This window comes from Pseudopipra pipra, chromosome 5 (assembly GCF_036250125.1).
Source record: "Pseudopipra pipra isolate bDixPip1 chromosome 5, bDixPip1.hap1, whole genome shotgun sequence".
NCBI classification, from domain to species: domain Eukaryota; kingdom Metazoa; phylum Chordata; class Aves; order Passeriformes; family Pipridae; genus Pseudopipra; species Pseudopipra pipra.
The window spans coordinates 27,798,532-28,040,830 of NC_087553.1; the positions used below are offsets into that span (position 1 = coordinate 27,798,532).

The window sequence follows — 242,299 nt, forward strand, 5'->3', positions numbered from 1 at the left end:
AAAAACATTTAGTCCTGTTCTCCAGGACTGCTTGCTGTGATTTAGAACATGGGCATCACACAGATTCACTGCTAGTTCCAAAAATGGAAACATCCAGCCTTTCTTGCCGTATTGGTCATGATGACATTTGAAAGACAATTTGCTTAACACTGCTGTTAAAAGAACCAAAGATACCACCTGAAACCAGAGTGATGTGCATTTCCTCATAGCTGCTTGTGTTTCAGTTAAGAAACATGATTTGTTTTCCAATACGTGTTATCACTTGCTGTGTTTACATCATGTCAAAAGTGATAAAGAAGCAGAATCAAAACTGTATTAATCCTGTGTAATTAATACTTTAAATGCATGTTATTGTTTGAATGGTTTCAGCAACATGATTCCCAAAAGAGTGCAAACAAGGGACACTGAGCAGGAAGCTCTGAGCAGCACAAGCAGTGGGTCTGGGCAAGAGCCTGTTTATGTCCTTCCCTTGAGAAAGGGGTTGTGTTTTTTGACAACAAATACTTTTTCCAGACAACAGCAGTTCATTGCACTGAGTGGAAGGTTCTGGTTCTGAATGAAACTTTGCTGGAAAGGTTTCACATCTTTCACATTGTCAAAAGCTCATTTAGGGCAACCACCTCAGATGATCAATAAATCAAAGCCTAATTGGTAGGTGTAGTCAATAAGCTTCTTTCTTGGTCTTTCTCAGCAGGACATCTGGAAGGTGTTACTCATCGTATAAGTAATTAGAGAGTAACTGGGCCAGAGAGACTGATGCCCTAACCTGCCATGGGGAGATTAGGACATGCCACTTGCACCACAGTGGACAGCTTCTGTCTGTTCAGGGACATTTATACTCCCAGATAGGCATCTAGAGTCCAGACCAACACAGACATGATTTCACAGCTCAGCTTAATAATTCTGCCAGACCAGATTTCCACCTGCACCCTCTCCTTTCAACATGCACTCAGAAGTAACTCCAAAAGGCCTGCCAAACCCAGAGCTCCCAGGAGAGAGCAGTGCTCCATGATCTGGGTTTGGCTGTTGGGTGTCTGATCGTTCATTTCTATTTTAAAATACAGAGGGCTGCTGAAAACCACGTCTCAGAAGGGTCAGATTCAGGCAGGTCAGAGTGCCTTGAACTGAACTCAGAGCACTTGCAGCAAAGACTGCTTCCAGTAAATCCAGCTGTGGTTAAGAGCCAGGAAAGGCTGGGCAGGAAGGAGGTTTAATCTACCTTCCATGAAAAGAAACAGGAATTTTTGGTCCTCAAGCTGGTACTGACTTTTCCCAGAAAATCACCTCTAGCATAGCACTATGCCAATGCACAGCTCAAGATGAAAGATACTGTGCAAAGCTTCTGAGCCCTGCTGCTGTGTGTGGCTGTGCTGCTGTCAAGCACATCTAAGGCAACTTTGGCATCCTTTCACCTTCATTCCACATCTGTGGTTGCTGATATATGGCAAAGTGGCGAATGTGGTATTTGCAGTGTTAGTCCTGTGTGTGCTGCTAGCTATAGGAACGGGCACATCTCCACCGCTTGGCATCCACGGCTTTCAAACCCCACAGGTGTTTTTGATGTATTCCTCTGTGGGTAAGATATGTGAAGTTCCATTTCTGATATTCCTGTGCACTTTGACTCTTGAACCTGCAATTAGTTGAAGACTCTTAAGTAAAACGTGAGCACAATGCAGGTAGTGGGGCTTCCCTGTTATGCAACTTCAGTGTTCAGCAACTTCCTTGGTAATTCTCATTCAGTGAGTTACCTTCCAGATTGCTCAACTCATGGAAATGTATATATTAAACCATATTTTCACCTTCTTCATTTGGGGAGATGGTGGCCTATGCTAACGAGGAAGGGTAGGTTCCCTATCCTGGGGAAATGTCAAGTGAAATTCTTTCCTCCAAAAGCCCTGGACGGCGATCCAAGTTTGCAGTGTAACCCCATTCAGGCGGAGCTCTGCCCTGGCACCGCATCCCGAAGCCTGGGCGCCCCAGGGCCCGGAGGCGCGGGGCGGGCTGCGATGGCCCGGGACGGCCCGGCCGGGACCGCGCTGCGGGATCACCGCCCCTTGTCGCTCCGCGGGGGCGCGCACCGCCGCGGGGAGGAGCGGGCACCGGTACCGTATAAGGCCCGCCCGCCGTCCCGGCTCCGGCATTCGCGCTGCCGCTCCCGGCGCAGCCCGCTCCCCCTCCCGCCCCAGCAGACACACGGTGGAGACCTGCGCGGGGCGCACCGCACCGCACCGCACCCGTCCCGGCGGCGGACACCAGCCCGCCTCTCTTTGCTTCTGTCCCGGTGTGCGCATCGCACCGTTCCGCACCTGCCCCGTCGGGGGACACCGCAGCGCACAGCACCGCTCCGCTTCTGTCCCAGCGGTGTGCACCGCACCGCCCCTGACGCGCTCCCGGCGGGGGGCACCTCCCCGGGGCCCGTCTTCATCTGCTTCCTCCTGCTCAGGCCGCTCTGTGCCAGCCCTGAGGGGGTAGCAGCTGCCCCTCTAATTTTGGGGCAGATCCTTGGCTCCAAGGGTGAATCCCTCTGGTAGAATGGCGCGCTTCACCGTCTGGGACTATGTGGTATTTGCGGCCATGCTGCTGATCTCAGCCGTCATTGGGGTCTACTACGCCTTCGTGGGAGGGGGACAGAAGACATCAAAGGACTTCCTCACGGCAGGCCGCAGCATGAGTGCCCTCCCGGTTGCACTGTCCCTCACTGCCAGCTTCATGTCAGCCGTCACCGTGCTGGGCACCCCTGCCGAAATCTATCGCTATGGTGCCGTCTTCTGCGTCTTTGCCATCACCTACTGCCTGGTGGTGCTGTGCAGTGCCGAGATCTTCCTGCCCGTCTTCTACAGGCTGGGCATTACCAGCACCTATGAGGTAAGGTTGAGTGGAAGGAACCTTTCCCCAGCGTTTAGGGAGCTTGGGGGAATCTCATGCCTGCTTCTACATATCTGTCCTCCATCTCTTCCTGCAAATCCCCTGCACTATCTGCTCTCCTGTGTCACCACACTCCTGAGAGCAGCTGCAACCGGCTCTGTCCCCAAGTCTGCCCACACTGTCTCTGCAGAGAGGAGATGCTCAACCCTGCTGTCTTGGCTCAGGAGCTGTGCATCATGCCAGATTTGTTTCCTCACTCCAGATACTCAGTTCAGTAGGTGGATTAATCTTCGTGCAGCTTGGATGGTGACATGTCATTAATCATGTGTAATTAATATACCAAGACAGAGCACAAGAGCACCTACTATAGGAACCAGAGTTCTCACATCATGCTCCCTTCAGATTGGTTTCTAAGCCTAGGTGTAACCACAAAAGTCCCTTTTTGGCAGAGTATGTATCTATGCTGTTCCTAGAGATTTTAGGGACACTCCTTGCCACCTGAGGCTGTTTACACCACTGAATGTCTTCATCATGGATATACAGGGAAGTCAGCAAGTGCTCTGAGTCTGTGAGTGTTCTCTTACTTCCACCAAAATAAGGCTGAGCTGGTCTTCAGCTCAGCCTGTAAGTTAAACCTATAGCCATCAGGGCAGAGACATCTGGGGCGGTGGGACAATCACAGGTCAAGTCTGACTGTTTTGGGGTGGGGAAGCATCTGGTCAAGATTTTCTTCTGATTCAGAACATTGGTGCAACCTCTTTATCTTCCTGCATGAAGGTAGTTCATAGCTGCAGATTTGGAGGCAAACTGCTCTTTTGACAGAGGACTTTGGGAAAGGAGCATCGGTGCAGGTGAAAATCCTTGACTAGCTACTTTGGTCTTTAGCATTTTATTACACTGAACAGAGGTGTTGCAGCACTGGAGGCTGAAAACAAGATTTCTGTTGGTAGGTTTAGATAAGGATCCACCAACAGAAATCTCTGGTGGCTTCCAATGTGTTTTAAACTACTAATCTTTGGACTGTCATGATGATACTTAAATAGGGCTCTTTTAAATAAAGGTTTATAATTATGACTGGAAGCTCACTGATTATCTTGGGGTTAAACCAGAGTAATGCACCTATAAAAGATACATCTTCTATTTCTGGACAGAGTTCAGAGTTCTAACAACTTTTTGTGTGTGTCCAGGGGTTCTGGACTGCTTCCTTGTGTGGACATGCTCACAGATCACGTTTTAAATGCTCAGTTCACAAGTGAGCACTTTGAGATGCTTCAGTGTTTGTGTTGATTGAACAGATTGTCAGGCAAATGAGATGCCTCTTGTACAACCACACACCAAGAAGGTTGTTAGGGCAGACAGTGGGAAGAAATCTGTCCTACAGCATGACAAACTCATTCAGAGATTGTGTTGTCCCAGGCTAGACAGAAAAAATGAGGATTTCTGTTTCACAGGCGGCTGAATTTTGACTTACTAGTAAAATATGGCAGGCTACCTTGGGCAGCACAAAAGGTGAGATTACCACTGAAAACCTTCTGCCCTCTCTCACAGCACTTTAGATGGATACACATAATATGCCAGAGTTTCCAAATCGACTTAGACTTAGAAATAGCCACAACGTTTTCTTTTTCTCTCTGATTTCACAACACAATTGGGTTTTGTTGTTTGCTGTTGTTTGGACTTGATTCTTGTGGATTTTTGTCCCTTCCAGCTCAGGATAGTCAATGATTTTGTGATAATATATCCTGGTCTTTTCTGTAGGCTCCATTGTATACTGAGTAGCTTATGTCTACTTCACTTTCTTGTGTTATTACCCTGTGGTGAGGTCTGTAAAAAGATATCAAATCAAGTTGAAAGAGTTATCCATCAGGGTGACTCTACGAGTTTTGGCCATTCATGCAAATGTAAAAACAGTGCTATGTTCTTTCTTTGTTGCTTATCGCTTCATTCTAGTGAAGTGATGGATTCATTCCTATCAATAGTGTCAAATTTCAATATAAACATTTGTATTTTCTTCTCTTTTGCAGTATTTAGAACTTCGATTTAATAAGTATCTACGCCTCTGTGGAACGGTCCTCTTCATTATACAAACGGCAAGTAAACCTTGAAGCTGTTCTGTGGTCCTCAGGGCCACCAGAATTATTTGGTTGAGTGTAACTGCTGTTTTCTCTGAGCAGTTGATGAGGTTACCACAGTGCCTGGGTGGGAGCAGGAGAAACAAAGCCATTTCTGCTCCAAAGTGGTGAGAGGCGGAGCAGATGCTGGGCTACCTGACTCTCGGGTCTCTGTGTGCACTGTTGAATACCCTGAGCAGTCACTTGACATTAGCACCATGCTAAGAGACGAGCAACCCTTCACTGCAGGGTAGCAGTGTGAAGAGCAGTCATTCGCCTGCCTGCTGGAGAAACCCACAATGGGTTCAAAATATAAACATGTCCCAATTATATACAGTGGCAGTTTTCATCCTCTGGTGTGTGGATTCTTGGAGTCTAACTAATTTTCAAGGGTCTGTGAAAGGTGATAAAACAAGCTGTCAGGAGCTGTCATTTATTCTGCAAGGATTTGCACCACTACCACTGCAAAAAAACTAGGTATCTGCAAACTGAGAAGTAGAAAATTGCTGCCCTTGGGAATGTTAAACTAAAGCAGTCCCTGAAATTAGTGCTGGTACAGTTTTCTGTATCTAGTCCATTCGGACAGTCAGTATGAGACTACAGCTTGTAAATGTCAGGGTGTGCCAAATGCACCAGAAATTAAAATGTGTTCTTTTCACAATTTTGAAGTTGAGTTTTGGGGTAATTTGGAGTAAGAATGAATATGCAATCAGAAAGCTTTTTAAGTAATAAGCTTGCTTTCTGTCCGTTTTTAAAATTTTTTAAGGTACACCAGAATTTACAGGCCAATCACACACACCAGTAAGATGGTTCTCAATGCAGCGCTCATTACTTGTTTGAGCAGTGCTGCTTAGCTGGCATTTATGGATACACAAGCCCGAAGGAAAACTAGAGTGCTAGCATGTGTGAAACCTGACACTGTTTCATCAGCATATGTGAAGACATCACAGTTGCGTAACTTGGAACGAGCTAAGCATAATCTTTGCTTTCAAAAATCAGAAAAGTAATTCTATGGAACTTAAATATGTGCTCGAGGAAATTAACTAAAGATCGGTAGGTGGCTTTCTCTGTTAAGCACTAACAACTTTACCTGAATAAATAAAACAATTGTGAGGAAAGAAAACCTCCCAAGATTTTAATGGTGTAATTTTAACTCTTCTGTGAATATTGAGATATAGGTAAAAGAAGGAAAAGAAAAGGATATGTAGTAGTACAACAACAGTAACAAAAACCTACTGAAGAATTGGCAAGATTGTATCAGTCCTATTTAAATTTACACCAAAATGTGACTGTAGTTGTGACAAATTTTAATTTCTGATGGTTCTGGCACTTATTTGCTGTGTATGAGAAAGCTGTAAGTTCTCATGCTGAATCCTTTGAATTAGCAGTAGAAGGAAAAAGAATTGGCTTGATGGCTGCATTCAAAGTGTTGCAGCCAACAATGGGGATTGTTCAACCTGGAGAAGAGAAGACTGCAGGGAGACCTTATTGCAGCCTCTCAAAGGGGGCTTATGAGAAAAGTAGAGAGAGACTTTTTACCAAGGCCTGTAGTGACAGGACAAGAGGTAATGGTTTTAAGCTGAAAGAGGGTAGATTTAGAGTGGATATAAAGAAGAATGTATTTGCAACAAGGATGGTGGGACACTGGACCGGGTATCCCAGAGAAGTGCAATGCCCCATCCCTGAAAGTGTTCAAAGTCAGGCTGGATGGGGCTCTGAGCAACCTGATCTAGTGGAAGGTGTCCCTGTCCACGGTAGGGGAGTTGGACTGGATGTTTAAAGAACCATTCCCACCCAAACCCTTCTAAGATTCTATGGCTCAGCAGCACATATTGACAGTCACTATATGGACTACAAATCAACATTGACTGGGCTTGACAGGTGTCAGCAGCTGCCTGTGAAGTGATGCATCTGGTTCTGAGGATATATTCGCCAGGGACTGGTCAGGAGTGGCAGCTTTCTTGTAATACAAGCTATATATGAAAATCTAGAGAGGACTCATGGCAATGAGAGAAACAAGCATGGACACACAGAGGCAGGGAGTAGAGTACAGGTAGGAATAACTATTTCCCCAATGGCCTCACTATCCTTTCTGGCATGTGCTTGTATCAGGTGTGCATCAGGGGCCCAGCACAATTAGGTTAGACTGGGTGAAGCAGCTTCTCCATATTAGTTTCCTCCTATAGCTGGAGTACTGCTCCTTCCATTTACCTCTTGGCTCCATCCCCAGCGTTGCCACTGGCCATTGGTAGAGCTCTACCTTGGGGACTGGATTTGATCTTCTCAAAAGCCACAGCAAGTAATCCAGTGGTTAGCAATCCTGCTCTGGTTTACCACTAGTGCCTAGGGCAGACTCCACACTTGCAGGAAGGGCAGAGGCTCACTGAATCCTGGATGACATCTGATTCTGCTGGTTTTCCATGCCCAAGTCCCACCGCTGTAAATCAGGGAGTCAGAAGAGTCCAGCTGTGGAAAGCTGATGCAAGTCAGCTCAGGACCTGTCTGTGATCTAGATCTTTTGAATCGAGACCACTGACCTTCACAGAAGTCATCTGCACATTGCAAGCTATATTCTTCTGACCCATATCACAGCTGAACTTGGGGCAGTAATAACAGCGATAAAAAAGGAAACAGGATTTAAAAATATATACAAAGAAATTGTAGAGGATATCAGTGTATGAATCCCATTGTGCCCACAAAAGTAGATGGAGTAGCTACTTGATTTGTCTGTATCTTTACTGTGGCTGAAAATATAAAGCTGCTGATAATCATGTATGGCTTCATCTTACAGGTGATAATCATGTATGGCTTCATCTCACAGGATGAAGGTTATAATTCCTTATAATGCTATCCGTAACAACTAGCTGCTGTTATATTTTGTATTCTTACTCACATGCATTAGAGCTGTATACTGAAAGGCATGTTGATCCCAAGACTGAGAAAATAAATAGTAATAGGTTCCTTGGCAAACCACATGTAAACCTCATTAACTTTTTTTTTCCTCTTATTTCCTTTTGCAGTTTTAAAGGAATAAAATAAGTTAATTATGAAATCCAGGAGAAGATGAAGAGGGATTTTGTATTTAAGAGTCCCTGGTATTTGTTTTAGTAACACTTGGCTGTGAGACTGCAGAGTTTATTAGTCTCAGTCATTCATCTTCTAATTGGAATTATTTGCCAACAGTTACAAATTTAGGAAATATAGACTACCTAAGTGCTTGAAAAGAAATAATCTCAGGAAGCTATCACCCTTCCAGGAATTTACATTTATTTTGATCTTTAATCTTCTTTTTCCTTCTAGACTTTATACACTGGTATTGTCATTTATGCTCCAGCTTTAGCACTAAATCAAGGTAAGATGAATATACTGCAACTGTTCTTCTACTGATATATTTTTTTCCTGCATATAGTACTGGTATCCTTTTTTTTTTTTTTTTTTTGGTAATGCACACCTGAAAATATAGCTCAAGTCTTGACTGTAAATCTTATGATGGGAACTCTGTAATCCTAGTCCCTTAATCCCTACCTGTAAGGAATTGCAGAAAAGATTTAGAGGAAAACCTCCACTCATTTGCTCTACCTCTGATGCAATACCTGTAGTTAATGGGCACATTCAGAAAAGTTAAGGCTTAAGTAAATTTTGAAGGCAATGCAGACACTAAACATGGAATTAATTCCTCTGGTTAAGTGCTCTTCTTCAAGATGAGGGCGAGGCAAAAGTTCTGTAAATATGGTTTTGGACTTCCTGGAAATGTTTAATGTGGTCTCTCATTTTGCCAGGAAAATCAAACCAACAGAAAAGAGATTGTCAACTTAAGATATTTGTTATGATATTTACAAAATTAAATATTTCCATTTTCTGCTTCACAGTGACTTTTTGCTTTGAAAACGAGCCACATTTATTTCTAAAAGAGTAAAAAGCTTTTGTATGGAGCCAAATTAAACTTTTAATCTGACACAATTAATTTGTCTGTTTGGCAAGAAAAGGGAATAATAAAATGCAAATTAAGAATTAATCATTTTGGCTAGAATCAAGTCACAGTTTTTCTGCTCATTGGATGTTTTTTTGGCTTTTTGCTTGAACAAAATGGAAGAAAAAACACAACACTGTCTGTACTGGTCTTCGCCAGTGTGTGAACTCACAGGTTTTATATCTTTGATGTTTGTATTTGCCTTGCATATACATAGGAAACCAAGCTATGATTTCGCTAACTCCCAACTAGAAGAATTTACGTTTTTCATTAGTTTCATTGCCGTGGTTCTCATTAGCCTGAACTGTTGGGGAGTCCCCTGATGCCTTGCCTGACACCACACAAGCATGCCAAGCTGGGGCAGTAACAGCCTGTATGTCATCCACAGCACAGTATTGTATGGTGTAAATATACTACCCGTAAGAGAAAGAAGAATGAAAAAAAGGCTTTTAGTCTGATGCATTTCTTCCAGATCATGCTTGAACGACCTTGCCTCCGTGGAGAACACCTGTTCTGTTTACTTGCGTAAATCCCTGCCTAGGGGCTCTGTGGTGCTACCCTGGTGCTTCAGGGAAGGATATGTATTTTAAAATCTTCCTGAGTTGGGACCGACAAACATATTGGATGTGTTGTCTGGTAGTGTTCACATTAAAGACAAATAGTTTCTTAGATCCTGAAATATATCTAACTTTTTAGCAGTTTCCAAATCTGTTACAACTGTTTCATTTTTAGAACTGGTTAGGCCAAATCCCCTGGTTTAGACACACTAATCTTTTCGTTGCCATTTTTACCTCCTACCTCTGCATTTAACTTATTTCTAACTTTTTTCAGCAATGACATTGAGGGTGAAAAATCAACCTTCAATGTTTTGTCCCCAGTGCCTCATTCATGCTGGTGCCATTTCCCTCTCTTTCAGTCACTGGCTTCGACTTGTGGGGTGCAGTGGTGGCGACTGGCGTGGTCTGCACTTTCTACTGCACGCTGGTATGTGGGCCCTTTGGCTGAGAAAAATCTCTGTTCCTTTCACTGCTCACATCAAATATGGAATTTATTAGATAGCAGCCTAATAATCAGGTTACCACCTGGAAGTACATTTCACAGTGTAGATGTGGCCAGAGGGCCATATTCACCCAGGGGCATCTCTGGATGCATTGGCAATCACTATGTGACTCAAACCTTTTCTGTTTTGATACATTCAAACTTCTGTTGTGGCTGAAAGAACAGTAAAAAGATAGATTTCCCTTCCTAAAAATCCTGTGATTTTTCTTCTGATCTAGTAGAGTTTTGCTGTGTAATTTGTCAATTTGTAATTTGTCAAACAACTTCTTATTGCAACTGTAACAGTCCTGTCTGTTATTGCATAGAGCCACTGAAAATAACACGTGCCACGTGAACAGATTGGTCTTCAAGTTAGTGTTAATTGACCAAGTGTTGGATTAAATCATGTGTATTTTTATTCCATGAATGGTATACCTTCTGGAACTAGTACTACTGAATATATATAAGTAAGATGAGCACTGTCTGCAAATTTATCTTTTGATACAAGCTTCTGAATCAGGCTATGTGATGAAGAAAATACTGGATTAAACTATGTGTATGGCCAAAGTAAATGCTACTACACTTCAAAAAAGGGCCAGGGTGTCCTGAATAGGTTCCAGAATACAATCCTAAAGACAGCAGTACACAATTAGTTCTATTAAAGAAGAAGATGAAATTCATCTATTATACATCATATGAACAGTAATGTTTCTGTTAGTTGAATGTGAGTAGAAGGCAAGAGTTCTGCTGCCCTGTTGTATCTGATATGTGCTGTTCCTCATGCAGGGCGGTCTGAAGGCAGTGGTGTGGACAGACGTTTTCCAGGTTGGAATCATGGTTGCTGGATTTTCATCTGTGATTATACGAGCTGTGGTGGTTCAGGAGGGAATTGGACGCATTGTAAATGATTCCTACCATGGTGGAAGATTAAACTTCTGGGAGTGAGTTTGTACTTGCAGATGATGTGCCTCTTTATTCCTACAAATAGAGCCCATGTGATTGTGAAATTGAACTGCTATTGAAGGGAGAGGAGGAGAGGAGTTGTGACCCAATTTTCATATATTTTTAAACAAGCTTACCTAGTTTGAGGGATATTTTTTATGTTTTAGACCATGCAAAAACTTGTAAAGAGAAAAACCTTTTTACTTTGTCAAGTAGTTGTTTTAAGGATATATTTTGGATTCCACTGAAAGAGAATGGTGAATAGAAGAGGACAGTTGTATTTTTACTTACAATTTGAAAACAGCTGATTTGGCATTTGAGCTACTGAATGAAAACAAATGAGAAAATAATGGTTTTTGCCTAATCTGAAAAAGGGAAGTATTTTTCTTCTCCCTGAAAGATACAAGTATTTAATATTTGTATACTTACATATGTTTAATAGTATTTTACCCTCCTTTATTGTAACTAATCATAGCCTAAAAATATAATTTTACAAGTTCAAGAATGTTCAGTCTGACAGTGTTGAATCAAAAACCACTTTAAGTAGACAGGTTATTGTACCTGTGATGAATATATGATTCCTCTGAGAAACTTCACTAAATGCTATTAATGAAAGTTTAGTGCGAGAAGTATTACGATTTTTCCTTTTTCTGTCAGTTCACAATATTAATCAGATTGGTCTGTAAAATTTTTCACTAAGTTCTTCAGTAAGTAATTCATCTGTGGGTATTTTTTTCTTCTTGAGAACAGTAATTTTTTTCAATTTGTTCGGCTGATTTGCAGTGGTTATACTGCATTGCTTATTCTCACAATCATAGATTCACAGATGGAAAAAGAAAAGGAATAAAGGCATGTAATAGGTGAAATAGTATTACCACATTCACCAAAAATTAAATTTATTGCTATATTAAAGTGTGATTTAAAAATAATAATTATTTATGACCACCTAAAATGTGCTATTTACTTAGAGCTAAACTAGCAAAACGTTTTACAGAGGCTCTGTCCACAAAGGTTGGGCTTGCAAACACACCTTTATACTGGTGTTAGACTGATGTCCCTCTAGATAAGCAGGCATATTACACTTTTTACTGGAGCATCATTTCATCACAACAGTCACAGACATCATAGAACTTTGCTTAAGACTGTAGTTTATAGGCAAATAAATCTGTCCAACTTCACCTTTGGACAGATCGGAGTGTTTCACTGGCTTAGGATATCAGCTCTGAGTTTTAAAATTTGCTTTCTGTGATTTCACATAAAGATAAGAGTATCTGAATGTTCAAAATCTGGCCAAATTAAGCAAGTTTGTATTAGAACAAACATGGAGTAATTTTTTCTTCTAAGCATATAAGGTCTTCACATAATAACAAGATTTTATATTCTGAATTTGTTTTCTCTTTTTCCTCTCATTGTAGCTTTGATCCCAATCCTTTGCAAAGGCACACCTTCTGGACGATTGTTATAGGTGGGACTTTCACGTGGACAGGTATATATGGGGTCAACCAGTCTCAAGTCCAGAGATACATTGCATGCAAAAGCAGATTCCACGCAAAATTGTAAGTCTGCCTGCAGTCACTGTCTGAATTTAGCAGTGACTCTTCTTTATAAGGGAGATTTTTCTAAAAGGAACATGGGGTTCTTTTGTCCATACAAATTTCATTTACAAAGTGTAACAACTTTTGCCTTCTGTTTTGTGGACCAGTAGAAGACAAATGGGCACAATAAGTACTGGTATTCGAATTACATGTGATTGCTGTAACATTCAACTTTGCGCCTGAGTGCTTTGCTGTGCCCAGTATTCTTGCATAGAAATAGGTGCATTAAGTTTATGTCCAACCTAAAGACTAAATGTAAAGTCCTTGTGCTGAAGTCACATCAAGACAATATCTTGAATTGCTGCTCTACTAAACCTAAGTCATTGTGTGTGGATTTTGCATAAGTAAAGATTAAAAAATTTTTCCTTAACAATGAGTATAGGCATGAGAAAATGCAGAAATGTCTTATTCAGTGATAAAATTGCTGAGGAATCGTGTATTTTGGCTTCATAATAATCATGACTTTTTTTTAAGAATTAACTATGCAAACTGGCAGAAGGTTCTGTTTTCTTTGAATGTAAACATTTCTGATGAGCCTTTACTCTAGAACGGAGTATATCTACTAGATCTGTTATTTTACCTTTATCTTTAGTATCATTCCATTAGTTCACAGCTCAGGATTTAAGAATTATTAGCGATCTCGTGAAGTCCATTTTTAGAAGAAACATAGAAGCACACATCATAACTGTAGTCCCTATACATTCTGTGGTACAGTGGCATACAGAGAAGGAGTTTTATAAAGGCTTTCACTTCATAAAGTTAGCAAAATGCCCACAAAATCACGCACAGTTTACAACTGAAATGTTTTGGTTATATCAATAAAGAAAATCTACTTTTCAGCCATTCATGCTGCAGACAGGAATGAGTTGATGCTTGTTATCAGGCCCAGCTCCAGCATTCACTGCCACAGCTCCAACACAGCAGATAGCTTCTCCACAATCTCTGACACATGGGTAGGTTCTAGGTTCTCGACACTGCAGAGGCAGGAGGTACATCCCACATCTGTAATGCTGCCTGGAATGATTGCATATGGGAGAACAGCCACATACATTGTGCCAGATTTGTGTGCCAGTGAGACTGTTCTTCCCTAGCACCTGCTCCATGTAGGGCTGTGCCTCTCTCTCACACTCTCCCTACTGTCTTTGCAAGGAGAGACACCTCCAGGGCATCCCAGAAGCAGAGAGTGACTAAAGGAAATCTGGCACCATCACAGCTTCTGGGTAGATTTCTGAGCTGTTGTGGCAGCTTTGGCTGGGACTGGAGGCTATCTATTTCTGCAGGGGTTTGGATGGGATTTATAGCTCATACCATATTAACAGTGGCACAGCCTTAATCAGTATAGTCCTGTCCTGCTGGCATGGGTGGTTGGACTCCATGGCATCATCTTGCTTGTTGCTTCATTTGTGCGGGATATTTCCCCTGCATGGAGAAATCATTTTGTATAATGGTTGCAGCTTGTCACAACTATAAACAATGCCATTCTGTGGTGACTATCTAGTTCATTTGCAAATGTAATTAGACACATCTGTCAGGTCATGCTGTTGGCCTGTATCTCTTATTGCCATTTAACCTGTACATAGAAGTGCAAAATGTCATCAGGTCAAAGTAATAGGGTTTTGTACCCCAATGACATTTACTGTAAGGTTTTGTAAGAGAAAGCACAGTAATAAAGCAGAGCTGAGAAAATAATTCTTTCACAGATGCAGGTTTTGGGAAGGCCTTTAACAGTGACACAAGAATAGGAATTTTCTCAGGCTTTGGGAAAGGATTTCACTCCACTCAAGAAACACACCAGTAGGTATGAGCACATGCTGTCATCCTCAAATAATCACTAGCCAAATTGAACATAACGCTTCTATCTGAACCATAGTAGGCACTCAGAGCAGGAGAGCTACACTGGCAGAAAAATATGGGTTACTAACACATTTTCCTCTGCTTTCCTTTCAAGGCCATCTGGCATGCCTCAGTGCCAAAGTCTTAGAGCCAGACTGAAACAAACGATTGAAAATAAGCCTTACACAGTCACAGTTCCTACTTCGGCCAAACTCCACCCCATGTTACTCATGCAGAATAAGTGGGAAAACCTCCCTCCAATAGTGCTACAATTATTATACTCCAGTGCTTAGTCATAGGGTGTACCATGAGCTGGGATGTAAATCAGAAGGAAAAAACCATCTCTCCTTTCACTGCCAAACACTGATGCAGTTTAAAAACAAGAATTGCTGGATTCCGACAAACAATTTTTTTTGCTTCCTTGTGTTTCTCTTGTATTTCTAATCTTTGCTAGAGGTTCTAGGCTGATTCTGCTATTACATCTGTTCAAAAGAGCTGGATTGATTTAGCTCATTCGTTAAATTTTGTGCTAAATCAGCTTCTGACTGTTGTATATCAACGTAGATTATGCCAATGCAGGAACAGCTTCAGCTAAATAGATGCAAGAAATCCAAACAATGTGTAAGCATCTAAGAGAAGAAGACTACTTCATTTTTACTAAATTAGGCTAGAGAGAAATTTAAAGGGCTGCTGGTGCTGTGTTTAGACCACCCCTAATAGCAAATACAAAGCAAAAATACAGTTTCCCATACCGTGTGTAAATCAGCTTTTATTTGTATAGGTCTTATTTAAGAGCTTATACTGGTCTTGCCAACTGATAGTTCAACTTGTTAATCTACATTATGCCATTCTGAAAATGTCCATTTCAATGCCTAACAAGGCCTATAAAGTTAGGTTTACCTCTTCATTCATCCTGCTGGTCCTCTAGAGCAGTCCAAAGACTGGTGCCTTTCACCTTCTTAGGAATCAAAAGCACTAAAAGGCCTCCTGAAGCATTGCAAGCATGGATGTATTTACACAGAAACCAAAAGTCCTCCCAGAGGAGATCTTAGCAATTGGCACAGGTCCAGGGTATGTGGTCTATCAGGTAGTTAAATCGCTATCAGTGATACACAGATAACTGGGAGAAAACTGCTGTAAAGGAACGCTGTTTTTCAAGGCCAAGCTCCCAGTGGGTATGTTTGCTTGAACTGGCCACCCTAGATGAAAAGAACTTTGTGATCCAGGAGTCACCAAGAGCATAGAAACATTTGAGAAGATTGAAAAGTTAGATGGGAGGCAAAAGCCCTCTCTGGGTGAGGAGAAGAAGAATGTGTTTTTCACTGCCAGTAGAAGCTGCCTGTTGTGTGTGGCAAAAGCAGCATTAATGCCTGATGAAAAGGCATTTCTGGTCTCACCATTAGCTGAACCTGAAGCTCCCCTCAGGATGTGGAAAGGTGATGGGGTATCTGGATGATACTAGACTCCAAGTTGGTTAGTTACTAAAGGGTTTAGTTAGTAAAGCCCTGAGGTTGCTGACAAACCTCTGTTTCCTGGAAGGGGCAGCCATAGGCAGCTCCAGACAAGGTTCCAGGTCCCAGTGCCTCATTGCTGCCTCCCACAGAGACTGTCTCAGGAGGAAATGGGAGATCTGTAGCTTTACAAGGCAACTCCAGCATTATATGAGCCCTGCACTACAGCTCCAGAAGTGCTGGTGCTGACTAAAAGGTATCCCACACTTGAATCTGGGGCACCCCGCCTTATAAATCTGCTTAGGGTTTGTCAAGGGGTGTGGCATGGGGGAAGGAGAATCCTCTGACCTGCTGCCTGCATTATACAACTCATACACATGATGAAACATGGTGATTGCCATATCACTCCCATCATCTCCAGAGCAGGCTTTGTCAGGGACTGAGCCTCAGACTGCGCCACCAATACCAGAAGTGTCGTTTGTACATTTAGAACTGTGATCTCACACCAGGTGAAATGCTGGGAGTCACTCTTGCTGGCAGGCAGTCACCAACCAGGAGGTCTCCTCAGTGCAGGAATGAGTGTGTGCTTGCTTGGCACTGGTGGGGTCTTTTGTGGGACATTGAGCTCTAACGTGATCCATGTTTCCATATTTGCATGTATGTTGATGCAGGTCCCTCTACATCAACCTGTTGGGACTCTGGGCAATAATGGCCTGTGCTGCACTGTGTGGGCTGGCCCTCTACTCCATCTACAAAGACTGTGACCCATGGACAGCCAAGCAGGTGTCGGCACTCGACCAGGTAGGGCCCCACATTTTGGCAGAAAGTGGTGAGAGGGCATCCTTCATCTGCAGCCATAAGAACCACACGGAGGCAGTTCAAGAGTCAGGGGGAATAACGACACGCTGGAGTCCTGTATTGGGCGAGTCTGTAACACCAAGGAATTAAGCTGAGACCACAGTGGGAGGAAAAACCCTGGAGAAAGCAGCAGGTCCATCCTTGTCACTGTTCAGTCCCTGCATCCTCCAGCTGTGCTGGAGCTGCAGGTCCCTCAGTGCTTGCTAAGGAGGGCAGCAGGAAGAGCAGCACTGTAGAGAGTGCTCAGTCCACCCTTCTCTGGAAATGTTTGGAATTTTCACCCAAAATGGGCCCAGGAATGTCAGCGTTACATGAAACTGCTTTGAAGAGAAGTGAAGGGAAGAGGCTGGAGCAGCAGTGCCCTTGTGAGTGACTGTGAGTCCTGGTGAGCTGCTTTGTGTCACCCAACCTAAATTGCTCTGTGCTGATGAAAGCAAAAGCCTTTTCAGACTCAAAACATTATCGTGCCAAAAGCATACACCTGGAGAAAGGCTATCAGCAGGCAGTTGTTCACTAGTCATGGAACATGCTTCCCTCCTTTGGAGGAGAGCTGGGCAATCAAACTGTGCTGCAGGCAAACCACCTCATCACAGATGGCAACCTCTCCCTAAATAGACCTTGAGCAGCAGACTTACCTGAGGAATAAGAGTTCTGGGAGCCCATAGACTGGCCAGAGTCAGGGTCCATGGAAATCAAATGCCTTTTATTTGCATGTTTAAGGCTAAGATAATCACAGGCTCTGGATAACACTCCAGTGTAGAGTAAGCTGGAAAGCCAGGAGAAGAGCACAGACAATGGAGCACCTGAGGCAGGACCACCTGGTCTTTAAGGGAAAAATAAAATGAGAGCCAAGGTGGAAATCTGAAGGAAATTAAGTTGTTCCTGTCAGTCAAATTCTTTTGGTAGAAACTGGAAGCAAGATACTAAGAAGACCAACTTGTCTGTGAAAAAAAAATGGTTCTCAGGAGGAAAATCTTAAAATTCCTCTCTCTCTTTCCAGCACTCAAATGTTGCAAAGGTCAAAAAATATCTCACACTTTCCGATAATGAAGTTGTTTTCAGGTACCTTGAGGTTATTGGACTGTATATAAAAACCTTTTTGTGGAGTCAACAGCAGAAAAAGCATCTACCGTGGCATCCAATCCCCTCAACAGACTACCTGCTGCCCAACACTAGCTTCCTATACCATTGACACTGGAAACAAAGTTTTCTCTGTAGAAAACCAATAATCAGAGCAAAATGGGACATTAAAAATTAGAACAGCTGGACAGAATGCCAGTGAGAAGGTCTATTCACAAAAATAATACAGTGATAAAATGAAAAATTAGGGCAAGATGATAATACTTCTTACTCTGAATTTTTCAGCTAATGCCATACCTGGTGCTGGATATCCTGCGTGATTTTCCGGGAGTGCCAGGGCTTTTTGTGGCTAGTGCCTACAGTGGGACATTAAGGTAATTTAATAATTTAGAAACTACTATCTTTCTTCCTTTTTTTTCTTGGAGCTAAAGTTCCATTTATATTAAAACTTCAGTATTTCAGTTTTTTATCTTGCAATTTTTGTTCTTCAAAAAAAGCACTATAACATCTCTGATGATGCACCTTAAAAATCCATAGTTTCCAATAGTGCTGCTCTGAGGTCCTAGGACTCAAAGCTGCTTGGATTTCCCTATTAACATGAGGAAACGGCTAGCTATGTGTGGTGTATATCACTAACAAATCCCCCTTTCTGTGCTGTGCTTTTAAAGCCCCTGTGCTATAGGAATTTTTGAGTATTATAAATGGGTAGTTACACCAAATAGCTACAATTTGGGGAAATTTCCTACTGCTTGTCTTTAATTTTCCAGTTTCAAATCTGCATAACATAAGCCATCTGCCTTTCCTCACCCCTGATCTTTAGAGTTTTTTTTTCCAGGGTTCCTGGGCTTCCGATTGTCTTGAATGAATCCCATGAAACAACGATCACTATATATTTTTACTGTAGGAGACAAATTGATAACCCTTCTATTCCATAGTGTGAAGTGTTTTGTTCCGCTTTCCCAACGAGTACCTTTTAGGAAACATTGTCTATCCCAAGGAATTCTTTGAATAGGCAGATAAAAATGAAGAAACTTATGAATGTGACACCAGAATAAACTTTCTTGTTCTGAGTACTTGTAGCTACATAAATAGAGGGAACAGCCAAGATTGTTTTCACAAGCTGAAGAAAAGTTGGTGGCTTGCAAGAACAAGGTACACAGACACAAGATCATCAGTCTGACTTGGTGCCTTAGGAGTGCTGGTTTCTCTGACCCCACAGGGAGCCTACAATAGTTCATCAATTAGGTCCCTAATTTTTAGATGACCATAATTAGGTTATCTGAATCCTCCTCTCAGAGTGAGTTCAAAGTAAGTGGGAATTTTACCTTCATAGATATATACTGTAGATCATTTATGAAGGTATAAAATATACCAGTAGTGTTTACAGCTTAGGTATAAATATTTTCATTGACTTCTCCAGGCCCAGCTCAACTTTTCATCAGAATTATCTTCGTCTTCACCAAGAGTAATTTTTTTAAACAATTTTTGTAAGCTATTAACTGCATTACCTGGAATAATAAGTTATTTTGACCAATACAGCAGTTACATTAGTTTTCTGACACTGTTCTAGACAGTGGCAGTTTCTCTCTGCCAGTAACCCACCTCTTATCTATGATTTCAGCTTCTAAGATAAAAAAAATTATATAAATCTTGCCTTCTGTAGTACGGTGTCCTCCAGCATCAATGCTCTGGCTGCCGTGACTGTTGAAGACCTCATTAAGCCCTACTTCAGATCGCTCTCTGAAAAGAAGTTGTCATGGATTTCCATGGGGATGAGTATGTCTGGAAAACATCTTTTCTGCTTTTGCTTTATGAAGTGAGGGCTTGATTCAGATCTCTCTTATGATAGTGTAAGTCAGGAGTAAATAATTCACAGTAGTGGGACTATGGTGGTGCAACATCTGGGGGAGACGAGATCACCTGCTTAGGTCTTACACAAATGGGGAATAAGTGAGTTTAAGAAAAAGAATCTTGTTAGGTCTTTAAGCAGGAAGACCTTGTGTTCAATATTGATTTGCAACACTACAAACCCAAATGTCTTAGCTATTTTTCTTTCATTTGTCAAAAATGAGAAGCATAGGAAACAGTGTTCTAACAAACCTTTTGAACTGATACGCAACCAACAGCATTGTGTCCCAGAAATATTCCAGAGAATGAAAAACTTCACATCTTCTCTGATATACTCTTAGACTGTCACTGTGTTTAGCTCCTCTGCTTAATGTAGCTCAAAGAAGATCAAAACTAGGCTGAGCAGATGGTTTAAATCTGTGAAGTGCAAGTGCCATGTCTGCTAGTTGTACTGTCTGTGTCCAGCTGCAGGTGTAGCCCAGGAAAGTGTTTGTAGTAAGCATGGAAATACCACAGTTCCAACATGGTGTCACAGGCCATAGCAGTGAGCACAACATACTGATGGTAGGGTAACAAGTATTAAATATTTTCACCTGAGGGAAGTTTCTTAAACATTATTGCAAACAATGCTTATGCCAAAATTGTTGTTTGTCATACCATGAGTTGCCTGACACATCACATTAAACAGTGGGATTAACATACTGCTTATGCAGTGAAACTCATCAGGGACGGAGGTGGAAAAAACAAGTAATCCAGTTTTATGGGTCCTGGGAAGACACTCTATATCCTGGTGACCCAGGATGTTCTTTGTCATGGTGCCAGCTCCCAGTAATCTACCAGCATTTACTTTTTTGCTCCAAAGACTTTAGACTGAGAGGCAAAAATCATGCCCTCAAAATAAGGACAATGACCCAGGAGATTAGCTGAGGAATATAAATAATACGTGTTATTGCCACTATGACTAATCCATATGGCTGCCATTTAGTAACTAATCTTTGGTACTATACAGGAAGAAGATTTTGTCAAGTTTGCATGTTCTCCTCTTAATGTAAGCAGAAAGCTGACCTTTTGGCCAATTCAGGCTCTCTTATTAAAAATCTAGATACTAGCAGGTTTATCTTGTAGATGTCGAGGCCATGCTGGGTTAGACATAAACCTTTCTACTGGTGATTTTCAAACTTTGGCAGATTTGCGCATTGTTTTGCTTTTCCCACACAGGCCTGTTTTACGGTGGAGTCTGTATTGCTATGGCTGCAGTGGCATCTCTCCTGGGAGCCTTGTTGCAGGTAAGTGTCAGACAGCTTTTTCATGCCCATGTTGAATGATCCAGAATGAATTATGTAAGAAAATAATTGCTGGATACCATTATGAGGTTAGTTTTATTCTTCGTTGGGTACTGACCTCAAACCACCCATGGCTCAACCTCTGCTTTAAGCACCCGTGTAACTATACCTGGCAGCTGAGTACACACCAGTTAAAAAAATTCTCATGATTTCTTTCTCAATATCTTCCCTTCTTGTCACTTTGGAGGCTTTATCTTTTGTGCACAGCACCTGATAGCAGACTCCCTTCCTTCCTCAGGCAGCACTCAGCATTTTTGGCATGGTCGGTGGCCCCCTTTTAGGATTGTTTGCCTTGGGAATCCTCTGCTCCTTTGCAAATGGAATTGTAAGTAGAAATTTAAAGACCTGTTTGTCCAAAATTTTTTGACAATTTTGGGCATCTCCTTCATCCTCTTCCACCAATATATTGGGCAGCACAGAGATGTCTTTGGTACTTCCCGTGAGGACATTACACTTTGCTCCCTTTCTTCTTTTTCCTAAGGAAATGATGAATAGGACTGTATAGACTCTTAAATTTCCATCCCATGAAGAGATTTACATGTCCAGAAGGGGGAAAATATTCTGAATAAAAATGGAACTATGACAAGGATTTATTAAAACCATAGTTTTAGAAGCAGGGAACAATGCATCTTGACATGTAGCTGAATAACCAATAGGCTGAGAGAATGCTGGCCTGTCTGAGCAAAAGGGGGTCAGGCTGGAAAAATGAGGCCTAAGGGCTTGCAGCCCAAATTGGGGTATTTTCGGAGTGCTTCAGTATTGTGAAATTATCATTTCCAGAGGAAAACACTATTCCATCAAAAAAAGATTTTACGAACTTTGTTAATATGGTCCATGGGATAGTCTGGCAGGATTGCTATTTAGTAATCCTGAGATGTTACTAATCACTAAGCTTTGTCTCTTTGCAGTTGCAAATTTTATATATATATACACTAAAGTACAAAAAAAAAAATTAATCATAAGGTGTCAGCCAAAAAATCCACCTATGTAGGAGAAAGTTTTCACAAAAACAGGTCAGGTAAGAAAATGGAAAAATTGCTTCTGTGTTTGTTCAAGGAGGGTCTCAGATAAAGCAGGATTTTCCCATATACTATGCAGGCCAAAGTTATCCTTTGATTATAAAGACCTAGAGGCCAAATAAAAAGAGGTATGCTCAGGATCTGTGAAGAAACATTGTATGTCCCAAAAGGGGAATGAAGTAAAGTCCCCAGCTCTTCCCAACTGTATATTTCATTTCTGCCATGGAGCCTACAGTTTAGATTATCTTGACTGTTTCTTACTTGTCTAGTTGTTTCTTTCAAAATCCTTATGCTTTTCATGTAAATCCAAGTTTCATTTTTTATTTTGCAGGGTGCATTTGTGGGTCTTGTCAGTGGCTTCGCTATTTCACTTTGGGTCGGAATTGGATCTCAGATTTATCCTCCACTCCCAGAGAGGACCAAGCCACTATATCTCTCAACTGCAGGCTGTAATATATCTTCAGGAAATATAACATCAACAGAAATTCCATTAACAACAATATTCAGCACACCAACTGCAGAGAGGTATATGAGTTCATCAAGTGCAATCAGCAAATGTGTAATTGTTTTAAAGCAACACAAACATCTGCAGAGCATTTGGGTTACTATAACTACTCCTCTCTGGTTTACCTACCATGCTATTTAAAAGCAGAAGTTTCTTCTGTTTTGTTTTTTTTTTATTTTCCTGTGAAAATGAAGTTTGTCTGAGTTATCACAGAACAGAAGTCAAAATGAATCTTCCTATTAATCTGAAAAGCTTCAATTCAATATTTGAGTCTAAAGGCTTGGATATGCCTTACTGTGAACCACAGTGTTAAACAAAAATAACATTTATAGTTATTAGATTAACTTCCACAGACTGTCACATAAATTAAAGGAGTAGGCATTTAAAGGGCAATTTACCAGTTTAACAGCTCTACCTACAGCAACTTGTCTATGCAGAATAGTTCTATTCAGGAAGTTCAGAAGTTGTAATCCATACAAAGGACACAACACAAGGAATTTCCTCCATTATTCAATTACCATATGTCTTATTCTGGACAATCACAATTAAATTAAACAGTTATGAATGGCAATATAGGGAACAGCAGGAACAGAAAGAAACTGAACAAAGACATTTGTAGGGTTTCCAAATCCTTACCCCTTAGAGCATTGCACAGTCAAGAGGTACCCTGATACACACATGGGTGCCCAGCATCCAGTTTCATATACTACACCTCTTGCATGAGACCTCCAGCATTGCTCCTGACTGCAGGGAAGCAGCTGTTGTGACAGAGCACATAGTCAGGGAGAACAAAATAAGGTGTAGACAGTTGCTCTATTGTTTCTGGCTGTTTAGGGCTGTACAGGGTTGATTTCCTCGTGTGGTTTTTTTTCTGTGTCCCTTCCTTTAAATAACCTCACCCTTCAGAAAGAAACAATCCCTTAATCTGGATAACTGGAGTGTTCAACTGTGCCCTTGGTTCATAACAAAGACAGGACTGTCCTGTTTCACCTGCTCTGTCTCATGCGTTGCCTCACTGTACTGACCAGCCTCCTTTCTTGCGAAGGAACTTGTCCTATGAATTTTGAAACAAATTTGCAATGCACATATTATTGTATGGAGGTAGTTCAAGATTACCAGGCTGTTTGGTTCAGAAGAAACTCTGTATTTATAGACTGTCTGGAAACAGACATTTTCAAAGTGCTTGGAACAGGAAAGAAAGATTAACACTTTTTCTGCTCTATTTCAGGCCTGCCCTGGCAGACAACTGGTATTCCTTGTCTTACCTCTACTTCAGCACACTTGGGACACTTATCACAGTACTTGTGGGAATAATTATCAGCCTCCTAACAGGTACTAGTTCCAAAGCTGTGACTGAATGTGTCTTAGATCTCTGTCAAACTAAGACGACCAGAGAGCTGTCATTGCCACAGGAAGTGCTGTTGACCTATTGCAAGCACTGTGTTACCATCCTAAATGTAATTTCCTTCCCTCAGCCCTTCTGCATCCCATTCTTGGTCTCTGCTTACAACAAAAGTTACTTCAAGTTTCTGAGGAGAAACAAGTTTTAGCATATTTGTAAACCTGAGGGGAAAAAAAAAAGTGTAAGACATCTGTCTTTCCTGTTTTATTAGATGCCAGCAGAGGCTGGAGGTTTAAGGGTTGTCCCTGAACATCAACAACTCCAAGCAAGGACAATACACCCATGCTTCTAGAGGACAAAAGCACTTTTACTTTCAGTGAGTTCAGAGCACTCAAGGGTTATTGCCTGCACCTATATAGTGCATGCTTTTCACCACATTCCCCGAGAATGTGCCTAAGAGCTGCATGGCTATGTTAGCTTCTTTCTGTTTCCCCGTCCTTTTGCGCAAGGGAAAAAGCAGCACCCCATGGGTAAGAGTGAGGACTTCAGCTCCAGCCTGTGGCCTCACTACTTTTGCATCCAGGTGAGATGCAACATGCACTTGTCATCCACCTCACGCATGGCAGAAATATCAAAAAAGCAGCTGCTTTCACAGCTTTACCCAGTATCCCCAGCCGGATTCCTATGACAGCCCTAAACTTCAAGGCTGTCAGATTTCTAACTTTTGGTCTGATCCACAGCTATGAAACTCCAAACTCAGCAAATAAACTCACTTCCATTAGCTTCCCTCTGCCTTGCAACTAATAAGTACAAGCTACACTTTTACCCTTTTCCTTTTAAGTTTTTATAAGATTTGCTCCCCACTTTCTTCCAATCTCATGCTCTTCCCATTGCTATAGTGATGCTTGTAGCCAAATTTTGCTTTTTACCAGCTTGGGATCAGGTTACTTACAGGCCATGAAATAAAGCCTGAAAACCAGACAACTCAGTAAATCCAGCTGAGGAATACTGAGCCTAAGAAACAGAAACACAAAAGAACTTACCCAACCACAATGTCACCCTACTTCTTGTGGAGCAAGATCCCATTTAAGCCTCAGGTGGCAAGCAGAGCTAATTCCCAACACTTACATCTCCTTTATTTTCCTCACAAGGATAAATAAACTTCCATGCCTTAAAAATGCCCAAACATTCCGCTAACCTTCATCCCCCCACATTACGGCTGCCCTTAAATAATTCACTATAAAAATTGCTGGTGAGTTTGGAGACAGGAGTCTTGCTGACAAGGAGCTGAGAACTGGGGCTCAGGGCCCAGGGCAGCACAGCTCCTGGACTGGCAGGATAATCCCAGACATAATCATATGTGATTCATTCTTTTCTGATCATTGGCAGATTCTATGTTTTTTTCCAAAATAGGAAATCTGAGGAGGACCTAGGACGCTGGGAAATGGCTAAGGCATTTCAAATAGACCTTGAGGGGTCATTTTATATATTGGGAGGTGCAGGATATATATCTTTGTAAAGAAATTACTGAAACCTGTCTGTTTTGCAGGAGGACTAAAGCAGAACACGGATCGTAAATTCCTGCTGACCAAGGAAGATTTCCTGTCCAACTTCTCCCGATCTAAATCAGACACAGTAAGTGTAATTGTGCATCTTTGATTTAAATCAATCTTTCCTTCCGTGGACAAAGCCGAACAGTCTTCATCTTGCTTTTTTCCCACCAGGATGAATAGCACCTGATGCTGCCTGATATGACTGTCTGCTTTAAGGCAGTATCAGAGCACAGGGTTGATAGGAGTAAGACAACTCCCATAGGCAAGGAGGCTATGTTTTGCCACAGCTTGACTTCAGTCAGCAACAGAGCATCAACTGAGAAAAGGGACAGTTGTTCTCTGTGTTTCTGCTAAAATACTCCCTAACTAGCCTCTTGGAAGATGCCTCAAGGCACACTTTGGATTCATCAAAGCTTCCTTTGTTTGTAGACGTATGTTCTCTAAAGTCTGGATTTTTTTGTGACTTTGGCTACTGTTTGAGAGAAAACATTTCTAGTCAGTGTATCTGTTTCCTACCTCCCTCCCCAAGATAAAAGAAAAGGGGAGGCATTATTGGGTAATAACATCTCTTAGAAGGGACAATACAGGAGAATTTTTTTTTTGTAAATAAACTACAGATCAGTTTTCAATCAATATCATCAGCTGAACATTCAAGCTCAGCTTTGTTCAGTGCTTTTCAGGTGCTGCACTATAGGCAGTGATTGTATCTTTGAGGTGGTCCAGCTTACAAACTGTTTTTCCTCTATACTGACAACTCCTTTTAGTATGATCCTATGTATTTCAATTTTGGGATAAGAAAACCAGAACACCAGTGAAAGAAAGGGATTTTTTACCATGCTATTGTAATGCTGTTTGCCCATGTCACTACTGGAGGCCAGCTGTTGAGTTACTGTTATTCACTGTCTTTAATGGACCAACATCTGTTTCCACTATCTGGGAATTTAATTCTGGAAGTCTTTTGCAAAAAAAACCAATCCACCACCCACATGGAAGCTAATGTCCACAGCCATACTTATTTTATGGTTGGAGTTAGAAATAAGTATGTCTTTTATATGGCTAAGAGCTGGATAACAAGTGGTTTGGCATCACAAATAATGCAGAAAGTTGTTGAGGTAAAAAAGACAGGGTGAACTGAGCAACTTTCTGCACATGAAGAGCTCAACATCCATTATGTTTAACAGAAATGGAACATCAAAGCAATGATGCATGTTAATCTGCTCTTCCTGTCAAAAATGGGGCAAGGATGAAGGGTTGGGAGTAAAGAGCTCAAAGACCTGGTATCATTAGACACGAAAACAGCAATTAGAACTTTGGACTCCCAAAGCCACTTCAGCCAATTTGCAGGACAAGAACATTTTATGTGACAAGAGCATTTTACACAACTAGTACCTTATGCAATAAGAAACTTTCCATGCCCCTGAAAAATACCATCTACTGCAATGAGTAAGTGTTTGTGCTCTGTCAGCAGCCAACATGTGTTTTCCTGCAAGGCACCCTGTATGTCAGGACTGACTGCTGGCATGCAGGTCAAAGAGAGGAAGACTGTTCCTTCTGCTTCACAGCACAGCTTTTGTCTTTTGTTTTTTAGCCAGAGAATGTGGAAGTTTTGAACTGTAAACCATTTACCATGGCAGACGAAGGAACTGATAATCCTGCTTTCAGCCACATTGAAATGGATGTTGCAAGTGATAAGAACAAAGTCAATGGTCTTCATATGTGACACAAGGCAACGTCAGCCCACGAAGACAGTTTTCCTCATGCAAAGCACTGTTGACATTCCTGTTCTGGGTCGGTTACCAGCTCTGCTTGGGTCATGGGCAGGCGTCTGCAGAGCTTTGTGGCACCGTTGCCCTTGTATGACCTTGACATTAGTCAAGAAAGGAATCAGGTCTTTCTTGTATTTCCTCACTCTCTCACTCTGGATCTTGGTGACAGGGTTTAAGGCAATGTTTCTATGTGAAATATTTGCCAGATATTCTTGAGCCTCCTGGAAAATACCTGCTTTCGATCTCATTTCACCCTCAGAGTAAATTTTTTATTTGGGAAGAGTACTATTCCCCCAGACATGGCTGTTTTTCTGGTTTGTGTTTTTCTTTTGTCTTTTAAGGCATTGAAAGTATTAAGAGATTAGGGTTGCGGGACTATCAGATTGCAGGAAACAAGTGTTCTTTTTTTTTGGTACGGGAGCTGTATTTAATGCCATCTGGTTACTTTGTAGAAGTGATCCTGAGAGTGTATTTATTTTGCTGGTTTCATCATCTGTTTGTTTTTATTAAGCCACTTGTTCCTTGGTTACCTGTATCTCCTCCTCTGTGCTCTCTGCTGGAAGATACAGTAGTGACTTTGTTGGTGGGTAGAGGCAAGAGTCAGTACTGTCGTCCCCTTCACAGTCCATCTTCCTCTTCTGCCCTGTCTTGCCCTTACAGAGCTTGTGCTTATGAAGGAAATGAGCTATTGGGATTTTTATTCAATACCATAGAGCAGAACCACTGTATTCTTCTACTTCATGCCCAACATGCCAGCCTAGGATTGCTCCTGCTCTGGACTGGGCATAGTGTGGCAGAGATGTTAATAAAGAAGAGGGCTCTTTTGGCTGTACTGGACAAGAGGGAAGGCTGCATCTGCAGTTGCCACTGCTGTTATCTCCAGAGCTGTGAGCTGAAACTTCACGTACTCATTTGTATTCAGGCAGTCCTTGTATCTCTGGGGATTCACATTCAAGGTTGGTTCAGGCAAGAGCACACTGTGTGTTTTGGCAGGCAGGCAAAGCCACCTGCACAGTTCCGCAGGACAGGGAAGGGATCACAGAGGATGTCATTTGGTGAAGGCTTCTCCAGGGCTGCAGGCCATGGAATGGCTTGTCATCTGGTTGGACTGCCAAGAGAAGCTGAACAGCTTCTGTGCACAGACCCTGCACTGTGCTGGTGTTTTGGGAGGGTGAAAGCCCCCACTACTTCCTTCCCCTGCACACTCTTTGGTACAGCAGGGAATAGATTCTGAGCCACTGTGTTGGTTTTGTACTTCAGACTTTTACTATGGGTGCACAAGAATGTTTATAACTTCTCTACATCAACAGAATCAAGTTGGAAAATAAAAGCCATTGTGGGAAAGTTGAGCTGTGAAGCCTAGAGAGCAGTCATGCTTGAGAATCAAGTGAAAAACTGATGGCATGTCTTAAATGCTTTCTAAAAGTTATGCTGCATTTGTGCCAAGTACTGAACTGCTGTAACTTGGAATATGATGCAGTGCTAGCTTATCTACCTTGACTGGGGCCCTTTAGCATCTAAATCAATTTTTTTCTGTGCCCCTGTGACAGAGGGCATTTTATGATCTACTGCGTAAGATGAACTGTCAGCATCAGAAAATATGAGGATGAAAAAATGGGCTCCAAGGACCAGACCTCTACTAGAGGAGAACAGGGCACTGTGTGGATGTCACCAAGGACATGACTCCCTTGGCTAACCCAGCACAAAACTATGAGACTGGGGCAGGTTTCCCCTTTGCCTCCTGAAGCACTGGTTTGCATGATCTAATCCAGAGTTTAGGACCCTTGTCTCACATTCCTCTGCTGCAGCTCTGTGTTCAGGTCATTGCCTAAAGCTGCTGTGTGGAAGGGGTATGAGTGAAGAGATAGATCTCATGAGTTATGTCTTGTGTCCCTATATCTAGGATTTGAGACAAACAATAACTTCCTGAATAAAGTCTCCTGAGATTCGGGACAGGAATCTCTCTGTTCTGAGACTATCCTAGTCACTCTGAGACAATTAGCCCATTGACTGAATGAGCTGGATATGCTTCTAGAGTCTCAAAAGACAACTGCCTTGTCTTGTTCAGCCTTGTACCTTGTCTTCATGACAGAGAAATAGATATGGCATTCTGTGGTATGGAATAGTTCTTGAGCCTTGGAATATAATTTTTATTTACCAGGTACTTTCAGCCCACAGATCTGAAAAAGGGTAAGTACTGGTATCTCCATGCTGTTGCAGAGTGCTGAAGTGGACCAGTGTGCCTCTGTGTACCTATGCTTTGTGAGAGAGTAAGCTGTGAACAGAGAACAGAAGCCTGCAGCAAGCACTTGACCTGTGTGCCTGCTGGTATGGCTACAGCCTTCCCAACACAGATGCTGAATTCCCATCTGAATATGCTTCTCCTGAGGCTGACTGGTCACTCCCGTGTTAAACAGCATCAGCATGTCCTTTCTGCACCACTCTGTGCTGAGATCACTGTGCTGTAGTTGATGCTGCCTTAAGCTATCTTAGATCATCTGTAACTTCTACCGGTTTTGTTCATGAAGACTAATCTTCCTGGTTATCACAGTTAAAAAATGTAGCGACATAGAGTTTTCTTCTCAGTGTTTCCATACTTGTTTAAAAGTTCCCATACTTGTTTATAAAAGAGAAAACACATAAATTACCATCTTACCTCCCCTTTGTTGCTTGAAGTCACTATTTGAGCACTGAGCAGTCATTTAACTCTAATTTTGGTATTAAGTGAAAGTTTGGGCTAGGTAATATCTATCGGTCCACAATCATAACATAAAGATAAGTTTTCACTGGGAAGAATATCTTGCTGTAAGTGGTTTAGAGACAAACATCCTTAAGCTTTGCAGATGACCTCTGCAACTACCCTGTTTCTTGCTAACTAATCTCCCATGACCGCTGCAGAGCTACAAAGTGACTCTGCTTTAATTTTTTTCTATCTGCTTCTTGTTTTAATCGGCATCATTAATTAAAACAATTCATTAATTTTGAATAGTATTTTCTCTGGGATCATATACTGTCCTCTGCTAGCTGGACTCTGAGCCAGGGCCTTCCTTGTCTGTGTAAAAGAAGCAAGATAATTTTTGAAGTCTCCATTCCACTCCTGCACCCCAATCTTTCATCTCTTCCAGCTAAAAGCTTACCTGACAAAGATATGTGGGTTGCTCAAAACTAATTAATTCTGTGGGAGCAGTCTACACTGTCCAAATTACACGCAGCATCTGGCAGACCCACGAGACAAAACAAGGAGGAACATGTTTAAGTAGAAATATTAAAAAAAAACCCAACAACCCTAACAGGAACAATATTTGACTATGTGAATAGACAACAGATCCACTGAGAGAAAGCACTGGTAGGTTTTGGCTCTTTTAGGGTTGCATTGATATTTGCTTCTACCTGACTGGTCTGTTTGCTTGCTGAACAAATAAGGTAGATAGAAAAGGAAGTAAAGAATGCCAACCAGTAAATTTTCATATGCATAATTTATTTTAAAGTTTATTATATCACATTATACAAGCATTAAACATGGCTTTATGTTGATGATTTTTTTTAAGTGTGAAAACTTGACATTCTTCTCTATAGAATTTTTCTATTTACAAATAAACAATCTCTCTATATACTTCATATATATATTATATATATGGTAAATAATGTAACTCCCCTCAGAAAGATTTAAAATAAAAAAAACCTGATTTGTAAACATGGTTTCTGTCATAGTATTTGGTGGCTTGAATGCAGATGATGTTCTGTACCTAGATTTTTCTTTTGTCAAAGTATCCAGGTTTTTCATTTACACTTTTTATTCTGAGATCTGTAAAATCAGCATGGGACAGAATGCAAAAAATATAGCAAACAGGCTGAAAAACAGTCCCAATATACAATTTTTTCCTTAGTTTTAAAAACTGGTGTGTGACTGCTCATGAAGTACATGCTGCTGTCAAGAGTGGTCTGTGGAGATCAATCCTACACTGATTGCAAGATGATTTCACAGTAAATCCTCTAATGTGTGTGCTGTCCTGCTTGCTATGTAACATGTCTGTGGCATGCAATGAGGTTGCATTTTTTTCTCATTCCCATGAAGGTAGTGCTCTTGTGGAGCTGGAATAAGTAAACAACATAGAGGATGGTCACCTGGAGGTTTAAGCAAAACCTATCATCAGATCAGGAAGGGAATGGCATAAATTAGTTATCTAGAGACCATTAAAATTCCATTTATTATTATTATCGACCTATTATTTTTGTTTTCTTAATAAATAAAGAGGGCATCTTTCCTGAGTGTTCTGCTATATAGTTCTGAAGGACTCCAGGGAAATCTATTCAGCACACCAGCAGCAGAGAAACCTCGATGGGTTGACTGGTCAACCTAAAGTGACAGAAATGTACTCAGGGTCTGCCAGGGAGGTCAGAGCCCCTTGCAGCATCATCCTAGTGTAAGCTTGGCAAGCAGCCAACCTATGATCTCATTTAGAGCAGAGTGGGACACAACTTCTAGCAATGTATTGTCAGGAAAATTCATCATAATGTAGCTATGTTGAAAACTACTTTCAAAAGCAATTAATATCCATTGTGTTTCTGCTGCACTTTATTTGTTTCAGCACATTTTATTGAAGTGGTTCCTCTGGAGTGAAAGTCAGTTTATATTCTACTGGGTTTCAGTTGAGATCTTGGAAGTTACTAAGTTAACAAAGCTGTATCTTACTGCGGGAGATTGCAAAGGTTCACACTCATATGGGTGACCACAATTTTATGCATGACTCGTCTTACTTTACTACTTAGCAAACAGTTTCTAAGCTCTTGTCATCTGTTGGTTTAGGTATAAAACAGAGGGTAAGCAAACCCAATTGTTCATGTGAATTTGGTCTGAATATGACTTTGCACAGCGATCCTGCCCAAAAGTCCCCAGACTGCCAGTGCAGTACAAAACTGTCGATGGTGGATGGCAAATACTAACACATCTGGCATGTGTGTATTGGAGATCAACACTGCCTAATCCCTACACCCTATCTACAGAGACAGAAAAAATCCTACTTCACCACTGTCCACGCGGGATGTGTCCGCAGCTGCTGTAAGCTGAAGCAAAGATGAACAAGTTCACTTCCCCATTAGTCAGGAATACACCCTACAACCACTAGCTGTGCTCCCCACTCCATTTGGCACTGAGTCAACACAGAACGCACTAATCCTGAAGTTCTTTCAGTGCTTATGCTGCCTCATGGGACTTTCAGGCTTGGCCCAGGAGCAGCTGATAAAAGGGAGTTGCTATGTCATTTATCTGCTTCATGTAGGAAGGTGGTTCACTACTGGAGGAGGTTTCTTGCTACAAGGAAGAAAAGTGTAGGCAGGCAGTGGCTACAGAGAGGAGGGTACACATATTTTCTTCCAACTCTCTCCTTCCTGAAGTCATATTACCTTTCATTAAAGCTTTCCCCCTTCATGGAAATAGCACAATTCTCCCTTACAGTGGAAAGAAGACAATAGATCTAATTTGGTGATATGGTTCTTGGTGCAAGTTGTCTTGTGAAGCTTGAGGTATCCATCCATAGGGTCTTGCATTGTGTGGTCTGTCCAGAAGGGCAAATTCTAGTCCTTCTATCAAATTATTTCCAGAATAACTTGTAGAAACAACTGATGGAAGAGTTTTTGATTCATATTGCTCCATACAACACTTATGGAGTCTTCAGAGCTACAACTCCACAATTTTGGGTTAGTGGTCTGGGAAATTTTTAATTTCTTAATGCTAGAGAATTTCCTAAAGGATATAGACAGTAGCCTATTTTGCACAAGTTTAATTTGCAGCCTGTGTAGAATTGCTCTGCATAAAGGATTTCAAGCTATTTCATACTACAGTCTGTTGTTTTATTTTTTTCCCCTCCACCCCTTTATAGATAATGGAAGGATGAATGAAGAAAGTGTTACAAGTGTAGATATTTAGGATGATTGTGTTCTTTTGTTCTGATGACTTTGTTCATTTGTCTGTTTTTGTTTGTTTTACTTATGCAAATAGGTCTTTAAGACAGTCTGACTTCTAGATAAATACATCCTAATTCTTGACTAGAGCTCAGTGTGATCTTACAATACAAATACATGGACAGTTTTGGGCAAGATGCCCTAACCTGATTTGATTCCTTCAGACACGAGACAGTCCTATAGCTGAAAAGGCACTGTTCAAATATTTAAAATATATTACCAACTTCGCACAGTATCATTTCCAAACAAATGACCCTACAGTTAAATACCTCTGGCCACATTTAGATGCTTGGCTATCTGTCAGCACTTCTGCATGCCTACATTTTTCAGCATTGTTAGACCAGTTGATCAGACTCATGATCATGCATCTCTTCCTAAATATTGTTGAGCAATGGAAATGGTCCACATGTGTGACCATAACTGGTGGCAAATGCAAACTAGCACAGTCCAGTCCACTGTGGAAGAGAGCAACACTGCCATGCACGTGCTGCAGGTGGTGGCCATACACACGGACAAGTACTGCCATGTTGCCAAGGCGCAGTCACTGATTATGAAGTAGCAACCTCATGAGAATGAGCCGTAAGATCACCAAGTTCTCTAAAGCACTGTAAGATATATAACTGCTTTGAAGTTTAGGGCCTCGAATTTAAGTCAGGGCCTGGGAGCTTCCTGGAAAGAGTGCAGAGACGTAGCATTGGGCTGATGTGCTTACATTCACATCAGCTCTGGAGAAGACTAAGCCTTGCAAAGATTTCTAATTTCAAAAGGCTTATGACAATATCCACCCTATTAAATAGGGGCCCACATGTGTTAAGTGCACACAACATTACTGACTATTCCTTTCAGTGCACTCTCCACAGCAGAAAACCAGGAATTCTTTATAAACGGAGTTCTTATCTTCTTTTAAGCACTTTCTTCCTCACCCGTCATGGCCACTCGTTGTGATAAGATTTTCCGTTCTTTTTTCTTTCCTTCCGCTCTTTCTGCAGACGTTCTAGTTCAGCTTCATACATCATTTCCTGAATAAGGTACTTTTCTCTCCTCATCCGATCTCTCAGATCTTTTGGAAGATCTGGGATTAAGTAGGAGATCAGGTGCTTTATGCAAAAGACAAGGTGCTGTGAAAACAAAAAAAGGAATGAAAAATCGAAAATCTTACGAAGGAAACAAGTACTTTTCATGTCTTCTGAAAGCCCTCTCTTTCCAATTTACAGAAAGATACTGTGTTAAAACTAAACCCATTACTGATTTTGAATAAAACAAACCATGAGGGTTTTTTCCCCCACAAAAACTCCAACCAAAATCAGCTGGGTATGGATGACAGCAAAGGTTATGAGCAGCTGAGTTCAAATAAGGCCTAAAAACTATTCTACAACCTGTGTGTTTAAACCCCTGAGGTCGTGATTTCCTGTAAGGTTGTTTGGACAGGGCCTGGTATTAGTATTGTTCTGCAGGAAGAGGAGGCTCAAATGATGTAACACCTTCCTGTTGCCATAAAACACTTGCATCAGTATTGAAACTAATGAATTATCTATGCAAAACAAAAACAGAACATTTTTTCTTGTACTGTGTCTCTTATCCAAAGACATATTCCCATTTACTAAATACCACAAATAAACACAAGGTAACTGATTGTTTGTCCCTCGTAATTTAGGCATGCCACAGCAAAGCTTGAGTTTGATGAGGGAGGATTGCTGGAGTGTCCTTTTTTTGTTTGATCAAAGATGCTGCTTGGAGATTTACTCACTTCACTTGAGAGGAGGAGCAGAGAAACAGAAAAATCCTCCATCTCAGAAAGGACACACATTCTAGATTGGAGAAATAAAGGTATTTCTTCTTCTCCAAGCAGAACCCTTCCTTTGAAAGCCACTGAAAAGAGAATGTAAAATGTTTTCCCATGTATTCTTCCCTCATGAGAAATAAACTCACAACGGTCTAATTGTTGGGGGGGTTTGACAAACCTATAAAGAGAAAAAAACCTTCTTCTGTCAGTTTAGCCTGGACAGATAATTCCTTTTGCAGTGATAGGAAATACTTTTGTTTGTTTTTGAAGAAGGTCAAGATAACCAAAATAACCACCCCCACAGTGCCAAACAGGGGGCTGAGCCTAGGCAGCTATTTAATTTACAGAAAAAACCTACCTTGAATCACTTATCTTTCAGCGGAACCTTTTATTGTAAGCACTGTAGCAATCACAAGACACTAATTAGTGTTTTCTGCAAAGACAGTATTAGTTTCTGCTGCTATTACCTTTTTGATTTCATAGATACAGTTAAGGAAATAGTTTGCAGTGCCAATAGAGTGACTCATGTTGAGAGAGGCAGATATGAGCCAGCCTACAGCTTTGGGTGGGACAAAGCAAAGTCAAATCTGTTGTGCACGTATTGGGCAGAAACAAAAAGTTATTCCGCAGTAGGTTGCAAATTTGACTGGGCACCAGTACTTGAGCAAGGCTGATTTTTCTTGCCTCACTTATCTTTGGTCTTATGCTGTCCTGCCTTTATCTCAAGTGTGCATCAAGAAGCCAGGCTCTCTTCAATCTTAAAAATGCTTAGGCTGACCTGCCAAGACCATTCTTTTAGTCCTTTTTACAGATGGATGCCGTGGCTTTCAGTACTGACAACTCAAGAAACTAGAAGAGATTAAGCCCAGCATGCCTCTATCATACCTTTATTTCTTTCTTTCCCTTAATATTTCCCTGAGAGTGGAACAGATGATGGCAAAGATGATCTCCTTAAGACCAACTTCTAATGAATTACCCAGTGTAAAGGAAGAAGAGAGGCCAACTTATAGTGTCCTATTCCTTCACTTGGGAAGGGCTGAAAGTCACAGTCATGGAGAATTTGCCACAGTCCCTGGGCTTCTGCTGAGCCACCAAGACACCTCTCTTCAAGAAATAATCTAGAAATGTTTCTCAACACATATACTTCTGTTGTGTTATCCAAAGAGGTGCTTTGTAAGCTCAGCTCAGAGTGAATTTACACAGTACTGTGAGTCAGAAATGCAGTATGTGCTCATGAATGTTATGCCATATGCCAGTTTGGTGATTACAGCTTCCATACCTGTATTGAATGCCCCATTGCTGTGATATCAGAGCAGAGGATCAAGTAAAAAATTTTTTTAAATAAATTTTTTTCCCCCGTTTGGCTTCTTCACAGTGTAAAAGCCATTTCAAACTGCTTGCGCTGAAGAGACATTGATCCCTTGGATTCTAGCAGAGATATTCAGGCACTTGAAATTCAGGCCTTAAGAGCTGCATTTTGTTTTGCAAATTATCTTGTCCTATTTATCTACCCTCCTGGCTCTCTTTTTCAAAATCAGCCTGGGAATACCAGTCATGTGAAACTGGTATTATCTTCTCTGGTTTGTCTTAAACATTTACGAGATACTGATGGTAAATACTAATATTATGAATATAGCAAAGCTATTGAATCCTTCTCATTGTCATAATCTATGTGATGTCCATCATTCTGGAGAAATTAAGAGCATTAAAAAAAAGAGAGAAAAAAAGCTAGATGTGTAAATACTGTAACTGAAACTATCTTTGTTTTTCAGTTGTTCAGATTTAATTTTTTCTTCTCATGTTCCTTCACCCCTTCCTCACAGACCAGTCAACGTATGGCTTCCCAGCATAGACAGGTTATGAGTGCCAGACCTCAAAAAGTAAATAAAAGCTTCATTTATTTCCCCCTCTTTGCAAGTCACTGCTACAGTTTTCAGTGTTACATTACCTTTTTTATTAGAACCTAAATACCTGTGAATGTTCAGAAAACAAATCTGAGAATACAAAGTACAATATAAGTAGCAGAAACTAAGACAAACAAATCAACAGCTGCCATCGTAGATCTGCCCAATGGAAAAGCTTCAAAGGGAAATTAGTTTCATTCTGTTGCTTTTGTTTTGCCACCTGAATGGTCACTGACCTCAAATACAATAATGAAAGCCAACCGTGCTGCTAAGACGTGCCAGAACTGCAGGGTGTAACCATAGGGCACAGGGGAATGAGGAGGGTCTCGGTAGTCTCTGTACCTGAAAGAGAACCATAGTATGGTAGTTAGCAAGCTCCTGCACTGCTGCCTGGGAGGAAGGCAAAATCAAAGCGCAGCATCTCTTCATCATTGCATTTTCTGCACCAAAAATGACCTCAGCTCAGCTTGTGCAAGTTACTACAATACTGCTTGCTTTTAAGGCAGGGCCTGTGCTAGTGTTTTATTTCAGATCAGGTGCACGCTTTTAAAGCAAGTGTCCTGATCACCTCCCCTTGCCACGCTTTGCTTCACCCAAATGGGTTTACTTTCAGCTGAAACCTAACAGTAAGAGGCACCCAGGAGTGTTCCAGCTGCTAATGGAAATTCGGTACAAAGGACCAAACCAGCGCCTGTATGAAGCAAAACTGCTGAAGCAAATACAGAGGATGATGGGTGCTCAGCACTAGTAGTTTGGCCCTATAGCATCTCCCTTGGCAGCACAACATGTGCCTTTCAGGCATCTCCTCAGAACGTGGAGAAGGGAGGGATGCTCTGCTGTTTTGAGGGACACTTTGTTCCCACTACAAGGCCATTTTAAAAACACAAATGTCCCCAGTTTTGCCAGCTTGATAGTGCTCCCAAAATCCATATAAAACTGCCTCATCGGCTCCAGCTGGCCCTTGGTCAATTAGTTGGCCATCCCTGGTGTAAAGTTTGACTCATCCTGACTTCAGTGGAGCCAGGACTGCATCTCTTGGTATATCAACAGGGCAAGGACTGTGTAAGAAAAGGACCTAGTGTCTTGTCTCACAGAATGTTTCTTGGAAGACTTTAGGTCTCCTTAATGTAACTGTAGATATCTGTAGGGGAAGTTGAATCCAGGAAGACTCCAAAATTATATTTACAAATCATGAATCTGTTTAAGTCACATATTCTGGAGTCCATTTTTACTAACAGCTTGTTAATTCTAAAATACAATTGCAGAGGGTTAATTTAAAAGTAATGTAAAAGTTTTTTCCTCCTTAATCTATTTCCTAGAAGGGACAGAGAACCCGTTGTAAAAAATATTGAAAATACCACAGTAAGTAATAAAATCATTTAAGGTTAATCACTAAGCTAGTTTTAAGAAACTAAAAAACAGGAAATGAATAAAAGAAATAAACAGTTACTGAATCTCTATGATAATCTGTATTTCTCCATGAAGTTTCACCTTCTTAGATTGCAGAGGGTGCTGTACAAACTGAAATAAACTGTCTTGATATCTTAGTCAGCATCAAACTTCTCATAAATTGCAGTATCTCTAGTGCAAGTTCTTAAAACTGAGACGATCTTTCCTTATGCAAGCAGCACTCTAACTTCACAGTTTTGGAAGTTTTACAATATCCTAAGCATCTGTCTTGAAGTGCAATTAAAATGACTGATGTTTTAGCAGAATTCAGGTAGGTTAAGTAGCTGATAAACTCATCTAAGGAAAGATATTAATTTGCTTTCAGGGATAGATATACATAACAATTCAGTGTCTCCCAAATGAACAGATTTATCTTTTGGAGATTTATCACACCAATTTTAGTAGTGTTCTGTTTATGGAATATTGAGGAGACAATTTTTTTTTATTGGTTGGATTTCCATCATTCACTTTAAGGAGCAGCAACCTCATGCTTGAAGAAAGGAATTATAGAGGGGAAGAGAATGATCAGAATTACAAAACGTTATCAGATAGTGCTGCTGCAAATGATGTGGAACAGAATATTCTCACAGTGGTTCTGCTCCACAGAAAATATTATCTATGGATTCAACATTTGAATGAGCTTTCTGCCAAATAAGTTGCAACAGTCTTAAATATCAGTTAGTTAAATGAAAGCATTAATGTCCCAACCTTCCCTCCATTTATTATGCTATACCACACAAAATTCTTCTTATTCATAAAAATGTCACAATATTGCAAGTATCACTGATTTTTGCTGTATCACACACTTTTCTTGAAACACAGGGTATCTTTTGATCATTAGGCTCTCATGAAAGGATATTTTAACTCTTCACAGTGAAAAATACTGGGACTAAGTGTATCTGCAACTACCAGGACTCATGCTTGTAATTCAATATCGCAATTAAAAATTGGTAGCTGTATTTATTGTTTGGTGTTCTGGGCTGGGACTCCATTTAAAACCTTTATGTACATCCTTGGGTTTTTTGGCCATTAAAATCACTCAGGTGCAAATCTGCCATCACAGACTTCTCTCAGATTGCTATTTCTCTAGTCTATTGGCTGAGGACAAAGACATGCAGATGATTAACTGCTCATTTTATTTTGATTCAAACCACAAATATATGATTATTACTAATAATTACACCTGCAAGCAATGACAAAACCGCATTAATCATTCAACAATTAGGAAATGCAGGATTTGAGGTTTCACAAATGTATCTTAGGACAGACTCTGTTTATGTCTGACAGACCTGTGAAATAACTGTGTCATCACTGCTGCGCAACCTTAACTTCCTTTTGCATGTCCTATGATATAATCTCATCATGATTTCATCTCACTGGTACCTAAGTAATCAGGCACCTATTATTGGCCTTTTGATACCATATTTTTACATGAGGATTGTGTCCGATTCAAGCTATGGCTAAAAACCCTGCATTAGGAACATCCTCCAGATACCAGCTTTTCAGCTTCTCCTTTTTCTGAGGTAGGAATCATGCAGTTAACAGCCAAGAAGTACCAAGAAGAGCATATCCCTGAGCAGGACAGTTAATCCTTTCTGTTACTATTTTTTAAGTTCTGAAAATTAGTTCCAACCCTGGATTTATCACGATGCATCTCCCTTGCAATGTCTTAAAGCGAGGAAGTATGTTGATCAGATACTTACCTGCAATATTTTAATGGTGAACCAGAGAATTCGCTTCCATTTGATGTTGGCTCCGAACGGTTTTCAAAGTCAGACACCAAAAATACCGATAAACTGGCATTAACATAGCCAACCATACACCTAGAGGGGACAAAATGCTGCTGTCAGGACACAGGAAGGTTTTTCCATTAACTGTTTTACCCAAGAGGATGTCCTCTAAGTTTCATAAAATCCAAAGCACAATTGTGATGCTTATTAATATTTGAAAGAGATGTTGAGGTAATATAAAAGAAATGCTCAAGTAGGTCGGATGGACAATAAAGGGGAAGAAATAGTACATTTCTGTGGGAGAAGAAATGGTGAAGATTGGGACTGGTTACTCTTGAAAAGGCACCTAAATGATGACACAATAGGGGCAGAGAAAATAATGAGTAGCATTAGGAAGATAATCAAAATATTCCCACTGTTACACTCATGGTACTAGTACAATGAGACATTAAGTAAGCTGGAAAGGTAATACACTTAAACCAGCTTTTTAGAAAATGTGATGGTGGCTGAGAATTGTGAGGGCCAGGCAGAGTTTAGAGAACACTGAGTAGAAGAAGGTAAGTCCCCGATGAAGGCCTGTGGGCATCACTAGAAGGCTCAGGTTTGGTGTTAGCAAAGCTGAGGACAGATGTGGCAAGTGTACTGTGCTGTTCACGCTGCACTGCCCAAGCACACGTAAGTGTAGGCACACTGCTCAGCTTGGTGCAGAGTATAATACACAGTAAAGGTTGGGGTTTTTTTGTTTATTCGTTTTGGGGGTTTGTTTGTTTTTTAAACTATGGACTCTACAGTCTTTGAGAAATTATATTCAAACACCATCTGGCTTTGTCTCTGTCATGGTTTGAGATAGCCCCAAAACCCAATTCCCAGACGGGGCTGGGAGGCCCCAGAGGGCCCAAGGGGCTTAGAGCCCCCTTCCTCGTGGTTCACAACATGGCCACCACTCCTCAACAACCAAAACTACAACTCTTCTCTTCCGGTCTGGTTGTGGGATGTTGACATTTTTGCAGGAGCGCCCATTGGGCAGAATTTCAAAACATCCAGGGGTTTCCACCCCTTGGGGTCTACCACTTTTTCAGCCTCTGGGGGAAAACAAAATCCAAACCACTACAGTCTCAAAATCTCCATACTGATTGGATTTGGAACTTAATTTAATCACAGTATTTTTCTAGTATCACTCTGTGTCATATGGATCTAATACCTACAGATGTTTTTTGAAAGAAAAAAGTACCTCTTACATTTAAGTGATTCAATAATAGATGGTCTTCACTTCTTGGTTTGAGAAAATTCATTATTCCTGTGGATTTTTGAATAGCTTCCTGATCCTGTAACAGTGCTTGCTAATAACAATATTCAGAATGCTGACCCAGATTGGCTCTTTCAAAGGATTACTACCTGATGGTTTCATGTAGGAATTCACTCAGAAAAGCAGGAGTGTGAAAACACTGTACAAGAGGTTTGTGGAAAGGTGATAAGAGCTTCTTCTGTGAACCAAGCTACTTATCCTATGCAGAACTAGTTTCAAAGCCACTGAGTCATATTTGAGTCTTAAAAAAGAAATATTTACATTTTTTTCAAGAACGATGGTCCTGAGCAAATCAGTAGTAAGGAAAGCTGCTTACAGTGCCGCAATATCCTACAAATCTTCATAGTGGCACAAGCAGAGGCACATGCTTAGGAACAACTGGCACAAGACCATTTTACCCCCGAAGGGATTTTAACTCTTCGTGAAAGTAAATGGAACATTTTCTGTGGCACCACCTAAAATGCCAAACTCCTTGCAGGACAACAAGTCAGCAGAGCTGCTAATCAAGAGCTGCCACACCAGATGCCCTTTTTCTGTCAGTATGATTAAATGTATTGACAACCAAAAGACGTCAAAAAAGCAGCAACACAAGAACTCGCTTTCTATAGCAGGAAATAAAAAAAATCAATCTGCCATATGCCCAGTAGCAGAATGTAAGCTCTCTGTTACTGTCTGCTGTTTAACCTGGGTTTCTTTAAACAGTAGGGTCCCTGCTAATGTCACTGCTAAATCATTTGCAAACTGTGCCTATTTGTGTTTGGTTGAAGTCAATGACCTTCCCTGAGTCAAACAACCTGGATTTCACAAGTTGCCAGGCAGCAACTATCTCATACTTGCTGGTAGTGTGCACATCCTAATATTATCTCAGTGTTTAGCAACACTGAAAGAAAATCCACTTAGGCAGCAGGGATTCAGTTCACAAATATCTTCTGAAAAATTTAATCTAAGGACTATAGTTTTAGAAGAAAAACAAATTACTTTTCTCAGTAAGTATATCTTGATGTTTTGGTTGGGAATTGCTTCCTCTTGCTAGACACTACTGTTTTGAGTAATACATGCTGAATACTACATCAAGAAAAAAACCCCAGTGTATAAGTTTAAAATGCTCAACAAATCCTCAACTGATAAGTATCAGCATTGCTTCAGAATGAAAAGAAGATTATATCCATGTACACCAGCTGGGAAGTACAGCTTTGGCAGCATACTGTCACACACACTAAATCTCTGAAATAGCTCTGCCATGTTTGCCTTGAATTAACATCATAAATCACAGCCATGAAGCAACCTATTCTGTGAATATGCAAAGCTTTGATATCTATGGCTGATATCTGTTACTTGAGCAAAACCAATAAATTTGCATTAGTGGAATCAGAACATACGTAGACAGTACTGCTGCATCTATTCAAGTAGTAAGTGATTTTCATGAACATCTCTTTTTCCCCCTAAAAAAGCTTACTTTTGTCCAGCTTCTCCTTGGCCAGCACAAGGTCCATATTTGTAAGCGTAAACAAGGCGAGGGATGAAATCTGATGTCACTGCTATAACAAATGCATTTGTGATAACAGACAGAATTCCAATGCCTTCTAGGATCCCATACCAGATTCCTGTTCAACAAGGAGAGTGTGTTAGCTCCTGGGAAAACAAGAACCATAATACCTGAGGTACTGCATGATCTGAAGTAGTTGTCCCCGCCACACAAGATGTTTTTATGTAGTTTCTATACAAGAGTCACTGAGTAAAAATAATGTTTCTTAATGAACAGCAGGACCTCAGTGAATCAGTCTTCTGTTCCCACTGGGTGGAAATTTTGTTTATCCTGAAAAGAATCTTAAGGAAGCTGCAAAAATGCTCACAGAGGTCTTGGCTTACAAAGACACAACCACGTGGGCAGTTTTCCATGCTTATGATGATGGTTACCCAGCCTTTGAGGTGGGTCTGCCAGGGTAGCCATAAATACGTGCAGTCCATCATCTTCCTGTAGTAGGGGCCTTGTGTGGAATTTGTGCATGGAACTCTTAGGTCAAGGTGTACCTATCAGCATTGAAATCTTCATGGTATACTGATGCTACATGGTGGCACAGAGTCTAGGCATCACCTGGATTTTTTGGCCCATCCTCAACTGCCTGACAGATCTTATGATACAGGCACACAGCAACTCTGGTCGTGAGGATCATCACTGTGAACCATACCAAAGGAAGCTTAGACATATCCATTCGTTTAATGAGGCATCAAACTGTTCCTGAAAACTTTGCTGAATAAGGGGCGAATGCAACTTATTTTGAGAAATCACACCTGAATTGAACTGAAAAAAAAATTGTTTTTCTGTGATTTTATTATTTACATTACATAACTGTTTTTTCAGGAATTATGTCTGCAGTGTATGCTGTGCACTGGGTGTTGTCCAGGCTTGTGCCAAACTTCACAGATTCACACTGTTGATATTCAAAGCTTTAATCAGGCACAGAGTTTAGGTACATGGAGGACCATTCTGAGAGCAGAAAGTCTGGGCTTCTGCTATTTCATGGTGTGGGCTACTGATTTTTACAATGCAGATGGGTATCCTATTTACCTTTCCAAAAACACCAGGGATTCAGCGTTAGGCAGATGACTTTGTTTTAGAGTTCTTCCTAAAGGTGTTCTTCTTCTGCACAGTGCAAGGACAGAAGAGATTTATAGTCAAAATAAGTTCGGTGAGCCCTTGCAGTAGTGTGTGGCTGGATGACCTCAAAGTTATGTGAATCCTGTGTTTAGCAATGCAGGTATGACTCACTGAGAGCAAGTCGTCTGTTGAGTTCTACACCCACCCTGTCTGACCCCCCAGGGACCTAGTGGGCATAGCCCCTGAGTCACAGAGGGGCTTGGTTTTGGCTAGGTACATATAAAAAACACAGGTCCTTACAGATAGGTGGCCATTTTTACTTGACTTTCATGTTTCATCTGGTCTGTCTTGTTATTATATTCAAACTGAACATATGAATGTGTTCACCCAGTGTGTCTGCCACAACAAAAAACCTGCAGAGAACACTGATCACTTCATTAAAACACCTTGGCTGTTAAGTCCCCCACAAAACCATTAAAAGACGTTTTCCAATGTAGACTATTAATTGCATGAGTAGATTGGCATTAGATACTTGAAGTTTTTTGAGCAATCAAATGGTGCGTCATTAATAGCAAAGATGACTGAAAATACTTTCATCTGCTCTTACTTGTCAATGCTTAGTCTTAACACACACCTATAACAAACACACATACAAAGAGCTTACCTATATCTTTGGCTCTTGAAGCTAAAGGCCTTCTCCACTGGGTAACAAATTTGTAAGCATCAAGCCGAATTTCAATAATATTGTTAAGTAAGGCCAGAAGTGGTGCCAGTGGAAAAGCTGCCACAAAAATGGTTGTGAACCCAAACTGAAGAACTAGGGGAAAAAAAGGAAATACCATAGTATAATTATTAAGATCTAATTCCAAGGTCTATGATACCAAATAGTGTATGCGAGCAAACATTATGTATAAGTATACAAACATTTCTTATTATATCATACTATACAATAGCCTAGTAACAGTTGTACAGCAAGTCTTTGCCAAAAGTTCAGAGGAAAGATGAAAAGAACAAATGCACATCTGACACTGGAATGGACAGCAACATCTAAATTTTGTAATTTGGAATGAAGTTCAGAGGTGGACACATTATGCTTCTAGAAAGGAACATTTTTACTCCAGCATCAACTAGGATCTCTCAATACTTGCAAAGATTGGGGGCAAATACATTCCTTTTACTAGTTCAGATGGGAAGCAGTTTGAAATTTTGTGTAAGTTTCTAGAGGTAGGTTTTAAGACTGCCAGATTTCCCATTAATTTGAAAAGAACCATGTGAGGGAGAAAATAAAAAAAACAATCATGACATGTGCAGTTCAGTCACATAGGGCAAAAGTTCTTGGTTTTTAATATTTTTGAAGCAGTTATCCTTTTCTCTCCACCAGATAGAGCAATGCCTTTTGGCAGCAAGCTACTTTGTAAATGTGAGGTAGTAAATGAGGGAAGATTTCAAACATAAACAAGCATGCAGGTCTGTACCATGCAGTTTAAAATAAAAGCACAAGGGAACTTCCCTTAGTAAATAACAGCAAAGATCTTCAGAAATGTGAGCAGATGAAGAACTGGTCTGTGGTTTGGGAAAAAAAAGTCAGAATGGGAAGTGTTTCATAGATGCGTTAGCAAACCAGCAGCAGTGTGCTTAGCTGCATTGGTTTGGTTCTTACAAAATTCCTTCCTTTCCTCACCCGACTCGTGAGAATAAAAACCATTTTGCAGCCTATTTAGCTTCATACAGAGATAATTAAAAGAATATACCAGACAACATCATCAAAAAAGCAACAACACTAAAATCTAGTGAAAGACAACAAACATTAGAGCCATACTCATTTCTAGGTATTCATCAAAGAGTCCATAAGCATTCATAGGTTGCAGATTATAGTCCTTTTCCCACTGTGGGAAGCTTGTTTTTCTCTGTGTGCCATACTCTTGTCGTAGTTTTCTCCTGGTCCACCAGTTTTGAATTAGCCTACATTTTAAAATAAAGAAACAAAGTAAAGAGTATTAGTGGCTATTTATCACAAAATTGGAAGAGGTTAAGTGGGCACAACACATACTGCAAAATTCATTTCCCAATACACAGGAAAATAGAACGCAAGTAATATATGTGGCTGATGACACAGCATAATAGGTATGAAAACAAATACAGATGATGGGCTGTAATCCAGACCTAGATGTTTTTAAAATGGTGATGGGATTTTGACATATTTTCGTTACTTGTTTACTTCTTTTTCTCTGCACAGAATAGCAAATCACTTCAGGGTCTGTTTACATGGCAGAATGCAATGCTGTGTGGAGATAGTCCAGCTCAGTAAATAAGAGTGCTAATGCTGCTTGATCCCTTTGTGTGTGCGACACAGTATTTCTGTACGGCTCTACAGAGTGCAGAGTAACAGTCTCTGGGCAATCCTGTAAGGGAAAAGGCAACCCTGAGTGGTGTCTGCAGTGAAACATTCAGAGGAACAAAAGACAGAAAGAAGTGTGGGGGCTGAGAGGTGGATGGCTGACATGAGAGCTACCTCCATCTCAAGAAATGGGGGAGCTGTACCAGTCATCAGGGGGAAGATATTGTTCCCAAAGAAATGCATATGGAAGGCCACTGTCAGAGGCACTGAGCCAGAAGAGAAACCAAGGCTCACACTTGAAATAAACATCTTTGCTTCTCAAGGTCAGGGAGTTGCACTGGTTTGGCCAGCAAAGGACTCTAGTATAGAGAGCAAAAAAACCCCAAACCACAATGACAGAGATTTCTCTGAAGTTGTGGTTGGCCACTTCATCTCAGTCAGTTAGAAGGTGATGGCTCACCCAAATAATTCAATCCTTTTCTTGACAATGCTTCACTTTTTACCTTCACGGTGACCTGGTCTGGTCTGTGAATGATAGGCAAATAGTCATTGTATTTGGATAAGGATTTGGACAATTGCTTGTTTGCTTAAAGCTTGGAGATTATTTTTCCATTTAGGCCATTTATCAGAGAGGTTATAGCTATTCCTGTCTTCCTTAAAGAAGTGTAGGTGCAACTGAGTGCAGTTCAACTGAGTTCAGCTACAGACTATAGGGTTGCCTCTAAGTCCTCTGGCCATCCACATGGTGTTGGCTCCAATCATATTCTTAGCAGAAAGGATCATGTTTTTTTCACACAAAAACGAAATGCACCTGCCTGCAGCATTTCAGGGCTAGAAGGTGGATTGAAGGGTCTGCAGAGTAAACACATCTCTCATCAGAGTAAGTTGAAGCATCTCACAATGTTGTAACTGTATGTTTTATGTTGTGATTCTTGTTGCGACTTTAAAGTGAAGAGATTCACTTCACCTGAAGCAGTTTAGTCCTATTAAATTGCTTTCTCTTAAACAATCTCCTCCTATCTCCATCAGTCACCTTCTTTAATTCCCTTCTGTGCTCTTTATTAAGTTTCAAAATTCCTATTAATAGAAAGAAGAGAGTTCTAATAAAAACTGACAAAAGAGACAGCGAGTGGAAGGAGAAGGATCAATACTGCTGTTGCTGTTCCCTCCTACCCACCTCAAGTAATTCCTGCAGCCCTAACAGCTGCAAAATACTGGCAAGTAGCACTAGGCCTGGGAACAATGGAGAAATAGCAAGCATTGGGTACCTTGATTGTCAATTACTCTGTGCATTTAAATCATTTACTCCATTCTCATTACAGTCAGATGTGGCTGAGGCTTTTCATTACAGTACCGAGGCTGCCTGAAGTCGCTTCAGCAAAATGTTTCTGCAGGTCAGGGACCAAACTCGACACTAGCTCTGCAGTGGGTCCTTCAGCAGAGCAAATCCCCCTGAACTTCGGAAGGGCAAACTTTCTGACAATGTCATCTCTCTGTTACATTTTTGCATGTTAATTTCCCCTGGTGACTTGCCGTACAGTCTCTAACGTCAACTACACTAATCATATTAAACCTATATTAATCATATTAAACATGCTCATTAAATACTAATCAATAAGAAATGAACCAATAGGAAATGAATAGTTGTCAACCTTTTTGGCTGGGGCACAGCTTCATAATACCCTGAAGATCACCAGGGAACTTGTCTACATACCAGTCAGTACACTTTTCTATCTCTGGGAGTGTATATGCCAGCAGTGCATTTTTTCCAGCTCATACCTGCTCTTTCAGGCATCTTTTATCACCTAGCAAGGAGAAATCCAATTTAAAACTTACTGGCATAGCTAAGAAGTGATACATGTAATATTTCCTGTGAAAGCAATACAGTGATCCCACAGTTATTTTTAAGGAGTTTTAAAGCACAGAATACAATTTAATGAAATCAAGTACTTCCCATATATTATTTATTTGTTAATATTTATATTACACTTTCACTTTTGCAAACTATGTCCAATGTGGAAAAAAGCCCTAAACATCATCTCCGTGTGTCCGTAATTCTGTATCCCTGGGGGAATTTTCTATTGTAATGACTACTGTAACTGGTTTTTATTAACTGGTCATTAGGAAAGCATAAACTTAGTATTCTGTGACCTATAGAAGCATAGATATTATATTTACTTACGGATAGCCAAGTTCCATGAAATTATTCCATGTCTGCTTTAACACCATTATAATACCCATTTGCATACAGAGATCAATAAGGCATCCACTAGGGTGGCACTACAAGGACAAAAAAAGAGAAAGGAAATGTTAAACAGAAATTACACCAAGTTTTAAAGCATTTTTTAAAGACTAGAAACAGATATTAGATCATTTACTAAAATGAATTTTAATGTAATTCTCTTTTTTTTTTAAATATAAACTTAGGGAACATATGACACTATCATACTGTCAGCCTTTTAAGACTATCATCTAGTTCTCTGCAGAAGTTGGAGTCAGCTGAAATCAATGCAGTTTTCACATTAGTGCTTCTAATGTGCTGTGCAACTGTGAGTAGGTCAGTAGCAAAGGCCAATTTTCTCCATTGATTTCAATAGTTTTTGGGGTGGATGACTGTGCATCAAGTCAAAGAATGAAGAGAAAATTCCTCCTGCCTCACAGGCGAAGAGTTTATGCCTTAAGGATAGATCTAATACTGTTGAGTACTATTTAATGGCTATGGTTGAGAGGACCATGCAAAGCTATTCTCTTCCTGAAGAATTAAAAATCTCTTAACTGTTGAACAACAGGTCTTAGTATTTCTTGCTGAGTGCTTTCTTGCTTTAACAGTGGCTCCAGACCTTAAAGTTGTGATGCTGCTTTTGGGGGAGATGCTCAGCTAGTACAAATTCAGGTAATTTTTCATCTAGTACTGGAAAAAAACAGAAAAGGACCAAAAACTTTCTGCCCTCAAACAGTTCTTTGCACAATTGACTTTTCAGGTCCTAAGAGTGGAGTTTAAGCTGTATTTTTAAATCCTGGGTATTATAGATAAATTAAACAGATCACATTCATAGAACTGGAATTACTTCTCTTTAACTTTTAGGGAGAAAAATTAGTTCTGACCTGTAATAAAATGATAAATTAATTTCTTATACATACTGCATTATCCAGTGCTCAGAACCTGGGTCCCTGCTGATGTTTATATATAACCCTATATAACAGAGTGGCAGATAATTATTATTTTTTTAATTAACTTCTCTTTCACTATTATTAAATCATCATCCTTCTGTTTTTAGGAATCACTCACGTGAGCCAATATAACCCAAGAGAGGTAGATGCAGTGTTAACAAAACAGCATTAATCTTACAACTGCAGTATCACAAAATACATAAACTGTGGTCTGATTATGTTCACAGGCTCTACTAGACTATATCATGGCACTACATGTCTGGGACTTGGCTTCATTCAACAGGTGAAGAGAGGACTATTGGAGGGATATCTGGACATGATATTCTAAAGCATGTTTCTAATAAGATCTAGTACATAAAATCAATACCTTTTTTTTTATTAGACATTTCTTTTATTATTAGACTTTTTTCTCTTTGTAAAAAGTAAAGTAGGGAGTACTAATAGTAGCTTCCATCAGCAACTGACCCAACCTATAACACCTCACAGTTGCACTTCCCTCACTTTTCCTCCCATCTCTGCTCCTGCAGAGAGATGAGGTTCTTTCCATGTTCTCTGGTCCCTCTGTGTGTTGATTCAGCCCAATAACTCATCAGAAAACCAATTTGTCCAGAAAAGGGAAGTTTACTGCTTATACAAGGAACTGAATAGGCTCCTCACAGGGTTGGACAAGCCAGAGGCAATGCAGAGGAAGAGGAAGGAGCAAATTTCTGGGGGAGGACTCAGAGGAACAGCAGAACTGGCTTCTTTTGGCAGCAGCAATCTTTAGGTCAGCTCAGCCCCATTCAGATTTTGGAGGGATGTTAAATGAATTTCTGTCTCTCCATTTATCAAGTATTATTTACTTGAATTAATAGAATTCATTAGTTCACAACTTCTTTTTTTTCCCCTCTTTTTTTTTTCCTAATATTTGAATGGCCTCTATTAACCAAAATATTTATATATCCAGAAATGTTTGAAAATTCATGTTGGCAGGCATTTTCCACTTATAATTTGTTATTTATTTGCAAAGTTGTTTCAATTATTCAGCTGTGAAGCAGAAAAGAAACCAGGGGATTTGAGTGTGCAAACAGCTCTGGAAACTAAATGACTGATTCAGAAACTGCTGCTGTTCACCTCCAGTAACAGTCAAATGGTTTTTGAATTCTGAATGTGTTTGTCAAAACAAACAAAAAAAAAAAGAGATGGGTCCTTGAGTGACTTGCAAAGCCAAACTCCATATTTGTTTGATTTTATAGACATGGAACATACTGCCTGTAGCTCGTTTGGGAAGCTTTTTCTGTTGTTTTGATTAAATTTCATGTGCATTTTATGTGTCTAGATTTTTAACTTGTTATTTTATTATTTTAGCTCCTTGATCAGCAAGGCTAGATAAATCAAGAAGAAAAGATTTTTTTAGAAGCAAAAAGTTGTCAGATTAATATCTGACTTCAATTCATTCCAAGGGTGAAAAATTTCCAATGTAAATTGTGAGTAATTTTTAAACCATATGATACCACTATTCAAATGTGAAGCAAACACTAAAACCGCTAGCACTGAAAAGGGAATATATATATCAATATGGAGATGTTTTTGTAGCAGATGGTAATGTCAATAGTGTGGAGTTAGACAGCAGCTGAAAATCCAATAACACACTCACAAATGCCTAGACAGAGTAATGTGTCTGCCTCTGCTTGCATTCATGGAATTCGTGGGCAGCAGATAAATCAGTGTGCAGTTACTGAACACTCACCTCTTCCAGTCTCCACCGGTTTATCAGCCTTAAGTAGGCACCAGGGTGTCCTGTAAATCTTTAACATAGGAATATATATCAACCCTGTTGTGTAAGCAGTCTGTTCACAGTAGTACAAGAAAGCTCACACTGTTATTTTAATCTGATGTTATCTTAGCATGCCTGATATAACTTTAAAAGATGTTGTGCTGCAAAATGTATCGGAGAGTCCTGGAATAATCTCCATGAAGGACCGAGTATATTTTTACTTCCAGTTTTATTTTGATATCAAATACTCTGATGTTGGATATTGAACATATGCAGAGCGGACGGAAAATCTAACTGAAACTGTTCATGTCAGTTTGGAAAATGGCTCTCAACTGCCAGTCCACTTCCTTACACTATAATATGGGCTGTGATATCTCTCTTTCTGTGAAATCAGTGAAAACTTTAGTTTTCATTAAAAACCCCATAGTTTTATTACTATCCTCTCGTGTTTTCTCCCAAAATGACTCCCATATGCAAATGATCCATACTAATGGATTCTTCTAGTCAAACCTTCTCTGCTCAAAGGATCTTTCTTTTTAGGAGGCTGGCAGAAAGAGGTATACAAATTTTATATATATATAGATATAATATATACATATAAATATATATTATATTTTTATATGTAAAATATTCTGTGGGAAAAACCCCAACTAATAGCTCACAATTCACTCTTAACAGTCCAAATCATGTAATAGAAGCAGCAAAGTATTCAGGCTGTAGGACTAGATGACTGCTGTAGATCCTTTACAACTGAACTATCTACCCTATCTTACCTTAGCCTAGCCTAGCTTATCCTATCTTTCACTTGCCTGTACAAAATACACACATAAAGGCAGAATGAAATGATCTGCATATATAATATTGTGGGATGCATCTGTTCCCAACAGTAAAATTGTTGTTAGCATTTAGACCATGTGGTGATAGGAAATGAAAACTGGTTCTGTTTCTGGGCTTTTGAAAGGAAAATAAAACTGCAATCTGTTCTGCCTTGCTAATATAGAGTTTGCATTTTGAGATGTGTGATAATATGGTCCATTTTGTTTCATTACAGACAATTTTATTCCTTTTCTCTACTTCACTTTGCATATGTGAGGGAGCAGACATCAATCCTACCTTCCAAGGAAGAATGCTATATAAAATGTAGAGCTGTTCAGATTGACAAACTGAAAAAGAAACATTTTCAGAGTGAAGCTGTTCTCCCACTCGGATTCAGTACGAGGCTGCTCTGTGAAGAAAATTATCAGAGTTTCAGAGGTCTAATCAGATTAACAATTTCCCTTGGACAAGGGATGCACACACGTATGAGAGCTGGCAATGTATTTGTAAATTAGCCTGCTGATTTCAAACTGTAAGATGACAGAAATTGTATCCAAAAGCAGCACTCGACAAGTGAGCTTGTAGAGACTTAGAAATCTCTTCTGATATCTGGATATGTATATTCCCAGGAGACCATAAGAAACTGGTCAAGGTAATGTGTATATTAAACATCCCTCCTCTATTTCAATGGTCTTTACAGGCTCAGGCTCCTCTCTTGTTTCCTTTTATGTATCCTACTATAATGACATTGCCAGAAAGCACTTTACTACAAGATATTTAAGTGCCTTTTTGTTAGAGATGTCACACTGAACTGGAGAAAATCCTCCTTGCAATTCTGTTTCATGGATTTGCCCACAGGTATCAGTTGAGTGCCACTGCATAACTTCCTTTCCTTGTCCTAGGGAACTCACCATAGAAAACTGAGAAAAAAATTATTTTGCAGTGGATGGGCTAAGGCAAACAGGAAAGGGGAAGACATATTCTTCCCTTCAAGTAGGCCCTTAATCTCCATCTAAAGAGATATCAAGACAGAAGTTAACAAAACAACCTCTATGCCAACACACCAGTACCATGTCCTGGAATTACTTTCCAGTTGGCAGGAGCTTGTTATTAGCCAAGCATTGCTGTGAACAGGAGAAATCAGAGGAGAGGTGGAGGTGCTAATGGTGATTCTGAGTATCATAATCATAGCACTCATATACTACTTCCGAAGGAGGGTCCAGTAAAGTACTGGAAGTACAGAAACAACAGTTCTCTTTACTTGGAGCTGCTCTCTAAACAGATGCCAGTCTGTGGGCAGGACAAGTTTGACTATAACAGGACTGCTGCAGCTGAAGATTTGCTTATATGCCAATCAGAGACAATGGTGATGCTCTGGAGGAGCATGGACATGAGTTCTGAAAAAGGTCATGAAAAAGGCTGAAGAAGGACATTCTGAATACAGTTTTCCTGCCAATTCCACTCTGAGTTTATTACATTGATAAAGATCATTCAAACCAAATCAGTTCCTTAGGCCATCAGAGTAAAAATCACAAAACAGTCTGAACATATCAGAACATCTTGACCCACTGAATTTTCATACAAGTGCTTTCTGCACAGGTTACAAGAAGTAGACATACCTTGATGGTAACCTGAGAGAAAGTAATCAAGCTTCAAGGTCTCCAGAACATATTTTACTGTCCCCAGGGTATCACAGGGAGCAAGAGGGCATTGCTTGTGCAAATCACATACTTGAAAGTCAGATTTCTCAACCGTAACTAGCAAATATCTTTTCCATGGATACAGGAGAGCAAAAATATTTTAAAATTACAGCATACAAATGAGGATGCTCAGCTTAAAAAAACCCAAAAGAGTAAAATGCTATTTTACATAGATGTGCTTTGAACACATCAGCAGTGACTTCCCAGATTTAGAAAAACCCTGACTAAAATAGCTAAATAGTAGCTAAAATCAGCTTTTTCCTCTGAGCAGACACCAAAATCTGTCCATCTGGTCCAAAATACTTTACTGCACATCATCAATGTACACAGGTTGCCAGGAGCTCAAAATAATCCCCTCAAACCTCTTCTACTACACATGCTATAATATGGTTTGCTTAATAGGCCTTCAGCAAGAGTCTCATTTCAGGCTTCTTGACACTGAAGAGCCCTTGCCAATAGCTGCAAACTACTGCAATCTTCCAAAATTATCAAAATTCCCACAGGTTCTGCCTGAGACATGGAGATATGAATGATAGCCTATTGTTACCCCAGTGACAGTACACGCTCTCCTTAGAAAACGTGTTTCCTTACTTTAACATGAAGACCACCTTTATGGGTGAGCTGAAAAGATTACTGAAATTTAGAACACCATTATAATTTGTGTGTAGGTAAAGTCGATGACTCACCTAGTTATCTTCCCTCCAAATTACTACCCCTCTTAAAGGCAAATGTTTGATAGTCAATTAGCACCTCAGTTTCAAGCTATAAGTTTCTTTTCCAGAAGGGATTCTCCTTTTCCAGGTCATCACAAAACCTGGGGGTTGTGAGTGCTCAATCTGTCTGAAAAGTCATACCTTTTCCCCCAAGGTAGCACTATGTTTACATTCTTAAAAGGTAAGGAGTTGGAACAAGGACAAAGGTGGATGATTGCTGTCACCACTGATTGAATGGCACTATAATTTAGTTTCTATACTCTTTTATTATAAACTTAAGAAAAACATTAATTCCTACAGACTGCAAATTAATTAGGATTTTTCATATTTATGCAGACATTTCGAATGTTATCAGAGTATATGGACCAATAAATCAGTATAATATCATTCAATTTTGTATTTAACTTACCTAAATTTGTCAGGAAAAGAGCAACCTTTTCATACAGCTGTAATAAAGAAGAAACAACCTCTTGGTTTCATGACCATCTCAAAAATATTGAACTGCCTTCTAGGTAGAGCAATTGCTCTTGCATGCTAAATCTGACATTCAGGTGATTTCTTGGATGTTCTGACAATTACAATAAAACTATTGTTTTAAAAAAATCATTACGTAGTAATAATAAAATAATGATATAATTAAACATGGAAAAGTAATGTTTTTATAGCTTATGCTCAGCTCTTTTCATCCACAATATATGAAGAAAAAAATGCAGTCACTGTCCCTATTTTACATACACAGTGAAAAAGGGTGAAACATCTTTTCCAAAACCACAAAGCAGAACAATAGCTTAACCAGGATTTTTGTTTTAGTTACTTGTGGAAAATTTATCTCACAAAAAAAATCGCCCTGGAAAAGCATGCTATGGTATGTTGGGTATGTTGGGTATTTTGGTTTTTCTCTTTTGTTTGAGACTTTTCTGGTGCTGAAAGGAAAGGCACTGAAGGGACAAGGTTACTTCAGAGAAAATCTTTAGTAATCCCCACAGCACATTTCCTACTCTGAGCTTGTAACATTTTTCTAAATCGTAAATGGTACTTTGTCCATTTAGCAGATACCATGCTCTCAAACTTTGTAGGAGATTGGCAACTTCATAAAGCTTATAAAACTAACCTGGAAGGTTTTCACAATCACTATTTGCAAAGGAGTTTTGCGTCTATAACCCAACAACCTCAGTATTACTGTAAATTAATACAAAGATTTCCATTTGCTTTAAATGAAACTGGAGCCTATTGCCACAAATTGCTAAATGTCCTTAAGTCTCACTGATGTCTAGAGGGATACAAACCTTCTCATATTTCAGGCTGAAGTACTTACTTATCCTCAAAGTGCAGATCAGCAATGTTTCTTTTCATTTCCAGTTATCCTTATAAACTCTTGACAAAATTGAATTATGTACAGTTTACAGATCAAACTCCCCGCTTAAGAACTGAAGTCACCCTGAAATCTCTCATCCATATTAATAACCACTTCTTGCTTAGAATAGCTTTTTGCTGCCTTTGGAGTAAATTGTTTTGTTTCAAGTAATGGAAAAGGTAGTTTCTTCCGAGTTTAAAAGCATCTCTTAAGGGCAAGTATAAAAGTGAAAAATGTCTAGGTCATTTATATCCTAATCTCAGCAGAGAGTGTTCTATTTTACAAATGTATGTTGCTCTGCAGAAGTGGGTATCAAAACTGTATTTTGTTGCTATTCCTTCTGGAACAGCAAGACTGTGTTAGAGATTCTGTTAGCAATCTTTGGATCTAATTATCTGCTACTGCATTTTATCACTACTAGTCCCAAGGGTCCTTGTTTAGGATCACATTCTGCTCTATGTTCACATTTTCCATGGGCAATATCCCTGGAATTAACAGGTTTTATTAACCTAGGCAAAGCTAGTGATTGTCTTCAGGTCAAGGCTGCAGGATTATCCGGGAGACATTATGCTTGAAGGTCATTTTATTTTGTCATGAAGGATTTTTCAGAGTATGTACCTAGTGCTCAGAGCATCTGGTCTTGAATTTACTGTGGTCTAGACATTTGCCCCCTGATGCTTTGAGAGGCTGTCAAATTGTATCAGAATCACTGGTAGTTTTCAAGGCTTCCTAGCAGGGAATTCTCTACTGCTGTACACATATTGGTCTGTTCTGGTTTTATTACTGTATCTTTGCTTGCTCTTCTGGTACTTTTCATAGAATCATAGAATAATAGAATATGATGAGTTGGAAGGGACTCACAAGGATCATCGAGTCCAACTCCTGGTCCTGTGCAGGACACCCCAAGAATCACATGTGCCTGAAAGCATTGTCCAAATGCTTGAGTCAGAGTTCATGGAGGATTCAACTACCTTAATTGCTTCTGGGGATTTTTTTCTGGAAAAAAAAAATAAAAATCACCACTTCCCCTCAATAAACTACATTAATCCATCATGGGAAGTGGGGGGATTATATGTTCCTAAATCCTTCTTTTGAAAAGCTCCTGCAGCTTCATATTTTGTGGATCTTTTGTTTTCATGAGCTATATCCAGATCTATGGCTGTGGTCTCTGTTGAATGGTAATGAGTCTAAGGCTTAAGAAATACATCTTTGCAGTGCTCCACTTATTTGATGTATTTTAGGAAAAAAAGAAAAGTTTCTCAAAAGGCACCTTCAAGCAATCTTACATTATTTAAAAAAATTCTCTAAGCTGTAAAACTCTTTGAGAACAAAATAATTTTGTTTGTGCAATGTTTCTTTGTTGCTGCTTCACTGCATATACAATGACATAGTGAGAGCTTGGAAATGGATGTTGTACTGGCATAGATTATATATAGTTTTCTTTTTATTTCTCCTATACATATTGTGTGCTTTAAGTGGAGTAAAGAAAACCCCCCAAAGCTGCAGACAACAAACAATAAATGAAAAATAACATAAAAGGGCTCTCAGTACAAATTCAGACAGAAAAACATCTTCTTCCTGTCCTATCAGCCTATAGTCCCACCTAAGGGAAAACACAGAAAAGTCAACAGTTCTAGATAGACTCTCTTAGTCACTAATCCAGTCTTGTCTATGCCAAAGGGTGAAGTAAAATCCTGCAACAAAGACTCTTGGAATTTCCAGCCACAGAAACAAGGGGTTGTTAAGATTAATTTTTAGATGATGGAAATGCTTGGGTATTGCACAGGAAAGAAAGTAGTCTCCAAGCCTGCACTTGGAAATAAGCAGGCCTGAAATAACATCTCACACTCTCTAGGAAATCAGTTAGCACATCTTCTGGAGTAAAGCCTAACATGCTTTTTGCACAAGATGCCAGCTACGGGTTGCTAGAGGTACCCCATCTTGGCTCTAATACCTGAGTGGTTTGTACGTTGATCTCTCCTTCCCCTTAAAATGCATTCCTATAATGTCAGTTGGTAAAAACCTGACAGTGAAAGGCCATACACCTCTTGCCAAGAGCAATGAATAGAAGACACACAGAGCAATATACAGGAGTATCAGCATCTCAATGCAAGGACGAAACTCATACCCCATCTGATATCTGCTATACTGTCTTACTGGGATGTAGAAATTCCATCTTTCTCTCTATCCCAAGTCTGGTTCCAAATCAGTTCACAACAATAACCTGACTTCAGCCAGTTCACTGCACTCAGACAGCACCAGTCTCTGGTGTACCCTGGCAAAGGTCATAGATGGCTCTAGAACAAGTCACATCTGCTCAAGCCTTGCAAAATTTTCAGCCCAAGAGACTCATCAGGCATAGGGATATTGTGTCTGTATATGCATATCCTCAGTGGTAAACTACCAGAAAAACTGAAACTGGAATTACTGAAAATAGCATAAATAAGAATTTAGCTTGGCCACTGTATTTAAAAAATAACATCAAAACACAATTAGAAACAAAAATATTAGAGAAATGGACTGAAAGCTGCAAATGTATAAAAGGGAAAAAAAAAGAGGCAGAGGATAAAAGAGGGGTATGTCTCCCTAAAATATTTTTAGAACATTTGAACACACTTTACATAATGTTTTGGGTTTGGAATTGTACTTTACATTAATAGTGACTGATATCCATAAATAATAATTCCATGTCTGTCATAGCAAGACACTCCATTCCTGCTGAAAAAAGGAACTGAAAGCATTTGGTGGTCTCCAGATGAAGATATCTACTGCTCTGATGGTATGGGCATAATTTCAGATATGTTAATTTTACTCACCACATTCAGTAGCATGATGATGCAAAAGTTGATGCACACTGCAGTCCCTGTAGTTGCAACCTGAGAGTTATTCCTGATTAAAGCCCACTTAAAGGCAGCAAAAGTGCTGACAGTCACAACACGATAAATAACAATGCCAAAAACAGCAGCAATCACCACACAGATCTAAAGGAAGAAAAAATCAGAGAGAAGAACCTGAAAACCTCCAGTAGAACAGGAGTTAGTTTCTCTCTGAAACTCTGCAAACTAATATAATAAATGAAAGACTTTAAAAATCCATCTCATTTGATTCCAGAGAAAGGTTTCAACATGATGATTATTCTTATTGTGAAGTTCTTTTTATTTTGCATAATGAAAAATATTTTTGAAATCATATTAAAAAAATTTTTAGTTTTAAATATTTTCTTGGAAATGTTTCTCTTCCTTAGCATTAATGTGGGAAACAGTGTTGCCAGCTCTGGGAGTTAGAAATTTTCCTTATGTGCACATGATGTGCAAAGGCTAGTCTCAAGCTGATGTCCCAGTTTGATGATATCATTTGGGATGGATTTGTGCTTTGATAGACTTCACACTTACAGGAAAAAATATCTCCATTTGTAAGCACTGCCTCAACAACAACCCTGCCAAGCTACCCTATCTGTTTCTTCCTACAGTTCTAGACAGTTTCTATCCAGAGAAGGTATCAAGTTCAACCGCCCTTGTAATTTCTTTTCTGATGAAACTTTCAGCAAATCAGTGAAGCAGTTACAATGAGAAAGCCATGAAGTTGAGCCAGTCTGCTAAATTTCTTGATGTTCCTTATGCAACAGTTGAGCACTAAATGACAACTGTTTTCCATTCTGACCAATTTATGTCACAGTTTAGCAAGCCACCTAAAGGACAAACTGTTGGGCATTACATGGGTGACTCCTCTCACAGACACTTTGACACAGGGCCCATTAGCCACCTTATTAGACAAGGAGAAAGAGTTTCCTCAGTAGAACACTGAAAATTATTTGCTAAAGTGGTGCATTGCGAGGTTGTGCATAGACAAGTTAAACCGATCAAAATTGAAGTATATCTGAGCTAATTAAATGGGCAAAATTACTTGGAAAACACTGAATGCTAATCAAGCTGCTTTCATATTTTCACATTCATTACAAAATTGACCGACATAATCTCAATGCAGAAGTAAAAGGGAAGTGTATGAATGTGATGGATTGTCTCTTGATTCCCTGCATAGTATTGAGGGGAGGAAGGACCACTTTCCTTTTCCTTACCAGGGAACAAGTAGTCTGGTTCAAGCTGTATTAGTAACTGCACTGTGAGAATCAATGCTGAGAAATTTTGAAAACTCCTCTGACTTGAAGTTTTGGTAAGCGTATAGCTCCTGTGCTTACAGGGGTAATTTTAAAGGAATATATTTATCTAAATGCTCAAAAATGCAGTTTTTCTAACTTGCTGGAATCCCATGCTATGCCAACAATAATAAGTGTCTTCAGTGAAAATAATTTTTGCCCTGTTTTAAGGGCTGTTATGGGGACAATAATTTGTGGTGCATGCAATTCAGAGCAAGGCTACTCTCTCTGGCACTTTGAGCAAGATCTATAACTAGGCTAAGAAGATTAATGATCGAGTTTGCAAATGGTAGGGAGTAAAATGCTGACCCCCTTCAAGGAAAAAACCATAGGGAAAATATGGAAAATATCACAGGTGTAGTATCAATTCTGAACAGAGACTGCATACATGTGTCTTCAAGGGCTGAGTCAGTGTCCATCTGTACCATCTGCCATACCAGAGCACAGTTCATCTCAATAATGCATTTGCCTTTCTTGACCAAGATTGCTAAGGACAATTTTGAAGTCCTCAGTTTCTTTCAAGTCCTCTGCCCTGTTGCTGGGCTAGCTCACCTACCTGGCTTTCCACAGCTCCTGAGAATGTACACATTTATCATTTCCCAGCCTCCTGGAAAAGCCCTAGTAAAATCCATGGCAGTCTGAGTTGATGCTAGCTGTGTTTTCAAGACCAGTACCATCACAACCGTTTTCATGTGAATAACTGCCCATAATGGCTTCACTGAAGTTAGAGGATGGGGGCATTTCAGCAGAAATGCATGCAGCTCTCTGTTAGGAGAAATTTTGCTGCTGCATTTAGTTTTGCACTTTGTAAAGAGGAGAAATGCCACATTTTAGTCAAGGAACATTGGTTTCTCCATTTCAATTGCACTAGGAATATGAACCCTCTTTCCTTATCTCCTCAATACACTGAAAAACTAGGACACAGTAACATCATTAGACACTCTAGGCATCTTACGTTCTCTGTGAAGTTTACAAAGAACAACTGCCTCTTCTATGGCATCTTTCCCCATCACTCTGCACTGTCCACACAGGAAAGACAACCAATGAGCTAGTTCAGTCAGCTGAAGATGGTGCCTAAATGTGAGAGAAACACTATTCTGGCATGTATGTCATTACATATAATCTTACAGGTACAGCCTTGAAGGAAGGACTTAACTATCTGTGAGACTTAGTGGAGTGAACTGGTGTAGGACTTTACAGAAACTTGGGTGATTTGCTATGTAGATTTTCAAGCTGCAGTAAACATGATAGAGCTTATTTCACTTTATAGCAGTCATATCCAATATTTAGATACTCTATCATCAGAGATAATGCTATTTTGCACTTTTTCAACTGGTAAATAAATAACAGTTCTCAAACCATAAAAAATATTCCAGATGCAGAAACGATGAGTCTGCTGCATTTATCTGCAAACGCTTGATAAGGCTCTGGCTTCCCAGATATGGGGTTCATTCGTTCTTTCTTGGAGTATTTGGCTTCAAACTGCGGACGTATCTCCTCCTAAGGAACAGACAGACAATGTTCATATACAGCACAGCTAGGAAAAACTCTATAGGAAACTTCAGATCTTTTATCAGGTCACTGTTATTGGGAATTAAATCTTTGAATTCACATCTGGCACAGCTACCATAAAAGATGAGCTGGAAAATCAGGTCTCCTTTCTGAGAATTGGAATAAATCACTGTACCCATAAAAGTATGTATTGAAAGTATTTATTAAAATCCCCAGTTAGCTACTCCTCTAAACAATGTTCTTTCAAACTACGTGTCTGCAAGACAAACCTTTTTAAGGTTGATATCACAGAATTTTTCCGTCTGACATTATCCTACTAATTCTGGGATTTTTCAACGAAGCAAAAAGAAAAAAAAAACTAACCTCATTTTTCCAAACCAAATTGCTGGGTTTTTAGGTATTTGGTTACCTTCCCAATATCAGCAAAATCTTCTCATCATTTGAAAAAGGATCCATGCCATCTAATGCTGCTCAAATGTTTCCTAACTCGGACAATATTATTATCAGGAACAACTTTCAGCAACAGAAATGCCAAATCTTTCTTTGCCATTTAAACCCCTCTTCTGAAACGAAACTTGAGGATTACCTGGGGAGAGACTTGGTTACATCTGTTTACAGCATTTGTCAGAAGACAGGGTTCACTCTTAGTGCAGGTAATACCTCACAGTTTTCAGCTGCAGTAGGGCTACCCTAACACGCAGAGGTTCACCAACAGCCATGTGTCCTGTGCCACTTTACCCAATTCTGACATCCAGGACACTGTCACATATGAGAGAAAGAACCAGGCTATGAGGATGGGCTCTCACAACTGCTGGCAGACGTTAGATCAATGTTTCTAGTGCTCTGCTGTATACTGAAGAACTGGCCCATGGTACAGCTGACTACAAGGGAGCAGACAAGAATCCACTTACAAATTTCAGTCACTTCCAACTCTTCAACTGCATTTAATTGAACTCTGACTGACTAAAGTTGTAAATGCCCAGACCTAAAATGACTGCATTGAAATGGGTGAATGTTAACTGCTCACACATATCTTTAGAATGTGAATAAAAGTGAGATATCCTAAAAGCCTACATCCTTTTTATAAAATTCCCCTGGAAAGGGCAAAACCAAAGAAAGTCTTGTTTCATTTTCCTTCTCCCAAGTTTTGAAGACACTTTCTCAGCACAGTGAATTCCCAGATTCACACAGCAATCTGTTACAAACATGTTCATAAGGTTTTATAAAAACAAGTTAAGATTCAGGTATGCCTAACTGCAATGCCTGTGTAACTAATTATGTGCTTGAGGGAACCAGACCTACGTAAGCTATACACAAAGGCTAAGCATGTTTCTGTGGAGACAGAGTAACACCTTGTTCTTATTCTATGTTGCTTAAACTGTTCCTGACATATCAGGGCTGCAGGCAGCTGAGCAGACCATAATCTGGCAAAAAGAACCATGTGAGTAGTATTCCTATGTGCCCAGGGGCATGCAAAAAGACAGAGTGTGACAGTGTTGAAGCAGGGTGCTTGAGAATTGCACCCTGTAGATTGTGCAAGGGCTCTGCCACCTGGCTCACTGAGTCATAGACAAGAAATCCTTACTTCTCTGCAACTCTCTCTGAGCCAAGGTTTAATTATCTTTTACGGTTTGCACTATAGGGAAGTCCTTATCATATCAACATGTCCTACAATCTCCAGTCAATTCAGATAATGCAACTGCTATTTTTACAGGAATTCTCCACAAAAAAATGAGACTCTGGCATGAACCTTTGTACCTCTTTAATGACACTCAACAGTGCTTGGGGCTGGAAGTAAAAAGTACAGTGTCTGGCTGAGGTTAATGATACAAAGAAAGTGACACTGAAGAGAAAGAAAAAAGTATGCTATTAAGAGCAACAGAAGCTATATTCTGTCTGGGAGTGCCAGGAACTGTGTGCAGTTTGTTTCTTGTGGAATGCCCACCCAAGACCCTCCATGTCTCCCACCTTGCACCTGATTTAGAAGAACAGGAAATCCAGATATGTAGGGTTGAAAGAGCCAGAACCCGTTCAGTCCATGTCCGGAGACTGAGGGACCTGGACACTGCAGGGGCTGCTGCATGCCTTCCTTGGGTGAAAATCTAAACTAGTGAGGAATTTGCAAGGTTGGATATCTGAATAAATATAATTGTCCTTTCTTCTTGTTTCATTTATTTGCCTCTTCATTTAGAACAGGAAAGAGATAAAAAAGTGATAGGAAGCCTTATGAATTTTTTTTCAGTCTACTGTTGGTAGGAGTTAATAAATTTCGCTCTGTAGCAAAATCTTGTTTTTCAATTTGCCCATGAAGACTAAAGCAAGCAAAAGCTAGACATATAGTGTTGTTAAAATACCAATTTTCATTATCAAAAGCTTGTGATTTAAAATGGTAATTAGACCTCTTTAATTGATTTCTTTGAAATAACTAATAAAAGCAATCAGCTGATTTTGTCCAGTGATAACTGAATGGAATGTAGATAGGGAATTTAATTAGCAGTGGTTTTCTTAGAAAGTAGTACTTCAAGGAGTAAAATTTTCACATTACTGAGACAAAATTCTCATTGACTTCTCACTGTTTGTACCACTTCACGATCAAACTCCACAGGATGTGTCTTTTTCTACCTACATAAAATAGACTGTTTTCCTTCCTTCCCACTTCTCAAATATGGATAGTTCCAAGTCTTTACTCATAGGTGAAACCATACTGATTTCTGGAGTATCAAATACAGATTAATATGCACTGCCTTAGACCAGATCTTTGTGCTCTAGAAGAGCTACTCTATATTGCTTTGTGAAATATATGCTTTTTTTTTTTTTCCCAAGAGTTATCTAATCCTTCAACAGGTGAATTCTTGAAATAGTCCTATCCTTCCTAGTCCACGGATATGTTGTCCTCTGTAGCCCATATGTAGAAAAAAAGATTTGTAGATCAAAAATCTGAAGCTTGGTCACTGGTATGATTATATCATCCCCAGAAGTAAGTCTTCATGCAAAGCCTGCAGTTTGCAGGTCATCCTGTTTGCAGCTGAACGTAATGGCAAAGTGATGAATGATCTCAACACTTCTTCATCTGGGACACCTGCTTCCAAACTGTGACTTTCTTAAGGGTAACGTCCTTTGAAGACCACAGTGCCAATGGAAAAGTGCAGCATTATATACTCAAGAAGAGGAGACAGTGGTTCATAGAGCTGACTCTAAAGCAAGGACATGCTTGAGTTGTGCAGTAGACATGGACACTGGCAGCTGTAGCATCTTTGGAGAAGACATCTCTGGGAAGCAATCAGCTCCTGCTCTTGGGATCCCACTGAATGCTGAACAAAGGAGGAACTGATGCCTGAAATGCCAATGAGATACTGATGTTCTGATAACTGGTCACACAAATCTTTGAGATCTCACCCAGGTGAGTTCCTATTAGCGTCTTTAACCTCTAATTTGAGAGAGAAAGGTATCATGTGGCACACTACTTCTGAAAAGACTGCTACCTGCTGCTGTAGAGGCTTACAAAACTCCCTCTAGAACTGTAAGGAGGTGCAATGAATAGCTCTGAAGCACATACAATCATTACTACTCCTGACTGAGATCTTGTTGACAGAGCTCACTGGAAAAATTCTGCTGTGAGAATAAAAGACCAGCTGACCATCAGCAGGGAGCAGGTATCCTCTGAAAATTACCAATATGCAAATGTCATCCTGCAGGCCAAACTGAAATAATCTGCCAGAGGGAAATAAGCATCTCTTATGAAAAAAAAATGTTATTTGATAGGCATAATGAAATAAACACATCATATTTCTACAAGGACAGTTTCAACTACCAGAAACTCTTCCAGGCTTTTTGGCTGGTGGAGGAAAAATCTAGAAACTGCACTCTCTCTTCTCTTTTCGGTGTTTATTCCAGCTAAAGTCTTAGTTGCATAGGCATGATAATGCTCTTCCAAAAAAGCTTAAATAGCAGAGAGTGAATCATAGCAATGCTTTCCTCCAGGCTCTGTAGGAAGACATGCACTTTCCATAGTAGCATTGAAGTTATACCTGGAATTTGAACATGTGCATAAAGAGAAGAGGGAGACAGAATGAGAAGGGATCCTAATTAGGCTTGAAGCTGTTGCGGTCACATCTAAGTAAAAGACTCCTCCAAGCACTACCATAGCAGCCAGAAATCACTTAGTAGTATTACATAAAAAGCTAATAAAAAGCCCAAGCAAAGAAACAAGCAGAAAAATCCCCCATCACTTAAGGACAACCTTACCAAGAAATTCAATATTTGTAAATGAACTGATCATAGAAGATTCAGGTGGATGGCTTTATAAATCAGCATAGTACACATCCAAGTGGGTTAAATGGTGAAAGATGAAGATATATAGCATCTTAAACTAAATACATCTGCAAGAACTGACTTCTTGGGAAAAAAAGGATCTCATATTTTCAATACTTACTTTTGTATTTTGTTAGTTTTAAGGCTCCTTCCCATTCCAGGGACATGGACAGAGCTATAATAGTCACTTGGAAATTGCAGTTTGGTGCAGTCATCTTTTGCCTTACCTGTCAGCAGCAGTAGCAGCTTTTTTGCAACTAGATATTAGGGAACATGATCCCTGCAGGTCAATCCTGACCGCTATTTGAACCTCAAGCAGGATTGTCTCAATGTAGTCTCTCTGTGACTTGCCAGTATGGACAAGAGCAGGCTGCTAATCTCAAGAGACTTAAATCAGTATTAAAGTATTTCCTAAATACATGACAATTATTGTGAGGTATCGCCAAGAACTGACTGAATATGTCCACATATAATGATGTTCCTGTTGCTGTAAAGAAATCAGTTTCCAGTTGGTTATTTCATGTTATGTTCTTGGGTTATTTTCTTAGCTGTTAAGCATTTAATTAAAAAATATCCCAGCAGCAAATGAGCAATTGTACCATTTCATGGCCTCACTGAACTACATTGCCTCATAGAGACAAAAAATCTCATAACTCAGAAGTCTGTTCCTCTTCTGGCAAGATTAATACTCCACAAAAGCAGGAATATAGAAGTTCAACTGCATTGAGACAACTACAGCAGCCTCTAACCATCTCTCCAAGAGTTTCAAGACAGTGTCTATAGAGAAAGGAAAGCAGACTTTGTGGATATCTGTAGTCTAAATCCCACTCAAGGAACACTCTTTCTGCCATATCCATCTTGCTTTTGTCCTGCATAATAAAACCTTCTAGTTCCACTTACACCTCAGTTCACAGTCCCAAGAGCATGTTGTTCCTTTCTGGTAACCACTACAGTAAAAGGTTAAGGTTATTTTTTGCTGTTTAGGTTCCTCCCTAAGGGAATTTCCTCTACCAACACAGGATGAAATAAGTCCTTTGAGTTTGTTCATCTCCCCCTCTCTCTCCACAGCACTTTTCAAAAAAAAAAGAGCACCTGAATGTTCAGAAGCTGGTACAAGCTTCAAAAGGCTTTCTTTCAATCAATACTCTTAGTGACTACATAAAAGAATAAATAAAAGCTCATTTGCCAAATTTCATGGTACCCTGGGTTGTCAAGAATTTCCTTGGATTAAACAGCAAAATTTGTTAGCTACCAAAACAAAAATGGATTTCCCACAAAGTGCATTTTCCCCATGAAATCTTGCAAATTAATTTAGATTTACAAAGGTGTAAAAAGTGAGGACAGTCTGGCTCAGAGAAAGTTTCTTCATGTTTCAGAGGAAAGTTTTAAGGAAAAAAATGCTTATTTCATAGTTTATAAAGATTTGAATAATGAATTGAAAATAAATCCAAAATAAAAACACAAATTTGTAACAAAATCTCTTTGTTTTAAAGACGAGGGTGTACATTTTTTTATACAAACCTCTTCTTCTTCCCAGTCTATCAAGTCCCAGTCATAAGCAATTACGGCTCGCCTTCTTTTCCAAAACTCCAGAAAAACAGTAGCTGGAGCAAGTAGAAAAAAGATACAAAATTGGTTTTAAGTCAAGAAAATCGTAATGAGTATCACAGAACTGTTGAATGAAGCTGTTACATTATTTTAATTTCTTTGCATAAACAGGTTCCTTTGAACAGCAAATCTTGCTGATGATCAAAACTCCTTTCAAAAAGCATGGCTTTCTAAGGATTACTTTGCTTGCTTCAAGTATGATTGAGGCTTTAGAAATTTCATTTAGTGCTAAATGAGAATGTTCAATTTCTAATCAACCAAGGGTGGGCTCTCAAAAAGTAAAATTGTTCCTGTGAGTCATCACTACCAGATATAGCAGATTTCTGATGAAGCTAAAGGTTTCTTGGGGCTTTCTCTTGCAGATAAAGTAGTAACTTTCCTTCTTTGAAGACCATTTACAATATACAGAAACCAGAACCCACTGGAAGTGCATTCCAGTGCATATGCAAACCTGTAAGGTACTACTGAAGAAATGGGAACTTCTGTTTTACACCTTTCTAATCCAGACCCTTTTTTACACTACATAAGTTCATATATGTGGTGTGGCATTAACATCTGATAATTAAACATTGTATTGTACAGCCCTTATTGATAGAGTTCAAGACAGAGTAACAGGCCTGCACATGACTGCTGTGGAATATGACTGGGAGTAAAACTAGAGGACTGGGAAGTTATATTCACATTCTAACAGAGGTTAGAATGGTAGGGAAAATATATGGTGACATGCAATTGATACTTCCTGAATGAAATGTGGTCAGCATGCCCAAAACCTATTCCATGATTATTCCCTCTTCACACACAATCTACAACCTTAAGCACATGCTAAAGGGGATGGAGTAGAAGGTGGAGTGGAATGGAGACACTGTGACTAGCCTCTGGTGTAATCCTTGCAGGGAGTGGATCTCGACGGTACCTTGTAGATAAACCCCATAGCAGCTGTCAGCCAAAGGAGACAGGAGAAGATGTCTTGCTGCTGAACAAGCAACTGTGGTGGAATCACTCTCTTTGGATGAACTTGGTTCATTATAATCTAACTGTATTACTAACACACACCTCCATCCCCAAGTTACCCACCTCCAAGGTATGACCACCCCTCATGGAGCATGTGCTCTATATTTTATTTACTATATATTTAAAAGAGAAGTGAGAGAATTTTACACCAGTAAGTAACAAACTGTATGTATCACTAGAGTCACTCTAGCTCCACATAAATGTGAAGAAGTAGTATAAAAGTAAGTTAAGAATTGGGAAAAGCCATAACTTTTGGAATCAGTTGATGGTCTGAACCTGTCTTATCCCCCTATAGGGATGCCTATTGGGTAAGAACATTCTATGCTCTCTGATCATCTTGATTTACATTTAATTGGTGATTAGAGCTTGTCTGAACATTGCTTTGAACAAGTTTTTGCAGTCAGACTCTATCACCATCAGTCTTCAAACCGTAACCTATCACAATTTTCTATTATCAGTGTGTATACTAACAAACTGTTAATGTGAGTCCTTCAAGGGTGATAGCAGTTGCTGGCAGTGGGTAACATATTCAAACAAAAGTGTGAAGATCTGGGAGGGGGTCTCTCTTATGCTGTTGGCACGTGTCCCTGAGCAAGTTCGTCAAACCATCCTCTGATCCAGCAGACTGGTCAGTGGAGAGTCACCATAACAGGATGTTGACAGACTGACGTGCCACAAGGGTCTTGGCTTTCCTGCAGCACTGACAGGCCAATCAAACACTAAGGATTTGAGGAAATCCCCCTTTTCATTTGACAACCGTGCTTCCATTTTGTGATGGAAAGAACAATTAAGGAAACGGTAATAAAATAATAGGCACACAATCTGAAGATTAATACTGAGCCTGTTTATAGTTAGAGGGTTTTTTAAATTTATTTTGCAAAAAGAATGTAGAGGCTGTCTAAAGCCAACACAAATCAATGGACAGGCTTCCTTTCCCACTGTGAAGTTTGGCTCTTTCCTTTATTGTTCACTGAAAAGCAGCAGGCTGCTAACCACAGAGAACATAAACCTCTTTGTTCATGAGGTAGCACAGTATCAGCTGTAACAGTGTCACAATAGTCTGGCAATATGTTCCACATCCAGCCCTAAAAGCATCTCCTGAATAGTCTGTCTGCCCTACTGCAGCACATTGATAAAAATGGGACATGATACTAAACACTGGCATTAGTTTGGCAAAAGTGAATTTTTAATAAGTCAGAATTATATTTTGTTGTACTAGTCAATGCAGCTAAGGTATGCTTAGAAAATGAACACTATGAGCAGATAAGGTAAAGTATCAAAAGCATGTTTAGGGAGCAGATATTTGGTTTAAAGGCATTTTCCTGTGTCACGTCCTTCTTTTTCCGACAGCTGGAATTATGTTACACCAGGTCACAGATTTCACAGAATATTCTGAGTTGGAAGGGACCCACAAGGATCATCAAGTCCAACTTTTAAGTGAATGACCCATACGGAGATCAAACCCACAATCTTGGTGTTATTTAGCACTAACCAACTAACCAGCTGCTTTGATTTAATCTAATAAAATTAATGAGCCTAATGTTTCTATAAATTTTTGTAATAATTGCAGTATGATTGGTTGGTGTCAGCAAAACTAGTAAGTTCTAATGAGGCTTCACTGCTGCTGAGCTACCACATGGTTCATTCCTTGATTTTTTTCTGGTAGGGTTGTTTGTCTTCTATCAGCTCATATTGAATTATTTTGTACAGGATAAACAAGTAGCCCTGCACTTTTTGGAGACCTGGGAGAAAGAAGCCTGATTACTACCACTCTGTTTTCATTCCAAAAAAATATCTGGTAGCAGTATTCCAGTGGGCGTATGAGTCCCGTGCATGAACCTCTCAGATATGCCTATGCTGAACAGTACTTCCTTTCTTCCTTGTTTTTCACACACCTGGAATGAGGAATCTATACATATTATATGTAGCATATTTAGCACCTCTCAGAGTAAGTATGTGCAGTTCCTTAAAGCTTCTTTAGAAAGCTATTTTCTAACCGTTAAGTAGTAAACAGGATGATCCATACAGTGCTGTTTTAGCTTTCACTGTTACACTTTTCTGCCTCTATCCAGGTCAGTATGCAGTTTTACCTTGCTAGATAGTTTAAAATTTGCTATAAATAACCATCTTTGATTGATTCACTGTGCTACTGAGGTCTTCTAAAACTTAAAGTACTGCATTTTGAAATTTCTCTGCTTCTGTTTTGGTCAGGTAATTACTAATACCCTCTAGAAATTTCAGCATTCATTTTCAACTTTAACACTCAACAGGACACAACTGTACTTATTGTTGCCCTATTTTCCAGTTGGTATGTTTAAACGAGATGCTGCGTATTATCAAAAAGTCCTGCTTGGAATTTTGAATTTCTCATTTGCCTTAGCTCCCAGATCTTTTGCTATCTTTTTCTATACAGTGCTTGTCCTACTTCAGAGCTCAACCTTGCAGCTGAGTTCTCAAATCCACTTGTACAAACAGCTGTCTTAATATCACTTCCTCAGATGCTTCTGTAATAAGTTGTGATCTTATCTAGTAATGCAAATGGTCTCTCACAGTAAATAGCTTTATCCTGACCTTTTCTGAGAAATCCTCTCCCTATTGTATTTCAGAACACTATTTAATATATCCATCCTGACTCCTTGAATATATTCTATACAGCAGGAGTATTGCTGAAGAACATCCTTAAATTCTATCTCCTCAGAGAGCAGATCAATGTGAACATTTTATGCTAGAGGCAAGGTTTGTAGGAAAGTAATATCTTTTATTAGACTAACTGATAAATTTAGAAAAATTGTTTTATGTTGGCATTTCTCATTGCTTGAAAAAAATGTTAAATTTTTCATGCCAGGCCTTTTTGCCTCCTAACTTTGCCTTTCAGCAAGAGTTCTAAAGCTACTTCCTTTATCAAAGGAAACATGCTTCTAGCTAGACAAGAAGAAATTTCAAAAAGGATTTTTCTTGTGTCCCTTAGTCCCTCATAGATATGCAGAGACAGAGAAACTACCACCGGCCCACTTTATCTATAACAATGCATTAGAAATGACAAATTGCTGGACTTTCCTGTCGAACAGTTACAGAACTTTGCTACTGAGCTTCAGGAAACATCTTGACAGTAACATCTTTGCAATAGGTTTCCCTAGTATCTCAGTTGGAAAAGCAAAAGCTACAATTCTGTCTGGCTTTACAGAAACATGCTGGAAGTCAATTGAGTATCAAATTTACCTAGTTTTTTTAATGAGAATTAGTTTTTACTGCATTTTAATTGCCAGCATTTATTTTGAATTAACATCTTCCTCTCATTTTCTGTCTTTGGTAAGAATCTAATGCAGACTGTAAAAAGAGAGTTTTTCCTAGAAATGGGACCTACCTTTTCATTGAGCCCAACATATCTCAAGGCATACATAAAGGACAAAGTATGGATGTTTCCCCTAGAGCAGACACACAAAATGTGCTATTGCTCCCCTCTTTTTGAAAGCTTTGAACATCTGGAAAATATCATCAAGACTAGAGATTCTCAGAAGAAAAAAGTTATTTTCCATCTTCTGAGATGATGACGCCTCAGTGAGCATCAATGATAATCTGTACAGCAATAAAGAATAAAATAAAAAAAAGTTTTAGTCTTTATAGGGACTTATTTTTTTCCCATGAACCACAGAGTTTTACAGCTTCAATCTGATTGAAAGTGTATTTCCTTTCAACAGAAGTTTCAATACAGAAAAGCTTATACAAACTACCACTGAATTCCTTAAGTGTACTGAAGGGAGACTACCTTTTGTCCTTTGCTACATCAGTTCAAAATGAATGTTGTCTTAAGTCATAGGGCTTTCAGGTATACTTTAGTAAGTATCATATTTTTTTCTGTTGCATCAATTACTTTTACTTCTCATTTAGAACTTTGCTTACCTGGGCAGAAATCAAATAACTGAGGTGATGGGTCAATATATATTTTGAAGAAAAGTGTGTTTCTATTCCAGTATCTCCTGGTGCACTTGACAATTCCAGCCTTTGATGGCACTCACTCATCTCACGATGAAGCATTATAAAAGATGAGTCCCTGTGCTTCAGAGACCTACAGTCAGGTTCATTGCTGGTCCACAAATCAAGCAGTCCCTGATGGTATTTGCCATGGTAATTCCTCTCCCTATCCTGGCCACAGCAGTTTGCTTGTCATTTGGAGAAAAATTTTATTTATATTTAAAATGTCAGCAAACCACTTTGTCCATCAATTAAAGATGCCTTCAGAGTAAAAGGAGGAAAGCTCTATACAGATTATCTCTTCATGGAAAGACCAATCTGACCACATCTGGTCTTGAAAAACCCAAGCGAATGCCTGAGGCTTCTCGCCCAACATGGGAACTCACTAATGGATATAAAGACAGTGAAGAAAGTACTTTACATAATAATAAGTGTCTAAAGTCCAGCTAAAGAGATAACATAGTTCTAGCTGCCTTTTTTTGCTTTTATTCTCTTTTTATAAAAGCACTGCCATCATTATTTTGTATGTTAGTGCCTACCAAATTGGATCATCTGTAAGGCTGAACTTTTCACAGTCAATATTTCATGCACTTGCCAGTTGTTTCATGCTGACAGAAAAAACATTTCCACAGTCAAACCTGTATCATTGTTTCTTCTCTCCCTCCATGATTTACTGCAATGATGGCAATTCCTGCATATACCAACAGGCCTACTGCAGACTGAAAACCCATTTAACACAGGCAGTAAGCCAACTCCTAAATACAGCACCAGAAAATCCCTGGAAAGAGTGACTTTCTTTATTCTAAAACTGCTTTAGCCCTATCTGCACAGAAAATATCTCCACAATCTCACTGTTGTCTCTGCAAGGTCTTCTTTAAGAAACTACAATTTGGGTGGAGCCATAGGATTGCTCTGTTCCCCAAACCATACCCCACACTCACATCTCCTTCCCGTTGCTGTCTCTACCTCCCTCTTGGTGGCAAGCTCACAAGCACAGTGTAAGCCAACAAAAGTGGTGGGAAAAGCTCTCTCCCTCAGCTGCTCTCCTATAGTTTCTTCTCCAGTAGCCAAATCATCCAGAGGGCAGCTTTTATTGTATTTTTTTCTTATCTCACTGTGGACTTGGGTGCAGTAAATGCATGGATGGGCAGTGCATTTCCCAGTGCTGGCAGGCTGGTGTGGAGATATTCCCAGAGGGAATTTGGGAGTCTGACAGTGATGCTGAAGGAGGGGGATGAAGGAGAAGCTAACCAGAATCAGATGTAGCTTCTGTCAACTAGGACAGGAAAGAGAGAGGACCTACAACATTTTGTAGGCAGGCATGTTCAGCCTCCCCAGTCTTCTCAAAAGCAGTGACCACAATGCAGGACCGGGCATGGTTACCTGAGTGAGGGACTCCCCTTACCTAGAGGTACTTTTCCTACAGCCCTGGGTCTGGCCAGTGCTAAGACACAGATGACATGCTGTAAGCACAGCTGTTTTTTGAAATCAGTGTTATTGTTAAGGAGGAAGAAAAGCATTAGTGCAAAAAGCTGCACTCCAAAGACATGCTCATCAGCAGCTAGAAACTGTGATGTCAATGTTCAACAATGTTAAACCATCAATTTCCCTAGCTGAGATTGGAAGTCCATGTCTCTACGCTGAATTGGAAATTCTCAACTTTAGTGAACACACAGAGAAAGAGTTTGGAAAAGCTGAGTAAACATCTATAAAAACCTTTAAGTCTTAGAAATTTTTAGTAGTTCTCAGCTTTGGTGTAGTTTAAAACAAGGCTGAAACATCAAGCAGAAACATAAAATCTGTATGATCTGTGGATTTTATTATAAATGTAATTTGTGATACTTTAATACCGTCAATACTACATGAAATGACATGAACAGGCTTGATTGGTTTATGACCTAATTCAATTGGTTAACTAAGACAAAATGGGATTTTTGGAGGAAGGAACTGAGACAGACAGGTTGGTTAATCTGTGTTGTCCTGGTGGCTGCCATGTTGCCTCTTATATATTTCTTGTAGATCAGTAAAGAGATTTGTAGTTTAAAATGGAGATTATAAGAATTACTTGGACACCTTTCCAAAGCAGTTGGAGATGTGTGAGTAAGAACAGGAGAACAATGACAAATCAGGATAGCTCAAGTAACTGGAGCTCTGAGATGGATGCTATATTTGAGTTACCTCATTGAGCCATTTTTTAAAGTCATTAACCTTCTCTCAGAATGGCATGGCAGTACCTAAAAGCCTAGGCATTCTTAGGCAGCTTGTGCTGCCAGAAATTACTGTTTCCTCTTTCCTTCAATTCTGCCTACATGATCATAGTAGGAAAAATAGTTGAGTCAGAAATAGAACTGTTCTACGGGCAAAATTCAGCCTCCATGGCAACAGTTAGACCACTCTCGGATCAATTTGCCATTCAATGAAATCTTCCATTTATTTCATCTGAATTTTGATTTAACTGCAACCAGCTTACCTGTATTTATTTAGGCTTTACTGCCTTTCTGCAGGATGGGGAAACAATACATTACTTCATTTTAATACTGACACTAAACTCAATTGCCCTAAGCTAAGAAAAGTCCTTAACAGTAACAGAGAAAAGGCTTCAGTATCAATGGATTTAAAAAAAGTTAGAAATCCCCACAGAATGTAATATATATATATATATACATATGTAAAATCTACATAGACACTACATACTGAATTCATGTTTTTATTTTAATTAAAATTACTATCACATAAAAATCTGATTCTACAAATTCCATCTTTTTTTTGCAGAAACAGAAAAGACTCAAACCCATATTGTTTTTCTCAGTGTCTGAAAAAGGCGCGCCTGAAAATGAAAAGGTGTGGGTTGCATCACAATCTTTAAGAAACAGATGGTTCAATTACTTAATATCAAACCAAAAACTTACCCCACACAGCCATGAAAACAGCAAAAAAGACAGTAGCTCCATTGTCAAAAAGGTGGGTAACCTGAGGGATATGTTAATAGTGTGGTCAATTTATGATAATAAGACTTTATTTTCTATTTTCACCTAATAACGTTAATGTGATCACGAGTGTAGCTGACCTGACACTGAGGATCCTTCCCTTGATATGTGAAATGCACCTGTCAATTGACAGGACTATTTGCCAGCCTGGCCTGGGACTGACCCCTGCCAACACCAGATGTGAGCATCATTTCAGACCCAAAGCATTCATCCAACAGAGGATGGATCAGGAGATAAAGGCTAATGTCAATGGCACCATACACGTGCATCTAGGACACAACCTCTGAGACTGCTGAATCTCTAAGTGCAAATTACATTCAAGTGTTTTACAACCCAAGTACTGGTGAAAGGCAATGTTAATGTTGGCTGAACTTGATCTGTCCTTCAAGATTTTAGCTACTCAAGCTCACTAAAGACAAATGCAAAAGGTAAAATTAATGCTTTTACCAGGACAGCATTTCTATTTGCACAGCCTAAAACATACCTTGGCATAAATGCAGCTGTCTGACAACCTCATGAAGGGGCAGTATTTATCACATATAGGACACATTATGATATCTGTAGCTTGACAGACTTCTTTACTGGAAAAATAGAAAAGACAAAAATTAATAGCTTTGATTACTACAACAACCTTCACAATGATTTGTCTTAAAATGGTTTGATAGGTTTCACCAATATTCAGTTATTTGTTGAACAAAACTGCTCTGTAACTGAAGCCAAGATGTTTATAACTGCATGTATACAGTTAATATTTGTTGACTGTCTAAGACTGCAGAGTTTACAGTCATAATTGCAGAGTACAGTTCTTCAGGGACAACCTAGCAGCGTGTCTTTACCGTCTCCAGCTTCTCCTCGAGTTAGAGTGAAGGATGAAGAGGGTGAGGATAATTGCAGAAAAAGTTCAGTTTGACTTATTCTTGTGACTTGTCTTAAATGTGCAAGAATTTAGAGATGAAGCACTTAGCAGAAAGTGCAGGGGTTTCTTCATTGGGAAAGGCCTTAAAGAGAGTGAAAATTCCCCACTCTTCTACTGGCCTGTTTCAAAAGCAATGAAGGGCCCAGCTTTTTCCCTACTTCATGCTGAGCTGTCAAGACCATCAGCAACTGGAACTGGACAAGCATTTCCTCTCATCCCAATTCAGGAGCAAAAAACACAGGAAGTTTGACACTGGGTGCCTTGTGAGAACCAAACAGTCTTTTCTGATAGTTCATTCAACAGTTCAAAACGAAATAATTAACAACTTATGGGAAGTTCTGTTAAATTATTCATAAAAACCCACAGCTGTGATTTCCTTATAAAAGTTCCCCTGTTACCTGACTTGGCAGTGGTTCAAAGTGGTGACTCCATACAAAAAGACAAACAATCCAATGAAGGCAGCTGGGAAGAGCATCCCCGTGTACCAGCCTAACCAGGCAAAGTACAGTCCAATTTTCTCACCAAAGTACCGCCTGTTTTAAAACACAACACAGCAAATTTACCTGCTAATTAGAATAAATCTGCTTAATCTCATTCATTTGTAGAAAATAAACATTTCTATCATATCTGAAGAGTAGATTAGAAAGCAGTCAGAATTTTCTGAAGAAAAACCCTTCAGCTAGGCTTCTAAATCCACAGTGAGGGACCTGACTCATGAATGAACTTAAAATATGAACTTAAAAGTTCACTGACCACAGTTTACAGTTAGATGAGTGGAGACCTCATAAAGGAAACACTGAGTTACTTTTAAAAAGCTAGTTCTTTGTATGTGGGAAATCGATGGTTTGCTTTGCCTTTTGGCCATATAACTGTACTGCCTAAATAATTGCATTGAAATAAGTTTTGTCCCTAAAACTGGTACAACGGCAAAAATTATTTGAGCCCAGATTATTTCTAAGAAATTAATTAACCAGAGTTTATTCTCCAATAAAATTTATTTTCATTTGATTATTTCTTTTCTTAGCTCAGTTCCTGGAAAACTAATTTCATGATTCTACCACAGGTGGAAAACAAAGTGCAAATAAGGTTCATCATCTTGCATTAATTTGAGGAAAGTAGTCTGAATTAATCCTAATTTATTAGATACCTTGCTGAAAAACTAGCAGCAAAGTGGCCAGAAAGCTCCTTTTTGCTACACATTCTTTAGCACTTTTCCTTCCCCTACACACAACCAAACTTCTGTTTATGTGTTAATCAGTACATCAAGCACACAAAAAACCTGCTGAACTCATTGGCATAGGGGCAGGTTCATGTATTGCCCTGCATCTGATGTCTTGTCCACAGTAGGCTGAGATTTTAGGGGATTATTTGCAAGATTAGTTTTAAGGAATGGAGGCAAGATAATATGCTTGTGTTTCAGAGACTTTGCAAATAACCTAAACTTGCATATCCACTGAATTGGAAAATACCTGCTCTGCTGAAAACACACTTTCTCACTAATGATAAAACTTCTGATCTACCCAGAGACAACTGAAAGGAGTCAGCACTGCTGGCTCCTCTGTGCTACCAGAAAACATCTTTGGCCAAACTTTCACAATGAGAGTGGAAAGACCTATGACGGTTCTAGGGCTGGATGCATTGTAGAAGAGGGCACTTGGTCTGGACTGCACAAAAGTAGCAGCTTTCAAATGGTTATTAAAAATTTCCAGTGTGAGAAATGTCTATATGGGCTGAGCTCATAGTCTCTTGAATGATACTGTCCTCTATGACTATTTTCATTTGAGTTTACCAGCTCTGTATAAGAAGCCAAATATCATCATGTTGTTTTTATTCTTCTGTGTTTCAACAGGAACTCAAATTTACGGGCTAGAGATGATAAGCTAATGATAATGTGCTCAGTTCTGACAAGGGCAGCAGGTCTGATTGCAAAAAAACCACATTGGAAACTGCTTTCTGAGCCTTGACTTTAGAATGTTATTGAAACCTTTGGCCTAATTGTTTTCCTGACACTTAGGATATCAAGCTGTGCCTGCTCCTCTGGAAAAGAAAGCTCACATCGTGAGCTTACTTCTACTGAATATTTATGACTTTTCTCCACATACATAGTTTAAATCAGTGAAACAAACCTGACCTTCATCAAGCTTTATTTTTTATTTCATTCCCTGTGCTCAGGGATGAATGCTTCCTCGTTCCAATGCCCTAGCTGACAAATATTCATGACAAAATTCATCTCCTATCCTGTTGAGCCCTTCAGTCTAAGGGTGCAAACTATACTATTCTTTTTGATCTAACAGTTGAACAGCTTAATACTAGATGAAGACCCAAGAAAGGTTCAGTGTGTCCTAAAGAAGAATGGTCATGATGGGGAGCAACCCATCTCTGCAAAGTAAGGAAAAGGCATCTGAGCCTGGTTTCAAAAATGAGTGAAGGATGTTGACATTGCTTTGATATGTATTGATTTAAATATGGACAAACAGCCTTGATATTCCACTATTGCCCTTTGCAACACAGCTGGTATTCCTGTACTGCTGTAATTTGCATCAGGATCAAGTTAATACTGCATGTCTTTTGGCCCAATAGTTAGAATATTTTTCCTTTTAGTCTCTTCTCAGATACCACTATGTTAAGTGCTATAGAAACAAACTATGGCAGTAAGAAGGTCTGTGGAGACCTCTGTAGGTGCCATATTCAGAGCAGTTTCATACTTATTGCAATGTGTAGTTCAGCCAGTCTGGGCTATCATGACCCTTAGGAGGTGTAAATGGTTTAGAGATACCTTTGCCATTCTTTCCCTTCAATATGCCCCAAATATTTGCATGAAGAACAAGCTCTTTGTTTCTTCTCTGTCACTATATAAAGAACAGAAATTTCATATAGCTTTCTGAAGGGATGATAGTTATCTTTGAGCCAAGCTCAGCAGTGTACACGAAGAATTCCAGAGATTTCTAGAATGCATTACTGTGCATTACTTTTACCTAAATTTCACTCTGCTCATTTGAAGGCCTCTTTGAACTTTTCCAGCATTGATAACATTCTTGTATTCTTTTAACTTTGCTAATTTATTACTATCCAGTTTTTCAGATTATTAATGAGGAGAGAAAAAAAATGTTTGAATCTTTGATGGTTCTCCCGCATAAAATTTTCTCCACAACTAACCTAAAAAACAAAGATATGAAAACCCCCCAAGCACCTAATAGAATAATCTATTTCTCCAATTCCTGTATATGCTGTATCATTAAAATAATAATAAAAAAATAATTTCAGCTTCTCAATTGTATGCTAGCCTGTACACTAGCACCTCAATACTGCTTCCCTTAATGGTGACCTGTCTATGCTCTCACCCCATTCCAATGGTAGAACTAAGATTTAACTGGGCCAAGATTTCAATCTCAGTATTTATCAATAAGGCACATTTCTTGATAATACAATAATAATAATAATAATAATAATAATAATAATGATAGGATTAAACTTCAAGGTCTAATTTCAGACCTATGAAATGTGGTATTGGATTATTCTGTGGTTAATGATCTTCATTACAGAATATTTTGCTTTCAGGATGCCCAGAAGGAAATCATGGATCTAGAAATATACAGGTTTGGGCTCAAGCCAAGAACCTATCTATTTTCATTAACCCTTTTTCAGGTCAGAATGAAATCCTGTACTGAATTTTCTACATCACAGAAACTAGAGCTTCCCAGCAAGTGTTTTGGACATACGAAGCTCCCATGTCAGAAGCAATGGGGTGTAGAAAAAGGCTTGACAGGAAATTGAAAGGGTGTGGTCAGCTTGAGATCAAGACATTTAATGTCTTGAGCAAAATTCAAGCTACTGAGGCATTAGTTTTGTTTTCAGATTCATTTTAGTAGCTTTACAATCACTTTAAAAATATAGTTTTCTCCCTCCCTTTTTGTCCTGTGAATAACATGCACAAGCAGCAGCAGGAGCAATTTGTGCACAATCTAGAGGGAAGCAGCTATGCACAGAAGTGTGAAGGAGGTGATCCAAAACCCCCAGGAATCACTTCAACTGTTTCCATTGATTTACATGGTCCCAGAGCATATATATATAATAGATTTTGTTTCCTTCCAATTATTATCAGTTCTAAGAATCTTAAATTATTCTTGTAAAGCAACTATGGATATTAAATTCCGAGAGAAGTATAATTAAAATCATTGTGCTACATCTGTTGATTAATGAGAGTGGCTTTGCAAATTATGCCAAGTCTGTTTCTTCATACTGCCGCATGTTTCAAAGCAGAGTGAAAGCAGGATCATGCAATTCCCCTCAAATGTCTTTTTCGCATTTATTTCCAGTGACTATTATCTCCATATCAGCCAGCTGATGAGATTAAATGTAATCTGAGATTCACCAAATTGACAGCGCAGCAGATGGAAACCTCATTTTAACATCTTAGGAAAATAAAATAGCACAAAAGTATGAAAAATTTCACTTAGCATTGTGGCAACTTGACTTTGAGGTAGAAATATCATATCTAGTAATGTGATAATTATACTATCTGCATCTAATTTACTTCTTAGTCTTTCTAAAACATAATGTCAACTAGAGTCATAAGTTCTGGCCAGATGTCTGTGAAAGAATCAAAATCCATCCACTCCTTTTGTACAGATGACAACACTATACCCTTCAAGCACAACACCACAGAGCTGTTGTTATGGGGAAAAAAAAGTTACTCCTGCTGTAGAACTGGTGCTAAAGAAAAGCTTCTGTTTAAAGTATGCCTGCTGAGATGCTGCCAAGTGAAATGAACAACTTGCTGGTCTTGCTGGTGTTGTCAGTTCTTCAAGAAGAAATCTCCAGCTCAGTAGACATGTGAACTGCTGGGAGTGGCAGTAGACATGAAAGATTCATTCATAGATGCTGGATTACTCGCATTTGCTTAGCTCCTGCTGAATTTTCAGAGAATTCGAAGTCTTGGCAGGAGCTAAGGAAATGCAAGTAATCCAGCATCTGTGAAGTGAGAAGAAAAAGGAATTCCCTTCCCTTTCTTGTCACCCCTCCTTCAGTGAATTCATTAAAGCGGAGGATGTGTTCCAGCAGCAAATGGAACAGCCCCCCCATGCTGGGGCTGCAGCCTTGAACCCTTCTGAGTTTGATGGCTTCCAAGACTCAGCCTGCTGTCAGTGCTCAGGGAATCTCACAACTCCCCCTGCCCCTCTTCTCTTTGGCTAAACACGTACTCTGAACAATGACAGTACACTCATGACCTCAGCTAGTGGGTCTGCCCTTTCAATAGCCTTCTTTTTTTTTTTTTTTTTTTTTTTTTTGTAAAATAGATTTGGAAAACACTGTTAGATGAAAACCTAAAGCTTCTTAAAAAATGTTAAACTTTAAACCCAGGCTATTCAAGAAGGCTGCTACCAAGGTCCAGAACTTAGAATGTTAGAATGTTTCTAACTTTGCTCGTTCTGTTACTATTTATTGCCATACTTAAAAGCCCCTTTCAGATGCTAGATCAGCAAATTAATCCAAACACCAGATATTGCCTCAACAGCACTTTCACAGACAAGAAATGTTGATGAAGAACAGTAGCCTTGACCACCATGGACAAATGATTAAAAAACACTACAGAGATAAGCTGTTTGTATGGTGATATTAATATCTTATTGTATACCAGGAAATTAGGAGTTAAAAAAACCCTTCAGTATAACTGTTGGCTCCTCCATAAATCAGCAATTTCCATCATGTAATTTGACAGAAATTCCATATTTCTAGTTATGAGTCCAATGTATTAAAAAAGAAATAAGAAGCTTTTGGGACTAAATTATGAGGACTAATACATTATTTTGTAAAGCATTAAAAAAATTACATGGCTCAGTAAAACTTTTTTTTGTATTTCTCTGTGAACTTTTTATGCATGGAAATTGAGCACCTTCTGTTTCATGAAATGGATAAGTTTTATATAGCCTTAATTGGTAACACTGTCTATCTTGAGGGCCACCCTCTACAAATCTTTCATCTGGAAACAATTTTGAGAATAAGTAAAAGCAAAGATTTCTATCAGTTACAGTACTTATGAAAGGGGAAATTAATATGCTGGACTGATTGCATGCTCTGGATAACCCTTCCTGATAGCCAGTGTATCAATGTCTTTAGTAGTCCCAGTACATCTGAATACTTTATTAACAGGCTGTTGTAGCTCAATATTTCTCTCTTCAAGTAGAAAAAGTCCATTAATGCCCAATAATACTTCTGTCAATATGATTAGTAAAGGCTTTGGCTCTCTATATATGCGTAAAAAACGTGTAATCCTCTATTAGTACATTAAAGCCTATTTGAAAATGTTATTTAAAAGGGTTGTAAGAATTGGAATCACATCTCAGCTTTCTCAGAGTTTTTTCCTTGGAAAAGGAAGGCTAGTTCCAAAATGAATACAAATCTGGACAGTGATGACGTAACTGATCTGAGCTGAAGGGCGGTGGCACAGAGAAGACTTCAACCACTAATGTTGCTAAACACATAGCACACTCCATCACTGTAAGCTCTGCTCTGTGCCATTTGTAAGCATGGAGAAACTTCATCCAGGGCCTGTTCTGTGGTTGCACTTTTGCAAAAAGAAGTTTTAGTCAATGAGAGCCTGTTTTTTGCCAAAGCCATGCTCTGAAGAGGAAGAACTCCTCTAGTAGACAGATATGTAACCAAGTATATCCAGCCTCCACAGATTTCTCTCTTCATTTTTTTCTCTCTTAAATATTTTGTAATCTGTTCATTAGAAGTTATGGTATCAGGAAACTTTAGAAGGAAACTTCCTTCATTCTTGGGCCCTCCTACAAACTCCCCTATTGATATTTCTTTGGATGTAGTGGCACCATGAACTAAATGGAGTCCCATGACCTCAGGATCAGATTTTAAAAATGACATGAATTAATTGAGCTCTTCATGGTTTTGTCAGACGTGAGATAACCTTTTCTCAAAGCACCTACAATGTGACAAAGTAAAAGCAGGTAAGTCCTACCTTACAAGATCCAGAGGCTGGTATTTATACCACACTCCCCAGGAAGCCCAGCACTCATAAAGCAAGTGTCTGTGGTTTTCTGCCCCATGGGTTTTTATCGAATTCTTACTTCTGTAACTTCCCTGAAATACAAATCTGGACATTAATGAACAACACCAGCAAAAAAAGAATATTTAAGAAATTTCTCTCACTATCAGTACGGATAACACAATTTATGTAAACTCCGTATTTGTACTCTGAAAGCTAAACACGACATTAAAAAAAATCATCTGATTTCACTAAGATTTGAGATTATTCTTCCTTAGAAATTCACAATAAATGATATTCAAGTCAATGGCTATAAATTGCAGAATCTCAAAAAAAACCCCAAAACAGAACATGATATTTTTTCCCTCTGAAAATATACTGATTTATCAATGCAAATACTTTTTACAGAATAGATCCAGAACAACTCTCCTTACTCATCTCTTTTTACAAGATAAACTCCCCATTTTTTTCTCAAGGAAAAAGCATTGCTAAATGGGAGGTATGTCAGAGGCAGACACAGAATGTAAGAGAGTAATAATATTAATAAGATTGAGAATAAATGGTTATACAATTAAGGATTAAATTTGTGGAAAATGTCTGTTCAAAAAGAAAAAAAAACTGAGAAAAATACCTCATGAAGAGGAAATGCAGCTTCATAGGAGCCATTACTGAGCAATCGATTCAGACCTAAGAATCAAAAGTATTCAATTATTTACCAATAGGAGTAGAAAAACTGCTAGGTAAAAAACAAAACACATTTTCATAATAACTGGCTAATGAAGATTGAAGTCCATTGACAGTACAAGATACATGTAGAAAAATTATTCTTTTATAGATTTTGATAACTACTATATAATACAAACAAAGACTTGTTCAAATATTAATCAGAATCTACAATTTATTGTGCTAGAGGTTTAAAGATTCATTTTCTATATCCACCTTCAGTGTAACTTCACTGAAATTGGAAACCTCACAGCTGGATTGAAGTTTGACCTCATAAAATATGGTCTAAGAAAGCTATTTAGATGAAAGGCTGCATATCTTGGGAGCTGAAAACTTCAGGGGAGTTCTTTATGTTTTTAAACTGCAGGCCAATAAAGCAACTGAAATTGTGAATTTCCATATGATAACAACTTTCTAAAATATGTTCAATTTCTGTCTTATGAAAGCTGCTGAACAAACAGAACAGGAAGAAGACAGGCTGCAGCAGTACAAGATCAGAAAACAAACGAGACGTACACCCCACTCACTCAGGCCTTTTCCCTCCTTAATGAGAGCCTTAAGATAAATAATAACGCTTGCTGAGATATGGGTGTTTTTCACTTGGAAACTCACCAAAATAGGATTGAAGAGTTACTAGCAAATGCAAAACAAAATACTGAGACTAATAGCCTGATGGCATTTGAACCCTATTGACCAAGAGGCATAGAGTCTTGATTCCTTTCCTAATTCACAAGGGACTGATAGCAGAAAGAACACAGCAATGAGACATACTAATTCAATGTGAATACCACTTTCAATCTATCTGCCTGGCAGAATATGCTTTCTCCCAATGTATCTAGCAGAAAAGCAAAATCTGTACAGCCAAGCTGCCCTTTGCTCTACCCAGTGATCACTGCAAGGTTGTATTCATTGTACATACAACACAAATTGATATGTGAGGGAGATTGGGATTTTGAGGTAGGCAGGGACTGCAAGTGTGTGTACTAGATGCAATGGCTGCTCTGCTTAAGCTACTGCTGCCCTCATCCCTGGGGCTGAGAAAGAAAGAAAAAAGTGACATTCTGGGATATTTCTCGTCCTCTTTGGGAAAGGTGGGGTTTAAACAGCAGGGAAATTAAATAGTCTGCAGATTTTTACGGGGCTTGCCTCTACATTTGTGATGCCACACTCTCTATGTGGTACTCAAGTAGCATGTGCTCTGTATCACAGAAGGCAGCCACTGTTTTGTATTCTATCCCTCTTCTGTCACTGCCTGCTCTCCTGGACCTGCATATGTGCTGCTACAAATGCCCACTCCACTCACTATTTGAAAGTGAAGCCACAGTTATGTACAGCATTTTTTTGCACTGAGGACATCAGCGGTAAATTCCCTTTTGAACTACAGCAACTACAGTACTTTTCATCTCTCTTAGGGATGGACAGGTATCCAGGGAAAAGCCCTATAGGCTGAGATGTACAGCAGCACAAATCTTGCCATCCTTCCAAACACATGTTTATGGAGGAGTAAAAGTTTTCCCTCATGAGTCTATCTGCTTCTCCACTGTTTGTAATATGTTCATATTTCCAGTTTAAATCAGCCTCTTCCCTTGCAGAGGTGATAAATCCCATGTCACGACACGTGCCTGTGAAAGCTGCCTGAAATTACAGGGAAATGATCACATCTTCCAGGCAAAACTGCTACAACAGCAGTAGGTGAGATGTAAACAGTTCAGAACTGGGGTGATTAAAAAGGAAGAAAAGTAGTCTGTTCTTAGCCTAGGCAGACTTCTCTCTTTTTTTTAAACCCATGATTAAAAGCACATAGCTCAGTACCTACCAATTTTGTTTTTCCCTTCTTCATATTTCACTCTTTGTAAGATATGGTGTACAATTCTACTTCTTGTAGCATTATTGAAGAAAGTATCTTTGTTGTGTATTATGAAGCTGCATGAAAATAAAAAAAAAAGGCATCTCAGAAATATATAGTAGCACATTTAAGGCAAATATTTAGTTCCGTTACTTTTTATAGCACACTAAAAATCTACAGTATGTGAAGAAGTGCAAGGAGAGTTAAAGATACTAGATTGAGACGCTTCACCAGATGAGGTAATGTCAGTAACAGTATTCATTCTCTGACAAAGAGAATGAATTATATGGAGAAGTCTGAAGAAAGTATTCATCATGATAAGCATCACTTTTAGATAATTCATTGAAAACTACACAATACTTGCACAAAATTTGCAAAAACATAACATTTGTAAGTTAGCACCGAAAGGCTGAGAATATCTCAAGTAGTTGTAGCTATGTGTCCAACATCCCAGTTAGAGGCTGACATAAATTAGGGCAATGCCAGAGAAGTTTCAATTTATCTCAAAAATCAGAGGAATTGTTCTTGTCAGGTGAGAATCAGGTAGCTCAGTGTAGGACCCCCTTTCAACCACTACCCTTTCCTTCCATGGACATTTCTTTCTCTGAAATTTTTGTGCTCCAGGTTGTCTTATTTCTGAATGTGACTGGTAAATCCATATTCACAGAATAACCATCAAGGCTATTTCATGGTCTGCAGCATCCAATAAAGAATTCAGAGAAAGATTTTCTCAGCCTATGAAGAATCTCACACTTCAAATTTCAGTTCACAGAGGCCAGAGCTGAAGACATTTTCAAACTAGGTGCACGTAAACATTTATCAGACATTACCGAGCTATAAACTGTATAAGGCAGAGGCTTCTAGTGAGTTTTTTAACCTTTGTTGCTATAAGATGGAACATTTTACTCAGTCATTCTGTTTCTGCTGCCCTTGTTGGATTTTCAATATGCTCAAGGATTTGAATATTCATAAGAGCAATACAGCTTGTCTTCTGGCTCAGTAAGGGCTTAGGCTTTATTTATGAGACAGGTTTTTATTGCTTTGTTGCCTCATTTGTAAGATGAAAAATAAGTAAGGATTAATAGACTATAATTTTTATTAGCCATGAAGTTAATATATATGTAGATAAAGCCAGTGATTTGTCTCACAACAGCTATAGCCATTAGCCTGGTCCTGTAAGTCTTATCTGTGTGAGGTGTCCTTACTCAAAAGGAAAATCCCAATGAAGATAATGAGAGTACTTCTGTGAGGAAAAGTGCCACAGTTGATTCTTAATTAAACTCCCTTTAAAAATGTCAATGTGGAAAAATTACTCTTACATTCACACTGTAAGAGGCATGAAGAGTCAGTGAAGGTTAATTGCTTTGAAATTCTATTTGTAGCCTTCTTAATTAGACTCTGAACTGGAAACTTCAAACTATCTTTCCATGGATAACAAAGCACAGCAAACTGTTGACTAAAGAAAGGCCTCAAATTAATGTAAATTCAATCAAGAACAAATTACAGGTGAATTCCTGTTCATACATTCTCTTTGGTAATTTTGCAGGTTGTACAAACTCCTTAATGGTAAATTTAGCTCTTGAATATTTGAAAACCCATTTGAAAAAAAATGGGTTTACTTTTCAAACTATTTTGGGGAAGCAAAAGGCAGGAAAAGGCTACTTTCTGCTGTACTGGTAAGATACACAAGCCGAAAACTGACCAGTCGTGGTCTGTTTACAAAGCTACAAAGTGAGGATGTATGCATGGACTTGCCAATGTGCATCTTTGCTCTATGGGATCCACAGACACTGAAACATTTGATGTCAGACACTCACTGTACCTAAGAGGGTGTTCCAAGAAAATGCCTACTGCTGGAGGAAGTACAGACTAAGAGCACAAATGTTGTCCAAAGCAGTAATCATTATATGAGTGGTGTATTCTTTAGCACAGGAAAAATGCCCAACTCTGTGTACTCCCAGGTAAATAACTGAAGCCAGCTACCTGCTGTTGGCTGAGGCAGGAGCAGGTTTTTAGCTCATTTAACATCAGAGAAAGTAAATCATCAACTGTAGTAGCAGCAACAAGATAAGCCTGTAGTATTCCAGTGAGAATATTACCACACATTTCTATAATTTATTTGTATGAAAGTGGGTATATTATGAGCACTTGCTCTTTATTTTCATTTTGCTTGACTTTTAACTTAAACTTTTAACTTAATTTTTTTTTGTTTATCTAAAAGGAAATGTTTATTAATGGTTATCGGGGATTTTTCATATCATATGCCTAAAACAGGATCACTTTAGGATGAAGAATGTCTTCAGATAGAGTGGCTCTCTCTGTTTCCAATTTGGCACATCACAGCCTCAAAAGTGCCAAAGTAAAATAGAGAGTCATGAAAGTACTGAATCTCTCCTCCATCTTCCTCTGCCCATTCCCCCAGACCAGTCTTCCCCTGATGACTTCTTAATTTAAATTGGTTCATTCAGAAATATTCACCTGAGAGAGAATGAATTTAATGTATTTTTCAGGGATGCCCTGTTTCATTTCATTTGTCAGGCAATTAAAACTTCCAAAATCAGAGAGAATTTAAAAAACCCATTGCAGGGCAATGCTTGGTAGCACAAAGATTTGTTTAAGAGCAGGATTTACAGAATTGTGATTCCCCATGTATAAAAAGCCATTTATCAACATATAGTTTTTAAACTGTAGATGTATTAAAACCAAGAATGATCACCTTGGTTCAAAATAAGTAAGTGTTCATGCAGTCCTGTGCCTTGTCTCTAATTGCAGCAGCCCCCTGATCCATCTATGATTTTGGGGTGAGGCAGCTCAGGGGAATATGGGCATAGATCATCTTGGTAGAGATGGGATTTTTTAAGATCAGTTTGAAAATCAGAGAAAGCTTAAAAAGTAACTCCACCCTGAGAGACACATATCTTGGAAATGTGAAAAAGATACAGAATGAGGCCCTGATGTACCACAAGAGGACATAGTACAAATGAGAATCACTCCATTACTCCATTAACCTCTGGTAAACAGGGCCATTTTTGTTTAATTAATCCAGGTACTATATTAGTCCTCCTAATTGTGTAAATTTTTAATCTGATTTTCATTAAGTAATAAATATTTATTTTAAGTGGTTTATTGAATTATATATTAAACTAATACTTAATCAGAGAGTTTATTGCCTTTAAAAGAAATCTCTAAACAGCAATTAAAAGTATTTTCCTAGCTAACATACAGCTACCTAAGAATTTGCAGCTAATTGCTACTGTTACTATTCCCAACTGACTAGCAGCTCATTACATAAAATAACTAAGATGTAGTAGAAAAACATCTAATCATGTCTGAGGGAAAACATTTTTCAAATATTGTGCATTCTTGTAACCGATAATTTTTGGAATAAATGCTTTGATATAAATAAAATCTTTTCCAATTTGTGGCTGCAGAAAAGAGACACTACTTAGAAGTCTACCCCAAAAATTATCATTTTGTATTCCACACAATTAAAAAAAAAAAAAGCAAAGTCGTGTAGAACTTCCTTCCTCCAAAAAGAGATTTCCTATTACTTAAGAAATAAGATGAATTTTGGTCTTCTATTGTACTGACAGTTTTGGGATATACCCTCTAAGTCATGCCATAATCGCTGTGAAAGAAAACCTGAAGCCATGCTGCAAAACATATTTAGGCACATCTCACAAATGTCATTCTTTTATTTTCTTCTTTGTCTGTTTTGGAGGGAGGACAGACAGCTAGCTCTTAAAACAAACAATTTTTTTTCAGACAACCAGCCTTTCTCCACATTGGGCCTTTTTCCATCTGAATGAGAAAGAAAAATGCAAGAAAAAAAAAGACGATCAATGTCAAGACCTACTAAAATTGCCCGTGCTCCTTACACATCAGTACTTAAAAAATAGTAGTAGTTCCTATTGAAAAAAGGACTGATCAACCATTGTTGGGTTTACTCTTAACTATTTTCCTCCCTAGACACTGAATTGTAAGTATTGTCAGTCATCTGTCTTTCCACGCTTTTAAAAGCAGCTACCACAAATGAAGACTGTACTCAGACCATGTAATAAACATCATCTGTATCAGACTGGAGACCTACATGCAAAAGCTGCGGCTACATCAACAAAGATAAACTGCCTGTTCTTTGATGATGTGAAAAACATCTGAAGCTATGAAGAATGGAAGAAATAAGGAATTCTTGACCCAACTCCATAAGTAATTTCCTGTGACAATTATGTAGCCTCCATTATAACTGCATTGTAATGGCAATATGATATGGTAAGAACACTGCAACAAAGCCATAACTACCCCAAATATGAAAATGTGTGAACTTTTCTTACCAGTGACAAAATGCAAGCTAAATTATCATAACATTACTGTAGATGGCAATTCTTAGTTTCAACATCTCAAGAATTTCAGTAATTATTTATCTTCACATTCCTAAAACATTATTCTGGTTCTCTGGATTGAAAATTAAAACATCTGCATGCAGCTCATTAGACAAATATTGAACAAGTCACTGTATTTCAAAATTCTAGTGAACCAAAACAAGACAGACGCAGCCAACAGGCTGGAGCATGATAGGAACACAATTGCTGTCAGAGCAGGAATCTTTTGGGAGAAGGAGGATAGCTCAGCCAATATTTTATCAGTCCCCACAAAAAAGGAAAGGAAGACTACACGCAGAAACTAAAACAGAAAATGTTGGGCCTGCAGGGGAGCAAAGCTTCCAAGTCTGCAATTATGTAAAAGAAGTGCCAAGCAACAGCAGGAGTGTTAATGAAACTAACACAGTACTTAATAAATCCCTCATGCCAGTTTACGAACACAAACATGAGCCAGGCAGAAGAATGAAAAAAATATTCTGGTTCATATATGTCAATTTTCCTTTCAGCCATGAAAAAATACCCAACCCCTTTCTTATGTGTAGTAATTTTACAGAAAGTTAGCAGTTAATATTACTGTTAATAAAAATATTAATAATGTCCCAATTTATTAATTTTTTATTATCACTGGTCTACTCTCAAACTAATTTGCACCTACTCTTCATCTTGCAGGGCACAACAACTGACCCATCTTTTTGCTCAATTATCAAACAGGCTTCTACCGGAATTTCCCTGGAGTTTTGCACCTGTTCTTGTTTTTCTGCTGTTGGAAAGACACTACTTGTGGTAGAGGTTTATGTTATTCATTCTTATTGCAGCTAATACATCCAATCCCTGAAAGATTATTCATTCAAAGTGAGGCATTTTAGAGCACTATGAACTTGGCTTCTCCCTGAATAAAAAAATATATTTCAGAATTTTGGCTTTGAGCTACCTGTAATTCATTCTGTTAGTATCCTTGTCAGTGCTGCCCATTCTTAGTGGTTTTGCTCTTAGGTAACAATTCTTTCCCATATCACAAACACTATAACTACCCATAAGACATCCAAAATTTGACACCCCTTAAATTCAACATGAGCACTGAAAGCCATGTGGGGCTTTTTCTGTTCTGCATTTTGCAAGTGAATAAAGGCTTCTTATAGTCAAATGATTTGTCAATGACATTGGTGCAACACTGGTGCCATTGGTATGCTTGGAAAAGTGTCTGATCAGACTTATCAGTTTATAGTGGTAGGTCTAAACACTGGCATTTTGCAAGCTGTTTTACTCCTGTAAAAGTGAAAGTGAAACACAAAAAACCCGACATTGTCTGTTTTCTTTGGAGTTCTGTTTTTTCTACAGTCATAACTAGGAATGAAATGCCTTATCAGTATTTCAACCATCAGTGCTAGAAGGACTAATTTTGATATGCTAAAGATATAGAAATGTTGAGAAAAGAAGCTTTAATCACATCTTAAGTTAAAAAGAACAACTGCAATTCTGACCTGAGAGAAAATAGCTGTTTGACTACTTTAGGGATGTATTTGAAATTCCAGTGAATTAAAAGGAACTTTCCAATGTATTTCCTTTAGCTTTGAGCTGGATCTTTAATTAAGAGAAATGCAGAATCTCTCTCTCTCCCTTTTTGTGACAAAGAACTAATATAAAGGCACTAGTCTTTAAGACATGAACTAAGAAATTGATTTTTTCAAAGGTGTATCCAGAATGAAAAGTGTTCATCTTGCCATTGTAATAAAATACTCACTGATGAATTCTTTGTTGGCTGAATGGAGCAGTATAGCAGTCATTCTCCTCCAGATCTGGCAGTGTTTCCTTGTCCAGTTTCATTGGCTTTCTGGGCAACCATCCTCGGAACCTGCTTATTTGTTTCTCGATCCTGCAGCACATGAAAAGTGTGAGCATTTGAAATAATGGGTTTTATCACTACATTACTGAGCACAAGTTGTCAAACCAGGCCACTTAATATTTACAACTAGAAAAGATGCAATGTCTTTTGACTTTTTTTTGAGGTAGACCAAATTATACACGCTGAACTTAACTATTAATAATCAGCTTTCAGCAGTGGAGCATCTTATTTTGTCTCAACACTGCTGATGGTACTTGCTGCTATAATCTTATTAAGCCCAGTAAGCACCTGGCATGTCTCTAAATCTTTATGTCTCAGCTTTTCAGATAGCTTAAAGTTCAGGTTTAATTGACACAGTAGATTTTGGACATCTAAACATTAGAACACTGGATACTGTGGCAGAGATCTTTGACAGCTAAATCCCAGCAAGTTACACCCCTTTACTGCTCTCTGTACAGATTCTTACCTTGCAACTGATGCTATTAAAAAATAGGCTACTTTGTTCATTTGGTTCAATTGCAGTTTCTTGCAATTCTACAACCTCCATGAAACCAGTATACTCAGTGTACAGGTTAGCGGGTGACTGCTATGCAGATTCTTACATTTGGAAGGTGAAAGCACACTATGATCAAGCTGGAGAAAGGGCAGATTTAACTACAAGTGCAGTCATGCAAAGATACACAGTGAAATGAAGAGAAGAATCAGGCCTGATTGGAGAAGACAATCTAAATAAAATTCAAATCCATACTAAGATCCTGTAATGAAAAATGCTTAAGATAGATGATACATCTGGCACAATGAGCCCTACTCTCTCAGAAATCCCTAAAAACTTAAAGTCCCAGTGATCCCAGGCTGCAAAAATCACAGACTCCAGATTATGGGCTATGTAGGTACTTCAGTAACTGGATGACTCTTTTCAGAATTGGACCTAAAGGGCAAGAATTGACTTCTTTTGAACTTAAAGCTCAGTTCTGGATGAAGCACAAGAACTGGAAATGTTTGTTTGTTTGTTTGTTTGTTTTTGACAGAAGCCAGTACAATAATTCTATGACCAGCAAATGCTGAGAGCTCTGCACAGTCAGTTTGAGGGAGGGTGTGTGAGAAAGTGACATGAAAGTATTACATACTTTAATTTAAAATACATATAATATTTCCTGAAATATTCGACCTTCTCTCATCATGTATTTTTACCTTGGATGAGAAAGCTAATGCTTGTTTTTAAACATGGACACACTTAAAAATTGTAACCAAATCAGCTCTACCTGTTTTGGACCCATTTGTGTATTTTCAATCTGGGAATAGCATGATGTGTTGCTTGTATGCAAATTTATCATCAGGACTGTTTGGAAAAACAGGAATATATGTGTAAACATAACATAAGATTTACACTAAATTAATCATAAACTCTTCATGGGTAGTGTTTGCACTGACCCAGCTGTTTGGGGCACAGGAGGAGGTAGTTTGCAAGTGTCTGTGCAGGTGAGATGTCAGATCCCAGGCCTATAAAGGGCCCAATCCATTGTAACTCTTCAGTTGCAGCATCCAGCCTGACATCCTTGAGCTGGTCTGTGTAGCCACTGATAGGAGTGCCAAGGGAAAGTTCTCTGTAGGGGAAATCCCTGTTTTTTGGCCTCCAGTTTTTCCTCTGTAAATGGCACCAGCTCTGTGCTACTATATATTCAACAGGCTCAGTGTGTCTGGGTATGGAAAAGGGAAGCGAATCAGGAAGGTTTTTCTAAATATCCTATTCCATTCTTGCTAACTAAAATAATCTGAATTCTCTAAGCTATTAACACCCTTGTGAATCTGCAATCCTTTCCCATTCATCCTGCAAGTCAATGTGTACATTTGAGATACTGCAGGTTTATCGCACCACACAAGCACTCACAAAGGGACTGAGTGCTTTCCCCACTTAAGACCAATGCATTATTCCTGTTGGCTTCTCACTGAGTATACCCAGAATTTTAGTGGTTTGTCGTTCCCAAGACTCAGATTATTCGGCATGCTCAGTGAACCTGCTGGCAACAGGGGTCTGAAAAGGCTGCAAAACCTTTCTACAAGGCACAGAACATGCAGTACAGTGGGAAAAACACCCCTCCACCCCCACCCCCCCAGTTATCTCCTTGAAAAAGAAAAATGACAAAATTTTTAAATTCTCTGCAGCTCATTCCAACAGTGCCACCAATCAACAGTGCTGGCTTTGTATTCTACAGGAACATCTTTCAAAAGGAAACAGCTGAAAGAGTGGTGTTGGTGCTAACACAGATGCTCAGTGTTAAAAATCTACTATTTTTTATTACTTCTTCAAGGCTTATCCATGTCTCATTTTCCCTTATAGAGAAGCTTACATACAGCTGAATAGGGAAATGGTTTGGAAAGTGTGACCTACACAGGAACAATAGGGTGTATGGAGTGATGAAGCATTAGCCACTTAAAACAGTGTTTCAAATACAGAATCTCTTCCACTTCAATCCTGCCCGTGCTCCCCAAGTCTAGTCTTTAGTTAGTACCCTCTTTCTGAATATATATTGTGTTTAATTAACACAAAGCGTTTCTCAAATAATTTTAAATTGTGTTCTCACTATGAAGTGGGGTAGGCATAAAATCATTTTTCAAAGGAAAAAGTTAGGAAAATAAAAAAAAAGTTTTTAATTGAGACTGATTTTTATCCGTGGGTCAGCTTCCACAAAACCTTATGCATATTCTAGTGCTAGATATTGTTTAATATCTAGTGCTAGATATTAGTTTAATTTTAAACACAATGCAGGTGCTGGATAGGCACCTGATACCTCTTCTTTCCTTTAAAATACATAAGGGGAATCTGAGAAAATACTGTAATGTGAGATCAGTGCTGGTACTGTAAAGTCACCAGCACACTGTGACATAATTTAATATACAAAATACTTTTTACTATGTTCATACAGCACACAGTGATAAGATGTGATTTGTTTTCCCATGGATGTGAATATAATGACATTATCTGCAAAGTGATACAGCTCTGTACTCCAAAATGCAGATTTTTCAAATTAATTCTTCTCTCTAAGAGGTTCTTGGGAATATTTCCACTGACCTCAGCTTGACACAGTAAATCAGGTACTAGACCCTTTTGAAAACCGCATCACCAGCACTGTGGCATTAAATGCCAATGTATGATCTGGTCTTTGCTAAGCCTGCATGATTTTTAGGCATTTTGGAGATATTTTCGTTTAATTTTGTTCAAGGTATCAAAAAGGAAATGCAAACTGCAGCACTGAAAGTGTTTCAGTGCATTAAGTCAGACATAAACCAGGCATCAAACACAAATTTAAAGATATTTAATAATTGAGTGAAAGCACTTCAAAGATTTTTGGAAAATACTCATCTCTCAAGCTCAATAATGTTACACCAGAGATGAACTCGGTTCATTGCCTTCCTATCTGCCAATAAAGTACTAAGCATCCCCACAGAGATAGCAATAAATAAATAATGCCATCACTATTACGAATAAGCAAGATTTATGGAAATGAAAAAAAAGCTGTAACTGTGGTACTCTAACCCCAAGAAAATCCCTAATGAGTTACATGAAAAGAAAGAGATAGTGTTTGCACTAACATACTTACTCTTCTTTATAAGTCCATCAACTATAAAATATTTCCTTATTCCTAAAGAAGGCATCACTGATAAAATGAATTGCCTCTTTTACATTGCAGATGCCTTAAAAATGCAACTTCTTTATTATTTTTTTGCAGATGTCCTAGTGTGTAATCACTCCCTTCACCCTTCCTACAAACACAGCTAATAAACTTTTCCTTCCAGCTTGACTTTATTTGGGTCCAAATGAACATAAACTGGACTGGCATAAGAATTGTACTCACCTATTCATGAACTTGTATCGGCGGTGCAGGTAATAGATTTTTCTCCTGGAAGAACAGCAAAAATGAAGCCAGTCGAGAAGAAAACCCATCGTCAGTTACAGTATGAACTAGCAAGGAAGGAAAGGAGATTGAAGACAGAAGCCTGTAAGAGGTGGAGGAAGAGACTAAAAGAGAGATTAACAGAACTGTCACAGGAAGCCACACAGACTCTGGTGGCATTTGAATTGCCAGAAGTTCATAATTTTCCCTTTGTCTCCTCCTTTTCTGCTATTTGTCATGTGTGAAAGATGGGGACCCAAAGACGTTTCTATTTGGAGAAGTCCATAAGCTGTTGAAGGAATTCTATAGGACTGACACAAATATGGATAAATTATCTGACAGCTACTAGTGAATTATTAAAGCTGTATTGGGTGAAACACAAAGGGAAATCATGTAGGAAAGCCAGGAAATCTGTACCTTGTGTTGCAATGTGCCATAACACATGCGGTACCGAGCAAGATCAGTGATTGCTGTTGGGGTTATATCCCTTGAAACAGAATATAGGTTACACAAGCAAATATGCATGTGCTCAGCACCCTGTCAAGTGTGCAGCCACTCCCTCTGCTACTCATTCAGGCACAGCTGATTTCTGTTGTCAGTGAAATCAGTAAGACGTAATGTGAGTGCAATCAGTAGCATGTGATGAACAAGTGAGCAGACAGGGGTATGCGAGCAGACTCATGCTGAACCCGCTCTCAGCGAGCTTCCTGACCAGCCTCGCAGTGCAGAGTGGCCCCCTAACCATGATGTGTAGATCCAGGACAGGGAGTCCACCTCCCGTCCCACTCTCCTGCTGGCCCCTCTTGCTCTTCTCATAGATGTCTATAACACCACAGCCGTCAGGATTTGACCCATTGCCTTCAGCACAGAGATCACATCTTCATAGGAGAAAATCTGAGGGCTCTTAAGTGTGAATTTGGACTGACACTCCTTACTGGAAGATTTGGATGCCTGCCTGAACCTTGGTTACCTCCTCCAGGGGCTGACTTTGTCATCATAGAAGGTCATTGCTAAATCAAGGTGATTTCTGTGTATTCTGAGAGGCTCCATTGTGTAACCACATATGTGTGTACCACACATATTCTGAATGTAGCATAGGAATGGTGTTAGTACCTTGGAAGCAAGCCCTCTAAAATAAGAGAGCACTGACACTTTATAAACTGTGGGGAAAAATTTTGTTATTATTCCAGGTTAATTTTCAGAATTTTTGGCATTATTTTTGTTGGCAGAGTCCATATTGTGTTGGTGAAGTGACATTTTCAAAATTATTTCATGTTGGCCAGCCTTCTTTTGATAGTGTTATTTATGTTGCTCTATTTAATAGGAGCAGAGAAGGGTCAAAGCTAAGTGTTACTGAAGATGCTATCCACTTCTTGAGTTTGCTTCAAATATTCAGAGGTATCCACTCTTTTGGCAACCATGCTTTGAAACAGCATTGATTTCAATCACTGATGCATGGACCTTGCAGGATTCCAGCCTGAAATATCATGAGTGATATGCAATCAGCAGCCCTTAAAACAAGGGGTTACACAAAGGCATCTGGATACAGGCAGTCTAGACTTGTGGACACTTTGTAAAATTCTAGTCCTTGTTTTTAAATGGTAAACAGTAATGTTGCTTTTAAAATAAAATTGAAGAGCCTGCCCACCAGACATTAGAGAATCACCACAATTTCCTCTTAACATTGTGGTTGTAGAAAGAATGAAGCTGTGATCCTGAAGCAATTAAAGAAACCTTTAGTATTTTCAAAGCTTTCTGTATCATCTGTATGGCACCTATTTTGCTATCTGCTGAGTGATTAGGAAAGAATAAGCTGCTCAATGACTAAAATTGAAGTTCCTGGTGTATTTGTGAATCATGAGACCTTACCCTGCTACTGGGACAGGTCCATCTCAGTGAATGCCACAGAAGTCAAAGGAGACACACTTTTGGCCTAGCCTGTTGTTTCTATGGCTTGAATACCTTTAAAAAAGAATATTAATATCTTGCAATGATTTGTGATGAATGGTTTTAGAATTTTCTCTTTAGCATTAAAGAACAAGAAAGAGCAGCTGAAGATTGACTGTGAAAATGAAAACCAAAATAAATACAAAATAAGCCTACAATTTTGTCATTTGTACATATCCATTTTTCCTTGCAAGTTCTGTACTGCTACAAGTTGTCTCATACCAGAGGTGTTTTTCATCCTTAGGTAAAAAACCAGAAAGACTCCTACAAAGGGCACCAGCTTACTAGTTTCATATTCTGGGTCTGATCCTTTTCTTCCTCAGGAGTAATTCCATTAAAATCAATGGAGCTTTACATCTATAAACCCTGCTAATTGAAAGAAGAATCAATGCCTCTTAGTTCATGGGTTTTGGTCAGTTCCAGTGGAAGTCTTTAGGCTACTTTAACAGTTCGGATGACCAGTAGAATGCAAACAATGTTTTACATAGAAAAGTGTACCCCAACATGCAAATAAAATTAAATTAATAAGAAAAATAATCTGAATCTCAATGTGGAATTAATTTGGTTGTCAGTATACATACTCTATTTTCTCCACAGAAAAAAGCATTTAGAGTCTGAATTGTTCTCCTACTGGATGGGTTACTTATTTATACTTATTTATGGGATACTAATTACATAATTACTATACAGGCATTTTATGAGTGCATACCAGATACGTTCAACAGACATGCACTATCTGTGCTGCCTTACGTACCTGGATCTTCTTGACCTCCCATTGATTTCAATGAAATGTCCATTTAAAAAACAGCAGCGCACAAGTATGCAGGGGGCTCCAGCATTGAAGGGGTTAAAGGGCCTAAGAATAGAATACCCCATGAAAACAGCTTCACTGCTACAGCCCATCTTAATCTCAAACCATTATACTGAAATTGCAGGCTTTAACAAGAAACAGCAATGAACACGGTATCTAAGGTACTCCATTTATATTTTCTAAAGATGTGTGGTATCTTAAAGAAGAGCTTGTCCATGTGCATTTTGGTATTATCATATTAGCTTTACAGTACAGTGTGACTTTGGAAGTTGAGACAAGACACAACTACACCTACCTGAAAGGCATTCTTACATTCATCAGTTCAGCATATTTGCCCAGGACCTCCCAAGGGGCATGCAGTTTCACAAAGATGATGTCACTGTTTGTTAGAGATGACTGCAAGAGAAAAACAAAACAGCCACCAGGGCTTACTTTTTCAAGTAAAATAGGAAGAAGCCGTGGTCAGAGGTCAATATCTTGTGTCACCCTTCCCAGCTCCCAATTCTGCCTCAAATGTGTAGTTCTATCAGTATTTTGTCGACTCATTTTACTTTTGCTTTCCTGAAACCCATGCTGTGACTCCCTTTTGGCCTGCATGTGTGTTTCCTTCACATGGAAAAGAGGACATAGAGGAGAGACTGACGTGCATCTATGGGTTAGTCAAGTGTTGAGTGGAAGGAAGGTTGGCGGGTAAATCTGGGTCAGAAAGCTTGGTCCTGAATTTCAGTTAAAAGCTAAATGGCAGGTCAAGATTGATGCTTTCAACTGATATGGTTTTATGTGTTCACACAGAAGTGCAGATGTGTGGAGGTACATCTAGCAACCAAGACAAGTTTGTATGACAGTGTGGTTTTATTTCTGTTGCCTCGCGTGGACAAATAATGAAGTCAAAGCTACCGAGCCATGGTTTTCAGCATCTCTTCCTCCTGCTTCTCTCTTGGCCACATGAATTCTGAGTGTTAGAACTAAAGCCAGTGAGAGAAAACAAAAATTGATGCTGTCTAAAGCATAAAATATTGTCCAGATTTGTTGCCCAGAGAGGTCAAGGGCCATGACTATGCCAGCAAGATCTCTTCCCAATGCTACCATCTTCTTTACTATGGATTGTACACAGCATGAAGAGAACTGTATGTAGGGTGTGCACATCAGAATGGCTGTTACCTAACAGAAAACTGCATGGCAAAGATCAGTGAATATGCAGCAAAGAGGAGAAGAGAAGAAATTTAGCTCTGTTTGCACTCAGGAGGAGACACAGTGCTTTACAAGAAAGCTACATCACGTCTGGCTGAAGCTGATGCGAGAACACAGAGAGCCACATGATAATACTGGAAGATAAAATGTTCAAATTCTAATGAAAATTAATGAAATTTTCATAAAATTACATACAATACAGTTTTAGACAACCAAATGGATGGCATTCCAAGAAATGGGTAAAGATGTACTTAGTACGAGAAAAAGTAAGTATGAAGACAGAAAACCAGGCAAGAAAATTGTTAGTTAGCTTTGAGGATGATTTCCTAGTTTTTTAGGCATTGTATTATGTTCAATGTTTCTCACATTAATTTTTGGTTAACACAACTTACTGAGAGTTCTTAAATCTAGTATTGTTTATCTGGGAACTACTATAACTATATGGTTGGGAGGCTAACATTTATATTTTTGATGCCCTTCCTCCATTATCTGGATAGATGCTGAAATTATTGAAACTGCTATAGCACATTCATGTCCTTGGAGTAGCTAAGACATTACTACTAGTTTGTGACATGATAGGAATGAAAGCTCCAACAGTTAAGTTATATATGTATGATTTTCTTCAGCACATCAAAAAAAAGGAAGAAAAAAAACCCCAACTCAATCACTACAGAGGTAACATTTTTTAGACAAATATAATATTGGAACATAATGAACACAGAGAAATATCTGTACTCAAAGTTTCACCGGGCTGCACGAAAAAATGGATTTAACGGATGAAGAAACAAGTGACTTTCTGGTGTTAAAAACTGTGGAAAAAAATCTTGCTGTTCTTTTGCTGATGAATTTGTGAAAAATATTTCAATACAAAATGATACAACAGCAACAAAATTCCTTCATGAGACTTGCTTCAGAGACAATGAATTCACTTGTACTCTTTCCATTGACTTTAATGGATTCTAAATCAGGCTCTAATGATGTTTTTCCTTTATAGGTACATTTCACAAATTAACTTATATTTTCCCATAAGACTTTAGCAAGTAGATACCACAAAACCAAAACTAAATTTTTCTGCCCTAAAAATCTCCTGTAAACTGCTCTCTCAAAGATCAGGTTAAGTCAACAGTGGACCGGCAATTTTGTGATAAACATCTTGGATTAAAAACAAAACAAAACACAATCCATCAAAACCCAAAAGAACCATCTAATAAGCCCAGTATACAGAAGAACACTACAGTCCTGACACACCAATAAAGACTGAGAAATGGAAGAAATTAATTAAAAACAGCCTATAGACTTAGTGATGGCTGTTAAACAGGAAGCTTATAGGCATTTTCCAGCACATTGTAGTTTAAGCCATACTAGATATGGCAGCCAAACATACCTTATGAAGATGCTGTTTCACAAACGAACACTATCTTCATCTAAATTTTATTTCTCATGTGTTATGTTTTTATACAGAAACACAAAAACTTCCAAATAGTTATCACAATACAGATGTTTAAAGAATATTTTTTTACTCAATATGTTGCAGTTATTTTATCAGCTTTGTCAACAGAAGATCTAACCAAAATACATTTGGGAGGTTCAGTTATATTCAGGAGAAAAAAAAAACACAACACTGAATTATTAATATGGAAATCTATTTCTCTTTGGTTTGCTCATATTGTGTTCATAAAGAACAGCACTAAACAAGGCTGAGAAAAACAAGATTGGAAAGAGAATAACAAACCCAGATGAAGGGCCAATTGAACAAACTGTCACTCTTGCTTAATCTAAGGAGAAAATAGCTAACCAAAATATCTGGAAAAAAATAGCATGAACATCATCTTAGTTCCAAAAATAATTCAGTGAATAAAATATCCTAAACTTTCTTGGTTAGATTAGTATTTAGACACAGTATTCTTCAGCTTATAACTCTGTCATTGAGAGGAGAGGAGCATTCTTCTGTAAGAAGAATCTGTAATCAGCCTAAGGTTTGGCTCATTGAATGGTTTGGAGATATAAACTCAATTTCACATTATGGGAACAAGCAAACAAAAATCAATGTAACATTACTCCCTTTTGAAATTTAACTAAGACAACTATTGACATGAGCAATCTGCTAGAAAGTGATATTTTGATGATGAAGAAAGAAAAACAGAGGAATCAAGGGGACAGACAATGAGATAAAACACTTAGGAAACACAAAAATGGAATAAGTGTTTGGAATTGACTTGTGGCACCAGTGCCTATGGAGTTATCACCAAGCAATAACAGTCAGACCACCCATGATCAAACAAATTGGTTTGATCAAACTGACCAGTCAAATCAAATTGATTTATTGAGGACGAATACCCATAACAAAATAGATTTCTTCTTGTCAGTAATAACATTCTTGCTGGTCTTCAGAACAGTGCAAACTCTAGGTGAGAAGAGACTTACCAGAACTAGAGAACCACAGACTCATCTAGGTTGGAAGGGACTTCTAGGGGTTATCTGGATTTAGTCTCTTGCTAAAGAAGGGCCACCTGAGATCAGCCTGCTCAGACAGGGGCTCGTCCCATTGAGTACTGAGTATCTCCACAGGCAGAGACTTCACAGCCTCTGGGCAACCCACTGACTGAAATTGGCTAGAGAAAAGAATATTTTCTATGGAAGAATGGCTCTCTTCTCTAGAGAAATATTGGATTAAAACTACCAGTTTCCAGGATTGAATTCTTTAAAAACCAACTTATTTCTTAGAAGAACTTTATTTAATTGTTATTCTCATTGAGAAACTGTAGCAAGGTGCATTTAGTTTAATTGAACCCTGATCTTCAAAGCGGGTTTGTATGGTAGAATTCAGATGATCAGAATCTGGGTTACAGATAGTCAATATACTTTCTGGCTTCACTGACAAACCACTTTGTACCATATCATTGCTGCCAGTCGTAGAATACAGGCCGTACCATAAGACCACAATTATAGATTTGCCCTTCTGGCAAGACTATCTTTCTGTTTTACCATTAAGTTTATAAAGACATTTTTATTTCCCAAAGACAAACATGTTTAAAAACTAAGCTCCATATTCTTCTCCAGTATCACAAATATAAGGAGTGGAATAGACTAAAGGGGGGCCATTTATAGAACTCCAAAAGCAGAAACACCAGCTTTGGTGAGTTACAGTCGTCAGGTTAAGGAAAACTTGCAAAGTTCAGGTTCTCATTTTCCTTCTAAAGCAAGAACAGAGTGGTGATAACTGCTGTTTAATTTCTGGCTACTAAACACACACGTAGTCCTGCAAGCATTCTAATGCTTTTTGATGGCAGGAGTTAAACATATATATTCGTTATTGACCTGACTCTGCTCATTCTGAACTTACCATTGCTAGCTTGAATGGAAGCAAAGTTATGCTGACATTGAATGTCTCTTGAGAAGCCCATATTTTCCTGTATTTGCAGGCTGCCTTCCAGGAACAAGGCTAGAAATTAGAATCTTTTGTCAAATACCCTTTTGAACATTCTCCTCCTGCTAACTAATTTTAGTTAATCTTCAATAATATTGTCTAGTCATTTTAAGACAAAAACTGCTGTAGGTACTCATCTTGATACAAGCATTTCTTGAGTCTAAAAGTTAAAAAGGTGAGAAAACAGATTCACAGGATACAACCTTGAAAAAGGGTAAAATTACAGTGCCTCCAGTTGAATGGTACCATTGTTTATTTGCCTTGAGGTTAATAGGCAGGTTTTAATTTAGGTATGAATAGCAATAGGGGAAAAAAGTTAAAAAGCCAGACTGAAAAGCTATGTTTTGGTAAACATAGCTAATTTCTGAAAAGACCATACTGCAGCAAAAGCCAGAAAAGGAGAGAAAATCAACATACTTTCTCTAGTAACAATTCTTTCTATAATCTAGCTTTGTATGATGTCTGAGTGCAGAGTAGTAAATAATAACTACTACAGGTTCCACTGTTTTTGATAACTACTCTGATATCTTAAAAGCACAGATTGATTTGCCTTGTGGATGTATTTTAAGTGGAAAAAAAACCTCAGTAAATTTTAGTTGATTAAACTGTTCTTCCTCAGTCAAACCAAAGTACTTGTAAATTCACAAGGGTAATTCCACAGAACAGGAAAAGCAGCAGGAATATGCTGCCAGTATTTTTCAAGTGCATAGACTACCACTGGGCAATTGTTTAGGTACTGTCAATATATGTTCGGTTTCGGGGAAAATATTACATACACACAAGCATTTACCACCACGTTCATGCCTCTGAGGAATCTAATAAATAGCAGTGCTAATATCTTTCACACATGTACTTTCAACCAGAAAACAGGTTTAGTGAAAAAGGGGAATACACTGTTCACATTTTAGTTAGGATTTTAAGAAACTTTTGACTTAAAAGAAACCTTAGGGCAAAAGGAGAAAGAATGAAAATAAGACTAAAAAAAGAAAGCCCCAACCAAAAAATAGAAAGCTATTGATAAAAACAATTTTGATCTGAGGACACTGACATGTAAAATGCAGAATAACTTGATTTAAGGATTTAAGCCACATGATCACAATTTAAAATAATTTTTACATGAAATCTCACGACAAAATACGATGATGACGTAAAGCTTTATTTTTACTTTGCAAAGTACTTCCAGAGGTTCTGCTTCAGTGGGGTCAATAAAGAAGGCAGGTGGCTGCTTATTGCCAGCATTCAGGCAATGTGTCATCTAATCCAACTCAGAGCAGGTGGCATTGTTACAGTGTTTAATTTCTGGCAGTATTTGACAGGATCGCAATTCTGAAACAGAACAAGGGGAAACACTTGCAAATGTCCTTCCATGTAGACAAAAATATATGAGTGGGCGGACAACTCCAAGAACAGGGTAGTTTACTTGAGTAGAAGTAAAATGCAAACACCATCTCACTGCTCAAATTTACTGTGCAATGACAAGCTCACAATCCGCAATAGAGAGATACAAATTCAAGATAAGAAAAAAACGTGAGAAAGGATGCCTTTAATTCCAGCTAACATAATATAAATCCACTGAATGGATCTCACAGTAAGGTAACTTAGATGTAGGAAATCAACCGTGGAAACAATATCCTCTGACTTGGGCTTCACTCCTAGATAGAAGAATTAGAAATATCTGCAGGATGACTGTATCAACAGCAAAGGTTGATCTGACTGTGAGGCAGCAATAAAACCTTTCTTGATAATCCCATCAGCAAATACTGAATGAATACAGGTTTGACCCACCTGGGTAAGATTTCAGTGACAACATTTCAGTAAGCTAATATGGATTTTATCTGACAAATACCTTTTAATTCCTCTTCACTGGAAAATTGCTATAAATTTGTGAAATCATTATTTGCATATTTAAAAGTGCAAATAGTGAAAACCTCTGAGCACAAATATGTATTTTACTTATGAACACAGTATTTGATATTGTGTCTTTACATGAAACATCAGTTATGGGCTGCAATTTTAGAATAAAAATGTTAATATTTTATACAGTGATAGTTGAGTTCATTAAACCTATGGGCCAAAAAAGGTCTCTTATGTACAATATTTTACTTTTGGCATCATAGGCCATTACAAATACATCATATAATTGAACTACATTTTATAAGGCATCTTCCTTTGTGATTTATCCCAAGAGCAAAATATAAAGCCAGTATTTTTCCGATATGGATTTATGTCTCATTAATAATTTTTTGAAGGAGAAAATACTTACATGTAATGAATTGTCTATTAGATATTCATGTTTGCTTTTAGAGGCTTATTGTAAAAATATTGCATTGGCAAAGAAAAAGGCAATTTATTTTTTGTCCAATTCACAAACTTAATAATCAATCAAACACACAAAACATACAGGGAGGCTTATTATAGCTTTTGCATAAAAATAACCTAGAGAAAATTGAACAAGCTGCTTATCATTGCATCATAGAATAATATAGGTCATCTAGTCAAATCTCCTGATCTAAGCAAATAGAGTGGTTTTTGGAGTCTTGAATACCTCTGTGGATGGAGACCTTGTAACCTCCCTGGGCACCAGAGCATCTCTGGGCACAAAGGCCACAACTACACTCCCACGTGGATGCAGAAGTGTTTGCAGCAGCCCAGGTTCTGAGCACGTGCCCATATTCAAGTAATATGAAGCTCTTTGGTTGTCCAACTCCATCTTCAGAGTCTTGTTTCTCAAATCATACAGTCCAGGAAGACAAGAAATAGTTATATGGCTATTAACCTACACCCAAAGTCTTTTCACTGTCAACCCTTTCCAGGATGGAGTGAACTCTTCTGTAGCTGTCTGTGTACCTCTGTATTTGACAGTGTGATTCAAAATTCTTTCTAAATAGAGACACAAGAACACAGCTGAGGAAGAGCCTACTCTGAATGACACTGTCAGGGGAGAGGCTTCAGTCCACTCTACACAAAACAATAAAGCCCCAGGTTCTTCAAGTCAGCTACACATCCACAACATGAGTAATTACAGGCAGAGATGTTAGCCCTGGCTGTAGGGGGAGTAGTGGGGTAATGCACATGCATATTAGCATGGCTTATTAGGTTGTGTGCTATCCCATGCTGATATGACTATCTTACCTAAGTCAGTTGGTAATGCCTGGATGAACAGGACACACATGTGCCTCTGCTCTCCAGGAAAGTTAGAGAAGAGCACTCTGACAGCACCTCCTCAGACTTAATGCAGGTTCCCATTTTCCAGGAAAGAAAAACTACCAAAGCAAAAGCAGGACCCAGTTAAATGAAGGGGAAAGTTGTATGTGAAGAATGCAAATCATTCACAACTCTACTAGTTACAGTTTCCCATAAACTGATAGTCTGGCTACTCAAATGCCTGTTCCCTCGACTCATATCTCAATTTTCTGTGCCTTGTTTATCTTACTGCTAGGATTATTAGAATCAGAAAGAGTTTGAGGAGCCATCTTCTGATAATTCATTTCACATTGTTCAACTCCTTGCTGCAAAACTCTTCTGCTCATTTAAATACAGAGACATCAACAAGATATTTTCCCTCACTTCTTCCATGTTATACAAATAGCAAAAAAATACAAATATACAAAATCCTTTAATAAGATAGGCACAAAGTGAATTTCTGAGTAATTTCATTCGGTAGTCTTACTAAGGTACTCAAGTGATCTGATACATTGAAAGGATGTAAACAAAATATTACAAGGAAAGCTGTCTTGGAAATTTGCCAAAACACGTGGTAGAGCAGTTGTCTCTCCAGATATGACACTGTAACTGCAGAAGGGGAAGTTCTTTCCAAAGAAAAGTAGGAGGGTGAGAATAGGTTTGATTACCATTATTCAATTTGCAATTCAGATTAAAATAATTAAATAAGTTTACCTTCTTTTAAATTGCAAATTGTGCTCAGACTGTGTAAGATTTCCCCAAAAAATTACATACAAAACAACAAGAGATAAAGGCAAATCCATCTCAATATGTTGGCTTCAGCAAGCCACAGTTCCAGGTTGACCATTAAAAGAAATCTCATGCTCTAGTGCAGAGAGGAAATTTCTAATAACTGATGGTCTACATGATTTTTCACCTGTCTCTGCTCAGCTAAGCTCAAAGTAATTTTACCTCTGTAACTAGATCACATGATAAAAAAACACACATTGAAAACAGAAGGAAAGAAACCACTCAAGCGAAGGTAGAGTAATTAGAATCTAACTGGGGACAAGAAGAAATTGAAATACATAATGTCTGTAAACTAAGAAGAACAACTACTGCATCCTTTGTGCATGTCTGTATAAATCCCTTAATTTGTTAGATGTGCTTTAAATGAAATAAAGTCAAGGTATGACGAGGGCTAATTATGATTTTGCTTCGAGCTATTCTAATTTATTTTGATAAAGCAACATCCATACGTGGCATACATGGTATTGTCAAGGTAGACACCTAAACATGAGCTCCACTAATGATCAATTATTGCTGTTCCCTGTGTGCTCATTGACATAAGGTGCTGGAGGAAAACACCTCCTGTATGACACAGAAGAGCAAGGCAGCACCAGATGGAGCTCAATATCTTAATCGCTCAGATAAATTTCATAGAGCACAGAGATGATTTTCTCTCCTAGTTCAGAGCTCTTATATGCAGGTTTAATGAGAAGAGTTACAGAACAAACAAGTCTTTTTAGTGAAAGACAATATCACTATCACATTAGTTTTTATCTGATTGCATATGTTGCAAAGTGGTGGTACTAGTCCTAAAATTGTTTGCTGAAAAATACCGAATTTTGACACACCTATGATGCTGTTAAACTAAGGCCACAAGTAACACATACACTGGAAAAGAATCCCCCTCTCCATATTCACTTGCACCATGAAAATTGCTGTAACGTCGATGTAACTTTTCTCTTACCAGATTCCCTCTCACCACCACAGAAGGCTACTGTTCTACCCATCACTCTGGCTGTGTAAGAGGTATGATGGAGGCAATTCCGGCCTCTGCCAATGACAACCTCTGGAGCACAATAAATTAGTGATCTCTTTTTTCGAACTTTAATTTGAAAGGTAAAAGGAAGTCATGTTAACTTTTTAACTGGAGGAACCTTGCGTAAAATATACATATACAAAATTCCTCAAACTACCAAGGGAAAAAGAATGTGGGAATTCTTGGTTTTCCCAGATGGTATTTAAGCCCAAAATAGGAGAAAATTGAAGGTTTTAAAATACTTTTTTTTTTTTCTGGCAGCATTTAAGTGACGGACCCATCTAACACAGAATAACATACAGAATCACAGAATCAGCTAGAATGGAAAAGACCTCTGAGATCATCCAGTCCAACCCATGACCCAACACCACCCTGTCAACTAGACCATGGCACTAAGTGTCACATCCAGTCTCTTCTTAAATACCTCCAGGGACTGAGACTCCACCGCCTTCCTGGGCAGCCCATTCCAACGTGTGGTCACTCTCTCTGTAAAGAGTTTCTTTCTAATGTCTAACCCAAAACTCCCCTGGCACAGCTTAAGATGGTGCCCTCTTGTCCTGCTGCTGGTTGCCTGGGAGAAGAGACCAACTCCCACCTGGCTACACTCTCCTTTCAGGTGGTTGTAGAGAGTGATGAGGTCTCCCCTGAGCCTCCTCCAGCCTAAACAACCCCAGCTCCCCCAGCCTCTCCTCATAGGGCCTGTGCTTCAGTCCTTTCACCAGCCTCGTTGCCCTTCTTTGGACATTCTCCAGCAGGTGCAGCCTTACCAGTGCTGAGTACAGGGACAGAATCACTTCCCTGGTCCTGCTGGCCACACTATTCCTGATACAGACCAGGATGCCATTGGCCTTCTTGGCCACCTGGGCACACTGCTGGCTCATATTCAGCTTCCTGTTGATTAGAACCCCCAGGTCCCTTTCTGCCTGGCTGCTCTTCAGACACTCTGTCCCCAGCCTGTAGCACTGCATGGGGTTCTTGTGGCCAAAGTGCAGGACCCAGCACTCGGTCTTGTTAAACGTCATACCATTGGATTCAGCCCATTTATCTAGCCTGTCCAGATGCCATCTCCTCTTTAAAACATGAAAGGTTAACAGGAAAATATTAAAATACTAATAAGGAAAAAGTTCTGGATAAAACCTGAGCAATCACCACCATGGTACATAGTTGGTGGAAAGAGCAGTGACAGCAAGACTGACAAGAAAATAGGAAGTCTAATGTTGAAAATGTCACCAAGTTCCTAAAGTGATGTAATTATCTGGCATATGAAGTTTTTTAACGTATAATGAAGAGCAAAGGAAAATGGGGGGAAAAAAATCATGTTCTGTTCTTAGGGAAACGGCTCTCATATGACACTCTAGATCTGACAAACAAACTCCTGTAGCACAGAAGGCAGAGATAGAGAGGTGGCTGAGAGTTAAAAAATACAGAAAAGATGAACATCACTGTTAGAATCAAGAAGAGAAGTCATCAACAGAAGCCAGAATAGGGTAAGGTGTGTGAAGAGGAAAAAATAATCAAATTAAGACCATACAGAACTTAATACCCCAGTCCTTTATGTTGTGTAACTATTCAGCAGGGGTCTTATTATTTTTGGATATTGGTAGTAGTTTGTTAGAGTTATGGAGAATGTCTGTCAGGCATTTAGAGAGGTGCACATGTGCTTTTAGAAAATACAAATTCTAGGTATTCAAGAAAACTTGACACATAATCATGTGTCCATTGTCAATTTTTAGGAACTGACTGTGATAGTCTCTGGCCATGGGATAAGAAATGTAAGTGCAAGTAATCAATTTATGTCCTTGTATATCCTGAGGAGATCTGAACCAAATTGTGGCCTGGCACTGTGTCCCAGACTGTTGATCTAATTTTACCTTTCTGTAGTCACAGGAAGTAAAATACCTGTGCATGGACCCTGATTGCAAAGGCTTCTGTTAGACAATTTCTACATCAGAAATCTAGTAATGAATTTAGAAAATTAGATTTTCTTTTATGTGACACACTATCTGATGGAAAATATCCTTGATGTCTTACAAGTAGTCTATGAAATTAATTAATAAGAGAATCAGCATATAAAAACTTCCACTAGCTAGGCAAGCTTAATCCTATATGAACATTCCAGTGACCAACTGCGATGCCATTTGAGAGTGAAAAGCATTTTGTTGCAACACCAAACTGAATAAATTATATGAAAATGGAGGAAATTGGACAAGATTTCCAAAAATTTTTCTGGAAACACAAGAAAATTTTCACTTCTTTTAGTTTAAAAAATTCTCCATAAAAAAGAGCATGTTTTTGGTATACTACTGGATTAGATCTGTTTTCTCTTCTGTAAAGATAGCTTTTTTTAACAACTAGCATGACATTGTAATATCAGGTTTTTAATATTGAATGTTTAAATGAAATATTTTCACATATTCAGAATTTTTCCCTCTTTCCTCAGCTAAAACTCTTTGTGGAGTCTAAACTATATTGTGATTATTAATTCCTTGCCTTTTTCCTTCTCTGCATTCTGTTAAGACATTCTCCATAAATGCAAAATATTTGTTTCAAGATGTTAAGGGTTTGTATTGTATTTCTAAAGAGATTTTACACTCAGATTTTTATAGCGGGAGTTACACAGTGAGGAGGGGGTTTTTCTTACATGTCTGTCATGATTTAATGTTGATATGCCTCCACATTTTGATACTAGCTTCCTCTTACGCTTTCTCACCATAATTATTCTTCCCCTCTTTCCCAAATCTCTCATACACTCACCTTTCCCAAATAATGTTTATATTGTGCCTTTTGGCTGGAATAATGCCTTAATAAGATACATGAATTGTGTTTCCTTTCACAATGCAGACCAGAAACAGGTCAACTCATCAATTCACAATCAAACCAGCAAAGAACAAAAAATGGAAAAACTGCAGAAACATTTCTATTCCATAGCTTGGGGAGTTTAGAATGGAAATTTTCAGTTGTTACACAATTCCTTTGGCTGTATACTTTACACTCCACCAGTATTGGGGATGATCTTGTACCCCACAGATCTATTTATGTAAATCCATAGATAACACTTGGACACAGAGCAAACAAAAAAGCTTAACTTGACGAGTTTATAGATAGGATGTGTGACATTATCTGACCCAGTTTTCCCTGCTGGATACAGGCAGGCCACTAGGTTTGAATCAGAACATTGGCACTGTCTAGTCTCTAAGCCCACTGATCCTGAGAAATTCCCTGAAGGCTTACTCCCAAGGAGTAGACATCACAGGTGTGATTCAGGGCAACTAAGTTTAGATATCTGCAATGGAGAGGAACAGGCACCTTCAGGCTATGATTCATTTGTTCTGTTTTCCTCGAATTGAGATGAACTGCTGCCCAGAAGGTCTTGTTCTTCCCCAGCCAGATATGTACATCACTAACAGCTACATCAATAAGATATTTTTCCCCTCTTGGGGCTTTGCAGTACAGCCACCTTATTTTCCCTGGACTCCTCTCACCTTCCTCACTACCTACGCTAACTTCTGCAGTAGTGTAGACACATTACTTCCAACAACTGCTCCCTCATGGGTGACTCTAGTTTACTGTTTAGCTGTCTGGGACACATCACAGTGACAGCTGTTGATTCAGAACAATTTACAGGCCCTTGGCTACCATCTATTTCCCCCAACCCACTTTATTTATTCTGCCCGCAGAGAAGCCATAGGAAAATGCAGATCTGTAACTACCAAAGCCTCCCATAATGTCCTCTGTACCTTAAAAGGCCTCTTGATTTTGATCAGTACTTTCTGTAATTTATTACTTGAATTCCTCTCTGCTGTGAATTTCTGAAGCTAATGATAAAATCCATAAATCTGCTAAACGTTGACCTGGGGTGTTCTACATATCACAGTTTCCATCCTCTCAACTGCTGTTTCAGGACATTTGTTTAATCCAATCCTGTCTCAGAAAGTCACAGTTTCCTTTAGTGATACCACTCACAGTACAACTTCAAGAACTCTGGAGATCAATGGCCAGGCTATAGTCTGCAATGAACTATAGATACAGAAGAAAAAAGTCATGGCCATCCTGATCTAGCATTGGTAACAGCTCTGCTTCATGAAGCTGCCCTTCAGATGTGCCTCCCCTCTGTCACTCCTGTGATGGTAGGAAGCTGGAGCTCCAGATTCCCCAGAAAATGATGTCACAGAACAGATTATCAGCTTATAAGGCACAGAAAGGCACAGGAGTCCAGATATAGAAAGACAAGTTTCTTGTGGAGAAGAACATGAATTTTGCATTTAGCAAGAGAAAGTAAAGAGTCACAGTTTCCAGATTTACATCTTTGTTTTGTTCTTCTCCTATCTACGTTTTAACTGTGGAGATATTATTCTCTACAAAAAGTTTTGAATTTTAGAAAGGTGTAAGAGATGGCTGTTAAAAGAAAAGTAAGCAAAAAGTTTTTATATTTTAGTGCTTGACAGTGGAGACTTCAGAAAGAGGAGTCAATCTTGTTATAAATGGAAAAGTCTGTTTGAGTCTACTAACAAAACCAAAGGTGTACCTAACAAAAGTAACAAGTAGAGCACTATGAAGATCTTCAAGGGGAAACTAAAAGGTCTTGCAGAGTTTTGCCTAAAAGGCTCTTTTACAGATTCTTCCTAAGGCTTTCAGATAAATATATAAAAGATAATTTATGCACAGAAGAGAGTTTTGTAAACGAGATAAGACTTTAAACAGGGGGACAGGACTAACTGGCTGACAGAAGTTTCAGCCAATGTGGCTATCTCAGGAGCATTTTTCCCTCAAGTCAGGCTTTATTAAACTTCATTTACAACACCATTTCATTACCACTCAAATAGCAAAAAACAAATATGTAAATATGCAGTGGATAATGCTGCATTTAATTTGGACCAAGAGACCCATAAACTGAAACATCTTTTTCAAGAAAGTTGAGTCCTGATGTAATTTGACTAGTTCTATTTGTGAGGCTCTTACTGTAATTGAAATACAGTTAATCTAAGGTGCAGAGAGCCAATGCCCCACTTGCTCCATGACTGAATTAACCTAGTATAATAAAGTAATTGGACAACGAGAGGGCCTGGAGTCCTTGTGCCAAGAGCATGTGAGAAAGTGCTGTCCTTTCCAGATTCATGCTTCTCTCTTGGCAGTACTTTCAGGGAGGCAGCCCCACACCACTTCATGCTTTGGAGGAAGATGCAAATGTCCCCAAGACCAATGATTACTACTTGTTTTAGAAGCATAATGCTGTAAACACAGTGCTCTCTTCTCAAAACAAGATCAACACCAAAACCATCAACATGAAATGAGAACTTAAAGCGTACTGTTGCGTTTCTGTATAGTCCATCTTTCTATTCCCTCCAGACAACTCTAGATTTCTGTTTATTAAGCCATTACTACAAAGGAGTTTTGCAGCAAATGTATTCATGTCACCTTTGGGCAATGGAAACTCTCACTGTGAATAAAGTAATTGCAGCCTTGTGCATTGTGCTTGTTCCTGATGCCACTGGCAGGCAAACAACATCTCAAAAATAACTGCAGTTTAAGATCAATTACTGTAAAGGGAAAGGTGACTTTTGACATATAGGGGGCATCTCATATATAACAACTGTCAGTTTTTCTTAATTTATTGCCTGTTTGTTTCCTTCAAAAGGTTCTTGACATTCCGATTTGTGAAGGTTAATGACAGGAAACTCTCTGACAAGAAATTCTACTCATTCCTGAAAGAAGAGATGTATATCAGGGGCTTTTTTATCTGCTTTTGGTTATCTACGTATTTTCTGTATTGCCTCCATACTCCACAAAAAAAGCCATACTTTTTTTCAAAAGTAGACCAAGTTTTCAGCAACAACTTTCCTAGTCTGCTAGCTTTATACAGCCCTGTTAAAGACTGGAATTTGCCAACTCGGAAACATACTCATTTCTGGGCTCCCTCAAACAATCAAGAAAAAAAACAAAAAACTTTTATCTTTAAAAACTGCTTTTGAGTTCAGACCCTATCTAGCCAGACTTTCATGTGCTTCCTCAAAGTTCTCTTCTAAATTGCCACTGTGCTGTATGGTGGACGTAGTATTTGAAATCTGAAACTTTTTCCCTCGGAAGTTCAGGTAGCTGGAAACTTCTCCACAGTTTAGTGACCACGTGTTTTGGTACAGAATACTCTCTGGAAAAGGACATTTTTCTGCTTGTACCAACACATTTTTCTGTAAAGGATTGCTGAGAAAAGACTCCACTTGCTATGTGCATTAGATAATAAACTAACAATAAACCTTTGAAAGACTAGTCTGTTTTCAACTTGCTCTGGCTGAATTTGGATGAAATGAACAGCCCAATGTTTTAAATTAAATAGCTGGAAGCACTTTCACTTAAAATGCTTGTGATGGGCTTGCATTTTAGTCTGGTTCCCTTTTTGCATGCATAGTTTATGTCATTTTGATGTCTCCATCCATGATTTGTGGATACAATCAGGCCCAGTGGTTAAACATTAAATAACAAACTGCACCTGCTAATAATGGCATCTTATGCTGCTCATGAAATCACAGCTCCTGCAGGCTGCGTAATTTGTACTGTAAGTTCATTAGCTGTAGATATTTACATATTGAATAATAGGATTGGAAAAGTGAGAGACTGAAACAACTTACTAGAGCCCTTGAAAGCTACAGAATGCTTGATACTAGTTGCAGTAGTAGAATCACATTGAAATACATCTGTGGTAGGTGGACCCTGGCTAGATACCAGGTGCCCACTAAAACTATCTGTCACTTCCTTCCTCAGCAGGACAGGAGAGAAAATATAACAGAAGGCTCATGGTCAGGATAAGGACAGGGGGAGATCATCCATCCATTACCATCATGGGCCAAACAGGCTCGACTTGGGGAAATTAGTTTAGTTTATTACCAATCAAATTAGAATAGGATAATGAGAAATAAAACCAAACCTTAAAACACCCTACCCCAGCCCCTCCTCTTTCCAGGCTCAACTTCAATCCAACTTTTCTCTACCTCCTCCCACCCAGTGGCACAGGGGGACCGGGAGCAAGGGCTGCAGTCAGTTGTCTTGACTGTTGTCCACATATTGTCTCTGCTGCTCATTCCTCTACAGGGGAACAACCCCGATCAAGTGTGGTGTCCCTCCCATAGGAGACAGTCCTCCACTAACTTTTCCAACATAGGTCCTTCCCACAGGCTGTAGTTCTTCACAGTCTGCTCCAGCACGAGTCTCTTTCATGGGATGCAGTCCATTATGAGCAGACTGCTCCAGCATCGGTCTCTTGAACATGGTCAGAAATCCTGCCAGAAAATCTGCTCCAGCATGGGCTCTTCTCCATGAGGCCACAGGTCCTGCCAGGAGCCTGCTCCAGTGTGGGCTTCCCACAGCATTGCAGCCTCCTTTGGGCATCCACCTGCTCCAGCATGAATCCTCCACAGGCTGCAGGTGGATATCTGCTCTGCTGTGGACCTCCAGGGGCTGCAGGAGGACAATCTACCTCACTATGGTCTCTACCACAGGCTGCAGGGGAATCTGAGCTCCAGTGCTAGAGCACCTCCTTCCCCTCCTTCTTCAGTGACTTTGGTGTCTGCAGAGTTTTTTCTCTTACATATTCTTATTCCTCTCTTCTGCAGCAGTTTTTTTTCCTCTTCTTAAATACTTTATCACAGAGATGTTGCCACTGTTGTTGATGAGCTCAGTCTTGGCCAACAGTGGGTTATCTTGGAGCTGGATGGCATTCATTTCACTGGACATGAGGGAAGCTTCTAACAACTTCTCACAGAAGCCATCCCTGTAGCCCCACTCACTACCAAACCCTTGCCATGCAAACCCAATACAACACCTCATCTTCTCCAAAGACCAAGAAAGCCTAGTTTTGTCCAAATGCCAATTTGACCTAAAGGGAAACCTGTTAGCCATAGGCGACATCCTGCATATTGCTTGACCTATCATGCATGCATAGTATGGATAATCATCACTGTCACACTTGTCCCAGTGCTTCCTATCGCATATCTCACATAGGCATGCTTACAGATATTTTTCTCTCTGTAAAAAAAAGCTCAGAGGACAGTTGATATGATTTCAGTGTTGGAAGCTTTCCCTAGCCATCTTTTTCTCTAGTGGATAGAGATTTTTGATATGTGCAGAGTAAGATCAACATGACAGGGAAAGAATATGAACACCAAAGGATAACCCAGCAGACCTGCAGCTTGCTCCTGGCTGCAGGAGCACACAGACTCTCCTGGCAAGCTGCAAATAGTTAATTGTCCATAGGCTAAGTACTCTGTTTTAAACTGTGGCTGGTTGAATAAATTAACATATATAACAACAATAAATTACAAACAAGTTATTACTCTTTCAGTAACCAGATAAACTGAAGTCATAGCTGAAAAAGAAACTTGGAGCCAACTCTAAAGGCATCGAGATTTTATCGTACACTGCTCAGAGAACTAAATTATATAAGATATGTTTCTAAACCTTTCCTAACTCAGATCTGCAAGTGCCACTTGGGGTCTGGAAGTCAGCTTAATGCTTTTCTAGCCATGAATCACAATCAGCAATAACATTTATGTAACAGAAATCTCATGAACAATTGCAGTGATGACGCACAAATCAGAAAAAAGCAGATCAGTCTCACATAACTGTTTTGGCTCTGCAATATTAACAACAACAACAAAAAGGAGTAGATGCCATTTTTCCAGAAAGATGATAATATTTGATTATGCTCAGAAGCAATAGCTGCTGGATATGACATCTCTTTCACGTCATCACTTTCTGGACACAACTAGTACTCAAAAGTTTGTCTTTAAAGTTCTTGGTTTCTTCATACTCATTCTTTACTTCTGACTTTTACCTCACTTTGACATGATCATAAGTCTATTCTGGTTTTACACTGAGGGATGTGCCAAAAGTCATGGAGATACTCTATTGTGTGCTCTTTCTGTCATCTGCAATTTCTCTCAACATTCATCATATTGAAACCAGATTCCTAGTTGCTGCTAAATACAAGTATCTGACTGAATATGTGTTTCTAGCCTCTGAAGTCCTGCCCAATTAGCACAGTTACAGCAACATTAAGGGAATCTGTTTTGTAGAACTATTAGTACCTCATCATGAACCTATCTACGTTTACCTGCAAATTTGAAAAGTCATGTATTCTGTAATTATATTGCATCAACTACCGAAAAAAGATTTCTAAATACAACTTCTAGAGTCATATTAACGTAACTTAAGACTCAGATTATACCTGCTAGAAGATATTTGTTTATATAACAAAATCAAAGCTTATACTGTGCTTTTTTCCCCTGTCTTTTTGGGTTTTCCCTAGAGAACACTTATTATATATTTCTACTGCCTGTTGTGTACACCAGCTGCATTTTGGCTGCCTGATGTTGCACCAGAAATATCAGCTGCTGCTTGAGGCAGGGAGTGAATGCAATTAGATATGCCCTGGTGACAGCTTGACACTTATGGTGGCAATGTTTAAATTTTTAATCAGGCATGTAACACAAAAACCCACACAACTTGGATTGTTCCTGAAAATTGGACCAGTACTACATTGACATCTTCTTTTATCAGGGAGATACAAAGATCAATGTGCCAGCAGAAGCTCAAATGGATTGGCTGTTACTAGTAAAATATTTGAAACTAGTTCCTGAAACACATTCTGCATGTAGTAGCTGTGAGAGACCTGTTTTCTAGGGCAGTAAGGAATGCTATTGGTTTAAAATAGTGAATTGCTTTTATACTGAAACATTAGTAAACATAAATATACAAAATATATAAAATAAAAGGATTGAATGCTATCTTCACTACTTATGTGATTAGTTCCCATTTACTACATTTCTACCACTCAATTTCTACCGGTATGCCAAATGCTTTTTTAAATGAACTGTATGAAATCAGCTTACAAACTATAAATTTAAAACTTTGAACAAAATCATTAGGCAATGATTAGGTATCAAGTACATTTAGTAGTAGAACTATGCCATATGAATTAGTTTAGTGTAGTCACGAGAAGCAAAAAACCCCAAAACCATGCCAAATCCAAACTAAATGTAGTCAGTTGCTAGGGCTACATGACCAGATCCTAATCCAACATCAGATTTGTTTTGGATACATAGTTTTTAGTTAAAGCTAAGATGACCTTCTTCTTCTCTTTTAGAAATTATATGTCCAAGCAGGGTCTGTGTTGGTTCATCCAGCATAAATTTCTTACCTCTATCCTGCATTTGCATTGCATTACACTGCAGCTTAAAGAATTTGCAAGTGAACAAGTTATGTATGTTAGCTGCTCCATGCTGGCTACCTCTGTTAGCATAGTTTAATTTAAATTACCTTACTGAAAGATATCTATAATACTATATTCAGGTACCAGAACAGTGTAGATACTCTTGACAGGAATTTAGTTCTACCTGGTAATTTAGGTGAAGGATTAAAATACATTAATTCATGCTGCAAGAATATTTTGGGGTAAGGGAACTTATCTAGATTTTGGCCAAAGGTTAAATTTATAAATATTTACTCTTGAGAAAGATACCATGGGCTCAAAGTAATTCTGACTCTTCATTCTCTCTTGAAAAGACAGATTTTCCAGAAAAATGCTGGGCCAGAGGGATGAACATTTTATTTGGAATGACAGACACTATCTGTATTTTCTCTTTACATAAAAGGGATAATAAGTAATTCTTTTCTGCATGTCAGTGGGCTGGTCTGAGCCTCAGGTTTACCTTGTATTTAGATTAATATGAAACAGACCCTCAGATTGTGGACAGTAGCGCCCTGACTCCTGTTAAGCACTTGCCTGTCAACTCTGGAAGGTAGAATCTTGTGTAATATTCATAGATGGTATCAGTGCCTACAAACCAGCAATGCAACTGGAACCTCATCTCCCATAAGAACATGCTCCATTTGGAGACTATACTCTCAATTTTCCCCACACATAAGTCTGTTTCAAAGAGTATTAAAATATGAAAGCAGTAAGGTCATCAAGAATCTCAGAGCCAGGATATCATAGTTACTTATCTCAGTTATGAGACATTGAAAAAGAGGATAAATCAACAGAGAAATTCTACAGCTGGCTGAAAAAAATTACAGTCTCTTTTCCTGGAATAATCAAATATTTTTTATTAACTTAGAGCATCTATGCATATGATCATATGTGTTGGATGTGGTCTGGATGTGTCTGGATGTGACAGGGACAACACACTCATCCTATCCAGAACCAATATACTCTGAAAAGCAGGGAGAAGGGTAATAAAATTTTTTGTGCAATTCCACTCGATTAGCATTCACTCTTAGAGCTTTGCTTTAATTTTAATATCGTCACTATTTTTTTTCACTTTTTTTTTTCACTATTATTTCCCTATTTTTTTCTTTAAAATCTTCACTATTGTAATGATCTGTTGTTCCTTGATCTGGGATCACCTCATTGTTTACTACTGTATATAGTGAGCACCAAACCTGTTAGAACTTCCACAGCAGAGTGGTGCAGCATAGTTTAAGAATGTGAGTGTGAATTCATTGGGGAATATCTGCAAAACATTATCAGCTTTTTCTAGAGCCAGAAATATATACCTGTTCAGACTTTTCTCAGCTACATGATTGTGACATTGTGCCTGAAGTTATCTCAACATTTGTGGATTTTCATTCATTTCATGCTGCATTCACTCCTTCCTGGGTGTTTTGCTGTACTACATTTGTCAGCAAGCCACTGCAGCGTGTTTCTCTCTGCAGTGTTACTGAGGAATATGGTTTTGAAACTGCAGTGCAACAACTTTGTAAGTTTTCCTCTCTGCCACCAATTTCACATAAAAAGAGAGGACTAACACAATCAAATGTCAACATATGAGCAGACAGTAGTCAAAGGAGAATGAACCATCAACCATACAAAATTCATAGAAGGTAGAAAGTTTCTTTCAGTCCACCAGTTACAACCTATTGCCTCTACACATGTTCTGCGGCCAAAGTCACAGACAATCTTCTAGTTTCGTCTGGGAGCAAACTTTATTCAGTGGAAGCAGTATATTATATGTGAACAACTTGAAAGTAAACCTGGAGTTAAAGTCTTCCAGAATTAACACTCAGAATGATGTGTAGTCTCGACAAAAGGAGAAGTGAAAACAAGGAAAAGTAATCTAGGCATGAACTGATCACACAGTTAAAGCTAAGTGTTTTGCAGCACGGTTGTTACTCTCTGGTGGTGGGGGAGGGAGCGTACCAAGAATGAATGTACGCATTTCCTCCAGGATTATAATTAAATTTAGAAACTAATGTGATCATAAAATGTACATGCTAGGCTTTAATTTTAGGTCAGAGTCATATGTTAAAAAAGATTTCTACCCTAGATTTTAAAAACATTAGCTTGAGTCATGTAGCACAACCTCATTTTGATCATTTTGAGTTTAGAAGATGAACAATTACTGATGCTGGCAAGAAGTCACACCAAGGGCAAATGGGATTAATAAGAAATAAAACTGCATGTCAGTAGCAAAATAGAAACTGAAATGAACAATCAAATGGGCAGAACAGTCATGCAGCCTAGGCAGCAAAGTCCAAATAAATGATCTTGAAAGGCACAAGAAAACTCTATAGTAAGCACTTAAACCATCAATTTGAAAAAGTTTTCTGTGCAGAATGTTGCAATAAGTTTCATAATACTTAAAATATAAACAGATTTCATAGCTTGCACTGCTGACCTTAGCACAGTAATAAATCTGCAAAAATTACAAAGTAGGAAAATGGTTTGAAACCACTGGGCATATGCATTAATAGGGAGAATTCATTTCCCGTTCATTTTCTACACTGTCCAAATTTCAAAGACTTTATCAGCATCTCCCCTGGTGGAAGCAGGGCAGCATTCTAGGATGTGAAGCTGAACAGCTGCAACAACACTCATGTTTTTGGGTGTTGGGTTACAACTCCTATAGACACTAGTACTTATACAGGAAACATAATAAATGAACAATGTCTGACATTGAAAACATCTGTCAACTACTGCAGCACTGCAGGTGCTAACATGCAGGTTATTTGAAGGAATAGTTCCGGGTAACTGGTTGATGTAACCGGTGATTTGCTCTTATACACTTACATCTAACAGTACCCATGTTCAATCTAAAAAAATTTAAAGAAAATAAATGTTTTCATTTTTCTGGAAAAAAACAGATTCCCTTTTTTCTTCCCCAAAGAAGTGTGCCTTTTAAGTACCCAGGCAGAATATCTACATATGTACCAGGAATTCAGTGAAAGAAAGGGAGATAGTGTATAGCACCCACATAATTGACCAAAGCCTGCATCCTGAAGATTCCTCTATTGTCTCCTATCAGTGGCAGCATGGCAATGCATGTTAACATGCATGTGAGTCAGTCAAGTAAAAATAAAGCTAAATATTCAGCAATACCTATTCTACATGGAAGTGAGACTTAAGCCCTGTAAGCACATTACCAAAATTTAAGAAAGATCATAGGCTTGGCAAAAGAGACATGGTCTCTTTAAACCTTGCTCCTGCTACCTAACACATCAATGCATTTTTAGGCACTTTGCATTCATTTTTACACTTTTTTCCATAAGAGATTTACTGTTTTAGGACGTTGTGTTAGAAATAACATTGATATAAATTATTCAGATGTACTGTCCAATTATTTAAATGCTTAGGATTAAAACAGAAGGAGAAACTTTAAGCTGTTTCCAAACTACCAAAATACTGCTCAAGTCCCTGTGCCTAAGCCGACAGGCAAAGGTAGGCAGGGATCTAGTTAAGACTCTGAAATAGTGCCAAGAAACTCAGCAAATAGTGAAACAAGCAGTTAGGAGGAAATGTAGGTGCAGAAAAGTGGATTACATTTAGTAGAATTTAGGCTGTTCAAACCCAGCACTCATTTTCTATATTGCACAGCACAGTGGACGAAATTTGGTGACCTACTTGTGCATAAGGTTGAAAAAGATGGCTGTAATGGCCTGTTTTGGCCTTCAACTCTTGTGTCTGATTTTCCTTTAGGCTACGCTTTTGCGCTGCTCTGGCCTATATTTAGGCATGCTTAAAAGCACTTTTCTACTGCTATAACAGAGTAAAGGAGCTTCAGAGTAAACAAACCATATCCTCATATAAGGTGAAAGTTTTTTAAAGGAAGATATCTTACTTCTTTTTCCATTTGAAGTCCTTCTGCTCTGATATTTCTCTCAAATACTTCCCTCTTCTCTGTCTGTGGATTAGATTTTCTATACACAAGGATGTAGTCAATCCGACATTTCCCATCTCTAAAATATAGTCCATTGGTTTTGTTCTTATCAGGTACTTCCTGTAAAGAGAAAGTCAAACAATTCAGTAATGTTAATTTACCTTAGTAATTGCTGCGTTGCTGTTTGCATCATCAGTTTTCAGTAATATTCAACAGGAAAGATGAGGAATCAGAACAAGCTGTTCATGTTTTCAGATGCTTTACACACAGTGCCTCTGATGCCATCTGAGAGGAACACAGACTTCCCCACTTCAAAGTCAGGAGGTCTTCTTAGGCAGATGTTTGGTCATATAGGCATGGGATAGGAGAGAATAGAGAACATATGCCAACCTTCCTCCCCCACTACCCTCCATAAGATTAGGAAAACTTCTTACTTATAAAATAGAGCAGAGAATAGTGTTACTGAAGTGTAAATTTAAAATTAACAACTTGGTATTGTAGAATGTCTTTGTACATGTGAAAAGAATAGACAATGACGTGAGCATTTACTGTAGTGAGAAACACTAAAACCTGACATGGAGATTCTCGTTGCTTTGCCTCACAGGACACAGACAATATGAAGCTTCTGTACCTACCTCACCATACCTCATCAGACTAAATGCAGAATATTCTTTGCTTAAGGAACAGCTGAGGAAACTCACTGGATTTATTTGGAAAGAATTCCTGGTGTTTGATCTAGCAGTACATAAATACAATAAATATTGTTTCTTGGCTATTTCTTGCAAAAAAATCCCACGCCTGTTCAAATGTTTGATCTGACAGAGAGAAACAACTTGATTTCACTGTTAATAAGAGGCCAAACAGGTCTCTCTCCTGAGATATAAAAGACCAGACTAGTGGTCTTTTTCCAGAAATTCAAGAGATTAAATGCTCTACAGATCCTCCTCACAATTTAACACTACTTCCACATAATACAAGTCCTGCCCAGGGGTTAAGTTTTGACTTTCAGACAAGTCGAATTTTTATGGCAGTTTGCAGGTTGAAGTGTTTCATACAAAAAATGCACACTGTGAATCATTCACGGGAACAAACAGCACTCCCTCTGAGTAGTATAATGGACAGGGACCTTCAGGGACCTCAAGATCAGTCCAGCTCTAAGCTGAAGGGAAGGTTAAGCTAATTTATCTCTGTTTTTCCAGAGTTTGCTTCACTATTCCTGCCAGAAATAGCCCGGCCCTATAATATACAATCAATTCTCTGAAAACAATGAATATTTTGCCTTACGCGTCTGGGAGAAGGAGGGAATTTTCAAAATACTTTCTCCACAGGAGAACTGCTTCTGAATTTAAATTACAAATTGAACATTTCAATAGGAAAAATGATTCTTACAGGGGAAAAAAAGACAAAACCAATATTCCGATTCAAAGAATTTAGTGTAAGATGTCTTCCTCAGTAGGCATTTTGGTTAAATGGGAAAACCAATGAAAGCATCCCAAATGTCCCATCCCCTTGGTATATCTGGTTCACTAAAGAAAGAAAAGAATTTTTCTAACATTCTTTTATTACAGTGCCTGACTCCTGACACAATTTAATGCAGACTTGATACAGTGGAACAGTTCCTTGAGCCTGAAAAGAAGGCAAGAAAAAAGATTTAAGCTCTAAGGAAATAACAGTAAAAGACCAATTATATCTATACTGCATATCATGCTGATAAATGTTACTATCAAGATATAAGAAGTATTTTTCATAGAGCATTAAATATGAAAACAGCTCAGGCAGAACATTTTATTTTTTTCCATTAAAAGTATACATCGGGAAGGCATAAAAAAACCCAACTCAAAGGGGTATTTATGTTATTTAAATAAAGAGGGGTGCAGCAGGAGATTAAGAGGCAGTGTGTCAGCTTGGTGGTCCTGGTGTGATTTCTAACCCTCCTGACAAACCGCTCTTCCTGTTCAGTAGTCAGAGTCACTACGTGTACTTTGGCAAGAGGTGTAATAAGAAAGGAACCGCAGAACAAAACCCATGCTGAGGATCTACCATCTATGTAGGTTTAAGGGCTCACTTTGGGCCCACCCTAATCTGGTCCAGGAGACTCACTGGATTTACATCCACAAAGAATCAGGTTTAAATCTAACAGTGTTCTGGACTGCAAGAAAATAATGGATAGGGGCAATTGAGACAGTCACTTCAAATGTACACTCCTCATCTAAACTCAGACTTGTCCTCTGAGTAGCATACCGTAAGGAATGCATCCTTCTCTGCATGCAGTAGTGACTCCACTGGAAAAATAGATTTGCCCTTTATGCTTCCTATATCTCTTCTTTCTCTGTAGAAAATTGATTTGCTCTACACTGATTCATCAGTGAATGCAGAACCTTATATTAAAGAGTATCTAAGAGATTTAGCCAAGCTATTTGACCCGTAGGACTTCTTCCCCTGTATATATGACTTCTTGGGGCAATTACTTTCTCTTGGATTTATGAAATATTACCAACTACAGTATTGTAATTTTTCACTCAGAAAGATAGCTTAGACACTCTTACCATTACTTAAAGGTCCTTTTCATTTTAGTAACACTGTACGTCAGATCCAGACTGATAAACCCTTCTCGGCTGTTATGGACTCTTGGAAGGAACTCTTTCTCTGGCCCTCTGTTACAGCCTCTAAGGAGACTTTATAGACTGAATCTGGACTTGCAAGAACCCTTGAGGATCTAACATAGTACTAAGACAGTCAGGGCTGGCCCAGCAGTGTCAGAAAATAGCAGCTGCAGGGCTTTTGTGTTGTCCAAGTATTACAGGCTTACACTATTCCAGACAGAGACATTTGTCCTGTCCTTCCTCCAGATAATGCATCTCCCTTACCTGTGTTATGGCGTAAAAATTCAGTTGTCCTAAACTAATCAAAAAATGTATCTAAAACCAGGTCTGACTGCAGTTTTTGGTGGAAAAGTGGTGTAGGCACGTATGTCAAATCTCCATTCCTTCATCTGAAAAAGGATGCTGGAAGAAAGTGGAAGAACATGGAAGACTTCACTCTAGCAAGAAGCTTAGCATTTTTTTTCCTATCTTTACAGCTGTATTTGTAATATGTGTTGTATAATTGGGTATTGTTTTCCAAGGAGTGAAGTAGATTTTATATTCTCACATGCTCAATTGGAACCATCAACATTCATAGACATATGACTCATACAAACAGATTCACAGAATATTCATACATACTAGGAGAGCTTTAGGTTAAAGGGCTTACCCAATGTTTCACTATCCAAAGTGAGAGGATTCAAAACCCTAATAGCTATAGAAACTTTAAATGGAAGTTTTAAACAAAAGTGCAGTTTGGGAAATTGAAGAAATTTGAAATTTTACATGTGAGTCTTAAAAAAATAAATCAGAATGGACTCTAATGCTCACTAATTTAATGATAGATCAGATTCTTTCATCATTCCTAATTATTTCAGCACCTGGTTAGTATCAGCATGGATGCTTAATGAAGGTAGATTCTTCGAATGCTAAAGAGGTTGTCTTTTTCTATTGGTGATGTCTACTTGAAACAAGTCCCCAGTATGTGACTTCACAGCTGGTGGAGAAAGTTAACACATTCACCACTAACAGTGATAACTTAAGAACTTAAGCAGAAGAAGAGGAACCCAGAATCACTCAGTCTTAAAAGCATAGTTCCAATCAAAGCACAAGTATATTTTCTTTGCATGTTCTTTTTATTTAATTTCTTTTTGCCCATTTAGATTATAATTTCATGGAACATGCGGTTTTATTTTTTCCATATCTCTTTACTGGTTGGTATATTCTTCTTGATAGCCAGATATACTTAATTACATGGAACTTTTCTAATAGTGAAATTATTTAGGCTGCAAAATCAAGTGTTCAAATGCTAGGAAGTAACACAGTTTTCTCTGAAAGCTTATAAAAATCTCTTTCTGTATCCAGTCTGATCATTGAAGACAACAAGGATTTGGTGAAAAAAAATTATGTAGCTAGCTTGCATTCTGATAAATACATATGAGAAAACTGAGCAGAACTTTCAAAAGCTATCATAAGCGCCATAAAGAATAACTGAATTCTTATTCTGCAACATGAATATCTTTTCTCTGCCTAATCTTCAGTGCAAATTCCAATTTATAAAAGAGACTGTTAAAACAAACTATATTCTGTGCAATATCACAGCCCCCAAATATCAACAATTTGATGCTTAAAGTGAAGGCTGTAGGAGCGACTCCTACCGTTATGATTTTGAAACTACCTGCATTAGCTGGAATGCCAAGGCTGGGCCACAGAAGCCATTTAAGTAGAAGTCAAATTTTGTCCCAACTCCATCATTCTCCCTTATTTGGAGACCGATATAAAATTCCATAGAAAGAAAGGCAGAATGGATGCATACCTGGAACACATTGCTAAATAATTTTTCCTTTAATTTTTACTTTCTTTCTAAGGCTACTCAGAGAATAAAACTTCAGTGAAAGTAATACAGTATTTTAGTGAAAATATGTTCCCGGACTTAAATTCTAAAGAGTACACTTAACTGCTACATTGGCATATGTAAAAAGTATTTTGATCAATGGACAAAAAGGGAAATGGAATTTTAAATCTTCTCAGGCTGTAGCTGTGTTTGAATGAAACATAAAACTCAGGGGAAAAAAAAACAACTTTGGCCAAAAGACAAGCTGAACCCCAATCTGGCTTCAGTTAAGAAGTGTTTAATAAAACTCCATCCATAAAGTCTTCATTGGATCTTCTGATTGAGCATGAACAACTAACAGTTGAAGCAAACAACATTTCAGCTTGTTAGCTAAACAAAAGTGATAAGAAACTCTCTATATGTCCTTGTAAATTTCTTTGATTGTAGATTCATTTTAGTGATTCAGCCAGAAGTCATATTAAATTATTTCACACCAATGTTAGCTTCCAAACTAGACCAAAGAAACATCAATACATTCAGAGAGACTTTCACTGGTGCCAGATTCCCTGTCCTGATGACATTAAGGGGGATCTACAGGCTCTCTTAACTACAAAACTAAACTGAAACCCTGAAGGAAGCTTTATGCTTCAAAGTTCACGCTACCACTATATAGTTGTGCTCCCATATTTATCCATACAAACTATATGACATCCAATGTATCTTTTCCTTCTGGAGTTAAGCAGGGACCAAGTTATTTGAAAATTTTGGTTTTGCAGGCTGCAGCATCCTTGAAGTCCCATTATGACTCTCGATTTTCATTTTTTTCCCCTCCACCTTATATCTATCCATGACCTACATTGTTATTTTCCTCAGCTACTGTTATAAAAAAAACTTAAATCTGTTGATTCAAACAAATTCCTCAGAAGTTTCCCCTTTCCCTTTAAAAAACAACAAAGAATAAATCTAAGAGGGGAAAAAAAGATTTTGAAGTATTGTTTCTGCAATATTGTTACATTAACAGCAGCATGCCCTTCTGATAATTTTCTGTTAATTTTTTCTCTCTAACTTGCAAAAATCATGTGTCTTTCACCTGTGTTTTTTTGTTAAAGACCATATGGTACATGGTCTCAAAATGTAACATAGGAATATTAAGGTTAATAGGCAAAGAGGCCTCTTTGTAACTTGTATGGGAAGCTGGTGAAGAGCTTCGAGTAAAGAAGATGAAATTGTGAGCAAGGTCAAACACATATTCAGGGTGTCCTGAATTTTGCTGCTTTAATTATCTATCTAGACATTCCAGTGATGCAGCTCTCTATGGGCTGAATTTCTAGAACGAAGAAAATCTCTGACTCTCTTCTCAGCAGTGTTTCACAAAAGAACTTGCACCAGAAAACTCTTTTGCTCCTAGAAAAGACATAATCTGTAATGGCATCTTCTAAAATCTATCAAAACCAGTAAATAAAAGAGGGCCAGGGCAGGGGCTTCAGCAATGTCCTGTGGTTTTCTATGCTTTTTAATTGCTAGTGAGGCCCCTGCCAGTTCTGATCTGTGTCAGTGAGCCCTCTGCCAGAAATTCCTCAGGCACAACTTCCAGGTAACATCAGATCAGTCTGGTAAGTAGTCTGGATGTACCCACTTTCCTGAGGTGGGAAAAAGGAGAGAAGTTCCCTGGTCTCTTCAATCCCTGAGGAAACAGCCCTAACATCCATAGGCTGCAGGGCACTTGGAGGCAAAATTAAAGGATATAATGTTCCTTTCTGCACAAGACACAAAAAAAGAAATTTAGGTCCAGATTTTCATTGCGGGTCCATGATGCTTTGCCTGCTTTAAGACATAATTTTAAAGAGACTATGTGGTGAATGTTTCCTCTCTGGTATGTTCTCTGACACCATTATGCACCATTGGGTCACCACTTCTTCACTGGAAGGGTATGTCTCTCATAATTGATATCCAAGGCTCCTTATGAGAGTTTTATGAAAAATTCTCCTCTGCACCCCTTCTTGTTAGAGGATTAATATAGGGAAAACTTTTCCATCATTTTCAGAAGCAGCGAAGCATTAGACTTGTATAGATGTTTCACTGGGGGTGCATGAAATCAAGACTTTTGAACTGGAGATATTTTATATTTCAGCATTATAATCTTTGAATGGAAAATTAGTCCTCATAGGAAAGGTTAGACACAAGTTGACTTGCAGAGAATGAGATTTTAAATCAAATTACTTTTATTCCCTCTTTCTAATGGGCATGGATAAATATTATACTAATAATTCTGTGTGTTCTTACCTCTCCCACAACTTCCAACCTGCTGGCATCATCAGAAGTACTGGTCAAGTTCCCATGGTGAAGCAGGGAGTCATCATCTTTGGAAGGGCTGTTCACACCTTCTAACTCATCAAAGAAAATGTTGACATCCTTAGCTACTAAAAAACAAAAATAAAAATATACATTCAAATCACCACTGAACCAAATGAAGACATCAAGTATAGCCCATCAACAATCCCACTTTTTAGTTCTCATTTAAGTATATTAATTTTAAAATCTGATGAGCATTGTTGGATCTCTTTCTTCAACAGTCAGCCACATAAAAATTTAGGACACCACAATACCTCTCTGATGACAAATAAGCAATCTGCTGTCACAATAAAACAGACGTTAGCTATTTCCTCAGCTTCTCTTGGGATAAATAATTCAAATGATTACCTTATGGATGAGTATCATCTCTGAAAATTTCTTACTATAAAGAAGTAGAATTTGACCTTACTACATGAAATATGAAGTTTGATGTTGTACAGACCTGTGGGGCAGGCAGAGGCAGAAGACCTTTAAATAAATACTGTTACTTGAAAGGCATTGAGTAAATGAGCCTGGGCAGATATTTGTTTTTGCACAGTGTGGCAAGTTTTGATGCATATAAATCTGACACTTTTAAATCTGCCTACCACATAGCCCTCAGTCTTGCATGAAGCAATCACTTTATTCTACAGAATGCTGTAGTAAACACAACTCTGATAAAAAGTATAGGTATTAAGGGCCTGGAGTGTCTGTCAGATGGGAGGTGTGGGGCAGGCAGGTGCGCTCTGCACCCCACATGCTACAGAACTGGTGAAAAAGGGTGATGAGATGTGTGCGAGGAGAAGAAAAAATTCCTTAGCTGAGGAGCAAGCTTCAGCTGTGGATGGACTTCATCTCTCCAACCTTATGCCTCATAGGCAAAATCCAAAATTATGACGGTAGAGTTGCAAGTGTTAGAAGGGACTCCCAAAGGTCCTAGCTACCAAGCTCTTCCCCTGACTACAGTGGGACCAAATGTCTAATACTCTTTATAGACATTTTGCACAATAAGCTCCTGATGCTTTGCTTCTCCTCAGCCACCCTAACTTAGCAACAGGCAATTGTAATTCCTGTTGGTGAGAATCTGTGTTAATAGGGAACAGTCAAAAATCGCTAGTTACTACCAGCAACTTAGTTCCATTTCTAACTGCTGGCTGCAGGTGTAAAAATCCATTCCCCCACTGTGAAGAGACTGAATAGCTTCCAGAAATTAACAGCCATTAACTGTTCCCAGCCATGATGAGCATTTTGTGACCTCCTTTTTACCTTTCCCTTCTTCAGGTGCCGCAGCCCAGTTTAAGAATCCTTATTAAAATATTACTGATGATACTGACTCCCCAGTCTCTGCAGGTGGCCTATTTTTCACTCTCACATACAGGAGAAAGTTTTTTCTGTAATATTCATCCAGAGTTCAAATGTATTAGTCTTTCTCTGTCAATCATGAACGTGGGGAAGAGTTTCCTCCCTTTCTATATGTCTTTTACAGCATCTGAAGTCTGCTATTACATCTGCAGGTAATAGAAAACACTATCAAAGTATTCAAGAATCCTTTGTCTTCATTTTCATGTATAAAATATGGACAAGGTTAATGACAGACATTGTACTTTTAATCACAATACTTTTGCTTAGAAAGCCACTAAAAATTTCAGAAACAACAGAAAAGTTCTCATGTCCAAATTAATCCACTATAGATACCAGGCTAATGTGCTAACCTAAGCAGCATAATTTGTAGGAGAGATTCTGAGTTTCTGGTGCTGTTTTGTTTCGTGTGATGAGAGCCTGCAGCTCTTCAGTGTCAGTGTGGCTGCATCCAACTTGTCCTGGGGCAAGCCACAGAGGTTTTAGAGATTTATAAGGCAAAAAACAGACTCCAATTTGTAGCACATGCAGCAGTAATATTAAAGAATTTTTTGCCACCTTGATCCATTTCAATCCACCAAAATCATACTAGGGATGTTTATAAAAGAGAGGGGAACTGCTGCAAGACAGCACAGTCTAGCCAACTGTCCTTCACTGTCCCCCACTGTTTCAAAGGTCAAGATTGGAAACATTCCACCCCATCAGATAATAATTTGGATGTAGATCATGACCAGATCTTGCATATATGCCCATATGAGAAAAATTAATTTCAATATTCAACGGAAAGAACTACTGAAACAGAAAATATTTAGAATAACTTGAACTTTACTGAACTGAAACCCATCAGAGTGCCTCCATGACAGTGACACATGAATCGGTATATGATTAACACTTCAATATAGGCTGAAAGCAACTGTGGAAAAAACAAAAACCAAAAAGAATTAAATAATGAAGCTTTCTGAAGATTATTGAAGACATATATATCTGTTGCAGACAGGGGCCATGAAAGATGTAAAAATTGTAGTTTTGCTTGTATGCTATACTTGAGGGAATTTGCACTATCTTTGTCCTGACATAGGACTGTCTTGGTATAAAAGAAGATGCCTTTGAGATACTAGTATTGCTTCTTCTTGAAGTGCAATTAATGCTTTGGGTTGCAGAATATAAGGATTCTAAGGGGACATGTTGAGATACACAGCTTGGTGTGTCAGACAGTGAATGTGTCTTGGGTCTTCAAGCAGAGAATTACTGGATTATCCTGAGGACTTTTGAGGAGCAAAAAAATCTTGTTTTAAGGTCACTTTAAAATCCAGCCCATCTCATCAGTGACTAGAAGCTGTGGAAGCAGTGAATCTCAGCTGCTTAGTGAAATTAACTACCAGGACTTGTCCAGATTGCCTGCAGTAGAAAACTGCTTATATCAGAAATATGCAGATAATGGACATGTTGGTCGGTGACTACAGAATAGAATAAGTATGAAGAGATGTGCTGAACTATCTCATCAGTGCTAAAGGTGTCTGTTACCTTTTTCCAGTTGCAGTAAAGGTGTGCTGCTGAGGAGAAAGTGAAGCTTTTTACACTGCAGTTACTTTGATGGTTTATGTTTTTGAAGATGTGCTCTTAGTATATCAGTCCTTGAAACTAAATATGGGGCCCCAACATTTGCTAAGATTATTTTTCTACCCCATCTCATTATATACTTAAAAATAAAATCAGAAAATACTGTTCTACAAAACTAAATAAATAATTTATATAGCAAATCCTCTTTGCTTTACATTAATAATGGTGATGGTACTTCCAAGATAACTCTCCTGCTGCCTGAAGGTAGCTCAGCCCCTCCACTCCAATGGACATGAACACCTACATGGTCAAATATTGCTAAAAGCATAATCAGGGCTCCATCTTTTCTGTCCCCTTCAGACCATGATATGTATATGTCCACAAATGTCCTTAACAGAATGATATATAATCATTTTATTATATATATGCTATTTGGGAGACAGAATGGTGCTACTGTACAGTCATGTATTTTTAAGCAGTAAAATTTACCAGGAATACAGAGCAGCATATACATTGCTACAGGAGATATTAAGAATTCTCCCTCTGCTTTTAGATCAGCTTAAATATGCAAACTCTTTTCTCCACCTCTGGAGAAATGTTCTATTTTGCAGAAACAAAATCAAAATGACTTGATAATTCATAATCCCTTGAAGAACAGGAAAAAAAAGTGAATATATAAATATTTTTATCCCAAATATAGTAGAACTATATATTCTGAAAGCTGAATGCTGAGAAATTCTGAGCAAGAGTCCATGCACAATCTCAATGGGTCTACAAGCCACTTCAGACCAAAAGGCTGATATATGACAGGGCTCAAAGACAAGATATCTACTTTAACTTTCTGAAGATGGATGCTGAAACTGAAGTCCCTAAAAATAAGAACTTTCATAAAAAAAATGGGACCTGAACATATTACTGTGTAGCAAGATGGAAAAATGCTCAGAGATCATGTTTCTGTTCATTAATTGTCATTTTATTAGCAAATGTCACATCAAACCATAGAGTATACTCTAGCTTTGGATAATACGAGATGAAAATCAGTATTCCAGAAACTGTTCTTTGGAAGCTTTTAGTTGTATCAGTAACACTGAAAAGTGAATTTCCTTAAAAATTCTTACTGGGAATGTCTATAATAAGTATAGAGGAATTCCATATGTTAATGGCAGTGGAAAAAATAATTGTGTTTAAAAGCAGTAATATTGGAGAATACCCACTAATAAAAATATTAAGTACAAAATAGCTGCTTTGCAGAGACTTACAAAGCAGAAAAGTTCAAGTATAAAAAAACCAAGAACCTTTCTGCATCTTATTGTACCGTATGTTATGTTTTTACAGCACCTGTGTTGATTTATTGGTAAAAATATTTTTCAGCACTCAGTAAAGCTGTGGATAGAATTTACCAACTTTTGCTTCAAGGAGGCCATCCTAGAGATACCACACAGTACAGAACAGTTTATCATGTTAAATGTTAAATTCAGTAACTACACATCAGTGTTGGTTTCCAGCTCCCCAGAGCCCCACTGTACCAGGGAGGCACCTTCTGCCGGGGTTGGGACTGCCCCAGTGCCACCCAGCTGTGCTGGGGCTGCGGCCTTGGTACAGGCTGTGAGTAGGCATCAACAGGGAATTCTGGTTCCAGTCTGACAGAGTTGCATGCAGAACCTCGACAGCACTGCAGTCTAGTTTTCAAGTTTGGTTTAGATCAGATCCATCATCCTGTTTTGTAATCCCCTAATCTACAGTGTGTTGCCTATAGCTACTTTCAGATTAGTAATTATTTTTTCTAGACTGTTTCTGATACACTACAGATAATTTCTAATATCATGTGGTTGAAAAGAAACTGTTTTGCATAAGAACTACCAGAAATCTTTAGAAAAATGTGTCTGAACTACTATACTGAAATGCAGCATTTAGCCAAAATGCAATAGAAGTGACTTTTAAGACTTTCATAATAGGAATATAATTGCATAAAAGTGAATAATGAGATGGTAAATCTCTATCTTCAGTTGCAGTCTAAGAGACTCAGTAGGGTAAATAAAAAAACAGAGTAGATTGAGATCAAAATGTTTTCAGTAATTAAACTAAAAAAAATATAAAATTCTGTTGGATGATCACTCCTGGCAGTCTACCAAACAGAAAGATATGCCAACTAGCTGACACAAGGCACCCTCTGAATAGGGAAATGCTCAGGAATCTTATGTTAGCAAGAAAAAGCATGTGGTCTTTAAAAGCATCATTAGCCTCTTCTAAATTATCATTCAATGCTAACAAATGGGAATAAAAGTAACATTGACTGTTCAGAGCAACTAACATAGACATGTTTATCCTAATTATATGATATTCACAACAGACTGCAGGTGACAAGACACTGCCCTGGACACATAACAAGCCCCTGCAAAGTGGGTTGTTCAGTCACAGAAACTTTTGTTTCTGCTGAAGGAAATGTAGCTGAAGGACATAGAGATTAACTTCCCAACAGCACCTGTGTCTGGTCTGGATAAAGAAAAAAACACCATCTCCAAGGCTGTAAAAGCTGCATCCTTCTTAAATGGCTTGTAAATAATCCATAAATCAAAACTTTAATTCTTAAGACACTCCCAACTTGATCTGCTTATCCGTGTTTAGCTATCATCTATTCAGCTTCTGAAAGAATATATAGTGCCTTTTCAGGCTCTCCAGTCTGCATCCTAACTGCCCCCAGCCTATATCTGGGCTGTACTGGTGTGGAGAAGAACAGAAAAAGCAAAACCTCATATTAAGATTTCCTGATGGGAAAAGCATTTTAAGTTACAAAACATGAAGTTCATCCCAAACCTGCAGCATAAGTAATAAGTTGATTCAATTTCAAATTATTACCATCATACTAACTCAAGTGTTTTCCTTCCACCCCCAAACAATCAAATCAAATCAAATCAAATCAAATCAAATCAGAAACCACCAATCTGACTCTACCACTGTGTGGTTCCTTATTCATATGGCAAAAATCAAGCAGAATTCAGGATTTTACACATTCTTCTTCATCTTTTATCACTCTAAAGTGGAAGTTCTGTTTCTCACCTTAGAAAATTGCTGCACCAAATACCGAGTTTAAAACAAACCTGGAAAATAAGGAAAACAGGAAGCCATGCCATGCATTTTGATTCTTGCCTTGCATAGAAGTTTTCAAACCATTAGAGAAAATTCTCACTGAAATTCCAGATTCTTTTGGATTCCAGAATTGCATCAATTCTGGATAGGGGGAGTATCTTCCGCTGTTATTAACAGTAGTACTTCTTCTACCACAAGCCTTGAGATCATTCTGAAGTTGGAGTTAAGAAGGGTGAATCAATTATTCTTAGTCCACAGCCCATTACATGTAAAAAGAGATCATTTTATGCAGCATCTAAGACATGTCAACCTTCACTTGTTGTGACAAGCTCATGACTTCTGCTCCTAAAAATTAACAACTGCAAAAATGTAAATACACCCTAACACTTTGGAACAACTGGAACTTCAAATACGCAACTGCAGCATTTGCTCAACATTATTAGTTTACCACTTAGAAGTGTAAAGAATGGATTAAAGTAACAGGAATTTTACAATTCCTGATTATGTCTGCATAGAAAATATATACTGCTGGAATCCTTAGACACATCTTACTATTACTTCTCTGACAGTAAAAGATTTCTTATTGGCCTTCAATAACCTGTTGAACTTTCTCAGAGATTTTAGTCATACATACTTATTATTCAGTTCATCACTTGGTAGGTTCCTTCAGCTATAACTTCAGTGCATCTCAATTGAACCTTCTAGCACAAACACAATTTTACATCCAAGGAATAACTTACTTTCTTGTATTGCATTAAGAATTTCTGAAAAGTCCACATCTGTCTTCTGTATGTCTGGTTTTATCCATATTTGCGTTTCCAGCTGGTTAACCTGCAAATCCTCTCTTCCTTCTGAAGAAATTGAAGACATTGATGGGGTTTATGACAGCGCAGTAGAAAATGCAGCTAAGAGGGTTTCAGGTGAGGAAGCACACACATTGAATGAAGATATTTCCATTTTTTTCTCCTAAGCAGAACCGAATTTTCTTCAAACCAAGCAGTTTCAGATAGAACATGGACTGATTTAAAGCTAAACAACATTCTCTGCTATCAACAATGATGCAGAGTCATAACTAACAAGTCCCTTGGTCCCTTGTTCGAGTGACCATATGTCACCATGCCATGAGCATCACCTCTACAAAGCTAACTCCCAAATGTGAAAACAGACAAAAGGCATTATTACAAATGACACAGGAACAACCAGACTAAAATAAAACACACTAACACACAAAAGATGAATTAAGACGCAAGACAGGAAAAACCATTCGGACAAAAAGAGCATGGACAGCATGCTTCAGCAACAGGCCACCATAAGTTCTCACATGCCAACCTGATGGCATGACATAATCTAGGAAGAAGTCCAGCACTGCAGTGCATTTCAAAGGCATTCACACTTGTATGTAATGCTTGCTGTCTAAAAGCACTGCAGAATAAAAACATATTCTAGTGGGTCACAGTGTGCAAATCTATTTGCACACATAAATAGACACAAAATTTGCCCATTTCAGTGCTCTTTCAACATGAGGAAAGAAAGCAGCAAGTTTTGAAAACAGACTCTTTCCATGCAGAGAAAGGTGGCTGCCTATCAAGAGTAGATAGGAAAAGGCACTGGGCAAATGGGCTTAAGATGCTGGTTACAGGGTATTTGGATACAGGCAGAGAGACAGAGGGAGCTACTGGGAATACATCTGGTTTTTAAAGAGTAGCAGGAAAACCTTTCACAAAGGCATCTATTAGAGATCATGCTCTTGAGCAACTAATGCACAGAGATAGCAGAGAGCTGCAGTGGTCAGGAAGATATATCTGGGAAAAGACTTCACAACAAGAAGGCCAAGGTGGAAGAACAAACCTTCAGGTCATTTAGATCATTACTGTGCTTCACTAGATGCTATCACTCATACTTTTGATAGAGTCATTTTCCTTTTATTTACAGTTGCCTACAGCAAGATGGTCTTATTTTGAATTCCCTCCTAGCCCATTGTATCTTCCCCTTCTCCTTGCCAAATAACTACCTCACTACTGCCTTGACAAGAGCTATGAATTATATTCCTGGGCACAAAATTACTCAAACTTCTTTTAAAGGCCCTTCTTCACTTTTTGGAAATACAGGACTCAAAATGGGTACGCTTGAGCCACTTTTCCTTTTTTATTTTTCTGTTGTTTAAGTATTATAAATTCAAATTGTCTCATGCTTTTTTCAGTGTATTCTTTTGTTTCACAGCAAAGACCCGCTACTAACATAAGAGACAACTCCCCTTGTAGATTCCTGAAAAGCCATCTGTCATAGCAGCAGCAGGAGTCAGCATTTAATGATGTAGAACAAAGAGAATTTCTTAAGTGAGACAACTGATTATTCATACAATAGCAGCCTAGGGAAATCTGCTGATGGCCTCAGAGATGAGAGGCTAGGATTTGCCCCAGAAGAGAATTCTAAGGACCAAGGAAAAATACTCCAGCTGCTGAAAAATACATAAAAACAATAGGACAGATGTAGAAAACTAATCAATGGACAGAAATTCAGTTAAGCACCTTTGTAAGTGATATCATTCTGTTTCTTCTTAAATATTCAGCTACCACTTTTAACATATACCATTACATTCTTGTATCCTCAAATCCAACAGCCTTTCTTCTGCATTTCAACCCTAGTTAGAGCAAATTGATGACAATACTGACAAATGTAAAATGCCCTTTCTTCCCCCAAACCCTTCATCCTTGTTACACTCAAATCACTGCTCCTCAGGACAGATGAAGGTAGCAGGATCACTGCAGCATATCCAGCAGATCTGAACTAATTGGGCCATGGTGAAAGAAGTGGCAATCAGTCAGCTATTGAGGTCCAAAAGTGCTGATATCTGATGGACTATCTATCCACAAGCCTGCTAATAAAATTAAACTGTTGAAGAATGCACAAAGACAATTTCAAAGCCACTGCTTAGTTAATGAAAAATACTGTCTAGGAAGTGATCAGAAAATGACCAGCCTAAACTTGACTGCTGTTCAGACTATGAAATCAAGACAATTTTGCTGCATTAAAATTTCCTCTACTGTATTTGATTCTCTCGCAGTATAGGGAGGTTTCAGTAGTCCATAGAAATTACAGTGTTCTATGCTTGTCTGATTCACAGTAGCCTTAATATCTAGCCTCGTTGCAAAAGTATCAGATCAACAACAGCATCCAGTCTGATTTTACTCAAAATTGTAGGCATACTCTTCTACTAATCACCTGTGGTATAACACATGGCTAATCACAAACTTTCCTTCATCAACACAAGGGAAAAAGAAATTTGTCTACCAACAACATATCTTTTAAGTAAGGAATTGCAGGAATGCTTTCTTCTACCATGACCTTCATTGTGTCAATAAACAGACTTGGATTAGGGCACATATGCTTCTACTCTCCTGTGAGCGAACACACAAAAACATAGCTATCAAAGATCATTATCACATGTGTTCAAACACTTGTCCGCGTTTGAAAAATCTAACTACTTGTGAATGATAAATCCCTTAGTTACCATCTACCTTTAACAATATCATGAGCCATCAGCAGGCATTTCATAAAAGGCAGGAGAAGAAAATATTCCTGGAGTAAAAACTTTATTGCAAAAAACTTGCCAGTTCTCAAGTCAGTTACAAATTGGAACTGTAGAACGGAGGCAATATTTATATATGATTGTGTAAAAATAGTCTTTCTCGAATTTTAAATTTGTCTTTGAGAAAACCCCACAAGCAGCAAGAATCCTGCCCCCAATACTGGTGCAGTTGGCCTTTCTTATACAGCCCTGCAATCTGCTATAATCACCAAAACCCACTAAGAAGAAATAGAGCACTTTGTCATTAAAATGCATGGACTAGTCTTGGACTGTTCACACAGGATGCCTACCCAAAAGAGGTTGTTTTCAGCAACCGGACTTAAGAAGAGTCTCCTTCACAGGCAGTAGGAGAGCATCTGAATAGTAAGGGTCATAATTTTCAGGTGTTCTGGCAGGACAAAAGGCCTTGAAAGTATGTGTAGTTTTGATGACCCTTAATAATCTTTCAGTCTCATCAAAGTGCAAGCTACCTTTTTATACCATTGGTCTAACAGATGCTTGATTCCTTTTATGCGTTAGGTGCATTCCTAAAACAAGGTATAAATAAAGTACCAAACTGTAGTAAAATCTTTTTTTTTCTATTTTAAGTACCTTGACTGTAATCAGTAACGAAGAAGACCTCCATTGGGCCTCTGAAACACAACATGGTACAAAACTGCATTCCCAAAGGATATAACCAGCAAATATTGTGCCTCTGTGGAGTTATCCAGCATGCAGAGAACACATCTGCTTTTCTGAGACATTCACCCACTCATGGCACAGGGACAGTCAGCCTGCTGCATGACTCAAAGGGGTTCTCCTCAGAGAAAAAGAACTGATCAAAAATGATACCACCTTTTTGATTTGTTGCTGCCCTTATGTGTGGTGTAAGATGTGATGTTGAGTATTATACAACTCTTTTGGGCTTTTCTTGGCACCACAGTACATTGCAATGTTTGGAATTTCTAGTGCGTTCTTCAGAACCCTGGAAGCAGTTACCTGTATCGTATCTACTCTCCCAAGGAGTAAACCCCCCTCATAATTTTTTGAGTCTGTTTTTGGTCTTGGTTTTGGTTTTTTTATTGGTTATTGTTTTTAGTTGTTTAGTTGGTTTTGATTTTTCGTTTGTGGTTTTTTTGGTTTATTTTTTTGTTTTGTTGGGTTTTTTTCGTTTGGGTTTTGTTGGTTTGGGGATTTTTAATTATAAAAAAGGTCTGGCTTAATTTTGAGACATCAGAATGAACCAGCAGGTTTGGTGTTAGGAAGGAGGTCTTGAAATGTCTGGGACCGATGCAAATCTTTTGTGGAAATTAATAACACTATGCAGCCCTATTACAGTCAAATCCCTTTTCTGATTTTAAAAGCATCTCTGCCAAAGTAGAAGCTAGTTTGTTCCATCTTTTGACAGTCTTCCTGCAAGAATCTTTCTTTGGAATACATGAAATATATTTAACATTAGAAATAGAGTCTTACATAATACTAACTCCCTTTAAGCAAGAAATGTAGAGCCAAGAAAAAACCACATTTTTCAGTCAAGCATTACAGGAATATAATAGCTGATTATTCGAAGTCTCTCTTGTTGTTTCTTGAATTATAAGCTATTTTTTAAATGAAACTTTCTCAGAAACATTACATAATTTTATATATGTTCTATTTTCATCATAGAGTGGTCAAGAATCTTCTTAGTTATTTTAAGACAGCTACAGTACTCTGGTCTTCGAACATTATAACTTTGCCCTGGGATCAGTGTGTTTACTGCTAAGTTGGTTCCTATTTTTTCTCCTTGAAAGAAATTCTCTGATGGTGGAAATATCAAGAACATCCACAGAGAGCAGCATTTTGCACCCTTTGCAAGGTGACTACATATTGTAAACTAACAACATCCAGGAGCATTGAAATCTGAGGGTGAACTATACTGAATTTAAAGTAACCATACATAATCGATTGCAAGAGTGACTGAAAGATTGTTTTATAACAGCAAACAGGAGACTGATCAAAGCAGGAAGGAAAAGAAATAAGTCTTTCAAAAGACTAGAGTTTAAAAACACGTAGTCCCCAGAGAAGCAGAGCACCATCAAAGCCACCACTTAAAATTATTAATATTTTTGAGGCCCCTGATTGAGGACATGCTCAGGTCCCTCCCAGGTAGGCTCAGTACCCGTGGGTGTCACATGCAGCACAAATTGATACAGAGAGATGTGATTTCTGCCTACATCAAATATATTTAAATGAAACAAGATAGATAGCATTGAAAAACAGTGCTTTTTATGCTACCTTTTTTTTTTTTGGTTGTTAGCATGCTGTTGTAAAACTCTTCTCCCAGCTGCTAGAATAAACATTCTAGGAGACTTTATACCTTAGGATCAGGAATTTTCAAAGAAGTGACTTTTGTCCTAGAAAAGTAAAGGAGTGGATTAAATGGGCTGAATGACCAAGCAAAATGATAGAAGATTTCAAGCTCTGCATCATCTGCTTGCTAGTTCAGCTCCTGATTTCAAAGTACTACCTAATGACCATGTGGTGACCTGTCGCTCAGCCCAGTGACAAAAGGTCCTCACTGTAATTGAGACAAACTTCTTCTCATTAGGAGCTTTGCAGAGGCTCTGAAGCACCAATAGTCAGGAGAATGAACTGTCTCTGTGTTCAGCAGGGAGGTATTTCCAGATCATGCTTGAAGTACCAACACAGGAGAAATTTTGTTTGGTGCATTGAACTTGCATTGTTTTGAATGCAGACAGTAGAGAAAAAGAAAATTTAAATATGCAGGCTGGTTTCTTTGACATTAATGTCCCTTCTGCATAGGGATATTTCTTGTAAATATGGTTTTTTATATACATATATATGAAAATTAGCTTAGTGAGAGAAATACTAAACTTTTTGAAATCTGCTTGCTTTTTCTATGCTTCATTCCACATGAGAGAAAGTTCTATATATATCCAGCAGAAAGCTTATTGAAACAGATTGTTCTGCTAATAATGTTAGACAAGATAACAGCATTACTGTCAGTGAGAATTCAAATTTCCAGGTGAATTTATATCAGCCATTCCCACACCATGCATGAATTTGCTGCCAAGAAATACTTGCATGATAGAGCTTTCTGGCAGAATTAGTTGTAGGATTTTATTCTTTTGATCTGAGAGAGATGCATGCCACGTGTCCTGCCAGTCATCAAAGAAAAGAAAATGGGATTTAACCAACAAGTCACATCTAACTAACACATATCTTCTAAAGACTATTTACAACCAATTGTGAATGCTGACAAACATATGCACACTTTGTGATGAGAAAAGGATATGTTTTGCACAGTAAATTATCGCTGTTGAAAGATTCAGTTCTAGCTTTCTTGATAATTCAAAGTTCATTAACTTGTGACTAAGCTCATTAAGCACACATTTCCTTTTTTCCTTTAATTTTAGTTGCCACAGTTTAAGGAACCATGTATTTTTACTTACTCCCAAGTCAATTGTTCTGTTGGCCAACACCACTAGCTCCTCTTTCCTATTTGCAAGCTTAGTAACTACAGTCATCAGTAAAAATGTTACAGTTTGATAACTAATTAAAAAAAGAGGACCCAAAATAAAGAAAAACATGGCAAGTAAAACATGCCTTCCTTTAAAATTTGTAATCTATCAGAGACTACTTGTCACAAAAGTCAACAGAGTGCAAAAAAAGTTTCTTATGTAATTCCAATGAGCCCAGGAGACCTTCACCATAATGCCAGAAAGGAGTCCTTTCAGGCACATAAAATTCTTTCAAGTATCGTGGATATACCTATATCATTTAATGTAGCAAGGAATGTCCATTCCAAAATGTACAGTTCTTTGCCTTTGAAGGGATTTTTTTGAACAGTAAACTCTTGAAAGCAGAATATTTTTATGTGTTTCCTGGAGTGAAGACTTTACATGGTAAGTAAATTTTAGAAATAAATTATTTCAAAGACAACATTACTGTTGGTTGTTAAGATTGTCTACAGAACTAAGTTGTACAAGTGATATAAATTACTATCTAAATTAATGTATATAAACTTTCATATAATCTTTGAAATGCAATAGGGTTTTACCAGAAACAGAGAGAAAGAAAATCTTGCTGGGGAACCTCTGAATCCCTGTTATTACAAAACAGGTAACAACTATTAGGAAACATTGCAAGTACAGAATAACTAAGAAGATTCCAGAGTTTCACACAATGAAAGAATTCACTTTACTGCTGCTTAGACTTATTAAATAAGACATTTTTTCCACAGCCAGCAAATTTAGTGACTCCTAGGGAAATTAGGTTTGACAAGTTCTGCAGAATCTGAAAATAAAGGAATTTGTCACCAAGAGAAAGAAGTAAGGTAACATTGTTCTCTTATGGAATAGATTAACTATGGAAAGAGCAGACAGAAACTCAGAAACTGAAGTCCTGCTTATCACACAGCAAAGGTGCAATGCCGTCAGATGAGAGTAAAGTTTTTTTTTTTGTCTGCAGATTTGCCTAACCCTGACATTGAGGGAACGGACTGGGACGACAATTTAACCTCCTCTACATTTGTTCAGTACTTTGTTCTACTGCTCTTACAGACAACCTAAATGATGATTACCATTGCTTTCAAAACGAGTCTTCTGTGTGTACCACAGACATATTGATTCTAAACCACTTTCTCATGAGAGTTGTACCAATTCACTGCAGCCAAAGGTCTGCCACAAGCACTTCAAACTCTGTACTTCAGTAGCCTTGTACCTCATTAGCCACAACACACCACAGCTGCTCACATAACTGGAAGATGATAATTGGAGGTTTCTCAAAATCAAAAACCTACTGTCCTTCCCCGGTTTTGGAAGGAATGCATTAATGTCATCACATCTAAACTTACCATCTGATTCCTATACTTGTTGTTGCTTTCCTTCTGTCTAAGAGAAAGTTCTCTCATATGGGTGCATCTGCAAAGGCCTTCAGAGTCTTCACTGTTAATAAACATTGTCTTCCACTTGTTCTCCATTTTCCTCTGTGTTTTGTTTCAGTTACTTGATACTTTTTGATCTGCTTAAAATCAGAGCTCAGAAGCTGTGGTTCTGCTTATGGCTGAGCAGTACTTATTTGCAAGCTTGCACAACGCAACTTTTAAAATTTAATTTATTTTTAAATAAGGTGGAGTACAGACAACTCACGGCTCCCTAGCTGCTCTAACATCCAAATTAATATAAGAAGCCATGAGCCTCAGCCTCCTTACCAGTTACAAATAAAACTGGCAGGGAAGTAGGTTGAAAAGAATGCTGTAACACTAAACAATATCTATCATTCCTCCTCCTTAGCATGTAGTTACCTATGAACTTCATTCAAAGGAAACATCTGTCAATTGAATAGAATTTATGATAGATAATAAAAGGTGTCATTCTGGAAAGAAGAAAGGTGGTGAAAGGTAACAAAGCGCTGTGAAGAAAACAGCAGTAGTATGCTATTAAAGGGAAAAAATACACTCAACTATCATTTTATCAAGGATCTTTTCTTTCCATGGTTCTAGCCTCTCTGACTGACAAGAATTAGAAATGTCATTTTAAGTCCTCAAAATACCTTACTGTAAAATCTATTATGTTAGACTGCCTTCATGTTTGGGGTATTTGTTAACTGGAGAAAGGAAATTTCAGACTGAATATAATGTACACTACTCCAAGAGTGAGACCTACTTGATTGTGATAACGGCACTCAAATAGAGGGAAAACCCCAATTTGTATGAACTATTTAAAATTAGACTGAACAAAAACCTATGAATGTACTACATGCAATAGCAGGAGGATAGCTTAGAAAACACTGGTGTAAGATCTGGTACCTGTTATTAGTATACATAAGGACATCTCCCTTCTAAAATATAAAAATCTTTATGATATCTTAGATAAAATATTGCCATTGGACAACTAGTGTATTAAACTAATTATGAAGCTATAGCTGTTAATTTGTGACTGAGTTAGAATGAAAAATATATGATTTTCAGTTTAAATTGGAATTTTCTATTAGGAGTGTTATTCATTACTGTTGCTGCCTGTCCATAATCTTTCTTAGACTCTACTTGCATATAGCTAAAATGGTTGCAATTTAACCCGGACACAGACAGAAATTCAGTGCTCTTATAGAGAATTAAAAAGTTAGACACAAATCATAAGAAGGTAATTTCATTCCAGATGAAACAGTGCCACTGTAAGTTAGTTAAGAGAAGACTCCTGTCATACAAAACACTCATAAAAATCTGCAGCCTTTAAGGCTGTGGGTACTATTAACTCCTCTTAACTTCAGTAAGGTTCATTAATCTAAATGCCTCCCTGAACCAAGCCGCCAAGCATGTTCTCAGTAGATCATAGATGCTGTTATTGTCTAAAGACCAGAATATGAGAGATAAAACTAATCTCATACACTGAAAGCTAATTCCTCAAAGAATCATCATCTAAATGATGGTCACTGATAAGCTCCATTTTAAGAAACCTCTGGGGTCTACCTAGAAAGGGATCTTTTTCTCAAGCAGAAGCCAACATATGCTGCTTGTACATTATTTAGTAGTAAAGCACAGGCCATGCTTATCAATATGTAGATGTAGAATGTGTAGCATCTTAAAGAGAACATTGTTATTGTGCATATTCAAGATACTTTTTCTGACAAACTGTGATGCAGGGGTTTTTTTGTCAATCTCTTACCATGCTGCAGACACGATTATATATCTTTAGCAACAACAAAATTTCTTTAGTAGTAATTTCTGTACTTCAAAGAAAATAACAGAAGCTGAAAGAACAGGACAAACAAGTGAACAGAAGAACTGAAATAAACAAAGCATATGGTTATGAGTCACTGTAAATTCTTAATTAATCTGTGTTGACAAAGATATGGTGACTAAATAGTATGGGTGCATAAGACTCATGGCAGTAGACCTGTATAGCAACCCACAACAGATAATCTAAAATTTCAACTTCTACAAAAATTAAGCCATTTACTAGATCTTCAAGGTAAGGGGAATACACTAATGGTTTTGCAGGCAGAACTCTCTGTCTCACACAAATAGACTCCGTCCCCTGGCACCCAAGTAGCTGCATACAGCATGTATCATGTCCTTTCCTGGGCAGCAACACTGAAAGATTATTGAGACCCTCCAACACAGAAGCTACAAAACTGACTTCATGGGCAGCCTTAGTTTTCTCTACTCAGAAAAGAAATTTGGAGTTTAATTTTCACTGCGAAGAAAGACTGAACATGGCCAGCACAAATGTATTCCCCTCTTATAAGCAAAGATACTTCTAAAATAGCTCTGGCAATTATCATAATAAGGAATGAACTCACGATGTCAATTAGAATTTGATGGTTCCCAGGAGATTTTGACTTTCTTTTAAAAAGTTTCATTTTATTAACCAGTTAACTTATGTCGTAAAATCTCCTTCGCATCCAGAATTTTTGTTTGTATTATAGCAGGAAGATTTTGATCTACACCCTGGATTGTGCCTTTGTTCAAAACCAGTGTTCGTGTCAATTATTGAGTTCCAGGGGGGGATGCCTGTAGCCTCTAGTACACTGTCATTAACTCGGGGCTTATCAAAATTAAATATATATAAGGGGAACAGTATTAAAAAGCAATAGTGCAAAGCTCTTTCTGCATTAGCATTTTGGATACCAGTACATGTTGTATGATTTTTAAGATTAAACTTACATTTTCATTTCCCACTTTCAGCTGTCCCAACTGCTGCTACTCCCTATAATCTATAACTGACAAAAACATACTGAACATAAAAAAATCAATCAATAGTTCTGACAATCAATAGTTTGATTTCCATGCAAGCATGATCTCATGCTATTAATAACAGCTTCCCAACTTCAAGGCACATCACACAAGAAATGGAACTGAAGAAGGTACCAAGGCAAATCTGTTACCTGGCTGATGGGTTTTTGCTTTTCCACTAGTGACTGCTGAAACCATAGATCCAGAAGATGAGGCTTCCATTTTTATTGACCCTCTGACTTGTGGGAGTGAAGGATGCCCATCCACAGGTGGATGCTGTGACACTGGGTAGCTTCCTGCAGTTCTCCTCTGACAGATTTGCACACGCTTTTCAGCCCCATGAATAGATAAACTTATACCTGACAGGAATAAGAATTAATACTGTTAGATACAAGAGACCAGTATGGAATAAGTAAAATGTAAAAATTGTCGTGGTTTAAAATGGAGCTGTAATGGCCTCCTTATGGGGGGATGGGGGGGAGGAAGCAAACTTTAAAAAGATTCATTTTCTATGAAAATTAAAAATGTGAACATCTTTGCTGCTGTGTTGCAGACATCAGAGTCAGCCACACTAATAGATATTTAAATTAATACACAGTCATGGTTTACTGCATTACTGGCCTGCAGAAGGAAATATCTTCCATTCCTTCAAAAAACCCATATAGCTCACAGAGGGCAATATTAATGAGGCGACTACCACAGAGTTTATTAAATGACAGTTTTCTGACTGATGAATTAGAACTTGGCAATAATGGTTTCTTTTCTTCTGAGCATTTACCAGTATTAGGGAAGTCTCATCATATGGAAAAGATGCTATAATTCAGGTGTTAACTAGATTTTAAGGAGAAAATAAAGGTCTGTTTTGAGGAAAGCAGTAAGGCTACAAACAACAATAACATGACCTTAAGCTTGAAAAAAATTTCCATTTTCACCAGACCTGTGAAACATTACCTTCAACTCTGGAAATTGTCTTTCACAACAAACATTCTCAAATTTGTCACATAATCATTTTTTAAACAGAAAATGTGATTAAAAACAGGCTTTACTTTTCCAAAGAGAAAAGCAAAGTTGAAATTTCCTATGTGTCTTTTGTACAGTCTTAGAAAGAAATCCTATCTTACAGTAAAATTGCTGATTCTGACTTCCTCCTGTTCACATTACTTTCATCATACTCTGGTGGAAACCTTCAGACAACCTCTTCTAGGCAAGAACACCAAATGATAATTCAACAGTACTGTTTTACACTTAATTTAATTATGACTTACTGCTTCTATCAGCAAACAATCTTTGTTAAAAAAACCCAACAAATGAAGCACCCTAACCAGTTATAAATAAGCAAACTGAGAAGCAGATGGAAAAGCAGACCCTAAAAACTGGAAATACAGATATTGTGAGCACATTGTAATTTGCAGTCGCTCAGAATCATTAGATATCACTGATTAGACTGTTTAGTTTTCTGAAAGTGATCCCTCACTGAAATGTCCAAGAATGCCTTAAAGACTCTGCTCTTCCAGTTCCACTGGAAGTCGATGTATGTGAACCTCCAGGTCATGGAAGAGGTTTAGAATCTCTGAAATATTAATACATTTATATCCATAATATACTACCAATGGGAAGAGAGCTACCACTTCCATAGGCAATTTGTGAAAACACTAGCCTTGCCCACATTAGCAAATGCTGTGCAAACTACTCTCCTTTAAGATAGCTTTGTACATTCAGAATTGAAGCTGCACACTCAATACCTGACTTTGCTTCTCACCACCAGAGCTGATCTCCTGCGGGAAATGTGAATGGATGAGGAGCTTCCTGCTGCAACTGCTCAGCTACCTTTTAGGTAGCTACCTTTGTTAGGTTTTAGGGCTAACAAAACTGCAAGCTACCAAAGGCTGTTGAAATCACATCTTCTTTAGCATACAGAGCAAATCACAGTAACTTAATTCTTGTGAAAGGCATCATATCAATCCAAGTGAACAGGATGACAATGAGCATGCCTTTGACCATGTTAGCTATAAGGGGCCTCAAACAGCGAGGAGCTAAGGCCCAGCTGTAAAATGAGCTCTTCACTTCTTGTGCAGTCACTAGAACCTCATGACGCTCAAAATACTGTGCAATCATCCCTAAGGTATAAAAAATTAACTACAGCTGTTTTCTTAAACATCACCACTGGTCATTGCATCATTTAAAACAACCATCCCTCTAAAGCTTACAATGGAGTCAGCCAGTTAGTCAACACTAAACATGAACCTGTAATCACCACATACTTGTTAGATGGATCTCAGTAAGGCTGTGCTTTCATTTGGTCATGAAATTAGGGATCTGTTTTAGGAACTGGTTCCAAACATAAACTGACTGCTACATTTCTCTGAGGTTCACATAAATTGCTTCTTTGCATTCTGAAACTCTTGTGCAGCTGTGAGTCAGCTTCCTAAACCATTTCTGCAGCACATTTTTTTTTCAGACATCAAAATAAAGCATACTGCTGCCAGAGTGCTATTCCTAAGAACTGCAAAATTTGCAGATTGATCATATCCAAAATTAGGTTCTGGTTATATGCAAGCTTTTGTTTCTTCCTCTAAGGAAAGGTGATAAATTATGCCTCCAAACTACATGAGGAAGAATGTTCCAGTATCACTGAAAATTTTACAGACTATTCTTTTGACATATTTAAAACTTAGAAGTGCCCAAAATCGACCACGCAAGGTGTGTCACAAACATATACAATATATTTGGAAGTTCTTCACCCCAATCTCATTGGCACTGCAGTTATTTTTTTCCATGGAAGACATTCTTTTGACTAGAAGAAATAATTTCCATTGCTTTCCTGAGAACCAGGTACAGCACAAAGACACAGGTGTCTTTATTTAATTATAATTTCAGATTTTTCCAGAGAAAGACCTGATCTTGTTTTTCTATGTGTCTTTCTTTCGTTAAACTAGAAGTCTGAAAAAATGTAAGACAATAATACTGAAGCAAGCTTTAGCATTACCTTGTTTCCATGTGGGCAAAAGTTCCTTTAAAAGAGATATTGGCAGCTGAAAATACAACCCCAGATAACATGCAGAAGAGCAGAGGCAAAGGGAGGGGGAATCAGAAGTAGAAAAGATATCGGGAATAGCGCACGTATCTTATGGGAGAAGAAAACCTGGTAACTATTGGCACCAAGCAGACTCTAGAGTAAACTGTCCCTATTCTTCCTGCAAATAAACCACACTGCTGACGAATCCTGGGGTTTGTGGATCAGAGTGTGAGAAAACAGCACAGAGATCTCTCAACAGTAGATGTTAAAATTGACATCAATTATTTTTTAGAAACGTGACAATACCCACACAAAACATCTAGAAAGAAAGAGAAGTTCTCTATCAGCACAGTGCAGACTGGGTCTTCACCTAACTGTATTTGGTGGAGTTTTACTCTTGTCTTTAGGCTTGGCACTATAGCTGCTGACACCAAAATCCCACTGCTGTTGTATGCCTGGCTGTATGACATCTGGTTGTCCTGTCCTGGCAGCATGGTCATTTTTCAGTGAGCTTGGCACTTGTACTCAGTAGCTGGGTGTGAGCACGCTGGCATGCTCTGACAGATAGTATAGATGTCACAAAAATCAAGAGTTTCTCCTGCCTCTCCCTCTGGCAGGGAGCACCTGCTCCTGAGCACCATTTCAATCCAGGGCTTCAGTACAAATGCAAGAGAAAGAGTTAAATACTGTCCAGTAGCCACAGCTGCCTGTTCAGTTTGGAGAACTGGCTTCTGGACAGGACTCATCCACTTGCACCCGGCTGGCTGCAAACCAAATATGTAAGAGTGGGAAGTAGAAGTTTAGTGTTTTAAAGCTGGACAAGATTTGTGCCTTCAAGTATTATACATATTCAGCTCTTTTCCTTTTCTGCATGCAGCAAAAATGCTTCTCTGTATTTTCAAATCTTCACATGCCTTTCTCTTCCTTACCAGCATTTCTACCTTTTTTTTCTCATACAAGCTTTTTGTTTCCATGAGGAGATGCTCTTCTTGCTGCCCTTTTGTTCTTTGATGACTCTGAACTTGCAGGTTCATTTAAGACAAACACCTTCACTACCTTCCTACCAATACATCTCAGCTGTGCAAGTTTGCTGGAAGAGAACAGCCTCTGTCTAGCTTATGGATGACTTTTATTGCTCCCAGATATGTCTTTTTATTATAAATTTTTTCAAAGCATTGTTTCTTTTACGTTGAGCATATTTTGCCTCTTATAAAGTGGTAGTATGCTTAAGACACTCAGGGATTTATAATGCTTCAGATAAAACCTGCATATAAGAGCATTAAAACTGGAGTTTTAAAATATTTCCAAGTCATGAAGCAATAAAATCAAACATAAAGGAGAAAAAAGAAGGAGAAATTATTAAAAGTTCAAAACACTACTCTGTGTCTGCAAACAAAGTTTTATGTGACTAATATTTGTAGCTGATCAGATGCTACAAAGATGAATAACAACACCCTGCACTATGCAGAAGTCATCCTGCTGAGGCATCTGACAGGGTGCCTGCTTTGGTGACATCTTAGCCCTCACCAGCAGCTGTGCACCACTCACCTCTCTGCATGAGCAACACTTGCACCCAGCACACCTCATCCAGTGGGCCTGCACTGTTTGAGCACAGCACAGTGGCTCTGGTACTAATAGAGGTGGTTCTTGCACCTGAACTGGAGGTCAGAAAAGCACTGTGCCCAAATTATACTGTGCTGGGGCTGAGACACCTCTCATCCTGGGGAGGCACTCCTATAGTGACAGTCAGGTTTGTGTCAGCCCCAGTTTTCTTCCACCTTGTACCACTTTGGGTTACAGGCATCCATTTATAGGTTGCTTTCTGATGGGTTTGTCTCTAGATAGAGATTATAAGAACATGAATGAGAAATAATAATACAACGCAGAGTTACAAAATTGTATAAACAATCCATTAGCTAACAGTGCTTAATTAGCCTCAAGTGTCCTGACTTGCTGTGTAGACCTTCTCTGGGATAACAAAGAAGCACTGGCAGGTTAGGGAAGTCCTTTGAGTTTTGCATTATTAGAGTGTCAGCACTCATCTTGGAGGCAAAATACTACACTCTTTTCTATGTGGGTCTTCTATTCTGTTTCAGCCCTACGTGGAGGCCTTAGGAGCAGATTGAGGTAGACCCTTTCTTCAAGGCCCTTTTCAGAGAAGAGCTATACAGGGGAGAATAGAGAAAGAAGGAAGAAAATCTCAGCTGTCACGTAGAGACACAAAAAGTAAAGCAGCTCTGGAAAATTTGCAGTCATTAAGGCACAGATAAGTAAAGTCATAAGGAAGCACTTGGGAAGCATGAGCAGAGTGCAGAAAATGAGGCTTTAAGGAGCAGTATATAAATGGGAAAATTACATATTTAGTTCCTTTCAACTTTTACACACAGGAAAGGAGAAAGCGAGCAAATTTGTCCACCTTAATAAGCTAACTCTTTCCTCACCTTGTGCAAATTGTCACATTTCCCATTAAAGTCAATGAAGCTCTGCAGACAGCTTCATATTTTGCACGTTTGAGATAGCCTTGATAAGGGGGAGTTCAGAAAAGAAAGCAATGTAAAAGGTTGCTCATGCAAACCCAGTTTAATCTGAGACTCAGAAGAGACACAGCAATGCTTGATGCCATGATGGACTCTTCTTGCTCTGAAGTCTAGGTAGAAATGAAGAAGCGTGAGAGAAAAATTCTCCTGCTGCCCTCTGTACACATGCCCAAAAGTATAGCCTAAAGGCAGTTCACTTTTTTTTTTTCTCACACTGTGTCTTAGGTTACAAATACATCCAGAAAGCATGGTTAACTTGGTGAAAAATGTTACAACTTCATTAGGATTCCCACGTTAGACTAAATGAGTTTTCAGGAGTTTAAATACCACCTCTTTAATACAGCATCAAGTCCCTTGCCATTGGTAACACATGATTATGAAATCATATCTAAGACTAGATTACACTTCAAGTATAGCTTTGAAAATGCTAAAATACTTATGACTACATCAGATGTAAAAAACACCTTACAACTGCAAACTTTTAAGCAAGCAAACAGAAAAGCTACTGGTTACAGACCTTCCTGGGAACTACACTGGCTGGAAGAAAGACTAATACTGTGCATCTTGACAAGCTACATGTGTTCATTTTTTTGAGGCTTTACACTATCGCTCCCCCCACCCTCCTTCCTCCCAGATGTTGGAGAGATGACAGTTTCAAGATTTGTAACAGTTTCAGAAACTGTTCCTTAAATATTACTTTTTTTCTCGTTTTCTATCAAAAATTTTGTCCAGTTGGCTTCTGAATTTACATCCATTTTTAGCATATACAGTTTTCCATGGAAAGAAACCACAGAGCTTAAACATACAGTCAGCGGAGAAATAGCTAATTTTCTTTGTCTGAAACATGTTATCCCTGAAAGTTTTGTATTGAAAGAGATCATGAATAACCTCTTTCCTTTACCTCTCCTTCCACTCTTGATACTACAGAGTTTTATCATATCTTCCACTCTGTTTCTATTTCCAAGCTTAGGAAGTCTAGTTTACACTGTTGCTCCTCACTCATAAGCTGTTGTATACCTACAATCATCCCTGGTCACTCCTCCTGTGTTCCTTGCCTTTTTGAAAGAAGGAAGACCTGAAACGCACATTAAGAAAGTTTCAACAAGCAGCATCAGAAATGCCCATGATGTCCAGACTGTGCTTTCACCAAACATTCGCACAGTGACACAAAGATATTTCAGGTTTCATTCTTTCTCTTGTAAATTTAATTTGCCCCAAGATACTTCTAGATGGACTCTGCCTCCCTGTCACATTTGTCAGGTCTTTGGGCAATTTTCCAGCGAATCAGGGATCGCTCTTCTAACCCATCTACTTGAGGTCCCTATGTCAAGCAAAGACAGTAGGAAGAAATACTGCATTATTTTTCTGATTTGTATGTTGCATCTTTTTCCACATCAGTTGCTCTCTAGGTCTTATGTTTATCGCTTCTGTAAGACCATTGATGTACAGCCTTTTTCTATCAGCAAAGAAAATCTTCATGCAAATCTTCACAAAGCTGTATTACTTGTCACTTTTTTTCAATTACCTGCCTTCAAAGGGAGGAGAGTAGCATCATCCCGTACCTGCAAGTCAACAGTGGTGTTAGAATCTGCATTTCGAAGTGGGATCAAAGACGCGTCTGAACTATAACCAGGACTCCATGAAGAAGGGGCTTGTGTATACAGTGAGTTTTATCCAGCTTTACTGCACTGATGTAGAAATGAACCGTTAAAGAACTGAAGATTCTATGGGAACACAAGTTTATATTTGCTTATGTGCTTTAGATCAGAATAGCTTATTCTCCCCTGCAAAAGTAACTACATTATTTATGATAAAACTGCATCCAGAGCTAGTGTTAATTTCAGCCTATCAAAGTCCTAACAACTAGAAAGGTCATCTCACCTTAGGCTCACCACCAAAGGGTTGTTTTTATAGCCCTGGAGGTGATTTATTACATTACAAGCAGCTAGTGACTTCAATGGTGATTATTTAGCATGACTGAAAAACTCCCATAGTGCTCATAGAGAGGCAAGATAACAACCTGAAATCATGAAAACATCTTGGAAAGAGTCATAATAATCCCACTTTGATGGTCTACATGACACTCTGAAAAACCTCTTGTCTTCCTTAGGTATGAAAAGCTTAGCTAAGTGAATATAAAGCTCTTTTGGGTTGCTGTTGAATTAATGGTGATTGTCATAGGCATGTTGCAGGACCATGGTGCTGGACACAAGTTGCTACCTACACAAGTTTTATGAGCCCAGGTGAATAAATGGAACATTTTTCCCTCAAGATGCCTGATTTGAATTATTTATAAGTCTTGTACTTTTATTTCTGTCTGACAATTCATTCTTTAGTTCCTCTCTACAAAAACGAAACACAGTGTACGGTGTATATATGCTACTGTATTTTCCAGGCTACTGGGATAAATGCCTAACAACTGTGTGTGAAATATGCTTCATTTCAGCTCACCCAGCAATCTGCAGTGTTGTTTGTCACCATCCCAGCTGACTGAATTCTTCCTGGGGTTGCTGGCATTTTTATAGTTGTGTTTATTGCTGTTCTCTTTCTGTTTGTTTGTTATCTACTTTGATTTACTTTATTATTACTACTGGATTTTCACTAGTATTAGAACTACATGCATGCTGAAGAGTAACTCAGGGGGAAAAAAAAGGTATTCTAAAATGTTCCTTTGCATGTCCCAGTATGAAAATTGCAGTAAGGAAGAATACCTTGTCTTGAAATATGATAAATACAATAGAAATAAAAAACTGAGGCTGATAAAAAATTTTCAGTAGAATGTTTCTCTGTCAAAAAGTTGACAACTTTTTAAGGAAAAGAAATTTGTCGCCAAGTCAAGAGTTGCTGTCAAAAAAATTGTTTAGAAAATAATTTTGACCTTATCTGGACTGGAATATCTTGAATTTTGATTTGTAATGACTTTACATTTTAAAAAATGTAATCTAACAAATCAAGTAGGATATAAATTATTAATTAGAATACCAGTTATCTCTGAGCAAGCAAAAAAAAAATTATCATTTCAATTGCTGAAACACTACCTGTAATACCAGTCATCAATTAATGTTACTTTAATATACAAATAGCAGGTATAATTCAAACCATAAACATTGAGACCAGAAAGAAAAACGAATCAAAATAATAAAGCAAAATACAATGAAAACAAGAAGTCCAACCAAGATGAAATATTTCAACCATCCAGAAGCAAATTCTGATAGAAATATTTTAAGTATTATGTAGAAATGTGACCCCAGAAAGTGCTTAAAAGAGATTCAAAGGTGGGGGGGGGAGGAAGAAAATAAGAATTTCTGTGGATTGGATATTCTGGATTTTGACTCACTGTTTCTATAATCAAGTAGAATAGACTTGCATTAGAATGAATATAGGTTCATACAAACCCCAACATATTCATATTCCAGTTTTTGTCAAAACAAATAACATCATGTCAATACTTCTTTCTTTGATGCATTATCAATATCAGAAGGCTGAATCTGTCTCCTTAAGCGGCACTTATTGATTTGGAAACCATGCAGTAAATTTTGCCTTTATTCATTTTTCTATATATGTAGAGCATTTACTAGCTGAAAATAGACTCAACTATTTAAAACTTACTTTCACAAAAGCACTGCATTTAAAATTGTTTTCTTTCTTAATAACTAGTTATTACTCTGATTTTCAAAGTCAAGAGCATTCTCACTAAACCTGTTTGCACTGATTTTGAGCTTTTCATCCCTACAGTAAAAGGTAATTGCACACACAGCAGCAATACACAGTACAAAGATCAGGGTAAACCACGATGCTCTGTGAAACAAAGCACCAAGTCAAGTCCCAGACAGTTTTTACCGGCCAAGCAATGAAGAGAAGGACTAATCATGCTGATGTATTATGAATATAGGTATATTTAAAAGCAGAGATTTCTCTTTTTTCCCCCATCTTAATTTGCTGCCTGAATGTTAACTGCTACATTTCAAATACCACAAGTCTCATTTTATCTGATTTAATCAGATATTCTCCATAATGCAGAACAGTGCAATCAATCTGAGACATCATCTGCGAAACAAGAAAAAAACCTCAGAAGACTTCATAGATGGGAAAAGAAGATAGCTGGGATATGTTTGAATGTGTCTGCCTCCATGGTGCAGACAGTAAGGATTTTCAGCACAGCAACTAGGTTTAATTTAACTTTCTCTTTTTGCGTCCCATTTCAGGGACTGGTTGGCCATTGGTGCTCTGTTGCTGCTCCAGCTCCAGGCCAGCCCTGATCACACCCTCTGGGGAACCCACAAGCAGCAGGTCAAGTGTACTCTCCTGCCCTCACCCAGCCTGTGCTATAATCCCAGCTATGGGGCCTTTTACCAGCTTTGTGTCTAAGTGCTCCCTGCCCACAGATAGCTTTATTAACCATCAACTGACTTTTATTTTGATGATATATTATTGTCAAAACTACACAGCCAATGCCTTCAGGGGTGGGTCTTAAGACAAGTTATTTGTCTTCTCCCTCCTCCAAATAGGAAAAATTATCTTATACACCATATTGCAGCGAAGTATAAACTTCAATAAAATGTCTTTAAAATAAATATGCATCTGGACAGTTGCACATCTGAGTAAGCAGGTCACACATGTTGGATCACGTCCAATACCTGGGAGGGTTTTTGCCTTTTGAAACAATTGTTGTGGGCATACGGGCTCTTCCTACAGCCTGGGACTCATGGGCGCTTACCAGGCTTCAGTTACTCTTGTGTCCAGGGTCTGATGCTGAAGCCTCGCTGGAAGGAGGCCCAGAAGCCTCCCATCCCTCCTGGGTAAACTCTCACATGGGCTGGAAGGATGTGCTTTGCAGTATGTTGCATCAGAGCCTGGATGAGCATTGCTCTGCTATAAAGAAGCACCAGCCTCCACAGCCAGGCTTGTTGAAACACCGAAGTCTGCCATCAGGCTCTTCCATGGGAAAGACATGTTAACAAAGGCCAGTTGTATCGGAAATTTTGAGGCATGTGTACCACTTGTCTTTCTTTGTGCATCATTATTTTCAGTACACTCTCTCTTGGCAAGTAATTCTTTTGGTTAAAATAAAGCCTCTGGTGCCAAGCTTTCTAAATGGCCATAAAGTGAAAGTGATCCCCAGAGGAGATGGCAGCTGTAGTGTGCAGCAGATGCCAGTGAAAATCTGTGTTCATCTGCCACCTCATCATTCTGGCAATATGTCAAACAATTAAAAATAACAAAATGCAATTGAAAAGAATATGTAAACCTTCCATGCTTGTGCATATGTTCCTCATAGGGATCCAATTGATCAGCTTATGCTGATCTGGATTGGACAAAGCAAGGGTGCTGCTTATTTCACTTCTGAGCTAGATTATAATTCTGATGGAAGACCAATAAACTCTGAAAGACAACAGTGATCAGATAACAATTGTCCGGATTTGGCAGATAAGTACATAGAGACAGAAAGTGCTCTACTCATCGATACCATTTCAATTTCTTGATCTCTTTATAGCAGAATCAGAAGAAATTGTAGAAGGCTATAAAAATGCAGTAACTGCATCGTCAGAGGTCTATAATATACAGATTTGTTTTTGTAAAAGGCAGACCATGCTCTAACTCATTTACTGAATAACAGCCTTGTGCATGGGCAAGGCCTATTGTTTTTTCATAAATAATTCTCTGATAAGTTAGCAATTCAGAAAAACATGAAAAATATGCAAGGTAAACTTTAAGCTATGTTTTATGCACTACATAAAACACTGGTTATTAATTCAATATTCCTACAGTTTGAGAAAAGGCACAAAAGAGACACAAATTTTCTCAAGCCACCTAAACCAACTTGATTATAGGAAGATCCTATAAAAAGAAACACGTGCCTAAGTTTAGCTCCTGTGACTGACATCTTCTCAGTGAAAGGACATTCATTAATATTTTTTCATAAAACTTTTCCTTTCTTCAGTCATACACCTGACCCATTACTGTTCATTCATTCTAAAAACCATGAACAGAAAGTAAAAAGAAATATTTAAAAAAATTCACTACATCTGTAATAAATATTGCAAATATCTGTAGACTGCACTTGCTAGAATTGCAAATATATTGCAAGTCATATTTGCAAGAGCATTCCAGTCTGGGAATGATGCTGAATTTGCTGTGAATGTCACAGGAGCTTTGAGGATTCAAACCAACAGATAGTTCAGGAAGAGGCAGTTTCTCTTCACAGATACCATTTTGCCCAGAGTCAAGTATAGGCATCAAAAGGTGTGTAGAACGCAATCTTCATGAATAAATCCTAAACTGAAATTTCATCACCAAAACTGCCTATACAATCCTGAAACTTGTTAGTAGTGATTCTGAGAAGAGCTTAATGTGTCATTAAGAGGGTCTTTCTTTGAGCAATTCACAGCACCTGAACAATTAGAGATGATTGTGTACTTTGCTCATACAATGATACAAGATCCTCAAAGAGAAAATCCAAATATGTGGGCAGAAGTCTATTGAGAAACCAAGAAAATAGTAAAGTCCATTAGTAGGGCACTTAACCCTAAGACAACTGATGGGCAGCCTGGTGAATGAAAAAAAAAACAAATGGAAATGACATCAAGCCTTCCAAATGCAAAGTGCTTTAAAAAACCATCACCCAAGACCCAACAAAATAAAAATAACCAATCAAACCACCTACCTCATTCCTTCCCTGAGGAAATGACTGGTTAGACATGACTACATAAAGCTGTCTTATATACTTCCTGAAAGAAAGAGCCACGAGTACCTCTTCATATTAGATCTAATCCCCAGAATCAAAATGGCACTGAAAATCATAGGTCCCATTGGACTGACCTCTTCCCTCTAATTCTTTATGAACACAATTCTAAATCCTGAAAAGGCTGGGTTTAGAAATAATATTATTAAATTTAAATTCCTATAAGTAGTTAACCACCAACCAGAAATATTTTTATTAATTTACAAAGCAATATGAGCCAGCTTACAAAAAGCTGTAGATGAATCACAGTCATAATTACAATTACACGAACAGAATTTGAGAATAAATTTCCAAATATGATTTTAGTGTCTCGATCAATAAAGGATGTTATGTGCCTTTAAGTCAAAGAAGTAGATGACTTAGAACTGAAATGTATGAAGGTGTGTGAAAAAGTGAATAATAGATAAGAATATAATCTCTTAGAGAGTATTTCTTTTCAATTCCTGATAACGTTCATGATATTTTCCATCTCCTTACATGACATCTCTCCTTGTTGAAAATTGGGTATGGTTTTCATTTTATGACTACTGACAATACCTCCTTTGGTGATCAAGCCAGGGCAAGGAAATGATTGTGACACACTCTCTCTTCTTCATAAGCTGCTGGGTTTTGGGTTTGCTCCTGCTTTTGCAGCTGTCAAAACCTATTCCTCTCACAATGTGTTCTTCTATTATGGGTCTCCACCTGGACTTTTAAAAAGTACATCTAAGCCAATCAAGGTAAAAATTATTTCATCATTGACAATAATGAGCCAAAATATTAGACCAAATGCAACAATGATTCATAAAAATTCAGATGTTCTAAAAATTACTGTCTAAATATGCTCAAGATAATTGGTGCTCCTATCAGTTCCATAACTGTTTTTTTCATTTTTGGTGTTTAATGGTATATGTCAAAATGTTTTATGTATTAGCTTCAGTCAAAACAAAATATCTCAAGGCATTTACTTTGATACAATCCCTGAATATCTGCAATTTATAATTCAGCGATTATTCTCACTGACACTAAATTCACATTCAGTGAATGTAAGGACCATATATGTTTAAATTCATGCAAAGTGATAATTCCCTGACTGCTTTTTTTCTCATTTATACCATGGCAAGATCCTATAAATGCATGAAACAAAGTTCTTTTTCCCCTCGGTTATTGCACTCTGCTGCAGCTCATCTCATCTCCTTAATTTTAAAACTGCAATTGTTATCTCTAATGCATAAAGTCTACTGTTTATCTTTGTTATAGACATGAACATGTAGACAATCCGACTTTCTCAGTAAAAGGGCTATGCAATAGGTTTTACTCCATGCTGACAGATGGTATGAGATTGTGACCTAGCTATAATCTCATCTATCAGAAGTGTTGGGGAAGGAGAACATCTGTCAACTGCATAAGGTCAATCTGTCAGACAATTTTTCAGAAACTTGGTCATGGTAATTCACAACAGTCACTTCTTAGAAAGATTCTTGTTCATCTTGCAAACACTTGGCATGACCCATTCTCAGCTTTCTTGCAGACGCAATCCCATGCCTCAATGGTATTTTGTAAATGTACTGCTTGCTGAACTGCTCACTGACCTAACTCCTTGTCAAGCCTTCAGCTGACTTCGGAATTGAATATAAAGTTCTTGACAGGACCCTCTCACATACTAAAAAAAACAACCCGTCAGATCACACTGATCCTATCCGCCACTACAAAAGTACAAAAGACAATCTTTTACTTACCCACACTTCTCACAAAATAGAAACATCACTGAATGATGGCAGACACATCCTAAAAGAGCACACACTTCAGACAACTGTTACTAACTTTACTGCTAACTTTGCTCTAAAAGTTAAACTTTTCTAAAGGTGTTGCATAACATGAGTAATGCAGTAATTGAGCTTATTTTTAACTGCATTTACTTTTAATTGAGCTACTCAGGTACTGAACTTAAGGTTGTCACCTTTAAATGACTCGCTACATGAATAAAATCAGTTTTAAAAAGTATTTCTAAAACTTTCCCTTGCTTAGAGGTACTTTCTAATCTGTTTCTTCCAGATATGCAGTACATGGAGAAATACTGGACTGTTAACAGCACCAACTAGCCCTAATTCCAGCAGAAGCAGCTTTCTTCCTCCAAGATGGGAACACAACCAGTGGAATACAAATGAACTGTGGCCATGCAGCTAAATAAAACCAGGCAGTGAGCTCATGGATGAGGCCCACCGTGCCCTCTCCAGACATCAGCAGTGTGGCTGACACAGCCTCCCATGGGCAACTCAAGCCCTCACAATTACAGATGGCATGAAAGGAGAAAAGGAAAGTCCTCTTCTGACCTGCCCTTCTGCTTCCTACATGCAGTGTGGGAACACTCCCACATACCCTGATACACTTCTGAATCATTATATTCAACCCTGGCAGAGCCAAACAGATTTTTTTTTTTTAGCAGAATGTTTTCCGTGGTATTTCTGCAATCCAATTAAGAGTGGCTGTCTCTTGCCAGTCCATCAGCCTTTCTGCCATCCTCTGAAACCTGCACAGAGACTGAAGTTCTCTATCTGTAAGCTCTTTCTTCAGTCTCACAACTCCTTTGGACATAAAAATTTCATTCTAAAATGCTCTTATTTTAAAGATATCAGACTGAAACACCAGAGTTCCCATTTCAGGAAAAATGTCAAGATTTCATCTGATGTACAATATTTTCACTAGGAAAATTCCAGTGGGAAAAGAAATTACATATTCTTTGGATCTCATACATACAAAAATAGGATATAAAATAACATAGCTGAGTACTGAGAGCAATAAAAGGAACACAGAGATGAGTGCTAAAGTTACATTTCACTGAATTGTAATGTATGAAGGATTTTCTTCTTTTAATACACAAACAACTTGTTTTCTCACCCCTCTGTTCTGTTATCACACTTTTCTTTCCAATTGTAAAAGTATTTCCCAATAAGATTATGAATATGCATGAAAAGGCAGTCCACAACTAGAAAAAGGAAAAATAATATTTTAAGCATGAGAGAAATGTTGGTAAATTGTTAACTAAATATCCACCTAGATGATATCCGATGATATCATAAGTATTATCACCAGGCTCTATCTAGTTCTCCATGTCTATTTTAAGCCAGCATTATGATGAGATTAGTTAGCATGCAGCATCCTTGTAAAAAAAAATAAATTAAGAAAACCCACCAGGATCATATAACTTCCTTTCTGCATATAAAAGTCCCTCTAACTGATTCTTGTCAAATCGTGTATTCTACGGGAACATTGTTAGAAGCTGTAAAAACTCACCTTTCTCTTAGCTGAGGATGCTTCCTAAAGGCAACTTCCTATGTTTGGAAACTCACTGTAAAGGTTGCCATGGTGATTAATTTTAAAAGTGAAATTCTCCCTTTTTAAAGTTTTTTCTTTAAAGAAGAAATGTTCTGTGCTAGTCCTCAGCCCCCAGCAAGGCAAATGGGAGTGAAAATTCCATCCTAATTCTGAAGATTAAAGGACATAACCTCTGTGTAACTGAAACTTCAGCAGCAATGTTTTCAGAAAAATATTGGAAATATCTATTTTTACCTAAAAATGAAAGAAAAAAAATCTGTGGGAGAAAGAAACGAGGTGAAAAAAGCAACATCTTCCAGTGGTCAGACTGTAGCCAGAAATCTAGGTTATACTAGGGAAAGAAAGGAGGAAAGGCAAGGAAGAAATGGTAGGAGTAGCTGAAGCTCAACGCAAAAAACAGCAAAGCAGTCAGCTAGTGTCATTGCTTGTCAAGAGAGGAAACTGCATCCCCAAAGAAAGTGCGTAGAAACCAAAGGTCACGACTGAAAAGCTCTTTACCAAAGGCACCTTCCATTTCCTTTCCACGGCTCAAGATGCAATTTCACATGGGTATCTTCCTCTATTGACTTCTCTGCACAATAACATGCAAAGCTCCGTTAAACCTTTGCTGTCCACATAGCTGTGTCAGCTATCTGGGAGCAGACAACTGCACAGCTCTGTTACTGCATTAAGAGATGGAAAAATAGCATTTCTCCTCTAAAAAACATACAATGTTCAACATTACATCATGCAACTCGTCCTTGCATAAGCTGTCACTGCAGAAATAATAGCAAGTGTTGTGCCAGTTCAATACCAAGGCAATTTGTGGCTTCCTTATTCACATAAAGATCACAGTACTGTGAGACAGCTGCATTATTCATTATGCATTTAATATTTTATCTCTCCTGACAGAAGTATCTGCACAAGCACAATTAAAATATCTGACGTAGACAGAGTTGATTTTAATACAATGAATCAAATTTGTTTCAGAGACCTGCTTGACCTTAAAGCTCTACGGTTTAAACCAATAGAAGGAAAAACATGCTCGGACTCATGTGGTGCAGTGTCTGGGCATTACTCATTTTACCTTGAATGACTACTCAAGAAAGCCTCCTTACTTGATCTACTACCATATTAGTCATGGTAACTGCAAGATATTCTAAGTTATATCAAATTATTTTACACTAAAAACACATGATCATGACAACAATGAAATCACCTTTTTAAAAATGGCAGAACACACAAATAATTACTATTGCTTCTTTGCCATTACCATAAATTTGACTAAATCCATATGCTTTGTAATTATCCACTAGGACTTCCAGGGGAAAAACCATTATCTGTATGGTACCAGAGTTACAGTTATGATTGCAATGAAAATTGAGTAGGTAATAGTCACCATCTCATTCCCCAGATCCCAGAACAGCAATGCTGCTCCTAAATTAGTGATCCCTATGCCTTTTTGCCTTCTCTTACAGGGACAGATCACACCTATCAGCAACTCCTTGCTCCCTAAACAAAGTCCAGTTTGGTTTCAATGTACAAGTCCCAAAGAACTGTATTTTGCAGCAGTTCTGTATTTTGCTTTGGAAACACCACTGCTTAGAAGTGATATAAGTATGGTGGGAGCTAGCCCAAATATTGGTCAATAAAAGAGCAGCAAAGCCCATTACAGCCATTTTATTGGAAAGGCAACAGCATCTTAGCAACAGGCATCAGATGATGCACAAATTCAAAATCACAGCTTGCAGAGAAAGCATTTAGAAGTGTTTTGGTGATCCAGTAAGCTGGAAGACCAGCTTACCTGCTGGCCTGGGACTTCTGCAAGTCTTGGAGCTAACATTAAAAACAGCCAGAGGAAAAAGTGGAAGCTTTTTCAGTCCCTCACCCAGTACTGTGAACCTTTTGAACATAGAAAGGATAAGACCAGTTCTGAACCGTTTAAGCTTTGGCATGCAATAAGTATTTTAAAAACAAACAAATAAATTCTGAGTAATTATCTTGTGTTTTTAATCTGTACTGGGTTCCATGAATAATAAAGCCCAGAAAATTTTAATTTAAAACTTAATTTAAAACTTAATTTAACTGGCACAGTTGTCTTTAAACAGGCAAAGGCACAAAAAGGGAATATCTGAAGATTAGGAAAGCAGTTAAGTATCCAGAACCTATCTGCTTTTAAAAGTAGACGAAACATGAGTGTTGGCCTTTTGGTCCTTCATTAGGACGGTGTCAGCATTCAGAACAATCAGGCAGTACACAAATATACTATGAAGGATGCCAACTGGCAAGGTGAATACAACTGGCTATTTCTTGAAAAAGCAGTATCTGATAAATGTTGTCTGGTGTTGGAAGTGTGTTTTTCAGTTAATACAAGTGTAAATGAACGAAATAAACCAAAAAGAAAATGTTGTGGGTTTAGCTGAACCTTCTCCTTCAGCACCCTTGCTTAAACTGACATCACCAATGTTACAACCAGCTCCTCATACTAAAAAAAAAAAAAAAAAAAAAAAGCAACCCAGCACACAGAGGAAGAGAGAATGACACTGGGGGAAGATGAGTGGAGAACCAGCCAGGGAAATCACTGGGCCACCACAGGCAGACACATATGCCAGCTGAAAAGTATGTTGTGATCTCCCTTCCCTCCTTAAAACATATGTGATGTCTTCCCAGGAGCTTGCTCACCCAGTCAGCAATACAGTGTCCAAAACATTTTAACACACAGTAAAAGTTCTGGACAATTTTTGTTTTGCCATGGAATGGGAACAAAAAGAGACACTTGTTTGTTTTACCCTCCTCTCAAAAAGAGTGAAAGACTCAGTACAAGGAATAGATACTTCCATTATAAAATTGGAAGTTCCATGCTATAGTTAACCCTGGAAACATGCAGGAATCTTTTAATTAGAGACAAAACTTTTGTGGATGTTTCTGTCTTACAGAAAAACACTGCAGAGACATAATCTGAACATAAATAAATGCTTCCAGATAGGAAGGCCATTTGAGCCACTCTGAGACTGAATCAAAATGAGGATTGTTAATAGCATAGAATGAGAAGATGAGGTTTAAAATGACAGAACCCAGAAACGAGAAAAGATAAATTAATTTACCTGTCAAAGGAGAAGAAAAATACAGCTTACTCCCTTCCTCAAGTGACTTTTCCATTAACACTGGACAGTGTGGCTGGTCAACCTCTCCCTTTCCAATCTAGATCATACTTGTATTTACCTCATCATTTCCAGATGGGAATGAGCTGCAGTGTGAATGTAGCAAAGAACTAGGTATTCAGCACTACTAGTACAAGCTGCCAGCAATTCAGCTGCTAAGTTTGTAAATTCACAGAAGATCAATATGACCAGTTGGTTTCTACCTGGATGGAGGAGCCAATGCAATGTAATATCCTGCAGCACTGCTAAGTGGCACCATTAACCTGAATAATGGTGGCTAAGAGTTATTAATATGCTACAGAAGCAATGTGTGACTGCTACACAAAAATATGGCCCCTAAGATATCCAGGAAAGAACAGACATTGCTATTCAGTGTCTGTGGAAGTAGACATGAAGAACACCCTTCACATTACATGGCAGAAGTGCAGGGTAAGACAAGGTCTGAGAGCAGTTTTGGCAGATGACAGCAAGATGGTGACCTCAAGGTGCTGGATGATTAGAGTTCAAGCAATAAATCTTCTGTTTTCCCTCTGTGCAGCCCCAGCTTCCTGAAATACTCGATCGTGTTAACCACAGAGGAGTCATTAAAACTGGTCTGACAGTAATGCAATCACTCCTACTGAGACAGTCAACAGCCTAGTTTCAAGGAGGAGGTCCTCCAGTTGAAAGCCTTCACAGGCCTTAAATCATGGACCACTGCATATAAATTCTTATTTAGTAGGAATAATCCTGATCTGGTCCCTGTCAAAGACACAACACTCTACTTACCCTAGGGCAAAATTATAACTTCCCATGGCATTCAGAAGTCCCATCATACTGAGAAAGATTATGAGGTTTCTCAGTATATTTGACATTGTTCATAAGATCTGCTGTAAACATCAGTCAGGGTCTAGAGGTGAAGTGTAAACTGAACCAAATGTCAAAGTTTCAGCAAGGACAGTCTTGCAGGAGAAGCAGAGCTGAGGTAGAGATGATCCAGGAACATGGTATTAAGTTACATCCAACTCTTAACAAGCACTCGGAGCAGAACATGAAGGGGTGGGAGTGGGGGGCACTATCTTTCCATCAAACATCAGATATCTGAGGACATCCCAAAGAATCCAGCTTAGTCATCCAAGAAATGCTCAGATCAAGGAGATAAAAGTACTCAAATAACAATGTTACGCCTCCATATCCTTCATGGAACTTAGCAGACTCTGAGGGTGCTTGAGGCAGCTAGCACATGCCAATGAACAGTGGGAATGGTCCAAGACCTGGGACCAGACATTTGCCTGGGTAAGTAAAGAAATAAGCAGAACAATAATCCTAGCATACTACTTTATGAGTAATACTAATTAAAAGCTCAACCGTGAACTAGCCAGTACTGCACCTCTATGCCAGAGAAGTCAACCACGGCAGCCATAGTCCAGAGCCACAAGCTCAGCCCACAGGATAGCAGTCCTGACAATACAGAAAGCTTTATACAGAGACTGAAACCTCTTGCTGATCATGGGCAGTAGAAATACCAAACAGCATGTACTTTCTACATTGCCACACCATTAGTCATTGGAGCAGAAGACAAAGACTTCAGCCTCTGACAATAACTTTATATGCCTCGCTGAAGGCTAAAGGTAGTCTGGGGAAATGGTGAAAATTAAGAGCTCTAACAGGTACTGAAAAATTCACACTGAATGACTGTGCAGATTGCAAGGGGTAAAATACAGCTCCTCTATCTCTCCTTATCAGCTGAGAGATGAGGTCTTCTCTCAAGACTGGATTTTGCCTGAGGGGACTTCAGTACTGTCCCATCAGAATTAAAGAATGACATCCTGAGATGAACAAGTTTTCACGAGAAAGGAGAGAGAAAAGCAAAGTAGTATATCAGGTTGCCTATCCTAGGGCACGATGTGTGTTGACATCATACAACGCAAGTTGAGGAACAGAGTAGAAGGGGGATTCATCAATCTGGGAAAAAAATGGAGAAGGTCTGTTCACTTTCAGTGGCAGAAGGCATATAACATAGCAGATGACTCCTCCAAATTCTGAGATCTGGGCTATGCAAAAGCGTTTTGATCCTTTGGCTAGTAACATCATGTGTAAACAGAAGCAGTTGTTGTACTATCCAACATAGTAGCTTCAAAAGACAAGGCAAAACACAGCACAACAGAATAAAGCAGTTCAACCTCAAACAGAAATTTATGCATCTGTAGTCTCCACCTGGATTTTTATTACTAAACAAAGCTTAGTGCAAAGGCAAGGCAAGTAGGAAGGAATCAACACTTTTAAAGCTGGACAACTCCACTGCAAAATCCCAGGAGCTGCACAGCAGCCCAGCACCAGCTGGAGAAGTAAGGCTGTTTTGCAGACAGGCTTGTGGGCAGCGCTGTGAAGCACATGCCACAAGAACAGCTGGGAGAGCACCAGTTGGGCAGATAGATTGTCACAACTAGAAATCAAAGGCCAGAGGTGGCCATTCCAAGTGCAGTTGCCAGGTAGCCACAAAGAGAAAGAGCGATACTCTTAAAGAGCAGCAACTGTAACACTGGGAGACAGCTACTGGTGCAGGAAAATGATGGAGTCAGAAGCAAAGACAACTATGAAGTAACTGCACAGTACCTATCTGCATCAGGCAGAGACTGTCTTCAGCTTGTCCAGCATTAGAAATTCAGCCCCACAGAGGGCCAGTGGGAAGCTGCCCAGTGCCATGCAACCTGGCAGAGAAACTTTAGATGATAAAGGGACTTTTAGTACTTCCCATAAAAATGAACTGGAAGTGGTAAGTTATTGAGAACTGATTTAGAGGAATTCGAAGTCTAGCAGATAGTCTGGACTGATAGGCAAACCTCTGGCCTCAACAAAAGAGCAAACATTTGCAAAAAACTCCACCCACCGTGCAATGGCAAAAATGAAAATAGAAACCTGCAGCAATCTACATAACATTTGGAGGGAGAAATAGATCTTATGGAGTAAGGAGGTTGAGGACTGATCAGTCTATGCATGTCTCCATGGCTGGCACTGTAGCTATACTTCCAATACCTCTGGAAACAGCTAATTCAGATGCACGCTGTTACATGACTCACAAAACATATTGGTTTTCTTTTCCTTGTTGTGAAGGATTAAAACATCACTTCTACATATAAAATACAAGGAATTTTGAAATTATTAAAAAAAGTGATCTTAAGTTTTCCCCTTCGGTGTTCCACTTCTGTAATTAGTCATCCAGGCTGATGCCATCACTGAGGTGACCTTGGGCTGAGCCAAGAGAGGGCCAAATCAGTCCTGAAATGGGAAGAGCTGGGGTCTGCCACTCTGCTGCTGCCCAAGGGATAAAGGTATGGAATGACAATCTTATTTTCAAGAAGACATCTTAACATAAAACTCTGCTGCTTCACATCCCCTTGTCTTGCCCACAGGCCACTTTTCCAGGACTCCTGCAGAAGCACAGAAAACCAAGGTTGGCTATTCCCTCCTACAGTTCTCATCGGCTGCCCAGAGTACCTCTACCAGGAGCCAGCCCTGCCCTCATGGCACTCTGTCCCTGGCTTTGGTCAATTCCAGCTCATGCTACATCACCTCTGGGGATACTTTAGTTTCCTGGGCAGCTCTTCCTCCTGGGAGGCTGCCACCCTTTCCTCATCCAATCTCATCTATGACTCAAAGATTACCCTTCTTTTTAAAAAATATTACATTTCACTTGTTCTCTGTTTCCTTTCAGATCACTTAAAATGTGTTCCTCCATTTCCTCTATCTTTTATCTTTTAATTAATCTGGTTTCATTTGTTCAAGTTCAGTACAATGTCTTTGCAGCACTATTTTCTGTACTGTGTATTGCCTCAGTTATTTAATTCTCTAAAGCCTTCTGGAGACAGTTTATTTACAGGACATCATATAATTATAGGAAGGTTTTTAGACTGTGCTGGAAATGAAGTTGTCATTTTGAAAGTAGCATTGAAATATGCTGTAGATTTAATCCACTGTTGCAGTCATACATCCAGATACAAACAACACCTAAACGCCAAAACCATGAATGTAGATTTCATAGTAAAAGCAATTTACTCCCAAATAGAACAAAACCATCCTCATATAATTGCTCCCACTAAAAGTTTTAATTACATTTTAAAATTTGTATTCAGAAAAAAAATCCAAGCAGGTAGTAAACTGTGTGTTATTCACAAATATTCCAGTATGCTGAATATTATTTAGGTATAGTATTTAGTGAAGGTGAATCCTTGCTTCTCCTCTAATGGTTGGGAAATAGCATTTCTGGGACCAGTATACAACAGGACAAATCTGTTCTGCAGCCTGTGTCGCCCACACTGGCAGCACTGTCCTCCTCTCTGGGCATGCAGGGAAATTCTTAGGTAGTGAAGCCATATACAACATATTTCTTTCTCAGGCTGCAACACAAAGCAGATCAGAGACCACCATTATTTTCTTTCCAGTGTGTGGCTATTGACTAGGGTCAGTAAGTTAAATTCTCCACTAGAATACCCTCTCCACAACTGCAGGCAAAAGGTATAGCTAAAAGCATTAATATAATATGCACTTATGGATTCCAGCTTCAGAATTCCAGGTGTCCTGTGCCAATGCTCTCATTCTGTTTACTAGCTGATGACTTATACCAGTTGAAAGATATAAATACAAACTTAACAAAATCTTTTTTTTTTTTTTTTGGATGAAGATTCTACAGCAGCTTAGTGTTTAAGTTTAGGCCTGCAAGTATCTTGCATACCAGCTTGCATATGGGGTTGCCTAATACATCGGTTATTCTAGTAGGCTGGATTTCTGGAATTCAGCAGAGACTCCTCATTTAAACATCAACTTCCACTTGGGATTTTAAGGCCTTTAATATCCTCATGGTCAGGTTAAAATTCTTATTATTTACAAAGCAAAAAAGAAAACCCAAGAAATATAAACTCGATTTAAAGTACTTTTAAAGAAATAACTTCAGTTGACTTAGCACATCTCTTCTTGCAAATAATTCAAACTATTCCACCTAATGTATACCTAATTTGAGGTCTATCTGCTTTGATATCCATCTACCATCACGCTGTCCATTAATCTGACTTTGCTGGGCCCCATTAGGGGTTCATAGAGTCTTTTCTAGTTTTGTATTACCTAAATAATTATTCATTGTGAATGTTGCTGCACTGGTGTTCAACCTACACAAGGAATTTCCATTTTCTCTCACAACTGCAGTGTCTGTTCTCTTTCCTACTTCTCCATGAGCACTTAACAGCCTCTGCCATGAAGCTATAACTAATCTCCTGCCTTGCACCTTTAACTTTGCCCCAAACTAGCTCTGAAACATGTATTTTTTGTTTGCCCTTTCACTGTGAACCATCTCTTTTTCCTAGAAAATAATGCTAATTGACAAGGCATCAGAAAAATTTCAGTAGGTTTCATTCATGGCTTCCATGTCACACTCACCCTCCCTCATCTCTGCATTCTCTGCTCAGTTCATTTTCAGGGAGTGATACTGCACTTCCCTTATTCTTCAACAAAATGCTGCAGCAGTCTCTGGCATTACAGGCAGAAATAATTTAAATCTCTTACAGCTAACTAAAATGTTTCATAGTCATTGCTTGATTTTGCAGCATTTAAGATATTATAATGTTACAAACATCCTTATCAGACATTTCTCCCACTGTGGTAATCCAGGGAACTCCAAACACAATGTGTTTGATGCAGGAGTCATCTACAAACAACCAGAGAGATTGAAAGAAATAAAGACACAGGTGGTAAATAAAAAACAAACCGAAAACCTAGAGAATAAAAATCCTCTATTAGGAGTCTCTCTTACCCATTTGAAATTAATGAGAAAACTAAACATAAGTGAATATGCAGAACAAGGATTTTTCTATCTTTCTGTGTATGTACTCTTACACATATTTGAAAAAAATTCCATATATATTTAACAAGTCATCAATCATCATAAGTGTTACTATAGTAGCAGTAATACTTGCCATCTCTACAAAATACAGTCATAATGATATTCTAAACCTAACAACACTAACATTCCCGATTTCCCTAGGGAACAATATGGCAAGAAAGAAGATCCACCAGGCTTCAGCAAAATGTAGCAGCACTGCACAATTTCCTCAGGGTAATCTATTTCAAAAAAAATTGCAAAAATAATGACAAGGAAGGTAGAGCAACATTCAAAACAAAACTACACACGATCCTAGAGCTGAAGATTACCCATGCATTGGGTAATACCCATTGTATGGCCCTTGGCAAAGTAGACCATTCCCAATGACACAGGTACATTCTACATATGGCTTTTGAGCAACTGACTGCAACAAAGGTAAGCTCAAAGCAGAGAAATATGCAGTTTGTAAATAAGCTCACATTAGCTCATAAAAAGTATAAAGACAAAGAGAAGTCAGGGAGGCAAGTGGAGAGACCAAGCAAATAAAATCAAGGTTTGACTCAACTCTTGCCTTGCGGGGTTAGGAGAGATGCGCAGGACAGTTCTGAAGTGTGTGTTGCCAGGTGGAAAGTAACACTAAAGGCCATCCTACAGATATGGGATTTGAAATGACATAAAAAGCCACTCATTTGGTCCTAAGAAATCTGGGAAAAGAGACCATTTTTATATGACATCCCTCCTTGAACACATCTTTTTCTCTAGCCCAATTGTACCTACCATAAATAGAATAAAAATTACTATTCCTAAATCCTTTGCAACAAAGTTCAAATTTCCTTGTGAAAAATTGTTACCTGGAGGCTATGAAATACAATATGAACTAATGGAGCCTTCTTCAGTCATAAGTTGCCTCACAGAAGAAGGTTCATTTTAATTTGAGTGGAGTGATTTTTGACTACATAAATACCACCTGGATTGCCTCCAGCATGATTTTGCTATACAGTTCTTAGAAGTATCAGTGTATTGCTTATCCAATTCTATACTAAATATAAAACTTTCCTTCAGATTCACAATAGCAAAGAAGAGGTGCTAGGAGATACTGAGCGTATATGAAAGTTGAAGGCAGGTAAAAGATGTCAAGTGAGCTTACCCTTTTTTCTCAGCACAGATATGAATTAAAATGCCATCACAAGTTCACTGCACTAAGTCTTATGTCATTTACCACCTTATTCCCTTAGAATCTATCCTCCTTCTTGTTTAAAGAATTTTAAATTATTAGCCTTGCTAATAATTTTGCTTAAACCTATTGAGTTTTACTGAGCCACGACCAGCTTTTTTTTGCATGATGAACTTTATGAAATTATCAGTTAAAATGTGACTACCACACAAGCCCTTTTGAAGTACTGAGTGATATTTGCTCAAATAACAGCAGATTGTTGTACAGTGGTTTAGCAGCAAGGTGCAAGTGATTCCAGGTGCAGTCAAACTCTCACAGAGATTTTGATGCTCTCACAGAGCATTTCACTGTAATGCTTCAGGAAGACACAATTTCTTAGCCCACATCTGTTCTCAGATGTAGCAAGCGATGTTTAAAAAGTAAGACAGAAGAAAGATAAACCTCATTATGTGAAATGAAGTTAAATAGTAACTGGGGCTCTTTTAAAGTATTGCATGGAGTCATGCATCCTAAATAAGTCTCACACGTAGCCTTGCAAGCTTGAAACATTAGCAGGAATTAGAGTCATAATCCTAGCAGACACAAGGCATTGCAAGGACCACAGGCATGAAAGTAGACCTAGCTCAGGGCCTGACAGTTTGTCTGGATTTAAAAGGTCAGAGCCTAGCCCGATGTAAAACTGCTCTGCAGCATCATAAAAGATGCTTTGAGACATTGTTTGCTTAATAGGAGCAGGTAATGCCTATAACGATATTAAAACAGTGCCAAAAATCTGGTGCTGTAATGCCCTCAACAGCACCAGGTGGTTGATGCTTGTGTTGAGCTGCCTTACTGTGGAGCTAAGCAGGCAACTTGGCTCTGCAGTGAAGTACAAACCACACTTCTGGGCAAGTACCACAGCAACACAGGAAATAGGGAGGAAAGGAGCCTGCAAGGTCACCCAACCTCCCCTCTACCTTCTGTAATGGGAGACCAAAGTCATGCGGGACACAAGCAACTTTAACCCTCGCTGGAGATCTTCCAGTAGAGATGGCACAGGCCCCTGACACATTCCCAGACAGTCTTCTCTAACGTTATACTCTCCCCATGATTAGAAAGTTTTCCTTGATATCCAAAACTCCCTTCCTGCAGGTAAAGATCTCTCTTCTCCTTAATCTACTTGCTGTGGACAGTAAGATCAGACTACTCCTTATCTGTCTGCTGTCACCTCTGATGTAACATAACTGAAGGGATGAACACACACACTCTCAGTCTTATCTCTGCCAGAATGAGCTCCTTAACCGAACTCCTGCACACCTTGTTATCCAGGTCTTGGCTGCTCTCTCCCAAAATTTCTTCCTTCAGCTTTTCCAACTCCTCCTGGAAGTGTACTTCCTCAAACTAGGCAAGATACTACAGCTGAGATCTTCCTTGTGCCAGCAACAGAAGGAGGATTTCTCCAGGTATCTTCCAGACAGCTATCCCCCTCCTACACCTCAGTATGTTGCCTGTTAGCAGCACTACAACATTATTGGCTCACATTCAGTTTTCGTATCACTGTAACTCCCCCACTCCCCTATCTTTTTCCAGAAAGCAGCTACTGCTTGTTCCCCATCCTCCACAATTGCAGTTGAATTTTTTCTGCCTAAATGTGGTCATCCCAAATGAATACCATCCAATTTTTTTTCCAACTGTTTTTCTGGTTTATCACAACCATTTGGGTTTGGCTCCTGCCCTGCAACACACCTGTAGCATGTCTGACGGGTTTGTGTCATGTGTAAATATACTCAGAATAGTATATATAGAATTTATAATAGAATATCATATTACATAAATAGACTGTCATATTCTATCAGTAATTGTATAGTACCGGCCTCCAGGTAACCTTTGTAAAAAGTCCTGTACTCTACAGTGCTTCAGCATAACAGGTGTAACTTCCAGTCTGTGCCTGTTTTTTTTTTTCAGAACAGTGCTGTACCCCCCTTGCTAGAGTTACATGAGCATCAGGCTTCCGTAGTTTCTAAATGAGAGTATCATGAAAGACTGTAAAAACCACACCAAAGCCAAGAAATATGTCAACTACTATTTCTTCCATATCCAGAAAACATGATACTCTCTCACAGGAGAAAAGTAGATGGGCTTTCACACAATTTCTTCTTGACATAGTCTGATGGCTGCTACTCATCTCCTTGTTACCTCCTAAATATGTATCATCAGCTTACTTGCTCAGTAACTTTTCCTGTTTCTTTTTTTTTCCCCAAGGATTAATGCTAAACTAACAAGTCAACAATTTCCTAGCTCCCCTATTTCTTCCTCCATAAAGGTATAAAGGTGCTATTTTTCCCTTTTTTTTTTCCATTATATACAGTCCTGTACTGTCTTGATAGACCATAATTCCTCTTAAACATATTAACATCAAATTAGCTCCTCTGCCTGCACTGTAAGACAGGCAAGCTACCTTGGCAGTATTGTGTTTTCCCTCTCACTATGCTAAATAAGTATTATTAAGCCAGCCTCTCCTCTTTCGGTTCTTTTTGCCTTTGAAAATGTCTCTCTCCTACTTGCTTAAAATGTACCCTCTTTCTACTAGGAATCCACACTGGAAGCCTCTTGGTTTGAAACATCTAAAAAGGCATTTTAGCCTGTCTTAGAAGTGCTTTGCTCAGAGGTGTCTTTACTTAATTTACATGTAAGTCTTACCCATAGCCCTTACCTCAGAAGTGTCAGAATACTAAGAATCTAGAATTTTACACGGCAGTCTTCAGGAAAGACAGATGTATGGTTTCCTTTGAATATCGAATTTGCTCTCCAATATAACCTTTCTTTATGAGTGCCAGAGTTTGAGACTTTGGGGGAGGGGAGGGTTTAAAAATTATCTTCGTTCTACTAGAGAAAACAGCAACACTGAGGAGATGACAGTATCTTGTCTCAACACAAGTGAGGCCCTTTTCACTTTCTTCATTCACTTCAGCATCAAATATTTTCTATTTGTTTCACGAGGCTCTAACTGCTGCAAGTTAACTTAAATTTGCAAATAATTTAAACCAACATAAAATTACATGTTATCATTTATTTGGGGGAAATAAATTCTGAAATATTTGCTTTGTGCCTCTATTTTCTGTCTCAAAGCACAATTTTACTGCTTTCTCTTTGTCTGTGAATTAATTCTGAATTTATAATATTTTATGTCTTAGCAAAACACACATAGTTTTTCATCAAAGGAGCAAACACCTACCACCCTATCAAAAAAGAATTCGTTATAAACTAAAAGCTTGCTAAAAAGCAAAGTTTTGCAAAAGCTGCTCAACAGAATTATTATTGAGATCATATTAACATTAGCAAAACAACATTTCCATAATGGCATATAAAATAACAAACACTTTAGCAGATGCTTTTGAAGGGTAAAAAAATTGGCAAAAAAATCTGAGGGATTTTTTTATGTGATCTTCACTCTCACTTTGCTGCACTCAGATGTCATATAAAAAAAGCTCAACTGCTCACAGAAGCACAGATGAGATTTACCCAGAGAAACAGCTGTTCAGTGCTGTCTCTGATACTTACTCATCTGAAGCTTTTTCCACCAAAGCTTCAGGGCACCATGCTACCACTGTTTTGTTGTTACAAACAGAAGAGATAGGAGCTGTAAGAAGCATGGGTTTTTTTCTTAACATAAAGAATATGGGGCTTAAGTAACTATATGAGAGTGAGAAATGTAAGTGGGGAAACACCAAGGTTATCAATAGAGAAAACAAAGCACTAATCCCAAGCTTGACCTGAATTTTCCTAGTAAATGTTGGATTAGCTTAGATATTTTGCATTAATCTTTTCAACTAGACATTTTCATTCTGTGGTCTGAAAGTGCCTGGTCTTGCATAGCTCCTCTTCTCATCCTCATCATGTTATATTAACTTAAAATTATATGTATCTATTGTCAAAGAGCTAATGGCCTTCCCTATTTATTTTACTTCTCTTTAACTAAGTTGGATTCTGCTTGCCTTCTGCAATATTATATATAACCTTACATTTATTTACAACCAAGCTCCCTGAAGGAATAAATTCCTGTTCATCCCAGGAATATATACACACTCTCTGCAGTACACAGTCCACTTAATGAAAATAATTACTATTACAATTACAAGTTTTCAGGACTTGTGAAAACCGTATAAATGTTTAGTTCAAATGTTCACAATTAATAGTTTAATAATTCTTAAGTATTTCCCAAATACTTCCTTAGGACAGCTTGATGAAAAAATTCTTTTGTGTCAATTCATGAAAAAAAAAACCAGAAAATGTTCTCTTGGGAGAAGTAGAGTTGACCAATACTAAGCTCTGTTGTCAAAGATCTTCATTTATGGATTGAAGTATGGTTGGTATATTACATTATGAACCTTGTATGCCTTATGCTGATCTTTAAACTGGAACATCACGGATAACTCCCTGGTATGGGAGTTGGTGGGATCCAAACTGAAAGTGAATGGGAAAAAAAGAATGAATGAGATTAGATGATGCATTTGCCAAACAAGAAAGGAATAACAGACAGTTTAACAACAATATGATTACTATTTTGATGGACTAAGAGTATATCATTTAGTTATTCACATTTCTTTCAAAAAAGACATAAAATGATCAATTAAAGGGATATATACTGCACTAGAAAATTGGTGTTTCTGGGGTAGGATGCTATTTTTCAACAGTTACACTTGCGCAAAGAAATCTGGTGTTCTTAAAGCAGAGAAAGAAAGTTTTTGCAAAAGTTCCTGCATTTTCAGTGCAAGTTTAGCAATCAGAGTAAAAAATGGAAGGAGCAGCTGGTAGAGGGTGTAAGAGGAATATCAGCAGTGCCAAGGTTTTCCCGGCTTCTCATCTCAATAACCTGTGGTCTTTCTCTCCCTCACCAAACGGTGTTACTCACCAAAGCAAGTTGTGAAATTTAGAAGGAAAAAACCAAAAAGGTAATGTCAGGAAGCCCTGACAGCAAAAGAAGAGTTGAAGAAATAGCTAGGTAAGTCTCTACTGCTGTAATTAGGGGAGCAGAGGAACAATATAGTAATTAAACGGTCTGCCTTTCTACTGTGTTTCAGCCCACTTCATGGCATCAGCATTTGTTTTGCTATGGAGTAGAGGTGAGAGGGACCTCTGCTGAATTATGGTGCTACTGCTTTAAGTCCCAAAGAGATAAGTATATTCATGCTCTAAATAAATATTTAAATTTATTCCAGTTTCTGGTTTATTCAAACAGCCACCAGTTTTCCCCAATCCTGCCACAAACACATTATCTGCTCACAGTATACAGTAGGGTCACCTGGCATTCAAAAATACTATACTGAAAAAAATGTAAGCAGTATCAAAATCTAGTAATTTCTTATGTGTTAAGAAAAACCTCCCTCTTCTACTAGTTGCTGCTAAGTTACTCAAATAACATCATTTTAAGCACCCCCATGATTACTATATAGATGTCTTTCCAGCCATGTGAGCTTCTGCACTAAGTAATTATATTCAATACTAACAATAGAACAAGTATTCTTAGTGCTTATCTGTAGCTTGCCTACAGTTTTTACCTCATCCCTGTCTCTCTTTATCCAAATTTCCTACTAATTTGATTTTTTTCTGGATACAACAGCCAGATAAAGTAAATTGCTGTAAGACCACAGAGGTTGAAAAGGCATTTTTGAATGGTGCAGGGAAATCAAAACACAGAAGAGGGTGGAAACCACCTATCACCCATGGTCACCATCAACAGGAGCAGCAGTTGGTGTACTGCCCTCCTCTCTGCAGACACCTGGGAACAGCCCTGTGCCAGCCTCCATCAGCAAGACTGGCAGCTACCTAACTCATAGCTGATTGCTGACAGCAGCTGCCACACTTGGACTCTCAAAACCATGACCGGAAAATAATTTGTTTCTAATGTATAAATGACAGGACTTTCAGAAAGCAGTTCTAATAACATTTTCTACAGACAGCTAAGGAAATTCCATCTTCCATACTGCCCCGACTTACTGTTGATTTTGCAAACTGATTTTCAGTTCCTGGAGATCTATCTTGGGCATCAGGTCAGCTCTCTCAAGTACAGGTAACCAAGGACAAAGGACATAATGAATATTTGGTACAAAAAGCTGCAACTTTTTTGTTGTTCTCAAACATGGATCTGCCACCAACTGACACCAAAGTTGCAAAGCAAATGAAAAAATACTTCCAGAAGGACTCCTTGTCTGGGAGAGGAATTGGCACTTCATTTCCCACACATGCTGCAAACTAAACAGCAGGTATTAGCCTCAGAATGGCCACACAATTTGCATTGAAGACCCGTATGATCCTTTAGCCTGATGGACTTTCCACATATATTCATAAGTCAATTTTTTCTTTCTTAAAAAGTGACTCCCAGCTTAAAACCTACAAGTCTGAAAATGCCCTGAGTAGCCTGTTCCAGCACGCTAACTCCCGGCAGAAGTGTTGCTTTCACGTGCCGAGCGGGGCAGACTGAAGCTCACAGCAAAAGAGGCACCATAACAAAAAGCAGAAACCCAGAACTCCCATTCACAGCGTCAGGCAGCAAGGTTCTGTATGCTATCTCCCATCACATTCAGCTTTTGAATAGGCTTGGTCTTGAAACCTCATAGAGACATGAATGATCGTGGCTAATACAAAAGCAGAGAAAATATTCACATGTAGAGGGAATTGCAAGCTCAAGCTGATTATTTACCAGAGTACACAGCCGGTAACAAACCCAGTCATTTTTACATTCATGAGTAATGCCCTTAGGCACCAGGCCTGCTGTTATTAATTTTTAAAAAATTTTTCATAGACTCAGTTTATTTTTTTGAATAGCTTAGCTTTTTAGACTAATTAAATAATAAAAATGTTCTGTTTGCAAAATTGCAGCATATTTGTCTCACACAATGCAAAGAACCAGATGGGTATTTGTGGCAGTTTGAGCCACATTAGAAATCCAAAAATCTCCATGGAACACTGCCCTGGCACCCAATCACCTCTGAGCCCCTCCCAGCCTCTCAGGGGGGCCAATTTCAAACTATGACAGTATTTGTTTGGCTGCTGAAGAGTCTGTTTGTTGTCTTGCTCTCGCTTAAAAAACTGTTAACATTTGGGGCACGGTTTTTTGAGCCCAAATTTGCACAAGTAGTCTTTTCAGACTGCAAGTCTTTGAAATACCCTCTGCACAGAGCTAACTGCTCTCTTGCAGGAGTCTGTGGACAGCTCTTAGTGCTTGGCTCTCTTGAGAATCAGACCATCTACTTAACTTTCAGAGATACAGAACTGGGAGCTTTGTTTTTCTAAAATGCTAGGTTAATCAAATAAAAGAGAGAAAAACTTTAAACTAGATTTGAAGGGGGAACGGGTTGAAACCAGGCTCTCCAGAGATGAGCCTAAGGGTGGAAAGCCTGAGTTAAGGGTGAAATCAGCAGCCCAGCTGAAGTGCATGTACACCAAAGCATGCAGTACGGGTAACAAACAAGAGGAGCTCAAAGCAATCGTGCAGCAGGAAAGCTATGATATAGTTGCCATCACGGAAACGTAGTGGGATGACTCGCATGACTGGAGTGCTACCATGGGTGGTTACAAGCTCTTCAGAAGGGACAGGCAAGGTAAGGAGAGGTGGAGGGGCGCCTCTATATGTTCGAAAGTCTCTTGACTCTGTAGAACTTGAAGTCAGTAAGGATGAGATTGAGTGCCTGTGGATCAGAGTCAAGGGGAAGGCCAACAAGGTTGATATCCTGGTGGGAGTCTGTTACAGACCACCCAACCAGGTTGATGAGGGTGATGAATTATTCTACAAGCAGCTGGCGGATGTTCTTGTGGGTGACTTTAACCTGCAAGATGTCTGCTGGAAACTCAATACAGCAGAGAAGAGGCAGTCTAGGAGATTCCTAGAGTATATGGAGGATAATTTCCTGCTTCAGCTGGTAAATGAGTCTACCAGGGGTGGGGCCCTACTAGACCTGCTCTTCACAAACAGAGAGGGGTTGGTGTGAGATGTGGTGGTCGGAGGCCGTCTGGGGCACAGTGACTGTGAAATAATAGAGTTTTCAATATTCAGGAACGCAAAGAGGGCCATCAATAAAACTTCTACTCTGGACTTCCGAAGGGCAGATTTTGGCCTACTCAGAAGACTGGTTCAGAGGGTACCTTGGGAAACGGCCCTTGAAAACAAAGGGGTCCAGGAGGGATGGACATGCTTCAAGAAGGAAGTCTTGAACTTACAGGGGCAGGCTGTCCCAGTGTACTGAAAGGCGAGCTGGCAGGGAAGACGGCCAGCCTGGCTGAACAGGGAGATTTTAAAGGAAATTAGAGGAAAAAAGAGAGCTTACCAACTATGGAAAAAAGGGCTGGCTTCTCATGAAGAGTTTAGGAATATAGTTAGGTCATGTAAAAAGAAAATTCGAGAGAAAAAGGCACAATCTGAACTCAATTTAGCCACTTCTGTTAGGGATAAAAAGAAGTGCTTCTACAAATACATCAGTAGCAAAATGGGGGGGCAAGGAAAACCTTGATTCTTTGTTGGACATGGGGAGAACATAGTCACCAAAGATGAGGAGAAGGCTGAGGTACTTAACACCTTCTTTACCTCAGTTTTCAACAGTAAGACAGGTTGTCCTCAGGACAAGTGGCTTTTGGAGCGGGTAGACAGAGACAGGAAGCCAAATAGCCCCTGTGTAATCCAGGAAGAAACAGTTAGTGACCTGCTGAGCCACTTGGATCCTCACAGGTTTATGGGACCAGATGGGATCCATCCTGGGATGATAAGGGAGCTGGCAGAAGAGCTCATCAAGCCGCTCTCACAGTCCTGGCTCACTGGGGTTGTCCCAGATGATTGGAAGTTGGCAAATATCACACCCATCCACCAAAAGGGCTGCAAGGAGGACCTAGGAAACTACAGGCCTGTCAGTCTGACCTGAGTGCCTGGCAAGGTTATGGAGCAGATCATCCTAAGTGCAATGACACAACAGCTACAGGACGGACAAGGGATCAGACCCAGCCAGCAAGAGTTTAGGTGAGGCAGGTGCTGTCTGACTAACCTGGTCTCCTTTTATGATCAGGTGACCTGCCTGGTGGATGAGGGGAAGGTTGTGGATGTGTCTATCTGGACTTCAGCAAAGCCTTTGACACCATCTCCCATAGCATACTCTTAGAAAAGCGGCAGCCCACGGCTTGGACAGGGGCACTCTGTGCTGGGTCAGGAACTGGCTGGAGAGCCCGGCCCAGAGAGTGGTGGTGAACGGTGCTGCATCCAGTTGGTTCCAGCTGAAGAAAAACGCTCAATAAATGACAGTTTTTGAAGGGCAACCACCTAAAATGCAAGTAGAGTCTTACAAACACACACATACAAATACATGTGTTCCTGTGGATTATTTGAACACAGAAGTACAAATAAGTTTAGCTAGGTGGTTTCTTTGGGAGCATACTGCATGTCAGGGCTGCAGCTGGTGTCAGGACTTGCAGCTACCACCCACAAGTTTGCAGAGAAGTTTTGTCCATATACATTTCAACTGCATTCCTTCTGCTTCTTCTGATTGTCCAGTCACTGCTGGGTTCAGCTATAGTTTGAAGGATCAGTATCAGTGACAAAATTAGCACATGCAGTTTGTTACACAGAGGTATGTTTGACAGTTAATTCGGTGTGATCATTGAACATTTAAATGAAATGTAGATTAGACCCACAAACACTAAGAAATAAATGGCACAAAATCAAGGCTTAGACAAGTGCTTAAATGCAAGAGGAAAGACTGCCAGCAAATTTGATAGGATCTCTGTTTCCCAAGTTTTGTTTGTGCATGTAACTGTGTGGATCCCTGCTAGACATTTAGATTGGGAAACAGATTAAAATCTGGATTTGTCTGCTTTGGGTACCCCAGTATCTGCCTTTTATAATCATTACCTCATCAGTCTGCAGCTGTACTTTGCAAGAAAAGTGATATCCAATGTCTCAATTTTATAGGTACACATAAAGCTAAGTACAAACTAAATATTTCTGAAAAGCTCACAGTACATTCCCAACAGAACTCTTGTTACATCAATACCGATATGTCCATCTTTTCTTTTTGTTATTTTAATGAAATTCTTATTTCACAAGGTATACTCCAGTAAAGAAATCTCCAACATTCTTTTCTAGGCTCTAGTTCAGAAAACAGGAACATAGAGAAGATCCCTATTTTATAATCTCTCTGTTTTCTTTGGGTGTTGCCCCTCCATTTGATGACACATCAGGAATTAACATCTTGGAAAAAAGGATCAAAAAGAAGGAAAAGACATATTTCGTATTGCTCAATATTTTCCCTGTGTTCTGCAGTCTAATAGCTCTTCAGAAGTAGTAAATTAGCCTGCAGCACTGATTTTTCCCAAGACACTTCTATTACTTTGAATTTGCATCCTTATCATGTATATTATGTATGTCTGTGCGTCACTGTGCCTGAATTAGACTACACATTCCTTGCAACAGAACACCTTATCCTGTTCACAGCACTATGTTCAATTTTGATGTTCAAGTAATAAGCAAAATCAACCCAAATGCTTAATGCAAGATTGACTACAGGTCTAAGAGCTTCTAGACAGAAGTTGATAAGCAGCACAGCCTAAAGGTTCACAGCGGAAGACTTATAAAAGTAGCCCCACAGACTTTGGATAATCATTTCTTTCATAAATGCGCATTGTGGGAGCTCTACTACTGAGGGAGAAGAGCTCTTCCTAAAATAACTTTCTGCATAGAAATGCTTATTCTGAGTTCCTACTAATTAACTACTGTCTCCTCATTTTTCTGGCTCTCTGCAAGGCTGGTCGGGTGGAAGGGGCCACATTTCCACCTTGGGGCTCATTTTCAGAGGAAAAAGGATACCCCTTTTGTCTCTCACTCAGGAGTTTGTTGGGTTGGCATTTTCAGCTCAGTGCAAGGTAGCAGGAAATAAAAAATCCCAGGGCTAAGACTCCAGGTAAAAGGAGTCCTGCCAGCTAATGCAAATATAGGACAGTCCATAAGAGCTATTCTCTGTTATTTGTTCTCCTTTCCCTATCTTGATTATTACACTTCTGACAACACTAAGAATTGCTGGCTTGAAGCCACTGGATCAATAACAGGGGTTTGGCTCATTTTAAATCCATTACATGGACAATGTGTAGGACTCACTGAGAAACAAGCATCAACAGTGCCAACAGCATAAAACAATTTCTACATGTCCTGGATCACTTCAACATATTAGCAATTTTCCAAGTTCTGACAATGAATGTCACATGGGATAATAGACCTTGTCCTTCAGGGAAATTAACTAATCACCTCAAAGAGTTAAAAAAGAGGTTTATTTTTTCAGGTATCACCATAGTATGATGTTAACCATACTATGTATTACATAACTATATGTAGTGGGTTTCTGTGGTTGGGTTTTGGTAGCAGGGGTGGGGGCCTACAGGGGTGGCTTTTGTTAGAAGCTGCTAGAAGCTTCCCCTGTTCCTTGGAGCCAATGCCAGCTGGCTCCAGGAGACTTCCTGCCGCTGGCCAAGGCCGAGCCAATTAGGAGTAACAGTAATGCCTCTGTGATAACACATTTAAGAAAAGAAGATTGTTGCGTAGAAGAAAATTCCAGCCAGGGAAGAGCAGAGTGAGAACATGGGAATAACAACATAGACACCAAGGTCAGTCCAGAAGGAGGAGCAGGATGTGCTCCAGGCACGGGAGCTGTGGCCCCTGCAGCCTGTGGTGCAGACCATGGTGGAGCAGCTGTGCCCCCACAGCCCATGGAGGACCATTGGGGTGCAGAGACCCACCTGCAGCCCATGGAGGAGCCCATGCTGGAGCAGGTGGATGCATGAAGGAGGCTGTGATCCCGTGGGAGGCTCAGGATAGAGCAAGGTCCTGCTGGAGACCTGCAGCCCATGGAGAGGGAAGCCCACACTGGACCAGGTTTTTCCTGGGTAGGACTTGTGGCCCCTGTGGGGGACCCACACTGGTACAGCTCATTTGTGAAGGACTGCACCCCATGGAGGAGTGACCCACGAGACAGCAGATTAGGAAGAACTGCTCCCTGAGGGATGGACTCACGCTGGAGAGGTCCATCAAGGACTGTCTCCCGTGGGAAGGACCCCACGGGAGCAGGGGAAGGACTCCTCTCCCTGAGAAGTGGCAGAAACAACAACTGACCATAACCCCCATTCCCCATCCCCCTGCACCACTGGGGGGGAGGAGGGAGAACATGGAAGGAAGGAGGGGTGGGGGGAGGTGTTTTTAGGACTGCTTTATTTCTCACTCTTTGGCTCTTATCCTGTTAGTCATAAACATAAGTACTATCCCCACTTTGAGTCTTGTTTTGCCTGTGAAGGTGATCAGTCACTGACCTCTCCCAGCTCTTATCTCTACTCATGAATTCTTAGCTGTTTTTTCCTCTCTTCTCTGTCCAGTTGCAGAGGGAGAGTGAGAGTGTGGCATTAGTGGATACCTGATATCTGGCCAGGGTTAACCCACTACACCATACTAAATGTATTCTGAGGAAGCTTCACTGTTCTCTATAGCATTAAGAGCAATCCATTGACAAACACAGTGAAGTAGATGAAGAAATAGGCTGATTTAGCAGTTTCTGCTCCACTTTGTAGCATTCACAGATTTGCTTAATCTTCTGTACTGACTTGATAATCTCAGATTTTCCATCAGGACCTTGGTTTTTGGATGTAAGGAGGCGTTCTGTAATTACACTGCTATATATTAAATTGGCATTACCCCAAAGAGTGCCTGGAATTACTGAAAAGGAGCTGAATTAACAGAAGGAAATAGTATTTTCTGTCTAGCTAGCATTTTTATTCTATTTGCACTGGACAGCCCTCAAGGTATGGTTTGTTTCCCAGTGGTGCTGATTACTTTTTTTCATTAAGTGTTCTCCTACCTGAATATCTTGTGAGCTCTGCCTTCCCAGAGCATCTGTGGCTGTCCTGGATATGGCACAGCTGGGTGCAGCCCTCTCATTTAGCAAAATGATTTTTTGAATTTATGCCTATGTAAAATTTTTATGCATGCTGCAGTACTTATGGAGCAAGCACAAGCTTTATTACATAGAAGTGACTCCTTGCACCTCACTACACATAGAGGAACCAAGAAATGAATTAGGCGGGAGGATGGATTCTCATTTCCCAGCAATGTTTCCTGCTCTCTTCACCTGCTCCTGTGGTTTCCCTTCTTGGAACTGAGCAGAGCATAGGGATGGGAGAAGGTGCTATGTCAGCCAGACACAGCAGTTGTTTCAATGACAGCAATCCTTTCAAAATGGAGATCAGAGCTTAATCAACAAATAGCTAGTGACCTGGAAAGGCTGGTAATTTAGTGCTTGGCTGCAAGATGAACACTTAATTGAAGCCTTATCAAGTGCTTGCAAAATCTAGTCCCAGAGCTTTTAAGTAGGCTCAAATGCCCCATGAAGCAAAAGGGATAGCTGTTATCTTACACCACCCAAAACAGTTGACTTGCATTTCCAAATCCAGATGGAAATAGATGGGCCTTCCTCATGCTTTATTTCTCCCTCCCTCTCGTCAGTAATTTCCAGTGATATCAAAGCTATCGCAGACTAAGCACTGCTGTATAAGCACCAAAGCTCAAGTTCATTGAGATGATGCTCTAGAATCATGCCAATATTCAGACAGCTCTTGAGTTCTTGGTTTAGACATGGTGGAGCAGAATTAAAAACACCAGTCTGTTTCTCATCTACCACTAGAAAGGTGACCTCCAGCCTTGGGCAGGCTACAACCAAACAGTGAGAAAAATAATAATCCAGGAACGAGGGGATGTGTGCCCATAACCAGTTGACATGTACTCATAGGTACTGTTAGGTCTACTCACTTCTGTGGACTGGCTTAGAAAACTGGTCTTTGCACTGTGAATGCTACCGTAATGTCTCCAACCATCTTTATCTCTAGGGCAACACATTAAAACATCCAAACCAGCAAAAGTAGGAGGATAAAAATCACAGACCATTTTTCCTGAGCTTCAGCACAGGTTTTTTCCGTAACTAAATGTTGGAGAAAAAAGATTTAAGCATAACTGCTCATAACTCCCTTTTCTTGCTGCCCTATCAATGTTTGACATGAGAGGAATCATTTCCCAGAGGAGAAGCCTTGTTTGGAAATTTCGAAAGTGTTTCTTTGCTGGTCAGCAAGGCTGCGGAAATATGAATGCAATAACCATCAACTCTTATCCAAAAATGAAACATAAGTTTATCATATCTGTTATACTCAACAAGAAGCTGGAAATGTGCTCCTTCGTTTTGCTCACCCTTTTAAGCATACGAAGAGAAATCAGCTAGCAGTCAGCTGTGCCATGTTCCAAGTGATTTTATTTTTTGTGTGTGCATGCACTGATAAGAGTCATGATGTTAATTTTTTAGTTGACTTTGAGAAATTAATAAGAAATGTTTTGAATTAGCCCCTACGGTAGCAGCACTCTCTTGTGGAATAAACCCCTTCATCAGTGCTGTCAACTAAGAGAAATGTCAGGCTTTGCAGTGGTCCTGAGCAAAACAAGCATAAATCCACAGTGTCAATTCTTTCCCCTCTACATCATCTGAAAAGTACAAATAGGACATAACTTGGCCCCCGCTGCCAAGCAGAGGTCAGCAGCAATGGTGAGGAACACTCAGCAGGCAGGAAAGTAGCCAGTGCTATGCCCTGCACAGACTGGGCAAAGGCAATGGGCTAAAGCAGAAGGCACAAATCCTTGCAAGCTTGCAGTTTGCTGGTGCTGATGAAGCAGAGACATCTGCTACGTCAAGTATCAAGATGGTAGTACAAGAACTGGAAACTGTTGCTCTGACTGTTTTTACCCTTCTTCCAAGTAAAAAACAGAATTTAAGAAAATCTCAACCAATACTTTGAATACTTCTCCTTATAAAAATGTGAATTCATTCACACTTTAGCAATAGGCTTCAGCTCTAAAAGACTTGTTTTGCTTGCTCATGCCAGTGGATATATCCTTCAGAATACAAAAGTATGACAAAGACAGAGCCTTCGTCAGCAAGAATAGGATAGTGATGGACATGTTAGCAACAATATGGATATAAACAGCACCTGACTGAGTGAACTTGTCAGAATAGCTCAGACATTAAGTTGAAAGTCAAAACAAACCCACATTTTCTGGAGGTTTGTTAGTTTTAAGACATCAGGGAAATCTTATGGCTTTTACTCAGGGTTCTTTCAAATGTGTATTTTTGTATCAGTGGATGAGACACTACACTCTGGCTCTTCTGAAACTTCTGCTGCTGTTGCAAAATACACAGTCAATTTAGTTTACCGCACTGGCTTAGAGATAAGCCTGCTGATCTGAAAAAGTGACCTTCAATTTATTTTTATCAGAAGCTCAGGAAGTTCTTGGATGTCATTGGTGTGACAGCACGGCAGACCATTTCTCTAACTCACTTGCAAACGTAAGTTAAAATGCACTAAAAGTGAAGTGATAAACTCCAGTTTCAAGTCAAGGATTGTACTCAGCACAGCATACAGTGCTGAATCTGCACACTTGAATATTGCTTCATCACCAGTGACCTTCTTCAGATTCTCATTCCCATAGCCCACTGCAGATGCTAAACTCTGATCAGGTGAATTCATTTCAGGTAATTAAATAATAATTAAATTAAACAAACTTCTGCTATTTCCCCCTCGATGTAGAACCAAAGTACATTGCAATAGAAATTTACACCTTTGAATTTTTAACAAATATCCTCTGTTTCCAAACTTTGGCTGATCCATTTTTCAAACCTCTCCCACAAGACAAACTCTATTGTACACGCAAGAAGATAAGACATGAAAGGTTACCTATGCTTTAGTTATCAGTGTGGGTCTGCACAAGATGAATATGAAAAGCTGCATCTCACCTATATGTGCTGCTCATTCCTATATGGATGTGGTGCAGCTACAGCAATGGTTGTTACTGAGCTTAATCAGCAAAGTAGTAGGCAAGGCCCAAGTGATATGACCAAAACTCAAAATGCAAAATATTGGCAGAATCAGACAAAAGGTTCCCATACTCCAGATATACTATGCTGAGATCAGCCTACTACCTCATTTTCTGTTTCTCTCCAGAAAAAAATATTTTAAATAAAGGAGCAGTTAAATAATTAAAAAAGCCTCAGTGATTCACTACAGTTCCAAATACTGATCTCACTGTAATGTGAAATTGATCTAAAGAAATCTACCAACAGTGCATTTGGCTGAAAATATTTGCTTTCTATTAAAGTAGCCCAAGGAAGCCCCTATTTAAAATTTATGGATCTTCCTGTATCTACAGAAATATTAGGATGGTTTTGTCATAATGCTGCTACTAACACGGTTTCACGCTGTTTGGTATAACTGTGGTATTAGTGAAGAAGTTTTGTCCAAGTTGATGATGAAACAAACAGCAATGTAGACTGTCTCTGTGTTCATTATCTCTGGATAACAGAACTCAAATAAATTCTCTCAATATAACACAAGTTTATCAAAGTGGACAGAACTCCACCAAGCCAGTGCTTTTTTCCCCTAGTCTGCAGGCTGTGTAGAGTCCCTGCAGCTCCTCTGGATTTGGGTTTCAAGAGTAGGGTAAGGAGTCTGGTTAGTTTGCACTACAGCTTTTTAGAAGCAAGCACACACTGCAGGCTCTATTGGAAGCTGATTCAAATCAGATAAGTTTCTTGCTACACTTAGGATGAATTCCTGAAAAAGAGACTATTTACTGAACCAATTGTTGGATCCCACTGACAAGACTCCTTGATTGTTCCATGTATCGCATCCTAATGGGTATAGGATCCCCCTCTAAAATCCTAGACACATCTCACATGGAGCTTCATTAAGCAGTTCAAACATTCTTTCACCACTACCTGTATTTCTTGCCTAAATCTAATATTTTGTTTTCTCTTTCTTTGGAAAGTTGCAAACCAACATCATATACATGGGAAATTTGTTTCAAAATTATCACCCCAAATTATTTCTTAAAGTCAAAGAGAGAAGTTTGAAAAAAAGCAGTTTTCATCAGAAGTGCTTTGTGAAATGTTAGAGGACTACAACTCACCTAATCTAGATTTTCAAAAACATTAATTTAAACAATTTTTAAGACCCTTTGTCTTGAAACTAGAACTCATATTTTATATTTCTTATACTGTCTTGTTATGATTGTGATAAGGTCATGGTGTGGGATTTCAGTATTTTTAAAAACTCTATAGTTGTCTTCCACTTCTCTCGCTTGTTTTAGTTTATGCACTGCATAAGCAGATATATAAAAATGTCTAAGTCTTCTGCAGATACTTTAAGATGTTTATGGGAAGAAAATGTTTTTTGTTTATTGGGTTTATCACAGGTTTTTAGTGTCAGGTTTGCCCCTATGTGTTTATTTTTACACCTGACAGTACAAAAATGAAAATGCTAAATAAAGTGAGAGATACAATCCAAACCTTGTTTTGAATAATGTTGAATAATGGCTATGGGGAAAAAAAAATTTAAAAAAAGCCTAGCTTCCTTGTGATAATACTTAAATTCTGTTCAAATTAATTTATGTTTGCACAGGAACAAATCAGCACTGAGCCCAAGTCTGAATGGTGCTTTTTCGCTTGCTAAGGTAGCTTCACCTGTGGGCTGTCAGCAACTGTTAGGACTGTCCCAACTAAGCATGGTCAGCATCAATAGCTCTAGAGATGAACCTCTTTCTTCTCAGTTTCATGCTCTGGTAGAATCATCTTTTCTGTTTCTGACTTCCTCACAGACCCTACTGTTACAAGGTCACACATGTAACCATGGCAAGAAACACTCCCCACTTCAATCCTGAATTAAGTGTTGCCCCATTTTAATCTCCTGGAAGCTGCAACAAGAACAATTATGGGCTAAATCAGATCATCTCTGAACATAAACACCTGAGGTTTGTGCAGTAGAAGCGTGCTGACTTAAGCCCACTGAAGCTGTGTCCCTTTTAGCTGTGAAAGTGCCCAAGAGCTAGGACTGGATGAAAAATTTTAAGATTAGTTTTCTTTAGGAATCTGGAAGCACACAGGTTTTGGTCCATAGAAAACAGAATAACTGCTCTTCTCTGTTAAAATTCATAGCATAGGTTGCACACCATGATACAGAGGACAATTGAATGAAGTTAGCAGTGTGTGAACAAAATTGTCAAGGTCTTTATCTCCAGTGACCAACACATACACATCTAGGGATTCAGCTAGCTAGAATAAAGGAGCTCTTTCTGTCTGCAAGTGAATGTCTCACAATAAAAATTAATTGTCAAATTAAACTGTTCATTAATTCGGGGCAACTTCTATCTAATGATCCTGAAATAAGACTAATAAAGTAAAACAGCATCTAATTTTTTCTTTTCTTAGATGATCATTCCATAAACTTTAAGCAAGGAATTGTTAATTTCTAGTAATTTAGCCTTCAAACTCAATGTAGAATTTAGAGCCCATAAAATCCATGGGTCTTCTGTGATCACAATATGAAGATTTAGACCATTTATTTGACTGTAATTACCTAATTATTTTTCTGCACTGACTTGAGTTTGGTTCTGAAAGAGAAAAACATACCTCAAGGAAAAGCTAGAGCTTTACAGCAGTGAAAAAATGCAAGTTTCATTAAACTACATCCAATCTTCATTCACACTTCTGCAACTTTTCTGTGCAAATGCTGTGTTAAAACATGCTTCCTAACCTAGTTCATTGTTTTCTACTTTAGTTTCCCCTTTAAAATAAAACATGTTTCTTTCTAAAGAAGAGAAGGGGGAAAAAAACCTCCCCACTGTCCCTTTATTTTTTAACCCTGAGGAATATAAAAGTCTATTTAAACACAAAAAAGCACAGTCCTGAATTTTGTAGCCTCATGCACTATCTCCACAGCAGGTGGAGACTCCATGCAGACTATGATTGCATGGATGAGAAAGCGTCCTGCCTCTAGGGCTGTCCAGGGGACTGAGTTGCTCCTTAAACCAGGAGGAGTCCTAGAGTCTCCAGGAGGCTGGATTGACCTATGGAGTGAGACTAAATCATCACCATGAATAACTGCTAGCTAACAGCCCCTCTCAGTTACCCTCTCAGTGTGGGCAAGAGAAAAAAAATTCTGCCTGTTTCCCATATACCTGATTTCTTGAACATCCTCGTGAAGACCCAGCACCAAGTTCCATATATCTGTGCTGCTCAGAAACTGCAAACTGTGCTGAGAGAATTCTTAACCCTGCTGCTCCTTGTTCACACTTCCACTTGTTACTGCCATTCACTTCTCCTGCATTAGCAGCAGCATTCCTCTTCAAATACCAGAAATCAGAATCAGTAAAAAAATTGCATAAAATTAGGAGATGTTTCATGTCTCAGCTCCACAAAGAATTTCTACTTAAGCTGAACGTCAATCATCCAATCCAGACATAGAGTGGTTTTATCCCTGTCCCTGCTGCACAGGCTACTGTGCTGACCTTGGTATTATATGGGACTTTCAGCAAGGAATGTCAGAACTTTGACATTACCCAAAACAGACTAAAAAATATTAGGAGCTTAGAGATCTGCACAGGGAACAACAAGATTTAGTAGGCCAGAATCCCAGGTGCTAGACATCACATGCTTGCACAAAAATCAAACATCTCCTCTCAGTTCTTACTATCTTTGTATGAAGCAGGCAAATTAAGCAGAAGTGTGAAACTAAGGTGCTTTTAAAGTGACAAGTAGGAACTGGACAAACCTCATTTGCTCTCACTCATTCCCTGCTACTGTTATTTGTAGAGATCATTTACTAAAACTTTCACAATAATACGCTGTGATTTATAAAAACTGATACCAGTCCATTAAGGAAGATATGACTAAAATCAAAAATATTGCACTGGACTAGGCTTTGAATTTTTAAAAATTTTTTTGGATCAATTTATTCTAAAATCAACTGGACGGGTACCACTGTTATGCTGCGAATTCCAGTTACTGGGATGTTGTTGAATACAGATAAGCAACAGCTTCTGCCATAGCTAGGCACCACTTTTGCAAGAGCAGAATGAAAATGGAAAGCATGCATTTTTACTTACAGTTGATTTCCTGAAAAACTGCAGTGCTGGACACTCTATCACTTTTTCAAAGATTTTCAATTACATCAATTCCTACTGATACAAGATCAGAAGATCTGCAATGTCTCTTGCAGAACTCCATATACTGAAAGCACCTATCTCTGAATTATTTTATCGCCCATGTAGTCTGAGCTTGCTCAGCAAAATGGCAACACTAAGCCCAGAGGATTAACACTGTACCAAAGTGCTCAGCATCTGACAGTTAGCAGGGTATACTATTAGTGGAATGTCAGGCTTTTCATATGAAAAGAAAGGAAAAACTTTTCCAGACTTTCACAAAGCATGAAATTCAACAAAAAGTGGCCCTTTGCTTAGTTATTGAAGGTTGCAAACCTGATTTGTTCTAGATCAACTAATAAGTGCCTGCTTATGCTGAAAGGCAACAGTGTGGGAAAACAAGCATTTTATGCATCCTTTAATGGAAATCAATGTCTCTTATTTGCTCGACACAGAATTGGGTGCTTGCTTCCTTAAAACTGCCATATAGGTAGGTAAACCTACCATCCTGCTCTCCCTGCTTCTATTTATGCAATTGGCTCCCTCCACCTTCTGAGCATCAGTATTTTTAGCATACAATTGTAAGTGTGATTACATGTAAAAACATTTAAATGATGCATTCAAATTACACTTTTAAGTGATAAACAATGATTGAAGAAATATCCCTAATACTGTTTCCTGAGCTCTGCAATTCTCTTTGGCTTCAGATTATATTAAGCCCATGATATTTCCACTGTTACATCCATTCAAAAGAAATTATTGTAAAGCACGAAAAATTAATTCGTGGTTTTCCTTCAGCTGAAGTCACAGTAAGGTGTATACTGAAGCCCAACAGAGAGACAGGGCCAGGCACTTTCCTGGTATTATGTATTAAACACAATTCTTGTTCTTTCCCTGGGACAGCAAAATGCAGGTGACAAACTACCACAAAGCCACAGGCATTGTAGGGTGCCATTCTGTGACATCTTCCTGCTAACAACACTCCAGTAGCATTTAGTGGGCATTGCTGATTCAAAATCTACATTCCCATAACCTTAACTCACTGGCCAGATGCTGGCAAAGCTTCTGAAACAAGACACATCAGCATAGTATTAGTTGCTTTATTCATGACACTTAGGACAGAATAAGATTTTTGAATTTTTTTTTAGTTGATCACTTGCAATTTTACTATTTGTATTAAGTCTTTTACTAAAAACTATGTTAATGAGGTGGAATGAAAACACTTTCACAATTTAATTGGATTTACTTATAACACCGAAACTGTAAAGATGGAATTTGTGCTCGCATAATAGCTAATCAACATTGATTTTTCTTTTTAAAAAGCAGCTTTAAAGTATTAACCACATCAGTGAATATGCTATAAAATCACTAGCCACACACATACAAACACAGCTGCCTCAAAATTTGAAATGCCATTTCTTTCTTGGGACATCTGCTCTGGTAAATTTAAAAGCAACTTTGCTGGAAATTCAGAGGGAGAATATTAAATGTTTCAGGCTACTTTGGAAAATCTTGGCTACAGAAAAGCACTAGTCAATTTTGCAGTTGTGTGCTATCAATATCTATCCATCTATCTATGACAGATAGTTATTACTGTAAAAAAAAAAAGATTACCTAAAGTTATAGGCTGCCTAATCTTTTTTTTTTCTCAGCAACAGATGTGGTGCTTTTCTTCCTTGCATTTTCCCCTTTTATAGCTCAATGGGGTCACTGTGATGGTAGAAGAGATCTGCTCTCCTGGGTTCCCATGGCTAGCAGTTACACCACATGATGAAGAAGGAACAATTACCCTAATGGCAAGATAGAAAGGTCTGTGGAGGTAGAAGACACTTTGTTCCACTAAACTACCCTCCACAGATTAGGGAGCTTTATAGCAAAAGATGCACTTTCCCCTTCTGGCTGGTCTACCAGCCCTGGAATGACAGCCGTGGCTACCAAGCTGACTCCCCACTATGCTTGAGACCAGGAAGAAGAAAATTGAAGCTCTCAAATAGCTGTCCTACATATACAGCCAATGTTTTTGTCAATATCAGAGGATGATAATTCTGGATTTTATATAGTCTTTTAAAATATTTGGGTGTTGCCATACAATACAACTATATCAGAAGGCTGTTGAGTTTGCAGTATCAAGTGTCTAAGAAGTGCTAGGATTAAGGCTGCATCTGTGAAATACACTCAGCACTTCTGTGCAATATATGCAATATGATATGGGTTTTAACTCCAGACCACACAGAATTTTTCATCCTCTGTGTGCACTTAGGATGGACACTTCTGCAATAGGAATCAGCTCCACCTGGCCTCTGCTCCACCTCCATGCACAGGGAAAACTGTACAGATACACAATTTGAAACTGCATGAAGACAAATGCTGGTATCAGGTTCAAAGAATTTCATTTTTAATTTAAGGTCGATTGCATGGCCACCTCTGCCTTCAGTGCTGCTAAGGAAATTACTTCAGTGGGTGTATGTCCCTGTCCAAGCACCCAGAAGAGAACACCTGATTAATCAAAGTTATGGCATTCAAAGATGCAGTCAGTGTCCACTGAGGCTTATTTTGATTATATGAAATTCTATAACGTACTAAAGATATGGAAAAAATCATGCCCTTGACGTTTCACATTCAGGATCCTAAGCTAGTAAGTGTTTCTCCCTTTCACACCAAAAATCTCAGCTCTTTATCTACAAAGTAATAAGAACAGACAATATTGGTGAGGGAAATAATATCATTTCAACTCACAGTTTCCATGAAGAATAATTATTTGCCATCTGGACATTAGCAGAAGTTGTGGTGATTGCCATAAAAATACAAGAAGTACTTGTTTTGGTTTTTGTTTGGAGCCTGGTTTGGATCATAGACAGAATGAAATATTTCACAAGGAAAATAAAAAGAAACAAAGCTAATTCAGTGAAAACTGCATGTGAACATGTTAGCAAAGTCTCCAGGATAACACATAAATACAGCCAACCAAAATTCTGTCATTTAATAATTTTTAAATGCTCAAAACTTCATCCTCCCATGGCTTTCAATAAAATCAAACTAGCAGTGCTAATACCCAAGAATGCAATGAAGTACTCACAGAGCCATACCAGAGTTTAAAACTGATTGACAGACTCACAGATGTTTCTAAAAATGCCATTCAAAAAAATGTAAGTGCTAACAGTATGGCCTCAGAACATGTTTTTCCCCTGGAGTCTATACAGAAAAGAGAACATATGTTTGACAACAGTGAAGGAGAAACACCACATCAATTGCAAGTTACTTAGCCTGGAGTGTATTGCAATCAGAGCACATAAAAAACTAGCAGTCTTCATGGTATGTCCTGGAAAACAGACAACTGGGAATTTTCAGACAGTCAGTGACAAGCTGCAATGTTATCAAAGCTATTTAGTAAGTATCCTGAATATTACTCAACATTCTGTAACAATATGATATTTTTTTCTTTGTTAAAACTTCTCTGAGGACTTTTACCTGCTTTAGAACCTAGAAGATTCAATGTTTTCTTCTTGACCTTATGTATTTGAATGTAGCTTACTGTAGCTAGTGTAGTATCAGAATTTCCATTTCCCCTATACCATCACTGTGGGAAAACAGGCTAGTCTGGCACGGGCAGGGTACTGGCTCAGGTTTCAAGAGTCCTGGGTTCAACCAAAATATACATTTCTGTATGATCTCGAGTGAGACACTTAAATATTTGACAATGAACAAGTTCCTGTGCTATAATTGTGATGCTATCACATGATAGCTGAAAGCACATAGCAGTTCCCAGACACATAAGTTTCTTTCATCACAACCTGATCCTGAGGCAAAATGTCAAAAAAAAAATAAATCAGTGGATCTGTGCCACATCTCTCCTCTTCTCCCTCTTGAGACTGAAATGAAGTACATATCCTGAACCTGTCTTCCTCATTATCTCCCTTCTCAACACAACTTATGAGCAGAGATGACACAATTTTGCAGCGAATCTCAGACAAGGAGCATCAAGATAAACACAGGCCTGTCATCCCTCCTCCCTGCAACATATATTAAATTTCAATTTGATCAATGAACTTAAGGACAGGAAACAAGATTATCATATTGAAACCTGAGACCCCACTTCTGCATTGCAATGTCACCTTTAAACCCCCATTGCATTGTTTCACTAACAATTCATAGACAATTTTATTGCTATTGCAAAGAATGCTGACATGTGCAACAAGCACTGCTGGAGTACCACAGCTCAGTGATCTGAGCACATTTTTTCACAGATTAGGACTGAGTACCTGAGTGGGACACCTGGGCACAGAAAATAGCCTTGAGGAGCACGTAAAGAACAGAAGGAGCAGAAAGAGAAATGCTGCATGGGGAATGGAGCAGAGCCTGGAAGAGAATCAAAGGACAAGAGGTCCAGCCAGAAGCAGAAGTGCAGAATGGAAAATTGTAAGAAATAAGATCAGAGATAGAAGATGAAAAATTAGAGACAGAATTAAAACTGCAGAGAAAGAGTTACTTGAATGATAGTCTGATGAGTTTTACAGAAAGCAACTGGATAATTTAGACCTAAATTTTGTCTCAAATATACCAGGTTGTGGTATGGCAACATAATGTACTAATCACAAAATGATTGAGTCACGTTGAGTTTTAGGTAAAAAAGAAAATAAAGCAGTATTTTTCCCACATAAGAATACATACATTTTTTTGGAGAACTGTTCCATCTGAAAACAGTGCAATGATAAGTTGCAGTAATAGCTTTACCATGGAACACTGAGTACTGATGTAGACTTTACAAAACTTGTTTGCATCGTCAGAATTATACTGTAATGTATTAATCAGAACAGTTCAGAGTCTATTATTACTAGAAATGTAAACCAAGTAAAGTTCATGAAGCATGCTGAAGTAGAAGGTTATCCAATCTTTTGTCAAGGCATTTCTACATCAAAAATTCTAGGTTATAAAGGAAGATAAGGAAGTTCTGTTTATGGCTCAGCAGCAATTTCAGTGTCACCAGTTAGAAAGAACTTCTTATGTTTAAGATGATCCTGTGGTCAACATAAAGAGACAGAGCAACACCCAACATTAGCAACACCCAGCATTATTAGCAACACCCAGTATCATATAAAACAAAAATAAGTTTATGGGTAGAAACTTGACTACCCCAAATTTAATTTAAATTGGATCAGGAATTTCCCTCAATATAATTCTGGAAGTGTTTGTCCAAATGACAGGTTAGAAAAATCAAATGCTGCAGATGTTTCTATGGGAACAAAGGACAATAAGCAATTAAAAGAGGTAATTCTTTTCCTTCTCCTGAGGGCAGAGAAGCACTGAACTTAACTAATTTTCTCCTTCTCATCTAAAATAAAGAATTTTAGTGGCAATAGTGTCAAAAATATTAAGCATAAACTGAAACAGTGTTGCCTGCATGAAACTGTACAGAGGTTGAAACAACTCAGATCAGTATCACCTGCCTAATTCCTCTTGTTATGTTCTTTGATCTCAGATTCCACAACTACAGAATATCCTATTTTCCTACCACATTAAGGAAAAGAGTGTTTATGCTAACAAGGCTGACATTTCACTTGGCTCTTAGGTTCCAGCCCTTTTGTCCTGCTAAACCTGTTTATCATTGCCTCCTATTCTCCATTTTTCCATGCACGCTTCCTAATATATTGGGACTACAGCCCAAGCTCTTAATTTAGAAAAGACAATATTTGCTTTTCCTTAGGCACTGAATCAGAGTAAGCAGCACTCTGCCTAGATGAAACACAGCATAGGATAGCAACTATTATGGTTAAAGCAAAACAAAACAAAAAGCAACAGCCCCCTCTCAACCAAAAAAACTCCAAACCAACCCAACCAAACCAAACCAAACCACCAAAAAGACAACCAACCAATCAAACGAATTTAAGAGGAAAACAAGCATGAAAAAAAACCAAAACCCAAGCAACAAACCTAACACAGATATTATCTCTATGAAGAACAAAGAATAACCAACAAAAGAAAACCAAAACTAAGAAACAAGTGAAGGAAAATCAATATGTGAAAAGACAAAAAAGTACATTAAGGGAAAAGAGTGAAAGAGACAGTGACACGGAGCACAAACAAGAAAAGAACTTAACTGAGCCTGGAGGAGAGATGAACAACATGTAGAGAGGTTGCATGTCTGCCAGGACACATGGACACAATGGACTTCACAAAGCTCTGGATTTCAGTTGACATTTTATAGGAAGTGATTCTCCCAGAAGTATCAAGCTCATTTAGAAAAAGTCTGGTGGTCTAATACACCGTGTCTAAAGTATTATGCTCAATTTTAATGAAAAACACTTCTGTCAAAAAATGGAAATATATCTCCTGGTGATCCAAGACAGCTAATCACTAGGCTAGCTTTTCCATATAGAAAACTGGCTCAAAGGAGATTCTGTCTTTCTTTTCTCAAGTGATTTTGTTAATTAACTTCCTCCTCCAAAAATGAAGGGAGGTAGAATCATTATTCTATATTTGAAGGCTGTAAGCACCATATAAAATAAGAAATCATTGTCAATACTACAGGCGGCTATAACAAGAGCAAATAGAGTTAGTTAGAGAAGCTATTCTGAAATGGGCATCTATTTTAACAATCTCCCAGCAGTAGTTACATAAACCCTACAGATAAATTATACAGAAGCCTACTCTTTCTATCTTTCTATTAAACAGCGATAGGCTCCTAAAGAATATTTGGGACATCTCTCTTAGACATGTTTCAAATCACCCTCTAGAAGTGCAAACTTCTGGTATTCTACCTGTGCAGAGAGCATGAGGAGCCCATCTCCTACAATCAACATCAATACCTTCATAATCCTGGTATCTTAGAATACCCTTTCAGCCAGCATGATGTGTCTTTAATCCTGGACATGTCTTTAATCCTGACTGGTGTCATCTGAATATCAACTGTTTGAAAAAGGTTCTTGTTATGATGCCAGATGTGTCAAATCTCACATAGATGACCTGATAGCTCAGGTCTTGACATGAAACAACAAAGAGGTAACACCAATACTCTTTTCAGGGAATGCATTCAGAATTAATTTGGTTTAGCTTTTAAAAATATTTATTTATGGGTAGTATGGGCTTTTTGAGGAACCGAGTTGTGCAAAAGTTTTGAACAGTCTGCCTTTGGACAATCAGATTGCAAATGCCCAGTCTGGAAATCTCTAAACTCATGTTCAAATTTCACCATCTGGTGGGAACTAGTCTTCTATCAGAGCTGGATTTGGAGGTCCACTTTGAGGTGTGCTTGCTGTATCTCCTCGTGAGGGGTAAAAGGAAACTATTTTGAGAGACTGGTGTTGCAGCATTATTAGCATCTACGTACAGCTCTTCGGAAAATGAGGCTTTTTCTGAAAACATTTTTTCAGATTTGTGTTCTCCTAGAGTAAAATCTATCCACATGAAGAAAGCTGTACACCATTAGCTTCCCTATTTGGGGATCTGATTGCAGCTTCAGTGATACTCATCCTGTTCAGTGTTGTTATTCATAAAGATTGAAACACTTGCTGCTGAAATTACCTGCTCCAATGCAAAGATCTCTTCCACTGGGATACTGAGGAAATAACCCATAACTCTTAACCAGATTATTATTTCCCTTTGTACTGCAAACAGAATAATGTAAAGTTCTTGATTCTAATAATGTCACATTAGCAGAATGTGAACACTTAACCTTGGTTAGGTCAGTTTAGGATAGAGTTTTGCCTTCTTTACATCTTCCACCAGAAAAGCCTACAAATGTTTCTACAATTGCAAGAAAATAAAATGTAATGAAACATTTCAAAGGCAAAATGTTTATGTTCAGGTGCTAAAGAAAGACTGGTCCCTCAGGAACACTTCAAGCCTTCAATATTTCTTAAGGCAAGCAGGCCTAATGCTGTTCCACTGTTACCACGTTGAGTGTGGAACAACATATTTGTGACTGTTGTAGGAGAAAGTTCTTTAACATACAGAAGAACTCTTGCTTTATTGTCCAGTATTTCCTATGCAGAAATTATACAAGAGCAAATCTGCACAACATGAACTAAAATGCCAGTTTCCATGAGGAATCAGACAGATCTACACAAGCACTATGCAGTTGTATAAATACAGAAAATGCAATCCCTTCCTGAGATATGACAGGCGTAAAGGGCAGCACACGCACAGCAGACACAAGACCCATATAACAATGCCTGAAAGCTAATCCTTCCCCACAGATACAGAGAAAAAATGTAGCACACAAACACCCTGCCTAATGCTTTCCAAAAGCACTAAACTTGTGACAGATTATGTGGCCAAGTGTTCACACACAGGATTTTCAGACATCCACGAACTGTGAAAGTAGCGACTGGACTGAAGAGAGCTCACCTGCTTAAGTCTCAAGATGTATGGAGACAGATTGTTAAAATTTGCAATATTAGAGCTATAAAGTCCTGGACAAAATTATCCTGGACAAAATCTGCAGACAAAGTGAGATTCTGTGTTTAGGAACACCTTAAAAATTAGCTCTATGAATAACAGAGAAAGTCTAGAAGTTGCAGTCACCTTTGGATTATCCATATGTACTCATTCATGGGTCAGTATGTAGTAAGAAAGCCAAGTAAAACCACAGTTAATATAACATGCAATATATGAATAGAATATGTATACTGTAACTTACAATTACATGTGCCTTGTTAAAATACTGGGTACCACATTACCTTTGAAAATATTTGTAAACTTTGAAAAAATGACTAGCCAGAGCACTGCCTGGTACTGATGACTTCAGCTCTGCATTGTGCATATCCTGGTATTACTCTGCAGTCTGGGGCAGAGAGAGAAGTTGGGGCATGGCTAGTCTACTGACTGCATTCTTCAGCCTGTATAGCCTTTGTCAGAAAGGATATGAGCAGATGGAAAGTATAAAATTATTGAAGCAGTATGGATAAATGAGCAAGCTTTCTGTAAAAACATACCCATTTATATTGACAATCTAGATGTATATGGTTGAACATTTGTGGAGCATAAAACTTCAAAGGACTTGCTTCTACAGACGAGTGAAGAATGCATATTGAACATACACAGTAAAAAAAAAAATGCAGTGACTTCATCAGACCATTGGGTGATATTGGCTGGCTAAGGAATAGAGCTTTTTTTTTTTTTTTCCCCTGCAGTTGTTTTCTATGCAGTCTTCAGCCACCCTGCAAAGGAATTAACATGACACTATGCTGTGAAACAAGGAAGCACTATGCATGCATTTCCTATTAGGGCATTCATAGAATTCCCAAGAAGTGAACTGCATATCTACCTACTTGAATTTCCTGTAATTTGGGGGATTTCACTCTATCTCCCAAGGCTTTTACAGAGGATTGTATCTTTATTTTTCAAGCCCTTAGCCTGCAACAGGATGTGCTGGAAAGGATTTTAGATGCATAGACTTCTCAGTTGCAGTACACAGATGTCAGGTTCCAAATGTAAGCATCCCACTGCAAGCTCATGCAGTTTAAACCAGAGAAAATACTTCGGGATCTTTTTCCTCCCTTCCTTTTGCCTCAAGGTTATTGAGAAAGCACATTACATTATGCATTTCGGCTTCTAAAATTTTATTGGAAAAGACAGACATGATTATGCGCTTAGGTTAAAAATTAGCCTTTGCTACATAATCTTACTTAAACATTAGTAATTTTTAAGTGAAAACAGTACTTTTGATTAAATGTGATTTAAGAATGTAGATTACTTTAAGGCACAGGAATAGCTGATTTTACAATAATATTTATAAAAATGAAAAGATGTTGTCTGATACTTAACTCTGTGATCTTCAGAATTATTTAGGTTGTGCATATATTTTGAAAACCCTCTTGTTTTTTAAATTTACAATAATTTTATATGGAACAAAATAAACAGTTCCAAGTGCAATGCACACACACAATTACTTGCTACATTTAATCAAGAAAAGCCTAAGTCCAGTTTCTCCAAGGCAATGTCACAACCTTCAAGGACTCAGGACTGCTTCCCCGTGTGTGTTACCAAGAACCCTGTTGGTCTCCTTCCACAGCAAAAAGTTTCTTAGCTGCTGTCATTATGTGAGCACTCACTGAAGCTGGAAGAGAATTAACTCAGGCACCTTTGTGACTGAATTAAAAAAAATAAATTACACATAGACCTGACATAGTGCTAAAGCCCTTCTGTAGTAGGCAGTATGAAGCACTGCTCTAGAAGTAAATGTTTTTAAACAGTTCCTTGAGCTGCACAGTTGCCAGAACAGACCTGCTCCATATTAGAGCAGGAGGGAGGCAGGTCTGCAGCATGCTCTCACCGCATCAGTTAGAAGGGAAACAAGGCTCAGGATCAGCTGCACCAATGGGTACTACGTGATGTCAAAATGTGTGATCTGACTGGAGAGATGACTTGGACCACTGATATCTGGGCTACGTGCTGGCCACTATGGCTTTTTGTGAAGCCAATGCAGCAGGTACCTCACTGCACCATGAAGTCCCCTACCTGCAGATCCGTGTAAGCCTCCTCCTCCCACCAGTGCCTCTTGCAATTGCCTGACCTGGGTTCCTCCCTTGTCCATCACACTCCTACATGCCTATCAATACAACCAGATGTTACATCCAAGTACAGAAAAGAAATGTAGTGAAAATAACAGCAGTGTTTTAAAGTTTTTACTCATTTGGGAGGGAAAAGGAGGTACACAAACTCTGTTGAACTAATCAGCTTATGTAAGCAAAACTCTCTGAATTACAGGATAAATAAGGAACAAAATTGTTTTATTAACCCACAATGTAAGCTACCTTAAACAAAGAAAACAATTCCCAGACATCAGCATATCTCTTGCTTAAACCCAGAAAAGGCAATGCAGAGACAGAGCAAAAGCTTTATTCTTATCCTACCTCAGTAAAACAAAGGTATAAGAGCACATCACCTCTTTGCCCTCCCTTGAAGTCAGACCACCCTGTGAGGAGTTTGAGCCAGTGTTATATCTATGCCTTCAGCAGACCTCTGAAGAGGTCTTTATTATTCCTGCAGTGTGTAAGGGCTATGCATAGTCAATCCACATAATGGATTCACAGCATGAAACACATTTAAGTTAAAAGAAATACTTTTGCATTTGTCTCATACCAAAAGCAAAGGAAGATATCTGTCTACCAGAAATTGTATATTTGCGTTTACTTTAAATCTCGCAACAAACTAGGAAAAAAAAAAAAGCTAAGGGCACAGTTTACTGTGGTCTAAATAACGACCTTTCCTATTCAGAAAATCAGAGCTGTTAAAATAGCTTAGAGCACAAATTAAGCCAGCACAGATTTTCAGGCATCTAAATTCACTTCTTTCCTCCTACAGAAATGTAAAAGCACTTCTGCAGCCGTATCGACCGGAGAGGGACGAGGGTTATTAGGTTGACTATTCTGTAACTTCTTGTCCCAGCCCGTATGCACTCGTAAGATACAAAAGGTCCGACTTACAAACACCTGGTGACACATGCTTATATTGAAAATGCTGAAAGAGCCAACCTGTTCCATGCCAATGATAGCAAATACAGGTTCAAACCACATGTATGCCCGCACTTGAACATTGAGGGGCTTCAGAGTTTTCTAGATGGCCAGACAAGCAGGGGATTTCTGTGCCCTTCCAGTGTGACGGTACGGACCTAGAGAAATGAGTCAATCACCTTTAACCAATCTCTATTGCAGTTCCCCAGAACTGTATCCCATTGCTGCCACAGGCAATCAGGAGCAATGCTCAAGCCTCCCGTTTCAAGGACAAAGAGGCAGTACTCAGCTTGCAATCAATACTTCAGAGCTCCGGGTCAGAGAAGGGAAAGAGCAAAATAAAGAGAAAACTTGTATTTTACTTAGCCAGCATCTGTTATCAAGATGCTGAAAATTATGATGAGATATTAAGTGAAGGTCACGAGGCTTATCTAAGAATATAGGGGGAGAAAAACAGATGGGAAGGGGGGAGGGAGGGAGAGAGAGGGAGAGAGCACGAGCACTGCAGCAAAGAAGCTATGCTCAGCCAATATATGCTGGCACTTACCATAAAAATAGAAAGATCCAAAGAGAATCAGATTAAGGATCCTTTTTATCTCTCTTCAATAGAAAGATTTCCACATGAAGCTCTGAACACAGCTGTCCAGGGAAAAAGCAAGGTGATACGATGATACACAGAAAACACTAACACAAAAACGGTAGTTCACAGTCTTCAAAAACCTGCAAGCAGTTTGTGCTGAAAAACCAAAGGTAAGAAGTCTGAAGACGACTCCTACATAACACTGCAGCTAAACCAGACTGCTGGATTTCCAGTCACTCACACCGCACTGTTTTCATCTTCATCTTTTCACCATTACTTACATCCTAGAGGTGGGCTTGGGGGTGGGCATAAGAGATTTCTCCTCCAAGTGGAAAGGATCACAGAAACGGCATCAGCATTTTTAATCAGTCGCTGCGAGTACCCAATCAGAGGAACTGAGTGGTGGCAGCGTGACAGTTGTCCAACGCAGGGCAGCCCGACGCGTCAGTCCCCAGCACAGTCCTGGCTTGCACCAGATCACTGAGGGGCTAAGCTGCTTCTTAACCCCGGCAAGGATTTCTTTAGCACATGCAAACAAACTGCCTTCACGCACTGTGTCTGCTCCCCCAAGCAGCAATGCTTAGCAAATGACAAGCTCTTTTGGGTTGCTGTGCTGACAGGCTGTTTGCTACATCCGTGCAATAGTACAAAGGTAAGAAAAGTTTGCAGGTTTAAGTATCAGCATCGTTTAACTTACAATTTTATTATCTGGTATGTTCCCTGTATAAAACGTATGTTAACCATTGCTTCCTCTTTAAAGGTTTCTTTCTGAAGGAAAAAGAAGTCTGTAAGATATTTTACAGCACAGTCCCACTGTTTTAAACTGCTTTGTTAGAGAGTGTGCTGGTTTTGACATGGCATCACAGACCCCTGATGACACCACATCCACAGAGAATACACAATCAAGGTTCCTCTCCCCCCATCTGTCAAGATGACAAGTGGATTAAATGTTTGTGCTGCTATCTATTATACTGTTTGTCACCAGAAAAAAAGAGGGGGAAAAAAACACAACAGATCTGAACTTAATTTACAATAAGGGTAGCCAGGATCTGAAGACAAACATTTCTGTGGCATTTAACCCATTGAACCAATTCCCACAGAAAAGTGATTCAGTCAGAATTAAAGCTGCCAAACACTGTAACTTCCAGGGGATATTCCTGATTCTAAAATACAAAAGCCTGCATTTGACTATGAGGGAGAAATTCTTCTGGTCCTACTGCATAATGCAGTCCACAGAGGAGGAAACTTAAATACAGCGTGGAAATTTATGTTTACTTAAAACAGACACTCTGCCAGTGGACAAAGCTAGATGCTTACCTCTTCAAAACATTTTTAGAACAGTCAGTCCTGAATTTCTGCTCTATCACAAAGTAATCATGAATATCATCCAACTGATATTCACATTTCAGAAGATGAAAAAGCTATGTACTCTAAGGGGGGAGTGTGGGGAAAACAAACATCAAAGCATTTCCAGCAGTGGTACCCATATCCCTTGATCAGTATCAAGTACTTGCAGAACACCCCAGGTAACAGCATAGGCCTATCAGGGAAAGAGGGGGACTAACAACAATTACAAAATTTAAAAAAAAAATAAATAAATAAAAAATTGGAGCTTTTATGGTCTGAAGTGCAGACTAACAATCTAAAGTGCAATTTGATACTACTAATCTGTTCCAAAATGTTTGAGAGTGTGAAAATAGTTCAAGAGCAAACAAATTCCAATAGCAGCAACAGCAGAACACCATGCTGACATCCCATGTTGGTCATAAACAAAAGCACCATTTGGGGTTGATTTGTTTTTATTTTCCCTTTTGTTTTGGTTTGGTTTTAGGTATTTTTATAAAAAAAGCTTCTCCCCTCAGAGGACATTGGAAAGTCCATTACTTTCTTATATTTCATTTAAGTTTTAATAAGCTTGTTTCGTGCTATCAAGAGAACACACATGATATTTATTCCTCCCTTTTCATAAACATGATTAGTTCAAAACCATGAGATAACTGCTAGGACAGAGCAGTCATGGCTGAAGGACAGATCAAAAGAATAAATGAGAAAGGAGTACAATTACCATATACAAATAATACACATAAAATATATGCAGATAATAGCACATATCATATAGATAACCAAAATATAAAATATATCTAATATAGGAGTGACCACAAGAAAAGGAGGTAGCAGTAGAAGGAAATACATTTAAGCTCTGCAGTAAGCTTTCAAAACACACTGCAATGCTAGCAGAAAGATTACTGTTTGACACATCACATGCTTAGTGAAGTAGGCAGTTCATCTTTGGTCTAGGGGCTTGTGAGCCTTCCCAAGGTGCTGAAGCTCAGCTGCAGTGGTTGGTATTGAGAAGCTTGATGAGAGCAACAAAAAGCAGGAAAGTTTCTGCCAACTTTACGTTGCCTGAAGGTGACTGAGGAAAATTAGCTTTGGTCCTGCTCAGCTTGAACGTCCTTGAACTTTCTGATTTTTCTATTTTTATCATGTGTTAAATCAAAGTGCTTTCAGTTACCAGATTTTTAGCCTCTACATTGATCTATTGAGCATAGGCAAAAATCCCTCCTTAGTTGTCATATCAGTAAGTTTAGATGTTTTCTGATCTATTCCTCTGTCACATGGCTCTTTTGCAATTTTTCAGGATGTTCTTCAAGTTCAATTGGGAATTTAAACAATTCTTTTAAAGAACTATAAAAGAAGACATCTTTCTACTTATTCTAAAATAATTTAATTTGTGGTTTCTAATTAGAAACTATTGAGTGAGTATTGGAATGAAGTATTTCAGGTTATGATAACATTTTCCCCTAAATACAGAACAGAAATATTTACTGACAGTTTCTGCTTTTAACATTATCATGGAAAATTCTACTATTTCTAAATCAGAATTTTAATGGACCAACATATTTTGAGTAAAAAATCATTTCCTAACATATTGTAAAACCTTATGAGAGGTTATATTATGAGAGGCCCATTACTTATTTTCTACTGAATTAAACAAGCATTAATATTCATGGTTGTCAATACAGCAAATATTTTTTCTATTTTATCATTTTTATCTTACAGTTATAACATTAATATATTCTTCTTAGTAAGACTTCATTCTTCAAAATGTCATTTACTCAGAAAAAAGTAAAATGTTTTAAATGAATTTCAGATACATAAAAAATTCATAATTATAAAAAGGTGATTTCATTATTCAAATCTCTTAACAATGAAACAAGAATTATCAATATCAACTCAAGAAGAAACTTCATCAACCTTTTTTTCCAGAAAAGCAGGTGGTTCACAAGCATTTGTTCATGCTGCTGATGCATCATTTGAAATTGGATAAAGAAGGTTCTGAACTACACATGCAGATGGAAAGAAAGCTCAAAAGCATGATGGGCTTCAAGGAAAAGATGTTGGCTAAGCAAAATCAAAATTACACTAATAAAACAAAAAAATCCATACAGCCATTTCTGAAGTATTAAAAATATCCAGATAGAGGAAAAGAGAGTAAGTAATCATCTAGAGAGATTTCCATTTCTGCAACGTAAGCGTAAATCTCATGCAGGTGGGAAGCAGTACAAGTAACTGACAAGACTTTGTGGATAGAAGTGGTTGCTGATTACTATAGCATCTTTAATTCTAATAAGAGAGCTTCTAAGACCTTTCCTATAAAAATTAAAAAACAAAAAACCAAACCAAAACACACCAACAAACAAGTTTTCAGTCATAAAGCCAAAACCCATGGGAGAAAAGCTCTCCATAAAAAAAAAAAAACAAAACACCAAAACTCAAAAAAACCCCCCCAAACCTATGTTTGTTAGTCACTGTTTGGGAGAAAAATCAGTAATGGCCATGTCTGCATTCCAGAGGTTTTATATAAAAGGAATTTGTCTAGGTAATAATAGCAAGCTGCTATTTAGGGATTGTTTCAGTTATAGAGAATTTTCCTGGCTATTTTATATAAAAGAAATTATTTCACGTAGCTTCATTGTGGCTGTCCATGTACCACGTCTGGTTTCTGTTGTAAAACAAAAAACCCACATCAAAACACTCACAGATTCTACAATTTAGGCATAAATAGACAATGAGAATGTTCCTCCCCCTTCATACTTCCTTCCCAAAGGGACAGTAAAATCAATGCCATACAGAGGTAGTGGAGGGACACAATTCATACCAACACACTATCTACAATATTATATTTGGTCTTTAACTCAGGATTTTCCAATAAGACTTTCCATAAATGAAGTAAGAAAATTATAGACAGGTAGTATTTCTTAAAGGATAAAGTTTAGGTTTTGTTAAAGCAACTTCAGGGGGGCTCTAACAAAAACAATTGCAGCCTGAAGCCAAAACTGGTAGGTATAAACAGAAAACATTCATAGACCAACAAACCAAAGTTTTGGTTTAATGTTGCTTTTCAAAATAGGGAACCAATATTAAATATTTAATGATTAACTATTTTAAAACTTTTTAAAAGCAGTTAGGCTACTGCTGCATAACTCCATATTAACTATATTTTGTGCAATAAGTTTGAAGTTACCATGTACCTTATGAAGACACAAGTGTCATAATGCATGAAGCAGTTTAAGCAGTCTTAACAGATGGTAATTTCTGCAGAATGGTACAGAATATTCAATTTCTTTCTAGATATTTCCTTAACTAAGAAAATTATACTTGTAACAGTAAAAAAAATCTTATGATAGTCCATAAAATTACCTCTATTCTAAACAAAGCATTTATACTTCTATTTATATGAAACCTGAAACAGTTAGACAGGAGATATTCAGAAAAAAAAAACCAAAAAACAACCAAAACCAAAACAACAACAACAACAAACCTTTCCTTAAAAGGTACACATCTTTGTACTTTACTGTCAATGCAAACAGAAAAGTTTACTATTTATTTGAAATAAAGACAAAAATTACAAACCTATCCAGGATGATTCATTGGAGGTAAATTATTCAAACTGCACAAAGGACATAATCTCATAATCAAAAGTTCTACCTGCAAGTTAGTTCCTAGTATAAATAACCACAGCACTAAGAAGACAGTCTGTCCAATAAGGCATTAAACAGAGGTCCACTTATCTTCTACTACCAAAACTTAAATGATCTACTTTCACATCCCCTCAACAGAGAAAGAAAAGAACATTTTTAAAGCCTGTGACAGCATTTTCTGTCAATGGGGTAAGAATTTAACATGGAGACAAGTTTTAAAAAAGCTTCTTTAGAACAAAGGGTGGATTTTATGGAAGTTTTTAAGCACCGAATTAGCAGCAGAAGATGGTAAAATCCAAAAGTTGGTGAAGATTCAGAGATAACAGTGCACTGCACTGGAAGAGCACAACAAACCTTTAACAAAGCAAGTAAAAAAATAATATATGTATGCTTTAAACATGGATCCCAAGACACCTTTCAGGTTTTGTGGACTAGAGAGGAGTGACAGGACTTTTTTACCTGCAAGGAGACCAGCATTTTACATAAGGTCATACAGCAAGGAGAGGCTGCAATACTGAGCTCATGAGAGGAATAGAAAGACATCTAGAAAGCACAGGGCCAGCTTCCAGGAACAGACAGGCCCCCAGACACTCATGAGAGCTTTCTAGTCTACTGTTAAAGCAGGTGGCTTAAGGCTGTGCCAGACCACCAGTCAAATTGGAAGTGACCACCTACTAATCATTCATCTTCACTGAAGTAGAAAAATGAACTGAATTTAATGCTGAAGCAGAGAGCAAGGACCCAGCATGGGTAAATGATAAGAAAGGCCCCAACGGAGAATCACCTGGTAAATTGTGCTCTGTATCTAAATGCACTGCCAATTCTGCAATACTGTTTCATAGCTCCATCCAGCCCTACTTCTAGTACAATTTGCAAAATAGATCGTGAGAGGATTTGCAAACAAAACATAATGTAGTACAGGGTTATAGGAGAAAGCATTAGATGCCATGAACAGGCCACTGAGATTTGGAGATCAGGTCCTTTGCGGTCAGACACCGTGATATATTGAAGCAATCATCAATTAGGAGATGTATGTGCACACATGCACATGTGACAAGCATCTGAGTGTTTACAATAGCAGAGAGAGTTGCTCTCTAGTAGAGAGCATGTAAACACTTGGCACCTTCACTACTCACCCTTAAGAGGTTTAGATAAAGAATCATTCAAAATAAAACGTAATAATTAAGAATGCATGATCGCTGTGAAGAGACAAAGTGTTTTATTAACTCCTGATTTGAGGTTTACCATTCCTATATTAAAGAGTAGGAATCTCATTTGAAAGAACAAAAATCTAAACTGATCTAAGCTGTTCCTGTTTTCAGTGGGGGATTGGACAAGGTGATTTCAAGATGCCTTCTAACCTGAATTACTCTACAGTTCTAAAAAAATCCACCAAATTCCAAAAATAATCAATCCAAGAAACCTCTCAAATAGAAATAAACAACAGCAAAACTGTTAATGATAACCACTAAATAATCATGTCCACTGATGAACATACATACACACACACGCATGCACATCATAACCAAGGAGCCTGAATTTCTTTAACTGGTATTTCAGGCAGAGTCAAAAAAAGAAGAGATTTTTATACTGGGTTCTTTCTCCCTGCAAGGACCTACATAAAAGGCCTCATACTGAGAAGTTTCAAAAATTGGCTAATCAAACTCTGAAAAGTGACTCCATGTAATGATGACCTTTTAAATACCACCCCACCTACCAAGGCCGGGATGAGTTCTCCAGGACCTAGTCCTTTATTGAAGTTTACAGGAGTTTTTCTTGTACAGAAATATTTTAAGTGCATCTTAGAAATAGTAGTAGCATTCTTCCAGAAAGTGAAGCTATTTTTTAAATTAACTTACTACCAATTACCTGGTTCATTATTTCAGCTCATTCAGAAGCATTAACCATTTTTGGTTATTCAACCTTTAAAATGTTATGAATGCAGCAGAAATAAACTAACTACAAAGGCTCATGATTTATTTGAGTTTTCCAACTTTGCATGGTTTTCAAAGAATTGTAAGAAAAAGAAATTCTAGAAATGTCACCATTAATAATCCTCTTGGTTCTCTATAATACCAAAAGCAAGAGCAAATGAAAGGAAAAATCCTTAAGTAGTGTATATAATTGAAACTATACATATAAATGCATCACTCCGGGGCACATCCACAAATACTGCCAGCCACCGACAACAGTAATTCAAAACAACCTTCTAATAGCAGCTTGCATCCCCTTTTAAAATATCTTATAAAAAGAGCTCAAAAGAACTTGGTCCCCACCAAGAAATAAACCCTATGTCATGGCACTTAGATACTAATTTTATTTTATTTTTTCCATTGCATTAGGTCCTATTTGTGATGAACTCAGTATTTTTTGTGTATTTACTAATGACTAGCCCTGTCTATAGTACAGTGATACATAAAAACCTGTGAACTAAAATACACAATATTTTTATCCCACCGTTGATTCTCCAGTGTAGAAAGAGCCTAAAAATGTCAACACAACAGTTTCTTCAGTTTGGCAGGTAAACTGAAGAGTCACAGTAAGGAAAGAGAGAAAAGTTTTCTACAATGTTTTTACAGGTTCTTCAGGCTTAGTTAAGTAAAGGATCTTTATGGCACAGTGTAAGCTGTTTTGACTGAAGCAGACAGAAGTGCTTTATTTAATTCTTGCTCTATGAAACCTTGTATTGATTTCCTCTTTCCTGCATTAATTTAGACAGATTTTTTTTTTAACATGGAAAAAAATAATTTGGAAAAAAAAAGCATTTTTGAAAACTGTTTTTCAAATTTTCACAATATGTTTCTGGAAGAGAGACCTTGATGTTTCTAGTGTAACACTGTGCTCTGCCATCCACCTTCAGCACTTCTACTGGTAGCCTGGTGGGAAATTAATAACCTCAGGGCACCTAGAAGCCAAATGTGAGGTACAATAATTCCTGCATCTAACCACAGAGCGGCTGCTTAGACACACAGAATGAGTCAAGCAAGTTTTTAGAGATCTCTTACATGACTAAAATTTTAATCTACAGGAGAAAAAGCACCCAAAATACCAGAATCTTGAGAAATATCAGTATTTCCCAAACAAAACACCTCAGTCTGAAAGCAAGAAGGTATTGACATTGCAACAGTTCTGCTTGAATAAGATCATTCACTAAATTTCATCTGTATTCACTGTTTTAGTTCCCATTTCCCCCTCTCCCATATCCAGATCACTTCTAATGGTGAACTTATAACTTACTATTTTCTTATTATTTTCATTCTAACTACTGTTATATTTAATTTTAACGTATTTCACCCACTCTACAATACTTTCTCCTTTGTAGTGAAGAAAAGGAAGCAGCATTTGCTGGCAACATGGAAGACGCCTACACATTTACGTGCCAGCCCTGGAAGATAGGAAAAGTACAAAGTCCTACATGGTTCATAGTTCAACAGAAAGATTCAGGAAGAAAATCCACATGTAACCCAACAAACCTATTCCTGTAACTGTCTACAAAGAATTGATATTGATATCTGGAGCTAATGTTTAAGGTCTTAAACAAGTTGCCTGAGACACACATAAATCATGCTCAAGGAAAGAAGATTCAAGGATCATGAATATCCCTAGTGGAAAAGGCTGTTGTGTTAATTAAAGATTTGGTAACTGATGCTATTACATGAAACTAAGACCGGGTGGAAAGATTGCTGAGTTAGGTGCTGATTGCTCTGCTGCTAAAGCATCATGCAAGCAGCAGTGTCCAGCTGGCACTAATGATATATCTCAACGCTCCATCTGCAGCTCTGCATTTGCATGCTGTGCAGGGCAATGTCCTGTGCAAAATATGGGAGATAATTGGGCAAGAGAGGCTAGCAATACAAAGCAAACAAACACTTTCTGCTTATTGTGGTACATCCCAGTTTCCCCAATACCACCAAAGACAGATGATTGACCAGTGCACACTTGGAAGTATTAATTGCCATTTATACTTACATTTTTTCAGCTTAAATATTATCATTGTCTGAAGCGAAACACCATTTAAAGACAGCCCTGAAAGCAGGAATATGTTTTGTATCCAGACTTGCTCTGGTTCTTGTTTTCCTGTCTTAGTCTGAGAAAGGCTCTTCAAAACTAACTTAGTCTCCCATATTGACTTTTTGACACACTCCATGCTTCCTAAAGCCATAGATTCAGAACAAAAATTTTCTAATGTTGCCTGGATTTTTCCTCATTTTTATACTTAAGAGCTTTGGATCTGAGTGCTAGTGAGGCCCTGGACGAAGTAATTCTTTGTTTGTTCAGATTAGTGGCTATCTCCATGCTAAACAAAGACCACCAGCAAGGAAGTGACTTACGAAAAAATAATCGCCACAAGTAGCTGTACAGCAAGAAGTAATGATAAGCCTGAAAAGAGATAATTTTTCACCTACACATATGGTATACCAAATGAGACTGATCAATTGGCTGAAATAATTTATGGCAAGCAGAAAATAAAGCAAACCTATTATTAATACCAACTTTTAGTATAAAGCTCTTTTTTCTTTTTTTTTTTTCACCTTCTTTTCTCATATTTCAGTCACTTTATTGCCTGGGCCTCAGAAGGGAAGATTTTGTTAAATTTCCACGAGGCAGAACTAATGGTTCTCCATTGGTCTCTTAGCCATAGACTCAGAAAAACACATTGTTAAGTTTAAAGGGAGGCAGACTCAGCACACAGTTAAAGTCAGAAAAGCAATTTACATTTACGCATTCACATGTTCCCAAGATGATGTGGGAATATGCTGTCCTGATTGCTGCCACTACACAGTAGGCTAGGAGAAAGTGAGATGGGTTTTGCTCTCCAGTATCTTCCAATTTATCACTGGTTTCCCCTTCAGAGATGCTAGATCAGGTGATAAATTCCTGACTAGATGAAATACCTCAGTTTTCTGATCCCAGCCTGTATTTGACCAAAGCAATTACAGAACAACTCTGTCATCAAGTCAGGTCAGTGAGGAAGGTGACTGGGAGATCACCACTGTGAGCACCATGGGCAAAACGCAATGTCCATATTCTCTCCTTTGGTTAAGCTGAGCTTTCTGCCCCTTCCAGGCACTTGCATCCAATGGTGTGGTTTTGCCATCTCTGTCTGGGCAGGTGTGGGAGCAAGCTGAAGGAGGTTGTCATGGATCAACCTGTAGCTTTCACCATAGCAGTGCCAGTCGTGGGTCACCTCAAAGAGTGCTGCTGCTCCTCCTCCTGCGTGGTACATCCTGTTGTGCCTGCCTCCATGCCCGCTCTGCCTCTACTGAGGCAACAGTGCTTTCCCAAGGAGAAAAGAGCCGCAAGCCACAAATCCCACTGCAGAGACCACAGTGCCAGTGCCAAAACAGCACAAGTGTCTCCTCAGCGTAAAAGTCAAAGCCTCTTAGCTTCCAGCATGGAAGCAAAGCCATTACAGGTTCTACACCACCTTTTTCAAACATGAGACAGCCAAGGAAGGCTTGAGCTGGTTTTCCACAACCTCTGCTTGTGAGGACACACTAGTCTATGCCAGATAGGAAGATTTCTCCCTGTAACTAGACCTCTCATGATACCAGTCCTTAAACTGTCCTTGCAGCTTAGCAGAAGGCATTCTTTTCATCTCCCAAGTGGCTGCCTATACATACAGACTCTAATTGGAGGAGTAACATTCATTAAGTTTGCCAGCTTCATTGGGATTCGGTTTTAATAGCAAGATTGAAAAGGTGAAAGCAGTACAAATTTATTCTGTCAGAGACAAAAGCTTGTTTCTGAGGACAAAGTTGCAGAGAAGAATAAAAGAACCAAAACCTGTTTTATAAGATGATAGAACCTTCCCTGAGCTGTCACTTGAAACTCCCTGAAGCACGTTTTTTGCTGTAAGGGGGAAAAAATGGGGCAGCTGTATCCCTCTAGAACTGAGCCCTGCGGGCATCCTGAGGGCTGCTGCACCACACCACCTAACTCCTGCCAACCAGAGGCTTCCAGCTGCCATACCTGCATTTATTCACAGCTTCCTGCCTTTTTTTTGTTGTTATTCTCATCTGCTTTCTTAACAAGCAGCAAAGCCACTCTCAGTTTCACGTTCCTCAACAAGTGGAGCCATCATTTTCCAAGTTTTATCCCCAGACTCCAGAATATGAAAGCACAGGAGCGAGGTCCCTCCTGTCCCTGCAGCCCCTCTGATCACAGAGGGCCATCATGCTCTCTACTACAGTTCTCCAAGTTTAGGTAGCTTTTGAGGTACTTGCGATACCTTCAGGACCATCTCACTTTTTCATAAATAACAAACCACCAGGAGTATTTGTCAATGCTTACTTTACAAAAATTTCCATTTTCAGTCTGCTTTCAACTCTCCATAGGGACCAATCACATCACAGAATAAAAACATAGGAGACAGGTCTGGCATGGAAAAGAAGCCTTCCACGTTCCTGCCAAATCACAACTCAGATAAATTTGTACTTCTAGTACAGATTAAGTTCCTCAACACACCTCCTTTCACACACAGGGGAGTCAAGCACAGAATTTTTCAGCTGAAAGTTTTAAAAAATAAAAAGAAGAAGAAAAAGCTTTCTGAAGTCTCAAAGTGGAAGTCAATCATCAGAAGACTTCAAGATTTTAAATACATGTGGGTGTTTCTGCAGGTACACACTATTGCAGAACATCAAAGTTTCTTAAGAATTAATGCATTGAGATTGTTAAATCCACACTCTTGGTAAAAAGTTGTAATATCAGTAAAGGACTTAATTTTTATTTCAGTGCAGACTAAACCCTTTCATTACTTAAGCTGCCAAAAAAATTTTATAAATAAAACCTCCCAGAAGTCTCCTACTGACAATTTCCTTACAACCAGCAAAGGTGCAATCAGAGGTTGTTTGTGCAGAGAACCAAATGCCTTTGCTGGAGGGGCATCAACCAAGACCCAGAGCATTCAAGACCTAATCGATCAAAACATTTGAACATTAATCCTAAAGCACACAAAAGAATCACTGAAGTAAAAGTACTACGCACATGCTATAAAACCACACATTAGCTAAAATATTTTGCTAGATCATCCGTAACGGTCTCAGCATTATTTATGATTAATTACTTTTTTGTCTAAGAAAATTTAGGGCCTCTTCAGAGGACTGAATGTAAGGTCTGGACCTTGAATATGCCCATGTTTTAATTTGGTTAGAAAAGAAAAAACAACTATTCAAATAACTTTAAATAATGTAAACATGAATAATCAGATATTAGTATTTTCAGACTGGTTTACTAATACATTTACAGTGATTAACTATTTACTTTTCCCAAAGGTGCTCCGTATAAAGACGTATTAATATAGAAAATTAGCCCAGCTTATTAAATTAATGCATTTGTCTCCATCATAGAAAATTCTAAGTTTAGTAAGCAAATGCACTGTAGAAAGCAAGAGTATCTTTACTTTGTATAAGCAAGGAAGAGATTAAAAGAAACAGATGAATTTAACACAAAAATAAATGTCTTAAAGGCAACAAAACAAATCTTTTTGTAAAGCTAACTATTGCATACAAAGCTGGAGGGATGTTTTTATGTTTTTAAAGACAGACATGCACAGGATCTGCAGAGTCAAATGTTTATTTATCATACAAATATTGAAACAAATATAATCATATTTTTAAATGAAATATCAAACCTTCAAATAATCATGCATGTAAGCAATTTCTAGACAACAGACATGCTTGAAGGGTTATGCATCTTTAAATTGTTTCAGAATGAAACCTAAATCAGTGTAAAATAATATTTAGAATAAAATACATCTATTAAGCCTTTCAGCAATCTGTGTCAAGTCTCCTCAGTTGCCAAAGAGAATTTTAAGCAGTATGCCTGAAACAAAAAACTGAAGTTTTTTTCTCTGAGCCAAACTTTCCTTTGTATATGTTTGAGACTCTCATACAGATATTTTGAAGAATTAGGAAATAAAGTTCTATAGTCTTCTGCTAAAAAGAAGGATTTGATCAATAAAAGATATAAACATGTCTGATTAGTCTTGAGATAGAGGTCACTCAGGCAAGTCATTCTACAGAACTTCAACAGACACTGTCATCTTCAAAAGAGTACTTTCGACAGCTAAAGAAGGAAGATGAGACTGAAGGTCCACAGGATACAGTTAATGTAGATGCGGTCCTGATCAGCAATATTATCTCATTATCAGGAAATAATACACTAAAAAGTATTATATTGAAACTATAATAATATATAAATTTAATAAACTTTGGTATTTATTGATAGCAGTTGATAATAAAAAATTCTTATTTAAAGAGAAATATATATATTATCAGTCAGGTTTATGTGCATGAAAATTTACATTTACTTTTTTTCAGAGGTAGATTTACTGAACTTAATATTGAGTTAATAATTTGCTCAAAATAAGAGTGAACAGTGTGTTCATAATGCAAAAACAGTATCACTGTGCTCATGAAACTGCAGACAATAGAATGACTGTACCCAAAAATATGTACTGAAACTACCTCAGTCCTGTATCAGTTCTCCTATATACATAGGAAATGAGATTTCTCATTTATATGAAGACCTTATCGGATGTTATTCTGAAGTGTCTCAGAAGTTGTTTTACTGAAGCTTAAATCAGTCAATTCCCAGATTTTTTGCTTAAAACCACCTTTATTCAGTCATTAAAGGTTCTTTTGGTTCAGCTTTCAAATATTCACATACCGGAGTTCCAAAAAACCTTCACTGACAGAATTTTAATATTTTCAATCAAAATTTCTAACATACCACAAAATTCAGGGTTGCGAAGATATATGAAGTGTTTCTGGACTAAGAGCCCACAGTGTGTAGGAATAACTTCACTGAGATCATGAGACTGTGCTGAATGTCTGGATGTTTACAAACACAGAGGTATTATTTCTACGAATGTCCAGTTTTAGCCATTGCTTTATTCACAGAATTTTCCACATATTCTTTGAAGTAATTGGCCTTTAAACTTGATGCATGCCCATAGGCTTGTTAAGCATTGAATTCCTTTGCCATCACTTCTATTTTCATGTACTAGCTAAATGGGTTCCTATTTTGCTGAAACAAGTATTTTCCTGTACTATAAAAGCAAATATATTTGCAGTTTCCTCCTTTCTATCATCTAAAAAGTAAACTATAGAGTAGAAGAGGACGCTGAAGAATTTGAAAAAATAATATGGAACTTCATTGTAATCAAAACTCGGTGCAAAGTATTATCAGATATACAACCTCTTCATCAAAAGCCTGGTTTCCATGGTGACCAGCACATCCTCTGCTGGGTGGTTTTATTTTTTAAAGACCTTGCTCTTTAATGTCACCCATCCCCAAAATTAGGATGGCAAGTAAGCTCAGAGAAATGTGAAGTTTTTTTCCCTACAGTATCTAAACCAAACGGAGGACTTAGATGCCCACACAGCACCAGCATAATACATGTTTCCTTTTATCTAAAGCTCACCCATCCACCACAGTTACCAGCAGCTGCTCTACTTTGGTGAAAATGTTCATCAAAGAATTTTTTTAAGCCATATGGATGACAGTGACGAGAGGTAAACCACTGCTCAAGCTCAATATGCTCTGTCTTTATACTGTCTAGGAACATATCTTAAAATTTGTCGTGCTGGATGAGACTAGAAGCCTTCTAGTCCACTTGGTAAAGTATTGTGTTCCCAGCAATAGCCAGAGGTCATAATTTCTGCCATCTTTATCATTAAAAGTGATCACTCCTTCCCTCACCATATAAACTGAACCTTCACATCCTCCTAGCCCTGAGAGAAACTCCATTCTAACTAGATATAACTTAAAACCAAGTTGAGCTCATGATTTCCTATATATACCAAAATAGCTGCTTTTTAATTTTGTGATTTCCACTTGGCTTATACAGTCATTTCCTCACTTGCTACTCATGATATTCAATATAAAGAAAGATTAAAAGATGGTGTGCCTCATCTCCTTGCACAGGAGGAAGCACCTATCCCTGGACTGGTCAGATGCCTTTCTTGTCCCTGTAGTATCAGCTGTAAGAATACACACAATGCTCAGATTGTAACTAAATAAAATCACCAGTAAACCCTAATCACTATATGTTTACATAGTATTCAACGTTTATATAGTATAGACACAGCCTATTTCTCACTGCAAATTGCATCCTCTATTCAGCTGCCCAGCACACTCAACATCTAATTCAAACACACATCCTATTTTTAACAATGACTCATTTCATTTCATCCTCACCCTCTTGCAGTCTCAGTTCAAGACTGTTATATAACTCTAGCCAGTAAAATATACAGCTAGAGATTTTTACTGTTACAGCTTAATTGCTCATAATTCCTGCCAGATGCCTTTTATTTTAGTGTAACAGATGTTTACTAATACAGGTTCTAAACTATCAGCCATAGTAATAACAGAAGAGAAATATTTTGTTTAACCTGCTAACTAGAAGATCATCTAAAGAGATCTGATTTCTCCTGACTCAATAAACACTACCCTTGTGACCATGCAGAATAGTTGGATTATGGCTCCACCTTTCTGTTTCTTTCTCCCTCACCTACTGTCCACAGAATGGCACAGTGTAATATCTGCCTAGGGAAAAAAAAAAAAAAAGCCTGTTTTCAGCAAGCTTGAGGTGCAGCATATTCTTTCTTATCTTTATGCACAGAGCTGCAGTAACACTTTCCCTTCTCCCTCAAACTTAATCTCCAATAACATTTTAACTCTGCAATATTTTCATCTTAAAGGCTGAAGTTTTTCAAGGATGTGAATGACAGTATTTTTGGCAAGGGAGAAAGAAGCACCCAGGGGAAGCACTTAAAAGAATAAGAAAGAAGTATGTAGGCATTTGTGCATGAGGTGTGTTTGCAGTTTTCAGTCGTGATGTGGAAAGATGACGGGACTTTGAGAACTTGTCATTTGCAAAGCAGCAATTACTTCTGGAACCTGAGAGTGGTATCTGTTATGTGCATTATTTTTTTCCTATGCAGACCGTAAGGAATAAGTACCCATTTCAGGGGATTTCTGCAGCTTTATTTCCAGGATAGAAGGGCAAAAAATGAGGTAAAAAACAAGGGACAAAAGGAAACACAGATGGAACAGTTGGAGACCAGTTGTACAATAGCAAAATAAGGCTTGTTCTATAAGCACAGGAATAACAAAGGTAAACAAGTGGACTGACAGGAGGCAGCAGAGTGATGGTTCCAAGACACATGTAAAGAAATTATACTACATCTGAATAAAATTTTGTCCTGGGTTCAATTACCTCATGCTGCAGTACAGGTGGGCCTTTCCATTATTTCCAACAGAGTTTAAACAAAGTCCTGAATTTCAAGCTAAAACTCAGAAATAAGAAGGCTCCTGCAATATGGTAATTAGGACTCAACTAGGAGCACGTCAGTAGACTTTAGAGCTCAAGTTTTTTCCCCTTCATAATAAACGCTACTTGGTCTTCTCAACAAAAAGACATTGCCTAGACATATAGGCCATGGAAACATTAAAAGTGATCAGACATAAGCACAAAACAGCAGAGGGTCTACTGGACACTAGATCAGCAAGAGCCAAATAAGCCCCCTGCTTACCCAGTATAGAAATAGAGGATTGATGTTGGAAGCTGTGCAGGAAAGAGAAGGAATTTAGGAAGAGATTTTCAGAGGTATGCAATGAATAATTAGGGGATGACTAAAGAGGAAGAAATGTAAAAATGCAAGGAAAAAGTGAGCAAAAAGAAGGAAATACAGTAGATGAAAGGGTAGACAGGATTCCATTTTTCAAATTGGTAACGCCAGGTTTTTATTCTGGAATTTGATCATCCTTCTTTCAGTGAGGGGACTGATGGGGTACAAAGTTTGGCCTACATTAAACAAAGCTTTAAAGGCAGAGGAAGAAAATAAATAAGGCCTTTACTGGAGCTATTGTGCATAGTTCATTCCATTTAATTATACTGCTCTCACTCTCTCAGTCTTGTACTGCAGTGCTACATGTGAACGCTTCCCACCTGACATCTGAAACTCTTGAGATGTCATTTCTCTTTCAAAGGACCAAGACTTCTTTATACACATAAAAATGAAACATCTCATTAAAAAATTATTGAAAAACCATAAAGAAAACACATTCACTGGTTTTTTTTTTTTTCTGGTTTACCCTCTTTAACATGACTGTCAAAAGGAGATTTATTAGAAAGTTCTTTTTTTTTTAATAGTTTTTCCTGCTCGTGGATATATCAGTTACTTACAGATACAACACTTCAAGGTTTAACAGTGCTATATTCTCCAAGGAGCAATAAAATAAAAAGAATTCCATTGTTAGACACTTAATTTCTCTGGAAATAAATTTGGGAAATGTCTTATTTTGATTCTGTAATGTTAACAAGAAGATAAATAATAATTTGATGCTTATCTTTTACTATACACTAGTATTTTGGTTAGAAAACATGTCAGACAGGTACACTGTTCACAGTGAAAGGTATGTCATCGACAGGAGAGTGAAACAGATTGCTGTTTTGCACAGCACCAGTAAACCCCTGTTAGACTTAAAGAGTTAATTAAACATTTCCTTCTTGCACTAAGCCTAAAAGACTCTCTATCACTAGAAGTCCTCAATTGGAGGAGTGCTAGAGAGACATCCTTAGCTAAAAAGCATGTCTTCAATTACTGACCTGAACTCCATCCTAACCCTCTTCTACATTAAGTGACTAGCATACAAAACCGAAATATTGCCCAGAGAAGAAGAGTCTCCATGAAACCTGGCATTCAAAACAATTCTTATTGCCCCAACTGTTGTCAATGGACATTGCAGAAATGTATTCAAGAAAGAATAAGACAGCCAAGAAGAATGAAAATGCATACATCCAAGTCTGTGTTAGCTAAGTGGCAATTTGAGGAAGGGACTGTGTACTACAGTCCCTCCTGAGCTTATGTTCACGTGAAGCACCAGCAATAAGCAAACAGTGATAGCATCAGATTCCTGTTTAAATTTGTGCAATAATGCGCCAACCTCAGATCAGCAGAAAGGGCAAAAATCCACATTGTAGGTAAAAAGAAACACCAGGCCTTGCAATTAGTTTCAAAATTAGCAGAAAGAGAACACAGGAGAGTAAATGCACTTCCAGCTCTAAAGATGCTCTCTAAAGACGAGGCTGAAGCACACTGATACAACACTACAGGAGGCATGTGCCAGCACTGCCCTAGTTAAATGCCTTCACAACCAGTGCTGGTTGGCATTTCTGAATACATTATAACAGACACTACAGACATTGTGCTTAGGAAAATTTTGGTTTCTCACTCATAAGTGGTAAGAACCATTAGAGAAGCAGATAAATTGATTTCCATAGCACAACTCTCAAGTTGAAAATTAAGCATGCACTTCATTGCTTTGCTGGATCAGAGCCAGGCAGCTCAGCAGCTTCTACACTTGATCCTACAATAAGGTCAGAAGCCTAGAGAAGTTTCAAAATTTTTTTTCTCCTTCCTTTTAAACATGAGTTTTTTAGAACAGTCTGTGCACTTAATGTAAGCCAGAATTTTGAGTAAACAATATTACACATCTTTGAATCATAAAAGCAATTCTACTGGTAGCCAGAGCCTTGAAACTCATTAAGTACATGCATTTAGATGTTTGGAAATATAGATTTAAAGGCACTCTCTGTCCCAAGACTCAGCAAGGACATTCTTTGTAAAGCACTAATTTATCATAGTTATTGAATGCAGTATGCTTTTTAGCCATATCAGGTTTAAACTTAAACACATTAAGTCTGATTTTATTCAGGGTGAAAACGCATACAGTGCATTTCAGGAGCAAAAGATGACACAGCACTGGAAGAAAGGCATTCTGTAACAAACCTCTTAATTTTGAGAAAAGTAGTGAACGTTGCCATTCACAATACTAGAAGATTCTACTGGAGGCTGAATGAAAGAATTAAGAAGGATAAATCTCTCCTCTTCATGGCCACAATGATTAATGAACAGAGACATGATGCTTTTGCCAGCAGATAGGACAGGACTGTGGGGAAGGCAGGCTGTTCTCAGGGCAGTGAGATAAGTTTATGCAGTTGTCATCTGGGCTGTATTGTTTCTTAGGTTCAGCTGACTTCAGAGATCCCAAGTAATATTTTTGCAAACAGTATTTTTCCTCTTTATAAATCTCACTAGGAACTCACTATTAGGTTTCTATTATGAAACCTAATAGAGTGAGATAGACAGCTCAGTATTATGGTTGTCTATCTCTTTTAAGATCTGTACAGAGAATACCAAACAAACTCCCCAAAATGGTCCCTGCCTTGGTGCAAGAATAAAAAGAAAATAGGCAGAGAAGCATAAGCACTCAGCAACACTGTAGGCACGGCAGATTTTGTCCCTGGCAGTTAAAAAACATGGAAATTCAAGTGAAGATTCTAATGAGATACAACACAGATGTGTTTTCTTTCTACTTCCCAATTTCAGAATTTCATCAATCCCTCTGTAGCTGAAAGCCAAGCAAAAGGGGGTACAACCTCTGCAATAACCATCACATTTCTATTTCCCTTCTTTCTGCCTTCCTTTCCCTCTTTCCCCCCAATATATTAAGTGTGTGTTAGGACCTCTTACTAAAAATCACTTAACTACAAACTGTAGACCAAAGTGAGCCACTGACTTTATTGCTTGCTTGCAGGTTAATACGCACAGAACTCCATGGAAATTTGGTCTGGTTACATCCAGGCCACTGCATTTTCTGCTGACTCTCATAATGCTTTTTGACTACGGTAAGGAGTGTTAGCACCATCTTGTGGCTTTCACTTCTGAACACAGTCCGCAGGAGCTGGGCAGTTTATAAACCCTCCATATTAAGCCTTGTAACTGGAACACAAACTCTAAGCACTATAATGAGCAGTTGCATCTCTGGGGTCCCTCAGCAGTTTCCTCATACTCTGAAGCCTACTGGTCAGGATAAATGAATGGCTGTTCTTCAAACCCAGCTATTTCCCCAAACTTTACAAACATTAGGTTTTTAAGCAGACAGAACCTGAAACGTACTCCTTTGGGTTTTCTTTCTTTAAATTTCTTTTGTTTGGCTAGTCTAAACACAGTAAACTTTTTTACTTTCCTACATCGTTCTGGTAGTTTTTCCCGCTTAAGCTCCAGTACATCTCTATCCTCTTTGAAAATAAGCAGTTTAGGTAAATAACTTCAACCTCTGCCAGGGTAACAAATACTCCACCTGAGGTGTCTCAAGCCTCCATTTCCTTTCTTCACAGCTGCAGCACACTTTTGATTAGCAGCTGGATTTTTCTTCTTCTACCTCTGTCTACCTTTATCTTTCTCTACCTCTGTTTCCAGTTGAAGACTCCCAGCTCATTGGAGGAAAATATACACTTACATATAAAGTAAGAAATATGTAAAAATAAATTTTGTTTTTGTCTGTGTCAAATACAGCGTTCACAGCAGGTGGCAATACCTTCCAATGTAGTAAAAAAGAGAAAAAAGTTTGATGCTATGATTGCACACACAAAATAAGATGGAAAGGTCACAGGAATTTATGCAAACAAAAGAAGGGATACGAGCTGCAGCCAGACTTCCAGCAGATTTGAGGAATAAAGCTGTAATACTCCTTCAGATTTTCTTATGGTTGCAAAAGTTGTGTATTACAACCATAATGCTATTTTTCTCCAGCAGTGTGTGTTTCTGACTAACTATAAGACAGGCCCAAATGCATCTCTGAGAAGGGTTCAGCTGACTTGAGTCCCCTGCATTTTTCCTGTCTCTGCTGTGAGTACAAGTTTTCCTGAAATAGCTCTATTCCATACATTCACACAGCATGGACCAGACACAGACCTAGGAAAGTAACGTAGCTGCCTACTTCATGTTTCAGTAGCCTGGATGGGATTTAGCAACCAAAATATATTTTTGGGAAGACTATCCAAGTAAGGATGGCATAAGGTGCCGTAATAAGGAAGAAGGACAAATAAAGTACTTCAGGTAATTACAGTCCAGTCAGCCAAACACCGGTATTTGAAAAGAGATGGTGACAAACTAGTAAGTAAGCAATAAATCAAGCTGTCTTTAAGCACCTTGAAGAAAACAAGATTATAACAAAGAGTTGACATATTTGTCAGGAACAATTCATGGCAAATCAATATAGTTGCTTTCAAAAGAGCTGATCTAGCATACAAGGGGACAGGTTCCTGTAATAACAAATAAGAAAAATACAGTCTAGAAGAAGGTGCACTAATTTCAGGTCAGAAGTAGTTGGAAAAAAATTATTAACATTATTATTGAAAAATGGGAATGCATTTCAAGAAGACACAGAGGTCTTTTTATATCAAATATCTTAATGAATTATGATATTTTGTATTTCTTTAAAATTTGCAGATGACACAAACTTGACAGGTGTTGCTCAGCTCCTGACTCATTTCTACCCAATGCAAAATCTATTCATCTTAATCCAGCTGGTGTTGTCTAGCTAAGTCTTCTGGATATTCTGAAATATAGTGTTCAATGTAATCAAGAATAATGATTGTAAGAAGAGAAAGTTAATCAACAGGAACTTTTCATGACTCAGTTAAAAATTGATATGTAGCTATGAAACAGTTACCAAAATTATGTTCCTCTCTGGTACTCCCTCACAAGATTACCAAGTTAGGAAATCAGTACATCCTCATGTTTTGCCTCATTCTAAGCAGAAGCCTGGCTTTTATTAACTAGAGCAATGCTCTCAAGAAAACATTATTTCAAATCACCAGTAATATTACAAATTGAAGAATTCCCTTTCAGAATACATAAGATTGATAATTCTAATGTCAATTATACTCTCATATACAAGGACAAAATTTGACACTACTCCGTAAATTATGCAGCATTGCAGAACACTGCAAAGCAACAAAAGCACTAAATTGAGACTAATGTTTCAAGTAGGATGCACAGCACCCACTACAACCAGCTATTAGCTGCAGTTTTATCTCTTTTGTACTGCGTATATGAATACAGAGGTTTTTTATGTCGGTATCTTAGTTTCTGCATCACTATCTCGTGGCTCTGAACATTGAAATCCAGCTCAGACATCGCTGAGCACAGCTTATTACAAGGTCCCAAACATGCCCTGCTCAGAAGGAAGCAGCCAGAGTATTCCCACCATCAGTAGTCAAAAAAATATTTTGAAAAAAATTCTTTTGAAACTACAATTTACGTATTGTATGCATTATATATATTGGTGGTTTAACATAGTTTGTTTTTTAAAGAATTTGTTATTAAAATATTATAGATAATTTGACGTAAATTCACAGAAGAGAAGCAATGCATTAAGCCTGTGATATGGTATTCTTCTGCATTTCAAGTTCCTGTAAATGAGCTGATCAAGTAGTCTTGGATGTAAATGAGCTGGGATATAACTTTGGGATTCACCCTACCTCATTAATCTAACTCTAAGTTACCCTCTGTCTTTTCAAAAAATTTCCCCATTTCAGCTGACACTGTACTCTTGCCTGAGCTTCCACAGACGTACTGTATGCTGCTGAACAGCTGTTCCCTTTGCTACAAACAAGCTTTTCAATCATGGCAGGACCATCCCTGAAAACTGATAAGAGTTGAGGAATCTTTGCATGCAAAATGTTATAATAAGGCCCACAGATAAGGAATATCACTGGTGTTGCAGGCATGACATCCAGCCATATGGAGAAGCTGCTGACACAACATGCTTCTACCCCTATGCGTGGTAAAACACTTCACCCTGGTTATATGCAGAACCCTTCACTCTGCTGCAGGAGACAATTAGAATTAAAATAATCCCATGGATTATGTTTTTTTTTAATTGGATAAGAAATTAGGATATTAACTCATCAGGATGAAGACTGTACCTTCCTGTGCTAGAAGGTGTACTTTGAACCAGAACTGCCTAGCCCTGCTGAAAATGGACATCACTTCCATGCTGACCTGTCACCATGCTGCTATGCTGCTTTTCAGTATGACATTTTCATAAACATCTCAGTGTGAACTCTTCAAAGACCTTGTAGCTTCTTAAATTAGGGTATTTATATTTGGGTTTCTAACATAATATCATAACGGCATCTTAGGTTATATTAATCCATATTTTATAACTGGGAAACTGTTCTGCAGTGCTAACAGCTCCTTATCAAGTTTTATTATACTACTACTATTTTATTTTATTTTAAAGTAACCTTTCTTCCCTTCTCCACAACATTGCCTCTGGGTGTCAGGTGCCTGTGAACCTCACAGGTGCTCACTTGCCACCTTACTGACCCAAAACAACTTCACAATTAAAACCAAGGGTTTCACTCCTCATATGGGGAAAATATTAAGTATCTCACAGTAGTACAGTATTTCTATCATTAAAAAAGATAGTAATATAAACCATGATGCAAATTAAGCTTCTAGAATATAGTCACAGAGTTCATAGAATGAACACTGCCTTGAAGCAGGATGTGCAGATTTACACAGCTCTTAATTGAAAGCAGAAGAAAGATAAATGAAAGTCACAACATTTAACCTTGCTTGAATTGTTCAGCATTTGCCCTAACACTCTTGCTTTGCAAATGTCACCATCAAATCAGGCATTAGAATTGGTACTTGAAGTGCTGGAGCTGAGGATTTTCAGCTGCCATGAACATCCAGTCAGGTTCAGAATATTAAATCAGAAAGTTCTGGAAAAGGTGAAATCAGTTTTGATTGGATTTTAGCACCACCACAGAGTTTCAGGCCCACTATTTTTTGGCAACATGCAGTAGTGTCTACATCAGTTACACTAAATTGCATAAATGTACTACAATACTTACAATGAAAAAAGCAGTAATATAAACAACACTAATATACATATTTTATTATCATTTTTACTACAGATTATATTCAGCCACTGTTGCCAGCAATTATTACAATTTTAAGAACTAAGTCGGCACTAGTTAATTAGACCAGCCCTTTTCCAGCCTTACCCATTTCAGTACTGGATCCACTAATACCCCACTCTCCATATACACCATTCTGTTACCTGGCACTTAGGCAGAACCTTGATAATTCCTGCCACTTAGCAACACAAAATAAGTAGCAGAAATCAAAATCATTTTCCAGGGTTTCAGTTAGGAAGTATGTAGAGATACTCATTTGCCAGCCAGAAAATTTGCCTGAGCTTGTGACCCACTTCCTATCATCATCATCAAGAGACAAATGGGACCAGACTCTGGGTCATGTGATTTGTCCAAACACCACAACTCTTCATCAGCTGTCATCTTTCCTGTAGCTCCTGAGAGATTTCCAAACCTTGGTATGAAAGAACGTCACCAGTGACCAGCATGCTGCTGCTTCTGGTAGATATAAGCCTTTTAAGATGGTGGGAGGACAAGTGTGTTCCCATGAATGTAATCAGATGCTCCTTGTACACCCTATTTTGTGATTAGCCAGGTGCTAGTAGCATTTTGGATACAGATATATCAAGGTATCCTCTGTCATGCAAAGTTTTATGACAGGTATAGAAGAGACAATACTGTCCTCAAATGCCTTCATATGCTACCATGGATCCACCCTCATCAAACAGTTGGTCTACAAGTTTTAAAGCAAATATACACTAATTGTATTATTGTTGCTAAGAACATGATGACCTTTGTTTCTGATACTTTTTGAACATGAGGGAAATTGTTAGAATAAGGATTATTTGGCATAATCATGATGTTTCTGTGGTCTGATACTTTTTTAAGAGCAGTCAAAGCAGTCTGGCAGCAGAAAGAGGCATTTATGTTGACCATGAAAACTGCTGATCAAACAAAGCTCAAACACATAAAAAATAAATAATCACTTACCTGCAGAATCTTGACTCAAAGTTTCTTGACTACTACTGTTGTAAGAAGGCACTGGCGTGATAGAAAGCGATGCTGGACAGGAGAATGGATATGAGAAGTCATTTTGTGTTGCAAAACATTGACATACGGGAACATGGGCATCTTCAGAGAAGGTGAGAGGGAGAGGAGGGTTCCCATAAACACACAGGTTTTTCCAACGAAGCAGTCCTATTGTAAGAGGGCCAACAGCATCAGAACCTGACAAAAAACACCAGGAATTAAAACCTGTGTCCTCGTACTGTAGCAGCTTATAATTTTGGAAAATGAAGCTATAACAAGGTCATATTAATTCCTGTTTTGATCATTAAGTTAGCCTGTCCCATATTTTATTTTGGTCCACTATCAGTAATGTTAAATGCTAGTGTAATGCTAAAAGTATATTTCAGTACACATTCTCCCTGTACTAAACAAGAAAACATTTAACATGGAATAAGATATCATAATTTCAATGTGAATTTACAATTTGTTGTGGTCTTGCTTATACCCGAATTTCTGCAGGAACTCACTCATACCTTACAACCTGAAGGTTTCTCAGGACAAGTGAAAAATCAGTGTTGATTTTTTTTTAATCAACAACTTGCAGCCATTTTTCTGACCCCTATCAGATTCAGACCCCTGTGGAAATCAGGAAGTGGGGAGTACAGCCACTGTCACAATGCACTTTTCTGTTCTTCTGTTATAATCTTCAGCAATTCTCTTATCCACCAATCAGTGTTTTGGAATTTCTTCTATCTGTATCACATTTTCTTCAAATTAGTCTTTATTTTGCACTCTTTAAATTCACTTTCTGAAGACTCATATTCCATCTTACTAAAAGCTTGACTGTATATGACATTGTAATACAAAACAATAGGGCTTATTATGAAATTATACCACATGACTGTGGAGGAGAAATACCCTGTAGAGAGTATTCTGCTGTACTGGATATTACCTCTACTGCCCTACCATCATCCTATCCCAAAATACAGAAGAAGAAGAAAGAAAAAAAAGACAACACTCTAGGAGTATTGATTACCTATAACTGCAAAATAAGGGGACTTCTATATGACTCTCCTACAACTAATTTCTTGGTTTTTAACTCTCATGTTTGTGATACTTAGAAGACTGGGAGCATCTGAATACAAATATCCTGTCCACAAAATTGCACTCTCAAATGCAGACAAATCAAATCTGTAATGGTCTTACTAAACCCCCCCAGACAATTATGGCAACACTCGAGACTACAAGTGCTGCTGCATCAAGCAAGCACTGAAATACAATGCAACAACTCAGACTTCAGACATGATCCTGTAACGAATTCTTCTGCAGGAAACAAACTATGTAACAGTGCAGCATGCCTGAATGGAACTGGTGACTGGCTCATAACTTCTGCAGGAGCAATATGACAGTATCTAACATAATAGTAATTTCAGTTGCTCTAACCACAGTTCCATTACCTACTGTAACTAAGCATCAGACTAAGCACCTGAAGAGTAGCAGCTTTTTATATGTAGATCCCTTAAAAGGGAACAAAAGAATAGAAATTTTTCATCAGATCTCTCAGAAGAGGAATCTCTAGGAGTTAGGAAATAAATCTCTTTAAATAAGTGTGTGTGTGCATCAAGAGCTATTTGAGTTACCCACTAGACAGAGAGACCCATACATCAAGGACTTTCAAGTGTGTGCACTCCAGAGAAAGTGCTTTTTGGCATTGCAGAAAGTTCAGTGAACTGCTGTAAAATAGTGTTCAGTGCTAGCCAGTACTGCAGTAGACATTATGTTTAAAAACAAGCTCTCATCTTCCCTATTTTCATCTTCTTCTTTATACAAAACTTTGGCTCATGCTTTTTTTGAAACATAAAATTGATGGATTTTCTAGGGAGCTATCTGCCAATATATTTTATATTACTTTTGCAGACATTCAACACATTTGAGCCCATCAATAATACTGACAATGGAGCTAGCAACACATAACTTTGCCTGGCTACACCTAAAAGGACACAGGGTTTACTCATCTTTCCTAGTGGTAATTTAGATTTACTTGTATTGAGATACACACTAACTAAAGACTTTGGTTATCCCATAGTGCCTGATTGCTTTATCATGAATGCTCAGGAAAATGGGAGCATTAAAATGTATCCATGTACAGAGGATATGAAATTTATGGCTGTTTTTAACTGTCAATATAGTCATGAAAAATCTATAAGCACTTTATGTTCAGATTTTTAAAATATGCTTGTAGTCACTCCTTTGTATAGTATAGTTTCCTGTAAACATTGATTTTCACTTTTACCAATAGCGAGTCATTCCATAAATTCATTTTCAAGTATATGGAAATGATAATTTCTGAGAAAAAAACCACAAACAACAACCAGATACATCACATCAAAGAGACTATTATCTGTTCACTACTGCAAGGCCATTTTGCCTATACTAAAACCATCAGCTTAATTTTCATTTTTATCTGCAAGAGAGCATATGCTGCAGCTGTAAGCATACACAATACAGACTCTCATACTGAAAAACTAAGCTAGAATACAAAAAGTTCATAAATAGAACTACCCAGAACTCTTGAGTGAAGACAAACTTTGTAAGTTTTTGACCTTGTTTAATCTCATTAGTCACATTGGTTAGCAACAGCTTTCACCATAACCACTTTTTGTAGCCACATTAAAATAAATGTCTGATTAAAGTAACACATACAGAAACCCATATATATCAGTGATACCTATAAGTGTACCTAGATATAAAAATGGATATATATACACATACTCATAAAAGCACAAAATTGTATGTATAAGTGAATGCAGCAGTTTTGAATTCTAAAATTGCAAAGCTATAACAGTTTTGCTTGCAGAAAGCTTTTTTTTTTTGGAAGGTGGAAGAAAGGTCTATGAAGATTTTTCACTAATAAAAAAGAAATAAGAGGGGAAAAAAGCAGCAAAAGCCACTTTAAAAAGTTAATAGAGTTCAAAGTCATATCTTTCAAGGTAAATGCAACACCACGGATCAGTACAGACAGATACACTTGACTGCATGATCCATGCACAAGCTGTTTCTGCCTGCTTTTTCAACTGACAGCAAACCAGTAGCTGAAACAGAAGAAAAACATCCAGAAAAGAAACTTTGGCAGCAATTATATATCTTTTAAGCTGTGCCAAAATTTCAAAATTATAATAGCAAAGGAAAGCAGTATCTAGCTCTCATCATAACTTCTTAACATCAAGGCAGGGAAAAGGATTCCCTGAGATGTGCTGAAAGAGGCTGTTTAGCAGCCTAATAGAATTTGTGGTTGGAAACATGGGGACACCTACAAATTCACAGACAATGTTCCTGCTGCAAGCTTAATGCTATTCCCAAGTGTTCAGCTATAGCTATTCTTTGCAGAAAACCAAGCACTTGAACCCATTATTAGCAATATAGAAATTAAATAAAATTGTATATCCTGGAATAATTTCTCCCAGGAGGAGGACTGAAAGGGGCTTGATAGTCCCTCAGAGCTTTGCAGATGCAATGCCCTGAGAAATAAACATTAAAGCTTGAAAATCAATACAAGCCGGGCTACCCTCGTCCCTCAGGTTTTCTTATCAGACAACCACTTCTTATGCACTTGCTTGACTGTTAGACATGCTTCCCTTTGTCTCTGCAGTTTTCTCAGAAGTGGTTGATTTCCATCTCTGAGTTTTCTCTTTGCTGGCTTGCCCCCAGGCTTGTTCTCTCACAGACACCACCATGTCATGTTTTCTCCCTGAAAACCTAAAATTTTACGTAGCCTCCTGAAGCAGTAATACCCCAAAACAATCCCCTAATATTCCTCTTACCCCACAAATGCACTAATGCCATACAGCAACCACATAACTCCTGCCTCTGCTTCATAACATAAGCCAAAACTAAGAGAGATAAAAAAATAGCATATACCGTGCATGGTCTGTGCATTTGTCCTACCTGGGCTCCAGGCTGAATTTGCTGCAGAGTGACAGCACACTGTCTGTTGTACCTCCAGACCTCTTCTTTTTGCTCGTGTCCTGGAATCCCCCATCCTGCTACGATGCTTCTCTCTGCTGCTGCCCAGCCAGAGCCTCTCACCTGTGCTCCTACTGCCTCCTGAAGCCTGTATGGCACATGCTGGCCACATGGTATACATGCAGTCTTGCCATTTAAGGCTTTTTTTTTCCCCCCTCCCTTCTCTCCTCTCCTCTCTTCTCCCACTTCTCTAGCTAATCCTCATCTTCACAATCAGGCACACCTGTCCTCTCCTGCAGCTGAGGTGAAGCAGGAGCCACTATCCCTTCACATGGTGCTGCTCTAGCCAGGATGCTCCATAGGGAACTGAACTCCCTTAGGGAGGGGGCACAGAAAAAGGCAACAATATGCACATATTTATTCACCTAACCTCTTCTCGCTGCACATAGTACACATTATAACAAAACAAATCTGAGCCCAAGAGACTTGGGTGACAAGTTTAACTACTACATTTCCACTCGATATGCTCTCCCACCTCACCTACCTCTCTTTGGAGCAGGAGGCAGAAAGCCCAACAGATTATCTGGGCCTGATGTTCAGTGAAGGTCAGGACCCAGCCAGTTCCTCTCCTTCACTGATGCCACAGGAGGGAGACTGTGGCCACCTGAGTCACACACACTGACGCTTTCCTCCAAAAGCTTAAGTGTAGCTGTGGGTCCCCAGCTCACAACTTTCTGGAAACTTCTAAAACCCATTCCCAGACCATCCCACTGTAAAGGATTAGCTTTCTGAAAGGTCTCAACATTCTGGGGAGGACCTGTTACATCTGGTCACAGCTAGAACAGGCAAAGCAAGACAGTTCTTATCCCTGGGGTAAAACTCCCCCAGCTGTAGTACCTGCTCTGTTTGTCCCAGGAGGCTGATTCTCTGCAGTGCAGAGAAGGAAGGCAGAAGAGAGACAGGAACAAGCCTGACATCAGAACTTGCCTTGCTACCTGCTCTGCTTGCTTACAAACTGACCTGAAATACTTCCTAGGGCTACATGCTCTGAAAAAGGTTCTCTATATTCTCTGACCCTGGTAAGCAGTTAAGGGATTGAGACATCTCATTCCCAAACCTAGTTTCCTTCTTTGAAATAATTTGTTCTGAATAAACCTTTGCATTTTTTTTCCACTGAAAAAATACATTTTGGGAATAGATGACATATAGCTAATATGACAACAAAATTCACAAAAGCAGACCAAGAGTACCAGTTTTTAAATAAATAAATAAATAATCCAAACGAACAAACAAAAAAAACACCAAAAAACCCCAAAACTTTTAAGTCTATATAACCATTTTTTAGTCTTGCATATTTCTGGTGTGTTCATAGATATATTTAGCCAAATGGGATAACAGTAATTACTTTCAAGAAATTCTGTTCCAGCTAAGCAAATTTGATATTCGCACACAGCATAAAACTGAAAGTGCATACATGGGATTTTTTCAAAGTTTGGATTAAGCAGAAAAGCAGCTTTTAGCTCTTTACTATCCGTATGTGCCCCAGTTCAAGCTTTTCAGCTTAACTCCTTGTCCAGCTTTCAAATATTGGTGTTAGCTGATAGACTGGCTAACACCTAATCAGATACAAGAAGCATGTTATATTAACAGGGATTTGAAATAACTAAATTATTTTCCATCTTTGCAATCACACTACCCTTTCCCCTTTGTGGAAAGGGAATTACCCTTTAGCTGTCTCTCATTTGGAGATATGCTCTCCAGGGTGAGCCAGATTTCCCATGGCCATTATTAATTCACATCTAAAGAACTGAAATTTGTATGAAATTTAGGTAGAAAATTAACACAGCAGTTTACGTTTCCTCTGCTAAAGACCTAAATCCAATTTATATATATAGTTCAGAAATTTAAAAATATTATTATTGTGCATACATAAAAATATTATGTGCAATGTGTACTCACATTACACTTGCTGACATGTGAGCAATTTCCTTTGGTTCATGTCAGGACTACACATGCACATCCAAGGATGGAGTTTTGCATTCAAACACAGAAAAGACACAGCAGACCACATGTTGTACAGCAGAAGGGCATATTCTCACTGCCTAGCTTCAGTTAGCTGCATTAAGTGGCCAGTCTTCATAATTTTCCCTAATAAGTGAAGGGAGAAAGATTGACTGGAGTAATTTGTAGTAAGATTAAAACTCAGGTCTGTGAATCATTCTTGATAACAGCTTTATGCTGTCTCTATTAAGTAGAGACACAGCACAAGGGAAGTAGCTACCTAATTTAGCTGGCTAAATTAGTTTCCTGAAGACATGAAGTGTAAACAATGACCCCATGTATCCATTTTTTCATTCAGTCTTCTTCCATTTTTTTCTGGATTCAATAAGCACTTAAGATTTTATTCTAGAGAGGCAATTCCACAAGTACTTTTTCTAATTCTGTGGGAAAGAGCAGTACTAGCCTCCATTATCACAGCTTGTCCTCTACACAAGGGATGCATTAAAATCAGGACAGAGTGCAAATCATAAGCAGATGATGGAGTTCACACTGCTTTGATACAGCTCAAGGCAAAAATAATAAGGTATTAAGGACAAGATCTCATTGCAGAGCAGTGGGCAGAACACCTGGGAGAGCCAGAATGGCCAAAGGGTTCAAAAACTTCAAAAGATTTCCTTGTCTTCTTACCTAAGGATTTTGAGACTGCTTCCTGTGGAAGGAGAGAGTGTAAATATCAGTTTTGGAAATCTCTAAAAGAAAATGGTAAGAAAAATTTTTACTCTGCTTCCATACAGGAGGATCTGTGTCAGTAACAAAAGCCTTGGTCTTCAGCTGATCACCTCAGACTGCTTATCTGTCAGAGGACTTCAGCTTGATTGAGAGCCCTTGCTGAGCTTTTTCATGTTAGTGCAATAAAGCAGACTGTTATGGATGTCCACTTTATCAGTGGTGTGGTTGACAGGATGGATGTTTTTTTAGGATTATCTGTTTAGCTACACAAGATGTGATAGGAGCACTGTAAATCACTGCTATAGACATACCATAATAGAGTGATTGGGGAGAATTTGAGCATACTGCATGGGAAACAGATTTCATTTACAACAATAATTTACATTTACATTAGGGAGTGCAACTTCATTTAAAATACCCACTGCAGAAAAAGCTCAAGGGAACAATAATTACAAACATCTTCCCTGAAAATGCTTAATGCATAGCCTAATGGAGTTATTCTTACTCACGTCTTTCATATCTCACCAAGATGGCAAAATCACTGCTGAAGAGAGTCTCTAAAAGCCATTTACCTCCCTCCTATGCTGGAGCTGAAATCCACTTAAGTTTCCAGCACTGCAGGCAGTGGGAATTATTCTCTGACTTCTTCCTCCCAAGAACTTCTCCCCTCACTGATCTATAGTGCCATGTACAAAACCAGGCATTTTGCTAGATCCCAGGTAGGAACACAGCTCTTTTCTTGTCTGATCATTATTCCACTTGTAGTTCAATGGCTTTTTTAAGCATTTAACATGAAAAACTATTCTGCTAATTTTATTGTAATTCTTTCTTGTTCATGATCTTATGTGGCATATATTTGCTAGGTGCATTCAATTAAGGCCAAGGCACAGAAGGTCAGACTTCTGACCAGAAAGTCTGGAACCTAGATGATTCAAGATGAGGAGTTATTAGTTATCCTCTTTCCCAGTAGTGGGTTATAAATGTTTAAGGTACTTCTATTACTTTTTAAAATATATGTATCAGTAAAATTTATTGGCATTTTAATAATAAGACAAGTAGTTCAAGAAGAGACTGGCTTGCTGCATTCAGCAGCCTATACAGGAAGAAATCTTTAAATGCTTTGACATCAAACAGTACCAAAATGCACAAGCTTAACAACTTCTCTTCCCATCAGTAACTACGATATTCTAGCTGAATAAAAGTTAAGTAAATCCTAAAAGCCTTACTTTTTACTATGGAAGTGGAGAACAAAAGATCAGACTTCATAGCAGCATGAAATTCAGTCAGTCCTCTCTATTTAACTAAATTTTCTTGTCTAGAAAAAGGAGAATTTTGTTCAGAAAACAGCCTTCTTGCAAGTGCTGACAAACAGATAACACAGGTTTTGCTATAGACCTTGACAAGAAATAATTGAGAACATCAATCACAATCTATTTGGAAAATTTCATTGCGTATTAGATGCAAGTTATGAATGTATCTTCCCAATTCAAGCATTCAGTCAACAGAAGTGAAGAGCTGGATGCAGAGTGCCAGCTGCCTGAAATATATAACCTAACATCATCATTCACCAAACGGGTCCTGTCCCAAGAGCCTTGGCACCATAGGTCTCACCTTTGGTTGAAAGTATGTACACTCAGAGGCACAACGGGCTTTGAATTGCAGTGAGGTTTCCTCATAGAAGATACAAGAGACTGAAGTACAAGTTAAGCCTTTAAAGAGAGACCTCTTTTTCCTGTGAGCAAAACAGACTGAATAAAGCCTTCCCATTGCTCAGAGTAGAACTGGTCCTCTCCTCAACTCAGCAACTTCTACCAATTCCTGTCTTGCACAGACTACGTACAGATCTTCACAAGCTCCTCCTAGTCTCTGTTGCCTCCAAAGGTCCAGAAGGCTCAGGTATGTCTGTTTCACAACTGCAGACTGACATTTGAGTGTAGAGCAATCTTGCTCCTCTGCGAGAGGAGCATTATTTGAATGTAATGAGCTCCATAAGGTACCACCCTGGTTTATCAGATTAAATGAACAATTTTATGGGTAGCAAACAGAGCACCTTGGTTTTTGTTGTCACTGGGTAATGTAGTCTTGCTGGAAATTTCAGACAAATTTGAATGATTTCTCTGCTTTTTTGAACCCTCTCCTGACCTCAGCTCATACCCACACACAGACTCCTAATGTTTTTACTTTTATCCCAAAACATGTATTTCTGTCCTGTTATTGCATCTTTTAGCCCTAAATTACTGAGCCTTAGGCAGTTCTCATTGTTTAAAAAAAAAATAAATCAAAGGATTGTTTTCTGGTTCTTATATATTTTCCAAAACCTAGATTTCTACTTTGTTTTTAAAAACTCCTTTGTGTTTAGATGTGTGTCAAGTGAAAGGCAAGCCAAACACTACCATAATTCATTACCTGCTAGAACATTTGGTGATGAGTGTTTCCAAAGAAGAGTATTCCCAGAGAAGTAAAAACTGAGCTGAGAACAGGCCTGAGCTCACCTACAGACTTGGCTTTACAGAAATCTTACTCAGTCATCCAGCACCCCTAAGGCAACATCCCTCTTATTCAACCCATTGGCAGTCACCTAGTCATGAGATTGTTCTTGTTCAAAATCTCTCTTCTTTTTGGTTTTTGAGAGGTAGACATAGCTTTTTAATCTTCCAAGTGTGACAATGTTGCCTGTATCAGGGAGCAGAGCAAAGTATGTGGCTGAAGTGGTTGTAGGCTGCGACTGGTGTTCTGGGAGTGAAGAGGCAAGGTCTGAACAATGTTTTTTCAGAATTTCAACAAAGCTTTTTGAGACCATAGGTATGACTTCATGACTGATTAATCTAATTGCCTTATTGAGAGAGGGGCAAGCAGTAAGAGACCTAAAATAAGTTTACATTATTTTTTTTAAGGCTTTATAAAACACTCTTGAACACAGTTCTTGGAAAACCAATCACACAATGCCTCTGTGCACAGTCTCAGCAAGAGCAATATTCTCTTCCAAATTACAGTTCTCCAGTACCCATTTACACTAGAATGTTCACGAGAAGTTTGCTGACCAAGCTAGTAATCACTGACTAAGAAGATAAATAATAAAAAAAAGGTTAATAATAAAGCATCATCTGTACATTGTATGCAGCTGCTTTTTCTTAATTTCCTTTCTTTTACCTTTGCCACAGGAACTGTACTGTTCTCTTATAGCCCAAACCCATCTGAATAACTCAAATGCTGTCTGAATCTAGCTTAATCTTTCACAAGCACAAGAACCTACTTTTGCTTGATTTGAACAGGAGCTTGTGCCAGTAACATACAGAGTAGAATAGCTAAGTTGGAATGAACCAATACCAATCATCTAGTTCAATGATACTTCCAGTGTGATCCAGAGCTTGTGGAATAGAGATACTGCGGGTTTCATTCTACAGAGCAACATACAAAACTGTCAAATAATATTGGAGTCAAACATAAGCTTAGGAAATAACAAAACTAAATTGGTCAGAATTGCTTGTAGCTCCTGAACTTAGATCCCTTAGATGCATTTAAGATGAGATGAGCTGCAACTTCTGAACTACTGGTTCTGCTTCCTTGGGAGTGATAGATGGAGATGAACACGGAGGTAATACAGGAAAGCTGGATTGATTATTTTCTCATCTTTTGCTTCAGGCAAATAATTTCTGTCTCTAGGAACAAGATTTATATATTCTTCCTTTTTTTCCTTTGTCCTTTCCTGCACAATACCAGACAAATGAAATAAGCCCACCCTTTCACAAAGAGTTACTTCAATTTCTCATTATGAGTGTCTGACTTAAGCCCATTAGTCAAATTGCAGTGCTGCTAAGCTCTCCCAACTGTAAGTAAAGTCACTTGAAATTTCAAAGTCCTGTATCTCACTAACTATTTTAAACACTGAAGTCTAAGTCAACTCTAGTTAATTAACTCAACTGAGTGGGTGCTTTAATCTCAGTGACTTTCAGGTTTGAATTTCCTTCAGTTTAAGGAGATAAGCCTGTTTGACTTTATACCTCAAGAGACACTCAGGTGCTGGTGATGAGATCCTGGAAATGCTCATGACAATGAATCACTGCCTTCAGCACAGGGTGGAAAATAAGGTAGGGGGGCACCCACTGCGGTACAGTGAGAATCCCCAATACTGAACAGCTGCTTATGCAGCCAGAGCTGTCTCTTCCGCAGGCTGAGTGAAACAGCATCCTGATGAAATTGTAGTTTGTAATGGAAGTATATGTCAAAATTATAGAATCACAGAACGGTTTGGGTTAGAAGAGATCTTAAAAATCACCTAGTTCTAACCCTCCTGTCACAGGCAGGGAAGCCTTCCACTATATCAGGTTGCTCAAAGCCCATTCCAACCTGGCCTTAAACACTTTCAGGGATGGGGCATCCACAAATTCTCTGGGCAATCCATTCCAGTGCCTCACCACCCTCATAGTGAAGAATTTCTTTCTAATATCTAATCTAAACCTACTCTCTTTCAGTTTAAAGCCATTGCCCCTTGTCCTAACACTACATGCCCTTCCAAAAGTCCCTCCTCGGCTTTCCTGAAGGCCCTCTTTAGGTACTAAAAGGCTACTCCAGCCCACTTATCATATTCATGGCCCTCCTCTGGCCTCATTCCAATGGGTCCAGGCCCCAGAACTGGACACAGTACTCCAGATACTCCATGCGTGCTAGAGAAACAGTTGCACTTACCGTCTGAATTATATTTTTTTCTAAACCGTAAATGTTTGAATTTACAGTCCTAATATGTTACTTTTACTTTCCAATGTAAAAGGACTGTGACTTAAGGACCCAAGTCTTGGAGGAAACTTGTGGGTTTTTAAGCAGGAAATCACAAAGAAACTTCTCAGTATTTTTCTTTAAACAATCAAATGCACACAGAGTCTAGCATAGATGTTCCTATGGTCTTTTTCACATAGATCACCAAAAATGCTTCTTCATGTGTATATTTTGTAAGTAATTTGACCTAGCTGAATTTCCTATACAGTTAAGGGTGTTCTAAAATCCAGACTATACAACTGTGTACTCACAAAAATCTCCCAAATCTAATGTATTATACGGGAGCTTAATTCCAGGAATATAGACCCAGACCAAATTTGATTTTAAATAAACTTATTCTGCTGCTCTTTTCTTTGAATGCAGCAATAAATAACGTCAAGGTACTGCAAGGGTCAATGCTGCAGTGTGTACACAATAAAAGTAACTTATTATGGTTTTGTTTCACAGGTGTCTATAGAGTACTGTACTCAGCAAAAATCAAAAACAAAAAACCTGTGAAGAAGCATACTGTTCATCACCATGACACACCATGGTAATTATTTCTGTTCTTCTGGGAATATAGAGAAATGTAAGTTCCAGTACAAGGTACCTTTTGTTACAGCAGCCATGCTTCAGAAGAGTAAATAATAATGATGATTATATAAAAGATCAGCAAACTACAAGATTCTGAAACTGAATTTCAACAACTACTTTTATTTTCAAATGCAAGACAGGTAAAGCATATGCTTTAACACTGTAAAGATGGATGTAACTGACCTTAATATGGTTCTTATGAGGTGCCATGTGTGAGTACTTTGACAAAGACTAATGTATTCTACTTTTCCTGTGTGAATATCCAAGCATGGTCTTTTTTTGAGGAAGCATGCAAGTTTGTCTTTGTTTAGTAGGACCTCAGCTTTGCACAGTACTTTCTGACTCAGCACTAAAGACCAATTTTATATCAAAGTTCTATGCTGCAATCCTACCTCCTAAAAACTCTTAGCACAACTAATCTGTCAATATTTTCTGCCTAGCTACATTCCTTGGAGAAATGGACAGCTGCTCCCATCCTGTAAGTTTTCTCTTCCATCTGGAACATAATACTTCACATAAAGTGCTGTAATAGCTTTGATTTAGACACCAGTACTCCTCCCCAACTAGAAAGTCATCTGCCTCTGCCATTCCCATCAGCTGATACACCTTCAAGTTTGTGTATGAGTTAGTGGGGATTACTGGCTAGCTAGACCTGTACTGTGAGCAGATCTACCTCTCAAATATTTTAATGAGTTTTTTTTCTTAAGATATCTGAAATGTACAAAATGTTCAGCTTATTTACATTTCACACAATTCATTTTTTAAAAGTTTTAGTAAGGAAGTGATCTTCAATCTCAGCTCTTAAAAAAAAAAAGAAAATAATGAAAATGTTTTCAAGACTGTATTTGCCTGAAATGAAAGGTTCTTACAGAATTAAACATTTCTTGCAGTATTTATTGCTTGCCAAGTCTGGATTTTGCCAGCTAAAAGGTTTCATTGGAATCAAAGAGAAAAGTTTTGCCTGTGGACTTCAAGAGAAGTTAAAGAGTTTACATTGCCAGAGTAGCCTCTATAAAACTCATAGACACCAGATGGCCCCATAGCTCTCGCTCATCTAACAAACAGATTTCAGTTTCCCTGTAGGGAAATAGAAAAGAAGCTGTAGAGTTTGCTGTTCAAAGCTATAGCTGCTCAAAGTTTTACATGGAAAACTGCCTTGAATTTTATCAGATATATATATGTATGGGTTTTTTGGTTAGCATATATAGGTAAGGGTTAGGACACTTACCTGAGACAGTCTTGGACTGTCTTCGTATTTTATTGGCCAGCTGTAACATCATGTCT

At 38.6% G+C, this 242,299-nt stretch overlaps 2 protein-coding genes across 9 annotated transcripts; one reads left to right on the forward strand and one right to left on the reverse strand.

Moving 5' to 3' along the window:
• The first annotated feature begins 2,531 nt into the window (after positions 1-2,531).
• On the forward strand, positions 2,532-31,249 carry SLC5A8 (solute carrier family 5 member 8). Its single transcript, XM_064655335.1, has 15 exons — positions 2,532-2,865; positions 4,890-4,955; positions 8,277-8,328; positions 9,863-9,930; positions 10,771-10,925; positions 12,342-12,482; positions 16,477-16,606; positions 18,029-18,117; positions 19,407-19,519; positions 20,810-20,877; positions 21,173-21,259; positions 22,285-22,478; positions 23,687-23,790; positions 25,350-25,435; positions 26,942-31,249. Exons 1-15 carry the CDS (start codon positions 2,533-2,535, stop codon positions 27,071-27,073), a joined length of 1,818 nt encoding a protein of 605 aa, XP_064511405.1. The 5' UTR covers position 2,532; the 3' UTR covers positions 27,074-31,249.
• On the reverse strand, positions 30,577-204,483 carry ANO4 (anoctamin 4). 8 transcript variants are annotated; one of them, XM_064655328.1, is made up of 28 exons: positions 204,206-204,483; positions 146,575-146,781; positions 135,860-135,970; positions 129,066-129,199; positions 122,328-122,486; positions 98,910-99,010; positions 98,558-98,659; positions 95,818-95,862; positions 91,862-91,993; positions 85,712-85,818; positions 83,804-83,859; positions 83,146-83,267; positions 76,568-76,702; positions 75,738-75,834; positions 75,176-75,236; positions 67,197-67,279; positions 61,212-61,352; positions 58,516-58,680; positions 54,755-54,791; positions 52,230-52,341; positions 51,090-51,147; positions 48,372-48,469; positions 45,671-45,813; positions 44,516-44,668; positions 42,709-42,856; positions 39,920-40,039; positions 37,004-37,109; positions 30,577-34,198 (listed from the first exon to the last, which is right to left on the reverse strand). In XM_064655328.1, exons 2-28 carry the CDS (start codon positions 146,642-146,644, stop codon positions 34,007-34,009), a joined length of 2,988 nt encoding a protein of 995 aa, XP_064511398.1. In that variant the 5' UTR covers positions 146,645-146,781; positions 204,206-204,483; the 3' UTR covers positions 30,577-34,006. The 8 variants fall into 8 exon arrangements, with proteins under 8 accessions (XP_064511398.1, XP_064511397.1, XP_064511401.1 ...); XM_064655327.1 differs by having other exon boundaries at positions 129,066-129,202; positions 204,206-204,482; XM_064655331.1 differs by lacking the exon at positions 135,860-135,970 and having other exon boundaries at positions 204,206-204,482.
• Positions 204,484-242,299: the final 37,816 nt, after the last annotated feature.

What these genes read in the sequence shown, in the direction of transcription:
- SLC5A8 (XM_064655335.1), top strand. Translation starts at nt 2,533, where the DNA reads ATGGCGCGCTTCACCGTCTGGGACTATGTGGTATTTGCGGCCATGCTG. An exon ending in GCATTACCAGCACCTATGAG is followed by an intron (nt 2,866 to 4,889) that starts GTAAGGTTGAGT and finishes TCTCTTTTGCAG; the next exon opens with TATTTAGAACTTCGATTTAA. An exon ending in GCTCCTTTGCAAATGGAATT is followed by an intron (nt 21,260 to 22,284) that starts GTAAGTAGAAAT and finishes TTTATTTTGCAG; the next exon opens with GGTGCATTTGTGGGTCTTGT.
- ANO4 (XM_064655327.1), bottom strand. Translation starts at nt 146,644, where the DNA reads ATGGAAGCCTCATCTTCTGGATCTATGGTTTCAGCAGTCACTAGTGGA. An exon ending in CAGCCTCTGGATCTTGTAAG is followed by an intron (nt 76,703 to 83,145) that starts GTAGGACTTACC and finishes GTTTTAAAACAG; the next exon opens with GCGGTACTTTGGTGAGAAAA. An exon ending in CTTTCATTATTGTATTTGAG is followed by an intron (nt 34,199 to 37,003) that starts GTCAGTGACCAT and finishes TTGTTTTCACAG; the next exon opens with CACCTTGTCTTTTGCATAAA.